A 238,403-nucleotide genomic window follows, 5' to 3' on the forward strand; every position below is an offset into this window, starting at 1 on the left:
TTCAGTGCTGGGGGTCTTAATGAATCCTGATTGTTTGTTATCTAGAAGTTGGTGAAGTACATGGTGGGTTGTGATTTGCTAGTTAATGGCCTTCTCAGTAGCTTTGGCTTGATAGCGTAGCAGGGAGATGGAACAGGAGTTGCTCAGTTGATTCTGATCTACTCTGAGTTGCTCAGTTGATTTGTATCTACTCGGCTTCTTGAAAAGGACGTTGATTTCTCCAAGTATTTGCTACTAGTAGCATCTTAAGTCTAATTTGAAGATATCTTTATCTGTAGTGTCTTGACTTGGTTTCCATATGCCCTCCAATTGCTTGCCGCAGCGTTTCATCAGCCTGAGTTTCTCTGTGTACCAAGTGGCCAGTGGTCATGCTCTTGCTTGTGCCTGAGGGGAGACAGGTTGTTGGCACATGCAGTGATTCCGCTGTTAAGATTCTTGATGGCTTTTAACAAGTTGCTGATTTGCTTGGGTTGGTGTATGGAGAGAATGGAAGACCGCTCTTCTTCTGTGATACTTTTCCTGTTGCAGCAGGTGGTTCTGGTAGTGGTAGGTCTGTGGTGGTGCAGGATGGGTATGCTGAAACCGAGGAGGGCGTCATCTGTTCAGGTCATGGTTGCTGGATTCTCGCTTGCTATATTGCTGATTGAGGGTTAAATCTAGTCCGATAGATGTCTGGTTGTATGGGTTGGTTTGGTAACGTGGTGAGTGAGGCCAAGATTTACAGTGTTTTCTAGAAGGGCTGAAGAGTTTGGAGTGGCGCAATCTTCCAGGTGAAAGTCAAGGTCTCTGAGAAGGATAAAGGTGCTGTCATTGATGATAAGGGGTGCGACAAAGTCGGTGAGGTCGCTGGTGAAATTGTTGCTTGGTGGTCTGAATATGATGGTTCCACCCTGGGAGATGTTGACTGCGATGCTTATCTTGAATGTGAGTTGTTCCATTTAGCTGATGGGGTTGTCTATGTAGGTGCTGCAGCGGATAGTATCTTTGAATTTGATGGAGACTCCACCTCTGGGCTTGTGCTTATGTTTTAGCTTGACGTTCTTATAGCCAGAGGGGATGGCTGTAGTTATATCCACTGTAGAATTTGGGTTTAGCCTTGTTTCCCTGAGGAAGAGTAAGTCTGGAGAGTGGTGATGTAGTAAGTCTCTTATCTCTGTGGAGTATTTGGGGAGGAGCATGCATGAAAGTGTGGTGGCGTCTTGTCTGGGTAGCGTTTCATCTATGTGAGCTTGAACAAGTGGCTGGTTTGTGAGCGTGAGCAAGTGGGGTGCTGGAAGCTGTTGGTGCAGGAGCGGTGGGTGTAAGGTGCGAGAGAGTGCATGAGAACTTGCAATAGGCGCATGTTAACAATTTGGCAGCAGGGGACAAGTGGCAACCGGGGTTGCAAGAACAGAAGAACGCAGCAGTTTAGCGGTGAGTAGGGTGTTTCTGGCACTGGACATAGACCAGGTGCAAGGGCGCAGACAGACTTGACTTTGGTGCACCTTCAGCGCATCCACTGTACATCCGTTTCTCCTCTTTTTAATAAAATATTTCCTAAGTGGATACCACAGCTTGCATTTAATGTGCAGTGTGCCGCATTCCACATGGCCACTTCCTCTAAACTAGGTTGGCATTATTAAATGCTGTAGTGTGTCATTGTTGTACCATTCCAAAATGGGCAACACGTTGGCTCTAAATACTTGAACGTTAAAGCAATGATAGTCTATTTACAATACTTTTGAAAGATGGACCCCGGCAGCCCTTCCAAGATTCCTAGGTCCATGAGTGATGTGCTGTTGCAGTACAGGTTTTTTGTTGGAATTCTGGGACTTATAGTCTTATTTGTTATGTGGGTGATGACTTATTGAGTGTTACAACCATCTGTGACAGAAAAGTCACTTTAATTCGTATGCCAGGCCTATTGACTTTGCCATTACTTGTTTCAAGGGTTTTATGATAGAAAACAGGGCGTTGCGATACCAGTCAAATTAGGATGAGTTGTCAGGTATGGCAACGTATTTGAGGATCATACTCAAACATAGCTGCCTAGTTTCCCAGGTCCAGTGTGCTGCTCCAGTCCATTTTTTTCCTTTGGATTCTGGGACTAGTAGTCCTATATGTATAATGTAATTAAAAAGTGTACAAGTCCCAGAATTCAAATGAAAAACAACTGGACTAGAGCAGGACATCAGGCATCGACCTGGGAAACTTAACAGTGGTGCACAGACTTTGAAACGGGGGCGACCAAGTGATACTTTAGAGAGAGCTTCTCCGAACCCAGGCAAGGGAAAGCAAATTTAAACTCCTTCCAGTAGAACTATAAGAGAGAGAGAGAGAGAGAGAGAGAGAGAGAGAGAGAGAGAGAGAAAGAGAGAAAGAGAGAAAGAGAGAGAGAGTGTGTGTGTGTGTGTGTGTGTGTGTGTGTGTGTGTGTGTGTGTGTGTGTGTGTGTGTGTGTGTGTGTGTGTGTGTGTGTGTGTGTGTGTGTGTGTGTGTGTGTGTGTGTGTGTGTGTGTGTGTGTGTGTGTGTGTGTGTGTGTGTGTGTGTGTGTGTGTGTGTGTGTGTGTGTGTGTGTGTGTGTGTGTGTGTGTGTGTGTGTGTGTGTGTGTGTGTGTGTGTGTGTGTGTGTGTGTGTGTGTGTGTGTGTGTGTGTGTGTGTGTGTGTGTGTGTGTGTGTGTGTGTGTGTGTGTGTGTGTGTGTGTGTGTGTGTGTGTGTGTGTGTGTGTGTGTGTGTGTGTGTGTGTGTGTGTGTGTGTGTGTGTGTGTGTGTGTGTGTGTGTGTGTGTGTGTGTGTGTGTGTGTGTGTGTGTGTGTGTGTGTGTGTGTGTGTGTGTGTGTGTGTGTGTGTGTGTGTGTGTGTGTGTGTGTGTGTGTTGTTTTAGTAAGGCTGAAAATAATCAGCTCTAGAAAGTCAAATGCCATATCACGTTTTTTTCTTTTAATGTGAGAGTCTGTGCTTAGTAGGCCATATTACCATCAGATTGAACAGGGTGGCGACATTCTTTATAGGATTCAACAATATGTTACTATTAATTTATGAGACACATAGGCCCTCAAATACAGAGGAAATTGAGGGCCTAAGTGCTCAAGTCCTTATATGGAGGGAGACTAACTAGAAGCTATTCCCTTCCAAGATGGCGCCTACATTATCTACAATGTCTGGCCCTTTTTCCACGACATGCGGCTGGTAACCTGTGCGTGCTAGACTTTCAGGACGTCTCCAGGCTGCCTGTGTCAAGCAGGGCGCGTGCGCGCGCAGCCACCGTTCTGTGCCACTCTTCGCGTCTCGCGCCAGGGCGTGTGCGGTCTGCGCCAGGGCAGGGGAGTCGGCGCGCGCTGCAGGTGGAGCGTTGCACCCCCAAGGTCCTCTCCGGCTGCAGCATGGCTGTACTCAACTCCCGGGCACTGCGGGCAGCGCTGGTGCTGGGAGCCCTGGCCGTGGCCATTCAGCTGCTGCGAATGTGGCTCAGCTCTAAGACCTACCTCTTCAGCCAGAAGGACATCGCAGAGCTGGCCAAGCAGCATGCAGGTGAGACCCCGTTTTAGCCTCTGGGACGGACCCTGCATAGATGGGAGACCCACAAGTAGCATGGGATTTAGTTGACAGATCGCCTGATTTACAGGGCATCACAGTTCCAGTCTTGGTTTTCATTAAACATTTGATTTGTTAAATCAGTGAATTCTGGAGGATGTAGTGTTATTTTACTTCCTTTAAAATTGCATGAATTAACTGCATAGATAACTGGCAACTTTCAGCACACAACTCTGATATAATGGCTAGCCTTAAAAACTGAAGAAAAGTCTGAATACATTTACCGAGTTTAAAATGCATGACCCAGGCTCAGCGACCGATGCACATATCTTAAACCTAGCTGTTGTATTTGTTTACTCTGCTGAGACCTGTACATGTCAAGCAGCATTTAAAACTAGAATGAATACGGCTTTTATTTTTTTTAATTTATTTCTGAATGTAGTCAATGCGAAGTGTGGCTAAAATTGTAGTTCAAAATATAGGGACGGTAAATGGCAAGTAGAGAGAGGTGATCCAGAGAGTTCCGAGGTTAGAGGGTGACAAAAATAAGTGAAACTGATGACATTTATTCAGATTGTCCTGCACCTGAACTACCTGTTTGCATCTCTCTAGGCCCACATTTAGGTGATCAGTTATAGACCAGTGGCTACATCAACTGTTTCTTTATTAGTTAGTACAGTTTAATTGAGTCAATGTGTTTGTAATTTGTATCCGTAAACATAATCTGTCCGATTACACCATGAAATACACAGTATGTCCTAGCTTGATGGGACAGCGCCTTTCTTTGGAAGGGTTAATTTGGCCTCAAGGCCATTGCTATTAGCAGATCATCTTGTTGTCTTTTTTAAAGTTCTTCGTCTACTCATGACTTACTTAAGGATCCGTTTATAGACATAGGTATTTCGTGGAGCCTAAATTGGCTGTATTAAAAAAAAAAGTTGCTATTTTAAGTGTTAGATGCTGCTGCTTGTCTGCAATGAGGTGTCCTGCTAGGTCTTGGGTTTCCATGGGATCCAGGCTTGTTAGGCTCTCCTTGAGTATTTTATTTTGTACTTCCTCACATTATAGCCAGGGCTGCAGTGCTTTTTGAGTGAGTGTAAAAGTCATTGAACCTGGTCGAAATTTCATGCCAACTTAGCTTAGTTGAAAAGGAATTTGAAGCAGATTCCATATTGTGATTAGACCATGTGTTGTCTGAACTTGAATATTTGTACAATGACATTATGTCTTTCTGAAGCTTAATGCTTTTAAGCAGTGATTCTGTTGCCCTTGTGCTAACGTGTTTGGTCTCGCAAGGGTCCGTGACAGCTTGGGAAATTGTGTTATCTATTCTCTATTGAATCATAACTCATTCTAAATTTGTATTGGATTTCATCTTGTGTATAAACTTAAAATAATGAAACCAAATTCAATATTACTTACTTTCTCGCCGTACCAGATGTAGGTTCTGAGCACTTTGTGTAGGGGTCTTGCTGCAATTTTACAGTGTATCTACGAGTGTCCTATTGTCCTTGGCCCCATCATTTGAATTGGGGCTTAATAGCACTTTCACTAATCCCTTTCCACGGCACACTGAACAGTGACTCCATGTGCCTTACCCTGTATTCCTATAAATTCTTTGTTCCTCTTATCATATGGCCATTAAGTGTGGGCTACATTCTTTCGGACCGGTATCCACAGCAAAGCCTCTGCCGTGATGTCTGTGGTTTCTTCCTCTCCAACTCCGCAGAGGTTTTTTGTTGCTGAGTTATCCTTTTTGCTGCATGCCTGAGCGTGGCATGCCTTTCTTGAATTTCTGTGTCTGTGTCTACGCTTCCATGGTTCTGTTGGGGAATGCTTGAGATAGTTGCAGCCATTTTGTTCAGGCCTGCCTTTCTCTAGCTTTGACCAAAGATTCCAGTATCCCCTACAGATGCCACTACTTGTTACATACAGGAGACTGCAATTAATTTTTACTTTTGCAATCAACCAAAGGCATGTGTGTGATCTTTGTATTGTGCAAATCTAACCAAAGGGCAGAGCAGCTCTATACAGGGTCAAAGGCAAAGTCAACAAATTATTGGAGAGGTAGATATGTTCTGGAAGCAGAAGTTAACTGCCACTGCATCGTGTTGTAGTGCTCTTTACAGAAGTCCGTCTTCGTCTCTACCCTAAACTGGAGCATGGTTGGAGCGACCTGATGATTACTGGGATATTGTACCAGATACGAGGGGCGTTAAGTTACCTGCTCATATTGACCATGCCAGGCCACCTGTAGCATTCTTTGTCCCTTGTGGAACGTGAACTTTACACAGTGACGTCTATGAGAACACGATGCACAAATACTTTTATGTAGTTACTTATTCCAGGGGCCTCTATTCCTAAAAAGTTTTCCCCCCATTGTTCTTTTAAAAAAAAAAAGTAAAAAAAAATTATTGTGGTTACATGACACGGTCACTGAATTTGCATGTTTTACTTGGATTTAATTTCTTCTGCAATATCCAGCAGTCTATTTCCTGTCCCATTTCATTATTCCTTAAGAGTCTGTTGTTTTGGTGTGCGGAGATTAGTGTGTTTGAGAAACTATTTGTATTGTCTTTACGTTCCAAGTTTTACCACTCTAGGTCCTAGCTTTCCTCTCTGTACAAATGTGTATGGTGCCTCCTAGGTCAATAACGACCTGTGAGCAGACCAGCACAGCCTGAGGTGCGTTATTTAAAAAATATATTGCCTAAATCACGGGTAGGGCTATAAGACAAGCTAACATTCAGATCCAGCAGCGTATGCGTTTTTAGGTTGAGCCTAGAGTCTGCACGCAAGCGATCCTCTGGCGAAGATCTGCTGTAGTTCAGGACATGAGGGAAGCCCCACCTACTCCCCCACCCATATTTTTCATTGGCTTGTGTCTTTGTCCTTCGTAAATGTTGCTTTTGATTCGTTTATAGGCTTGTTAGTCCCTCCTTTTACGGCCATGTTGTCATTTATGTCCTCCCATGGCTACTGGCCCCTTTACTTTAAGTGTTACACGATACATGTTATTTTAGACTGTGAGCACTATTTTCTTCAATGTTCTCCTACTGCCTTGTCTACTCCTCACCCCTCCTGTTGTCCGTGCCTTCTTCCCCAACCTGCACTCCAGTTTTCCGAGCCTTTTCCCCCCTGCCACACTCCCGTTGTCTGTGCCTTCTCCCAGCCCTCCCTCCTGTTGTCCGTGAGGACTACTGTTTGCAATGCAATAGGTCTCGCGTAAATGCGAGTCCTATTGCATTGCAAATGCTTGTTTTTATTGATTGAGAGTTCTATATAGCTCAGACCACAAGAATCACTTACAGTGCTTTTACTTAGGTTTGTCAAAAATTGACTAGCAATGCATGTTTTACTTGGGGTAATAAAATATACAAAGGAACAGCATTGCACATTTATAATCTTCTGCACATGCGATTTTATGGAGAGTTGGGGAAATGCAGGAAAAATTAAAAGAAAGCAAGAGCATTTTTTAAAATCTGCTAGGAGCTCTAGCAGGTAGTGACAATACGCTACAGTTATTAAAGAAAAAAAACGTATTTCCTCAAGATGATATGGGGTCCATGGATTGCATATTCTTGGCTAAAATAAAGGAAGAGGAAAGCAGCCCAGAAGGCGAGGTTGTGTACAGAACACGAGAGACTGTCCTAGGAAGAGACCCTCCCCTCTTGCTTTTGATGAATGGTGATAATGAATGATGTACAAATAGTATGTATGTACTGATGAAATACATTATGACTGGGATTTTGCCCCTTTCCGTATATTTGTTTTTAGCCACTTTTCTTAAGTGTTGGCTTTTCAATTTCCAGGAGCTGCATTTTCAGGCCGAGAGCTGAGCAATGCAAAGCAAAGTGCTACTGGGAGCCATTGCTTGTGATAATAAATGTGTACTATACTTGCTATCTATGTTGTGAACATTTACTGTTGTAAAGCGCTCTGACTCAAATCCTCTGTATAGACTTGTTATCTTTGATGTGAACATTTACTGTTGTAAAGCACTCTGGTGCCTTTGGGTTTAGCTAGCGCTAACATTTACTGTTGTAAAGCACTCTGATACTTTAGGGTCTAGCTAGAGCTATTAAAACTCTCAAATAAATAAATGTCCAGAGCAAATTGAAACAGTAGTACATGTCCTACTAGTTTGACCCGCATATACCATCCCTTGGCGTGCATTGTTAAGACCGATATGTAAATCACTGGGCCTTAGAAACTGTGCCCCGGCAATGAGAGTACTCTGCTCTGATTCCACACCATTCATCGCCATAGCAATGGCCAAATTCCTTAGTTGGTTATGGAGCATACGTATGCGCCATGTTGGTGGACTTTCAAGCTGAGTAATATCCAAATCCTTTTGCACATATTAATCAGCCCCAATGAATTAGTAATATCCAAATCCTTTTGCACATATTAAACAGCCCCAATTAATTACTCTGTATTATGACCAGATCTTTTTAAATATTTTTATATTTATTCTCTATTTTGTATATACACATTGTATTTTTTAACAATTTATAAATTGAAGGTTTTTTAATGTATATTGACCTTCTTTTTCTATTATATGTATGTGCTTTAAGACTTAATTGTCGTAATAAAGCTTTGATTTGATTGGAAATGTGAACTATACTTGCTATCTATGTTGTGAACCTTTACTGTTGTAAAGCGCTCTGACTCAAATCCTCTGTATAGACTTGTTATCTTTGATGTGAACATTTACTGTTGTAAAGCACTCTGATACTTTTGGGTCTAGCTAGCGCAATCAAAACTCTCTAATAAATAAATGTCCTCCTGAAACCAACCTGGACTGACACAGACCTGCCTTTCAAGCTGGGACTCGGCAAACAGCCTGGATCACCCCAAAAAGCGTAAATGGCTGATTGTTGGTGTAGTTGTTTACTAAGTACATAATACTTGGTGGAGAGCAGCAGCAGGGCATTGGGTTACTTTAAGCTTTTAGCATTTGCATAGTGCTCGGTCTGCCATTAGTTTAGCATTGTAGTGCTTCCGGGTTCAATCCTTGTACTTTCAACCTCTCCATCACAGTTCAGAGTCTGAGATTATGTCTTTACCGTGGCGCGGTCCTTGTAAGAGTGTGCAGTGCGACATCTTTGGTGTGAGGACACTTGTTGAATTGATATGTAACTGGAATATCTGCAGTCCTTTTGGTAGTCTCAAAGCATTTTGTAATCATTGTTCAGTATTTGTATTCCAGAAATGAGACCGTAGACCTTTATCAATCGCTTGAGAAATGAGACCGTAGACCTTTATCAATCGCTTGCATGGCTGTTGTCACTAATCTTCTCTTTGTCCACCAGTTATAGTCTGATAGTGGTATTGCTTTGTGCTTGATGTGACACACTGTAATTTGTGTTGACTTCATGGTGTATCTGATCTCTGCTGGATGGTGGAGTGTCCTGTCTAATGGATTCTGTTGTATATGGGGCTCTCACAACTTGTTGACAAGTACTGTTAACTACTCTTCATAACTGTGCCATGTTGGGTTTCTGTGGAGTGTTATGTTCTATTTTATATACTGCACATAAAATAGGGATGCATAGTCTGGCAACAGAGACATTTGTGTCACCAAGGGTTCAGGCAGACTCTATAAATAGGGGAATAATATGTGTTGGAACAGTTTTATCTGCTCCAGTTGTGCATGTTGCTTCAAAAGTAAGCTGAAGCGTTTATGGAGGCACAGTCTGTCCCCAGATTGCCAGAGTATATTCAAATTGTTATCAAACTGCAAACCATCTCTGAACAACAAATGAAATGGTGATCGCATCAGTGCATTATTCAAGTGCTAGTGTATGCATGCAAGAAGGTGAGCAATAACATATGCATTCAAGGCAGTAATATTAGGGGTGATACGAATTCCAGGAGCACGAAGAAATGAAAGTAAGTGGTGTATTGAGCATCACTTGCTTTAACAAATGAAACTGCTCCTGCTCATTTCATATCCATTTGTGTTTCGATCCTAACACACTTTATAGGGTCCTCATCAGAGCAGAAAGTATTTTGAGAGCCTCTGTATAATATATATTTTTAAATGAATATAAGTAATAGTTGAGCCTGCAGTCCAGTGTCGTGAATCATGTCCGATTCCAGACAGACACAAACCCACCCCCAGTGCAGAAGCACACGCGTATTTAGGGATACCATTGGTGCAAGGGCGCACACCAGCATGCAATGGCAGGCCGGACACATTTATTTTTTTAAAACAGATTTTATTGTGTGAACTCAAGGCCGGACACATTTTTAATGACACGAGGTCAGCACCACTTCCAAATGTGTGTAGGAAGGGTACGCGCACTTTCGCACTGCATTTACCTTGGGAAAGGCCACCACAAAAGAATCAGCTCAAGCAAAAAGTTTGGGGAAACGCTACATGAAGAGTTCAGGTCTAACAATCCTTGACTGGGAGCATCCTCCAAAGACTTTTGGCAGAAACTGAGAAGCCAGTTTATGGACCAGGCACACCAAGACATTTACAGCTTACTGTGCTAAGGATTTTAGCTGCCAGCTCGAGAGGAAATTGGTCACAGGAGAAGGTAGAGTCCATTGGAGCTGAAGAAGGCCTTGCCCACCAAGGAAGCTGCTGAACTGTGGTGCGATATCTCGTTAACTAGGAGAACTGGTTACACAAATACCAGGCATGTTGCACGACTAAGTCTTCTTTGAACTGTTGGGTCCTAAAACTCTGTAGAGACCTGGAACCAACCAGGCCTGTCTGGGAGCTCTGCCTGTGTCCCGTGGGTTTCAAAATATTACATCAATTTTATCCTGACTGTGGTCCAAACTTATACACCCAAAATAAACAATAAAATTCTTATTTTCAGTGTTGCTTACAGTTTACTTGTTCACTTAAAGCATTTAAAAAATTTCAGTACATTAGACAATTGAAAGTATAAAAAATCTAAACATAAATCGACTCTAATGCATCATTCTCTATTCACGTAACAACATTTTCAATTTAGAAGCAATATAGTAACATTTCCCAATGCATTTCGGGTCATGTGCGACCCTTCTTCAGGGGAGTGTGATTTTTGTGTCAAATCAAGTCCTTAGAATTCAGTATTTTTCGGTAATTCGCACTTCAGTTCCGTTTCCGGGCACTACAAAATAATGTAATTTGCCATTATCTACAACCCTATGTACATAATTGTCAATTAAAATTAACACTACTTTCCAAAAAATATAGCAAGTAAGTAAATAAAGTGTGTTATGATGAAATGATGTATATTAATCAACACTAAATACCCAGTCCTGTGTACACTCTGAAACAGTCAGAAAAACGCAACCTACCCAAAGTATACTACCAAAACCTATCAGTCATGTATGTGCACTGGAACAGTGAAAAAACGGTGAAAAAACGCCACCAAACCATCAGTGAACTGCCGTAACCTATCTATTAGGTGGATTGAAGAGAAACTCCTAATTTTACGTGTCGACCAAATCCATGCTGTGGTTAACATATGTAAACACACACTTACCCTATTCGTGCTACTCAAATTATCAACCGTTTCTGATTGTGATCTGCAACTGACGATTTAAATATTAAATAAGAGCCAAGTTCTTACGGAGTTGCAACACTATTATATCAATCACTGCTTCAAAAAATGAACCCAGACCACCGCTTACCCAGTTCCGATGTTGTGTGTGCCGTACTAATTCTCCCTGGCCGCTGTCACTCTTCAAAGTTCTTTCGAATGCTCTCACTGGAAATTTGAGTATAACAACGGGTCAAACCTGAAAATACTCTATGCCAGGTATGCGTCTAAAATGTGCCTTATTATAATACTGCGTGGAAGGCGCCTACCTCGCTCGCTACGGCGTACTCTGACCAACAGATTACTTCCGGCATCAACATCCGGTCCGTCATTGGTTTCCTTTTATGGCAATATGCTACCGAAAACCCGGAGACCATGATTGTCGAAAACACTACAACTGTTGCTAGTGTGTTAACCCACGTGTGAATTGATGAGTAAAAAATAGATGTGTTGAAAACGAAGTAATAACTAAAAACAAAAATAATGTGAAATAAAAAGGGACATAGTGTTAATCCTGTACATTGAATCACTAGCACCTATGCTTAGCGTTGATTGAGAAAAATCTATGCAACCCTTTGCTCAACTAGAGTCAAACTACCACATCTGTTATTTACATGCGCTGACAATATTAATACAGATAACCCGGTTCGGCAAGAGCATAAAGCTTATGTTTGATTCGTGTAACATAACGTTACATTCAAAACCTTTATGCACATTGTATTCTCTGACCTGGTCATAAAGTGATTGAATGAAAGAAAGTCTATTTAAACAGTGATTCTGCTTGGAAAATACAGTACAAGTTGTTAACATCTGTTCATGTTATGTAAATGTAAATGTGGGATACTTGTAAAGCGCACTGTTACTCTACCCGAGTGTCCTGGCGCTGTAGACCGCTGGGGAACCCGTCCTGGTTTTCCCTGTGAGATGGTCCCTTTCTGGGTATCTCCAGGGTGAAACCAGGCATCCCCAGCGTCTGTGGGGGGCCGTTGTAGAGATGAGGCAAGCTTAATGCCCAGAGTTACCGAGTGTGTTCCCTGGTTAGAGTAGGCACTGAGGCGAGAATTATCGAGTCCGTTGACCTTGGTCCAAGACCCTGCCGCGTCGGAAATTAAACCCTGGTCCCGGGCCGTTCTCTGCTTACAGGTCTGCCGCCTCTAACCAGTGAGCCACACCTCTCCACAATGAGTTCTGTAGACTCCCACTTCAACAACTTTACATAACGTGTGCGATAATTGAACAATTATCATAAAAAACATAATATTTCGTACTGGTCATTCAACCCCCCCGGTGTCAAGGTACCCAATCTCTTAATCCAGAAGGTCTCCCTGCGGGATAATGCAATGTTATGATCTGTACCTGTGTTTTTCTACTGATTCCAATACAGTGAATCTCAATTGTGGTATAGTATGAAATGAGTTGGTCCAATGAGTTGCTAAACTAGATGTGGATGATTTATTGCGTATAGTGCTCTTGTGCTCGATGATGCGAGTCTTTATTTTTCTGGAGGTTCTCCCCACATAAGTCAATCCACATGGACAAAGAATCGCATAAATTACACCTGTAGAGTTGCAATCAGCACTGTGTTTTAGAATTATGTCTTTGCCAGTGTGTGGGTGCGAATACACCTTGCTCACAATGACATTATTGCATTGACCACAGTTGTGGCACTTCCTCATCCCTTTTGAAGTTGGTTGTTTGGGTTCTACGTGAATGTTTAAGTATCTCCCTAATGTTTTTTGCTCGGGTATGTGCTACAATAGGAAAGTTTTTGAACACATTTATAAAGTCTGTTTCATTTGCTATCATTTCCCAACGTTTTTTGAGAATTTGTCTGATCCTGTGTGATTGCGTGGAATGCTTCATCACAAACACTATTCGTTCGTTGGGTGATTTCTCTGTTTTCTGCAACAGTCTTTTTCTGTCCATTAAATAGACTCTTTGCACTGAGTCTTCCAAAACCTTCATTGGGTAGCCTCTTTCAGTGTATCTCTCTACCTGTTCTTTGAATGACGTGTCACACTCTGTTTGATCAGAAGAAATCCTTTTAATTCTAATCAACTGTGAAGTCGGTAAATGATTCTTCAGACTCCTTGGGTGTGCACTCGTGTAATGTAGCGCATTGTTGACGTCCGTAGGTTTACGAAAGACAGTAGTCGAAATACCTTGTGGTGTTTTCCGAATCTCTATATCCAGAAACTGTATCTTATGATCTTGGATGTTATGGGTAAATTGAATTCTGGGGTTGCATTCATTCAGATCTTTGATTCTTTGTTCCAACTCCTGTTTACAGTTTTCCACCTTTATCAGCTGGTTACATCCATGGGCTTTTCGGGGGCCCCAGCCTACGCGAATACATTCATGGCGCACTTTGAACAACAACATATTCTCACAGATACAAGGTGGACAGAGAACTTGGTATTATTTTTACGATTCATAGATGACATTTTGGTGATCTGGCGTGGCAGTAAACAGGAGTTGGAACAAAGAATCAAAGAACTGAATGAATGCAACCCCAGAATTCAATTTACCCATAACATCCAAGATCATAAGATACAGTTTCTGGATATAGAGATTCGGAAAACACCACAAGGTATTTCGGCTACTGTCTTACGTAAACCTACGGACGTCAACAATGCGCTACATTACACGAGTGCACACCCAAGGAGTCTGAAGAATCATTTACCGACTTCACAGTAGATTAGAATTAAAAGGATTTCTTCTGATCAAACAGAGTGTGACACGTCATTCAAAGAACAGGTAGAGAGATACACTGAAAGAGGCTACCCAATGAAGGTTTTGGAAGACTCAGTGCAAAGAGTCTCTTTAATGGACAGAAAAAGACTGTTGCAGAAAACAGAGAAATCACCCAACGAACGAATAGTGTTTGTGATGAAGCATTCCACGCAATCACACAGGATCAGACAAATTCTCAAAAAACGTTGGGAAATGATAGCAAATGAACCAGACTTTATAAATGTGTTCAAAAACTTTCCTATTGTAGCACATACCTGAGCAAAAAACATTAGGGAGATACTTAAACATTCACGTAGAACCCAAACAACCAACTTCAAAGGGATGAGGAAGTGCCACAACTGTGGTCAATGCAATAATGTCATTGTGAGCAAGGTGTATTCGCACCCACACACTGGCAAAGACATAATTCTAAAACACAGTGCTGATTGCAACTCTACAGGTGTAATTTATGCGATTCTTTGTCCATGTGGATTGACTTATGTGGGGAGAACCTCCAGAAAAATAAAGACTCGCATCATCGAGCACAAGAGCACTATACGCAATAAATCATCCACATCTAGTTTAGCAACTCATTGGACCAACTCATTTCATACTACACCACAATTGAGATTCACTGTATTGGAATCAGTAGAAAAACACACAGGTACAGATCATAACATTGCATTATCCCGCAGGGAGACCTTCTGGATTAAGAGATTGGGTACCTTGACACCGGGGGGGGGGGGGTTGAATGACCAGTACAAAATGTTATGTTTTTTATGATAATTGTTCAATTATCGCACACGTTATGTAAAGTTGTTGAAGTGGGAGTCTACAGAACTCATTGTGGAGAGGTGTGGCTCACTGTTGGAGGCGGCAGACCTGTAAGCAGAGAACGGCCCGGGACCAGGGTTCAATTCCCGACGCGGCAGGGTCTTGGACCAAGGTCAACGGACTCGATAATTCTCGCCTCGGTGCCTACTCTAACCAGGGAACACACTCGGTAACTCTGGGCATTAAGCTTGCCTCATCTCTACAACGGCCCCCCACAGACGCTGGGGATGCCTGGTTTCACCCTGGAGATACCCAGAAAGGGAGCATCTCACAGGGAAAATCAGGACGGGTTCCCCAGCGGTCTACAGCGCCAGGACACTCGGGTAGAGTAACAGTGCGCTTTACAAGTATCCCACATTTACATTTACATAACATGAACAGATGTTAACAACTTTTACTGTATTTTCCAAGCAGAATCACTGTTTAAATAGACTTTCTTTCATTCAATCACTTTATGACCAGGTCAGAGAATACAATGTGCATAAAGGTTTTGAATGTAACGTTATGTTACACGAATCAAAGATAAGCTTTATGCTCTTGCCGAACCGGGTTATCTGTATTAATATTGTCAGCGCATGTAAATAACAGATGTGGTAGTTTGACTCTAGTTGAGCAAAGGGTTGCATAGATTTTTCTCAATCAACGCTAAGCATAGGTGCTAGTGATTCAATGTACAGGATTAACACTATGTCCCTTTTTTTATTTCACATTATTTTTGTTTTTAGTTATTACTTCGTTTTCAACACATCTATTTTTTACTCATCAATTCACACGTGGGTTAACACACTAGCAACAGTTGTAGTGTTTTCGACAATCATGGTCTCCGGGTTTTCGGTAGCATAGTGCCATAAAAGGAAACCAATGACGGACCGGATGTTGATGCCGGAAGTAATCTGTTGGTCAGAGTTCAGAGCACGCCGTAGCGAGCGAGGTAGGCGCCTTCCACGCAGTATTATAATAAGGCACATTTTAGACGCATACCTGGCATAGAGTGTTTTCAGGTTTGACCCGTTGTTGTACTCAAATTTCCAGTGAGAGCATTCGAAAGAACTTTGAAGAGTGACAGCGGCCAGGGAGAATTAGTACGGCACACACAACATCGGAACTGGGTAAGCGGTGGTCTGGGTTCATTTCTTGAAGCAGTGATTGATATAATAGTGTTGCAACTCCGTAAGAACTTGGCTCTTATTTAATATTTAAATAGTCCGTTGCAGATCACAATCAGAAACGGTTGATAATTTGAGTAGCACGAATAGGGTAAGTGTGTGTTTACATATGTTAACCACAGCATGGATTTGGTCGACACGTAAAATTAGGAGTTTCTCTTCAATCCACCTAATAGATAGGTTATGGCAGTTCACTGATGGTTTGGTGGCGTTTTTTCACAGTTTTTTCACTGTTCCAGTGCACATACATGACTGATAGGTTTTGGTAGTATACTTTGGGTAGGTTGCGTTTTTCTGACTGTTTCAGAGTGTACACAGGACTGGGTATTTAGTGTTGATTAATATACATCATTTCATCATAACACACTTTATTTACTTACTTGCTATATTTTTTGGAAAGTAGTGTTAATTTTAATTGACAATTATGTACATAGGGTTGTAGATAATGGCAAATTACATTATTTTGTAGTGCCCGGAAACGGAACTGAAGTGCGAATTACCGAAAAATACTGTATTCTAAGGACTTGATTTGACACAAAAATCACACTCCCCTGAAGAAGGGTCGCACATGACCCGAAATGCATTGGGAAATGTTACTATATTGCTTCTAAATTGAAAATGTTGTTACATGAATAGAGAATGATGCATTAGAGTCGATTTATGTTTAGATTTTTTATACTTTCAATTGTCTAATGTACTGAAATTTTTGAAATGCTTTAAGTGAACAAGTAAACTGTAAGCAACACTGTAAATAAGAATTTTATTGTTTATTTTGGGTGTATAAGTTTGGACCACAGTCAGGATAAAATTGATGTAATATTTTGAAACCCACGGGACACAGGCAGAGCTCCCAGACAGGCCTGGTTGGTTCCAGGTCTCTACAGAGCTGATTAACACGACATTGTGGGCACAATACGTTACTGGGATGCTCCCAATATTAGTTTGAACTATCTCAGATTCGAGTAAATTGGTTTACCAGGGTGTGCAGGCTAGACACTTACATTGCGGGTCCTAAAACTCGGCATAGTTCTGCAGCGTCGACGAGCCTGATCTAGAGCAATGCTGGTGTCTGGAGTGAGCCGGTTTGCTGGAGAAATATTTTGTTTTGGTTCCCGAAAATTAAACTACACCCCACATTTCTACAACTAGGCTGAATTTATGGGAAACAGTTATGAAGTGAAATAAATTAGTCATGCCAAAAGGAACATTGTGTGCACTTTGAATGCAGAGATACGGTTTGAAGCCCACCTTGCCAGACTTGGGCTGCGGCACAGACTGGGTGTACCCTCCAGTATTTATGTTGTCACATTCAATTGCTTAATAGCATTTAAATGACTGATCCGATTTTCTGCTTCCTGTGATCTTAAACTTGTAGCATTTGTCGTACTATTTAACGTGATTGAATGTTCTTTGGTACTATTGTTAAACACTTGTACGTGGAATTTCTTATGCTTATGCACGTTTTCTCTGGGGATTGAATTGCATATATTTCTATGCTAAAATTACACTTAACGCTACAAAAATGTATTACCCAAATTCCCAGCTTTGGTCTTTGCACTATTTTTTAAGAGTGAGATGCATACCCGTGTCCATTTTTGCTGCAAGGATGCATTTTACTTTAAAAAATTCTCAAAACCAACACATGATGCGGATAAAAGCCACTTTTAGTTCGTTTGAATTTTTTAAGATAGGATTTTTACTCACACGAACTTTCAATTATGTGACGTGACATAACCTCAAGCATTTTATTTAAAAACCGTAAGCACAATTCTAGGAATTAAGCAAGATTACCTCATTGCAAATGTAATTTCACCCTGACCCGCTGCTGATATGCAGTCATCTTCTAATGCTGTTCTTGCCTCATCTGGATTTGCTTTTTAAATATCGATTTAAAATTCTGTTCATGGCGGCACCTCATTTATTAAACATAGGAGACCAGCACCTTTCATATCAATAATCGAGCAGGTATCTTAATTACTCATTATTTCCTAGACTTTACCTAGCAGTGTTTTGCCTTGAACTTTCACAGTTCAAAGAAAAAAATAATATAGCTGTGCTTTATGCCATTATGTTCACAACCTAGAGCTCAAACTCCCTTCCTACAGTATTAATTAATGTAGCATTTCAAAGATCAAGCACTCGTGTGAAAAAGAGTTTTTGGACCCGTCTTATAACATTCTATGGTCCATGGCCAGCGTAGAGTACATGGACTGTTTCTCCATTATAGGCTTTTATTAGTATCTTTAACGAGGTTCCCTCATATCGTATTTGCTGTCTTCTTTTGCTTTTAACCATTATTTTCTCAATGTTGATTTTTCGTTTTGTATACGATGTAAAACTCGCATCTAGTGAATAATGTGCATCGACTTTGCTTTTTTCTTATTGATATATGCAATCATATTTTGGAATTTTTGGCCATGTGACTTACACAATTGTCTATACCAAACACCTAAAATGAAACAAATGTACTGCTGTAAAAATCTCTGAGAATTATTTGGTACCCTGTATTGTGCTCTGAATTATATTGTACCCTGTATTATGCTCTGAATTCAATTGTGACTATAAGTAAAGATCACGCACTCCAGTGCCCAGCTTTACACAGATGAGAACTTTTTGTGCTACCACCTAGAGCCTGCTGTGCAGGTGAGAACTTGTGTAATATCAAAGTGCTCATTCATGAGCATACATTTCAGAGCCTATGCCCTACTTAATCTGGCAAGCAGCAGTAAGTAATATGAGACACAGTAGAACTTTAATAATACCACCTGCCACATCTCCTTCCTTGTTCTCACTTCTTGTACATCCTACTTTCTTCTCCCTTCTTATTTTTCTCCCTGGTAGCAAGCAGGTGATTAGTGTCTAGAGAGGTCCCTTCTCTGCCTGTGGCCAAACTCTTCATTCACCTTACACAACCAAGCATAATTACACATTCAAAAATACCACACAGATCCAGGAGTAAGCGGAACAAAACACTAACGACAGAGTTAAGTACAAAAATCAGACATGTTCAAACTACATTGTTATTATTTTTCTTGAAGCTGTGAGTTTTTTTCTTCATTGTATTCACATTCCACAGAGATGTGGCGTGCATAAGCTGTATTCAGAGTAAGCATGTTTGGAAACTCGGTAGGATGAAGCATTCTTTTGGGTATACTCTCCTAACATAAGTACCAGATTACCATCTATATAAACACGCAGTTGAGAATGTTAAAATGCAGCTCTAACCTCCAGGGTAATCACGGAAGAGATCGTGACAGTGTTACCAGAGCTAGCATCGGCTATAAGCCGGGCTCGAGTCGGGGTACCATGGGGTGGACGGCGTCCACCCACTTATTGTACCGGGAGCTCAATAACTGGAGCAAATGGAGCCACACATTCACTCTTTGGCCTCTCTGGGGCGAGATCGGAGCCCATTCAGAACGCTGCTCACGCGCTGGCTTGTCTTATGCAATCGCATCTAAGGGGTGAGCGAGGGGCGGCAATGAGTCTGATGGTGCAAGCCACCTTTCATGATGTCACTTCCTGTTGTGACGTCAGCATCCCCCACTTCTTTTTTTAGGACTTGTGCCCTGGCTATAAGTAACTGCTCAATTTGGCAAGACTCAGCCATAAATGCACAATCGATTTCAAACAAGACCATCTCCTGAAACAGTGTGCTATCATATTGTTCTAGGCTCATGGTTTATGCCAGTGTCTCAAACATGCAGAGTTTTGTGATTGAACATACGCAAGGCATTGCATCCCTCAGGTGCAACCAGTGTGCGTTTTTAGGTCTCGCGCCTGCGATGCATATGGTGAAGCCATATGCATCACGCAGGCGCGATACTATAGTTGCCGGGTCTGCTTCCCAGGAGACAGGCACGCGCACGCTCTGGAAAGCGATCGGAGCCGGCCGCGTGCGCGCGTTCCCAATCTCCTGTCTCTCTGGTTATGTCTAGTTTTAATTGCCGTGGCGCACACTTCTCAGGCCGCCAGCTTATACGTTTAATATGCACGGCGCACGCTTTCCTTATTGATTTCTTTTTACGTCTAACTTATGTGCATAGGCGCCGTGATTTCTTTCAGCACAGCACCGCTTTCATAAATTTCCAGAAGCCGTCTGCTCAGCCTGCTTGTGTGGCTACGTTGTCACCGACTGTACAGTGTTAGATTTCTGTTTCACTTCATATCTTAGTTACACAGATGGGAACTGAGGTGTCAACGTGTGCTTAAAGTCTGGAATAATTCAAAGGAAATGTGAGTTCAGGTATTCAGTGTAAAGTAAGTCCACTATTTAATGTAACAATATTTCTTTGGACATTTTTTTTTTTGCAGCGGTGGGATTCAAACCCACGCCTCCAGAGAGACTGCAGCCTAACTCCAGCGCGTTAGACCATTCGGCCACGTTATTATGTGTGCATTTGGTCTTCCATCTGCTTATGGGTCTGTCCTCTAGTTTATTGATGGCAGTTTAGCTTTCCCCAGAGCCAAATGCTATTTCACTATTGAGGCTGCAAAATGACCCAGTAAATGCTGTGGGAACTGTCTGTCTCCCCTGGGACTGCGAGTACAAAGCCATGGCATGTGCCTGCCACTGTTGAACCACACACATGCTGTGTGTGCTCTGTCAGAGCGTGTACACTACTCACATAATACAGCAAAGCACACCTCCACAATCTGCAGCCTCGTGACCCTATGATTTTTGTGGTCCCTTGTGTGCATCTGGCATCACGTTTACCATTAAAACCAGCAACTCAAAATGATCGTCACTAGTCACGCATACAAAATGTAGAAACCTTAAATGAGGGGAAGAACTGATGTTTAGTAGCGAATTGATTTACTTGGGAGCAAGATGTAAGCAGTTCTAATCCTTGGTTTTCGGACATCAAATTGTGTGATCTTGGGCTAGCAACTTTTTCACGCGCTTAAAGTTTGTGATGCATTACAACGATACTTAAGCATCTCCTGGCCATAAAAAATTTAATTTGAGGCAAGGTATTTTGGCATTGGATACACCTAGAGCCTGGGTGGTAACGGAAAAAGCTTTGATAACTAGGGGAACAGCTAAATGCTCCTATAATATTGACAAACATATTAAGCCTAGTAGAAAGCAAATCGAGTAGTAGATTCTCCACCACATAGCGTTTTCCATGACCACATATCTCTCGACTAGGGGCTGTGTTACCCTGATCCTGTGGCAATAATTCATACAGTCCCGGTTTTTTATTTGCTTTTATATGTTTTATTTTGGGCAGTTTTATATAGCGCAAACTCGACCCAAAGGTATTGGAGTGCTTTAGATGAGCATCAGTTACATTACACAATGACACATACATTTTTTGGCAGGAACGGGATTAAGGGATTCGCCCTGAATCACAGGATGTTGAGCTGACGCCGAGACTCGAATCTGGTTCTCCAGCTCCAAAGTCATTAGCTCTGGCCGTTACGCAACCTCCTCTCCCTGTAGTCCTGATAATTGCATTATACAACCAAGAGTAGTACTACCAAAATGCAAAGAATTAACACAGACTGGACAAGCAGCTCATGCATGGAACTGATGTTCTTTAGCGCACTGTCTTAGACAGCTTCAACAATCACAGACACCTTTTATCTTTTTGGCGCTCCTTGTTTGTCGTTGCTAATCTGCCTTAAAACATGCAGGGGTTTCTGACAATCAGCTGAGTTTAGGGAGAGCAAATAGATGCAGTGAAAATGAGCGAAAATCAGAAATGATGTTGCTTACTGTGATCTCCTGCATGGAAAGTGCTCTTCCCAGATATCTGAGTGGCATGTAAAACAAGCATTTGCAATGCATAGGGCTCGTATTTGAGAATGCCTTTTATGTATGTGTTTTAAAATCCTGCAAGTGGTCCGTAAACAGGCACTTTGTACTTAGAGTCGTTGCTTAAGAGAAGCAAGGCTGGCAGTAACTGCGCTTCTTTTACTGCCAGCCATGCTTCTCTTAAGCAACGACTATAAGTACAAAGTGTGTGTTTACGCACTGCTTGAAGGCTTTCAAAACACATAAATAAAAGGCATTGTCATTTACAGTGCCAATAGCTAAAACTCTCGCAAATGCGAGACCTATTGCATTGCAAATGCTTGTTAGTTTTTGCCTCTAAACAGCATGTATGCGCTGTCCCGAAAAGAGCCGTGTATCTACTTTGTTGGCTTCATAGTCTTCCGATTTGCTGTCTCAATTGTCGCTCCATTATCCGTATTCCCCATTTGTCCATTGCATGCATACGTCATGGCTCTTCCAGGGTTTATCCCTCTCCGGGAGCAGCGACCAACTACTTCTAAACATATGCAATGGGCATTTTAGGGCATTGTTTCGGGACACTTTTTTTTATTTCTTTAAGAGCGCTTTTCACGAGTGTCTGTTTTATTAAAATGTTTATTTTTAATTTTTATTTGCACCGTACATACAACGAAGTGAGCTCAATCCCTGACTCCCACATCAGCAAAGCTTTTCCCCAGGGTACCCCTGACCCTGCCCACGCTCTGCGGTTCTCGTCTTCGCTTCAAGCAATGGTTGCTGACCACTTACGTCACTTCCGCAGCCATGGGTTCCGCGACATCTGTGCTTGCAGGACAAGCTTGCCTAAAGCACCACCTTTGTAAAGTACACAAACCGGAGTTTAAACCAGAATAGCAGCTGAAAGCACTTTCTAGTCCTGGATTACACCGATGCTACCTCTTACATTCTGGTTATTTTTGGCCATTCACTAGTGTCACTTTGAGTCCATTTAACAGATTGCTACCTCTTATATCCTGTACATTTTTGTAAGCTGCACCCACGCACTGTTTATTCCTGGACTGCACTGACTGCTACCTCTTATATTTTTGGACTATTTTTGGCCATTCGCTAGTGTCTCTTTGTGCCACGTAACTGACGGTTGACAGTTGTTTTTGCACATATGTATTTTTAGCGTTCTTCCTCCCATACCCACCTATACAGCCATCCCAACATGGATCTCATCGGCAAGCATACATATAGAATCAACTACCCATCCACTCTCACCAGAAAAGCCGCTAAACGCTTTAAACACAACTTCCTGAGATCCCACCCTGAAACCCCCTTTGCCGACACCTACTTCTCACCGGTCAATGGAGCCCTGAACATTGATATCATCTTCCACACCTCACGCAGAGCACAATGGAGAAAAGCGTTCCTCACCCTACTCACGTTTCCACCACCAGAAAAACCGCTCATGGCCTAACTCTCTCCATCTCACCATCCCAACTCTTCCCTGGCAGAACCACCATTACTATCTACAATAACGGGATTGTACTAATTCAATCCACAGACAAGAACCTGGAACTATTAGACAACCTGTTCCCCAAGTTCAAAGAGCACCTCTCCAAGCCTCGGACCTCCACCCATAACTCCTCCCTCAGTATCACTCATGACGTCACAGCCCCCTCCCACAACCCCTCTAACCTGGCACAGCATCAGAACGACACGCACCTCACCTCTACCCCCAGCACCCTAGTCAATCACCCACCTGCTGTTACCACCCCACATTCCTCAATCACAGCCACAAATCTCTCCCCCCTCATACTCTAGCCGCCCCTCTAACACCAACCCTTGGACCCCCAGACATACCACTCCCATTCCCCCCTCCCCGGACATCACAACTTCCACCTACAACCCCTCCAACCTAGATCAGCACCAGAACGACACGCATAACGACAAATCCCACCCTTTGTCACCCCCCTCTCCCAGTCCCCACTACCATCCGCTAACTAACCACGCAGAGCACACCACCAGGACCATCCCCAACCCCATTTCACCCCCCACTCTCAGCCCTCACTACCCTTCAGGCTCCCCCATCACCGCCATCTTACACTCCATTTCCACCCCGCTCTCTCCGCCTGCCACGAATTCCTTCCTCTACGCCTCCAACCTCCTCCGTACTTCATCCACTCCCATCGCCCCCATACCCTCTCTCCTCCCTAACACCAACCCGTACGCCTACTCCGCGGAGCCCTGCATGAACACCAACACCCCCCCAAGATAGCTTCCAGGTCAGCCACTCACCCATGACTTCCACCCCCAGCACTAACACTTATCCCACGCTGGACAAGATTATGTCCTCCCTCCTCCAACTCAAAGAAGACATTCACACCATCAAAGAAGACATTCACACCATCAAAGAGCTACACATCACACCACCTAGACTCACCTCACTCACCACCACGCCCCCTCTCAACTTGCTCTCCACCCGTCCTGATGACGCGCCCAACCTACATCCCTCACACAGGACAGCGATCCATACCCACAATCGCAACAACCGCACCCGCCGCCCACACTGGACCGCGATCCCTGTCCACAATCGCAACAACCGCCCCCGTCGCACATGCAACCCTCTTTCGGATCTCGACACTCTCACCCTCCTCCGCTCCTACGACCCCGCTCCCCTAAACAACACAACCGCCTCGCACCTCCCCATTCCCACGATACACTCAAATCCCCGTAGACCCTCCACACTAAACAGAATCTCCGTCCCGAGCAACCTTAGAAAAGTCCCCCTCTCTCTAGTACCCTCTACCTCCCCTGACACACCCCGTCTCAAATGCACTCTCCTAAACTGCAGATCGGCGTCTAGACACGCCGCCGCCATCGCTGATCTCATCCTAACATTGGACCTTGACATAATCATCTTGACTGAAACCTGGCTAACCGAATCTTCTACACCTACAATGGACATTCTGGTTCCCCCCCAACTACCACATCATTAGGCTTGACAGGTCTGGCAAGATAGGTGGTGGAATCGCATTCATATACAGGAACAGCCTTTCTGTTCTGAAAGCCTCCGTACCTTCCCTACCCCCCCAAATTCCTACGAATACATCTGCCTCGATATTATCAGTGATGGCAAACCGATATGCTCTCTCCACGGCATTTACCACCCACCCAGAGACAACCTCGCATTCGCCCAACAAATCATGGACATGATTTCAACCAACGCCGGACGACAGCTCACCCAAATATACCTTGGTGACGTCAACCTCCACTGGAACGATTACAATGATGCGGTGGTAAATAGCCTTAAAAGCTTCCTCAACGCCCTGGACCTCACACAACTATGCAACAGCCCGACCCACGAGAAAGGTTCTATCCTCGACCTTATCATCGCCAAAGAGGACGCTATTCAACTAGAGTCTATCCAACCCTGTGACTGGTCAGACCATCATATTGTCACATTTCACATCAATAAAAAAAGTCAAACTCAACACGGCTCAATCCTCCAGACCTAAAGTCTGGAAAAGAGACCTGAAAAAACTAAACCCATACTCCCTACCCCCGAACAGCCGCGACCTCCTGCTCCCTCCTACGGGTGCTACAGATGTCCAATCCTTAACTGATCACTATCTCAACGCCATGTCCTCAATAATTAATGAGGCTGCTCCCATGCAACTAAAAAGAGTCTCCGCTAAAATCTCCAAACCATGGTACGACGGGAGTCTCAATGAAGATAGACGAGCCATGCGAATGGCAGAGCGCACATGGAGAACAGCTCCCTCTGCACTGCACCTGAAAACCCTGAAGAAAAAGAGAAACGCCTACTTCAGGAAAATAAAGCGCTCAAAAGCAAATTTCTTCAGCCTCCAGCTCGACCAAGCAAAAAAAGTCCAAGAAAACTGTTTGAGCTAATCAGAACTCAAGCCAAGGAACAACCTCAACCTCTTAGTACCTCGTGCGAAGCACCCTCCTGTGAAGACTTCGCCGCTTTCTTTACCCAAAAAACTGACAACATAAAGAGTGATCTCCGCACTGACGCAAGCCTCTACACCACACCCAACTGCATAACACCCACCGAACCTAAAAACAATGCAACATGGTCATCCCTTGAAACCTACTCCGAAGAAGAAATAGGCAAACTCCTCAGCACCTTGAAACCTTCCAATCACCTCACGGATCCCCTCCCTGCTAACGCTGTCAAAGATTTCGCCCCATTGCTCCTTCCACTCTGGCCTAAAATTATCAACAGCTCGCTCCAAGAAGGAACAATCCCTGACTCCCTCAAAGTTGGGCAAGTCACACCTTTGCTAAAGAAACCTACTGCCGACCCATCCGACCTAAACAACTACCGTCCCATTACCAATATTCCCACTCTCGCCAAACTATTGGAAAAATGCGCACAACTACAACTGACTAAACACATTGATCAGTTTAATCTCCTCAACCCTCATCAATCAGGCTTCCGAGCTGGACACAGTACTGAAACTGCGATGACCCACATAATTGACGACGCCCTTCAAATCCTAGATCAAAACGATACCTGCCTCCTCATCCTTCTTGATCTCTCTTCAGCATTCGACACTGTCAAACATGAGAATCTACTCGATCTTTTGAACACAAGAATGGGTCTATCTGGGACTGTGATCAAGTGGTTCACCTCCTTTTTACATAACCGGTCGCAGAAATTCAAGAATAACAACCTGATGTCCTCGCCAATACCTGTTTCGTTAGGCGTCCCCCAAGGATCCTCCCTATCACCAACCTTGTTCAACCTAGTTATGGAACCTCTCACCACCTTGCTACAAGCATCCAATGTACTTTTTCACATGTACGCAGATGACACCCAACTATATCTCAAATTACAACTCAACGATCAGAAGCACCCAATCCCGGCTTGCTGATAATCACCTCAAACTCAATGCTCTGAAAACAGAATTCCTTCTGATCTCACCTCCCGCGAATATCTCTACCACTCAAACCTGGCTTAAACAACTAACTGCACTCAATGTCCAACCCACCATAGTGGATTCAGCAAAATCCCTAGGCATAACTCTCGACTCCAATCTCAACATGCAGCATCATATCAGCAAGGCTACTAAGGGAGCGAACTTCCAAATCAATACCCTGAGGAAACTTAAACCCTTCCTACCAGCCAAAGACTTTCAAACTGCAGTACAAGCACTAGTAATCCCACGAATTGAATACGGCAGCATCGCCCTCTGCGGTCTCCCGTTAACCACTACTGCACCCCTAAGAGCTTCTCTAAACGCTGCAGCGAGACTCATCACTGGGTCAAAAAAACACTCGCATATCTCCCCTGACTTGAAATCCTTGAACTGGCTGCCTTTTGAAGCCAGAATACACCTGAAAATCGCCTGCATGACACACAAGGCTGTACACCTGAGCTCTCCCGGATACCTCACTCAGAAGCTGGAAATCTCTGGCGGCTCTAGAAACACTAGAGGCACAAACAATCTTCTGCTAAAACCCCAAAGATTCCGGAAGGAAAAAACTTATAAACGCTCTTTCTCAGGAATGGCACCCAGGATCTGGAACTCACTTCCTCCTGAAACCAGGCCCATCTCCTCCATCACACTTTTTAAGAAAGAAGTAAAAGCTATTCTCATGGCCAAATACACTTAAACTATTAACGTGGATCTGTAAAGACTCTACACCGATCTGTATTATTTGGCTCGAACTCTACTACTGTGTCTCACTTGTATTATTGACTTACCTGATTATCTATGCACACATTTATCGGTAATACTTGCATTATTGATGTACCTGTTCTACTTTGCTGTAAAGACTTTACACCGATCTGTATTATTTTGCTCGAACTCTACGACTATGTGTCTCACCTGTATTATTGACTTCCCTGACTATCTATGCACATATTTATCTGTAATACTTGCATTATTGATGTACCTGTTCTACTTTGCTCCCTCATGTACCTACCCATCTCACTTATTACGTTTAATTTCGCTATACCTAATGACCTGCTACTCACTCTCTTGTTGTATTCCCGGCTTTGTAAAGCGCTCTGATATCTGCAAAGATCCTGTTCGCGCTATATAAAACTTTCAAAATAAAATAAAAAATAAAAATAAAAGGGAATACAAGTTGCAACTATTAGGTAGTTAATTCTGTGACATTTAATACGGTTTTTATGTTTTATTTTTATAATTGTTTACACCTTTTTATATAGCGATTCAAATGCTAGCGCCAAAGTTGTTTTTATTAATGAGCTTTCACATTTACTTAATGTGATCAAACTCCTGATAAGAAAAATAGCTGCCTCCAGTGCATACTAAATGATGCTCCTTCTCAGTGGTGTCCTTGGTCTATTACTAACAACTCTGCTTAATATTGGCACTTCTATCCTGAGCTATAACGTGATGTATACGTGTAGTTTTAACTTTTAACGCATTTTCTCATAAGAGTTGAAGTTTGCTAAGACCTTGTTTGAATGTTAGGCGACTTTTACCAGACTTCATGAGCTGGTGTTTCTCTCGCGCAGACCGCGTTATTGACTTAGATTGTCGCATGTCTGTGAGTGGAGACAGTAACATGAAGAGATGTGGGGAACAAGAAAAATAGAAGAAAGCCAAGGTGAGTACAACGTTTTTGTGGGGCTTTATTTCCCTGCTCGTGAGCTGCATTACTCACTTGCTGTTTGTGTCTGAGATGCTTTAGGACCAAACAAGGTAGGGAATTCCAATAACTTTGCTGGCCAGCTGGTCCGTTTTTAGGGTGTCTTCATCACCCAGCTGGTGCACAACACTGAACATCCCGCCTTTTCACTTCTTGCACATAAAGATGTCAACAAAGCTTATGAAGGAGCTAGTAGTGATGCAAGGAAATTGACTGGGAGGTCTTGGGATGCTACTCTTCTGACCCTGCACACTGAACATGAGGTGTAGGGATACCAGTGTGGTTGTTGGTATTTGTGGCTGTATAGGCATCGGGAGGGCCTTGTTGGACTACCACTCCTGCCACAGGTTAACTAGCTGGGTGTCAGATTTGTCATAGGACTATAACCCCAATTAAACTCAATCAAATCAATCAAAACGAGCTTTATTAGATTTTAAACATTACAATCATAAAAGCAGGGCATATAAAACATATTTCATCCCATTTTACATTTGAAATTCATCAAAACACATATAATAAATACAAGTTCCTAAAAATTCATAGAATTATTATGAGCAAGCAATGATTTCTATTACGTCCCATCTCACACCAATTCCTTCTGATATGTTTCGCATCTTACAATTTAGGTACTTAAACGTTACCTAGATCTGAGTACACTCTTAAGAAAACCCACCATAGAACCAATGCAGTAACAATTTCCCAACATCTGTAAATACAAAAAGGCAGGGCGACATTGTCTCCATCCTCCCTGTTTTAATAGGGGTATTATCCATATTCGCTTTTCATTACTATAGAATTTACAAAATAAAATTACATGTCTTGTTGTTTGTAAGGAAATGTTGACACAAGGACATCAGCAGAGTTCCCTAGACTAGTTGTTAGTAACTGGACGGCTAAGCAAGCGGTGGAAGGTCCCAAATCTAAATCTTGTTAGTAGATATCTATCATATCCACCCATGATACATATCAGATATGGTTGAATGTCGTATGTTATAGTGATTATTTGGTGCTTGACCACCATAGGTTTATTCATCTCAAGAGTTAACCTATTTTCTTCCAGGTAGGTCATACAGATTTTTTTAAAACCCTTCCAGTCAATTGAATTCATATTTTCGGGTGAAGAAAAAAAACTATGGGTGCCCAATGTCCTGCATAAAATCTTTTACATATTGAAGCCATAAGATTTTGCAGGCATTATCTAATCTCTATAACCCCAATTAGACTCATGGCTACAGAACCTTTCTCGTATCCTCCTTTCACCCCTTTCTCTTGGGTTCCTTTCTTTCTATCATCCTGTGCCAAATTTCCCAGCAAGTCAATGTAGAGGGGATTAGCTAAACGTATATCAAGTACCTGTAATCACTGCAATACATATCTACGTTTGGCTTACCCCGTGACAGAAATGCTAATGTATCTGTTTATAAAACACTAATAAAATACTTTGAAATAAAAAAAAAAGACTATGTGAAAATATGGCCATGATGCGCAAAATATAGTTACTGAGCATATAGTATAGCAGTGTGTACTCTGTAACCTGTCTATGGTGATCGTTTTCTGTGTTTTTCTCCTATAGTGTTCCCTTTTTTATTTATGTATAATTGTACTTTACTACCAACTCTTATTTTGTTCTCCTTTTATTAATCTTCTCTTCCATCATGCATTTTTTTCGATATGTTGCTTTCTTTTTCTACAAGTCTGGTGTTTAATGTAGTGCCCTCTTCCACACTAAGCAAGGTCTGGTCGATGTCCAATTGTTATCCCAGGGAAGTAAAACAATGTGTAGGGGACCACTAAGGAAGCCATCTTGTGGTCAGGCAGGGGACTGTACTGTACACTGGTGGCCATCCTAAGGTCAGGCATCAGGCAGTTAAAGTTAATGTCCGTCTGAGGGTCGGGGACTCCTCTGGCAAAGTGTGCATCCTCCCACTCCGTCTCTGGATGTCCCCGAATATGTTCTACGTCCGCACACTCCTCCGGGGGATCCCGCCGACTCGAGCCTCAATAGGACGTACGTGTCCCCGGGTGCACACTGTGAAGTCGGGTCCACCGGACCGGGTGCTGCTCTCCAGATCCTGGAAGCGATTGCAGCAGTCGTGGGAACTCCAGCTCCCGGTGATCGTCATTCGGCACACTCGATGCTGGGAGGGAGGAGGGGTTGGAGCCCCCCGCACCCACCCCTGGTGGCACAAAGTCTCTGCTACTCCCTGCGGCAAGGATCCCTCTCTCTGGGTCTCACAACCTGGGCATATTGCAGCCCCGGGCCCTTCAATTTGTGTCGGGGTGCAGTGGCAGCGCGTCTGAAAGCGTGTGCCGGGACCTGCTGTCAACCGTTGGTGGCCTCTGGTGTCGTGAACAGGCCTGGGAACACCCCCCCCCTCCCCCTCCCCCCCCCCCCCCCGAGTACACTCACTGTCGTGGCTATGGCGCGGACTACGCCATGTCAGGTCCACAGTGTCCTCTATAGGGCCCCTCTGCAGACTCGCCGTGGTAAAGTCTCCCCCCTCCCCCCCCCCCCCCCGTTCGCTGGCAGCGTGTGCAGCAGGTCAGAGGTGCAGGCGTAGATCAAATCTTGAGCAAGGAGCCGGTGCGGGGGTAACGAGAGCCTCGATTCAGGACAATTCATTTTAAGGGTGGGCGGCATTGGTGGAGATTCAATAAAATTCCACCAGATTCCGCGGAATTCCACAAAGGGGCAGAGTGGACACCGCAATATGCAGTTCATACCCCTTGGTGCCCTTACATACTTATGTTAGGGAAACGCGGGGTATGCGCTGTGCAGTGGTTGTAACCGGGCTGGAAGATGGAGCTCATTGTTTAAATCACTGCAGAATTAAGTGTAATCTGCAGCGGTTTTTAAACGTGGGGGTCTGCTCCCTCTACCAGCCTTGTTTAAAAACTAATTACAGTGCTGATTAATTCTGCTGGCAGAACGGTGTAATTAATTAGTAATTACGCGTTACATGTGTAACGAGGAATTATTACATTCCTCCAATTCCGCTGATGGGATCAAAAATTCCGCTTACCCCTAAAATGTAATGCTGATGGCGTAATTTACTGCTGTCATAAATGTCACCACTTTGGTAACCTTGCCCCTTAGAATTTAACTAAATGGAGCTGACGGCCTCTTCCTGACTGCCCTTGTATTTGTGGAAGAAATACAGCCCCCAATAAATACGGATACCGCCGGCGGGGAGCGAATCCATATTCTGAATTCCACACCACGGAATTGGGAATAACACTAACACCGCACAATTCCTCATTCCAAGCTGCTGAACGAGGGAGGATTGTGCAAATATTTTCCTGGCAGACCTTAGTGTGGAAAAATACCGTATTTTCGCAGCACATGTAAACCTAACTGCTGGGCATTAGCTCCTGATGTCGCCGGGTGGAGGTTTGCTTCACCAGGCCTTGGGTTTACCACAGCAGCTCGGTGCGCACGTGCGCTGTTATATTTATATCACAGGGAGCCCGGGTTGTTCTCTTCCCATAAATCTCCCCTCCGAGCCCTCTTGGTGCCCCTGTGCCGGGTCCATTCCTGCAGCCCACCTGCGCATTACAGCCCGGCAGCCATAGGGTGGGCAGGTTTTGTACTGGAACGGTAACATTGTGTCCCGGCCTTTAGCGAGACTTTAATAAATCCATTGACACAATTACGCGCACAGTGGGAGCGGGGGCTGCGAAATAAAGAACACGAATGTTATCACAAGGAAAGGCCTGGCGGCTTGAGGGCGACAGGAAAGCAAGTTTAGACAACTTCCTGGCCCCACTAACTATGAATGGCTGACGTGGTGGAGGGGGCACATGGTTGAGTTTTAGAAGTAAGTTAGGAGTTCCCTTACCCAATTGTTTTCTTTTCCCTGTAATCCTTGGCATGCTGCTGGCCTTGGCAGCGCGTCCGCGGTGGCCGCAGGGTGCCCGGTGGCACTGATCGAGTTCGAACCTAGGCAGATCTCACTGCCATCTACCCAAAGGGAGCAGAGGCGTCTTTACTTAGAAATAGTTCTATCCAGGGCACAAGCCCCTAAGGAAAATAGTAGGGCGATTAATGAAATGCAATTCACGTTGACCACATAGGAAGTGAGATCGCAGGTAGTAACGTCATGCCCTTAGGTTCATTTTAAATTAAAAGGGCCAATGGCCTGTTTTACAAAAATAACAAATTAACAAATGGTATTTTTAGTTTTACTTTTTATACATCGAAATGCATGTTTATCACTAGGCTCCAAATGGCTAAAAGTGACACATTTTAAAAGAGACACTTGGTAATTACATTTTAACCTGCTTTTATTAAGGAGGGCATGTGCTGGGTGTATTTTTTTAAACATTAAACTTGGGTGTTAATGCGTGGTTTATTTCCTCCTGGCTTTATTTATCCAGCTTGAAAACACAAACGTGCTTCACATTTGAAGTTTGTTAAGCAGTGGAAGAGTTAACAGTGTATGTTCCTCAGATAAGCCAGATAAGAGATTAAACACTAACTACCCCCCGCCCCCCCTTCCCCACTCGCCATTCTCACAGCGTAAAGGCCATGCTGACAGTGGGAGGGAGCTTTACACACACAGTGAGAACAAGTGACACGATTACATTGTTTACAAATGCAGCCAACTGCAATGCTTGGACCCTCCAGATATCTCTCTGCCTGTGCATAAGTGAACCAGAGTTCCCTTCCGAAAAATAGTGGAGGTACTCCGTACGCCCCCGACTTGTGCCCTGTTTCTATCCTAGTGAGCCTGCGCACTATTTCTACAAGTGTGTGCATGTGAGACTCTGAAGTATTTCGGTAAGTGTTAGCGTGAACCTGTACAGAATTTCTGTAAATTTGTGCGTGTGAGCCTGTGCAGTATTTGTGTGTGCACGTGAGCCTGTGCAGTATTTGTGTGTGCGCCTGAGCCTGTGCAGTATTTGTGTGTGCACGTGAGCCTGTGCAGTATTTGTGTGCACGTGAGCCTGTGCAGTATTTGTGTGCCCGTGAGCCTGTGCAGTATTTGTGTGCCCGTGAGCCTGTGCAGTATTTGTGTGCCCGTGAGCCTGTGCAGTATTTGTGTGCCCGTGAGCCTGTGCAGTATTTGTGTGCCCGTGAGCCTGTGCAGTATTTGTGTGCCCGTGAGCCTGTGCAGTATTTGTGTGCCCGTGAGCCTTTGCAGTAGTTGTGTGTGCTTGAGCCTTTGCAGTATTTGTGTGCGCGTGAGCCTTTGCAGTATTTGTGTGCGCGTGAGCCTGTGCAGTATTTGTGTGCGTGTGAGCCTGTGCAGTATTTGTGTGCGTGTGAGCCTGTGCAGTATTTGTGTGCGTGTGAGCCTGTGCTGTATTTATGTGTGCATGTGAGCCTGTAGAGTATTTGTGTGTGTGCGCGCGCCTGTAGAGTATTTGTGTGCGCGCGTGAGCCTATACAATATTTCTGCAAGTGTGTGAACGTGAGCTGCTGAAGTATTTCTGTAAGTGTGTGCGTAGCCTAAGCAGTATTTGTGTGCGCACGTTTGAGCCTATGCTGTATTTGTGTGTACGCGTGTGAGCCTCTGCAGTATTTGTGAGTGTGCCTGTGCAGTATTTGTGAGTGTGCCTGTGCAGTATTTGTGAGTGTGCCTGAGCCTGTGCAGTATTGGGGGGTGCGCGTGAGCCTGTACAATATTTCTGGGTTTTGTGCGTGGGCCTGTGTAGTATTTCTGCAAGTGTGTGCGTGAGCTTGTGCAGTATTTGTATGTGTGCGTGCGCCTGTGCAGTATTTGTGTGTGCGTGCGCCTGTGCAGTATTTGTGTGTGCGTGCGCCTGTGCAGTATTTGTGTGTGCAGGCGCCTGTGCAGTATTTGTGTGTGCGTGAGCCTGTGCAGTATTTGTGTGTGCGTGAGCCTGTTCAGTATTTGTGTGTGTGTGAGCCTGTGCAGTATTTGTCATGGTCTGTGACTGCCGGCCACCCCCGCCTTAACATGCAGACTACAATTACATATTTAACAGACCAACAACAAAATTTCTTTGGAAGGCAGGGGGTCTCGAGCCCGAGACCCCCCGGACGTATTTATTAAAATATGAAACAAAATAACATTTTAATAAAATTAACATTTACATAATTGTTAAATGCAAACTTCAGAACATTAGATTTACATCCATTTTAGACAGGTATGATGGGCTAACCTTAACAAATGTCTAATACAGCGTGGTTCCTAACCGAATCTAACATCCTGATATTAAATGTGCATTCTAATAATGTCTGGTCCTACGGCAAGGTCGCTAACCGGTGTCAAATCCTTTTACCAGCTACGCTCTCACGTCCGAGATGCGCATGCGCAACAAGGGCCCCATTACCCGAGTGCGCTCCGTGAACTCCATTTAACCATAACAGGAGGGCCCTTACACTCGCGCCCCTTGATGACGTCATAGTGTATGTGAGGGGTGGCTACCAGCCTGAGGAAAGCGTGACTCCCTCCCCCGCACCCTTCTAAGCGATGGATATCCTGCCCCTGAAGTTCTGGGAGAGACCAGTGGCCCCTCCCCCTGGGCGGCCCCTTTCGTGAATTGGACCCCCCCCCAAGGACCTTAAATTGCTGCTCACCGATTATGACCTTACCGCCGGACCCACATAATAAATATGACATTACTAATCTAAGAGGGAAAAAAGGCCTAAGGAAAAAGAGTTAATGCAACCGCAAGACACACTCCGAAAACATATATATATTAACATTGCCTGTAAACGTGGAAAAAAGGCCTAAGGAGGAAAACTTTATTCTTACGACATTGCATAGCATTACACCGTATACCTACCCGTGTCCTTACCAGAATTCTGCTACCAGGGGATGGAGGGTGGGGAAAATTAACGGCCCCACTGCGGGGCGAGGAGCGAGCCTGGGAAGCGCGGGCGCAAAGAGGCCGCTTCCCGAGCTCCCCAAGCTCTTAACCCCTCCTATGCCGCGGTCCCGCCCCCTTGACCCGGAAGCGCAAAACTGCTTCCAGGGCAAGATATTTAACAACAAGGGGTGGTGATGGACAGAGTTTCTGAATTAAGCAGAATACTCTCACCCAGTCAAGAGATCAGGGCTAGATCCAACACCGTTTTTTAGCTCACTGCACCATCCCAGTTCAGAACCTGGCTATATGCAAATTAGTCTGTTCCTGTCCCAGTGCATGATGAGAACAGGGCAAACCAAACTACCAAGCCAATTCTTACACTGGGAAGGAAACAAGCTTCCGGGGACTGGTTTCTGGCATTTCAGCCGTCGTCGGCCCGGCTTGCTTGAATCCTGATGGTGCAATGAGCAAGGGACTCACATCTGAGTATACCCTTCCACGCTTAGGGTGGACAAAATATTTAACAACAAGGGGTGGTGATGGACAGAGTTTCTCAGGGCAAGGGCGGGACGCGCAAACCAACCAGGACTGGCAAAAGGGGGGGCGCCGGGCCCAGCCATGTGTGCGTGGGGGCCGATCGGCCCCCCCCTTTCCTCATGGTCTGTGACTGCCGGCCACCCCCCGCCTTAACATGCAGACTACAATTACATATTTAACAGACCAACAACAAAATTTCTTTGGAAGGCAGGGGGCTCGAGCCCGAGACCCCCCGGCCGTATTTATTAAAATATGAAACAAAATAAGAATTTTAATAAAATTAACATTTACATAATTATTAAATGCAAACTTCAGAACATTAGATTTACATCCATTTTAGACGGGTATGATGGGCTAACCTTAACAAATGTCTAATACAGCGTGGTTCCTAACCGAATCTAACATCCTGATATTAAATTTGCATTCTAATAATTTCTGGTCCTACGGCAAGGTCGCTAACCGGTGTCCGATCCTTTTACCAGCTACGCTCTCACGTCCGAGATGCGCATGCGCAACAAGGGCCCGATTACCCGCGTGCGCTCCGTGAACTCCATTTAACCATAACAGGAGGGCCCTTACACTTGCGCCCCTTGATGACGTCATAGTGTATGTGAGGGGTGGCTACCAGCCTGAGGAAAGCGTGACTCCCTCCCCCGCACCCTTCTAAGCGATGGATATCCTGCCCCTGAAGTTCTGGGAGAGACCAGTGGCCCCTCCCCCTGGGCGGCCCCTTTCGTGAATGGGACCGCCCCCCCCCCTAAGGACCTTAAATTGCTGCTCACCGATTATGACCTTGCCGCCACAGGCCAGCATAGTTGACCGACTATCTGCCCCCCCCCCCCCCCCCCCAAACCTACACTGAAAGGTCATATCCTCCTCGCAAAACCTTCTACCCATGCTAAGATGTTCCTTATGAATAGGGCATTCCCTGACTCTGCTAAATGGACCCCATCCCGCACATAGAACTGTTCTCCCCAGATGCAACCATGAGGTATGGTCTGTAAGACAGGAGTTCGGAATAGCTTGTCTAGTTTATTGTTGACCCTCTTTACCGAGTGATTCAACGCACTGACTGATTCCCCCCCCCCCCCCTCCCTCCACTGGAATCTCGGTATCAATTGTGACCATACAATATGCAATCCGGTAACAGTTTCGCCAGCCACCCTGCTGCTGCTATGATTTCTTCCAACAAGACCCTTCTACCCAGATCCACTAAATCATTCCCCCCCAGATGCAAGATGACCGCTGAGGGAGGTGAGGTGTGTCTCTTGAGTAGATCTGACATGTAACCCCTAAGCTGACTGAGGCGAAGCCCCCCTCTGCCATGAAAGGAGACCTTGCAACCCCCGCACTCCGCCCTCCTTCTACCCGCTCTTGCAAGGAAATAGGGTTAGCACGTTTCACATAAGAATGGCCAACTACCCACACTACCAAAGTCTTCTTTGTGCCTTCCCGCCGTTGCCGTGATGTTCATGGATGGTTGTGATGATCTTCAAGTAGTTTCCGTCCTGCGTCACAGGCCCGAGAAACTAGAAATAAACCAGACAAAAAACAGCAGGCGTCAGAAAGGCGGCGACTGACCCTTACAACATGTGCAACCGCACATAACGCTTATAGGCATTGGAGGACCACCTCCCAATCCTCTTAACACTATTTGCATTCAACCCCCTTGCAGTGGCTTCCGTGGCTGCCCCTATCCGGAAAGAGTGCGTCAAATTCTTTGTGATTAAAACCTGCTTTGGCTATACTCATGGCTAAGACTCTCTGGAACTGAAACCTGGTCAAAGGGGTACCATCCTTATGCATTAGCAGTACTCCACTAGGCTCCCCTGCGCGCTGCTTAATTAATGCTTCCACATGTGACACCGGGCAGCACGGGTTATTCGGCGCCCGGTGTAACACCAAACTTTGACCCCTAGCCTCCTGATCAGTCTTGGATTTCCGAATGGTAACCCGCATCGTGTCGCCCCTCATACTGACATCACGCAGCTGAAGGCCACCGTCCCTATCTAGCTTGTTGACTGCCACCAGTTCGCTTATCCTGAAAGCCCCATAGAATGCCAGAGCAAAAGCAGCACTGAATAATCCCACCTCAGCCGCAGAGCTGCATGTGTCCGGCAGGGCGAGGAGCACCGCTGACAGACGTTCTAAACCTATCGGTTTCCTCCCATCAGCGGTGGGTGCCTGCAAGCGCCGCCATCCTTTCAACGCTTTTTGAACTAGGAAACTGTTTGTCAGATCCCTGACTCCCCTAGCGCGAGCAAAAAAGGAAACCGCTGTCTTGTGTCTGCTAGCTGTTGCCGCCGTGCGCCCTTCCTTGTGTAAAGTGTTCATGTACCCATTGAAACTAGCCTCCTGATCCCACTTGCTCTCCCAATCATGACCCAGAAAGTTACAGTAAGACCTGAACGCCCCTTCGTAAGCTGTCCTTGTCTTTTGCGCTAGGCTGGCTGCCACGAGGTCGTGTAGTTGGGGGCACCAATCTGCCAGAGAGTCGATGGGAATTGAGCTGGGTATAGCTCTGCAGCCGGTAGGTGTTCCCTGAATACCTGCATCTTAAAGCGAGAAAGGGCATCAGCCGCGTTGTTTAAAACCCCTGGGACATGTTTGGCCCTGAAATGTATATTCAATCTCATGCAAGTTAACACATTTTCCTTCAACAGGCGCAGTATGAATTGACACCTCGCTGCCTGCTGATTGATGCATTCCACCACGGTCATGTTATCCGACCAGAAAATCACGGAGCGATTGGCCAATTGCTCGGGCCACACCTTCAACGCCACCCATATTGGGAAGAGCTCTAGGAAACCAATGTTTGTAGTCAGCCCACTCTCCTCCCACCAGCCGGGCCATTTTTGCGCCACCCACTTCTTGCCAAGGATAGCGCCAAAACCCACACTGCCTGCAGCGTCAGTCCATAAGCATAACTCTGCCGAGGACAGTGTGGGGGCACCCCACAGCACTTTGCCATTGAAGTCCTCCAGAAATGCAATCCATATCCGCATGTCCTGGCGAACCTCAACAGACAATCGTGTACGATGATGCTTTTCCCGCAGACCCCTCATGGCTTGTGCAATTGAGCGGGGAAAACGGGCAGGCCATGGGAATAACTTTCAATGCAAAATTTAGCTAACCCACTGTCTGCTGCAACAGGTGTAAAGTGACTTTCTCTGTCTGCAAGCATAGTTCCAGAGTTAACCTGAACTTTTTGATTTTGTCTGTGGGTAACCTGAAACAGCCCTCCACTGAGTCCAACTCAATTACCAAAAATTCTAGACACGTTAATGGCCCAACCGTTTTCCCCTGCGCCAGCGGGACCCCAAAAGTACGCATGAGCACGCAAAACTCCTGCAATGCCCACGCGCACTCCTGTGAGCCCGCCGGACCTAGAAAAAGAAAATCATCTAGGTAATGCATGACAGATTGGTGGCCCGTGGATTGTCTTAGGACCCACTCAAGGAAAGAGCTGAATTGTTCAAAGTAGGCACATGAAATAGAGCAGCCCATGGGCATGCACATATCCATGTAGTATCTTCCTTCGAAGGAAAAACCCAACAGGTGCTGATCCGCCGGATGCACTGGGAGAAGTCTAAAGGCCGACTCAATGTCTGATTTGGCCATCAGTGCCCCAAGGCCCAAAATCCTCAACATATCAACAGCCTGGTCAAAAGACGCATATTTGACACTACAAATTGACTCGTCAATTGCATCATTCAAAGAAAAGCCCTTTGGTGCTGACAAATTGTGAATGAGCCTATACTCGCCCTTTTCTTTCTTTGGTACTACTCCTAAAGGCGAGCAAACAAAATTCTGTACAGGGATGTCAGGAAAAGGTCCCGCTACCCTACCTAGGCGCAGCTCCTTCTCTATTTTGTTCGCCACTACCCTGGGGTTGTTCTGAACTGACAACTGGTTCCTACACTGCGGTGTCCCTGTATAACCCCCAGCTGGAATCCAGAAGCCGTGCGTAAAACCTTCTTGCAACATCCTTGCGGAGGTGTGGCTAGGATATCTATTGAGCCAGGGGATCATAGCCGTCAACAAAATAGGGGAATGTGCCATAAGGGGATGTATCCTGCTATTCTGGTTTCCTCCTCCCTCTGTTACCAGACCCATTGCCCTTCGACCGGCATGTCGTCTCTGGGTGGGAAGGATGGCCGCATAAGTTACACGCGTGCCTGAATTTGCAAGTGCCCGTGCCCTGTTGCACGTCCGCCTATTGAAATCCCAGCACACCCCTTTCCCGCCTGCACTACCTCTGGTTTTGTTGCCCATCTCCCCGCCTTGCGCTGGTCGAAAGAGCTGCTGAAAGGGCTGCTGGGGTTTGGGGGAATAACCTTTATTCCCGGTAGCGCTAGTAATTGCGGCCTGACCCTTCTCAAACTGTGAATGCCAGGAAATAGAATCGACTTTGTCCCAGGCCAATGACCTGTTGAACTCCCTCGATTTCCTGAACGCTATGTCGTATTCCTTCCATGCGTCCCCCCATGGTTCTCATGGTACATTGTAATCCTGCTCTAATAGCAGGCCATCACAGCTTGCATACCTGGGAAGCGATCTCCAATCACTGCACTATATACAGAAAAGGCCCTGATCCAATTGATAAGTGTCTCTTCCACCCTAAATTTGTACAGTTGCGATCGCCATTCGCTAGGCAACATCATATGCTTCTGTGCTTTTGCATAGTCCCACTCCCTGTTGTCAATCAGCAATGAAAAAATATTAACATATTTGTCTTCCCAAATTAACTCCTTCACTCTCTTGAGATACATGCTGCGCTAAACACTCCCCCCTGGAGGGAATCGCGCCCTCGCCCAGCACCCGCAGGGCAACCTCCTTACCACTTTCGGTGGGTTGTGTTGTGTCCACGGTCTTGGCCGCGCCCCCATTGCTCGCTGGACCTGTTTGGGGAGAAATTGGTGTACCCGGCGTGCCACTCCCGCCCCTAGCCAACAATATTTGAGCCACCATTTTTTGTGGGCCTCTGCCGAGGGGTCTGGTGCGGCAGGTAACACTCCCCCAATCCCCAACCAAGGAAGTACTGCCGCTATCTGTGCCGCCAGTTCCGGCGGCACAGGTCCCGGCGGGACAATATTCGGGACAGGGCCAGTCGCTGGCGCGACTGGCGGCGGGATACCCAGGGGAGCCGGGTCAGTAGGTGGCATAACAGGCGCAACTGGCACACTCACTGGAGGTTGAGGGGCAGGAACCAGAACGCTCGCAGGGACCAGAGGGGTAGGAGTTGGCGAGGTAGGTGTAACAGGTTGTACATTAGGTGTTGGACTCGGGGACCCCCCGCCCTCAACGGACCTGGGGGGGCGACCACCCACTTTCTTAGTTCTGGCACGTTTAGGTGGTGTTTCAAACTCCCCCCTTGGTTTGGGTGGCACTATCGTCCGCTTCGGCCTTCCCGATGGGCCTGCCTGGGCATCTACTCTCGCTCCCAATTCAGCCACAGTCTTGCCCAACTTGTCCACCTTCCCCAATCGTTTGTCCATTGCTGACATCCTGTGCATCATTGTTTGAAACATAAATTCCACATTCGCACTCCCTGCACCAAGTCTGGCAGACATGCTGTTCTTAGCCTACACTACACAACAGGTTATTTATGAGCACACCGTGCTCCGTACCTGTCCCAGTTGGAGGCTCACGAGCTGGCTGTAGGCACCACGCAACTGTGACCGCACACCCCAGCTAGCCTGGAGTGTTTGAGCGAGCGAGCTCTAGCCCAGCGGCCCGCCAGAATCAGTGAAATGCAGGCCTGCCCGCGTCCTCAGGATCCGCCGTCCACCGCGAGCTCCACAGCTACCCGGTCCGCAGCGATCCTTGTCTGAGCGCCTACAATGAGAAAAACCCTTATAACCGAATTGCGGCAATTCACAATGTGAAGGTCCCGTTCCACCTGTGTACAATGGCCCTCACTCCAATGTCACCTCACCCCTGCCCCCTCTCACACCAAATCATTTCAACTGGGATGCAGGCAGCAGTATGTACTTTAAAATCGAGCTGTTGCAGTCATTAACCCCTTCCATGCTCATGACAAGGTCAGCTCGTCATGAGGCACACTGGAGCTGTGCTAATGACGAGCTGACCTTGTCATGAACAATGGGAAATCTGATATTTAGCACCCAGCGGGAATTGCCTTAGCACCAATGTGGTTAATAAAACAGTACACATGAAAAAGTGTTTTTTTTTTTTTTGGGCTGAATCAGAAGGGTACAGAGATATTCAGTGATTTGCCCAGAATCCTGCCCCAGATACCAAGAGTACAATGCCTTCTATTTGAATGAGCCTACAGGATGCGGCTATGGCGTACAATAATTAATATCATGCACAGGACTCAATTTGATTTTTTGTTGCCAGTAACACCCTCCAGAACAGTTAGGTGCAATGCCCACTCAATACGGAAGAAAACGATTGTTCATAACACTACTTTGCCCCCGCCCCAACTGCTGAGTGTAAAAGCGTGCTTCAGTGATTATTTCCCGTGAAATTCACCAGCAACGATCCAATGCTATCCAATCCCCGTGACCCGGTCTCCCACACTCTTGCTGCCCGGGCCGACCCTGCTTTACACCGTTGTGCTCAACGAGCACTCCCAGGACTGTTTCCCGCTCCTCTGCCGCTATCTCGTCCCAGACCACCATGCGCTGCCCAGACAAGACCGCCTCATACCTTTTTCGCCGCAAACCAAACCAAATGCACAGTGCCGCCTGATCTCCGAACGCTCGTGCAACAGCAGAGATCCCGATCCATCCGAAGGGGGGGGGGGGCGCGCCGAGCTCCAACTCGCCGTCCACACGATAGTCCTCGAACGCTGGAAATACAGCGACACAGCTGTGATCTTTGTTCCTGCAAGATAGAAAAGAGAGAAAATTAACGGCCCCACTGCGGGGCGAGGAGCAAGCCTGGGAAGCGCGGGCACAAAGAGGCCGCTTCCCGCGCTCTCCAGGCTCTTAACCCCTCGTATGCCGCGGTCCCGCCCCCTTGACCCGGAAGCGCAAAACTGCTTCCAGGGCAAGGGCGGGACGCGCGAACCAACTAGGACTGGCAAAAGGAGGGGGGGGGGGGCGGGCCCAGCCATGTGTGCGTGGGGGCCGATCGGCCGTCCTTTCCTGTTTTGTGCGTGAGCCTGTGCAGTATTTCTATGTTTTGTGCGTGAGCCCGTGCAGTATTTGTGTATGTACGTGAGCTTGTGCAGTATTTGTGTGTGTGTGCAGTATTTCTGTGTTTTGTACTGTCGCAGGGTTTCTGTTCTCACACAGAACTGTGCACAGAGGAGTGGAACCTCGGCAAATTAGGGTGTCCCAAAACTTACCTTAGCAACCAACTCACCCCTTACCGAGCTAGCTACAGTGTCTCATTGGACATATCAAACTCCCAATGTTTAGACAAACCAGAACATGAACTTACAGTACCTCAGGGTACGTGGAACTCATGAACACTCTTTTGTTATATTATCATTACAAACCAGAACATGGAGTAAAGAAGACACATGTGCATTTGAAATGTTTATTTACTAATGCCGTCTTCTCAGGCGCAGTATCTTAGATAATACAAGTATACTTATTATCAGTATCAAAATTATCAGCATAGTTACTAAGACATAAAAAGCGAATGGTGACAGCATGTTAACATGCTGTAATGAATAAGAGTTAACAACACTTATATCTCACCCTCCCTAACACATATATTATATTATTAGCTAAGAAGGTCTCTTTGGGTTGTTTTAGGGCGGGCCCATACCTTAGTGTCCTAGCATGAAGGAATCACATCAGCATACACCAGCTCTCTCTGCATGTGCACCGCATCAAGTGTGTTAACAATTCTCGTGCAAAGCAATATCAATCCCGCCTCAAGCCCAAGTTGGCAAAGGCTGCACTTGTGTTATGACTATGAAGGCGTGGAGATCAGACCTCATAACAATTCCATATCGTGTTGCTCCTGAAACTTCAGCACTCTCCGTGCAGACATGGTTTATTAAACAAAGTTGATATCAGAGCAATAACATATTATTCTCACATACACCACGGCAAACCACTAGGTTGAAAGCTAAGTCAACAATTAAGGGTCGTGTGCAGAAGTTGCAAGAAAGGAAAAATGGCGTTTAAATCTCAAATGTACCTATGCTAACTTAACACGATATAAGGATATATAGGAGCTATATAACACCCCCCCATGATCCGATAACGGACTAAATAAGATAACAGAAGTGCCATCACATGAGAGCAGAACTCAACAATAAACGAGCATGAATAAAAATCAATTATAAAAACTAATGCTAAAAAATAGCCCAATAGTATAACGTGGCTCAAGCCAATAGGCAAGCAAAAAGAAAATGTCTTGACCAAAAGTCAATAAAATCAAGGAAATGCTATTAATCAGCATGTCAATTCGAGGCAGTGTTTATGATAAGACTGTATATGAAAAGTAAGCTGCAACAGCCTCCAGGAGGAAGTCACTGTCCTCATCCGAAAACAGTTCAGCCATCCAATTTAAAAGATGAAAGGAACATACGTGATCTCCCAGCACCGGATCCTCTATAACCATCAGAGGACAGCTCGGTGGGTTTTCAAGAAAACTCCGTTCCAAGAAATTCAGCGCTGCCGACAATACATCCCAGGGACCCATTAGTCCATGCGCCACTGCTAAGGCCATAATCCTCTCGTCAGAACAAACCAACTCGTGAGCAATGATAGGACTCATCAGCTGATTAAAATCGACGTCAGAAGAAATCGGTCCGCAGAGACACAAATCAATGGCCCAAAGGAAATCACAGGTCAGGCAGCGAAATACAGGCTGGACACAGGTGAAATAGGAGAACCGAAAAGATAATCCAAACGCCGTGCTTAGAGTCGCCAACGGCAGTGTGCCATAATAATCAAGCATGCGGTTGCGAAACCGCGTCAGTAGCACTTGCGCGTGGTCTTGCACAGGAAGGGCATCCATATTTAAAAAGGCAGAAAACCACCAAAGCGCCAGCCGCTAATGCAAGGAAAAACGGGAATCCTCCAAACAAGGATGAAAAAATAGAATGGAAGAAGGCAGGGATGACTCCAAAAATCTTCTCAAAGGAAGTCACGAGACCACTGCTAACAACTTTAAAAAAATGTGCTAGGCCCGTTGTGGAGGATGCGTTAAAGATAGAACGAACCATGGCTCCGAAATGCAAAGGCAAATCAGTATTTAAAAGAGCCTGAACCTCCGTACGGGTGTTAGCAATGTGAAGCACGAAAGTTTCACGGGCCGAGCTCAAGGCCACCTCTTTCTGGGACAATAGAGCTCTTATTCTAGCCATGCCGCTGAATTCTGCTCCCAAGGTCGGTATCTGTGGCCAAATGGAAGACTCCCTATGTTCACGTGTGGGAGGATAAAGAACATTTCTGCAGCAAATAACTCGCTCACTTACTGTTACTATGAAAGCTATACCTTTAATTAACCCACAACAGTTTTCATTATTGAGCATTAAATAACTACCATTCTCTAACAATTTAAACGTGGGGATGATAGCAGGAACTGGCGTGCCTTGTAAAATGCAAGCCATATTCGGTCGGTCCTTGTTGCATGAACCGTGTAACTGTATGTGTCTGCACATTAAAGAATGATCTGGCGTCTGAGTACACTCCTCCCCTGTTAGATAAACTTCCTGTTCATCCTTGAAACATCTGTATGTGTATGGGAGTGACCAGACTTCATGAAGAAAACCGCTACCTAAAGGCTCATACCGACCTATGGGCACATATTTCATACAATTAGAAAACTTATATAAAGCAAAAGGCAGCGTTATTAAACCGTGGATAAGCCACGTTGCAGCAGTGGCTTCTGCCACAGAAAAAGGTAAAGATTCCAACCTTTCAATATGTAACATAGAAAAGGAAGCATCACGCATTGAAAGCAAGCGTTGTTTGTCAGTCAAATTAAACGGTGCAAATAAAGAGGAAACGTTCATGTATCCCCAGGGAACTTTACCCATTTTCAGAGTCTGAAGTGTCCATGCAAACTGCATGATTGACCGTAATTGATTTTGACCATGGTATAACACTGACACTTCATCATGCACAATATCAACAACAGACGACACAATATTATCCAATGTGTAAATTCTAGAGGAAAGCACGTTAATGCTATTGTCAACAACTGCAAGCACTTTCTCAAGATTCGCCTGATCAATAGCCCTAAGGCGTGTAGCAGCCTCAATCTGTGACAGTTTCCAAATTTCATTGTAAACCCCATATAACCATCTTTTCGACCTGCCACTAGCTGGGCCTTTAATGAAATCATTCAAATCCACGTCTGCATTTAGTTTGGAAAGGTGATACTTAACCGCAGGTAAAGTTGAATGTTTCAGCCAAGCTTGACATAACTTGCCTACAGAGTAAGAGGTGACAGTATGACTCAAGTCAAACCGGGGATCAGATCTAACAGTCCTAAAACCGTCAGTTATATTAAAAAATCTTTTTTGGCAAGAATCAGCACTACGGTGCCAAAGTAGCCAACCCTTAGGATTCATACTGGAAATGTTAAAGGAGGAATTAAGAAGCAGAGCCTGTAATTCTTTAATGGACAATTGAGTAAAATTACCCCAACCTTCATATTCCTCTAACTCCGGGAAAGATGGAGTGTTCAATCTTTTAGAAGTAGCCAATCCAAAGCATGTGGTCTGGGAAATCGTTTCATTTAAAAACAACATATGATTCGGGATGAGACATGCACGGTGCAAAGCCTCAATGCCTTGTACCTGCCAGGCCCTCGAACCCCAAACCGATTTAAGGTCGATTGTTTCCTTCCATAGCTCATAGCCTCCAGTAACTAATTGATCTAAAAAGGCCTTTGAATACAACAATTTAGTATCGGTAAGTCTAACCTTGGACAGTGGCTGTTTGTGAATTTTAAAATAAAAGGACTCGGGATTGGACTGATTAAAGTCAGTGAAATAAGTATACTTTTTCAGAAATGTTTCTGAACTCCCTTGTTCAGGTACTGGGCAATGTTCCCACTGAGTGAAATTAACAGTTCCCCTTCGGGATGACGTTTTGTGTAAGAAGTGATTGCCATAATGTTGGTAACAGAACAATTCACCATAATTAGCAGATTCTAAATATAAATCTTCAGCATCAAAGGCAGCATAGTATTTCAAATCAGAAAACAAACTTTCCACAGCATTAACATCCCAGTCATCAGAACGAATGTTTTGTTTCACCACATCCCCCATATTCACTCTAAGTACATTAGGCACATTAACGACTTCCGTTGGGCCATGAATCTGAAAACGAACTGCATCCCACACGATTCCATCCAGGACAGGCCATGCTGTGATGTTAACCAAAGTCAAGTCTCTTTTTAATCTGTGTGTAGAATGTGAAGAGGAAAGTGGGGCCAAAGTTCCATTTAAATGAGTAATGCATGTTCTTTCCTCGACATAATGTCCATTGATGATTCGAAAAAAATAAAACACAAAACCAATTGACATAAAAAGGTAAATTGAAACAAGGACCAGCCAAATGTAAGTCCAAGGTGGTATCAAAAAATGTTTTTTAAACAGGCTAGCATAAACTGCAACACGAGAGGGTTCCTTTGAGGTAAGAGAAACAGAGTCAAAAGAAAATCTGGATTCTGTGGCTAAGCGTTCTTGCAGGTCAGGTATGGACAAATCAGTGGGATAGGCATAGTCTGTCTCATCAATGTTAGTTCCCGGTAAATTATTTAATAAAGGACTGGAAACAGCAGGCAATTCGATGGCCACTTCAGGTTCAATATTAGAAGCAGTGGGCATAACTGAATTTCTCACAATGGAAGGACAGGAAACAGCTGGTGTCATGCTAAGAAGAATCGGCCACTCTGTGTATCTTGACATTGTCAATAGAAATAAACCTGTTTTCTTTACGACCTGGAAGTGGTGGTAATATGACTGTTCTTGTGCCCTTCACTCCAAGCACTGGGACTGGAGCTCGATAGGAGGGACCAAACTCTTTCTTGTTGTCGATCTTCTCTCGAACCAGTTCTCCAACCTGGGGTAGCCAGCCAACTACCGGGATCTGCAACGCATCATCCGATGTGGAGGGCAAATGTTCCTTTGCAAGACTGTCTCTGGTCTTTTGTAGATTCTGTAAAACATTGCAATGTTCATCTGCGTCAAAGGAAGTGGCGCGAACCACTGAGTCTAGACCGTCAAGGTCAGGGACGTACATTTTGATGCCAAAGAGCATTTCGTATGGGGTCCGCCCACCCAGAGACCTTCTAGGGAGATTATTAAGAGCACGCTGCACGCCATAGAGATGAGCCAGCCAGTTTCTGCCAGTGCCTATAACTCGGGCTGTCAAAGATTGCTTTAAATCACGGTTCATTCGTTCAACTACACTATTACCCTCAGGTCTGTAGGGTGACGAAAACTTGACTTGGACCCCCATCGAAGTCATGGCATCCTTATACGCCTTAGAGGCGAAAGCCGGACCCTGATCCGAATGGAAGGTACCACAGGCAAAAATCCCTATAAAGATACGCAAATCTCTAATGACAGTCCGTGAATCAGCGCTGCGATGTGGCCATACCCACACAAAGCGTGTGCATGAGTCAACTGCTACTAAGATGTACTTATATGCAGTATCAGATGAAAATGGACCGCAGTGATCTAAATAAACACAACCCAGCGGTTTATTAGAAATATACAACTGAGTCTGTGGCGGACGCGTAGCAGTTGAAGGTTTAATCTGCTGGCATATGTCACAAAGAAGGACATAATCACGCGTCTGTTTGTACAGTCCCCGCCACCAGAAACGTTGTTGTAATTGAGTTACAGTGGCCGAGACGCCCGCATGCGCAGACGCCACACCTTCATGAGCCGCTGTAATCAAGTCTGCTCTGCGATCCGAGTTGGGAATCAGCCGTTCCCCAACATCAGGAATTGTCACAAAAGGAACCTTTTCGGGACTTAAGTGGTATTTATTCTTCGAAGGGAATCCCGCAGGATGTTTACTTCCCTTCTCAGAGGCAACAATCGCTGCCAAGATGTCGCCATCAATCTTGGTTTTAGACCTAGTAACCGCTGCAACTAAGTATGTAGATACTGCTGATTTCGCTGCTTCATCAGCAAGCGAGTTGCCAACAGCGTGAACTCCTACGCGCTGATGACCGAGAGTATGAATTACATAAACGAGGGGCAACATAGCCTTAAGCTCTGCCACTCGAACCCAGATCATTTTATGTTTTATTGTGCTACCCTTTGAATCATGAAAATCATTTTGAATCCAAAAGAACAAGTTTTCATTGTAAGACTGGACACAGTAGTAAGAATCACTTACAATCAGAGTAGTAACACTTGGATCCGCGTACTCTAACGCTAGTAATAGAGCACGAAGCTCTGCCAATTGTGCGGTGCAATCGCCCAGGGGCATCGTGTGCACTTCCCTGGAAATGAACTCATCATTCAACATAGCACCGACCACAATGGCGCATGCGGAAACGTAGGCATGTTTAGAGCCATGCGCAACCTGCGCCGACCCATCAGTGTAAATGATGCAATGGAAGTCCTCCAAAGGTCGCATAGCCAGAGGAGCAGGATGCACGAATTCATACTGCAAGTACTCTTGCGACCGTAAGGAGGCGTCAAAAATAAACATGACATCCGTGGATGACAATGACGCAGCCCACTGAATCCACCGAGGGTGCAAAGCTTTTGAATTTGGTACACTGGCTTTCGTGACTGCCTCCAAATGAGGACAGGGTGTTACCACTAACATGCGTTTCCCCTGAGACAGTGCTCGTTCCTTAAGAATTGCCATCTGTACAGCAGTTAAAACCTTTTCCACTGTGGGAAACCGCAACTCAGCCGAAGTGTACAAGTGTGACTTGTAAGCAATAGGTACTGTGTCACCTTCATTAAAAGTGAGGTATGTGAAACCCACCGTCCCAGGAATTATTCTTATTACCAGGTTGGTGTGGTTATCACGAGTCAGTAAATATTTAGAAGCGAGCAGATCAGCCTGCAAGGATTGCAAAATGGCTGAATGCTCAGGCAGCCAGCATGATTTTGAGAAAGTTGGTTGTATCAAAGCATACAAAGGCTTGATACGCTGGGCATATTCCGGAATGTAAGTTCTGCCGAAATTCAAGAAGCCCAGCAAAGACTGTAATTTTTTCAGTGTTGTAGGAGCGCGCAATTGTGCGCATTTCTCCAAGAAGTGAGGAGCCAACCCTCTACCTTCATTGTTCAGCTCATAGCCGAGGAACAACACCGTGTGTTCTGCAATGTGCGATTTTGCAAAATTAAATTTGTAACCCATATCAGCAAAGGTACAAATTATGGAATTCACTCGACACAGATGCATCCAAATCTCGTCGTCTGTGAGATAAATGTCATCCACATAAGAACATGCATCGGGATCGATACCCTCCAATAGAGTGACTATTCTGGAGGTGAACACTCCAGGACTATTTTTGTAGCCCATAGGGAGTCGCCGGAAGCATTTTTGCACACCAGCGGACGTAAAACTTGTCCATTGGGAGCTAAAGCCATCCAGTCTGTGGGCATAAAAACCATTGGAAATGTCAAGCGTTGTCTTGAAACGCTTACGCACTAGACTATCCACTAAAGCAGAGCCGTGAGTATTCTGTACTGCACAGTTACGGCAATGCGAGTTCAAATGCCGGTAATCCAATACTAAACGATATGATCCGTCAGGTTTGGTCACAGTAAAAAGGGGATTATTCATTGGTGACACACACGTTTCAATAACTCCCTGATATTCCAATTGTTCAAGGATTTCTGCGACGGCTGCTTTAGCTTCACGCCGTATGGGATATTGAGGCTGAGGCTGCGGCTCAGACCGCAAAGGAATTTCGTGGCAAGGGGACAATTTGTCCCAACCACATTGGTTGCGGTAGAGAGCTGGTGCAAGAGCCCGAGCCCACTCTTCTGCAAAATGCTGCGCATGCTCAGTCGAGACAGTGTGCGCGAAACTGGGAAGGATTACCTCCTCCCCTCGCGGCGCTGCGAGCACAAAAGGTGGGGGCCAGTCAGCCTCCGAAAGCAAAATGTCATATGTAGACGAAAGGTTCTCCCAAAATACCCCTCTGACAGTACGTTGTATGTCACCTTCAATTAACAGGACAATTTCAAAAAGTCTTTCAGGGGGAGCTAATCTCGTATCGGCTGTTTCTATGACAACAAACACTTCAGTCGCTGTCACCTTCAGTAGTGGCCTCTCTGACTATGGTAATCTCCGCCGCGCTGTCCAGCAAGGTCAGAGCCCACGTCAGATTCCGAAGCCGCGTTCTCACTATCTGTGGCATATCTATGCGCTGTTAAGGCTGCGACTTTCTTTTTCGCAAACTGCGGACGCTTAGGCGTAGAATCTTCCTGCTTCACTGCGCCGTCCGTCTGGCGGGACTGACCACGTCCTTGTTGGCCACCACGTCCACGTCCACCCCCTCCTCCAGTGGTCTTCGGGACCGATGTTTCCTGAAAGGAACGAGGAGAGCGTTGATCAGAAACCTGAAATCGATCAGGTGATTTAATCATCGCGCGATCGCGCAAATCATAAACTTTTTCTGTCGGCGCAGGTGCTTGTACTGCAGGAAAAGAATCCTGAGTCTGTGGATTCTGCTTCCCCTGTGTCTGTTTCTTAGGCCAATTTTGTTTTTTGGACTTGGGCTGGACATCTGTCACTGCAGATTGTCCCTGAGGTTGTTTTTTCTCCTTTACTGGAAAATATTTCAGACCTCTACTTGTGCGGCCAATTGTCTTATAAGCGGCCACCACAATCTTTGCCAACCGGCGGGGTTTGTCGGCATCGGGCAGAGCAGCCAAAGCATTCGACACCTGAAAGTTAACTGCATCTCCTTTAACATTGGAGAGAATGAGATCACATACAATCTCAAAAGAACCACACAGGCGCATACCCAATTCAACCGCTGCCTCTGGACCGTGATCATTCTGAACACGTCTAATGATGTCAGGCAGGGCAGTCATAGACGGGGTGCCAAAGCACCTTGTATAAACTGCCGCAAATGTTTTTCCCCAGCTTTCACAGTCAACAAGTTCAGGAGTCAAATCCTTCGGTAGAGTAATCGTTAACATTCTATGTTTATCAGCAGGAGTCGAATTCGGAAAAACCGCCTCCAGTTGATCAAACTTCTCTGCTAGCCAGAACGGGAAGTCATCGTTGTCAACCGGACGAGCACCAAAAACCGAATTAACCATCACCGGATTGAGACACATCCCGCCTCGATCGATGGGAACGGCCGCACCCACCTGGGGACCACCAGGCAGGTGGCGACCGATGTATTGCACTAATGCACGAATCACGGAAATGGAAACAACATGCAACCTACGAATTTCCTGCAGGGTACAAGCGCCGTGATTCGGGTGCGGGGTAAAGCCACCCAACGCAGGCCAATTTGTACCTGGAATTGAGAGTGGACCTAACCTCGCTGCGGACAAAGAGTGTGGGAGGGCGCCATCAAACCAAACTCGATGCTGCCAATGATCAATAGGTATTTCCAATGCCCTGTACGGCGTATACTCAGCTGGGACATCCGAGGCGGTGTAGGAGTGGAACAAACCAGAATTAGCGTCCACAGCCGGAAACGTAACCCAAGAGTAAAACAACTCGTAAGGGAACGCCGGATCTGCACATACCACGAAAATCACAGCCATCCCATCTACCGGGACCTGGTACGTCTGAAGATGATTGCGTACCGCTACGCGACTATGTTGCGCAATGGCCACCGCCATGTCAACACTGGAAACAAGAAAACACAAAGAATACTTTGTAGCACAACTGGGTAGTAATTCAAAGAAACCGTTTAAGAAAGAATCAAGCTTGAAAAAAGACCTATTTCAAAAAATAGGTAGGTTTCACCGACACCCCGTTTTCCGGAAACGGATGTGAAGGGGTTAAGGATTGAACGTAATACTACTCGAGTGTCATGATATAAGACCACCGAAACCGTTGGGCGCCATGTCGCAGGGTTTCTGTTCTCACACAGAACTGTGCACAGAGGAGTGGAACCTCGGCAAATTAGGGTGTCCCAAAACTTACCTTAGCAACCAACTCACCCCTTACCGAGCTAGCTACAGTGTCTCATTGGACATATCAAACTCCCAATGTTTAGACAAACCAGAACATGAACTTACAGTACCTCAGGGTACGTGGAACTCATGAACACTCTTTTGTTATATTATCATTACAAACCAGAACATGGAGTAAAGAAGACACATGTGCATTTGAAATGTTTATTTACTAATGCCGTCTTCTCAGGCGCAGTATCTTAGATAATACAAGTATACTTATTATCAGTATCAAAATTATCAGCATAGTTACTAAGACATAAAAAGCGAATGGTGACAGCATGTTAACATGCTGTAATGAATAAGAGTTAACAACACTTATATCTCACCCTCCCTAACACATATATTATATTATTAGCTAAGAAGGTCTCTTTGGGTTGTTTTAGGGCGGGCCCATACCTTAGTGTCCTAGCATGAAGGAATCACATCAGCATACACCAGCTCTCTCTGCATGTGCACCGCATCAAGTGTGTTAACAATTCTCGTGCAAAGCAATATCAATCCCGCCTCAAGCCCAAGTTGGCAAAGGCTGCACTTGTGTTATGACTATGAAGGCGTGGAGATCAGACCTCATAACAATTCCATATCGTGTTGCTCCTGAAACTTCAGCACTCTCCGTGCAGACATGGTTTATTAAACAAAGTTGATATCAGAGCAATAACATATTATTCTCACATACACCACGGCAAACCACTAGGTTGAAAGCTAAGTCAACAATTAAGGGTCGTGTGCAGAAGCTGCAAGAAAGGAAAAATGGCGTTTAAATCTCAAATGTACCTATGCTAACTTAACACGATATAAGGATATATAGGAGCTATATAACAGTACGTGGGCCTGTGCAGTATTTGTGTATGTACGTGAGCTTGTGCAGTATTTGTGTGTGTGTGTGTGTGTGTGTGTTTGTGTGCAGTATTTCTGTGTTTTGTACGTGGGCCTGTGCAGCATTTCTGCAAGTGTGTGAATGTGAGCCTCTGAAGTATTTCTGTAAGTGCGCATTAGCCTGTGCAGTATTTCGTAAGTTAGCACAAAGGTTCTTACCGGTGTAAAGATGCTTTAGAAAAAGCTAAATAGTTCTATTAATCTAGGTTTCGTATTCAGGTAGGAGGCTCCAGGCTGGATGGGTCATTATTCCTACCAACTCTTTCACTTGCCAGAATCTGCCCCCATGAACAGAGTGCAGTTATAGTTGTGACGATGTTTGACTACTTTCTCTTTCCTACTTCTTCTCCCAGGTATCAGAATACATGGAAGATCTCCCCTGCCACTTTGGGCAGAGTAGCTGAATTCTGTTGTGGTGCAGTTTCAACTGGGGTGGTCTGGGGAAATATTATCGTCAAATTGTCTCCAAATGTCTGCTTTCCCATTTGTAGGAATATACACCACTTGTGTCGCAATACTAGCGATCAGTTTTATTAAATGCAGCTAATTTTCCACAGCCAGCACCTCTCTTATTTTCTGAGATGCACCAGTTGTTTCCCAGGATAACATCTTGCTGGTTTGTTTTTTCCTACCCAGCTTGGTAAGGTTCCTGGCATCACTGCCCTCATGAGCACAGGCGCTCTTTCATAGGGCAGTGCATGCCACCCTGCTGTATGCCAGTTAATCCCATAGGTACCGCTGGCAATAGCCCCCTGTGTCCGTCTATGCCCAAAGGTGTACAACGGGTAGCTCGTGGACTAGCCAAAGACCAACCTCCCAACCCCCTCAGGCAGCACTATGAACGACCCCACGCACAGGCACTGTAGCCACTCATTTTGTAGGTGCACCATCAAACCAACCACGATGAAGCCACAAGGCTTTGGTGATGAAAGGCCAGGCCTGTCTGAGGCACAGATCCCCGAAGCAGGCTCCCCAGAATCGAAGGTCGAAGCACAGCCTATGCAGAAGGCGCTACTTGACGGGTTTTGTTGGTCCCGCCTACATCCATTAATTCGCTCCTAATTGGATAAGCTTCCACCTAATAGGCTGGCTTAGCCAATGAGGGGAGAAGACCGAGACCTGTTCCAAGCCTCTTTTTCATTTGCTCACTCTTACAGGCAGGCTTCCTTAGTGAGCAGAGGAGGCACTGCCCTGGTTCTCACACACTCTCCTCTTTGGCATAACCTTATAGGAAGATTTAGCTAGGCTTTCTTAGTGAGCAGAGGATGCCGTGACCTGGTTCTCACCTTCTCACCTTATCTTTGACATAACCTTTTTGGAAGGCTTAATAGTGACCAAAGGAGGCAGTGGTCTGGTTCTGGATTACTCTTATAGGCTTAATTCTACAGGAAGGCTTATCTAGTGAGCAGAGACAGGAGTGACATGGCTCTAACTTTCTTTCCTCATTGACGTAACCCCACAGTAAGGCTTGCATAGTGACCAGAGGAGGCGGAGGCCTGTCTCTCGCCTGCACTCATTGGCTTAACCAAGGCTTACTCTGTGAGCAGAGGAGGCTGAGACCTAGCGCTCGCCTGCTCTTATTGGCTGAACCAAGGTTTACTCAGTGAGCAGAGGAGGCGGAGACCTGGCTCTCGCCTGCACTCATTGGCGTAACCAAGGTTTACTCCGTGAGCAGAGGAGGCGGAGACCTGGCTCTCTTCTGCTCTCGTTGGCGTAACCAAGGTTTACTCAGTGAGCAGAGGAGGCGGAGACTTGGCTCTCGCCTGCACTCATTGGCGTAACCAGTGCTTTAAATGGACCGTTACGGAGTACCGTCACTTTTTTATTTTGAGAGGGAGAGTACCTGCACTTTGAGATAAATGTAATACTTTTAATTTTTAGAGTACCAGCACTTCTCAGAAACAAGCAGGTACTCTGTTGCAGAGTACCTACAATTTTATATTTTTCCATTTAAAGCACTGGGTGTAACCAAGGCTTACTTGTTGAGCAGAGGAGGCGGAGACCTGGCTCTCGCCTGCTCTCATTGCCGTAACCTTGCAGCAGGCTCCGGCATTGAGGAAAGGAGACGACTACTCATTGACTGAATCATGCAATCCGGTCCGCTGCACGGAATTAGTTTTCTTTTATTCTAAGCCAATGGACTCATCATAGGTATGTTAAAAAAACAAGCATTGGCAGAGCCAATTTGTCTGGCCTTGGCAAGATGTTGCAATGTTTCTTTTTAATTTACTACTATTGTGTACCTACAAAATAAAAAGAAGTAAAAAAGAAAAAATACTGCGTTCTAAATGGGCATTTATATTCTCGCAATAACAATGATCTGTTTAAAAATAAATTTAATTTAGCTTAACATTTTGTTAGTAAGAAACCTGGTACCTCCTAATAGGCAGGCTCAGTTATAAACACTTTTAGTTTTAATGCACAATACAAGAAAATCTAATTTACTTTGCGCCTAGAGCACAATACTATTGGTTAAATGAGTTGACCTGACGCCCTATGCTGTATGGGTGGGTGCACTGGCAGTCGAACAAGCCAGTGGGTGAAAACAGGTGACCCAGATCCCCTCTTTGTATGCAACGTATAAGTATTTTTAAAATTAATTTAATTACTCAGGGCTGACAAGACAGCTATCGCCGCCTCTAATCCAGACCTAAAAAATCACATATGTACAAAGCAAATGTTTGCAAAAATATATATTTTTCCATTGGTGGAAAAAATTGGAAGATTCGCCTTTTTTGATTTGAAGGCAGGAGATGCCACCTGGCCTGTGTGCGGTGTATTCATTTGCTGTCGTGCTTGAGTATAAGTGTGAGTTGCTTTTTGCAAAGACTGGATGGGTGGCGCCTTTAGCCCTGGGCTTTGCTCTTCATACTCTGCCCAAGCATCGCATGCCGAGGAGAGGCCCACTCGACATCATGTGGGTAGTCGTGTTCACTGTATAGCGCTGTGATTTCTGTCGGAAGGAGCCCGAGCGCTTTCGAGCCTGGGTGACCTTCAGCTTCTGCGTGGCCTGTGGACATTACATGCATGATGCAGACGAGACATTGACAGTGGTCGAAGTTGGGGAAATAAAGTAGGGAAACTGTGGGCGGAGAATCAGAGGGCAGGAATAACCCAAGGATTGGATCAGTGAGCGGAGCCAGAGGTGTGGCCAGAATGCGCAAACATCCCAATTTTTAGTATTGGTTTGGCATTTCACTGCCCAGTTTATTCAAGCAATGGATACACATGATTATTTAAGGTTATGAGTTATTGACATTAAAACATTCACAAAGTGGGATTTGCTTCTATTCACAGAATTTCCAAAATACGATAAAATGTTGAAGCACAAGCCATTTGTCGCCGAGCCATGGAGTTTGTCATCAGCACTTCTCCCTTTTTCCACAACAGCAGTTCAAACATGAAAGGCGAAATATCCTAGTTTGCAAATGTTTTCTATATAATTATGGCTCCTACATATTTGCCTCATAATGCAAGATCTGCTGCATGATCTGACCATTTAAACTAATAAATTGTTTATAGCTCAAACCAATCAATCAATCAATGACATTTATAGAGCGCACTACATACCCGTAGGGTCTCAAGGCGCTGGGGGAGGGGGGGTGCCGCTACTGCTCGAATAGCCAGGTCTTCAGCTTCTTCCTGAAGGAGAGGTGGTCTTGGGTCAGGCGTAGGTCGGTCGGGAGGGAGTTCCAGGTCTTGGCGGCCAGGTAGGAGAAGGACCTTCCTCCTGTAGTCGCTCTTCGGATGCGGGGGACGGCGGCGAGGGCGTGGTTGGCTGATCGGAGGTGGCGTTTGGGAGCGTAGAAGTTGATTCGGCTGTTGAGGTAGCTCGGGCCTTGGTCGTGTAGGGCTTTGTGTGCGTGGGTGAGGAGGCGGAAGGTGATTCTTTTGTTGACGGGGAGCCAGTGAAGGTCTCTCAGGTGTCCGGAGATGTGGCTGGTTCGTGGGATGTCGAGGATGAGTCTGGCAGAGGCGTTCTGGATCCGCTGGAGTCTCTTCTGGAGCTTGGCGGTGGTACCGGCGTAGAGGGCGTTGCCGTAGTCCAGTCGGCTAGTGACGAGGGCCTGGGTGACGGTCTTCCTGGTCTCGGTGGGGATCCACCAGAAGATCTTCCGTAGCATGCGTAGGATGTTGAAGCACGCCGAGGAGACGTTGTTGACTTGCCTGGTCATGGAGAGGGAGGAGTCCAGGATGAAGCCCAGGTTGCGTGCATGGTCTGTTGGTTTGGGTGCGGTGCCCAGGGCGGGAGGCCACCAGGAGTCGTCCCAGGCGGAGGGTGAAGAGCCCAGGATGAGGACCTCCGTCTTGTCGGAGTTCAGTTTCAGTCGGCTGGTCGTCATCCATTCGGCTACCTCTTTCATCCCTTCGTGCAGGTCGGCTCTGGCGGCGGCTGGGTCGTTGGTCAGGGAGAGGATCAGCTGGGTGTCGTCGGCGTAGGAGATTATGCTGAGGTTGTGTTGGCGTGCGATGGCCGCGAGGGGGCTCATGTAGACGTTGAAGAGGGTGGGGCTCAGTGAGGATCCTTGAGGGACGCCGCAGATGACTTCGGATGCCTCTGACTTGTACGGTGGGAGGCGGACTTTCTGTGTTCTTCCGTCGAGGAAGGAGATGATCCATTCCAGCGCCTTGTCCTGGATTCCGACGTTGCTGAGGCGCAGTACTAGGGTGCGGTGGCAGACAGTGTCGAATGCCGCGGAGAGGTCCAGGAGGATGAGGGCCGCTGTTTCTCCGTTGTCCATCAGGGCTCGGATGTCATCGGTGGCGGCGATGAGGGCGGTCTCGGTGCTGTGATTGGCTCGGAAGCCGGTCTGTGAGGGGTCGAGGGATCCATTCGTATCAAACGTTAATAAAAAATGTGACTTGTTTTGCTGCCGAGAGGATGACTTATTGCAAAGGTTGACTGATCACCTTTGTGACTGTTGCAGTCGTATATTACACTGGTACTAATAAGGCCAAATCTTTTCAGAGACTGTTAGCATGTGTACACATGTCAAAATAATAAAATATCAAAGTATAAACGAATGAGTTTAATGATGGATCCTGTTTCGCAGCTGGTGGTTTTCACGCCACGTGCTAGCACCATATGTGTGAGAGATTAATCGAGGCTTAGGAAACATGAGGCCAGACCCCGTTAGATTCCTGCTCGGACGGTGAACAAAAAGCTGCTTATTAGAAGGAATCTCCAACCAATCACAAGCCCTGCAGCCAGCGGCGCAACAAGAGCCAAATTTAGTGGGGGGTGGGGGGCTGGGAAAACATTTCGGGGGGGGGGGGCTGACTCTCCCAGCAATAGTTAGATTGGAGATCAGAGGCTCAAGAAGTGGTGACAAAACAACAAAGCCTTGTTAACAAGTTAGAGGTCTTTTAAAGACCTGTGAAGTAGTCGGGTGCGGCTGTGCCCGGGAAGCTGACTCAGCTCAGGCAACCACACATGAGGGGGGGGGGGCTGTCTGCAGCTGAGGGACGTGGCAAGTCACCTAGGCTGGAGCACGGCAGAACGCACAATTTACTAGTATTTAACCGCATCTACATATAAATACAGACAAAGAAAAAAGTTTTCTGTCTGTATTTATGTGTAAATATCCATTTAAACGGAAAACCGGGAGCCCTAAATATAATATAATATAATATAATATAATGCGTCAAAGCGTTTCGGTGGGGCTAACTTGTTAATGCCACCTTCTTCAGGACTTGAATAAATAATACTCCTTCCTTTAGTTCCGATGAACCGAATCTGCTTGAATATATGACACGATAAAAGTTTAACCAAGATATACAGTTTGAACTAAAGGAAGGAGTATTATTATGAATTGCTTCTTATAGGATATTTTGTATTGTAAACTTTTATGTCTTTCACTATTAGAGTGAGCCCAGAGAAATGTTTTTATGATGTATTGAATCTAATGATCTGATATTTTGATTTTTTTATATTGATGCTTTATTAAATGTATATTTTTTTATTTTTGTTTCACTGTATTCCTTATGGAGGTGTTTCAAGTACATAACACATTTATTTGACATTGTTGTGATTTAATGGAGTGAATCTGTATTGGTGTGTCCAAAGGGAATCTTTTTTATTTGCTTGTCAAAATAGGTGCTCTGTCTCTTTGGACGTTTTGAGCCCTTCTCCTAGTTTTCAAGGTGTGTTAATGAAATCACAAGCTGTAAATGTGACCCCTGTTTTGAAACACCTTGCTCTGGTGTTGGCCAAAGCCAGTAGCGGTACAAAAGGGTGTGGTGATGGACGGAGCATCTGAACCAATCAAACACTCGATCCCAGTCAAAAGATCTGGGTTTGATCCATCACCGTTCTTTAGCCCACTCTGCCACCCCAGTTCGGACATGGCTATATGCAAATCAGTCTGACCCTGTGCCTCATGGGAACAGTCCAGCCTGAACTGCCAAGCCATGCCTTCCCTGGACCGGAAACAAGCTTCCTAGGACCGGTTTCTGGCATTCCAGCCGTCTTCAGCCCGGCTTGCTTGAATCCAGTGGCAAAGTGAGCAAGGGACTCGCGTCTGAGCATACCCTGCCACACTTATGGCGGCCAAAAGCGGTACAAAAGGGGGTGGTGATGGACGGAGCATCTGAACCAATCAAACACTCACACCCAGTCAAAAGATCTGGGTTTGATCCATCACCGTTCTTTAGCCCACTCTGCCACCCCAGTTCAGACATGGCTATATGCAAATCAGTCTGACCCTGTGCCTCATGGGAACAGTCCAGCCCGAACTGCCAAGCTAAGCAAGCCGGGCTAAAGACGGCTGTAATGCCAGAAACCTGTCCTCGGAAGCTTGTTTCCGGTCCAGGTAAGGCATGGCTTGGCAGTGCGGGCTGGACTGTTCCCATGAGGCACAGGGTCAGACTGATTTGCATATAGCCATGTCTGAACTGGGGTGGCAGAGTGGGCTAAAGAACGGTGATGGATTAAACCCAGATCTTTTGACTGGGTGTGAGTGTTTGATTGGTTCAGATGCTCCGTCCCTTTTGTACCGCTTTTGGCCAAAGCCAGTAGGCACGCCTTTTGCGTACTGGGAGTCCTTTTCTGTCGGTGCATGTAGGCGCCCGTCCAGGTCGAAGTGACGAGGAGGAAAGGGGGCAGGCGCAAAGTGTGATCGTGCACAACTGTGACATAATGTCACTGCAGCACTTTGCAGATGTGGTGAGGGCCCTCCAGGGAGGATGAGCGAAGGAGAGGGCAGTGCGTCCTTGGCTCGAGAGCTGTAAATGTGTCTGCAGTCGAGCACGTTTTATTTGAGCAGAGGGAGAAAATCGTGCGCCTTCACACTAGGGTTTTTGCTGTCGACACAGCTCTACATCCTACCAAGAGCGATAAAATAAATTACTACTTAAAGCGTCTTGTAACCCAGCCTCCATATGAAGTGGAACTTGGAAGACTTGACTTCAGGTGGCGGGTTCGGCACGTGACCAGACTCCTGATATTTTTAGCTGATCACTTAAGCTCCCTCTGCCTACAAGTATTAAAACATATGTATTGTACGTGTGCAGTGAAAAAGAGTCAAGCAAACGGGTAAAAAAAATACAACATAATGTCTACAATGTTGATTTCCTTCCTAAATGCTACTGATGCACAGCGATTCCATCTCTCGCACTTTATCGCCCACCACACTTAAGTGCTGTATTACACATACACTCGTAGTTGAGCGAGTTAGGCATTGACGCGTTCGTCATGTTTCACGAGATTGCCGTGAGTTGGAAGTTTGAATAACCAGCTCAGCCTTTCATCCTTCCGAAGCTGACTACTTGCGTACTGTTAAAGTGAGTAATACTAACACTTGGTGTTTACAGTACTGTGAAGGGGCAATATTATGTTAACAATAACTATAAAAATAAAAGTTAATAAGATGTCGCTTTTTAAAATTTTATTTTTATGGCCCAATCGGAAGCAGACTGAACTCTTTAGTATCACGTGTTTTTTATTGCACATCCAAGCAAATTGGCTTAAATTGTCAAAGATGACTGCCCGATTTTCCCTGCTAGGATTTGAACCCAGGTTTCACATTCAGCCTTGCAGCAGGCGCATTCACCTACTTGGCATTCTTACTGGTTCGAGTATTGGTATCGGTTTGTTGCGTGTTAACACCTTCCCACGTTTTGAGTGAGTTTTTTGTGTGTTGACAGAAGGTGAGAAGTGACGAAAAATGGAATGCTTAAAATGTAACCTATCGCCTAGTACACCTAGGTGTTCTAAAAACAAGTGCATGCCTTGTAACATGCAATGTAGAGAGAGAAAAAAATAAATGGTATATAATCAGTTTTAAAAACTAACCCAAGCTGCAAATTGAGAAACACTTTGAATGTAGATGAAAGAATATTCAACAGAGCTCTTGAAGAAACGGGTATATAGTTATTTTCTATGTGGTATTCTACACACTAGCATGCTTTGTAAATTTGCTTTTATGCTCACTAAAATACAACAGAACATCTCATATTGCACCGAGTGTGTCCCCTACTCCATGCCTGGTTTTCAAACTCCCTCTCTTTTGCCTTAAATGGAGTTTCTTATCCCTCCGTTTCACCTGTGAATAACTCGGGATGACGTGGTATTGTATTCTATTGCAACTTGTACTTAGGTTTACAATCCCTATGTAGGGCGCTGAATCGCTTGCGTACATGGCTCTCTAGACCTTGTAGAGTGTGTGGTTGGAAGTGTGTTATTTTTGTTTTGACCCTGTGTGGACAGTGTTTCCATGTGGTTCGTGACGGCAACGGAGAGGCAGTTATCTTGTTATGCAACAGTGTGATGGATGAAGACGTGAGGGATAGGTGTGCTGTTTATGGTTTTCTGTAAATTTCCAGCTTTGGGAAGCTCTGCAGGTCCCTTTATGGTAATTCTTATTTTCATAGTCCACTTACATGGGTACTGCACTGGGATGCCCATTCTCAGATATTTTGTTTAAAGTTCATGGGTCTGAGCAGGTGTAGGGTGGGGGGAAGGCAGAGATCTGCTGAGACGGACTTTGTTACTATCACCCCAAATCTGTTCGCCATTGCGAAATGTCAAAAGACATTGTTGGGACCCACAGTGTAAAACCACATTATAGTCCTCCATTGGCCAGTGGCACGTGACAGATCTCCTAAGTTATTCTATACCTGTTCAGTTGGTGATGGGTGGTTTATTGCTGTGGACTGGTAGATTACTGGCTCATGGACATGGCCCTTAGCAGTTTTGTCTTCTCTGACTGTAAGAGTGTCAAGCAGTATAAGGAATTAATGCGTCTGTATAGACTTCAATTGACTGGCTACTGTTGAGTGATATGTTATTAATGTGTGTTATATATTGTATTGTAGTTGCATTTATATAGAAGTTAGAACTCCTGATGACTCATTGTAGTGCTTTATGTCTGGCAGCCCACTGCTCCAGATCCCAAAGTTAGTAGGGTTTTTGTTTTTTGGCTCATTGTTGGTTATTGGGTTTAGTCTTGTGGTGTTTAGAAAAATATTTCTTGCTTTTACTCCAGTTATTATGTGGTAGATTAGATTAATAGGAGTTAAGCGTGATCTGTAGTCGAAGCGGGGGAGATGTGAATTCAAGCATTGGTTGGCAGTATTAATTGATGAATTACAGTTGATTAGGTATTGTTTGGCTGCAGAGGTATGACTTTTAAAGGAGAGGTTGTGATCTTTGAAATGAGGTGTGGGGAAATCTGTAGATATTCAATAATAAGGATCAAGGCAAACATGCACGTGACTTGAGTAGGCAGTGTTGGGAGAGAGGAGGCGGGCAGCGGATGGACAGGAAGGGGAGAAATGAGAGTCGATAATTGGAAGTTTGAAGTTTGTCAGTTTTCATGCTGGGAGTTTCAGAATATTAAAGCAGCTTATTGTGATTGCATGCAAAACTGTACAAAGAAACATTATTTGCATGTGTTGCAGTATCATTGTAAGCCATGAGAACACGGTGCACGCACAAACACAGCCATCACCTGAGGGTAAATACCTTTAAAATAAATATGGTTTAATTTTCTCATAAATCAGATGGAACGAAAATACAAAACGGAAATATTGCAGTTTAAAGGTAGGAGCTTTAGATGCTCTTCCCCTTTCCAAATGGTAATCCTGGTGGGATGAAGTACAACAGAGTTTGTTTTAATTTTTATTTTGGCTGTTGGGAGGGTCCCTCTGGTTCTCCACCCAAACCTCCCATACCCCCAGCATTGCCTGGGATCCAGCATATTTCTACTCTGCCCCCCTTATACTATTTAAAAAAGATATAATAATTACTGAGCCTGTACCCTAGTCTTGTAATGATCTTCCAAGTGTTTTGTGTTCTGATTTCAAGATCACAACAGCTCTTCTTTTAAATAATGTGTTTGACTTGCGGCACATACTTTAAAACCACAGAAAATTGGTCTTACCAGTGTGGGGGTTTTCTGTGGTGTTTTTTTCCATCTCACAACCTCATACTTCATTAAAAAAAGACCTCCTTTTACCAGTCTCAAAACATTGAAGGACAATTCGATCTTGATGGTGTTCAAACCAGTGACCTGCGTATCTCCACCGTGAGTGATTACCTCGCTGAGCCATCGTGCCTGTATTCTTATGCAAAGTTCTAGAGTGCCCCAGACTCAATGAGTGGCATATTCCAGTTCACCTCGTATGTGGGGCTTGCGCGTTCCCTTTCCCTGCTTGTGAGCCCGTGCTTGGGTAGGTGAGTGTGGCACAGAGTATGTGGTGATGGAATGGTGGGGTGAGTGTGCTGGATCCAGCCTGGCATTTACATGGAGCTTAAGGGAGGACTGTGACCTGCCGGGAATACAGACTACCCTCTAAGATGGGCTTAGGCCCATCTTCGCAAAGACCCTTCCTGCAGTCTCCGTTGCGCTTTCTTGCTCTCTATGCTGGTCCCTTGGACTGGCTCTTGCCATTGGTCCGCTCTGTCCTCCATGGATGCCTCTCCATGACATGTAACTCTGGCCCGTGCGGGTGGTGGAGGGAGCGTGGAGTTCCTTCAATGTGCGGGTAGATAGCTGCGTGCTTGGCGTCCTCGTGAAACCTCTGTGACATCAGCCATGGGCGGTGAAAACACACGCTCTGCGAGGCACTGTCTTACACTTTTAAAGTAGATTTTGTTGGCGTTTAAAAACGTTCCTTTTAAATCAGTCTTCGCATTTCACAAATAGCGCAGTCTATCTCTTGACCACGAAATCAAACTTCTACACCAGACGCTGGTGGAATGAGGTTGGTTTACAAAGGAAGCCTGTTTTTTAGGTCTCGCCTGAGCCAATGCGCTGGCGCATTGCTCCGGCGAGATTATAGTAAGGGGGAAAGAACAGTCTACCAAAACGGCGGATTAGACACAGTTCATGTGATCTATGCGTGTGCACAGCGCCAGCCACGTCACACACCACCATTTGTCTGTGCCTCGCATCAGACTTCAAAGGCTGCCGCTCCCCCCCTAATCAGACTTCAAAGGCTGCCTCTGCCCCGCCCCCGTATCAGACTTGAAAGGAATGCGCTCCCGCGCCACAGATATGCCGAGAGCTTGTTTTGCTTGCTACTCCTTGCCCTCTGGTCTCTGCCTGCTCTCCCGTGTGCTTGCAACTTCCTTCCTTGGCCCTGGGTGTTTTCCGTGTTCTCCCATTCAGTGCCTTCTCAACCCCGTACTTGTTTGCTGTCCAAGCCCCAGCCCTCGCTGCCTCAATCATTATACACCCTCCCTGTGTTTTCATTATACACCCTCCCTGTGTTTTCCTTTTTTCCTCTGCTTTTTCCCAGCTCCATCATTCTGTGCTTTGATAAACTGAACGTGCTTTATAGCACTCAACCCTGCGTGTTCTTAGCTTCAGTCTCTGTGTTGCTGCACCACATCACTCGGGGACACCACCACATCACTCAGGGGCCAGGGGCACCACCACATCACTCAGGGGCTAGGGGCACCACCACATCACTCAGGGCCACCACCACATCACTCAGGGCCACCACCACATCACTCAGGGCCACCACCACATCACTCAGGGCCACCACCACATCACTCAGGGCCACCACCACATCACTCAGGGCCACCACCACATCACTCAGGGCCACCACCACATCACTCAGGGCCACCACCACATCACTCCGGGCCACCACCACATCACTCAGGGCCACCACCACATCACTCAGGGCCACCACCACATCACTCAGGGCCACCACCACATCACTCAGGGGCACCACCACATCACTGAGGGGCACCACCACATCACTCAGGGGCACCACCACATCACTCAGGGGCACCACCACAACACCCAGGGGCACCACCACAACACCCAGGGGCACCACCACAACACCCAGGGGCACCACCACAACACCCAGGGGCACCACCACAACACCCAGGGGCACCACCACAACACCCAGGGGCACCACCACAACACCCAGGGGCACCACCACAACACCCAGGGGCACCACCACAACACCCAGGGGCACCACCACAACAACACCCAGGGGCACCACCACAACAACACCCAGGGGCACCACCACATCACTCTGGGGCACCACCACATCACTCTGGGGACACCACCACATCACTCTGGGGACACCACCACATCACTCTGGGGACACCACCACATCACTCTGGGGACACCACCACATCACTCTGGGGACACCACCACATCACTCTGGGGACACCACCACATCACTCTGGGGACACCACCACATCGCTCTGGGACACCACCACATCGCTCGGGGACACCACCACATCGCTCGGGGACACCACCACATCGCTCGGGGACACCACCACATCGCTCTAATACACCACCACATCACTCAGCCCAACCACATCATCACTCAGCACCACAACAGCACTGTCCTTGCTTGCTACCAATAAGCATTGCCATAGCCAATAGGAATCGCATTAGGAAAGTGTAAGCTATTGGCTTTGTGAATAACAATGCTACTAATTTATATATTTTCAAAGCCAACACATATTAAAACAAGCATTTACAATGCAACGGTTTCGCCTTTGGAAAAGTTTGAGCTATCGGCATTGTGAATTACAAACTTTTTATTTATGTGTTGGTTTTGAAAACAGATAAATAAATGGCATTGTCATTTACAATGGCAATAGCTTAATCTCTCGCAAATGCGATTTGTATTGCATTTTCAATGCAATAGGTCACGTATTTAAGCAAGTTTATGCTATTGACATTGCAAATAATTCGTTTTATTTATGTTTCAAAAACCAAAACATAAATAAAAGGTCTCGCACTGCTGTCTCTCTCACACTGCTGACTCTGCCTTGAACACACCCACTGCTGTCTCTCTCACACACACTGCTGTCTTTCTTACAGACACTGCTGTCTCTCATACACAATGTCTCTCACACTGAAGGTGTGGGTTGTTTCCAGCTCATCCCGGCTCCCCAGGTTTAAAAAAAAAAATCTGATACGATATAAAGGGCTTTAATGCTTTTGGGTCAAGTTCCCGATATAAAAAAAAATCAACAAAAAAAAAAGTTGCATTACCACCTAAACAGAAAACTCGCTACTACTAATATATGAGGAGGACACTACCAATTCTAGTAAACAAAAAAAACAGCAACGCTCCAATTTAAACAGAAAATACCCCCCCCCCTTGCATGCAAATAGAAAACATACACGCTAATACAGCACACTTCCACTTATACGTAAACAGAGCACACACTACAGCTTGTATGTAACCAGAACACACACCACTTGATTGTGAACAGAAAATGTAAATCTTTTTGATGCTCTGTCTTTTCTTTTATCAAGAGCTCACTAATTTCCCTTGCAATTAAGCTGTTCATTGAATATTCATGTGGAATGTTAACAACGATATGTACTCAAATGTATGTGCATTATAAATACTGAAGTTATAGAGGTGGAGCCACTGTCTCTATATGCATTACTTTTCCGTGTATGTATGTATGTATGTATGTATAGGCATTTATATAGCGCACTACTTACCCGGAGGGTCCCAAGGCGCTTCGACCGCTGCGAAACCCTTCCTGGCTTCCCTGAGAGATGGTCCCTTAATGGGTATCTCCAGGGTGAGACCAGGCATCCCCGGCGGTCTGGTGGGGCCGTTAGTGAAGATGAGGCAAGCTAATGCCCAGAGTTGCCGAGTGTGATCGCTGATCAGAGTGGGCACCGAGGCGAGAGAATTATCGAGTCCGCTGACCCTGGTCCAGAAACCTGCCGCGCCGGGATTCGAACCCTGGTCCCGGGCCGTCCTCTGCTCTCGGGCCTGCCGCCTCTAACCAGTGAGCCACACTACTTCACCGTGGAAGGCATCTAACCATGAGAAATGACTAAATCTCATCAGGGATGAAAACTTCCAGGTTTCCTTCTTGGCAATCTTCTTCTCATTATGTGATATAAAATCACAACCCACTCAAAAGAGAGAACATAATACTTCACTTCTAAAAATAGACAAGCAACACAAAACCAACAGAATTACAAAAAGAACATGTCTAAGTATAGATACACAAGACCTAGCCATGCCTTAACTCTCCTGGATCCGGTGGCTAGCTAGCCAGTCCTACGGGTCAAGCTCATAGCCATGTTGAGTTCCCTGACTCTACCAAAGCAGAAGCCAAAGCCTTGGGTTATCTTCCAGGTTGAGAAAACACTGTCACCATACATCAACATTGTCACAAAAGACACATACAATTACCTAAGGTGGTGAAGAGTCATTCTATCCTTTCTATGTCACAAGGCAGCCCAAACCCTCACCATAGCATTGTCCCGCCTCCAACATTATAATACAAGATGCACAAATTTCCATGCATAATCATTGCACAAACTTGAACAGGCCCAGACCAAGGCTACGCAGTCCTCATGATAAATTGCTCAGACCACATTGTACGCTTTTTGGTGGCTTCCTGAATGAGTACGAACACAGTTGAAGGCAAGCTGAACTGTCCGAAGGTGACACATGGCTGCAGGTCTAGCTGCCCCTCAAAGACACTGAATTCCATCGCAGGACCTCCCTTGAATGGTGGCCTACAATCTGGTCACCATTCTTCCCAGCGAAGTGCAAGGGTTTGGGAGTAGAACCTGAAACACACAAGGCTCTGCTTTCTGGAATCTCCGCTCCATCCATGTCTCATTAAAAGAACACTTGCCAGGCAACCAAATGGGCACCAAATACATCTACTGTCATCTGCCCAGAACCCTGACTCTGCATAAGAGAATATAGCTGGACCTGTAGACTAAGGGATGCCCAGCGTCTTGTACTTTAATTTTCTTCCACCCATGGAAGTTCCGTGAAGTGGTCTGAATGTCACACAACCACCTCAAAATTAAATAAATTAAAAAATATATCTATGACTACATATTCACTAAATCAGAATTTACGTCTTGTCTGGTTTAATCTAATTAGCAACATCAATACGTCCATTGTTAGCTCATTTGGCAGCCTGGCAGACATGTTCAAGAAGGAGAAACAGACATTTTATTGATAATAATACAGGCTTCCACGCAGCTTCAAGGGATGTGACTCCCGATATGGCAGTCAACATATCATCTGACATAAATACTGTGCCATAAATATGGTTTACAAAAATAGAGTTAATGATAGAAAATCAACACCCGAGCATGAAAATTCAAAGCATGCTCATTAAAACGAAGGAGTCGCAAAAGCCTGTCTGCCACTCACCGGGTTCTTTTGCATGCTCCCTCGGCTGCTCTAAGGGAGTAGCGCGTCTCCTCTGTTCGCCGGCGGCCGGGGCTCTCCCTCTTGAGAGTCTTGCTGGCCGATGCAGCCGGTTCCTTCCTTGTGTCCGCGGGCACTTCCGGGTCGCGCTTGGGGAAGCCCTCGAGGTTGGGCCAATCCCTGCGCGGCCTCAAGATGACGCGTCGGGAGTCCCTGCAGCCGGGGACCAATCACCAAGCGGCAATCACTTCTCCGGGGCCGCCAATGGCAGCGCGGCCCTGGGGGGATGGAGGCGGGACAGCGCCTCAGAGCAGATCCACGGGCCGGCGGCGGTGAACACTTGGGCATAACTGAGGGGTGGCACCCTCGAAGTGAAAACTAAACGTAGAGGTGAGGTGGGCACTCGCTAGGGCAGCCATAAGCAGGGTGGCACCTGCAAAGCAAAATAAAGGAAAGAAAGGACTTTCAAGCGCTTGGGAGTGGGGGCGTGTTTACAGGGCCGGGAACGGCGCACAGACAACGGGAGGGGGCGGGAAAGGGTAATCAAAAGGCAGAGCACTCACCTGGGAACGCCCAGGGAAAAAATCTCGGGAACGCCCCCGAATCTGGTCCGGCCTTGACGGACAGATCTCTGTTCCAATGGCTAGCCTCCATTTATGGAGCTAGCCAATGGGACAGGGGGGCGTATTCCAGAGTCCTTACTGAAATCAAGAGATTTCTCTGGAGGTGGAGCTAAGAGCTCCGCCCTCCAGCGAAACCTAAAAATGTGTAATTTACAATACCAATAGCTCACACTTTCCTAATGCGAGACCTATTGCATTGCAAATGCTTGTTTCCCCTATGGCCAAAGGATGTATCTAACATTTGTAGAATTCACAAACCAGTGCACCTCGGGTGCTTCGACTGGAGCACTCCCATGCGTAAAAATATGCAAAAGTGCAGAGTACCAGATGGATGTTGGGTGTTAGATACTTGTGCATTTAAACATGTGGGAAACTACCTCGCCAACAATTGTGGGATTGGCCCTACCACTTCCCACCTTGCATTTTCAGGGTTGGAAACTACCCAGAAAAGACTTTTAAATGCCCACAAATCGACAGTTTTTAGATGTCGCACCTCACAACGCCTGCAAATGCTGTGAGATGTACTCGTGAAAATACAGTAACCTGGTGTAATTTATGCATGAAGCGATATAAAAGCAGATGATGGACGGAGCGCTTGAGCAAATCAAACACTCACCCCCAGTCAACTGATCTGGGTTTAATCCATCACCATTCTTTAGCTCACTCAGCCACCCCAGTTCAGACATGGCCATATGCAAATCAGTCTGACCCTGTGCCTCATGGGAACAGTCCAGCCCGAACTGCCAAGCCATGTCTTCCCTGGACCGGAAACAAGCATCCTGGGACCGGTTTCGGATTCGTAATCCTCATCAGCCAGGCTATCTTGAATCCAGTGGCCAAGTGAGCTTCGTCCATCACCACCCCCTTTTGTAATTTATGCACGAGTCATTAATGTTGAGTTCATATTAAAGTTTTGTGAATAACAATGTTGAATTGGCATAGATAAATGTGCTAATTGGAATCTGGTCGAAAATGGGCATTCTGATGCCATTTCCAAGAAAAATAATGCCCCCCACAACTCCTTCTCTATGAAAGCCACAGCTTTTTTTTTGCACAATTATGTATTGGCCACATTTACCACACAATACACCATCTGCTACATAATCTGCAGATCTTAACAAATACGTTTGGTTCCTTTTTTCTGTATTTGGTTATTAAACTGGTACTAATGATGTGAAATCTTTGCGAAGACAGTATTACCTTGTGTAAAAATTTCAAAATAATGAAGTCATAGCTTCAAAAAATGTGCCACATTAACCTGCATAATTTGCCTTTTCTTTCTTCATAATTTGCAGCTCCCCTGCTGCATAATTTGCAGCTCCCGTGCAGCATAATTCTAATGGCCCCGTTTACAACACTTCCAGTGCACTTTTTCACAAAAAGGGACATTTTTAAAGCGCCTACAAGATCTACTTGAAAAGTGTAGCACGCTACATTGGTGAGGTGGAAAAGCGTGTGTTTTCACCGCCCAAAGCTGATGCAACAGAGGTGCACCGCATCCTCTGCACCGTGGGCCTTCATCCTTTGATGAGCTGCTCGAGGTCCTCTTGCGACTTCTGTGCCTTCAGCCCATGGGTGCTCTTGAGGGTCTTCGTTGGATCCAGTGGGCTCCCTTGTTCATTCGCGTGTATTCGGACTCGCCTGCTCGTGGTGAGTCACTTGGACCATGCTAGTCCCGACACCGCACCTTTTTCGCATACGTTTGTTGCCATTGCCAAGGCTTGTTGGTGCCCCTGCTGAACACGGAACCCCTAGCTCTTGACATCTGACGTGGGACAGCTCGTAAACGGCTCCTGGTCTTCCACAGCGTTGTCGTCCACACAGCTGCACTTCAAGGGCACCATCAACTCTTCTGCATCTCCGACATCGGTGGGCATTCGTCTTCCATGCCTCCTGGTCACTCCTGAGTGGCCGTCCCCTCTGCTTGCAGGTACCTCTCTTCTTGAATCCACTGTTGGGTTCCACCAGACTCTTTCACCTTCGTCGCCAGCGGCATCTTCACTGATCTCCTTTATTGTGGTCTACAGCGTTTTCCGGCGTCGCTTTGCACCTCTACACCCAGTTTCGCTGGTGTAGGCCTCCTGGTTCCTGGGATGTCCACGGTTGGGGTAACTCTCCAACCTTCCATCTTCCACGGGGTTTCTTCAGGGTCCTTCTTTAAAAATGCAACTGCAGGTTACCCATTGACTTGTGTAAAGCACCCTGTCGCGTTCCCACTCTGCACATGGCCGCCATGGGGTTCCTGGGTACTTAATTTGGGTGATTCCTTGGCTCCCCAGCTGTTCTACGTCTTCTGAGTCCAGTCTCGAATTAGGTTGTGGTTCGCATTCCACTATTTTAGTATATGGTTTGGTTTCCCCCTGGAGACCACTGTGTATTTGTGCTACTTACATAGTCTATTATCAAAGTATTGTGGTTATATCTCCGGGTAGGAATTATTGCAATGTGTTAGTGTTTATAATACCTATTTTTATAACTACACTGTGAGGTTCTTTTTCACTTAACCTACACTAAAAGATTAAGTACTGGTAAAACAAGCTGCTTTACACTCCTTCTGGACTAAGCCTAAAGGCTGCTCTCCATAGCTACCACTTAGAGCTGTCTAAGGTTGTCTAAGACCACTAAAATCAACATAAGGGTTATCTTGATTAGTGCAGGGTGCTATACTTAAATAAGTGTGCACCAAATACTAGGCCATCCTCCTACAACAGGGTAGCAAGCAGCCCTACCAATTTCCACTAAGAGGCCATTTGGTTGCTGATTGTTCAAAAAATGTAAGGGATTGGGCTAGGTGATTGTGATGTGTTTTGCTAGAATTTTCTGAACAGTAGCCCCACCATCAGAGGAGTTCTGTGTGGCCAGTTTGTTGCTTAATATTGGACCCATTCTTCCACGCAGGTTTGGGTTTGGCCTCTGGCGTTTTCACAGTTTTCAGAGTAGTTTGGCACCACAGCCAGTGGCAGAGGCTTGGGGGGCAGCATTCTCGTTGGCCTGTGTTTAGGGCCAGAGACAAGATGCCGGTGGCGCAAGAAAGGATTCCAAGCGCGCAAGGGCAAGGTTGATATGGAGGCATTGTTGCGCAGGATGGATTCCATGGACAAGATTTTCACCCTTTTGCGCCCGCAGGAACCCAGGGGCCAGGCTAGTAAACCAATGGCTCTGGGGGAGAGGGCTGGGTGAACAGGGGGTTACACCCAGGGTGGCATTTCCCCTGTTAAGAAGCGTGTTAGAAGTCGGGGGCCTGCTTTGGCAGGGGTTGGGGGGGTTGTTGGAGGGGGGGGGAGTAAGGGACCTCCTAGGGATAAAACTGTGACTCCTGGGTGCTCTCACAGCCTCCGCCAGTGGCCAGCACTGACAATATTGAGTGTGGCAGTGGTGGTGCCAGCAGTGAGTGGTAGCTTTGTCCAGAATGGAAATAGTTGCTGACTCAGCCTGATCTGGTGGCAAATTTAGCAAGTGAAGTGCCGAAGCTGTTAAGTGGGGATGTTGTTTTTTTGGGTTGGTGCTTTGGTTGGTGTGGTGAAGAAGGGTGATAGCATTGAGAGAACCAGGAAGTTGGTGGCACACCCTGATGGTTCGGGAGGGCTGGGCGCGCAGGCGGGCATTTCTCTTCATCGATCGGGGTCAGCGCAACCTCGGACGTTGGTCATGCAGCGCGGGCGCCACAAGGGCCGACAAATAGTGCTACCTTGGTGGTCATCTGTGTCCCCACCCGCCCCCATGGTGCCTGCGGTGGTGGGGGGGGAGCTCCACCCCTGGCTCAAGGGACCATGGTTACAGGAACGGGGGCATCATTGCCAAGCAATGGGTTGGGCATGTTCGTTCTGAGCATGACCAGTTGGGAAGACACGTGCCATTGGAGATAACAGAAAAAATATTCAGAAGGTCACCTAACTTCATTTTATAGTTGGTTTTTGGAGGCTTGTCTGGCTAATGCCTGTATACGGATATAAACCAGCTGGAGGTAATCTTTACAAATGTACAACCTGTCTAGGATGCCGGCTTTTTTTTTGTTGCAGATTTTTATAGCGCAAACTCAACCCGAAGGTATTGGAGCGCTTTACGTGAGCACCGGTTACGTTACACAAGGACACATTCATATTGTTGGTAGGCAGGGGAGATCAAGTGATTTGCCCAGAATCACAGGATGTGGACGCGACCCCGGGGCTCGAACTTTGTTTTTTTAGACCAAAGTCGGCAGTCTAGCCGACAGGCCACATCCTCTCCCTCCAGGATTCCCTACAGGATCCTTCACACAAAAACACTTTGCAAATAATTCACACATTTAACTGTGCCGCAAACTGTAATCTCAGGAGACGGATGGTGTTGTCTCACGGTACACCTCCTGTTTCACAATTAGCATCACTGCGATAGTAGCCTGGACTGGCGTTGTGTATAGCGGTGCTTTGGTGTTCAGATCCATTTTCTATTCCTGATTGTGTAAGATAGATGACGTAAGTGTATGACGCATGCTGAATATTAATGCAGATAGCTGTATCTTCATTTCGACGACTTATTTTCAAGTGAGTGACATTTTATACTGACCGCTCAGCACCTCTTTGTGCTGCACTGAATGGGCAGAGTGACAGGCTGTGTGATCTTTATTAGCTGTCCTTGTTGATTTTGTCAGTTGTAGGAAAATAAGCAGCGTCTTCCTTGCGTATCTTCCATCTACAGTACAAAAATGTGTGTACTTTTTGATAATTGTGAATGCGCTGTCATTTACTTGCTAGGCTGCTGGGCCATTAATAAGTAATGCTGTTTCGTTTATTTGTTCGCCAGTCAAACACGTCATGCTTAAATGGGAGGGAAAAGGCTTTTTAATCTAAATTCCAGAAGCATCATGCTTCACTGAGCATACAACAGCTGACACGTATTTCGCATATCAAGATGACATTTTCTCCGAGCTTGTAGATTTGAATCGTTTGTGTGCGCTTCACAAACTTTAGCTCAATGCCTAGTATTTATTCCGTTTTCGTTTATTGTATTGCAATATTTATATAGTGCTTACTATCCTCTATGTGGGGCGCTGAAGCGCGTGGCTACATGGGTAGCTCGTTTCACCCTGTAGAGTGTGCTTGAAAGGATGTTTTTGTTTTGCTCCTGTGGGGACCGTGTTTCCATGTCTTGCGTGATGATTACTGAGGTGCAGTTATCTGTTGGACGCAGGGCATAGCAGTGTGGTGTATTAAAAAGTGTGAGAGAGAGGCTCGTAGGTTATGGTTTTCAGTAAGCTGGCAGCCTGGAGCAGCTCCGCAGAGCCCAGTCCACTTCACTGGTTTCTGCACTGAGTTGTCCATTCTCGGATATTTTGTTTAAAGTTAATGGTCTTGAGTAGGCATAGATTAAAGGGAGAAATCCCCCAGGAATGGACTACGTTAATTTCAACCCATATCAGATTGTCATTGTGAGAGGTCAAGAAGCTGTCATAGGAAATAGCTAGTTGGGACCCACAATGGTGAACTACATAGAAGTCCTCCTTGTTCAGCGGCATGCGTCCCATCTCTTCGGTTATTCAATGCCTGCATAGTTGGTGAGGAGTGGTTTATTGTTGTGCACTAGTACAGTGCTGCGTGATAGAATTACCCCATAGCAGTTTTGTCTTATGTGAAAATAAGTGTCAAGCAGTAAAAGGGAATTATTATGCAGCCTGTGTGAACTACAATTAACTGCCCAACCACTGAGCATTATGATATTACTATCAGTGTGAGTTATATATTCTATTTCTATTGTAAGTGCATTTATATAACATCCTAAAGATGCTGGGTGCCTAGACACACTCCTTGAAAAGAAGTCAACCCTAAATTAGAAGTTGAGGAGCCAGAGGTGGAAGTCTGTTTCCGGTGCTTTAGACCCCACAGTAGGTTAACGTATAGTATATGAACCACAACATCTGAAGAGAGTGGAGAAGCAAGAAGGCATTTTCGCATGATTTGTTATTTGTATCATCTCTCCACCTGCTTATGTTTGGATCAGACATTGAGGTTGGGAGGAGTAGCAAGGCATGGATGTGTCCTTAGCAGTGGGTCTCTTTAACTTCTTGCATGCACCGTGAATTTTCGCGCTGTGCAGGCGATTTTAAAAGTGGGCGGGATTCGGACTGCCCCGGCCGTCGTCAGTGCACACCCACCGTGACGCTTGGGGGCTGTAATGATCATGCAAGCAGTTAAGGAAAATTAGATTGTGGCCAAAGACCGTCTGATTGTGGTCAAAAGATATAGTTTTAAAATTCACCGCATTGCCACCATGACTTCTCGGAATCAATCACAATTTAACATGGTAGGCTGTGTGCAGCAGCGCTAGCCTGGTGTGGGAGAGAAATTTGCTTAAGAATTTTCCAACTTTTGTACAGTAGCCCTAGTCTGCAATTAGGGTTTTGAGAATTTCCATGGCTCGCATGAATTGAGCTGTATTAGGGTATTTAATGACAAAACTGTTGGTCCTATACTTGGTGAGCCTCATGGCCACATGAAAGATATTTTTGTTCGGGGCAGATCTTGTCCCTGAGGCAGCGTTCTGATCCACTTGTTCGGAGTAGGCAACAGATGTAGCCTTCAACAGTGATACATGGGTTTCCCTTGGTTGATTTAATTAGACTTCTGATGCAACAAAGGTGTTGCACTGCTGCAGTTTGTTGATTGTGTAAGTAAAACTGTTTCCTCACAGCATTTGCTTCTGAAGGGGACGCAGAATGCGTAGTTAAGCCATAATCTTTACATTTAGAATTCTATGCCAGCAGTCATGGATGCTGCTACTCTTTCCATGAAGGTGTTAGATAAAAGTGATGACCCCTGCAGGGTCACGGGGGGGTGGTCCTTGCAAGTAAATTGCACCTTACTTCTGCTGGTCGTTAATGAAGTTGGAAACTGGAAATTGTGTATTAAAGGTTATTGCAGGAAGATGTGTGTAGTATTTAGGTTTAGTGCATGGTTGTCCTATGCAATCAGGACTTAATATTTTGTGGATTCAGATGTAATGTCTGAATCACAACATCTGCGAGTACCTTGTGCTGAGGAAACCGCTCTTCAGAACATCAGCCAGTGTATGGGATCCATTGGACCCACGGTTTCATTATGGCCTCTGCTCAATGACTTGGGTAAGGGAAATGAAGATTTAGATCTTATCAATCTACCTGTTTGTTCCTGGGACATTAATTCGTCGAGGCAAAAATGAGGAGAACTGTTGTAGGGCATTTCAACCAATATTAAGTCACGATAATCCATCATGTCTCAGACATGGTGTGCCTTTTTGGGATATATTCAAGAAAAAGCAGAGCCCTTCACTATGTACTGGTTTACTTAGAACTCCTTTTAGCATTAACAGCTGGTTGAGTATCCAAGTGGTGTTTAGTTCAAGTGTATATACTTTTGATGGTGAAGTTTGTATAATTGCTTTATAGACTGCTTGGTCTAGAAGAATTTATGCTTTCAGGAGTAATCTAGAATTGCGCCAGGACACCCATGGGAAACAGCGCGCTCTATAAATGCCATAAATAAATAGAATAAAGGCCACTTGGCCCATGTTTTTAGCGTTCTCGTGTGGCTACTCAGATTACAGTTTGCCCTATTCTGCCTACAGGGTTTTACGCTTTTCAGTTAATTTACCAAAATCTGATTATTAGTTTACTAGTAGTTGGTCAAGTTGTGATGCACCCAGTTCCTCTTTTATTTAATTCTCGAAATGCATGACACACCATAAATATGTCTGGTGCAAGTCACCCTGTTATTTCAGATCAGTTTCTTATTTTTACCATGACATCGACCCCATGACTTTAATTCAAACCAGTATTGCGCTTATATCATATAGACATAATTATTTCGACCATTGTAAATGTGCTTCAGCTTATAAAGTAAACAACAAAATAGTTTATATGTTAGTTAAAACACAGATTGTTAGGAATATGATTAATATTATATATGTTTTTAAATCTGCAATGATTTCACATTATATTGAAGAATAATGTAAACAAATGTAATATGTTTTGTACAAGATTGGGGCAATGTAGGAGTAGTCCTGCATTAGGGTTAATGTTATTGTTAAGGATCATGTTGGGATAATTGCTGGTCGCATCAGTTTTTGTTAACATTTTAGGGATTCTTTTAGATAAATCATCTACTAGCATGGTCTATGCTATAGTTGTGAATCCCATAAAGTGAAACATTGTCCTCATAAGTGTAACCTAAAGAAACATACAATACATATCCATCACATTATCCATAGCAAAACAAACAAGCATTGGAAATGCAATAGGTCTCGCAGCATTAGAGTTAGTGCTTTTAGAATTGTTTATGGGTTTTTTTTTAAATCTTTAGCATTTTTGTTTCCTGTAGGCAATGCTAAAGAATTACAAAGAAAAAAAGCCATAAACAAATCTAAAAGCTCTAACTCAAATGCTCCGAGACCTATTGCACTGTGTGAGGGTGAGGGGTTGAGGGTGAGTGAGTGAGGGTGAGGGGTTGAGGGTGAGTGAGGGTGAGGGTGGGTGAGGGTGGGTGAGGGTGAGTGAGGGTGAGTGAGTGAGGGTGAGTGAGGGGTTGAGGGTGAGTGAGAGTGAGGGTGAGTGAGGGTGAGGGTGAGTGAGGGTGAGTGTGAGTTAGGGCAATGCAATAGGTCTCGCATTAGGAAAGTTTGAGCTATTGGTCTTGTAAATGACAATTTTTTTATTTATGTGTTGTTTTTGAAAATAGCTAAATTATTAGCTTTGTCATTTACAATGCCAATAGTTATAACTTTCGCAAATGTGACACCTATAGAATTTGTAATGCAACATGTTTTGTATTTACGTGACTTAGATGTATTGATATTACAAATAACGATGGCTTTTAATTTTTTTAATAATTAATACTTAAATAAAAGTCATTGTAATTTATAATGGCAATAGCTTAAACTTTTGTAAATAACATTTGTGAAGATTATGTTCAGTGTATTTTATTGTGACGAAAATCCAAGAACATATGTCAAATATTAACTTTTTTTGTTACATTTGTAATAAAGCTTGAAACATTGAGATAACATATTTGAACCAGTTGTTGTTGAATGGTTGAACAGATTGATGCTGTGGTGGAGCTCAGTGATGTTGTGGTGCCACAGAGTGATGCTGTGTTGGTGCTGAGTGATGCTGTATGCTATGCTATGTTTTGTTTTGCTATCCTATGTTTTGTTTTGTTATGCTATGCTATGCTGTTTTGTTATTCTATGCTATGTTTTGTTATGCTATGCTATGTTTTGCTATGCTATGCTATGTTATGCTATGCTATGTTTTGTTATGCAATGCTATGCTTTGTTATGCTATGCTATGTTTTGCTCTGCTATGCTTTGTTATGCTATGCTATGCTTTGTTGTGTTTTATTATGCTATGCTTTGTTTTGCTATGCTATGTTTTGTTATGCTATGCTATGTTTTGTTGTGTTGGTATGCTATGCTGTGTTTTGCTATGCTATTATGTTTTGTTATGTTTTGTTCAGCCATGCTATGTTTTGTTTTGTTAAGCTATGCTGTTTTGTTGTGTTTTGTTATGCTATGTTTTGTTATGTTATGCTATGTTTTGTTATGCTATGCTATGCTTTGTTATGAGATGTTTTGTTATGCTATGCTTTGTTATGCTCTGCTTTGTTTTGGTATGCTATGCTTTGTTATGCTATGCTTTGTTATGCTATGTTTTGTTATGCTATGTTTTGTTATGCTATTCTAAGCTTTGTTTTGTTATGCTATGCTGTGTTTTGTTATGCTATGCTATGCTTTGTTGTGTTTTGTTATGCTATGCTATGTTTTGTTATGTATGCTATGGTTTGTTGTGTTTTTCTGTTTTGTTTTGCTATGTTTTGTTATGCTATGCTTTGTTATGGTATGCTTTGTTATGCTATGCTTTGTTGTGTTTTGCTATGTTTTGTTTTGCTATGCTATGCTTTGTTATACTATTCTATGTTTTGTTTTGCTATGCTTTGTTTTGTTATGCTATGTTTTGTTATGCTATGGTATGTTGTGTTGTGTTTTGTTATGCTATGCTTTGTTATGCTATGCTATGTTTTCCTATCATATGCTTTGTTTTGTTATGCTATGCTATGTTTTGTTATGCTATGCTGGTGAGGGTGAGTGAGGGTGGGTGAGTGAGGGTGGGTGAGTGAGGGTGGGTGAGGGTGGGTGGGTGAGTGAGTGAGGGTGAGTGTTAGAGCAAGGGTGAGGGTGAAAGGGTTGTGAGTTTGTGTATCCTATGCTTTTTTTGCTATACCATGCTATGTTTTGTTATGCTATGCTGATGAGGGTGTATGAGGGTGAGTGAGTGAGGGTGAGAGGGTGAGTGAGGGTGTGTGAGGGTGTATGAGGGTGAGTGAGTGAGGGTGAGAGGGGGTGTGAGGGTGAGGGCGCCATGGGGCCAAACGGGGAACGCTGTGATTTGCAAACCTAGACCTAATAGCAAATGTTCACATTAAGTATACATTGAGTGGCAGACAACATCCATCGTACTCTAAGCCTTGCTAGTTTGCTTGGCAGCCTCTAGCAGATACATCTAAACACTTGTAGTAGGGAGGCTCAGCTCTTCCCTCCCCACAGTCACCGTGTGTGGGCAGGCGAGCCATTCCAGGTGCTCTTCAAACAGCTATAACATTGCTATCGTCTTCAATGAGCACGATTACTCAATGTCCTCACAGAACAACAAAGCCCCTAACAGGAAAGGTCTACACCACGGAAGAAATAAGTAATATTGCCTTAAGTAAAACAAAAACTAGCCATTGACTAGCAGTAGGAAATGCGAAGGAATCCGGCGCGTGACTTCTATGTGCAGTGTTTGCTAACAGAGCACGGCAGAGGCAGGGGCAAGCGAAAACTCCATTCCCTATTCTAAAACAAGTTTTCGTGTCAGGAAAAATAAACCGAGAACACAATGCGTTCTTCCCCGTGGAGGAGTTAAAATATTTCACTGCACCACTTGGAGTTACATACGCATTATATAGATCCATGTATGCACTTACCGGTCTCAGAGGAGCCTCTCTCAAACGTGAATGCAAAGAACGCTGGGAGAAGCAGTGTGAGAACAGTGGGCCCTTACATGAAAAAAAATTTGCAAACATTTCTTTTTAAAAAATTTACACCTTTAATTAACAAAATATGGGTTTAGGAAAATAAAAAGTCAAGAAAAGGCGGGTTTAGTATAATAGGGCTGCCTTAAGACGAACGTCACGGATGCATTGTTTGTGTCCATTAGTACGTGGCTCAGAATGGGCCCAGAGAGCTGCTCTGTGTGTACTCTCCCATCTGATCTTCATTAACTGTGGTAAACACTGTAGTGAGGTCAACCCTTCCCCTACCCACACAAAACGAGGCACTACAAGCTGCAGAGCCTGCAGCCTGTCCTTGGCATGTTTCAGAGAGAGACATACATGACGCCAGGAGAACCAGCACGGAGTGGCATTGGGCCCCAAACCTGAAGAGCTCCAAATATTCCCACGCTATCTTACTCTCTTGAAGGGGAACAAATGGCAGAAAGAGGGCCCTGGGGCCCCGCACAACAGGAAGCACACAATCCAGGCATCGGGCACCTTCTGGGGATATGTAAATGGATTATGCAAAGGCACGGGATGACTTCCTCTCAAACGGGCAATTGATTAGCACGTCCACTCTAATCTGCAGCACCGAGGCCAGTCCCAAACACAGCGCAGCGGCGGCTGCATTTCAGACAAACATCATTATTTTTAATGCGCACACTGGTAAAAACTGCATGGGACAAAGTGAACAGCAGAAAGAGCATCAGATGAGAAAACCTGCCCGCAAACTAAAACTATGCCGTGCACTTTTAGCCAACGCACTTAAAATGCATGAAGGCAACTCTTCTGAAACAAGCTGGAGGAGCGGCGGCAGTTCAGCCGAACTACATAAAATGTGCTTCTGTCATACCAGAGAGTGCTCGGAGTCTAAACAGGCCGGGGCAGGAATTCCTGGAGTCAAATAATTTGAATGTTTACAGCGTGACAGAAAAGAGCTGCATGCGCCATTGTTGACTGGCCGCCGTGTTAAAAGTGAAAGCGGGTGCCGCGCTGAAACCTAAGCGGCGCCCGGGATAGGGAGGGGGCGGGCGCCCTTGTTGACTGCTATTAATGTAAAAGGGTGCATTTTCGTAGGTCTGCGCGTAATTTAAATTAAAAAAATAACCAACAGGCAAGCATAGGGTCAGATTGACAACATGCAATATTATCAAGTGTCAGAAAGACAGCTATTTCAAAGAAAACAAGCTCTCGGCATTGCGTGGCGGGAGGGGGCGGGGGGAACGTCGAGGGCAGGCAGGATGACTCAGGGGAGGGGGCGGAGCGGGGCAGAGCGGCATGTGGGTGTGAAGAAGCCGGGCCTTTGAAGTGAAGCTAAGCTTCACTTCAAAGGTGTCGGAGGAATGCGGGCGGCTGTGCACGCGCTTTTAAGCTCAATGCACATGCGCATTGAGCTTAAAAGTCACGGGCACTGCAAGGAATCGCCACGATTCCTTGCAAGTTAGATAAAGAGTCGATGAGCCCCTATAGTCTCGCTTGCTCGATGCGCATGCGCATCGACAGGCGAGACCTAATAAAGTAAAACTGCACAGACCATAAACTTCTCTCCATGAAACAAGCCTAAGGACTAATTTGAACGTTTGGCCCAATTTGCGTAAAAAATCAAACGGCTCATACTAGCAGAGGCAATTTACGGAGGCATGCTTGAAATGAAGTGAAGATCCCACGGTTCGTGGATGCTGGACATTGAACCATGAACAGTAAACATCAGTTCTAGGTCTGTTGCAATCCAGCCAGTCCTGGAGTTTGTTTCTGTAAATTAGCGTCGATCATGTAGCCTTTTAAACTAGTAGCTTCACGCTAATGCATCTGCACACACTGTTGCTTAAATGTGACCCATGGTCTGCAGTACTTTGTCCTGATGAGATGGACCATTTATAGAATGTATACAATGTAAAGGGAGCTGCCAGATTTTGATCAGACAGTGCGGAGAATTGGCAGAACAGCAATGAATCTGACTGTGTCCTTATGGCGCGTGGTGATAGGAGCTTAAATTAGTTGTAACATCTTGCATGTAGGCATGGTTGCCAGGCATACATCTGTTTGCGAGAAGAAAAATAGACACCCATCTCTAGAGAGATGATTAAGTGCTATGGTATGCCTATTCATCCAGACATATATTTAAGACTTTATAAAGCTTTAAGTGTGATGTGAACCTCATTGTACACAGAACTTGAGAAGTGTGTATATGTTCCCTCTTTCTCCTGACCACTCAAGCTTGATGCGGTCTTGAGGGAAAGAGTCAATATTCATAGGCCTGTAATTGGGATTTACTGATGAATTGGCTTATGTCAAGAAACATTTCAAGTTGAATCACAATGGTGTAGAGATTCATTATATTGCATTGTTTTTTTCTGAATAAACCGAGATATATTCAGGAGAAACTACTCTAAATAAAATGTAATACAATAAAAGCTAGATACACTGTCTACGCGTTCTTTAATTCTACAAATCGGTTCTTACTCTGCATGCACTCTAGGCAAGCATTGCATATCAGTTAGGCCTGGGCAGTGAATTCCGTTCCGCTTGCGGAATTTGTGAAATTTGAGTAATTTCGCGTTCCGCAGAGCATGTGGAATTGCCCAAAATTCCGCCATTCGCTGCTTTGCGGAATTTTTTGCTTGTTTGTGCTTTCAAAATGCGTGTTTGAGAGATATTTCCCCCAGCACGCAAACAGCGTTCGCGAACAGGAAATAAGCATCGCGAACGGGCGGAACAAGCAATTCCGCGCGTTCATGGAACTTTTGCGTGCTTGCAGAGATTGTTTACCGTTTCGCGGAGCTTTTCGTAGTGAGACTACACAATTTACGCCCATCCCTAATATCAGCTACCACTGTTTATTATATTTGGTTTCACATGCACACAAATTGTGTAGCCACCTAACTCATGCACCGCTGAGTTGGCCAAAAAGTTTTGTCTGTCATCTCTTTCTATGGGGATCTTGGAAGTTCTTGTTGAACATAGGCATGTCTCAATCTTTACCAACTTGTTTTTACACAATTTATGTTTTTTACTGAAGAAACAGGATTATCAGAAATACTGTACATGAATCATTCTACATGGTTGGCATCAGGAATGGGTCATTACTTCGACTGCCATTCCTTCAACACACTGTAATGTAACTCTGTAGACTTTAGCCCCACCTGAGGTAATGTAATCTCTACTCATCCTTTTTAGGTCTCGCCTGAGACGCGCTGTCTCTTCGAGACATTTAGTAAGTGGCTTTTAAAAGTGCCACCAGAGGCTTTTGCTGGCCTACAGCTTGCTTTCACGAGCACGTGCACAGCTGCCGTCTGTGTTTTTATTGCTGTAATCAGGCTCCTCTGCTTGCACCCCACCTCCCTTTTCCCCCTCACGGTCAGCTTCATTTGTGTCTTCTAGCTGTGAATCATGCTACTCTGCTCGCACTCCCTCCTCCCTTCTCCCCCTCCTCTTCGTCAGTTTAATTTGTGTCTTCTATCACTGTGAATGCTCCTGCTTCCACCAGGCACACACACCATCAGTCGTCGGTGCACGCTTCCACCAGGCACACACACCACCAGCCGTCCGTGCATGCTTCCACCAGCCATAGACACCACCAGCCGTCAGTGCATGCTTCCACCAGGCACACACACCACCAGGCACACACACACCACCAGCCGTCGATGCACGCTTCCACCAGGCATACACACCACCAGCCGTCAGTGCACGCTTCCACCAGGCATGCACACCAGAAGCCGTCGGTGCACGCTTCCACCAGGCACACACCAGAAGCCGTCAGTGCACGCTTCCACCAGGCACACACACCACCAGCCGTCAGTGCATGCTTCCACCAGGCACACACACCACCAGCCGTAAGTCCACGCTTCCACCAGGGGCACACACCACCAGCCGTCAGTGCACGCTTCCACCAGGCACACACACCACCAGCCGTCCGTGCACGCTTCCACCAGGCACACACACCACCAGCCGTCCGTGCACGCTTCCACCAGGCACACACACCACCAGCCGTCAGTGCACACTTCCACCAGGCACACACACCACCAGCCGTCAGTGCACGCTTCCACCAGGCACACACACCACCAGCCGTCAGTGCACGCTTCCACCAGGCACACACACCACCAGCCGTCAGTGCACGCTTCCACCAGGCACACACACCACCAGCCGTCAGTGCACGCTTTCACCAGGCACACTCACCACCAGCCGTCAGTGCACGATTCCACCAGGCACATACACACCACCAACCATCAGTGCACACTTTCACCTGGCACACATACTACCAGCCGTCACGCACTACCAGCCGTCGGTGCACGCTTTCACCAGGCACACACACTACCAGCTGTCAGTGCAGCAAGCAGGCTCTTCTCATGGTTTCTTGGTAAATATGTGTTCGATGCCTGGGAGGGAGTGGGTCGAGTTTTCTTAAACCATGCCGAGTATGCAGTTGCAGTGCATGACCTCCTGTGTGAGTGAGTCATGCTTCCTGGGGCTTACTCACTCCACACTTGTAAATTGCGCCTCCACCAGGCTTTTTCTCATTTGCAAAGTTCAGCGCATGCGCACAGCTAGGCAGCCCACAGACCGCTGGGAATGACTGCTTCCTACAACCAGAATGGAAACAACATTCAGAGCAATGAAAACAAGTTCATTTGATGCAAAGAACTGTTAACAAAAACCAGGTCCAGCTATTGTAGATCTGGCAACTTAAACAAAACAGCAACAAAACACAAACAAGCAAGCATAGGTCTCGTTTTTTGGACCCTATAAGTATTTATTTATGCAGCAGAATATCCTTGGTGCAACAGCACCAACTGTTGCATGGCTAAACACTTACAAGGTCCCAAATACGAGACCTATTGGCTATGCCAATGCTTGTTATGTAAAGTGCTCCGCTTCCCTTTGATTGGACATGTAATATATAAAGAATTCAATTCTTAAAGAATTATATTGAGTTAACAGTTATTTCTCTTATGTGCAGGCATGGACTTTGAGGTGGCGTTTTCGAAAATCATTGTGGAGCTGCGGAAGAAGCACCCGGGCCACATCCTGCCCGACGAGGACCTGCAGTGGATCTTTGTGAATGCGGGTGGCTGGATGGGGTCCATGTGCCTGCTCCACGCCTCCCTTACAGAGTACATACTGCTCTTCGGGACTGCATTAGACACAGGCGGACACTCTGGTAAGAAATGTGACTGCTCAACTCCATTTGACCTGTGTAGGCCCAGAGTCTGCAGCCAAAACCAACCTAAAAGTGTTGGAAATGGGCATGTAAAGCAGTGGAGGTAAACTCGAAACCTACATAAGTAGCTGTAGATTGTTCAATGCACACACCTTGATCTCTTAATCTGCCTGTTACTGTTGTTTTAGTGTATACAATTTAAGGCATGCTGCATTATGTTCAGGCCTTGTAGCTCAATTCTCCTGGGTTGATTCGTATTCCTTTGAGACCTATCCCTTCTAGAATGTTGATTCCATCTTTGATGAACTCTGTCATCGTTCGCAGATTTAAAAGGCAATGACTGGAAGCGCAGTCCTTTTCAGTGGCAGAAGCTAAACTGTGGAGCCCTCCTCCTGTATCCTCAAGGCTGCTTCCATCCTTGCTCGGTTTTCTGAAACATCTTAAGACCTGGCTTTTCCGCCTAGCATGTGAGGTTTAAGGGTATGGGAATAATGAGTTATAGTTGGTCCTTAGTTCTTTTTACCCAGTCATGCGCCCAGAGGCCTCTCCTGCGTAATAAATGCCTGTAAATAAGATCAATATTCTGGAAGCTCTTATTTTCTTCTGGAAGGATGTAGCTGCAGGGAACATCGGGAGTCGGATACCTCAAGACAATATGACATGAAGGATCCGTATGCAGTTTTGCGTGCTCCTGTCGGCATACATTCTTTTTGATCATTGTGTACTAGCAAGTGCACTGTTTTGGCTGGTTGCTAATGTTTTGGCCAGAACGTTTGATTCTTTGGTAATTAATGATATGGGCCGTCATCAGGAGGTTTATTAGGATTTGGAATAACTGATCTTGTTGCCCCTGTGTGTCATATAGCAGGATTAGGTTCTCGCAAGCTTCCTCAAACATTGCCTTAAAATGTGGGATTAGTCATGAAGAGTCTCGCTTAAAAAATTCCATTGGGACACAGTTGAGCCAGTTTTCTCTAAGTACATTGCCTCAATACCATGTTGAAACTCCTCCTCTGTGATTTGGAGGTTCTACTTCCCCGCCGATAAGTCAATGATAGAGTTTGTATTGAGGGGTCTTTTAAGATGTGGTTCTCAAGTTTGGGGGGCTCGGTTGTATGTGCGTATATAGTGTTTTTCAGTATGGTAGGAAGCAAGCACTTCTGTGACATCACAACATGTTTTATGTGTCTATACTTGCAGAGCCACAAAACGTTGCACTCAATGGCGATTTATTGCAATGTTTTGTGGTGTTCAGAAGAATGTATGTGGTCCGTTTTCCTACGTGCTACTGCAAGAATGGAAAGATACGTGCATTTCTACAAATGTATACTTTCTTTGGCTAGTTTCTGGTGGATTTCATAATCATGTCTTGCATACACTGAGGGAAATACATTTCCTTGTATCCTATCGGATTCTCACGTTTCCGTACGACTTTATTAACTAACCCACAGCCCATCACCTATGGTTTTCACTTTTTGTTTTTTAACTAGATAAAATACTAAATCGTTAAATATCCTCTGTAAGGAATGCCTTGCAGTTAACAATACCTGTTGCTTGACAGGTCAAAATCTAGAGTGAACTTCTAAAGTACTGTTGAGTAAACGGTGTCTAGTGACCCTAGTGGGAGATCCTTGTGCGCAATAGTGAGCACTTCTACGGGGTACTTCTTTCTTATAGGCAGTGTAGGGACATTTGTGATGAGCTGCACAACTTGAAGATCTCCACTTAAAAAATGTAACCCTAGGTTCAAATGATGTGTGCATAAATCACAGACCCCAAATCACCAAGGAAGGATGTGAAGATGTTTGTTAATCTAGAACTGCTTTCAGTGATTTACTGTAAAAGAACATCCGTGTAAGTGTGCAACTGAGGTGGAAATTTTGACCAAGCACCCTCCACTTTCAAAGAAGTTTCCCGATTGTGGAAAAAGGGAAACACAATACATGTGCCAATGCATGTAATTGTGTATCGCGCAGCTCAAATAGTACACACATAGTATATTTGAATAGCTTTTTTTTTTTTTTTTTTTTAAATGTGTTTATTGGCATTTTCATGGTTGTAATGCAGATACGATACTCATTAAGAATGTGAAGACGTTTCAATAAGAATACTTCAGCATCAAGTTCTTTGTACAGTGGTAAACAGTGAGGCGGTTGTAGCATGTCCCGTCAACTCCTCCCCCCCCCCCATGCCCGCTCCCCCTTTCCCTCTTCCAGCCCCATCTCAAGACCTCATTGGGAGTCAATAAGATTAAGTCCATAGTGTTTAAGCCATGGCTTTCATATTCTCCAAAACATTTTGGGACAGCCCCTCGCCTGATAAGTCGTTTTCTCCCCCAGCATGTACATGTCCATATTTTTCTTCCACTCATTCAGAGATGGGCCCGTCACTGCCCCACATGTCTTGGCCAGGTCACTCTGTGCCACAACTAGTCCTAGCTGGAGTAGCAGTATTTTTGTCCTAGGGAGATCAACCTCCGTGGAGACTCCCAGCAGAACTAATTGTGGGTTCAAAGGAATCATCCCCTCTAGAATGGCCCCTAGTTCCTCTAACAGATTCCCCCAATATCTCTGAATCTGGCAACACTCTCAAACCGTGTTGAAGAAATTGCCTCTGGCAATCGGGAGCGCAGGCAATTGGGCTCCTCCTCCCTCCCTCCCTATGCGATGTAAACATGCCCTATCATAGTATGCCCTGTGTAGATACTTGAGTTGGATCAGACGTAATCGTGATTTGATGGCCACTTCGCGAGGGTGCATCAACGCCATTTCCCAGTCCAGGTCCTCTATTGCCCCACGTCTAGCTCCCATTTGGCCTTCAACTTCTGCAAGGAGTCTGGCTTGTTATTTATGATGGTCCTGTATGTCCAGGATCTCCTCTCTCTCCCATCAGGAGGCGACCCTCTAGTGGTGCGTATTCCGGAATGTCTGTCGTGTCAATATGTTGTGTCTGCCACGTGTATGTCAGCTGCAGATATTTGTAATGTTGGGCTTTGGCCATGGCATATTCTGTCTGGAGGTAAGCAAATGTTACCAGTTTCCCTCAACACAGTATGTCCTTCAGCTGGGAGATGCCCAGCAGGTCTCATTTCCTGAAACCTCTCAGTTTCGCAAAGTCTGTTGCCTACCCACAGTGGGGTATCCTTTGTAACTTGACCCACCCATTTCATCTGCCTTTCCGTCTTTTTCCATGTTGCTATTACGATCTGTGCGGCTGTTAGGAGATGTGTGGAGCCCTTCCCACCATATATATATTGTGTGTTTCGGGATGTTTCGTAAATTGCGCGTGCTCAAGCGCATATGTAGGGTGGTCTCTGTCTATATGACCCCATTCATTCACCACAATGAGGTGGGTTGCCCAATAGTAGGCCCGCAGTTCGGGCAGAGAGATACGGCCATTATATTGGTTTTGTTGTAATGTCCCCAGCGCTATCCTCGGTGGTTTCCGATCCCAGAGGAATGTTCTCAGTGTGCCCTCTATTCTTGTGAACGCTTCGTGCGGGATCCATTGATACGTGTTTTGCAGGACATATAAGAACTTCGGGAGCACTATCATTTTATGAAGCGCCACCCGGCTCAGCAGGGTAAGCGGCAATGTCCACCACCTGTCAGCATCCGCTCGGAATTCCCTGTGTACCCTTTAGAGGTTTCGGTCTAGAGCTGCTGCCATATTTGTCGTAACATAGATACCCAGGTATTTGATGCCTTCAGGCGCAAGTTGGAGTTGACGCGGGCACACGGCATACCCACTATCTCCACCCACCGGATAAAAACAGGATTTCTCCCAATTAATTGTGTATCCCGCGTGAGCTATGTAAGTTTCGCAGCTATCCATTATCATAGGGATTGATGTCTCTGGCTTTGTGACATACATTAGTATGTCGTCAGCATACAACGAGATACGTTTGTCTGATCCCTCCTCTCCTGGGCCCCAAAATCCCATTATATCTGGATGTGCCCTAATATCGCACGCTAGAGGTTCCAGTACCAAAGCAAACAGCAGAGGGGATAGGGGACATCCCTGACTGGTACCCCTGCCGATCTGGAATTCCCTGGACACTACCCCGTTGACTCTGGTTCATGCCAATGATCGTTCATAGAGAACGGCAATCCACCTTCTGAATATCGGGCCAAACTCTTACAACACTAGCATAAGAAATGGCCAATGCACAGTATCAAAAGCCTTTTCTGCGTCCAGAGACAGGATGAGATGTAGTCGTTCCTTAGTGGTTGCCACCTCTAACCTCCGAAGGTTGAGCCGTGTCGACCGCTTAGGCATAAAGCCAGACAGGTCCTAATGTATGAGTCCCGATATAACCCCAGTGAGTCTGTTAGCTAATATCCTAGTCAGTATTTTGGTTTCCATGTTGATAAGAAAGATAGGTCTGTACGAGCTACACTTCTGCGGCGGTCTGCCCTCCTTGTGGATCACCGCGATTGTGACTGTCCTCCGATCTCTAGGTAGACCTCCTGTCTTATGCACCTCCAGGTATAGTTGGAGGAGATGTGGGCAAAAAAAGTGTCACGCTCTGTTTAAAAAATTGTGGGGGGAGCCCATTGGGGCCTGAGACCTTGCCAGTCTTCAGCTGGCCGATGGCTGTCACAATTTCCTCTTAGATAATTTTCTCATCTAATGTATGCGAGTCACTATCTGTCAGCTTTGGAAATTGCGTGCCCTGGAGGTAGGCCCGCATCTGTTCGGGTACTGTCAAGTCGCGTTGTGTGTAAAAGTGTTCATAACAGTCTGCAAATGTATTGGCTATTGGTATAGGGGTATCATGCGTCTGGCCAGTGTCGGTTCGTATCTGTGTCACCCACCTGCTTTCTAACTCTTTCTTACTGATCCATGCAAGCAGACGGGCCGTTTTGTCTCCCGCGTCATATAACCTTGGGTGCATGGCTTGTGTTGCATGTTGCCTGCGTCGTTTTGCCAGCACAAAATATTCCTGTCTGAGAAGTTGCATTCTACGCAGCAAGAGGGGTCATTACTTGTGCTGGCCTGTGTTTCCACTTGTAATAGTTGGATTTTAAGCCCCGCAATCTGCTTTCCCTCCTTTCGTTTCTTGTGGGCTATGATGTTTTGGGCTCTGTCTCTCAATACTGGTTTGTAGGCCTCCCACAGTGTAATAGCCGAATCTACTGATCCCACATTCTCACTGAAATAAAGGTCAGAGTCCACCCTAATTTCTTTGGCAACCTGCAGGTCTCTTAATTTCCATGGATTGATTTTCCATTCCCCTGTTGGGCGATGCCGCCGGGTTCCCACTGTAAGCCACAGTGGCGAGTGGTCTGAGAGGCCTCTCGCCAGGTATTCTACCTTGTGTATGTCTGCTAATGCTCCCGCCGGTGTTAGTATATAGTCCACACGTGAGAAGGCTTTGTGCTCACCAGAGTAAAAGGAATAGGCTCTGCGCCGAACTCCCCACTGTCTCGGTGCTCACCGGCTCTCTCCTTACACATCCGGTGCTGCAGCTTCTTCCCCGGTCCGGATCCGTCGTCCCCCTGGGGCTGCTGCAGCACCAAAGGTGCGCTCGGGTCCTCTCCGATGTGTAACACCCTCTCCGAGGCTCTCTAGATATCGCCGCACCGTGCTGCCGGGCCCGCCTCCACTACCCTCATTGCAGCTCTCTTGATCTCACCCTTCGCAGCCCAACTCAGTATCGCCACGCAGCATACCCGGCGGATGGAGGGAGCTACAGAAGGGTTATGGGGCCGTGGGAAGAGAGGTGAGGACACTCGCCGTACCTCTCAGCAGCTCGCTCTCTTCCGCTCCCCCAGCCTGGATTCAGCCTCTGGTCTGGAGTCGGACTATCGTCATCAGCGTCCACCATTTTCACCGCTCCATACAAGCCGCTGCCATCTTGTCTGCAGCTCTGGCTCTGCTTCACATCGCGCCCCACGCCGCAACCGAGGTATTCCTGAAACCGCGACCCTGCCAATACTCAGACCAGATGTTCCGGCACCTTTCCTGTAAGTTTCTGTACTTGATTGGCAAGTGTGCGTGCAAAATTGTCAGGATCTCTTGGCGGCCCTCGGAGCACCGGTCGGACACGTCTAGTCCGCCATGCTGTTGGCCACGCCCCATTTGAATAGCTTTTTCAAGTTTTTATAATATTGAGCAACTACCCCAACAGATTTTATTCTTGAGAACGATACATTTTTGGATTGTTTTAGCCATAATGCCATCATATACGGCATTTCACTGCAGACTTTTTATTTGAAGTTGTCTTTTTCTAAAGGTCAGTCATTCATATAGTATGCCATATTCAAAACCAAAACTCCTATTTTTTATTCAGATTTAGAACAATCTCTGCTGTTTACAGTGAATCTATCTGACAGTGTCCGTACTTTAAAATGTGGATATTGGGAAGGACACAGCCTAGCAAAGTTCAGTCTCATGTCTTCCATACTAGTGCCCTGGATTCATCGTGGAAATATCACATCCGATTTAAATGGAGTATTTGATTAATACTACTCCAGCGGTTCACATCCAGGATAGTGATATTGAGATCTGGACATTCCTAGTGCATTATTTGTTTTGATATTTATGCAAAATGTCTCTGATTTCCATTTTCCTGGCAGGCTTAACTTTCAGTCATGAAAAATAATGTTGCCCCCTATTACATAGCCAAGATTTTCCTTAGCTCAAAAGTGCTTTGTTTGTGGATAACGAAGGACACTACCCTCTAATGAGACACATGTCAGATCACTTCCATACATTCAAAATAACACTGATCTGTCCTATCACCGCGCCCACAGCAACAGTTCCGCCACGATAGTCCGATCTCGGAGATGTAACACAACCCCTTGATCACAACTCCTAATATGTAGTCAACTTGCTCCACATGTAGGTATGACCATACCAGACAGACAGACAGACACAGATATAGAGTCACCTAATTTGCATATTTTACCATTCGTGTATCCTCAAGAAAAGTCTTGATTTGTTTTGAGCCTATTAAAATCCTTGGTTCCATCACACTTAAAAATTATTAAAATGCTTCATTTTTGCTTTCCTAACTGCTGAATGTGTGCACGTCGATTAAAGATATTTGAATTTTGTTGTGCGTTACAAAAAATTACATCCTACGTCCTTTCCTTTCAATTTCCCTGTACCCCAGCAAGCAATATTGTCATATGATTGACTTTACTTTTCTTTCTCTGACTGCAAAGTGAGAGGAGTTTGTAAACCTCAATCCCCACATTAAAAAATAAGGAACAATTTGTCAGACATAGCCTGACATTTGACCTCTTTATTTGAAACCCAGCAGATGTGGGGAAACATCGTTTACAACGCATGCGTGTCATTACAACGCATTTTTTACATCGCAAAATCCATTACAGCGCATGTCATTACATCGCATAATCCATTACAACGCATTCCCCAAAGTAACGCCCCAGTGGAGTTAGAATACTAATGCGTTGTAATGGATTATGCGTTGCAACGACATGCGTTGTAATGGATTATGAGATGTAAAAAATATGTTGTAACGAGTGCATTGTAAAGTGTCATATTCGCAAATGTGACAAGATAAATACAGAATTTAAAGGCATCTTTATTGCTTGGATGTTTGTGACCCACCAAAAATAGGATCACAACACAGTTTGGTAAAACACGGACCTAGAAGATTAACAAGCAAGTCTAAATTCTCTTGATATTTCCTCTTAAACTCAAAACTCTTTGAACCGTTAGCTCATTGAGTAAGTCATAGCCACCTAGCTTGGAGTAAGACCAGGCTATATTATCCATAACTCGTTATCACAGTCTTGAGCACACTTAAATTCTCTTTGAAAGTAACAGTCGAACCATGTTGAAAGTCATTGGGGTGCCACAGACTGTACAAAACCATACTAAAGGCAGATTGTGTGGTGGGGGAATGGTAATAACATAATATTTTAAGAAGCAAAGAATATGATTAATTAAAGTGACAGCATTCAGTCTTACCCGATACAAGAATGCTTGTGTGGCGGTTCAGAGGGTAGATGTTCCTTACTCCATCCTACCTCTGCCAAAACTTATGGTTGCAACTCAGTCCCACAACACTAGAAGTGAGCACAGTTACTTGCTAGAAATGCACATGGAAATAAAACAAAAACATTGTAATGAGCAGCCATGTGCCAAGCCCCTGTGTAGTGGGACTTCCTTCCAGATCAGACAGATTTTTCACCTACCCTCCCAGTGTTCTGAAGGGTAGTAAAGACTTGCCTCTTTTCCCACTCAGGAGTAGTACTGTCCACCCCTACAATAGAAACAGTGATAACATAAAAATTGAAGTATAAAATCCTAAATGTCATTAAGGCGGAGTTGAGGAACCAATTATTGTAATCCTTTTTATTTTTTTTGTTTGCATTATTATATAGTGCGACCCTAGCCCAAGGGCATGTACAGCAGCACCACTATTGACAAGGTTTCGCCTCTGAGAGACGTATTGGCGTTGATAGTGTTGTAATTTTTTTTTAACCTCTTGGGCTCTCATGACCAGGTCAGCTCGTCATGAGCCACGGCGCTCCAGCTCGTCATGACCGCACCCGTTACATGGAATGCTCGCACGCTGGGCTGATTCCCCTGCTGTGCCGAACGTTCCATTGGAACGGGCGCGGTCATGACGAGCTCAGCTCAGCTCGTCATGAGCCCCGGAGCGCCGTGGCTCATGACGAGCTGACCTCGTCATGAGCATGGGGGCGCTGTACGCGCCCCCCAGCACAGCAGGGGAATCCCGCCAGCGGCGAAGGGGTTAAAGATGTTGCTCAACATCACAGCCTGCTGTGCAACAACACACAAAGTAAATAAAAACAAAGAGCCATAGCGCAGTCAATTGGCCGTGCCATAGCGCTATGTTTTTATATACTTTAAGCCATGTTTCATAGTGGCCCACGCTGCTGTGCAACATCTTTAAAAAACATTAACAAACTCGAATAGCTTGCACTGAGCTGTCTGGTTTTGTTAGTTTTTGAAAGATGTTGTACAGCAACTTTGGCTGCAGTATTTCATTTTGTAAAATAAACAAAAAAGCACTATGACGCGGTCAGCGCTTTGCTCTTTGTTTTTACTTTGTGCGTTGTTGTACAGCAGGCTGTGATGTTTAACGTATTTAAAAAAACATGAACAATGCCAGTATGTCTCTCATAGGTAAAACCTATCTGCTTTGTCAATGTTTATTTTTTTTAATTTTCTAAGGCATGGCGAGGGTAAGCGATGCGCCCAGAATCCCAGGATGTTGAACTCAGGCCAGGACTCAAACCAGGTTCCTCAGTTACAAGGTCTGAAGCTTCATTCTCTGAATGTTCCTGGATGGATGCCAATGTGGCATCTGAGACAAAATGTACCTGTTTCCGCAGCCATTATGTTAACTCCATCTCAACCCTCTCCAGTAATTGATGGAAGGTCCTCAAAGCATTGCCTGCCCTCCCTCGGCTGAATCAATCTAGCCTGAGTTCATCTGTTGCAGGGATATTGGCACCGGAGTCAAGGCGCCCTTTTAGGACCTTGCGGAGATGAGTTTAATCTCGAAGTGCTCCTGTGAGATGCAGTAATGGCCTCCTGGACTCCGGCCCATTGGGCTCCATCCACGCGGTGGCCTGAAAGCATTGATATGAGGCGCTGCGTATGGGAGGGGACAGTGATGCGGAAGATTAACATGGAAGGTCTGTCGCGTTCAGCAGCCTACTGTTGTTTTAGGCCAGGTTTCAATACAATGCAGGTGGTGCTCTTTCTACCAGTGCTTGAAATGGGAAAATAAAAGTGCAGGTACTCTGTAGCAGAGTACCTGCTTGTTTCTGAGAAGTGACGGTAGTCTCCAATTAAAGGTATTGCATTTCTCTTGAGAAGTGCCGGTACTCTGCTCCTCAAAATAAAAAAGTGCCGGTACTCCGTACCGGACAGTACCGGCCCATTTAAAGCACTGCTTTCTACAACAAAATACCTGTGGTGCTGTATGCAAGACTCTTTCCCCCTCACACAGTGGTGTGCTGTGGCAGATAGCCTCTTACTATGTTTTGTTGCATTATTTGAGTGGCCATCTTTGAAAATACAGGTGTTCTATAACAAACCCTTTTCAGTTTGAGGTTTAAGCTTAAACGGAACATACTAGCTTAGTTAGTATTTGTTTAGAGCTGTTACTCATTATGTGCTCTGTCAATTTCTATTGTGGCTTTTCAATTTGATAGAATGTCATTGCAAGCTTCATTTTTTATTTAACCTTGTTTTCCGAGCACCAGCCATTTGAGGAGGTGGGTGTGCTGTTTTGCTCTTGTGATGCACGTGATATCAAAACAATAGTTCGATATCTTATTTTACATGTTAGCAATTCAGTTGCAGATCAGCAATGAGAGGTCAATCGTGCAGATTTAGATTTCAGATGCAAATTATTCAAAGCAGAAGCTGTTTGTAAATATTGAAATAAAGTGCATTTAGATTCAGACTTGGTTGGTTCAGTGTAGATTCGTGCATGGAAAAGAATTCGCTCAAAAGTTCTTTGAGAGGAGCAGCAACAGATGAATCCAACCGAGCTACAAGTGTGATCCCTTAAAACTGTTGGAAAAAGAATAAAATGAGGGATAAAGGAGCTTCTTACTGTTGCAGGCGCCTGGAAAGATAGTCATTGATGGATGCGAATCTCCAATTTTCTCTCCAATGACTCTGTGGATTGTTACAGGATATTGCTGCAGGATTGATTGCATGGGGGTCAATTCACCAAAATACCAGGCGTAGCGGAAGTGACTTCACATGCCCCTTGACCTTCACTTTTACCCACACATAGACATGCTTATACATAGACACACATTCACACACTCACTCATACACTCTCTGCCTACACATGCACACACATACACGCACTCTCTTACATAAACACACTCAAAACTGCAAGCACACCCACAACATACATACATTTAAAAGCATTTTTTTTATTTACCTCAGCTGCCAGGGTAAGTCCTATTCCAGCTATTTGTACTCCATTCTTTATATTAAGCTAATCGTGAATAATTAACTATTATTCAATACTAGTATAAAAAAAACAATGGCAAGAAACAAGGTGAGTGAAGCCCCCACCGACGTCCCTCAGGACGAGCTGCTTCTGTTCCTGCCACTGCTGACGGTAGGGGTCTGAAAGGCAGTGTCGGGGGTCACAAGGGGCATGCCAGGGGTCACAAGGGGCGTGCCAGGGGTCACAAGGGGCCTGCCAGGAGTCGCAGCAGTGAGCCCTGAATGACCTCCATGCATGATTGGCTCGCTATTAACATGAAAGAGCGCTCTTCTCCACACTTTACAGAAGGCGCTCTCTAGGATTCATACTCTAGAGGGCCATAACCAGGGGTGGGTGAGTCCTGAGGATGCAGGAGCGTAGCTGACATTGGTGCAGCAGGTGCAGTGGTACCGGGACCTAGAACCCAGAGGAGCCTATTAAACCTTGATAATTGCTGTATTTTATTACCTCAACAGCAGTCAAAGGGGCGCATTGTCCTTGCTTGCCCCAGGTCCCACTGTATCCTTGCTACTCTGCTGCGCAGATGATTGGGCAAAAATAATTTCAGAAATTTCAGAAATAGTTTCATTTTAACGCCGTAACTAACTTGCAGCCAACAAGGTACATACTTTGGTACCCTGCTGTGCTTTTCTCACAACTTAATGCAGATGTACTGCACAGGAGTGACCTGTGCTGGTTAGGAGGGGGGGGGGGGGGGAGGGTTGTCGACAGATGATGAAGAGGTGAAATAAGAAAAGCACTTAACTTGTGCTCACTGCGTCACTGATGCGGCAAATACAAGGTAAGTGCTTAACTTTTTTTTAGTTTAATTTTACCTCGTATGTTTTTCAGTTAATTACATAAAAATAAGCATGTAAAATAAAACATGCATAACAGTTCCACATATAATATGATCCTGTATTGCCGTCTTAATGTTGTAGTGACATTTACGAACCACTCTGCCGTTTATGATGTCATCAGAACACCTCAAAGCAAATCTAAAAGCAAACTGTTCCTTTCAAGGAAAATGGGATGATTTTTTTTTTTTTTAAAGTGAAAATACATACAATTTCTGATGAGTAGGCAGTGGTCCATGGGATACTCTTAAAAATTTTTTTTATCAACATTCTCAAAGGGAAAGGGGTCCCTTTGGGACCCCTTCTCGTTTGAGAATGGATTACCACACCCTTTTCGGAGGTGGTAAAAGATTGATGTTTTGCGACCACAATTTGATTGCATTACAGCAATGCATACCAACAATTTGGAAAGGACTCCCTCAGCATGCTCTTTCCAAATACTGATTGTGACTGAGGTCACAAATCCAAATTGTGATTCGGTAACATATTACCAAATAGCAATTTGTGATTTGTACATACAGAAAAGTCTTTTTTGACAGTCTCGAACAGCCCAATACGGCAAATCTTACCTTTTGCGACTGAAAAGGGCTATGTAGATCTTGCCTTAAGCACCTTGTGGTGGAAGCCTGCAAGCTCTTCTTAACGTAAGCGAATCATTAGTGAATTATAGCAACTCCATCCCTTCGGACTTCAGACCTGTCCCCTTCAAGTAGGTTAAACATTAAAATACAAAATTAGGCACCGCTTACAGGGCTACTCACCCCTGCCAAACATTAGGAAAAAAACACTGGTGTTCCAGTATTGAAGATTGCAAAAAACACAGTTGATGGACAGAATGTAGAACAATGTCATACATTCACCCCAGTACAAGGATCTGGGCCTAAATCCATCGTTTCTTTGCACTCCACACCACCCTGGGTTAGACACTGGCTATATGCAAATCAGCTCTGACCCTGTGCCTCATGGGAACAGTCCAGTCCGAACTACCAAGCCATGTCTTTCCCAGACCGGAATCAAGCATCCAAGGACCGGTTTCTGGCTATCAGCCTTCATCAGTTCCAGTATTGAAGGCCTTGAGTGCACGAGTAGTTTCCTTGGGGCTAGCCCACCCTTTAAACCAGGCCTGCTCTAGAGTCATACAAATGCCCTGTACAAGAGCCTTTATTGGTACTGTTGATCCTGTATTTGTCCTCATAAACCAGCCATTCCAACATTGATAGACAAGCTCAGAGGTTATGCCAGCTTTTAAGAGCCTACCCTTGAGATAGACTTATCCATCTTTGTCGTCTTGGCCGTGTGTTCCTTTGAGAGTGTGGTTGGGTGTCCAGGTAAATACACGTGACTTGACATTTGGTGAAAGATTGGGTTTGAAGCCGTGAAGGTGCATTTTGTTAATCTAGGTTTGTACAGTGCCTTGTTTATTGTTTCTGACAAAAAACATGAACTCTGCCTTGGAGTGTGGAGCTTCAAGTAGGCGCTGGACTTCCAAGTCTGAATGATGTGCAAGCAATGTTTGAGGTATTAGATGTCTGAAGCAGAGGTGACTTTCAAATGTAGTTGTGTATGTTCAGCATATTGGAGAATCTTGTCGCTGCTGTCACGAGTACAACACCAAGCGCCTCCATGTGTAGGTTGAAGATGACAGGAGACAGCGTGGAGCCCTGGGGGCCTCATTATGTGATCGGGATCTTTTGTGACCTAGAATTACCCTTGTGAACAAACTAGTGTTGGTTGGAAAAATCTCATTTGCAACACCAGATTGCATATGAGAGTTGGATGGTCACCTGTGTTGAAGACAGCTGAGAGGTCCAGCAGTATCCGGAGGCGGTGGTCCTATTCACTTGTATTCAAGAGGGTATGATATTTAAGGTGGCGGTCCTTTAGCTGCGGTCTGACCTGAAGCCAGATTGGTAGTCATGTGGGAGTTGGTTAGCATTGATGTGATCTTGGAGTTAATTGCTTTTTCACTGATTCTGCTGATTAATGGTTGGTTGGGGATGAGTTGTTAGTTGGCAAAGTCAACAGGATCAAGTGTAGGTTTCTTTCAGAGATGGGGGTTATGGACTGTCTTGAGAGATTCAACGAAGTTGCCTTGGGTGAGGGTTGCATTGACAATCGTAGGTAGGGGAAAGAGAGCATCCCCAGAGAGCTTTGAAGGGTGATGGTAAGACATCATCTTTATAAGAAGTGGGTTGTTGATTTGCTTACAAATGCTTCAACAATGTAGCTACCAGTCTTTCAGAGTTTTACCGAGCTGTAAGGTCTGATTCAGAAAAGGGGGTGGTGATGAACAGAGTGCCTGAATTAAGCAGACCACTCTTACCCAGTCCAAAGATCAGGGCTTGATCCATCACCATTTTTTAGCTCACTGCACCATCCCAGCTCAGAACTTGGCTATATGCAAATTAGTCTGTTCCTGTCCCAGTGCATGATGGGAACAGGGCAAACCAAACTACCAAGCCAATTCTTGTACTGGGAAGGAAACAAGCTTCCGGGGACCGGTTTCTGCCATTTCAGGCGTCTTCGGCCCGGCTTGCTTGAATCCTGATGGTGCAATGAGCAAGGGACTCACATCTGAGTATACCCTTCCACGCTTATGGTGGACAAAATGATTCAGAAAAGGGAGTGGTGATGAACAGAGTGCCTGAATTAAGCAGACCACTCTTACCCAGTCCAAAGATCAGGGCTTGATCCATCACCGTTTTTTAGCTCACTGCACCATCCCAGCTCAGAACTTGGCTATATGCAAATTAGTCTGTTCCTGTCCCAGTGCATGATGGGAACAGGGCAAACCAAACTACCAAGCCAATTCTTGTACTGGGAAGGAAACAAGCTTCCGGGGACCGGTTTCTGCCATTTCAGGCGTCTTCGGCCCGGCTTGCTTGAATCCTGATGGTGCAATGAGCAAGGGACTCACATCTGAGTATACCCTTCCACGCTTATGGTGGACAAAATGATTCAGAAAAGGGGGTGGTGATGAACAGAGTGCCTGAATTAAGCAGACCACTCTTACCCAGTCCAAAGATCAGGGCTTGATCCATCACCGTTTTTTAGCTCACTGCACCATCCCAGCTCAGAACTTGGCTATATGCAAATTAGTCTGTTCCTGTCCCAGTGCATGATGGGAACAGGGCAAACCAAACTACCAAGCCAATTCTTGTACTGGGAAGGAAACAAGCTTCCGGGGACCGGTTTCTGCCATTTCAGGCGTCTTCGGCCCGGCTTGCTTGAATCCTGATGGTGCAATGAGCAAGGGACTCACATCTGAGTATACCCTTCCACGCTTATGGTGGACAAAATGATTCAGAAAAGGGGGTGGTGATGAACAGAGTGCCTGAATTAAGCAGACCACTCTTACCCAGTCCAAAGATCAGGGCTTGATCCATCACCGTTTTTTAGCTCATTGCACCATCCCAGCTCAGAACTTGGCTATATGCAAATTAGTCTGTTCCTGTCCCAGTGCATGATGGGAACAGGGCAAACCAAACTACCAAGCCAATTCTTGTACTGGGAAGGAAACAAGCTTCCAGGGACCGGTTTCTGCCATTTCAGGCGTCTTCGGCCCGGCTTGCTTGAATCCTGATGGTGCAATGAGCAAGGGACTCACATCTGAGTATACCCTTCCACGCTTATGGTGGACAAAATGATTCAGAAAAGGGGGTGGTGATGAACAGAGTGCCTGAATTAAGCAGACCACTCTTACCCAGTCCAAAGATCAGGGCTTGATCCATCACCGTTTTTTAGCTCACTGCACCATCCCAGCTCAGAACTTGGCTATATGCAAATTAGTCTGTTCCTGTCCCAGTGCATGATGGGAACAGGGCAAACCAAACTACCAAGCCAATTCTTGTACTGGGAAGGAAACAAGCTTCCGGGGACCGGTTTCTGCCATTTCAGGCGTCTTCGGCCCGGCTTGCTTGAATCCTGATGGTGCAATGAGCAAGGGACTCACATCTGAGTATACCCTTCCACGCTTATGGTGGACAAAATGATTCAGAAAAGGGGGTGGTGATGAACAGAGTGCCTGAATTAAGCAGACCACTCTTACCCAGTCCAAAGATCAGGGCTTGATCCATCACCGTTTTTTAGCTCACTGCACCATCCCAGCTCAGAACTTGGCTATATGCAAATTAGTCTGTTCCTGTCCCAGTGCATGATGGGAACAGGGCAAACCAAACTACCAAGCCAATTCTTGTACTGGGAAGGAAACAAGCTTCCGGGGACCGGTTTCTGCCATTTCAGGCGTCTTCGGCCCGGCTTGCTTGAATCCTGATGGTGCAATGAGCAAGGGACTCACATCTGAGTATACCCTTCCACGCTTATGGTGGACAAAATGATTCAGAAAAGGGGGTGGTGATGAACAGAGTGCCTGAATTAAGCAGACCACTCTTACCCAGTCCAAAGATCAGGGCTTGATCCATCACCGTTTTTTAGCTCACTGCACCATCCCAGCTCAGAACTTGGCTATATGCAAATTAGTCTGTTCCTGTCCCAGTGCATGATGGGAACAGGGCAAACCAAACTACCAAGCCAATTCTTGTACTGGGAAGGAAACAAGCTTCCGGGGACCGGTTTCTGCCATTTCAGGCGTCTTCGGCCCGGCTTGCTTGAATCCTGATGGTGCAATGAGCAAGGGACTCACATCTGAGTATACCCTTCCACGCTTATGGTGGACAAAATGATTCAGAAAAGGGGGTGGTGATGAACAGAGTGCCTGAATTAAGCAGACCACTCTTACCCAGTCCAAAGATCAGGGCTTGATCCATCACCGTTTTTTAGCTCACTGCACCATCCCAGCTCAGAACTTGGCTATATGCAAATTAGTCTGTTCCTGTCCCAGTGCATGATGGGAACAGGGCAAACCAAACTACCAAGCCAATTCTTGTACTGGGAAGGAAACAAGCTTCCGGGGACCGGTTTCTGCCATTTCAGGCGTCTTCGGCCCGGCTTGCTTGAATCCTGATGGTGCAATGAGCAAGGGACTCACATCTGAGTATACCCTTCCACGCTTATGGTGGACAAAATGATTCAGAAAAGGGGGTGGTGATGAACAGAGTGCCTGAATTAAGCAGACCACTCTTACCCAGTCCAAAGATCAGGGCTTGATCCATCACCGTTTTTTAGCTCACTGCACCATCCCAGCTCAGAACTTGGCTATATGCAAATTAGTCTGTTCCTGTCCCAGTGCATGATGGGAACAGGGCAAACCAAACTACCAAGCCAATTCTTGTACTGGGAAGGAAACAAGCTTCCGGGGACCGGTTTCTGCCATTTCAGGCGTCTTCGGCCCGGCTTGCTTGAATCCTGATGGTGCAATGAGCAAGGGACTCACATCTGAGTATACCCTTCCACGCTTATGGTGGACAAAATGATTCAGAAAAGGGGGTGGTGATGAACAGAGTGCCTGAATTAAGCAGACCACTCTTACCCAGTCCAAAGATCAGGGCTTGATCCATCACCGTTTTTTAGCTCACTGCACCATCCCAGCTCAGAACTTGGCTATATGCAAATTAGTCTGTTCCTGTCCCAGTGCATGATGGGAACAGGGCAAACCAAACTACCAAGCCAATTCTTGTACTGGGAAGGAAACAAGCTTCCGGGGACCGGTTTCTGCCATTTCAGGCGTCTTCGGCCCGGCTTGCTTGAATCCTGATGGTGCAATGAGCAAGGGACTCACATCTGAGTATACCCTTCCACGCTTATGGTGGACAAAATGATTCAGAAAAGGGGGTGGTGATGAACAGAGTGCCTGAATTAAGCAGACCACTCTTACCCAGTCCAAAGATCAGGGCTTGATCCATCACCGTTTTTTAGCTCACTGCACCATCCCAGCTCAGAACTTGGCTATATGCAAATTAGTCTGTTTCTGTCCCAGTGCATGATGGGAACAGGGCAAACCAAACTACCAAGCCAATTCTTGTACTGGGAAGGAAACAAGCTTCCGGGGACCGGTTTCTGCCATTTCAGGCGTCTTCGGCCCGGCTTGCTTGAATCCTGATGGTGCAATGAGCAAGGGACTCACATCTGAGTATACCCTTCCACGCTTATGGTGGACAAAATGATTCAGAAAAGGGGGTGGTGATGAACAGAGTGCCTGAATTAAGCAGACCACTCTTACCCAGTCCAAAGATCAGGGCTTGATCCATCACCGTTTTTTAGCTCACTGCACCATCCCAGCTCAGAACTTGGCCATATGCAAATTAGTCTGTTCCTGTCCCAGTGCGTGATGGGAACAGGGCAAACCAAACTACCAAGCCAATTCTTGTACTGGGAAGGAAACAAGCTTCCGGGGACCGGTTTCTGCCATTTCAGGCGTCTTCGGCCCGGCTTGCTTGAATCCTGATGGTGCAATGAGCAAGGGACTCACATCTGAGTATACCCTTCCACGCTTATGGTGGACAAAATGATTCAGAAAAGGGGGTGGTGATGGACAGAGTGCCTGAATTAAGCAGACCACTCTTACCCAGTCCAAAGATCAGGGCTTGATCCATCACCGTTTTTTAGCTCACTGCACCATCCCAGCTCAGAACTTGGCTATATGCAAATTAGTCTGTTCCTGTCCCAGTGCATGATGGGAACAGGGCAAACCAAACTACCAAGCCAATTCTTGTACTGGGAAGGAAACAAGCTTCGGGGACCGGTTTCTGCCATTTCAGGCGTCTTCGGCCCGGCTTGCTTGAATCCTGATGGTGCAATGAGCAAGGGACTCACATCTGAGTATACCCTTCCACGCTTATGGTGGACAAAATGATTCAGAAAAGGGGGTGGTGATGAACAGAGTGCCTGAATTAAGCAGACCACTCTTACCCAGTCCAAAGATCAGGGCTTGATCCATCACCGTTTTTTAGCTCACTGCACCATCCCAGCTCAGAACTTGGCTATATGCAAATTAGTCTGTTCCTGTCCCAGTGCATGATGGGAACAGGGCAAACCAAACTACCAAGCCAATTCTTGTACTGGGAAGGAAACAAGCATCCGGGGACCGGTTTCTGCCATTTCAGGCGTCTTCGGCCCGGCTTGCTTGAATCCTGATGGTGCAATGAGCAAGGGACTCACATCTGAGTATACCCTTCCACGCTTATGGTGGACAAAATGATTCAGAAAAGGGGGTGGTGATGAACAGAGTGCCTGAATTAAGCAGACCACTCTTACCCAGTCCAAAGATCAGGGCTTGATCCAGCACCGTTTTTTAGCTCACTGCACCATCCCAGCTCAGAACTTGGCTATATGCAAATTAGTCTGTTCCTGTCCCAGTGCATGATGGGAACAGGGCAAACCAAACTACCAAGCCAATTCTTGTACTGGGAAGGAAACAAGCTTCCGGGGACCGGTTTCTGCCATTTCAGGAGTCTTCGGCCCGGCTTGCTTGAATCCTGATGGTGCAATGAGCAAGGGACTCACATCTGAGTATACCCTTCCAAGCCCTGATCTTTGGACTGGGTAAGAGTGGTCTGCTTAATTCAGACACTCTGTTCATCACCACCCCCTTTTCTGTATCGTTTTTGGCCACTATAGGTGTGGCAGGGTATACTCAGACATGAGTCCCTTTCTCACTGCTCCATCAGGATTCAAGCAAGCCGGGCCGAAGAGGCTGAAATGCCAGAAACCGGTCCCCGGTAGCTTGTCTCCTTTCTGGTGAAGAATTGGCTTGGTAGTTTGGTCTGCCCTGTTCCCATGATGCACTGGGCCAGGGACAGACTAATTTGCATATAGCCAGGTTCTGAGCTGGGATGGGGCAGTGAGATAAATAACGGTGATGGATCAAGCCCTGATCTTTGGACTGGGTAAGAGTGGTCTGCTTAATTCAGACACTCTGTTCATCACCACCCCCTTTTCTGTATCGTTTTTGGCCACTATAGGTGTGGCAGGGTATACTCAGACATGAGTCCCTTTCTCACTGCTCCATCAGGATTCAAGCAAGCCGGGCCGAAGAGGCTGAAATGCCAGAAACCGGTCCCCGGTAGCTTGTCTCCTTTCTGGTGAAGAATTGGCTTGGTAGTTTGGTCTGCCCTGTTCCCATGATGCACTGGGCCAGGGACAGACTAATTTGCATATAGCCAGGTTCTGAGCTGGGATGGGGCAGTGAGATAAATAACGGTGATGGATCAAGCCCTGATCTTTGGACTGGGTAAGAGTGGTCTGCTTAATTCAGACACTCTGTTCATCACCACCCCCTTTTCTGTATCGTTTTTGGCCACTATAGGTGTGGCAGGGTATACTCAGACATGAGTCCCTTTCTCACTGCTCCATCAGGATTCAAGCAAGCCGGGCCGAAGAGGCTGAAATGCCAGAAACCGGTCCCCGGTAGCTTGTCTCCTTTCTGGTGAAGAATTGGCTTGGTAGTTTGGTCTGCCCTGTTCCCATGATGCACTGGGCCAGGGACAGACTAATTTGCATATAGCCAGGTTCTGAGCTGGGATGGGGCAGTGAGATAAATAACGGTGATGGATCAAGCCCTGATCTTTGGACTGGGTAAGAGTGGTCTGCTTAATTCAGACACTCTGTTCATCACCACCCCCTTTTCTGTATCGTTTTTGGCCACTATAGGTGTGGCAGGGTATACTCAGACATGAGTCCCTTTCTCACTGCTCCATCAGGATTCAAGCAAGCCGGGCCGAAGAGGCTGAAATGCCAGAAACCGGTCCCCGGTAGCTTGTCTCCTTTCTGGTGAAGAATTGGCTTGGTAGTTTGGTCTGCCCTGTTCCCATGATGCACTGGGCCAGGGACAGACTAATTTGCATATAGCCAGGTTCTGAGCTGGGATGGGGCAGTGAGATAAATAACGGTGATGGATCAAGCCCTGATCTTTGGACTGGGTAAGAGTGGTCTGCTTAATTCAGACACTCTGTTCATCACCACCCCCTTTTCTGTATCGTTTTTGGCCACTATAGGTGTGGCAGGGTATACTCAGACATGAGTCCCTTTCTCACTGCTCCATCAGGATTCAAGCAAGCCGGGCCGAAGAGGCTGAAATGCCAGAAACCGGTCCCCGGTAGCTTGTCTCCTTTCTGGTGAAGAATTGGCTTGGTAGTTTGGTCTGCCCTGTTCCCATGATGCACTGGGCCAGGGACAGACTAATTTGCATATAGCCAGGTTCTGAGCTGGGATGGGGCAGTGAGATAAATAACGGTGATGGATCAAGCCCTGATCTTTGGACTGGGTAAGAGTGGTCTGCTTAATTCAGACACTCTGTTCATCACCACCCCCTTTTCTGTATCGAGCTGTAAGGTCTGTCAGTAACCACCGTATTGTTGTTTATTACACAAATAATGGCCGTAGGTAGCTATGCTGTGTCCTGGTGCACTCAGGTAAAAAATAAATAAATACAAGTCCATGAAGGGTTCCTTCTCTTTTTTTAATAGATATAATTATTTATTGTTGCATTTGATAACAAAAACCTTTTTCAAACAACTCAACTTATTAGTGCTTTTCATGAATTTGGTTCCCTTCTTAAGGGTAAAATTTCCATAGAAATCTAAACGCAAAAAAAACCACAAAAATCACTGTCAACATTTCCTCAAACATATTTACATTTTAGCAAATTAATCAGACAAACCAGAGAGTTACCAATCATGCAACTGTTCATGACAAGAATGAACTTGAAAGTAAATGTAACAATACTCCTATTAAAAAATTTATCTCAAAAACATGTAAATCTTACTACTCATCAAGACACCTATTTTCCAAGTGCCCACTTACTTTTGATGTCCAATACCGCAGTGCGAGAAACTCAGTTATTCCTCATGCCCTCTAGCTAATATGTGGCAGTGCTTAGCCGCAGTAATGTCTGTCCTTCCTTTAATCTTTCAAACTTGAGCTAGACCAAGAGCTTGGAGATCGTTTGGACAAAAGCTTCAGAGAAAACTCGTTGGAAAAAAAATGATTCTAAATGCCTGCAAGTTAGGTTAGGTTTAGGAATGGTGTTGAAACTATCCACTTTAGATTTAACTTGAGTGTGTGGTATTCCAGGTGAGACTGTAATTGGATAATCCGTTGCCATGAATGACTTCCTAGGAAGCCATGTTTGTCTGGCAAACCTTCCATGGCCGATCTCTGCGCAGGCAAGAATCACCATTAAGAATAATACTATGTGTCTGTATTAGAGAGAACAATCCTTCTCACAGTGACTGGGGTGTTGTTGGAAGGGCTATGAGTCCGCAATGGAAAAGGCGGTCATTGTTTGAGAAGCGGTATTATGGAACGAGATTTGAGTGGCTGGTAACAGAATGCCTCCTGTTCCTTGACCTTCTTGAGATGCTGAAGTGGGAAAGATGCTGTAAGATGGATACGAATAAAAACCCTGTTGAATTAGATTTCCAAACAGGAGTTTCTCCTGTTTGAAGCGAGTCCGGGAAGAAGAGGAGAGCTCATCCGGTGTCTGGGCACAAAGGCGACTTCAAATGTGAAATGATATGTAGTCAGCCGAACCTGTGCATGGGTCCATGTTGTATTGAAGTAGGAAAGGAGCCAGGAATTAAGATCGTATTATTGATATCAAGCCAATAACAACTTGGGCCTGTGCACTGCTCAAACTTCTCATCTTCTTTAAAGCTGAAGTGGCAGTCTCTTCAGATTATTCACTGACCGTTGCACTCAACCAGTAACAAGCGGTTTATGGATTAAACTTTTCTCCAATCAGCATTCCTGATTTCTCTGAACTGTATCTAGAGTATTCAACTCTGCCCGGCCATGAACCTTGATTACAAATGCCAAAGTTCTTTATCTGCTACTGTCTCTGGTAGTGCTGTATTGTTACTTTGCACCCCGCGGGTATCCGCTGAGCACAGAGCTAACTTCTAACCCACTGACCCAAGCTGCAATATTTATCATTGGTGCAGAGTCCATCAGCTACATGCGAGTGAATGTGAACAGAGGCCGCTCTATCGGATGAGCTTGTTGTCTAAACCGACCCGATTAACAGCTACTAACTCGTATCCAACAAGCCGTAGAGAGTTATGAAATTTACAGAGCGGAGGAACAAGGCCACACTCCACATGTGGCTAGGGTTCTGATGGATAAAATCAAAAGTGTAGTTTCCATGCCATACATAACTACCGATCTACCCAACATAATGAAGTGGGTAGGAGAAAAAGGGACCACAGAGTTGTTTGTGCTCCTTTATGAGGTTGCCATTCAGTCCCCTTCAGGCTGATACAACTGAAATATTGCGCAGAGTATTTTATGAATAATGACGTTCACATTCTACGGGATTGGTGATTCCTCAACATGCTTGAGATGTAAGATATAGGAATGTGAAGTCTTTCTTAATTTTTGGTTGGCAGTTTAAGGTTAATTGCTTACACTTTTGAATGTTTAGATACAGTTAACCTGCCTGTATGTAAAAAGGTCTATCTAAATATACAATATTCCCCTACACTCTAGGATAGATGGTGTTACAGAAACTTGTAGCTAGGGACGGTGGTGTAAAATTTGCTTGACTTTACTCGCGCTAAGGAAAGACATGGACTGGTGTATAAGCATGAAACAGTGATTCCGGAATGAATGGGAAAAGTATGTAGCGTACGGTGACTCAATCAACAGGATGTTTACTTGATACTATGCCTAAACGACCCATTAGGTTTTACTTAAAATTTAGAACCATATGTCAAATCATTGAGAATCGCCCTTTGTCTTTTACTGAATCAACAGCTTACCAACCGAGAATGGGGAGTTCACTTCACTGATGTCTACACCCCATTGTCAAGAAAGTCAAGAAAGTCTGTATCTTTTACTTGAGTAAACAAAAAAAAAAAGATGGTGACTCTTAAATGATTATGTGGCCATGGAAGTTGTACCTTCTTCTTTTCATCGAGGGACCCATAGACAACAGGGTTGATACCTGGACAGGCTATGTCGGGGAGCTGGCACAGGTGCGACATTCTTGAAAAGATAACTGCCTCTTGCAGGGTGCTAACTATTGTAAAGGCGGGTTGCATAGATTGGTAAGTTGACTACTAAAAAGAGAACATCTTTCAATTGTACGAGTACTCAATTCAAGTCAAAACTACTTTTTTTTTTTTTTTTTTACTTGACTTGAGTACTCCTATGATTGAAAGATGGATAAGTACTCACTTGTTCTTTCTGTTTTACTGTATCTCAAAGGAGGGTTATTCAAGTTGGGATCATTGTAATGACCGTGTATTTTAATTCTGTTTTTTGTTTTTTTATTCTACAAGTATTAACTATTTTAAATTCCAAAGAAGAGCACCATCCCATTTAGTGTTCATTATGGAAACCCAGCTCTCAACGCTCCATAATAGAAATAGTTCTTAATACTGAATCTACCAGCTATTTTTCCAGTGGAACTCTAAATACATTTCCATGTTTACCCATTAGAGCCTTCCTTTTGGACGATATTAGAATGTAGTGAATATTATGTGAATGTGGGGGTTTCCAATTTGTTTGGATACAATATTAGTTTGGGTGAGCTCCAAAGCTTGTTATTATCTTCCCCCTCATTTCTGTGGCACTGCAAATTTGTTTCAGAATTTTGGGGTCTGGCTTTCGAAATTTCCATTCTCAAAGTGGTCGTAAATTGCACATTGACTTTTCGTGAATGGAAAAAAATGTTGCAGACCTACCTGTGTACCAATAGGTTACTTCATAAAATTCCAAATCGTAGTAGGTTGCAGTCCGACCAAACTCATCAACCTCCATGAGATAGATTCCAAATTGCTAGGCACTACAATTCACTAGTATCACAGGCATGGTTGCCTGCTGAGGTCAACGGACCATGTCTGTGACTACTTTTAAATAAAGCATTTTAAATTGCACCAGCAGTAATAATGCTCATAACCCATCCTAAATCGGATATCAATCTGCAATAAAATGCATTATGGAAGAACAATAGTTTTGTCCCAAAATATATTGCAATTTAAGAAATATTTCGCATTTTTCTTAATTTTTAGTGATATGTTATTGACTAAATAACTCCGTTCTCCAAAATGTGATAATTTCTAAAAGTAAAAAGCAAATAAATTAATAAATACATCCACCTCAAATGCCAGTCTTTAATTGAGTAAATCGATTATTTACACCTCAAAATACCAGCTGGACAAATTCATGAATTACTTGCATAGCTACTGACCCATATGGACAGAACCTCACTCACATGGCCATATAATCATGAGTCAAAGATGTTTTTTATCTGTAAGTCAAAGGAACTTATTGAGCTCACTAATCACCTAAGGTCTCATGGCGCTATTGCATTTCAGGGGTGCCCAGCTTGTACAGTAAGATTTATCGGAAGCTGGAGGTAACCTGATGAATCGCAATGTCTAGCAAAGGAATGACCACAATACGCAGAAGAGGACCTCTTTATGACATCCGAGGCTTTTGGTGGGGTAGAGCCTTAGGGGCGAGGCGGAGTGGTGCCAGATGTGAAGGGGTGGCCACTAAATCCATGGAGTGGCACCAACCAGATGTAAGAAGTGTCCACAAAACAAAAACCCACCACCCCTTTTTACCAATATAGTTTACTTAAGAGAAGGTTGGTTTATTTCTATAACTCATACGTTCCATCATATGCTTAAGATATGGATTTTACCATTGATTGCTTGGTATGGTGTCATCAAATCTCCCCATAGAGACCTTTTGTCTATTTAAAGGTCCTCCTATATCAAGGTTTCCTACCACATGCTTCTAAAGTGTCTTACTATATGATTGTCAGTATAGCACATGGAAAAGGCATCAAGTACTCTCTTGTTGTCTCTTTGACATTTGAAAAGTGATGCCACATCAGTGATGTCATCAGTTGCGTCAGATGTGATATAATCTATGATGTGCGCGAGTTCATGAAAAGTGCCTGGAAGGGGTGGGACTTAAGCATTCATTGCTACTGAAAAATGGTTAAACCTACGCCACACTGCAAGAAGCCGCGGGTAGAATGGAGGTACGATTGGTCCATGACAGTCCATCCTGCTCTGAAAGCAGGCCTCTAGCCTGCAACTCACTGTGACAATGCCGGAGTTGCACAATATCCAGTCTGACTTTGCCCTAGCCCAATACTTTGTATTGTAGTCTGCTCGCAGTATTTGTTGGATGCAGTTTTAGCACGCCCCCTGTGGAAGGTATGCGCAATATGTGACTTTCACCCATGTTTTTTGCCCAGTACAGCTGCCTGCGTCAGTGCTGATTGGGCACTGGGCATGACTTTAAGCCACGTTGTGTGCCAGCTCTGTTGCCTTCATTGTTCACTGCCTATGCGGCACAGGACAGGCGCCATGCCCATATACCGGTTTTCTCAGTGTTCTTAGCTAATTGCCTGTTTTTATTCATCTAGTGTATTATACGTTCTTATTTCCAAACCTGGGGTGTGGAAGTTGAGATGAGGGGGACCCTGGTTGGGCAATGCTTTGTGTGTGTGGGTGAGGAGTATGCCGAATGAGCCTTTGTGGATGGGAAACCAGTGGAGCGCTTTGAGGTGCGGGCTGGGCGTTTGAGGGTGATATTAGTTAAATCAAACCTAAATGTGTGTTGGGGGGGGGTTCTAGTTGGAACAAAAATAGCAGAAAAAGCAAAAAATCACAGAATAGAGGCTAGCATCATGTGCTGGACGAGCATTCAGGCAGTCATTTTTGGATTATTTTGAGAGAAATGTGCCAATGGTGTTTGATTGAAAAGCTCAACTGTATCCAACCGTCTCCCCCCACCAATAACCTTTGTCCGCAGCTACCAATCTTCTCAAATTAAGTTTAAAACAACTCTAGGTGCTTGCCATTTTAGTAAAGCTGTTGTGTGAAGGTTCATGCGACCAATTTTGTCAACATTCGAAAGAGAGCCTGTCAAAATGAACTCGCGTCTCACCATTGACAATATAGGCGCAATTGCCACCTCGGTAATGTGTTTTGATATCGATTAATGCTTGCCTTTGTATAGCCGCTAAATATCCCTTGCATTATTCTGATCTCTTTCTTGCAGGTCGCTACTGGGCAGACATCTCTGATACAGTCATATCTGGGACCTTCAGGCAGTGGAAGGAAGGGACAACCAAGAGTGAAGTGTTCTACCCAGGTGAGCATCGTCCATCTGTTCATATCCATTTACTTTTAAAATCCATCTCTGTTCATCCTATTCAATTTACGGTTCTATTCTCAGGGTCATTTTACTAACTATTTTCTTTGATTTTCTGTGTTTAGCCACCAATAAATAATTATTTTGGGTTTATGCTAATTATCTTTTTTTAAGGAAAAAAGCAAAATTATTCACTAATATGTTCAGACTTATCAGGTTTTACAGCAAAAATAACATATTAAACCCTGGAGGTTTTCCTATTCTGCAGAGACAAAATCCCATTTAATCAAAGAAAAAGATGTGGATGGTTTTTGTACTTTACATTTAATTGACATGTCCTCAACAGAACGACGTGTAAATGTATCTGGTGATATGTTCCACCTTCTTCAATGAGGTATTAAATAAATGGAATTAAAGAATGTTTCATTTTGATGTACGGATGGCAATGACTCTAGGATTGTGATGAAAAGTAAATTGATGGTGGTAATCTGTACAGTTTCCCCTCGCCCCTTTAATATGAAGCCAGAGGAGGAGTTGGCCTAACGGCTAGGGCGGTCGACCTCATATCCGGGGAACCGGGTTGGAGTCTCAACAAGGATGCCAACATCCTGTGATTCTGGGCAAATCACTTAATCTCCCCGTGCCTAACCAAACTGAATGTGTCCTCATGTAAAACGCAACTGGTGCTCGTGTAAAGCGCTCTGATACCCGATACCTTCGGGTCAAGTTTGCGCTATAGAAAGCTCTGTAAAAAAAAAAACCACTAGAGCCAGTGGATCAAGTGAGCGCAGCGGTCTTTGTGGAAGGCTTACGCCATTGGTTCTGTACCAAGGTAACAGTGAGAGTTCATCTCCCAAAATGCTTCCGAGGCTATTAATATCTTTATGGCCTTGCACCTATAAAGGTCTTCTCATAGTGACCCTCAAATATTTAGAATCAATAAGCAAAAATGATATAGTGCCAAATATTACTCGTTTTCTTGGAAATGGTGCAGTTCCCGAATGCTCTGTTCTTCGCAAGGTCTTGCCGTTCTTTCGTAATGAACCCACTCTGGACCAACCAGTGACTGTTCATCAGCCCCCCGCTGGTTACATTTAACAGCGGATATTATTTTATGAGTATAACGTGGCATCCTTTGTCTTTCCAGGAAAATTACATTGAAATTTCAATACTTTGACTGGGACTTTAAAGTAAGATGAGTTCTACCGTCAAAGTTCTGGAATTCTACCCAAAAAAATCAAGATAAAAGCTTCACCCTCTTGATTTTAGTGTGCTTCTTACAGAATGCCACCACTTAAAATTTGTCTTGGGAAATTGTCAGTGCCTTTTAACTGCGCTGGACACGTTCTCAGATTGTGTGTGTGAGACAAAGCTTTAAACTCTCAGTGGTAAAACTTTCAACAGCTTCACAAAAGCTCATGAAATATCAAAAAAACTCGAGCATACTGTACTAAATGCGGAGAAGTTTATTTTAGACCTCTTTAGTTTACCTCAGAATGCTGCCACATGGTTGTCTTTTAATCTGTAATAATAACTTTATTTGATACTTTTTACACATCCGAGCTGTAGGGTTTTTTGCAAAATCTGAATTTCATTAGACCGAGTAAAGCTGCCCTTGGATAGAACGAGGAATATTCTCCTCTCAGGTTTGCACATTGATGTCTCATTTCAAATAAGGTTGGATGAACAGGCATTTCTTGGATTGTTTTCCCTAGTTTCATATTGCCACAATAAAAGTTGCTTCTAAAGATCTCTGTTTCTTTTACTGAAGTTTGTGTGATACGGTTTCATTCGTTTAAAGGCTACAGAGGGGCCTTCGGCCAGATTATTTGCCTTAACCCCTTCGACGCTCATGACGAGCTCAGCTCGTCATGAGTTACGCCTCTCGTACGCTCATGAGGAGCTGAGCTCGTCATGAACCGCGGGTTTTCGCAAAAGTCAGCGCACAGCGGGAAAACGCGTAGCGCGGATGGTGTTAAGAAGTTCGTCTTGGTTTGCTGTCCTGGTCACAGAGCTGGCAGCAGAAGGAGCACACGCGGTTTCTTAAAATTTGTTTGGTTTATATTCAAACCGTTCAATGCAATAAGGATGTTGGTCGGCCGTGGGGTAGGACCATTTTACTTGAAAAATTGATACCAGAAAATCCCAGGGAGGCTTAAAAAGGGAAGAAAGGGTTAATCCCATAAAATGTAAGATTGGGTTTTGAATTAAGTTCGTTATGAACTTTAGAGTGAAGTTCTGGAGGAAGTCTTGCACCGAGGCATACTTATTTCCCCATCTCTGCAAGGTAAGAACATTTGTAAAGCTCCTGCATTACCAAAGACCTCTTGCCATTTGAGATAAACCTGTGACCAGCAAGATAAATAAGGTGCCAGGGCACTGTAAGGCGTCACAGCAATGGCCCCTTTCCAGGTGTGCAGCCAGCACGCAGTAGCTCGGATAGAGATGCAAAGAGGGCGCATACTGAGAACATTTTGTAGACTCTCTAAAGAAAAAACACATTTGATTAGCTTGACCAAGGGAAAGGTTTGACCCCCAGAAGAATTTCCAGAATAACTCTTCTGTTTGGTCGCTGGAAAAGCAGACACTTTGAATAAAATTAAAGTTCAACTTTTTAACAAACTACATATGTTAAAATGGTGCAAATGTAAAAAATGTGCGGTGTATTGCAGCAGAGGCACAGCTTTGGTTCAACCTCCCAGGCTTTTACCCTGAAGAAGTCTGAGGATAGTCCTTTGTTGTACCGGGCCCCCATTCTTGGTCTGTGTTTGCTGTACTGGGCCACCATTCTTGGTCTGTGTTTGCTGTACCGGGCCACCATTCTTGGTCTGTGTTTGCTGTACCGGGCCACCATTCTTGGTCTGTGTTTGCTGTGGGCACGGAGTGATGGAGCGGGGCATCAACCAAGTGCATTCACCTCAGATTGGCTCTTCTCAGCTGACTTTAAATAGTTGGTCTTGTCACTACCAGTTCTTCATGTGTTTATGAACTTTGATTGTTGGAAAACCATATCTACTCTGTCACCTGCACAGCTGATGCCAGAGTCCTGCTCCTTAGGTGTTTCAGACACAACTTATCTCTGAAATATTCTTCTCGTCCCCCTCTCTCCTTTCGGGTTGGGCGGGTACATTTTTCCTTCCCACTTGGCCAGAGTGTTGGGTCATACCAGCTACCAGATATTGATATCAATCGATTACAGGGACTTGGGGCCCGATGTAGGTAGCCCTTTACCGATCGGAATCGGCCGAAAATACCGATTTTCGGCCGTTTCCGATCGGTAAAGGGCTATCGAGATGTAGGGGCACATTTTCGGTAATTTTACCGAATCGTTATCATTTCCGAATCGGTAAAGTTACCGAATCGGTAATATTTACCGATTCTGTAATGATAACGATTCGGTAGAACTACCGAAAATGCAATGTAGGTAGCCAATGTTCCATCAGCACATGGCCTACAGAATCGGTATTTTACCATGGAATACAAATCCATGGTAAAAAACCGATTCCTGTGTACATGCACATCTGTGCATGTACACATGTGCCATGTGACAGACACATTGCACACATGCCCGTTTTGGGGGTGCCAGAGGGTGTCAAAGTGACACCCCCTGCACCCTTGTGAATTCTTAAATTACAGATTCGGTAAATACCGAATCGGTAATGCCTAATCATTCCTATGGGCTTCAAAGCCCATAGGAATGAATGGGCATTACCGATTCGGTATTTACCGAATCTGTAATTTAAGAATTGTTAAGGATTCGGTAACGGATCCAGATGTTGGGACCTACATCCCATTTACCGATTTTGGAATACCGAATCGGTAGGATTCGGTATTTCAAAATCGGTAAATGGGATTTACCTACATCGGGCCCTTAGTCCCAAGCTGCTGGTCACTCTCCAGGATTCTTAAGCCGGAGTAGAAAAAGACCAGAATGTATGATCTGTGAATCAGCGAATCTATAGAATCAATAATCAGATCAGCATGAGTGTTCGGAGGCCTCAGTGTGCTCAGTTGGATGTCAAGCTTGTAAAAGTTGCAATTGCAATTAATAAAGGGTTATGGCCCTTAATCAATAAGGCTAGGTCAATATGATCCAATACCACAAGAGTTCAAATACTGATATCGTTCAATATATTAATTCAAACAATGACACGTGACACTCATAGTGATTGAAAAAAATCTTTCATTCATTGATGAAGCATTACAAAAATATTTTCAACAATAAACGGACCATACAAAGACAACAATATTTACAATTTCACAACCGCACAATCATTTACTCTATACATTATACTTCAGACACCTAATTTGAGCTCGCTCAAATTCCCTATAATAATTCTTGCTAGAATCTCTTTGTACATGTTCTTTCTTGCCTCTCTTGCCCTGCGAATGATGGCATTTTCTGATCATGTGGGTACATCCACCTGAAAATGAGTGTTTGAGTATCACGGCTAGTCGTCCACTCCTTTAGTTTATAATTTTCTCTATTTATTGTTCCCCTTTCGTTTCTTTGTCTAATCTTTTTATTTTAATGTTTCTTAAGAGAGTACTAAAGCTTTCCATACAGTGCTAATAGGTTGTTTGATTGCCGCTCATTTAATCTGCAGCGCGCCGCATTCCGCGTGACAGCTCCTCTAAACTAATAGATCATTTTGGAATGCTGGTGTCCATAGTGTCATTGTTTTACCATTCCAAGATGGCAACCATGTTGGCTCTGTAAGTGGCAGCCATGCTTGAAATTTACAACAACAATACTCTATTTGCAAGACGGACACCCACTGCTCTGTTTAGTTTTGTTATTGCAAACCTATGGCCACAGCATTTAGAAGGCAGGATGTTTTCTACACGAATTATTTTCATTAATTTTGCACATGTTGTTGTGTTTGTGTGTGTTTAAATGCAATTGTGTCAGAGGGTGAAGGGAAGGGTGAGTCATAGGATTGAAGAATGGAATGTATGAGTGTAAACATGAGTGACAGTAAATGCCTTTTTTTTTTCTTTCTTTTATTGCATTTTTCATTTATATTGCATAACATAGCATTAAACTTATATTGTGACCGTATCGCAAAAGAAAACAGGAGAAAAAGACTCATGAATGTACAAGTTTACATGTGTTGGCACCAACAGTTCGCTACGATGTCATTACTTGCCGTTCAACATGAGTGACCGTAAATGTATGATGAATTATTAAGTGTCGTCACCCATCATTGACATAAAACACACTTTCACTCATAAAACAGACCTATTGGCATTGCTTTTAAGTATTTTTTTGCCTTTAGGCTCTTAATGTAGGACACATAATAACCCTTCTCTTTTGCCCTTCTGTCCATGCAGGCGATACCATTGTCCACGTAGCAGGGGAAGCCACCTCGGTGCATTGGAGCGGCGGCACATGGATGGTGGAATACGGCCGCGGGTTCATACCGTCCACGATGGGGTTTGCACTGGCTGACACCATCTTCAGCACTCAGGACTTCTACACATTGTTCTACACATTCCGCATCTATGCCCGCTGCCTGCTGCTCGAAGCCCACACCTATCTCTCAGAGCTCGGACTGTCCTAGTGCCCTGCTACATGTGATGCCTTGAAACAGGAGAACAGAAGCGCTGTACAGATCTCACCCATGCCAAGAGACGATTATGCGTGTACTCCCATCAACCGGTGTTCCCTCTCATTGTACTTGACATGCTGAACACTACTTGGAACCTGTGTGACTTCACAGAGCACTGATACTAAAAGGAAACCAAAAGCAATAGACAAATATAGACTGCTATTTTTCTATACAAATATTTTCTAGCATATTTATATACAGGTAGGTTTACTCCAGGTGACATTAAGAGTGTGCCTGAGTCCACATGTACAACATGTACATAAAATATTTGTATATTAATATATTGCCTTGTCTTGGTGGTCTGTGAAAACACCACATGTCTTATTAACCCTTTCTCCTTCAGCAGACCATATGCACTGTGTGTGGTTATGAGCACGGGTCTGTGACTTGAAAAGGTTGACTCGCTATTCTACCTGTTAAGTGATGGGAGCGCATGCTATATAAGCAGGTGTATTATTCACCATTATCTGTTGGACTTGTGGGGTATAACGTAGTGCTGTTTATTGTCAATCATGGTTACTGATCAGAAATGTGACTTTTTTTTTTTTTACCAACATTAATGTGCTGTATGAAGGGAGCCCTGCCTAGTGAAAATCCGTGCCCACCGAACATTATGAACTTGAGTGAGTTAAGGTGTCCTCAGTGCCTCGTTTCGCCTACTGTAAATTGAGACTGAAGTGGAGTGTTCAAGCTCAGCTTCAGGTACTATATACAAACAAATACAATAAAATAAGTGTGAACAATATAGTCAGTTTCCTAACTTTTATTTGTGAATGTTTCAGGGTAGCTTTGCAAAAAGCTGTCTCCCATACCGCTGTACGACGTGGTCCTCTTTTAGCTTATGTTTTGTTCTGTGGAGCTTTTTGAAAATGCAAGTCTTCAGGCGGTTTTGCAGGATTCTGGAATCGAGACTGCTCTGATGTGTATCGGCAGGTTGTGCCAGGCTTTAGGAGCGATGTATGAGAAGACCTGACCTCTGTTTGGGTTTGCGTATTTGTGGATCGTGTGCGAGAAGGAGTGGAGGAGTGGACTTGTCTGGCGAGTCTGTAGGTAAAAATGTAGTTGTTGAGGTAGGCTGGGCCAATGGTATTTAGACCTTGAAAGTGTGTACAAGGAGTTTTAACCGGACTTGGTGTATTGGGAACCAGTGGAGCGCTGCAAGATGTGGTGTGATGTGCATGCAGTATGGTAAGTTTAGTGGGATTCTGAATTCTGAGCACTGTGTGCTTTGGAGTTGTCTGGTGAGTTGATTGCTGATTCCACCATAGCGGGTGTTTCATTAGTCCAGTTTGCTTGCGATGAGGGTGTGTGACTGTTTTGCAGCTGCTAGCATGAAGAGTTTGAAGATCAGGATAGCAGGAGGCTGTGACAGTGTTGGCTTAGGTGCTCATGCTGATTTTGCTGTTGATGACAATCCTGAGGTTCTTGGCGTGGGGAGGGCATGTGTTTAGGTCTGAGTTCAGTTGGCCACTAATTGTGTTCTCACAGTGAGGAGTTCTGCCAAAAATGGCGCATTCTGTCTTGTCTGTGCTCTATTTGAGGCCGTTTGTCCCAATCCAGTCGACGACTTAGGTCATGCAGCTGTCAAACTTGGTCTGGGTGCTGAGTGTTTTGTCCAAGAGGTAGAGTATAACCTGAATGTCATCTGCGTAGGAGAGGACGTTGATTTCCTGGGCGTGGATGATGCTGGTGTGTGGGGTAATGTATACGTTGAAGAGGGTCAGACTAACTGACGATCTTTGTGGTACTGCACAAAAATGTCCACGGGTCTAGAGAAAAACAACAAATCTACCTCAAAGATACACTAATCCAAAAAACCTGAAAGATTCTGTGTATGTGTGAAAGAGAATCTCCTTGAGAATAAGGATACCCATCAGTCACCGCTCGATACCGCCCTAGTCATCATCTGGGCCTCCTCTTGGCACTTCCATCGTGAAACACAAATGATGAACGTAAGGATCTGATGGTTATGTCCCACATCAAATTATGAGTCACTGGATAGCCCCTAGATGTCAACTGATAGTGATTTGTGATGGGTGAAAAAATTATTATATAGTCAGAATTTGGGCGCTTTGTCCATGCTAGGTCTCTAAACATTCCCTAGGACCCTTCCCTAACGGTTTGTTATTTGATCTTTGTGGTACTTCAACTAGTTAGTTGCGGGCATCTGATTAGTAGGGTGCCAGTCAGTTGGCCTGGAATCTGTAAGGACGGACCAGTTCTAGTATATGCTGGTTATCTTGGTGCAGATGAACTAGGAAAGCTTGGTACAGAGGTCCGGGAGTGATGCCTGTGGAGGTGACTGAAAAGGAGATTCAATCTTTCCTAATGGCAAAGAAATCTTTACTGCTGTTGGTATCATTGATATCCGCTAGCACGAAGTGTTTGGTGATTTAGATCAGCTGATGGTAGCGTCTACAGGGCTTGTATCAAGGTGTTTCATGCTTTGTTTTCCTGGCTCTTTCTCCATCTGCGCTCCTGTTGTTTGAAGTGACTCTTGCTTTTATAAGATTAGCTATAGAAAAATCTGAATTACCTGTAGTACTGGTTGCAAAATAAAGTTAACTCTGTACCTCTTTCGCGCTGTATGAGAATTTGAAGTTGCAATAACACCCATGTTAAAGCTATGCCATATGATAGCCACAGATTGATTATTGGGGAGAGAAGGCAGCTCATTCTTTGGACTGATTCAAAGAAAGCAGCACACATGCACTGAATTTATCCTTCCTGGCAAGAAAAAGCTTTTCATCAAATGTGCAGGACGTTGGGAAGATCTGAAAGAGACACGTTCGTCATAGATTCCTTACCTTAGAATATCCCCAGGCGTCAGACTGGATCCGGAAAATGTTTGCGTAGCAATACCCCTGCGCTCCGGCAGGCGTCGTCGGCGGCTCCGCGTCCGTCGTCTGCGTCGTTAGCGCCGGAATGACGTCGTCGGAGTACTTAGACACCGCCCATGCGTGCTGACGTCAGTTCTTCCTCGCCAGCTAGCGCAGATCCGGAGAAGCTCTACCCCTTAGTCATTTTTTGACTAAACTTTTTTGATCTTTTGGTCATTTCCCTACTCGAGTCTTCGACTCCGACGGTGCCGGTAGGGATGCCCGGGTTTAAACCTTGCTCCAAGTGCGACCGATTGATGTCGGTTACCGACCCCCATCGCCGGTGCCTCAAGTGTTTAGGCCTCGACCACGACGACCGCACCTGCTCCGACTGCCGGGCCCTGACGTCTAAAGCTAGGCGGGAGCGGTCCTGCAAGCGACTCGAGCTCCGGCAGTCGGCCCGCGCCGCTCCAGGTCCCGGTCCCACAGGAGGTCGAAGGACCGGTCGCGGGGTAGGAGTCCTCGCAGCTCCGGGAGTGGACATCGATCGTCCAGATCCAAGTCCTCAGGTAAGAGGCATGAGAGGTCGGAGCGACGTCATCGTTCCTCCGACCCACCCCGACGCTCGCACGATGCGGCCGGGGGTTCGGGTGACACCACCCACGCGGCTCTGACGGAGTCAAAGGCGTCGCTGCCTGCCCCACACCTTCAGGTCCCTGGGCATGGTGCGACGCCGGAGGAGGTCGAGCGGTACCTCATGGCCATGAGGTCCCTCCCTTCTCAGCCGGGTCCCGTGGTGCCTCCGGACCCAACGGCCCCGGCCAGAGGGCCTAGCGGGTCGGGTGCTTCGGCTCGGACGCCGTCGGGTGCTTCGGCTCCAGCGCCGCCAGCGACTTCGGTCCTGGCGCCGCAGGCCCTCACTGGATCCGATTCCGGATCCGGGTTGTCGCCGGTCGACCTCACAACCTCACCGGGGCCGGCCCTCCGGGTGTCGCCCCCGGCGCCTACTATGGACGCCGTCCCCAATCTTCCCTTCGGTCCGGATCTGGCGCCGGAGCGGCGCCGCTGGGCGCTGCTTCCGACGGCCTTTGGAGATTTCTATTTCCACGAACCGGCCCAGTCTGTTGACCCTGCTTTGCAGGAGATGGGTGACGAAGGTGATTGGGAGGGGTCTGTGGACCCTCTGGCACAAGAGTGCCAGTCTCAACAGGACTGGACATATGAGCTTGGGGAGGCCAGTGGAATTGACACTTCGCCAGACACTGGATTTGTCTCCCCTCCCACCGTGGCTACGGAGGATGGGGCTACTTACAGTGTAGTGTTGACGAGGGCGGCCAAGGCCTTGCACCTTGAGCTCCCCGTCGCGGCCGTGAGGACTAACCTCCTCACTGAGGTCCTTAAACAGCAGGCAAGCTCCACTGAGCCTCTGCTGCCGTTTAATGAGGCCTTGTGTGACGTTCTAGTGGGCACTTGGTCCAAGCCCGCCACGGGTCCGCCTGTGTATAGGAACGTGGCCAGACGCTACCGCCCGGCCCCGGGCGACCCTTGCTTTTTGTCCACCCATCCCACCCCCGAGAGCCTGGTCATCCAGGCCTCCACTTCCCAGACCGCATTCCCGACGGCTCCGCCCGATCGGGAATCTAAGAGGTATGAACAATTCGGGAAGAAAGTGTTCTCGTCCCTGAGTTTGGGACTGCGGTCTATCAATACCGCATGCCTCTTGGGCCGCTACACCCACACCCTGTGTGACACGGTCGCGGACGTGCTGCCACAATGTCCGGAGGAGGTCTGGGCTAAACTCACCCAAGCCCTTGTGGAGGGCCGAGATGCAGCGCGATATTGCATCCGGTGTGGGCTGGATACCACGGACTCACTGGGCAGGGCTATGGCAACGACGGTGGCGGTTCGACGCCACGCCTGGTTGAGGTCCGCCAACTTTTCGGCCGATGTCCAGGCCACTCTTCTGGACATGCCGTTCGATGGCCGTCGCCTCTTTGGCGACAAGGCAGACCATGCGCTTGAGCGTTTTAAGGACTCCAGGGCTACGGCCAAGTCCATGGGCCTCTCGGCCACAAGCCAGCAATCGGGTGCCTTTCGCTCCTTTCGTGGCCACGGACGGGGCGCCCCCACACGTGCTGCCAGCCACGCACCGCTGAATGTTCAACAGCGCGGTGGCGGCAGTGGAAACCGCCGTGGCGGCGGTCGGGGACAACGGCGCGGCCAGTCCACACCTCCCCCCCGCAGCACCTGCCTCAAAACCTTCCTAGTCCGTGTTTTCAGGCCCATGTGACGCCAGTGGGGGCAGGGTTCGCCATCACCTCTTCCACTGGCGCACTGTCACGTCGGACAGGTGGGTGCTGCAAATCGTCCGAAGGGGCTACTCCCTCCCCTTCGAGGCGACCCCTCCAGCCATGCCACCGCAATTCCACCGCGTGACGGGGGATCACTTGCAACTTCTGCAAGAGGAAGTCACGGCCCTCTTGGCCAAGGGGGTCATCAAGCGCGTTCCTGGGCCAGCAGTAGGGTGTGGTTGTTACTCCCACTACTTTCTGGTACCCAAGAAGGGCAAAGGGGACCTACGCCCTATCTTGGACCTACGGAACGTCAACGGCTACCTCCGGAAGGAGAAGTTCAAGATGCTGACTTTGGCTCAGGACTTAGCTGCCCTGGACCCTGGAGACTGGATGGTAGCGTTGGACTTGAGGGACGCTTATTTTCACATCCACGTCCTGCCGGCCCACCGGCGTTACCTGCGGTTCACGGTAGGCCACGAGCACTTTCAGTTTACCGTGCTCCCCTTAGGCCTTACCAGCGCCCCACGGGTGTTCACGAAAGTGATGGCGGTGGTCGCAGCTCATCTGCGCAGGTTAGAGGTGTCAGTCTTCCCCTACCTCGACGACTGGTTGTTGAAGGCGGGCTCGCCCCAGACAGTCGTCAGCCACCTCCAGACTACGGCCGAACTCCTGCACTTGCTGGGGTTCTCCATCAACGTGCCGAAGTCGCACCTGTGCCCCTCTCGGAAGCTCCTCTTCATCGGAGCGGTTCTAGACTCGGCGCAGTTTTGGGTTTATCCTCCCGAACAGCGGGTTCGGGATATTCAGGCTCTGATTCCGATCTTTCAGCCTTTATCCCGAGTCTCGGTCAGGTTGACGCTGCGGCTTCTGGGGCTGATGGCCTCCTGCATCCTTCTGGTGCATCACGCCCGGTGGCGGATGCGAGCTCTGCAGTGGGACCTGAAGTTTCAGTGGGCTCAGCATCAGGGCAACTTGTCCGATCATGTCTTGATCTCGGAGGGCACTGCAAGGCAGTTGCAGTGGTGGCTCACGGACCGCGATTGGGTCAGTGGCAGATCTCTCTCCCTACCCCACCCGGAGCACGTGGTTGTGACGGACGCGTCCTTCCAGGGCTGGGGAGGCCACATGGGAGAGGCGGAGATCAGAGGCCTCTGGTCTCCGGTGGAGTCCCGGCTCCATATCAACTTTTTGGAGCTGCGGGCGATCTGACTAGCACTTTTATTTATTTATTCATTTATTTATTTTATGCAATTTTTAAAGCGCGCAAATACCCGATGGGTGTCTCGGCGCTAACGTAGACAGACCCCTCCTGTGGCAGAAAAAAATACTTTTATGGTGAGAACAACCATGTTTTGAGCTTTTTTCTGAAGTTCATGAGGGTGGGAGCGGTTTTAATATGGAGGGGTAGCGTGTTCCAGACTTTCGCTGTCGAGATGATAAAACATCTATCTCCCCAGTTGACCCTTCTTGTCCGTGGGACCTTCAGCAAATGGGCAGATGATGAACGTAAAGTCCTAGAGTGTTCAAGCGGGCAAAAGGCTTTTTTTAGAAATAGTGGGCCTAGGTTGTTGATCGCTTTATATGCAATGCATAAAGCTTTAAATTTAGTACGACTCCTCACTGGGAGCCAGTGAAGCTGTCGGACATACGGGGAGATGGATGTGAATTTGGGAATATTTAGTAGGATCCTAGCCGAGGCATTTTGGACCAGCTGCAATTTGTTGAGAACCTTTTCCTGGGCATTCAATAGAAGGGCATTACAGTAATCAGTTCTGGAAAAGACCAAGGTACTGATTAAAGTTTTGCCCGCGGAAGGAGGTAGGTACGGAATTAGTTTTTTGATCTTCTTTAAGATGTAAAACGCAGAGGAGACCACCGAATTGGCATGTTGGTGGAATGCCATTTTGTTGTCAAATATGACTCCCAGATTACGTACCTTGGCCACCGGTTGAGGGGGCATTCCCATCTCAGGTGGCCACCATTGAGGGGACCAGGTCGGTTTTAGTTTCCCGAATGTCATCACCTCTGTCTTGTCAGAGTTTAGTTTAAGACAGTTTGATGACATCCAGGAACCTATTGCCCTCATTCCCTCTTGGAAGTTGGCAGCGACCGAAATGCCATCGTTGTTTGCGGATAACACCAGTTGTGTGTTGTCAGCATAGGTTGTAAGGGCAATTCCATAGGACTTTATAACCCTCGCCAAGTCCGACACATAGATGTTGAAGAGTGTCGGACTTAGCGAGGAGCCCTGTGGTACTCCGCAGGGAAGAGAGAAGGTCTGGGAGGTGTAATTACCCATCTTCACTGTCTGCGGACGGTTGTCCAGAAACGAGGCAATAAGTTCTTTAGCTTTGTTTTTTATTCCTATGGCTGAGACACGGTCGATCAAGGTGACGTGATCGACCGTGTCAAAGGCCGCGGAGAGGTCCAAAAGTATTAGTACCGCGGCTCCTCCCTTATCCATTGTGATCCTTATCTCATCTGCTGCTTTTAGTAGTGCTGTCTCCGTTCCATGACCCTGCCTGAACCCAAATTGGGTGTCATCAAGTAAGTTGTTATCATTGATGAATTTCGATAGTTGTGTGTTCATAATTTTTTCAAAAACTTTAGCAGGTAAAGGAAGACAGGCAATAGGTCTGTAGCTGGCAGGGAGGAGAGGGTCTAACGTAGGTTTTTTTAAGAGTGGCTTGATGATGGCCTCCTTCCAGACCGATGGGTATATGCCAGTTAAAAACATTGCATTGCAGATGGTGGTCAGGGATGGGGAAATGGCTTCGGGGATGAGATTGAGGATGGCGGGAGGGCAACGGTCAAGTGGTGATCCCGATTTAATGCGAGCAAAAGGCTGTTGGACTTGTTCCTGCGTAGTAGCTTCGAAGGCTGAAAAGTTTGGTGCCATATTGGAAGGGGGTACTATGGGGATGGGAGGGGAGGGAGAGTGAGTAAAGGTTGAGAAAATGGCACTAACTTTGTCTTCGAAGAATTTAGCTAAAGAATCCGAAGGCATTCCTCCCCTCTGTCCAGGGGAGTGTAGTGCAGGTGTTCACGGATAACACCACCGCCATGTGGTACTGCAACAAACAGGGCGGGTGGGGTCGTGGACCCTATGCCAGGAGGCTCTGCGCCATCTGGCAGTGGCTGGAACATCAGGGCGTGACCCTGGTGGTTCAACACCTGGCGGGTTCTCTGAATGCCAGGGCGGACGAACTCAGCCGTCGGTGCATGATGGATCACGAATGGCGTCTGAACTCGGACGTGGCGCAAGGCCTCTTTCAGCAGTTGGGAGAGCCTTGGTTAGATCTATTCGCCACAGAAGAGAACGCGCAATGTCATCAGTTCTGCGCGTTGGAATTTCCAAGGCGGCACTCGCTCCGAGACGCTTTTCGTCGCGAGTGGAGTTGCGGTCTATTGTACGCCTTTCCGCCTATACCACTTCTGCCCAGAGTGCTGAAGAAGATCAGGCGCGACCGGGCCCAGGTTATCCTTGTGGCTCCGGACTGGGCACGAAGATACTGGTATCCTGAGCTACTCAGCATGTCAGTCGATCCCCCGATTCGTCTGCCTCTTCGGGAGGACCTTCTGTCGCAGCAGCAGGGGACGGTTCTCCACCCGAACCTGTCCAGTCTCCATCTACAAGCTTGGAGATTGAGCGGCAGCAGTTGAGGCCATTTGACTTGCCTCCTGAAGTCTGTAATGTCATTCTGGCAGCCAGGCGTTCCTCCACAAAGTCGGTATACGCCTGCAGGTGGAACAGATTTGTGGCATGGTGCACAGCAAAGGCTGTGGATCCACTCTCTGCACCCCTTTCTGAGGTTCTCCTCTTCCTTCTTTCTCTTGCCCAGCAGGGCTCTGCTCTGGGCACTGTCAAGGGGTACCTTTCTGCCCTTTCCGCCTTCTTAAGGCTGCCTGATCAGCCTTTATTGTTCAAGTCCCCAATTGTAAATAGGTTTTTGAAGGGCATCACACACATGTTCCCTCCTGTTCCTTTCGTGATGCCCCAGTGGGACTTGAACCTTGTTCTTACTTACCTAATGTGTGCTCCCTTTGAGCCGCTCCATAACTGTCCTCTCCGTCTTCTTACTCTGAAGACTGCTTTCCTGGTTGCCATCACCTCTGCCAGGAGAGTGAGTGAGCTCCAGGCTCTTTGTTCCACACCTCCTTTCCTCTCTGTCCATCCGGACACGGTTGTGTTGCGGGCAAGGCCCTCTTTCCTGCCCAAGGTTGTCACGGCCTTCCACATCGGGCAGTCCATTACCTTGCCCACCTTCTTTCCGCCTCCGCATCCCTCGAAAGAGGAAGAGAGGCTCCACCGTCTGGACCCAAAACGTGCACTCTCCTTCTACCTTGATCGCACACGCCAGTTCCGGGTGGATGACCAACTCTTTGTTGGTTACGTGGGCGCTAAGAAGGGAACGGCGGTGCACAAGCGGACCATCTCTCGGTGGATCATCTTGTGTATCCAGGTATGTTACTCCTTGGCTAAAAAGGAGCCTCCTGTTGGATTGAGGGCTCATTCCACTCGGGCCACGGCGACTACAACTGCCCTGGGCCGAGGAGTGCCGTGGGCCTCGCTGCACACGTTTGCTCGACACTACTGCCTGGACAGCCAAGTCCGGAGGGGTGGCTTCTTTGGCCGTTCCGTCCTCCAGCACTTTCTGGTGTGATTATTGGTTCGCAGACCCACCACCGGGGTTGGTATTGCTGGGGTATCTATTCTAAGGTAAGGAATCTATCACTAACGTGTCTCTTTCTGATGCACAAGTTACTACTTGTGTGACGATATATCTGTAAGAGACATTAGTTAGTGATAGATTCCTTACCGACCCACCCATCCTCCCCGTTCTGCGAACCGATATCTAGGGTTAAGGTCATCCCCTTTTAGGGCCCTAGTTTCATGGCACCAGTGTTGGTTCTATCATGGCTCTGCGTATCTGGCGCGGAAAAGCTGTGTATCAGAACTGACGTCATTGCGCATGGGTGGCGTCTAAGTACTCCGACGACGTCATTCCGGCGCTAACGACGCCGACGACTGACGCGGAGCCGCGGACGACGCCTGCCGGCGCGCAGGGGTATTGCTACGCAAAAGTTTCCGGATCCAGTCTGACGCCTGGGGATATTCTAAGGTAAGGAATCTATCACTAACTAATGTCTCTTACAGATATATCGTTACACAAGTAGTAACTTGTGCATACGGTCATTGGTTCAGAGAACCACGCGGCAATCTTCATCTTCCATCTCCACAACAGTTTTTCTTTTCTGTGTTTATCACCTAAAACCCACTTTAAGACCCCAACTGATATTTATCATGACTTTGCTTTTTCAAGTGACCACCTGTTTCCAAAAATTGTGAGATATTCTCTGTGCACTTTTTCGTCCTGTATATCGTGCTGTTTTCTCAATATTTTCCAAAACCTGACACTGGTGCCCCCATTCCATCCCCACATGAAAATTATGAAAGAGATTATGTTCCCGTATTCAGAAAATGACCCTAGAAAGAGGGTTGCTTTCTGAAAGTGGACAGGGTGGTTATCCCATTATTTTTTATTAATCCCAGTAAGGCAGAAGGGTTACATTTGATAGTAGACCTTTGATTCTTTCAACACATTTTTGAAGATTGAAGATGGTGGTGCTCCATCATATTCTGCAAGCTTTGCAGGAGAAATAAGACAAGTCGCTTTAGAGCAACACAACTGCTTCTTTTTCATTTGGCCTCTTTGGCCCCAGAGTGTCTTCACTAAAGTAATATTGGCACCCCCCCCCCCGGCACTCGGCATAACAAGGGTATGTATTCATGTTTAACCATACCTAGATGACTACCTATTGAAAATATTAATTTATCAACTGGTTATACACCATTCACACACTATCATCGCCTTTCCACACATTCAAGAATTCTCTGTCAAACTTGACACACTTTTCATCACAGAAACATGGCTCACATCCAAGGACATGTTAGATGCCATTGTTCTCTCAAGCTATGGAACCAGCACGTGGACTGCAAACATAAGAAGGGAGATTGCTTAGCCGTCACCTAGAAGTCCTTTTGGTCTGCACCATAGGCAATTGAGTGACACACTGTTCCGTACCATTGCATAGGCCTACACTGTGGCACATCTACTCTGCAACTCAATCCATCTCCTTCCACCTTATGTGTAGGTTTTCTGGACACACAAGGACTCCAGAGAGGGCCTCCCAGACCTCTTTAGCGCCTCATTCATCTCTCATTCCTTCACAACCCTCCTCTATGACTTCAAACTCCTAGATAATTGAAGCATGACAAAATAAGAGACCTCTCTCAACCTCATTGGTACACCATGTGTAGTCTGACCTGTTTTTGAGGATTATTTTTTTGTCGATTCCAGTGGTGTTTTTTCAGTTTTTTCCAAATCTTTTTAAATCTGTTATTCAGCTGCCTATCTCCCAAAATAGACAAACATTTTGTTTTTCCAGTATTAACAAAAAATGTTTTTTTTGTTGCACTGACTGTTATAAAACACATTTATTTTAAAGGAGAAGTAATGAAGGGTATTTAGTGTCTTTCCATTGGCAGTATGTCTAAAGGGGCTCATGTTAGACAGTTTAAAGCATTCAAAGGCTGTGTATTGTTCTCAAACCTAGTTATCTCTCGCTCTCATTCTATCTCACACTCGCTTGTCAGGATTCTGTCAAGTTTACAGGACTACTAATAGATTTAAAAAGTAAGTGTGTTACATTCAGATGTTTTATTAAACAAATTCCTGGGCACAGTTAGGGGTTATTCTCGGACTCCTTACTGAATATTATGACATTGTAAGAGCGGTCAATTCTTGCAACGGCATATTACCTTGTAAACCTTAGATTTCTTTTAATGATACCCAATTAATTTATAGCCTTGCATTCTTAATGCTTTAAACATGCTCACCATTGCTTTTTTCCATTCTTTGCCTGACTACATTATGACGGTGCTGCTGTTGTGTGAACATATATAGTTGCCCAGCATCCACAGCAAATGACTCACTTTCCATTAGTCTTTATCTTTTAGCAGACATCACATTGTATTCTTTGACTTTCAATTTCGATGTTCGCATTGTAACTATGGGCTCAAAATCCCCAGTTGGTAAGTTCAGTTGGATAAAAAGCCAGATGTAGGTGAAGGTATCACAGGTAACAATGAGACACCTTGCAGCAATGAAATTAATTATGTTGGTATGTGCGAAAGGCTTGTGTCAAGTTTCCACCACTGTCCCATGTGCATGGTGACAGCACTCTTTTCATAGGTACCTTGCATTGAATATTTAAAGCCTAGTGAGTTTGGCAGGTGACCTGCTATCAGTAGTGACTTGTGCGAAAAGGGGGCTGATGTATCAAATGGTTTTAACCATTCTGTGTTTGTGAATAAATGTGATAGTACACATTGGCCAAGCTTCTTATGAGTCAGCTATTTCACCAATCATTGAAAGAATTAAACCGTGCCAGAAGACCAAATTTCCCAGATTCTCTTCAGTGTATAAAATAAATACCTAAAATATGCTTCTCAACCATACCTCTTTAATCCAAGAACACAAAAATTGAGAAAACTAAAGGAAGAAGTAACAGTAATTTATTGACAACCATAATCACCAGAACTAAAGCAGAATAATCTTAGGACCGTTTTTCTTGCAGCTATCTTGTATGACAAAGTGACATTGTATTGGCCCCTTCAGAAATGAATACTAATGACTTATTCTCTCTCACTTTACATTTTTTTAAATAGCATTTTGGTTTGTGATTGTGCAGGTGTTTTATCAGTGTATATATGTTTTCAATGAGTTTTACCTTTTGGTGGGTTTTTGTCAATTATTATAGGTTTAATCCTAAAAACAGATAGTCTTTCCAGGTGGTACAGCATACCCACCCAGCCATAATCACCAACCCATAACCATAGATTAAACCAACAACCTGGCCAGCCCCATCACCCTTATTGGTGCTCATCATATCAAAGTCAATCTAATCTAGCACAGCAAACCTTCAGAGCTTTCATGGTTTTCCACATCTACAAACTAAAGCGTGTTCTCTCTCTTGCTCTCCCTCTGTGTGTCTCTCTCTGTGTCTCTCTCTTTCGCTGTAATTTTTGTTGTGAACAGCTTTCTATGAATTTGTGGACCGCCACATGATCACTTACATGCCAACTAAAACATGTAAGTGCACTCTTAGCCCTTCACCACTTTATAAAGACCTTCTGGACACCAAGCTCTCCTACCTTTAGCCAAGAAAGAAAATAGAAAGAAAACAAACCTACCAAAGCTACTGAAGTTCCCCGCTCTACAAGCAGAGAACTGATCACATCGCCTAAATTTAATTACTATATCAAAACAGAATTCCTGCTATTGCCAACAACTGCAAGCAGTAACTAGTTCAAATTTTGCTCAAGGACTTTAAACCCGGATGGATTGAGGAGGAGCCAAACGCGAGACCAGGATGGCCGCGTAAGAGCTCTGCTCCGCCGTCCTCTCTCTCCAGCCCTAACATCCTGATGATAATCCTGTCCTGAAAACGCGGCGGCCGGGTGACGGGGTTCCTGTGGGGCGCGGGGGGAGCCTTGAGACCCCGGCCTCTGTGTGGGAACCTGTGATCAGAGACCGATAGTGAAGAAGACACAGCGTCGAGATGGCGACAAAGCCGGAAACTGGCAAATCCCTTCCCAGATCTTCCAAGGGGTCCAGAAACATCCAAACAAATACGTTAGATAGTTATACCATGCCTAAAGGGTCCCCTGCGGAAATGAAGAGGGCTCTGTCGACGGTGGGAGACGGAACAGTCGCACCCACTGAACCAACCCTGACGGATCTTATGGCAGCCATAAACGGTGTACAGGCGTCCGTAGGCCAGAAAATGGAAGCTTTGGATAACAAGCTGGACACGGTCACGATTGAGGTGGGATTGATACGAGCGGACCTAACTAAAGCAAGCGAGAAAGTTAAATCACTTGAAATCAAGACGGCCAGTCTAATCGATGACGTGGCTTTGCTTCAGCAGGAGGTAAGAGACCTGAGGACCTCAAGAACCCTCACAGATCGCAAGCTGGATGATTACGAGGGGAGGGCCAGGTGGAACAACATTTGCATCCTTGGGGAACCCAAAAAATCAGAGGGCCAAACACCGGATCTTTTGTCGAAGATATCGTCCTCAATCTCCTCAAGCCCAAGGGACTGAGCAACTTCTTCACAGTCGAACGGGCGCACAGGGTGCCGGGGGGAAGGCCCAGGCCCGGAGCCCCCCCTCGCCCAATGATTGCAAGAGTCCTGAATTACCGAGACAGGGATGTGATTTTACAGGCGGCGCAAACAGGGACCCCCATTAAGGTTTGAAAACGTAACGCTCTCCTTTTTCCCGGACTTTACTCAGTTGGTGCAGAAACAACGACAGAGTTTCATGCTGATGAAGAAGAAGCTTAGAGACAAGGGTCTTAAATATGCTATGATGTTCCCAGCCCCTTTGCGGCTGAACTTAACTGGAAGGCCTAGTTCTTCGATAACCCTGAGGTGGCATCGGACTGGTTGGAGGGTGTAAACCCGAGTGAGCCGGAGGATCGAGACAGAGACGGGGCGGACGAATGACTAGAATAATCACAAAGATGACCGGGGGACTTAGTATGTCATATCGTACGGGGGGAATGGGGGGCATCCATGGCCATTGTCCTGCATAGTATTGCTTAATGGTAACCTAAGTTGGATTGACATGGAATCAAACTAATGTCTAGGGAGGGGTGGGCGAGGGGCTCCTGGTCCTCCTTCCCTTTTTCTACCTTTAGTTAGTTTGTAGATTAGTGTTTGGGTGACCGGCACACTGCTAGTTGGGGATGGGTGTTAGCCATATGCAGGGGTGCAGGGAGGTGAGAGTGAGGGGTTTTTTGGAATTGAGATTGTATTGTGTGCAATTATATTTGTTACTCGTCTTTATTTTTTCACTGCATCTGGTGACGTCGCTAGGTCTGAGTTGATTCCGCACTACTACAATGTCGGCTGTTAGACGGGGATCGGGGATAAGTGTGCTTAGTTGGAATGTGAATGGTCTAGGGGATAAAATTAAAAGGGGGATGGTAAGCCAATCAGAAGACACTCCCCAGATGTGGTACTGCTGCAAGAGACACACCTAGTTGGTAATCGTTGCATGGCCCTGCACAGGGGGGGATATAAATTGGTGGCTCATGCCGGTTTCACCACAGGGTCCAGAGGGACGGGTATCATGGTGAGAAACTCTCTTCCCCTAGACATCCGGGCCACCTGGGCTGATCAGCGAGGGAGGTATATCGGCATATCGGAGTTGTGCGAGGGGAGAACTGTTATTTTTATGTCTGTTTATGTTCCACCAGGCCTGTAGAATGACACTTTTCGCGACTTGGGCGCGATTTTCCTAACCTTGCCCGTGGGCTTGCTGGTGATGGGCGGGGATTTCAATGCGGTGATAGACGGTAAGGGAGATAGACACCCAGCCCGAAAGCTGAAGCCGTCCCAGAGGTGGCTTCCCGACTTCTTAGAACCGACAGGGCACACCGATAGTTGGAGGTTGAAAAACCCAAGTGGGGTACACCACACGCACGCTTCTGCTGCACACCACACCTTATCCAGAATAGACTATGTACTGGTACCTGCGGCTCAGGCAGCGTCGGTCCGAGAGGTGACGCACTTGGGTAGAGGGGTCTCTGATCACTCGCCGGTTTGGCTCCGGTTGGAGGTTTGCCAACCGGACGTAGGTAGAATAGCCCCTATAAATGCATGGCACTTTAGGGATCCTGCCACCAAGAAGGAGTCAGAATGAGACAGTTATCCGAGGGGAGGTAGTATTGCTAGTTGCGGGGAAAAAGAGGAAGAGTCGGGCTGAGGTTGACTGGGTGGAGGCGGAAGTGACCAAGATGGAGGCTGAGGTGTCCAGGGATGCGACCCCCGAGAATACACACCGTTCGAAACTCCTGCAGGATGAATACAGGGGACTAGCTAGGGGCAGGGCTAAAGCACAACACGCAGACACCCAGAGTAGGATATACGAGCAGGGCGACAAAGCCGGTAAACTGATCGCTTGGCTTGAGCGAGGGGAGTGGGCGTCGAGGCTAGTGCCAGAGTTGCAGACTAGCGACTCAGATAGGATCACAGATCCGCAAAGTATAGCAAATGAGTTCGCGGACTATTATCTGTCAGTATATACGTCTGCTGGTGCCTATACAGAGACAGACAGCGAGGCCATGATACACGATATTCATATGCCCACACTATCGGAGAACGATCAGAACTACTTAGACTCCCCCCTTACAAATGATAGTGGCAATGGCCATTAGAAGTGTACACTCCAGGAAGGCCACGGGCCAAAATGGGATCCCCATAGAGCTGTACAAATTAAGTGCTAACAGGCTTGCTCCGTTCCTGCGTGCCATGTTTGTAGAGAGTAAAGCTAGGGGGCGGCTTCCTTATGATCAGCGAGTAGCAAACATTGTTGTTATGCATAAAGCGGGAAAACCCAGGGCGGTCTGTTCCTCATACAGGCCTATTTCGTTATCAAAGTCTGAGCCTAAGGTACTGGCGAAGCTCCTGCGACGAGACTGGCTAAAGTCATCACCAATCAGGTACATCCAGCTTTATGCTCGCCGGAATACGGCCCTCAACCTGCGAAGTCTGCACGGGATACTAGGCGGCGCCTCCAAGATACATGAGCCGGCTGTGTTGGTGTCATTAGATGCCACTATGGCATTTGATAGGGTTGAGTGGCCCTACCTATCGCAGTTTTGGGGAAGATGGGAATTGGCCCGGAGTTTATCAATTGGGTCCGTCACTTATATGCAGATCCCCTTGCCAGGATTGTAGTGAACAATCATATATCCGCGGATTTTTCCCTGGATAGAGGCACGAGACAGGGATGCCCCCTGTCCCCACTTCTTTTCGCCCTGGCTCTCGAGCCATTGGTGGCGTTGGTCCGATGGGATCGATCGATTAGAGAGCTGCGGTGGACCCTGGATTGGGAAGACAAGATCTGGCTATACGCGGATGATATCCTGCTCTACCTCACTACTCCCAGGGAATCTCTGATCTGCTTTCTAGATGTTCTTGCTATATTCGGGAGGTATTCCGGATTCGCAATTAACTGGTCTAAGTCAGTCCTTTTTTTGTCCTTAGAGGTGACCCTCTGGTGGTCCCCAGTTCCTGCCCCCTACAAATTGAACCGGTAGGATTCCGATACCTCTGCATCTATGTGACGTTAGACCCGAGGTTGAGATACGCCAATAACTTGGGGCCCCCCGCTGACCCGATTTAGGAACGATGTGTCAAGATGGAAGGGACTACCGCTCTCCCTTCTGGGTAGGGCGGTGCTCTTCAAGATGATGGCACTTCCCCGATTCCTGTACGCCCTCCAGAATGCTATGGACCCGGTGCCCTCATCCTTTTTTAAAGAAATTGAGTCCCTTCAACAGCAGCTTCTATGGGAGGGCAAACCTTACTTTGCCTTCACTAAACTTACTCTCCCCTGGTATGATGGGGGGATCGGTTTGCCAGATCTGCGGAAATACTACTGGGCCTCCCAACTAGCGGCGGTAAACCGCGCAGTTTGCGGGTCTCCAGGAGACCCTGGATATGCGATGGATCGTGGACAGGTGCCTGGGGGCGACTTCACGAAGGGCGTTGTATGCCAGGGCCGGGCGATTTCCCCTCGTTGGACCGTCTGCTCATGCGGTGCAGGTGTGGCACGCTGCGACTAGACATCTATCTTAAGTAGGACGGAAGACTCACCCTCTCGACCCCATTATGGAACTCTGAGAGACTGGGCAGCTTGTGGAAAACTAAGGGATTCGACAAGTGGGATCTCATCGGGATCTCCCAGATCAAGGATGTATGGGGAAAGGACGCAGTTCTTTCCTTCTGTGCCCTCCAAGAAAGGTACCATCTACAGGAAAGTGAGCTTTACCGGTACCTTCAAGTTGGACACGCCCTGCTTGCGCATATTGCCAGAGGTACCGCACTCCCGGACGCCTCCCCCCTGGAAGACCGAGTGTTAGATGGATACCTCCCGTAAAAGACCATTTCGTTAATATACAAAAAGCTTATTAACCACATGGGAGACCCACTGGCAGCCATTAGGACACAGTGGGGCGCTGACGGCTTGGAATTAGATGATGAGGATTGGAGGGAGGCAGTCTCCTCCCCAAAGGTAGTGGCCATTCAAATGAGACTTACTGATTCACCCAGGACAAGGACTTCTCCCTCCAGGAACACATGGTGATGAAAACCAAGAGAACCAGGAAACACATCTCTCTACTGAAGGAAGTGTAACTCTCAGAAAGCAATTATGGAACACCGTTCAATCTAGCATACTGTTGCATCTCGATGTTGGTTATGTCATGCTTCATAGCATTCGTTACTAGTCACTGGCTCCCTTTTAGGGCGTTCTACACACTGCAGCACACCTCAAAGGCCTGTAGAAAAATTACCACAGCACCCCACCTCTGATAGGATTCCATTGGCTCCCTTCCCTTGTCAGCCTTCAACACCATCTATATTATCTACAAAACAATCAACCAGCACTCCCTCCTATCTGGCTGACAAACCCTCCAGCTCTGGAGGCTATTGGCACACTCGCAGCGAGGACACCAAAAGACAGAAAACAAAAATGCAAAAGAGAAAGTACAAAGTAATTGAACTTCTCCGGCTAGGCACTAGAAACACATCTCCATATCCTTCATGACTGCTCAAACCCTGCTCCCTTTTAGTAGAGCGCTAAAAACTCCGCTCTTGAAATAAATCTTTATCACAACATAATAAAAGTTAACTTTTTTTGCTCAGAATCCAGCTGTCACTTTTGGCATTAATTGACTGGATCTTGGTCATTGGCTGTCTCTCACTCTGCCTCCTTTTGGTTTTGTACACAATATACAAATTCCACAACAAACAGCAGGAGTAAATACACTTTTACAGCAATCCAGACGCTGTAGTTCATAGGGACAATTCTAATCTAGACACAATGAAAAAATTGGCATTTCCATCTCCAGAGAACACAGTACATAAACTCCCTCTCCTCAAAAACATTGCAGCTAGGTGCACGGTCAGTTCTCCACATCATAGGCCTGATAACTATTCTCTTCTCTCATAATCTCTAATGAGGGGGAGACTAATACAGCGCAGTCTTTGTCAGCTGAAAAGGCAATTTAAGGCAACTTGAAGGACATGGTTTGGGTTCCCACCACCTTGGCAATCAAGTCACAGTGGCGCAACTTTCTAATGAACATGCTGATTTGTAAACCATTTTGGCTATCTCAGCCCGAGGTAAATTTGCTGATACATTCTTGGGTTTTGGAGCACGAGTAGAGCACCATTGCACTCTGAAACCAGATTGTGGTATGAAGCTGAGAGCTTTGTGGTTTCCCTCAGAGCTATGTAATGGGCTATGGGCATAGCCAAATTGTTATCAGTTAATTTAGGTGAGGTCTCTGAACATGACGGTGGACCAGCTCAGTAAGCGGAGTGCAGTAAACAGCAAGTCGCATATGCCGAAGTAGACCACCTTCTGCATCCTCTGAAAATGGGTGTTTGCTCAGAGCAAAACTGTGAGGTCCTATACCCAATCCTGGGCACCCTCAATATTTGTACCTGAAACTGAGGAATACATCTATATCATGGCTAAGATGCACGCCAAGGGAGGATACTTAAAATTTAATAAATTGACATCAGTAGGGATCTGGATGGTCCTGATGACCGCTTTATGACCTCAGTGGCAAACGGAACTGAAAACACTCTGGTCGTACAGCTGTTTCCAAACCTCTACAAAATGTAGAAAAGTGTGGCCTAAGGAACACGCCTCAGATTGGGATCATGTCCACGGTGCGTCTGCTCACGATCTAGGAGATTCACTTTACCGTACTTTTTCTGAACTCTTCAACGATTGATTCGCTCCAGGAATCTGCCGCTCGCCCCTGCTCTGCATGGGTGAACAAGGTGGGTGGAAACCTCCCAGTCGTCGCCAAATGAAATATGCACCATAGTGGGTCTGGATTGATTTATGAAAGAAGTTTATTGCTGTGGTTCCACCCAGAACATGAAGCAACCTCCTGGCCCAGTGATTGGACGGCAACTGACATGATGACATTCGAACCCTGGTCGAAGTCCACTCCATGCACGGGACGCATTCAAGCAAATACAACATAGGCAACAATGAACAGGCCTCGCGCACTACGTTCACGATGCACACATCTAGTAATAACACTACAAGAACCAGCTGAAACATGTTGGCCACTGTAGGCTGGAGGCATTAGCACTCCATGATGAAGCATGCCACACAGAAATATGTGGGTGAGAGTCTGTTAAATAAAACAGGAGTGTTTCCCCCTCTTATATTGGGTTTTAGGTATTGTAGGAGCTCCCTCACCCCTTTTTGTTCGCGAATATACACTTGTGACGACCAGGCTCTTGAGGGCATTCAAATTCACCTCCACTCGTGCCCTTTTAGCCATCAGATGCTCTGTGAATCTATGACCAATTGTGCTTTATTATTGCAGTTTTCTACTTTTCTTTCTTTTGCAGTACTACCTTGTCCTGCACCCAGTCCACGTCCGTTCTGCTTTCTTGATTCTGGGTCTTTGTTCCTTTCCCTGCCCCCTGTTGCTCTGGTGCTACCTTTCACAGCTCTTAAGTGCTCTGATCTTTGTTTGGTTTAATAAAAGTCTCTGGAGAGATTGAGCCTTGCCACTGATTGGCGAGCTGTGCCATCTTGCCTGTAAGCTGCTCCCCTGCTGCTGCCTTTGTGTTCTTTCAGCAGCTCAATGGACTTAAGCATCTCCTGACAGAGTGTCCCTTTAAGCTATTGGCTCAGTGGGTGGGTCTTGAATTTATATATCTCAGCAGTTAACTGACCACTGCTTTTAACACTTTATTCGTGCACCTCAGCAGACGCCTGCTTGAGAGTGATTTTCCACGCATCTAACAACACCTCAATCGCCTCCAAGCTGAGCTGCACACCGTAGTTCTCATTTGACACCACATGTTTTGTCAGACCTCTCTGCATGTCATAGGGGGAGCTCTTTAACATCAATGCTTGCAGTGCCCTGGTCGATCTACTCCAGTGTGCTGAGCTGTGGGCTTTGTGAAGGTTGCTTGGCATTTGCCAGCTTTCCTTACTCAGCCTGGGGAAACGTCTCACTGTAACCTGTAAATGTTTTCCCCATTTCGATATTCAGCTCATCACTTCACCTTCACCACACCAGCTGATTAAAATAACACCCTTATACCCGCTTCCTCCCTTTTCATGTCTCCTCCTTTATCATCACAAAAAGAGGACGTAATGACTTTTTTCATTCAGCTTCTTCCACCATTTCTTTGAAAATAATCATCCTCCATATTCATACAATTGTGAACGATGGCAGCTGTCAGTATGGGTCAACCTCCACCTTTTAAAAAAAAAAATATATATTTTTATTTAATAAACAAAACAATATATAAGAGCATCAGGCGAGCAAATCAAAACAACATTGCAAGGTAGAACTGTCATTCGTACAAAATCGCAAATACAGTATATTAGAATTTTGGGATCACTGGGACTCCAGCGCGTCAACTTCTAGCTGTCTCATCGGGGGTGTACACAAATCGCCACGGTAAGTATTCCAAGCCACCCAAATCTTCCCCCACTTCTCCGGACAACCCCTAGCCACATATACCGCCCTCTCTCTAAACATACACCAGTCTAAATCCTAGGTGTACTTGGTTGGCTGGGGTGACTGGCTGGCTCCCCATAATTGAGCAATGTTACGCTTCGCCACCATACACGCCAGCGTCACCCACTGTTTCTGATATCCATTCAAATCCGTGGGTTCCCATATGTTCAATATACATCTGCGGGCCTCCGGTCGCATCACCTCCCCCAGCACATCTTTAATCACATCATGTATTTTCGTCCAATAGGTTGTATCTCCTCACAGTGCCATAGGATATGCATGAAAGTGCCCAATTCACCACATCCCCTCCTACAGTCTCTGCTTGTCGCTCTCCCCATGTGTACCAGACTAGGCCCTGTGACATATGATCTATTTAAGATTTTAAGTTGGACCAATCTAAGCCTCATCTGAATTGCAACTACCTTGGGGGAGGAGACAGCCTCCACCCAATCCTCATCATCCAACTTCAATCCATCCACTCCCCACGCTGTTCTAATGCTCCCAAGTGGATCTTCCATATTATTAATTAGTTTCTTATAGATCAAGATAATGTTTTTTTCTGGGAGATGACTGTCAAGCACTCGGTCAAGGGGGGAGGCCTCCGGTAGTGCCGTGCCCAGGGGTATTTGAGCTAGGAGGGCATGTCTAATCTGTCAATAGCGGAAGTGTTCATTATCATGTAGGCTGTATTATTTTTGAAGAGACTCGAAAGTCTGCACACAGCCCTTCCCCCATACATCCCTGTTCTGACTAATTCCAATAAGGTCCCATTTGTCAAACCCTTTAGTCCTCCACAGGCTCCCAAGCTTCTCCAAATTAAACAGGGGGGTTGCCATCGCCAGCTTCCCTTCCCATCTCAAACCTTTGGTAGCCGCATGCCAGACGTGTACCGCATGTGCCGTTGGACCCGACAGTGTGAATTTTCCCGGTCTAGCATACAATGCCCTAACAATATCTCCACCCGGAGCTTCCCAAGGTCCATGGCAAAGCCACGGTCTCCCGGGGGGGGGCATACATTATATGATTCACTGCTGCAAGATGAGCAGCCTAGTAATATTTCTTCAAATCTGGGAGACCAATTCCCCCATCATACCAAGGAAGAGTCAGCTTGACAAAGCCTATGCGGGCACTACCGTCCCAAAGAAGCTGCCTTTGGAGTGTTTCAATCTCCCTGAAATAGGTAACAGGCACTGGGTCCATAGTATTTTGGAGTACGTATAGGAACCGGGGCAAGGCCATCATCTTGAACAACACCGCTCTTCCAAGCAACGATAGGGGAAGGACCCTCCAACGTTCCACATCTCTTCTAAGCCGGTTCAAGGGGGGCTCTAAATTATTAGTATATCTCGCTTTGGTATCCAGTGTTATGTATATGCCAAGGTATTTAAATCCCACAACCTCCACCTTTTTATAATGAAATAGGAGAAATCACTTTACCATGGAAGCAGAGGGTAAAGAAATGTTGAGCCCCAGTTGGTTGCAATTGGGGGAAAAAGGTTTTCTCTCATGAGAAACAATATGTGCTGTTACACAATATTATATAAGCACACAAGGGAAACCCAAAGATCGTAAGGGACCACGGGTACTTGAGTAATTCTAGAGACAACGGCCCTTTATAAAATTGATTACAATTGTTCATGATACAAAAATCAGTACCATAAACGGATTCAAAGATCTAAGTTTTCAATTTTATTACCACAATTCAAAGAAAAATTTGAATTACCCCAGCCAGAATAATTTTTAAAAACCAAAGATCAAGAGAGCAAAATAATAATGAACTGAAACAATAGATAATAAAAAAACAATAATGCACAGAAAACCAGGTGTTAAAAACTGACAACAAAAACATATAGACGTATACAGGCAAGCAAACAGTAACCAACATTAATATAACACCTTTAGGTCCTTTCTTATTAAAATCAAGACAGTACTGCACCCAAAACAAAAATACTAAATAAGCACTTATCACTTCAAAACCTGTTGTAGTCTTACTAACACAGTGCCTGGACTGTCCCCTTCATATTACTGAAGATAAGACATCCTTGGTTTAAGTGATCCCCCAAATGGTTAAATTGAAGGGATCCGTGCTTTGAGAATAAGAATTTTTTTTTCACCAAAAGCCTATAAGAGGAAGTATGGCGTCCCTCACCATGGAGTTCCATCATGTTTCCAGTCCTTACAAATCCAGACATGGGAAAGATGCTCTCACCTGCCCAGCTGACACATAGATGGTCTCGACATAACTTTGCTTTCATTCTCTTTCTCTTTAGGAAGAGAGATGTGTTGTATCCTGAAATTGCTTTACTCCTATGATGATTTTGACCGGTTATGTTGTTTTTCTTTCTCTGCCAATTGTTTTATTGTTTCCTCTATTTCCTGTTCCATGATCTCTTCCTCTGCCATTCTCTCTGCCTTGTTCTGACCAGTCCAATTTAGAATATTGGATATTCTTTGTGGCTAAATAGACACTTGATTCAACAAGTCTTTCATTATTGCTATAGAGCTCATTATCCATTTTGTGGCTGATTCCATGTTGATTACAGAGGATGTAACAGACCTGGAGGGGAATTTAAAAAATCACAGACTGAGATAACGTGATACCAGACATGCATCTCCCAATCAAAGACTGTTTTTCTGAGAAGTGAACCCTGCCTTTTGGGGTTCATTGCTGAGACAGCAAAAAATAATTCTGCATCAGCCAGCTGGTACGCTTGGCATGCAGCTGTGTCAAAAGTGTAGCCACTGCACAGTAGGATGTACTTTTGGAGAAGAGATACCTATCAAGGAGGCGGCGATCTCTACATCAGGTGGTGGTACTCTACGTCTGGGGGAAGACTTAACTCAGAACTCAATGTAGATCTGGACAGATCATTCCCACCCCTCACTAGAACTACAGCTGCCTCTAATGCACAGGCCTTAGCGAGCTGGTTCACACATTGGGCACTACTAGACATGTTGACATGTGGCGCACCCTCAACCCCACCACTACCCCCCCGTCCCCACATACCGACTCCAACCAACCGCACTGGAGGACCCAGTGTTCCGCTCATCCCTAGGAACGGCGATCCTGGAATATTTCGAGATCAATGAGGGCATTGCAAGCGATACATTCATGGAATGGGAGGCCTTAAAGGTAGTAATGAGAGGACACTGCCTGGGAGCCACATGGAATATACGCAGGCAGTTGTCAGAATCCCTCATGAAATAGAAAATCAATTATTGTGGTATGAAACAGAAGGGAAGAGAGGAGTTAGAGACGTGTGTCATCTGGAGACACTGCACACAGAGCACGCTGAACAGCTAGAACGCCTCTGCTGCCATAACTATGCCACACACACGGCTCGAATACATGCCACAGTGGACCGGGTGGGTCGCTTGCTCGCTTGGCTAATACGGCAAGAACACATCCATAAGCCAATTGGTGCACTGCGTATGGACATGGGGCACATACTGTACACACAACGGGAAATTCACGCAGCCATGGCACAGCACTACAATCAGTTATATCAATCCCAGGGGCAGCGCAACATGCAAAATCTGGAACTGTTCTTAGGTCATATACAACTACCTGAGGTGGCACCAGTGCACAGTAACATACTGAACAAATCGATATCAGCAGACGAGATCAGGGACGCGATAATGTCCCTGGCTACAGTTAAGACACCGGGGCTAGATGGGCTACCGGCTGAGTAATATAAGGCATACCAGGCGTCGCTCGCGCAACGCCTGCAGGCTTTACATGAGAACGCGGTTGAGAAGCGGCATCACCCCCTCATCCATGCGTGCGGCACACTTAGTATCTCTACTAAAGCCTGACAAAGACCCCATGGATGTCGGCTCATAGGCCTCTCGCTCTGCTTAATACGGACTACAAGATACTAGCAAAGGTCTTGGCAGACAGGCACATGGGGTCCCCAAGATGATCCATACAGATCAGAATGGCTTTGTGCCATCCCGCAGCACTTCACTTAATTTACGCCGTTGCTTCCGTATAGCGTTCGACTCCAATTGCGCTTGGCCGCGGGCAGGCTGTCTTATACTAGACCTTGAGTAAGCCTTTGACTCCCTAGAATAGGACTATTTATTCGCAACGAACTGGAAATACAAGTTAAGTCCACATTCTTGCAGATGGCTCGCCTTCTCTACACTGAGCCGGTAGTTAGGGTCAAGATGGGCCCATATCTATCAGGTGCAATACCAGTGCAGAGAGGGACGAGGCAGGGGTGTCCACTGTTCCCCCCCCCCCCTCCTCTTCGTGCTGGTGATCGAGCCGCTCCCACAGACAATACACACACAACTGTCGATGGTGTCCCTTTGGGCGATGGCACACACAAAGTGTCGTTATATGGGGATGACCTCATAGTCTATCTTAGTGACATTGAAAACGTATCCTGCCAGCCAGCCTAGATCCAACATGACGTTGCAGCAGTTTCGGGCATGCGGTTAAATGCTGGTAAATCCAGCATATAAATTCATTCACTGAAGGGAATCGCGACCCGGGCCTCATTCATAATGGTGGGAGGATACAGTGGAGAACTGATACATTCCGCTATCTTGGTATAAATATCTATCGTCAGCCTGCGGATCTATGCGACGGAAACCTGGGCAGGGCCCTAACTGCCTCCAGATCCCAGATGCAGTTCTGGAGCACACTTCTGCTCACTGTAACAGCTAGAATAGCGCTCACTAAAATGGTAAACCTCCCGATACTCCTATACTTTTTTGTGACTCTGCCGTTTTACGTTCCCGTCCCCTTTTTGAAAACCCTGGAGAAGACGGTCAGGGATATCATATGGGGTAATGCCCGGCACAGGCTAGCAATAAAAAAGCTATACTTGCCCACAGACCAGGGAGGCCTAGCAGCTCCATGCTTTGAACATTACTATCTGGCTGCCCAGCTGCAATGGATAGCCAGGCGGATGGCAGACTGGCAACGCGATGACACAGTAACCATACACCCGCCCTATACACTACACGCAGCTGATCAGGCTCTTTCACCCTGGTACACGCACAAGGCCTCCAAAGCCTCTGCTGCTTATCGTGGCGTACAAGTGTTTCTGTAGAAGCCTATACATAACCCAGAGCATAACACCCTATGCACCACCACTGCCCCTGGAGGGCTCCCCCATAGGTCAGTCAACACAGCTGCGGAACAGGCACGAGGCGGGCATAAAATCCCTTGGGGACTACTTATTTCGAGATGGGATACTTATCCCATTTATGACTCTGGTGGAGGAGGAGGGGCACACCCCGGGCCAATTCCTTCTACATCGCTTGATAGTGACTACGCTTACCGCCAAGTGGGGCAACCTCTCAACCGAACCGCAGACGCACCTCACCATGCAATATATTCATGTCATGGGGCAGGGTAGGCATCTCACTTGGTGGTTTGCAGCCTCGCTTAGACAGCACACACCTATTAGCCTGGACCCACTCCATCACAGATGGGTACAAGATCTGGAATGCTAATTTGCAGATGCGGAATAGACACAGGTGTTGGAAAGTCCGGTTCGCATTCCCAGAAACATGCAATTCCGGCAAATACAATACTATATTATTCAAAGAGCGTACCTCACACCCACCAAAATGAACTGCTACTTTGGTCGCACTGACTCCGCATGCCCAAGATGTGCCACCCTCAACGGTGACCTCATCCACATGATCTGGGGCTGCACCCATCTTCACACATACTGGAGGGAGATGGCAAATGTGCTGTATGGCTGCACTGAACAGGAGATACCATTTGCTTGGCTGACACACCTTTTACACAAGTTCTGCAAAACCCGCAACACTAAAGCAACTTCCTGGATCTAGTCATAGTGGCAGCTAGGAGATTAATTACCAAAAAATGGAAAGCACTTGACGCCCCACATATACAGGCATGGCTCTACTCTGTTCTCGCATGGGCCAAAGCGGAAAGCATTGCAATCGGATGCGAAGGAACAATAGGCCTACGTAAAATTCCTATTGTCGCAAGTTGGGAATTAATGCTAGCGACACTGCAGCAAAACACTGGCGAAGCAGCATGAGGCATCACCCCGGGGATTAAGCAGGCTGATGAGGCACACGCAATTCACAGTTCACACTACATGAGGTAGAGCCAGCATTGTGGAAGGCAGGCACAGTCCTATTCAGGCCCAGGCGCTACTCCTCCCATCACTCTACATGCAGATGGATCTATTCAGCCTTGTGCTTACTCACCCTGTCTCCTGGAGTAAACCCAGACCCTGTCACTCACAAAACCAGACATACAATACACAACCTAGCCGAAGCAGTCTGGATGGTTAGGTAAGAAAATACCTACTTTCTAAAAGTGGTCTTTTTAAACACAGAATGTTAAAAACAGCTTTACTAAAAGATGTATTTTATCATTCTGAGTTCAGGCACAATAAATTCGAATTTCTACCATGTTCCCTGGGTCAGTTAGGGTTATAAAGATGTTATAATCATACTGCCCATTCTGGCCTATGAGGACAGGTAGCCTTGCAATAGTGAAAAACAAAAATGGCTGTAATTCACATTAGGACATGCGACACACATCAGGGCATGTCCTACCTTTTACGTACAATGCAACCTGCCCTTGGGCCTACCTTAGGGGTGTCTGATATGTAGAAAAGGGAAGGTTTAAGGACGGGCAAGTGGGTACACTTGCCAAGTCGACATGGCAGTCACAGACTGCTCACAGGCTCTGCAATGGCAGGCCTGAGTCACATTTTACAAGCTGCTTCTGTGGGTGGCACAACCAGTGCTGCAAGCCCACCAGCAGCATTTGATTTACAGACTCTGGACACACATGGTGCACTGTACTAGGGTCTGACAAGTAAATCAATTAAACCAATCATGGAGTCACTAATCCATTACAACAATTTACAATAGAGAGCATATGCACTTTAGCACTGATCAGTGCCCAGAGTCATAAAACCAACAAAAACAGGTATGACAAAATACAGGAGGAACGCAAAAAGTTGAGGGATGAACCTGCAAAAAGGGCCAAGTCCAACATATACTAAAACCAAGACACATAATGTCATACATAAATATACATATGTTTTACGTTTTACATCTTGTTTTTGATCTATATCAATTGCTTTTCTTTGTATACTCCCCCATATCTCAATTCACTCATCCTTTCAATCATCTAACAGACACATTCTCACCTCACCTCACATTTATGCCCCAGCCAAAAGCTGCATACACATTAAATTACATTTGGGAAAGCTCTCCAATTTCATTGTTGCAGACTGGGGTTTCCCAGACATACAGTCAACGCACGTTTTGGTGGAAATAGATCTAATCAAACCACCTTCTTTAGAACTACACAATTAACACCGTATCCTATGGTGAAAACAATATGGGGAAATCGCAAAGTAGCACATAAAAACATTAACTAGTGTGGTCAAGACATTGCAAAATTAATATATTCTAATCCTAGCTTTACTGGTTCGCCATTGTCGGAACTTACTTCATGCTCACTCCCAACTTTGGGGGTGTTTTCTCATGCTTGAAGTTCTGTGAAAAGTGGACTCTTATACGGGTGAATACCTTGTGTCCCTTGTTTCTATTTCACCGTGTACCAGTGCATCCACAACACCTCAGTGCGGCATGCAATATTGTGCCATATAGTGTAAAGATTAATACATAAGAAGATAGGTTAAAGCCATAACCCTATGCCAGCATTGTGCCACCATCTATCTGCTATTTTACATACCAGGGTTTCTATCCTATTCATATCTCATGCTGGATAGGTCTCCTCCTTATATTCAAGAAGTTTTTTTTCGTGTTAAATATCTTTGTCTCCCCCACCCCAGTACAAAGGACTAGAATACAATCCTATTTGGAAGAAGTGATAATACAGGCGATGGGGAAATCTATACCTAGATTTATTGTTTATATGTGTAGAAACATTACACCTTTAAAGAATATAATGTTAACTTGATTTTAATCACTTGCGATATAAAGGAATTTATAGTATCTGCCATCTGTATAAATCAGTGGTTTCCCAGCATGTTCACAACCACTTTTTTGGAAGCAGGGGGATGTCCCTCCAAAGAATTGAACCTGTATTAAAAGCCGTAGTAAAGAGTGTAGTCAGTCTCACTTCCTTATAGTGCCTGCCCTAATTGTACCTCTAGGGGACTGGAGGGGGATATACTGAATGTAATGTCGAGCTTCTCACTTGCCTATGTAAAACGTCTTATATGGGCCCTCTGTTAGTGTTATGTTATCTGGTATTTATATAAAGTGCGCGGCTACTCCCGGGAGTGTCTAGGCACTAGGTAAAAAGACCACATAACTGCAAAAAGAACATTCCCCCACAACAGAAATCAAAGCTGGAAGAGCCATGTTTTAAGATTCCTCCTGAAAGTAAGGAGGTCCGGTATCAGTCTAAGAGAGAGGGGTAGGCCATTCCATAGCCGAAATGCCACTACTTGAAAGGATCGTCCCCCTACCCGGGAGAGCAGGCCCTTCGGAGTTGAGATCAAAAGCTGAGCAGAGGACCTCAAGGTACGCTGCGGTATATAAGGTTGAAATATTTCTCTAAGGTAGGGGGCTCCATTCTTATGAAACGCTTTAAAAACCAAGACTAATGCTTTAAAATGGATTATTTTCCACACCGGAGGTAAGGAGAGAAAACAAATGACAGTATGTTGTGGCTTTCTCAAATACATGGTGTTAAAGGCACTGTGTAATGTGTCTCTAGTATGGGGATATACTTTATGATGCCCGGGAAGGAAGTAGGCCTTCATCATATTTTAGACTTCCTCCAGAAAGAGAAATTCAGAATGCTCACCCTAGCCCAGGCCTTGTCTGCCCTCAACCCTGGAGACTGGATGGTGAAATTGGACCTGCAGGATGCCTATTTCCTAATAACCGTCCATCGGTGTTACCTGCCATTCATGGTGGGACTCAGCATTTTCAGTTCACTGTGCTCTTGCCACTCCTCTGGTGTTCACAAAAGGGATGGCACTGGTGGCAGCACTACTCAACACGAAAAAGGAGGAGAGGGTCAAAATATTTAGACTCTACCACCCCAGACCCCCAAGGACCTCAAATGTACACACAAGGGGGGTGTATAGAGTAAGGAAAAAAGACCAAAACCAAATTCCTATAAAGCAAATTGTTCAATTTGGAAAAACTGCCCTCACTCACATACCGAAGTATGTGACATGTTTCATCATCGGGCCTGCTTACAATACGCCCTGGTGTAGCCACACTCAGGGCGGAGCATAAGGGAGGGGGAAAAAAACAATAAATTCCACTTGACAAGACGTACAACCAAATAAGTTCAACACATACAACACATAACATAAATGTGGTGTGAGCCGTGCAAACACCCAGTGACAGAAACTGATAGTGCGACTAATGGTGCAGTACAAAGGAAGTGATTAAAACTGATTAAGGGTGCCAACCAAAAGAGTCTCTTTATTACACGTCCCTTGGTACCCCTACCAGGATTAAAAATCAAAAAGAGGATGGGAAATGCCTTGATGAGATAGTAAGGTATCTCAAGACTTCCCTCCTACCACTGCTTGAGTCAACATGTTTCGACCGCTTGAAATGTGCCTCTATGGGTCACCTCAGACTTCTTCAGGACTGTCTCATTCAGTGCCACTCTCGGTTCTCCCGTAATTCGGTCGATGGACCCCAAGATTAGAGTAGGTCTGTTCAGATCCGTACCCTTCCAAAGTTATGTGTGGAGACTGATCCCAGTCATGCGGGAATACATTCACTGCGAGAGAATAAACAGAAAGGCACCAGTTGTCTTCATCGCTCTCTGTCTATCCCTCTCTTCAAATCAAGTCTCCTATAAATGATGCTTATGTGATGAACAAATATACCTAATTAAGCAGTGTCAATGCGCCTGCTAATGCTACATCCCCCGATGTTGGATGGTGCCCCATGGGTGTATGAAACAGAACACCCATATACTCGTATGTCCATAGCATCGAGATTTCCTAAAACATTGACACCATGTGCATTCACACCAGCTACACACCCCCCCACATGTCTGGTAATTAGCCTGAGCACTCCACCTGTATCTCTAAGGCATGTTGCCTATCAAAATCCTCGTATGTACATAGATTTCTCTTTCTTTTATTTATTTTATTTCCCTGTATTTTACCTCTGCACACTCACCGAGTTTATGAAATCCATAAACCCGAACTGGTGTCCGGCAGGAGGGTCCCCAAAGAACACAACCTGAAAGATAGTAAAGCAGAAGGCAAAGATTGTCAGCAAATCGCCCGCGTACACAGGATCAACAAGGGACTATCTCGCCACCAGATTTCCCCATTCTGATCACGCACGTCCAGCCTCTCAGGTAAGTTAATGCCCGTGCAGTACCTTCCTTAAACCCCTCCTTACTGTTCTGAAGGTGCACCCGTCCTGTATGTCTGCAATCCGTAACATCTGAGGTCAGAGGTATCACTCTTTCCCTACCTTGATGACTGGCTATTGGCGGCAGCCATCACCCAACCAAAAGGGGGCGGAATCATCATACAAAATAAAACAGATTATGATGGTGAAGCACTCAGACAACTTAATAATCCCACACACTACAAAAAACTAAGAGGTGATCCCACAATGAGAATCAGAAAAGAGATTCGATCCTTAACAACTAAAGGTTTGGAAGGTTTGTGGTTGAGTAAACCCGAGTTTGACTATTTGAATAAGGATGATTATTCGATCCCGGCGTTTTATACGCTTCCGAAAATTCATAAAGACCGTGATAAGCCACCTGGGAGACCCATTGTGGCAGGCTGCCAGTCGATTCTTCAACCATTGGCTGAATACGTCGACTATTTCATAAAACCTTTCGTCCCCAGAACCACTGCCTATACTCAAGATAGCAGGGATGTAATCGTGAAACTTGAAGGACAAATCTTTGATCCAGCTAATGATATACTAGTTACGATGGACATTAATAGCTTATATACGAGCATCCCACAAGAGGATGCCCTTATAATCATTAATGACATCCTTGAAACTCGTACACGTCCACATCAGGTTCCCACCATGTTCATTGTTGAGTGTGCAAGAATTGCCCTTTGTGAGAATTATTTTATTTTTGGGGCAGACTTCTACGGCCAACTCCAAGGAGTGGCCATGGGCGCAATTTTTACGCCAGATATAGCCAATTTGTATGTGGCAGCATTTGAGGAGAGAGCGATATGTAATAATAACCCTTATATCGACCATTTGCGCCATTATTTAAGGTACATTGACGATGTGTGCCTAGTCTGGAATGGTACACAAGATGATCTTCATAGTTTCCATGGATGGCTTAACCAACAAGACACGAACCTACAATTTACAATGGAAAGTAGTAGGTCCACTGTTAGTTTTCTTGATTTACTAATTCATGTAGATGACAATACCCTAGCGATGAGCCTGTACACAAAACCTACTTCTAGAAACACCCTTTTAAAGTATAACAGTCACCACCCGCGCAGCTTACGCGATAATCTTCCCTTTGGGCAGTTTTTGCGCCTTAGGCGCAACTCTACCAAGAGGGAAGATTATTTTCGTGAAGCAAAAATCTTGCAATCAAAATTAGTAATGCGATCATATCCATGCAGACTGGTAAAACAAGCGATGAAGCGCGCGTGGTATTATAACAGAGATGCGTTGCTAACTAAAAAAGACGACACAAATATCATGGGTGTCAGTATGAATCCATTGACATGTGTTACCACGTTTGGCTCCGAATCACACCAGATTAGAAAAATTATCAATAATAACTGGCATCTGATTAAGAAGGTAGAACCCCATCTCACGCAACCTAGGTTTGCCTTTAAGAGAGCTAGAAATCTGAGAGATTTCCTTGTGAAAGCATACAAGGAGCCATCACCCCACACGATACAAACACAATGGGGCATGCCTCCGATAACGGGACATTATCCATGCGGCAATTGTGCGGCATGTGCTACTACCAAAGCAACTAAAAATTGTAAGGTTAATGACAAGGACATTAAATTGTTTCAACATTCTAATTGCAACACCAAAAATTTAATTTACTGTATACAGTGTCCAGGTATGCTATCTTACATAGGGAAAACAAAACAAGCAGTAAAAAACCGTATATTACAACATCAGTCTCGTATAAGATGTAATGTTACTACTGCCCCGTTGGTTGAACATTACCACCAACAAGCACATATGCCTAATGATATGCAATGGTTTGTCATCGATGTAATAAGAACTAACAAACGTTACCACAATGTTGACCGTCTACTTACCCTAAGAGAAAACCGGTGGATTTGGATGTGTAACACTGTAGAAAAGGGACTTAATTGTTTTATTGAGTGGCACACTGTGGCAACTTTATGATATGACATATATAAGAGGCTTTTCTTCATTAGAGCATGAACAGACTGGAGCGGGACCTCACTGTAAGATGGCCGCCTTGTTTGGTTTAGTGTTACTTATGCTGACTCTGTATTACACACTAAGGTGTACCACTGAATTGGAGTACTTGCCCTGTTCTTGCATGCTCCCAGTTATTGGTGCAGCTTTATTGGTATGCACTCGGATCAATGAGGACAGTTTCTGTAAATTAGCGTTTTTTAAAAATTTTGGGTTTTTAAATCAGCGTTCTATTCCGAGATTTATTACATCTTGTAGACTCAGTACATTAGCAATCTATCTAGTTGAATTTATAAAGTTTGCGCTTTTAAGCATTATTGCTTTGGTAGCGCTCGATATTTTGTAAGTGTACTCTTTTGGAATTGTACTCCCTTTACCAATATGGCGCTACCATACTATGGAATGACGTCGTGACGCGTGCGCTAGGTTATCTGCACGCATTGGCAAGCACTGACCTCGCGCTAGAAGCAGCCGACTACGAGGTGGCGTTACAAACACGATCAAGTAAGCATTGTAGTGATGGTATGAATGAGTGTAGAATGGAGCTGGCTGGCAGAGTCCGGATAAGCAATATAGTCGTGTGTTTTACATCTGTAGATGACGTGACAAGTTCCTGCAATTTCGTGCAGTGCTGACAGACGATTACAGCGTCTTGACCAGCGGTAACTGATTGATCTTCGGTTCTAAAAAGCCCACCAACCTAGTAACTACCTTGGGGAAGTGGCTTAAGCACTGTATTAAGACACTCGATAGTCGTATAATCCTGGTATTGGAGATGAGGGTAAAAGTTGCTGTTCATTTTTGCCATTTTAGACCCTTTAAAGAGTTCTATGTAAGAGAGGCAACGTTTAGGAGTACTTCCGGCTGGAGGTCTTCTTGGTAAGGATTGAGTGAAGAGTGGATTCTATTTTGATTTTTTATAATTTTCAGACACATTAGTATGGTTTTAGGCTTCATATAGTTTTGTTTATTCATAAGTGGTGATGGTAGTATTGACACGTTACTTGGTTTGTGAAGGTCACACGCGCATTTATTTGGTGCTATTGGTTTTACTCTAACGTGTCTGCACTTTTGATACACCTGGAATTTTCTTGGGATAAGTAGACGGATAAGTATTTATAAGGAGTATTTAGTAAATGTTTGTGATTATGTATATATTGATGTTTTAGATTTATGTGCAACTTCTGGTCCTGAAGATGGTCCTATGGATTTTGATAACCAACGGGGACCGAAACGTCGACGCTTGACATCTCTCTGCCCACTGATGTATCATTTATTTGGTTGTTCAGCTTGTTAAATATGCAAAACAAGTGGTAGATCATGGTATTGTTTTTCCATGTTATCAGCAGAAGGTGTCTAATACTACTGGTTTAGTAACCATACAATTTGTGTAGTATTTTTGTTGCCATATCATTTACCAATAAGAAGAAATTTTATAAGCAAAAATAAAAGACAGTTTAATTCTGTTCTCTCCTTGTTTCCATGCTATTAAGGCCCGCTGCGGCGGCAAGTTATTGATTTATAACTTCAATGATGAATGAATCCTAACAGGACATTTTCTTTGCATTATCACCCAACTATAGCAAATCTCCTGTCATCTTTGGGGTTCACCATCGATGTGCCGGGGCCACCCCTGATGTCTTCCCACATGCTTCTCTTTATTGGAACTATCTGCACACAATTCGGTGTTTCGTGCCTTCCCCCTGGAAAGAGTCCAGGACATTCAGGCCATAAGCCCAGTCTTTAAGTCTCTGTCCTGTATTTCAGTGAGGTCGACTCTGGGGCTCCTACATCCTTCTAGTTAAACACACCAGGTGGCATATGCAGGCTCAGCACGTTTGATCTCAAGTCTCAGTGGGCTCAACATCAATGGGACCTCTCCAACCACTTTCAGATTTCAGAGGAGACTGCACAAGATCAGCAGTGGTGGTCACTGGACCGCGATTGGGTCGGTGGCAGACCCCTCTCCGTTTCCCACCCAGAGTTGACAGTGGTAGTGGTGATCAATACATTTCTTCTGGGTTGGGTTGGCCATTTGAGAGAGGTGGAGATCAGAGGTATATGGTCTCTGGCAGAGCCAGGGCTCCATCTTGTGAGTTGCAGCCTACCTGTGCCCCAGATTACAGTGAGCAGAGTCCAGGAAATGGTAAGGAGGCAGATTTGTGCTGTCTCTTCCCCAAAACAAAAGTTTTTTTTTTAAAACGATTTTCCCTTTCTTTGATTACTGTCTTTGCCTGTGGTTGTTACAGTTTAAAATTGTAGTTTTAACCAGCCTGTGATTGCATATTTTATCACCTGTTTTGTGTTTTAAACTTGTGGTTTTTCCTGCCCATGATTGCTTCCATTTAACGTGTTGAATTGTCGGATTTACAGTCCAAACTCTGTAGTTTTCCCCTCTCATTCCTGGTGACGAGTTGGTTTTCCCTCCAAATTTCTCCTTTGCTCTGTGCTAAGACCTATATCAGAGCTTTCCAAACTGTGTGTCCCGACACAGTACTGTGTCGCCTGCAAATGGTAGGTGTGTCGCAGGCACTTAGCACATAACTGCTGCTAATTAAGAGGCATTCCTAGACACTCTGCTCTATGGTCTTTTAAAGACCTGTGAAGTGCTCGAGGGCGGCTGTGTGTGTGCCTGGGAAGCTGGGATGAGGTAACAAAGGGTGACAGATAGGGAGACGTAGGGAGGAAGACAGAGCAAGGGAGACCGAGGGAGGAGGGCGACAGAGGGAGGGAGACAGACAGAGGGAGGAGGGAGACGGAGGGAGGGAGACAGAGGGAGGGAGACAGAAACCGTGTGAGACAGAGAGAGAGGGAGACAGAGAGTGAGGGAGACAGAGGGAGGGATAGAGAGAGAGGGAGGGAGTCCGGTATAGACAGGGGGAGGGAAAGGGAGACAGAGAGCGAGGGAGACAGAGGGAGGGAGACAGACAAGAGGGAGACAGACAAGAGGGAGACAGACAAGAGGGAGACAGACAAGAGGGAGACAGAGAGGGAGACAGACAGAGTAAGTAAGACAGAGGGAGACAGTGGGAGACCGAGAGAGAGGGCGAGAGAGGGAGAGAGAGATAGAGGGAGGGAGACAGACAGAGAGAGAGCGGGAGGGAGACAGAGAGAGAGAGGGAGGGACACCGAGAGAGACAGAGAGGGAGGGAGACCGTGACAGACCGAGATAGAGACAGGGAAAGACAGAGACAGGCAGAGACAGGGACAGGGGTAGACAGAGGCAGAGAAAGAGAGACAGAGAGGGAGACATAGGTAGGGAGACAGATAGAGGCAGAGACTGAGACAGAGAGGCAGAGCGGCAAAGAGGGGGAGGGAGGGAGGGAGAGGGAGGGAGACGGGGACAGACAGGGACAGACAGACAGAGGCAGGGACAGACAGATAGTGGCAGAGACTGAGACAGGCAGAGACAGAGAGGCAGTGAGACGGAGAGGGAGGTAGACCGAAAGAGAGAGAGGGAGACAGAGGGTGACAGAGGGAGGGAGCAGGAGGAGACAGAGAGAGAGGCAGACAGAGGGAGACGGAAAGAGGAACACAGAGGGAGGGAAACAGAGGGAGGGAGACAGAAGGAGGGAGACCGAGAGAGAGGGAGAGGGCGACAGACAGAGGAAGGAGGGCGACAGAGGGAGGGAGACAGACAGAGGGAGACAGAGGGAGGGAGGGAGACAGACAGACAGACAGACAGAGAGAGAAACCGTGGGAGACAGAGAGAGAGGGAGACAGAGAGGGAGACAGAGGTAGGGAGACAGATAGAGGCAGAGACTGAGACAGAGAGGCAGAGCGGCAAAGAGGGAGAGGGAGGGAGACGGGGACAGACAGGGACAGACAGAGGCAGGGACAGACAGATAGAGGCAGAGACTGAGACAGGCAGAGACAGAGAGGCAGTGAGACGGAGAGGGAGGTAGACAGAAAGAGAGAGAGGGAGACAGAGGGTGACAGAGGGAGAGAGCAGGAGGAGACAGAGAGAGAGGCAGACAGAGGGAGACAGAAAGAGGAAGACAGAGGGAGGGAAACAGAGGGAGGGAAACAGAGGGAGGGAAACAGAGGGAGGGAAACAGAGGGAGGGAGACCGAGAGGGAGGGAGACCGAGAGGGAGGGAGAGGGCGACAAACAGAGGAAGGAGGGTGACAGAGGGAGGGAGACAGACAGAGGGAGAGAGACAGACAGAGAGAGAAACCGTGGGAGACAGAGAGAGCGGGAGACAGAGAGTGGCAGAGACTGAGACAGAGAGGCAGAGCGGCAAAGAGGGGGAGGGAGGGAGAGGGAGGGAGACGGGGACAGACAGGGACAGACCGAGGCAGGGACAGACAGATAGAGGCAGAGACTGAGACAGGCAGAGACAGAGAGGCAGTGAGACGGAGAGGGAGGTAGACAGAAAGAGACAGAGGGTGACAGAGGGAGGGAGCAGGAGGAGACAGAGAGAGAGGCAGAAAGAGGGAGACAGAAAGAGGAAGACAGAGGGAGGGAAACAGAGGGAGGGAAACAGAGGGAGGGAAACAGAGGGAGGGAGACCGAGAGGGAGGGAGAGGGCGACAGACAGAGGAAGGAGGGTGACAGAGGGAGGGAGACAGACAGAGGGAGAGAGACAGACAGAGAGAGAAACCGTGGGAGACAGAGAGAGCGGGAGACAGAGAGTGAGGGAGACAGAGGGAGGGATAGAGAGAGAGGTAGGGAGTCCGGGATAGACAGGGGGAGGGAAAGGGAGACAGAGAGAGAGGGAGACAGAGGGAGGGAGGCAGACAAGAGGGAGGCAGACAAGAGGGAGGCAGACAAGAGGGAGGCAGACAAGAGGGAGGCAGACAAGAGGGAGGCAGACAAGAGGGAGGCAGACAAGAGGGAGGCAGACAAGAGGGAGGCAGACAAGAGGGAGGCAGACAAGAGGGAGGCAGACAAGAGGGAGGCAGACAAGAGGGAGACAGACAAGAGGGAGACAGACAAGAGGGAGACAGACAAGAGGGAGACAGACAAGAGGGAGACAGACAAGAGGGAGACAGACCGAGTAAGTGAGACAGAGGGAGACAGTGGGAGACCGAGAGAGAGGGCGAGAGAGGGAGAGAGAGAGAGCGGGAGGGAGACAGAGAGAGAGAGGGAGGGACACCGAGAGAGACAGCGAGGGAGGTAGACCGTGACAGACAGAGATAGAGACAGGGAAAGACAGAGACAGGCAGAGACAGGGACAGGGGTAGACAGAGGCAGAGAAAGAGAGACAGAGAGGGAGACAGAGGTAGGGAGACAGATAGAGGCAGTGACTGAGACAGAGAGGCAGAGCGGCAAAGAGGGGGAGGGAGGGAGGGAGAGGGAGGGAGACAGGGACAGACAGACAGAGGCAGGGACAGACAGATAGAGGCAGAGACTGAGACAGGCAGAGACAGAGAGGCAGTGAGACGGAGAGGGAGGTAGACAGAAAGAGAGAGGGTGACAGAGGGAGAGCAGGAGGAGACAGAGAGAGAGGCAGACAGAGGGAGACAGAAAGAGGGAGACAGAAAGAGGGAGACAGAGGGAGGGAAACAGAGGGACGGAGACAGAGGGGCGGAGACAGAGGGGCGGAGACAGAGGGACGGAGACAGAGGGACGGAGACAGAGGGACGGAGACAGAGGGTGACAGACAGAGGGCGACAGACAGCGGGCGACAGACAGGGAGGGCGACAGAGGGAGGGCGACAGACAGAGGGAGGGCGACAGACAGAGGGAGGAAGGGAGACAGAGGGAGGGAGACAGAGGGAGACCATTTGCCCACTTGTATTTCAAAATGTTCTTCCTGGGGAGAACCCCCCCAAGCCCTCCTTAGGTGGTTTGTGCTCGCTCGCTACACTGCCTTACTGTGTCACAAAATGGTGCATCTCCAAAAAGTGTGTCACCAACATGAAATGTTTGTAAAGCTGTGACCTATATGTTAAAACAGTGCACCCCCAGCCACCATTTTGTGTTCACAAGCCAGTGAAACCCCCCCTCCCCCCCCCCCCCCCCCCCAGCTACAGGGATATTATACATCAAAGGGTCCTTCTGTGAGCTGTTTAAACTGTGTTTACTAGGGACTGTGCACTTCGTTTTTTGGCCAGGAGAGGGAGTAAAGTTTATTCAAACAGTATTGTTAGATTTCAAGTTAGTGAGGCCTTTACCTGCAGAAGTCCAAAGTGTGGATTGAGCTTGTCTGTCTCCTAGGAGATTCTGAACATGAGAAGCAGCTTCCAACTCCCTGGCCAGCAAACTCGCTGGGACATTATATGGTCTGCTAGTGGTTGGTACATGTATACACTGATTGGTGGTTGTATCTGATGTTTATATTGGATATGGGTTAGTGTCCTCATTGGTTGGGTATTAAAGTGTTCTAATTGGTTTATGGGTCTGTGATTCAATCAATGTAGGGTTGAGACTAGGGCTAGGGTTAGGATTTCTATTGGAAGTAGGGACTACGGCTTCCTGTACCATTGATTGCTTGGACTTGGGTTGGGACTACTGGTAGGGCTAGGGCCTCTATTGGACGTAGAGTTCAGGGTTTTTTAACTGATTGGGTGCTTGGACTAGGGCTAAGATTGGCTGTAAGGTCCTGGTCTCCTATTGGTTCTAGATTTTTAGGGCTAGTGTTGTGATTGGATAGTGTTAGGGCTAGGGTTCCTATTGGCTGACGGGGTCACCTGATTACTAGGGCTATAAAAGGCCAGTGTTAGGTAGTCTCAGCCCAGGTGTTGAGTCTAAGGGCGGAGAGGACAAGGGCCGTTGCCTATTTGAGCCTGTTCGAGACTGGCCAGGACCAGGACCAGAAATGCTGCCCAATATACATACATCCTTTATGCATCTATACACTTTCAATGTACTTATGTATCCATATATTTATCACTTTCTTCTAATTTAGCATTTCCAATGCACTTCCCTATTCCTCAGCCTATACTTCGCTCAGTATATCCTCTAGCCCAACCTTCTGACTCATCTCAAACTTCTTTCTACTACTCTTTCCAATGCACTACCCTATCTCACGTCCTATACATCTACCAATATATCCTCTACATCCACTCTCTCATTCATCCCAAACCCCATAACACTACTATGATCCCCAAAATAACCCTTTCTAGACCCTCTCCTACTCTACCCCTCCTTGCATCATCTGACACCTCTTTTACTATACCGATCCCCCAAAACAAACCTTTCTAAACTCTTCCCTCTTTTCAAACCCTCCTCAACCCAAATAACTGACTAACGTATCCACCACTAAAATTACTTTCATGTTTCACCATACTAATTAAACACTAATCCTGATGGGTTCCGGAGTGGCGTGCTACTCGCCAGAAAAGCGCTTCAACATCCATCAGAGGTAACAAGTGCTATATGAATGCAAACCTTTCTTTCCCTTTTATCCCTCCGATATCCTTCTCACTCCAAATAACTGACTAATATCCACCACTGAAATTACTTTCATATTTCACCATATTAATTCACCACTCATCCTTTATGGGCTTCCTGAATACCATGCTTCAACACCCCATCAGGGGTAACAAGCGCTATATAAATACAGACCTTTTTTCCTCCTCTATCCTTCTGCTATCATTCCAAATAACTGACTAACCTATCCACCACTTAAAATGTACTTGCATGTTTCACTATACTAATTTAACACTAATCCTCTATGGGTCCCGGAGGAGCATGCTACTCGCCGAAAAAGCGCGTTGACGCCTCGTCAGGGGTAGTAAGCGCTGTATAAATGCAATTACAATACAATAGATACACTTCTTTTTAAGAGAGGGATGGCAGCAGGCGTAGGAACAACAAGCAGGACCTATGCAGGGAAAGGGGCGGGGTGCACCGATTCAACACATTTATTTTCCTTTTGTTTTATTTCTAAGTTGTCAGTTGTGTTAATCAGTTGCTTTTATTGGTATGCTGCTGTACACCACATGTTATGTACAATGTAATACTGCTAAGCGACAGCCAAGTAATAGTATACTGTCGCACACATAGGCATGGTGAAATATTAAGAAAAGATTCTGCAAATTACAAGTTGGCAGAACCTGCCACGTGAATAGCCGGGACTTCGAAATTATTGTACATGATGTAACAAAAGGGTTGCCAATGTATGATGATGTATGTATCGTCAGTTGTTGATAAAATTTGAAAATCAATAAAATATATATTTTTTTTAAATCAGGTGGTGGTACTCTGCCCTTGTGCCAGGATGATGGATCGTTCACTGACCTCTAAATGAGCCCTTTTGTCTTCTCAAGATGTATTGTGCTGAACTGTTTCTTCCTATTCCCATTGTTTATTATGCAACAGTTTGATTTTCATCTTTGAACACATCATCTAATTTTGTCCATTGGTATGGAATTTGCTCGCCATTTTGTTTATTACCTTTTTGTCTTCTAAATCTGATTTGGTTTTGACTGTTAGGTTTTCTATATCTCTAATCTTATTTTTCTTTGTTTTTGTTGCACCCACGCTTCACATAGACTTCCCTGGAGGTTTGTCTGGTTGCTGAGGCCAAGCTACCAAGAGTGAGCTGGAGACAGCCTAATGTAAAACTATTTTACAGGGCCAGATCCTTGATGCAGGCAGTGTTAGATCTTAGTCTGATCGGCTGGCTTTTGGATATATATATATATATATATATATATATATATATATATATATATATATATATATATATATATATATATATATATATAGCTATATATATATATATATATATATATATATAGCTATATATATATATATATAGCTATATATATATATATATATATATATAGCTACATACATACATACATATATACATAGTCAAAACTAAACTCTCAATGATGCAGCTTTTCTCTTCCGCAGCCTCCTAGTCGGATGCCCCACAGGTTTTCTTCCTTACGTCAAAATGCTGGTGAGATTTTTGGTTACAATATTTTCGATGACAGATTTAGCAACCTACATTCTTTTATATATACTCAGTCACCTTTTTTCCTGCTTAAAATGGAGTTGAAAAGGTCTTCTCCTCAATCCACCAGGGACTTCATTAGAGCCCGAGAATTATGTACCCCGTGAGATTCACAAGTCATAGTCTACTCTATTAAATTTAGATAGCCCCTGTTGTGTGGAAAATACAGAGGGAATAGATTAACCCCTTAGCTGCGACGGCTATTCCGCCGTAGCGCTAGGGGATAAGGGAGGCCGCGCGGCGCTCCCGTACTCGTGACGGAACCGCTCCGTCAAGAGCCTCGGGTGGGCTGTGCTTCCACCCGCTCATCAGAACGCTCAGCGCAGGCACAGAATTCACGCCGCGACGGAACCGTTCCATCACCAGCACAGCCCACATGAGGCTCGTGACTGAACGGTTCCGTCACGAGCACGCAATGGGTTAAAATGGACGTAACGTACCAGGCCTCCTCAGCCCATAGACTGATGGGGTTTGGATGCGTTATCAGTCAAACGTTCACTTATACACTTGAGTTTCCATAACTTGAATCTCACTACTGATTGTCTAGATTATATGATACTGCTAGCTACATCAGCCTTAATAAAGTTTGTGCCAGATGGAGCGAAACACTTGTCGGCTGAATAAGGGAGCCGAGGTTCAAGAGCACTATAAAAACAAGGTGCAAAACTGTGTATATATGAATGTAAAGTCAACAAAAATATTATAAACTTGAATATCATTTGCACAAAATGCACGTGAGCTAAGACTCATTTGTATACATCCTAACTATATATAAAGGATATTTGAATATGGTAGAACTGATAGTCAAGTTACTCCAGTTTGATCCTCTACTAACATTTAACAGACATTAGGCACGGATGTAAAACACAAGCGCTAAATTCGGCATTATAGGATTGTTTATTTTTGGGAGGCCACTTGATTGGCTTTTGGAGCCCTCTGTTGAGCATTAAGTGGCGAGTCTCACGTGCAACATTCTCTGTAACTGGGCTAGTAACGTTAGCGCCGCTGTAATGGTGAATTAAACATCAAATCCCAAAGGACTCTATTCACAAAGGTAAATTTGCATGTGTAGATTTACTCCTGTGTAAATTTATGCTGCACTTTGGAGTAAGTATGTACTTTTTCGTTATTCACCTTTTCCGAAGGTAGATTTAAACTTAAGTGCAAAATTTCTCCACCTCCTCAGATGGAGTGGAGACATCTAAGACTGAATTTACGATTGTAGCATTACTATTAGTAACTTTTCACTCATAGGAGAGATTCCTATCATAAAGTATAAGAGAGAATAATAACTTTTGAAATAATAATAAGGGCAGAAAGAAGCATGGACAGCTAGTGTAGACTGCCGTCGAGAGTGTTCTGCATCTGAAGCAACCTTCCTCCATAGGCTGGAAGAAGCACAGAGGGCTAGCTGTGGACTGCTGTCGAGAGTGCTCTCGAGTGGAAATAGACCTCCTCCATAGGCTTGGAAGAAGCTCAGAGGGCTAGCTGTAGACCGCTGTCGCCAGTGGTCTCGAATGGAAACAGACCTCCTCCATAGGCTGGAAGAAGCACAGAGGGCTAGCTGTGGACTGCTGTCGAGAGTGCTCTCGAGTGGAAATAGACCTCCTCCATAGGCTGGATGAAGCACAGAGGGCTAGCTGTAGACCGCTGTCGAGAGTGCTCTCAAGTGGAAACAGACCTCTTCCATAGGCTGGACGAAGCACAGAGGGCTGGCTGTAGACCGCTGTCGAGAGTGCTCTCGAGTGGAAACAGACCTTCTCCATAGGCTGGACGAAGCACAGAGGGCTAGCTGTAGACTGCTGTCGAGAGTGCTCTCTAGTGGAAATAGACCTCCTCCATAGGCTGGATGAAGCACAGAGGGCTCGCTGTAGACCGCTGTCGAGAGTGCTCTCGAGTGGAAACAGACCTTCTCCATAGGCTGGACGAAGCACAGAGGGCTAGCTGTAGACCGCTGTCGAGAGTGCTCTCGAGTGGAAACAGACCTCCTCCATAGGCTTGGAAGAAGCACAGAGGGCTAGCTGTAGACCGCTGTCAAGAGTGCTCTCAAGTGGAAACAGACCTCCTCCATAGGCTTGGAAGAAGCTCAGAGGGCTAGCTGTAGACCACTGTTGAGAGTGCTCTCTAGTGGAAATAGACCTCCTCCATAGGCTGGATGAAGCACAGAGGGCTAGCTGTAGACCGCTGTCGAGAGTGCTCTCAAGTGGAAACAGACCTCCTCCATAGGCTTGGAAGAAGCACAGAGGGCTCGCTGTAGACCGCTGTCGAGAGTGCTCTTGAGTGGAAACAGACCTCCTCCATAGGCTGGAAGCATTACGGTGGGCTAGCTGTAGACCGCAGTCGAGAGTGCTCTCAAGTGGAAACGGACCTCCTCCATAGGCTGGAAGAAGCACAGAGGGCTCGCTGTAGACCGCTGTCGAGAGTGCTCTTGAGTGGAAACAGACCTCCTCCATAGGCTGGAAGCATTACAGTGGGCTAGCTGTAGTCCACTGTCGAGAGTGCTCTTGAGTGGAAACAGACCGCCTCCATAGGCTTGGAAGAAGCTCAGAGACCGCTGTCGAGAGTGCTTTCGAGTGGAAACAGACCTCCTCCATAGGCTGGAAGAAGCACAGAGGGCTAGCTGTAGACCGCTGTCGAGAGTGCTCTTGAGTGGAAACAGACCTCCTCCATAGGCTGGAAGCATTACGGTGGGCTAGCTGTAGACCGCAGTCGAGAGTGCTCTCAAGTGGAAACAGGCCTCCTCCATAGGCTAGGAAGAAGCACAGAGGGCTCGCTGTAGACCACTGTCTAGAGTTCTCTCGAGTGGAAACAGACCTCCTCCGTAGGCTGGAAGCATTACGGTGGGCTAGCTGTAGACCGCTGTCGAGAGTGCTTTCGAGTGGAAACAGACCTCCTCCATAGGCTGGAAGAAGCACAGAGGGCTAGCTGTAGACCGCTGTCGAGAGTGCTCTTGAGTGGAAACAGACCTCCTCCATAGGCTGGAAGCATTACGGTGGGCTAGCTGTAGACCGCAGTCGAGAGTGCTCTCAAGTGGAAACAGGCCTCCTCCATAGGCTAGGAAGAAGCACAGAGGGCTCGCTGTAGACCACTGTCTAGAGTTCTCTCGAGTGGAAACAGACCTCCTCCGTAGGCTGGAAGCATTACGGTGGGCTAGCTGTAGACCGCTGTCGAGAGTGCTCTTGAGTTGAAACAGACCTTCTCCATAGGCTGGAAGCATTACGGTGGGCTAACTGTAGACCGCTGTCGAGAGTGCTCTTGAGTGGAAACAGACCGCCTCCATAGGCTGGAAGCATTACGGTGGGCTAGCTGTAGACCGCTGTCGAGAGTGCTCTCAAGTGGAAACAGACCTCCTCCATAGGCTGGAAGAAGCACAGAGGGCTCGCTGTAGACCGCTGTTGAGAGTGCTCTCGAGTGGAAACAGACCACCTCCATAGGCTGGAAGAAGCACAGAGGGCTCGCTGTAGACCGCTGTTGAGAGTGCTCTCGAGTGGAAACAGACCACCTCCATAGGCTTGGAAGAAGCTCAGAGAGCTAGCTGTAGACCGCCGTTGAGAGTGCTCTCGAGTGGAAACAGACCTCCTCCATAGGCTGGAAGAAGCACAGAGGGCTCGCTGTAGACCGCTGTTGAGAGTGCTCTCGAGTGGAAACAGACCACCTCCATAGGCTTGGAAGAAGCTCAGAGAGCTAGCTGTAGACCGCCGTCGAGAGTGCTCTCGAGTGGAAACAGACCTCCTCCATAGGCTTGGAAGAAGCTCATAGAGCTAGCCCTAAACAGCCATAGAGAATGCTCTGCAGTGAAAGCATACCCCCTCTATAGGCTGGAAGAAGTACACAGGGCTAGCTGGAGATAGCCATCGAAAGTGCTCTACAGTGGAAGCAGCCCTCCTCCTTTATTTATTTATAAAATTTTATATAGCGCTAGCTAGACCCATGGGTATCAGAGCGCTTTACATACACAAAGGAAAAGAAAAGAATGTATAACATCGCAGGACATGAGGATGCATAAAGATAAAAGCAAAGACACAATACTTGTCTATCCAGTGAGGGGAGAAGGAAACAAGACACTTTTGGCTGCATGGCTTGAGAAATATAGAATAAAGCAAGGCAGTGAAAATCGCTGCCTTGCGTTACTGTACAGCAGGGAGGCATTCCACCCATGGATTTTGGCGCAGCCCAGATTTACCATTAGTGGTAGACCTGAGAATGCGTCAAAATGCTACTTCTCCCCAAGTGAGGGGTAATGAGGCGGAATGTCTTTATTTCTCTTTGTTCTTTCCTCTTGCAGAAAGAGAAAAATGCCTCTCAGGATTGTATTTGTGCAGGAAGGTGACTCTTCCTGCATAAAAACAATCCTGCCTATAGCGCAGGCACCCTCGCTCCATGATGCAAGGGTACTTGCGTTGGCACTAGGCAATCAAAAGTGCTCCTACACTAGGAAAGGACAGGAATGTGCCATATAACGGTAAATATGGCGCATTTTTGCCCTTTCAGGCAGTGCAGTGCAGAAAGGTGGCACGCTGCGTTGCGCTGCATGAAAGATTGATACATCTGGCTCTGTATGTGTTGTCTCTGATTTCCTAGTGCATTTGAAGTGCTTCTACATTTCCCTGCACTTTCACCAAAACATTTTTTTATTTTTACTTCTGGCGTAAGTCATGTTCTTTTTGATTTCAATAAAATTATAAATTTAATATACCTACTTACAAAGGCTGTAGGCCAGCCTTCTTCTACCATTGGTCTATTGTCATTCACATTGTTCTTCTGCCCACTACAGCAAACCACATGGGGGGATAGGCTAACCCACTTAAGCCATTGCTAACTTCACTGATGAGTGACTGCATTCTGCTCTTTCAGTATAGCACATTTCCACAAAACGTAGTTCCTTTCAGTGCCAGGGACAACCATGGCAGTGTGCTTTTTGAGACTAAAGAATATTCTTTATGCTATTGGGCATTTCTTTTGTATAAGCGAGGCCTTGGCAGCTCCTCCAACAATGATGTATTACAAAAACCATGGCTAAACAAAACAATCATCGACAATCCCAAAGGCCAGAACTATTGGCTTTGTCAATGCATGTTTTCTTGTTACTGCTTTGTTTTAATTAGTATTGTTTCTGAAACGCGTCCTTTGTTTTCTGTAAATACCTTCTTCACTTGGTGTATTCTCCATCTGTTCTTGTCTCCAATTAGAATGTTTAAAACTAAATTTCTGTTAATTGCTGATAGTTTCCTTAGTCATTCTTAAGCTGGGGAGGTGCTCTGCCATAGTTTATGTTGGGGGTAGATCTCAATACCTTATTGATCAAAGCTAAAAGAAGTGTGTATTCGTGATCAATTTATTTGGACCTCACTGCTGTGTTGTGTGGGAGGTGTGTTTTCGTGATTAGGCTAATCGTTTGAAACTAAATGTGAGAGTCCTTTATTAGGATAAAAAGCATTACAAATAACCTAATAGCAATTGACAAAATAACCAGCATTGACAAAGACAACTGCTGTTGCAGTTCAAAAGCGGCACCTAAGCTTTTGACTAGGCCATTGCTGAAAAAGTGCTGTTGCGGAACAGCATCAACAAAATCAATAAGCGTCACCATGCATGCTGTTGTAAGAGATGTAAAATGTATTTGCACAATAGAAAATGTAAAGAACGGAATCATAGCACAACAGCAGACACCAGCAGAAAGCACCCAGCTGTACATGGCGAAGGAACAGTTTAGGCCCAAATTTTGAGCTGAAAAGAGAAAGTTGAAAAGTTAACTTGGGGAAACAATGGATTAAGTAACATGACAGGGTTTCAGTTAAAAGCCAATTTGTGTTTAACAAGCATGAACATATTTATGGTTTAGCACACAGCATCATCTACACGCACTTCATGCTTCCAAGTAGATTGTAACCTGATTAGACAATGAGTGCTGGAAATCCAATTAGCCTATTATACACAGAGGTCTTAGATGCACAATGATACAAGCACGCACTCCACCAAAATTACATTTACCACAAATGCATATAAATTTACGAGTAGAAAAATGCTTCTTTTGTCAAGCATGGTTGCAAACTCCAATAAAAAATGTGGAATAGATCGGAGTTGGGGATTATGGAGTCACAGGTCTTTGACAGTTTTTCTGTCTTTAATCTGTAACCTGCAAATCAATTATTATTGACTGTTAGTAATAAAGTATTGTGTAAGTTGTGTATAAAACTGCCCATGAGGCAGCAATTGGAGAGAGACCACAATCCTTCCAAGTACTACGCCTCAGGTGTTAGACTAACTCATTTCAGTGTGGTGCTCCGCACTGAAATGGATTAGTGATGCATTTATAGTACCATGACCACACCACGGGAGTCTCGCTCAAGGAGCCTAGAGCTCTGTTTAACCCCTTCCGCGCTTATGACGAGCTCAGCTCGTCATGAGTGACGATGCTTGTACGCTCATGACGAGCTGAGCTCATCATGTAATGCGTTTTTTTTAAAAACGCAGCGCACAGCGGGAAAACCGCTAGCGCGCATGCGGTTAAGCAGTGACCACACTGCCAGTAAGTGCGCGCCGTGCTACCTAAGAACCAGTCCTGCTGTATCAAATACACTGTTTCCCTGAACTTTATAGTAGGGGTTGCGCAAGCTGATCATGCTGGCCTCCCGCTCCAAGTTTAAGTTCCAAAATTTATATAGCGCACTACTCACCCAGAGGGTCTCAAGGCGCTTGGGGGAGGGAGGTGTTATTACATGTCGAATATCCAAGTTTTCAGTTGCTTTCTGAAGGAGAGGTGGTTCTGTGTAAGGCGGAGGTGGGTGGGGAGAGAGTTCCAGGTTTTGGCCGCTAAGTAGGAGAAGGATCTTCCCCCCATGGTGGATCTGTGGATGCGTGGAATTGCGTCGAGGGCTTGATTGGACGATCGTAGTTGTCGGGAGGGGGTGTAGAAGGATAGACGCGTGTTGAGGCATTCGGGTCCTAGGTCGTAGAGGGCTTTGTGTGCGTGGGTGAGGAGACGGAACGTTATTCTCTTGTTGACAGGGAGCCAATGGAGGTCTTTCAGGTGGCCGGAAATGTGAGCTTGTCGAGGGATATCCAGAATGAGTCTGGCTGAGGCGTTTTGGATGCGTTGGAGTTTTTTCTGTAGTTTGGCTGTGGTTCCGGCGTAGAGGGTGTTTCCGTAATCCAGTCGGCTTGTGACCAGTGCGTGGGTAACCGTCTTTCTTGTTTCGGAGGGGATCCAACGGAAGATTTTTTTGAGCATTCGTAGGATGTTGAAGCAGGATGATGAGACGGCGTTGACTTGTCTGGTCATTGAGAGGGAGGAGTCCAGGATGAAGCCCAGGTTACGTGCATGGTCTGTAGGTATGGGTGCGGTTCCGAGGGCTGGAGGCCACCATGAGTCGTCCCAGGCAGAGGGGGATGGCCCTAGGATGAGGACTTCTGTTTTGTCTGAGTTTAGCCTGCCAGCGCCACCCGAGGAGATATAAAATAAAATCAGGAGGACTGAGCAATGACCTCATGTGGATTCAGAGGGGTGGTACCTTGTTGTTTGTTATTTTTAGGTCAAGCCTAGAGCAGTGCATGCTCTGCTTGCTCGACTTTAGTAAGGGGCTTTTCAAAGTGCTACCAGCCGGCCACCAGCTTGCGGTTACGTGCACAAGCACGCGCGCCTTGGTCCACCTCTCTAATCATTGCTGTGCGCGCATCCCTTGTGTGCTTAGCATGTCATCGCGATCACTTTCGTTTTCACCGCGATGACGTGCTAAGCACGCGAGGGATGCGTGCGCAGCAATGTCCCCTGAAAAGTAACATTTTAACAAGTGAATGTGCACTTGTTTATTATTTCAAGAGTGCGCTGAAGCAACCGTTCAGAATCATATATTGCTTCATATGCAGACAGAAACTAAACTTACCAAAGGTATTTCTAAAATTTGTTATTTGGAGGGGCAATTGACCATTTCAATCCCCTCGGTGGTCCTTAAGCAAAGGTCGACTAATGGACTTCAGTTGAAATCAACACGACAAAATTGTGAAACAAAAATATGAAAAGCAGTAATTATGAAAAACATGTGGTGTCTAATTTGGAAAATTAAAAAAATAAAAAACATCTTATGTAGTGTACCTAGTGTCCTTGTTGCCCTAAATTCTTTCGTTTTCATATCAATTGTTTACGTTCTGTTTTCATATCAATAAATTGTGGGCCATTGTGTGCAAGCCTCTTTGCAGAAGCAGGAGGCGGACGATTTCAGTGGCAAAGGAAGACATTCAGGAGGAATTGAGATCGCGTCTGGGCAGAAGAAACGCATGTGGGGTGCACCTGCAGCTGGCATCTACATAACAGGCAACGGGGAAACAGGAGGTTACAACTGCTTCCCCAGCTATTGATGCATGATGTGTGTGTTAAATAAGTATAAGCTATCGGACTGCAGATACAGTATGGATTTATTGGACAGCAGATGAGTATTCTCTCTCTCTATATATATATATATATATATATATATATATATATATCGGGCATGTACAGACTTAGCTTCCCATGACATATGCAGGTTTTGCCCTCTGTCTGGAGAAGCGGTGCTGCACAGCTTTAGATACTGAGAGTGATGGGGGGAAAATAGGTGAGACACCGCTCAATCACATTCGTGGGTAATAGGCTGAATCACTCGGGGGGGGCACCTTTTAAAATGAGAGAAAGTATATAAAATTTCAAGTTTCAGCTTTTGGTTCACCCAGAAAGAGTTATCCCTAAAATGAGCACTGTCGAGCCATTGACAAGACCACTCTGGCTTTGTAAAGAGAAAAGCGTGTAAACATGAATATTCACTTCCGATGCACTGCATAATAAAGTGCCCTTAAAACATGAGAAGGCAAAACTAATGTAAAACAAGCATTGGCATAGCCAATAGGTCTCGCCTTAGTTTGGGACTTTATAAGTGTTTATCCATGCAACAGTTGATGTTGTTGCACCAATGACATTGTGCTGCATAACTAAATACTTATAAGGTCCCAAAGGCACGACCTATTGGCTATGCCAATGCTTGTTTAGAAAGCCGGCACACCAGTCACTCGGTGGCTGAGATGTTAAAGGAGCGGACTTCAGCTTTCGTTTTCCTTGCTGCGCCGAAGTCTGGGCAGTTCTGAGGGAGGAGCTGAAAGGTAAGATTGTTCACCTTAACCAATATTTTTGGGCTGTTTGAGGGTCTCTTGTGTCCGGTGGGCAGTGCTGGATTTTACTTTTAATTACCCTGACTTTAACAAATCTTGCTGAGCAAAATCGTCTTAGTTCTGTCTCATCGTACACAGTATCAGAAAAGCAGTCTAGAGCTAACTCCTAATGCAGAAGCTCGCGCTCTAGTGACCACACCGTCATCCGCTCCCACCCAACATAATGCACATTGTTGCCCATAAAATGATTACACTGGACACATTGTTTATGGGTAAAGAACTGCTGCAGGTTTATTTTCATACAACAAAAGTATGACGTTAGTGGGTTAACTTACGGACGATCCAGGGCAAGCAGCCCCTCGCTGCCCCGCCCGCCTAATGAGCCAGCGAGCATGGTGGGTCGACCCCCGGACAGTGCAGCACCTTTGTAGATCCCTATCTTATACTCCCGCTCCTTTCAGGGCGGAGCGGTATGGCACACCCCCAGTTGGTCAGGCCCCCCAACCACCCGAAGGTCGGACGGGGCACGGTCGCGGTTTTCCCGGAACCTCCTGCGGCTCCAGGTCTTTGGCTCAGGCACCCTTACTGTGCCAGGCAGAGGTACCCTTACTGTACCAGTTTGCCACAGAGGTACCCTTACTGTACCCGTCTACCTCCAGATCGCCCTGTAACTCCGCCTGCAACACAAGAAAAAACATTAAAACATTCCATATACGCGCCGCCTGCCCAGCCGCTGGGTACGAGGATAGGGTGGGAACATTGCAGCAGGCGGGCAACGACTGGGAACAGAGGCCGGTCAGGGGGCGGCCGGGGCGTAAGTACCCGACACGCCCCCACAGGAGGGCCGTCCTCTGGGAGAGCGTCATAGGTGTCCCCCGGTGGAGGGGCTGATGAGGCTCGCCAGGTCTCCCCTCTAGCCCCGGAAGGAGGGGGGGTGCTCTGACTAGTGGTCACTGCGTGGGACGCAGGCAGCGGCATAGTGACAACACCGTCATCCGCTCCCACCCAATATAATGCACATTTTTGCCCATAAAATGATTACACTGGACACATTGTTTATGGGTAAAGAACTGCTGCAGGTTTATTTTCATACAACAAAAGTATGACGTTTGTGGGTTATCTTACGGACGATCCAGGGCAGGCAGCCCCTCGCTGCCCCGCCCGCCTAATGAGCCAGCCAGCACGGTGGGTCGACGCCCGGACAGTGCAGCACCTTTGTAGATCCTTATCTTATACTCCCGCCCCTTTCAGGGCGGAGCGGTATGGCACACCCCCGGTTGGTCAGGCCCCCAAACCGCCCGAAGGACTATCGGGGAGCCGTCGCGGTTTTCCCGGAACCTCCTGCGGCTCCAGGTCTTTGGATCAGGCACCCTTACTGTGCCCGGCAGAGGTACCCTTACTGTACCCATCTGCCTCCAGATCGCCCTGTAACTCCGCCGCAGCTCTGGAGGAGGCTAACGTCGATGACAGAGCCCCCCATCTCTGAGTGTTTCACTGACATCCTGCAGCTGAGAGTGCCTCTTGCACATCCAACAGGAACATATCCATCCCAACCTTGGACAAGTGCACCCCATCTTTCTCATAATAACCTTCAACTTTCTCCTGTATCAATGCATGCCTGATGAATCCCAAGCCTCTCCGTTCCATGAACTTCTGCATAGACCTATTGACCCTCTTACGTGAATGCTCTACTGCCGCTTACAGACAGAGCATGGTTGTTTTCAGTGGGCTGTAGGGAAACGGGTGTGAATTTGTGCCCGTGTTATTATTAGGAGGAAGACGGTCCGGGACTTCAACAGCTGCAATAAACACCTTTGTTCTTTAACCAAGTCCCTCTCGTCCATCGTGCTTATGCTTTTCACAGTGCATTCTTTCCAATCTGTAATGCCTCCTAAGTGGTTCGTAGATGTGAACATTTGCCAAGGTCTCCATACAAGAACGGTGAATTTCAAGTTACAAAGCTTGATGTGGAGGAGGCAACACATTGACAGAGAGCCCCGGTGCTGAGGTGGGGTGGGCTGGCAGCCGCGCTCTGTAATAAATTTGTGACTTGTAATTATCATAATTGATTAGCAGGCTGAGGCAGCTGAGATCCGATGCTGGGGCCTCTCTCACATGCTGTTTGGTTAGTCGTGTCCCAAAGTGGAGAGCCTGTGTGTCGTGTCGTTCAGTGCCCTTCCATTTCTGGTGCTTTGCTGCAGTTTAAGATGATATTAGAGTTTTCCGTTGCTCAAATGGCTGTAATTTTTTTTCCGTTGCTCAAATGGCTGTAATTTTTTTTATATTTCTATGTTTCCCTCGTCTTCATTGCTTGATTTTTGCTCACGAGAAAGTGTCACTCAGAGTCATTGAATGTCACTCGTAATTATTCTGAGAGTATGAAAATATCACACATAAGCAATCTGAAACCTTGGCAGCTATGAGACCAGCAGCCTGCCTGTGTGTAAGGAGGGTCCTCCTCCCTGTTGTGACAGTAAGTAAAGAGCTGTCTTTGCATTGCTGAGAGGAGTCTGTGTCTTTTTTCATCCTGGAATTTTCAGTCAGCCTGCAAACGTTATCGAGCCAGCCGAAGAGATGCTTTTTGCCCCCACCTGACTTCTGGCACTGGAAGACCTCCTACCCTACCCCCGCTGCATAGATCATTGTGCACTTTTTTTGATGAGGTAAGCAGACGCAGTGTTCCACTGAAGCTCTGTCTGTACACAGGTTGGGTGGTGAGGACAGAGCTGAATGCGATCCTTGTTTGTATTATGATGTTTTTTCCTGGCAATGCTAAACACAGCCATATACATAATTAAGTATAAGGTTGTAAGAAACATAAGGGTACTGCATGCAAGTGTATATTGTGTACGTGTTGCACAATAATTAATGCACCTACATAACTTGTTAACCTGATATTCCCAATATAACGTTGATGGTGGAAAATTGGGAGGCACCAATATGTGTTTCAATGCCTGACACAGAGGGACCGCTGAAAAGCTGGTGTCAGTAAACTTTTCTTCCTCATACAATCTGAACACTCAAATTACTGTCCTGGACCTATTGCCCAGAAGTGATTCCATGGCCTCACAGATGCATGGTTTGAAATGAATGCCCTCTCAAGCATGGAGGGAAGTCACCAGTGGTTGCCAGTTGCATTTACCAAAGTAAAATAGAAGATATTGATTATCATTTAGAAGGAGTAGAAGCATTCATATTTTTTTTTTGTTATGCCAATGGTGAATGTGTGCCTGTATGTATGAAACATGGCCACCGTATGATGTTTGTTGTGAAATATCGTATAATCGCATACATTGTATGATGAAATTTTATGTTATGATGTGTATTGCATATTTAGTGAAGCCTAAAGTTGATATTTTAATGTGCATCACATAAATTGGGACGACAAAAATGACTTTTTAATGTGCATCGCATATATTGGCAGCCTTAAGTTGTTTCTTTAATGTGCATCGCTTAAATTGCAGGGGCAACAAATGATGGACAGAATGCTGACTAAATCAAACATTCACCCCCTGTCAAGAGATCTGGGTTAAATCCATTGTTTTTTTGCTCACTACGCCACCCCAGTTCAGACCCAGCTATCTACAAATCAGTCCTAACCCTGCTCCTCATGGGAACAGTCCAGCCCGAACTGCCAAGCCAGTTCCTCCCTGGACCTGAAACAAGCAACCTGGGACCAGTTTCGGGTAACACCCCGCATCAGCCAGGCTAGCTTGAATCCAGTGGCACAGGAAACAAGGTACCCACTTCTGGGCATACCCTGCCAACTTAGGGCGAAAAGTGCTGCGGCAACAAATGATGGGCAGAATGCTGAATGAATCAATCATTCACCACCCAGTCAAGAGATCTGGGTTAGATTCATCGCTCTTTTGCTCACCATGCCACCCCAGTTTGGACCCAGCCATATGCAAATCAGTCTTGACCCTGCTCCTCCTGGTTACAGTCCAGCCCGAAATGCAAAGACAGGTCTTCCCTGGACTGGAAATAATCATCCTGGGACCGGTTTTGGGGTAACACCCCTCATCTGCCAGGCTAACCTGAATCTAGTGTCACTGCAAGCAAAGGACCCACGTCTGGGCCTACCTTTCCCACTTAGGGCAAAAAGCGCTGCTGCAACAAATGACGGACATAATATTGGTAACACTAAAGTTGACATTTTAATGTGCATTGCATAAATTAGTAAGACTAATGTTGACATTTTGACATGTACCGCATATTTGGCAAAATCTACAAGTTGAACTTTTAATGTGCATTGCATAAATTAGTAAGACTAAAGTTGACGTTTTAATGTGCTTCCCATAACTTGGTAACACTAAAGTTGATGTTTTAATTTGCATTGCATAAATTGATAAGACTAACGTTGACATTTTGAGGTGCACAGCATAAGTGGTAAAGTCTGAAGTTGATGTTGTAATGTGCATTGGATAAATTAATAAACTAAAACTGATTTATGATAGTGCAGCCCATCAATCCTGGTACCCACAAGTAGGAGAGTAGGATCTGCTTTCATGATTCCCCCCACTTTTTGCTGATGTCAGTATGGGGTTTTGACTAATCTGACTGTGATCCTGCTTATCAGGACCCCAGTCACTGTGCTTCCTCCCTAAATTGACCATGGTATGTTCTGTTGTGCATCCACAATTGGCTACTGGTGTACCCTTGTAAGTCCCTAGTATATGTTACTAGTGTACCCAGGGCATAGGTACACCAGGGGTCTCCTACGGGCAGCAGCATGTATTGTGCCACCCATGAGAGACCACTCACACAGCCTTTACAGCCTGTGTGAGTTGGTGCTAGCACCCCTCACGACAGATATGTTTGCTTCTATCTGAGGTCACTGCACTTAAAACCTATAAGTCACCCCTATGGCAGGTCTTTCAGCCCTGAAGGCAGGGTGCTTGGTTATAAGTGTGTTGGTGCCCCTGCATAAGCAGGGCACCCCCACAAACCCCAGAGTTGGTTCTCCAAGCTTTGTAAGTGTGGTCAGCCATTTGAATACATATAGTAGACATCAGTCATTGCAAAATGTCTAACTATATAATGCCTGCACCGAACCCGGTCACGTTTATTATCAAAGATGTTGGAATCATACCCCAACACAGATTCCAGTGTTGGAAGCACAATCCAGGGCACCCCCTGTACTCCCGGTTACAGCCTTTCGGGGCCTGCAGGCAAGCTAGTGCTACTGCCAACCACAGACACGATTATGCCCTCCTGCTGCTGAGTCAAGCTCGAGCATGGGAAGATAGAACAATGGGTTTCTTATCGCAGGGAGGCGCTGAGTCAAGCTTGTGCAGGGCAAGGTAGAACAATGTTATGTTATGTTATGTTTCTTATCGCAGGGAGGTGTCATGAGCTCGAGTGGGGGTGCTTGCCAGTGCCACCAAACTGCTTTGAAGGGCACATTTGGTGCCCTCCTTGCATACTCCACTTGGATCGAGTTCTGGGAGCCCTTGGCTCCCGCTCTGTTGTGGGACCCCGGAGTCGTTCCAACCCTTTCCCTCGAGTATTAAAGGGCTTACCAGTGGGTGGCTCTTCAGATTCATCATGGGACAAGACTCAAGCCTGAAACCACGGTACTCTTCGACCGTCTGGACACTGGGAATTCACTGCACTTCGCCTGGAACCGAGATAGCAACAAGGAAGACTCATGCTGCTTCAGGTCTCGCTGTTCTGCAAGTCTTCTTCGTCTTCTGTGTCTGTGCTTCTTCAGAGATCTTCACTAGAACTGTGGGCATCAAGGACACCCAAAGTAATCTTCCTTGGAGTGAAGGAGTCACTGCCCTGCACCTGCAGACCCTGCAACAAAGCTGACCAGTCTGTAGGTCCTGACATCTCAAGGACTTCGTAAGGCTAGACAACACAGGTGGTGGATTTGCAGATCCCTCGAGGCCTGACCTGTCCGCTCTACAGCTTTGAGACCAGTATCCCTTGTCGGAACCGCTGGGACCAACCCCCCTTGCACAGCGTCATCTTGCTGTTGCCGAGACTTGTTGGCTTTGCACTCCAGGGATCTTCAGGCTACAAGAAGCTCCAGTCTCCAGCCTCTCTTCCTGTTAAGCACTGCGTCCATAGCCTCTGCACTGATGACCTTCCTTCTTGCTGAGCTGCTCGAGGTCTTCTTGAGACTCCTGTGCCTTCGCTCTATGGGTCTTCTTGAGGGTCTTCTGCTCCAGTGGGCTCCCCTGCTTGCCCGGGGCCTGCTCTGACTCCCATTCTTGTGGTGAGTCCCTTGGACCTTGCTGGTCCCAACTTTGCTCCTTCTCCGCATTCCTTGCCTGTTGTAGCTGCCAATGCTTGTTGGTGCTCCCGCCAGGCACCGGCCCCGTTTCTCGACTTTTGAAGTGGGGCAGCTTGTGCATAGGTCCTGGTCTTCCTCAGCATCGCATGATCCTCATAGCTGCAGTGAGAAGGTCACTGTCAACTCTCCTGAACCGTCTGTCATCGTTGTGCATTGCTCTTACGTGCCTCCTGGTCACCCTCCGAGTGGCATGGACACTGTAGCTTCGCTTACAGGTTCTTCACTTCAAGAATCCACACTTGGATTCTCTCTGGCTTTTGCACAGCCTTCTCCAGCGGCATCTTTCCTGAAGTCCTCCATTGTGGTCTACAATGGCTTCCCTGGAGTAGGTATCCTGGTTCCTGGGGTATCCAAGGCTGGGGTGACTCACCAATATTATGTCTTCCACGGGGTTTCTTCAGGGTCTACTGGGAAGGGGGTCCTTCTTCTAAACTGCAACCGCAACTTCCCAGTTGACTTTTATTGGACGCACTGCTGTGTTTACACTTTACAAACAGCCTCCATGGGGTTCCTGGGTACCTACCCTGGGTGGTTCCTTCTGTCCCTAGCTCCTCTGAGTCTTCTGGTCCAAGTCCCGACTTCGCTTGCAGTTTGCATTCCATTTTCTTTAATATATGGTTTGGTTTCCCACCATAGACCACTGTATTTTGTACTTACCTATATGCAATTGCAGTGTTATTGTGTATTTGTGTTTATATCTCAGGGTGAGAGATATACCAATGTGTTAGTGAATGTTGTGTAATAAATGGACATATTTGTATATAAGCATGTGGTTCTTTTTCATTTTACCTATACTACATGATTAAACTGGTAAACAAAGCTGCCTAACTCTTCCTCAATATAAGCCTGTAGGGTGCTCTCCACAACTAACACTCAGAGAGCTTTCAAAGGGTATCAAAGACCACCAAAATCAACCTAAGGGTTGTCTTGATTAGCGCAAGGTGCTTCACTTAAGTAAGTGTGCACCATATACTAATCCTGCCTCTTACACCCCATAACACACAGGACTTATATCAGGGGGTAAAAGAGAAATGTTCTCATCACCAAAATCCTTCTCCACGGTAAAGGGTGATCCTGAATCCGCTAATACCCCAATTTTCTTGCCCTCAAGCTGAATGTGACACTCAGGCAAGGTTATGGGACCAATATCCACCTCACTCGAATTGGGCTTGATGTTTAAAACCATCTTAGTCAGGCCTGCTCCTACTACATCAACAGTTTGACCTTTGTCACCCTTACAAATGCAAGCATAGTAACCCTTCCTTCCAAATTTTCTGTCAATAGAATTCCTGGTCAAACACTGAACACAACTTGCAGTGGCAAGGATCACCACATTGTTAACAATTCTATTTGATGTTCTTGGTTTCCTTATTACCACAAATGTGTTTCCCCTCATTTAATTCTATTAACAACATCTTCACCAATTTCATTTATTCCAGTAGTTATGGGATCACTCTGCAATGAAGGAGGCACAACACGCATCTCATGCACCCATGTGCTTGTGCTTTCTATACTCTCAACGGTATTAATGATAGCCTCTTTAATGTCAGGATTCTTCTCTAATAACTTCTCTGGAACCCTGATATTGTTAGTGCACCTTACCAGCTGATGTCTGATAAGTGAATCAAAATGGGAAGTGTGTGCAAGTGTTCTCACAGAAGCCGCAAAGTTTCCAACACTTTCATTTTCCCTTTGTGTCTTAGAGAAACATTTGTGATGTTCCAATACCATGTTGGTCCTTCTTCAAAATGTTTTTCAAGCATCATTACGGACATGTCAAAAACATCTCTTGGTTCTACTTCCACATCCTCTATAGGTATGGTTTCTAAACTGTAATAAATGTTATGTCCTGCGCGGCGGCTCAAGGTGGCCGCAACGTGAAGAGCTCCGTTCCTACGAGCAGCGCTCACGTCCGAAGGGTTGATTTTAAGGCAGTGTTCCTGCACCAAAACAATGGGTTTGGCCGTCGGAAGTGTCTGGGCAGCTATGGGCAAGTTTTCAGAATGAAAAACGAACTATTCTGCATTTTCTTTGTCCAAATGCTTTTTTCTTGAAAACGGACGCCATTTTGTTTTTTTGCCTCTCCTGCGTTTTTTTTAGGGAATTTCATTCTGCTGCATTGTTGTTTCACACTTTGCCCTTATGGTTGCTGTTCTGCACCAATATTGAGGAGACCTTTGGACTTTTGCCAACGCTTGTAATGTCGAGCTAATAATTCACTCATTTCATCATTGCTGCGTCATTTACCGGATACCTCAGAAGCTCACCTCCCAGCTCATTTTCAAGCTCATTCTGTGTCTCTTCTTCTTGAGAGTTGTTGGCAAGCTTTTCAAGAATTCGTTTGTTGCTGGTGCAGCTCTTATGATCTAATGATTTACTTACTTTTTATAGCCTTGTGGTCATATTGAACGCTACCCTGTACTAACTCTTTTTGGTCAACTAACTTTGTTACTGCCTACCACTTGCTCTCATTCCGTTGTTTATTTGGCTCATTGTCACATCCTTCCTGGGATACTATCTTCAACATGGAGTACGCTCATTCCACCAAATCACACGGCACTTCTTCTGGAACCCGCAAAGAACCGGCTGCATCCTCGGGCAAACGCATTAAGAAGGATCCTCCCTCTCCTTCGAAATCACCGCTTCCTATCACATTGGATGACATTATGGAGGAACTGCGCCTTATTCGCCCTTTCATGACTGATACAGCCGCTACTCTTCAGAGGTTGGATGATAAGTGGTCTTCTCTAGATAGGAGACTTACTGATGTCGAACAAAAAGTCAGCGATGCTCAGGACGTTGTAGCCCCAGTTGCCAGCCTTACTAAGAAGTTGATCAGCTTAAAAAGTCTGCAGAGCATTTGGAAAACCGCAAAAGGTGCAATAAACTGCGCATTTATGGTATTCCGGAAGTTTCTGAAGGGTCAGATGTCATCCATTTATTGAAGACCCAAGTCCTTCACATTGTCGGTCTTCCAAAACATGTAGGTGTCAACATTCAAAGAGCCCACCGTCTCGGACCAAAGAACTCATCTTCTACAGCTAAACCCAGGTGTCATCATTGCTTATTTCCTCTTGTATTCTGACCTCATGATGATTCTCAACTCTGGTAAACAACATAAACAGATGCTCTGGTCGGGACATAAGGTTTTCTTCACTCAAGATGTCTCTAAACCAACGGCTGCTCGACGAAATGAATTCCTGGATTTACGACCTACGCTTAGATCTATGAATGCTCGTTATGGCCTCATTCATCCTTGTTTTTTTAAAGTAACTTACAAAGAAAGAACTTTCAGTTTTGATGATCCTGCTGACCTGTGAAAGTTCATTAACACGCACAAAGGAGAAGTTATGGATTTGGGCAAACCTTAGTGGTTTTGTTAATTTGTTCACTGTTTTGTGTTGATAATCGTAGTTCTATGTTCTGTCCATAGATGTAATAATTTCATTGTTCTTTTTCTTCCTTACCCCTCAGGTCTCCCCACTGCAGTCTTGTTGTGCAAACTTTTCATTCGTGCTATCCTGATGTTCGTTATGTTTATCCCATCACGCTGCTGCTCGTTCCCAAATGTTTGGTAAGTTCCCTTCATTTGTTCCATATGGTTACCTTTAGTCTTTTGATTTACTTTTCAGGTAATGTTTTAGTTTTAATCATCGTATTTGTGACCTATTCGTTTTCTTGTCTCTCACTCATGTGCTGTCTTGTTTTTTGCTGCCCCCCCCTCACGTCAATGTTCCTCGGTCATTTGTCCTCTATGACTAAAGCCACTTGGCTTTTAGTCATCCTCTTTTTGATACTCTCTCTTGGGGGATTTTGACCCTTTCTTTCTTTTCATTCCTCTATTTTATCATTCCCTTATTCCCTTCCTCTCGTTTTCGTTCCTCTGTTATCCTCTCCTTTCTTCTCTACTCCTTTGATGTTTTTGCTCTCACTGCTTTTTCCCCTCTGGTTAAGGCAATCTCCTTACTATTCACTCTATCCCATAGCTCTCTTTCTTGCTGATTCAGCTTCAGTTTTCCTCTTGTTCTTCCAATTTGTTCTTGTTCTCTTTTTCTGTGGTGGTCACTTGGCTCAATTCTTTCTTCGTTTCTCCTTCTTTAATATCTTAATTCTCATACCTTTTCTTTTCTTATCCGCTACTATCCTACTTCTCAAGGATTTCTTTCTTTCCTTCCGCCTACTCTCCTGCAATTTTCAAAGATGAATGGTCTTCGCATCATTTCTTGGAATGTTAAATGTATTCGCAATCCTGTTAAAAAACAACGTGTTTTATCTCATTTAGCGAGACTGAAATGTCAAGTTGCTATGTTGCAAGAAACTGACCTTACTCTAAAAGATTTGTCTTCATTGCGCAAACAATGGGTGGGTGAATTTTTCTGCTCTCCTGCAGTGAATAACAAAAATAGTGTTATTATTCTGTTTCATAAATCGTTATCTATCCAGTTACAATCCGAGTTGCATGATACCAATGGTAGATGGTTATTTCTAAATGTTACTGTTAATAATATAAAATTCTCTCTCTGCAATGTTTATGGTCCCAATGGTGTAGACTTAGCTTTTTGGAATGATTTCTCCTCACTTCTTTCATCACATGCATCTGATGATTTAATTGTAGGGGGTGATTGCAATCAACTCATGGACCCCTTTTTAGATCGGAAATCGTAGGCTAGATATAACCCCAATAGGATGCAAAAATCCTTTTATAAAGCTGTTTCTTCTAGAGGCCTCATGGACTCCTGGAGAATCTCCCACCCTGATACGTTAGAATTCTCCTTCTTTTCTCCTGTACACGCATCACATTCCCATATAGATTATATTTTCCTTACTCACCAAACTTTTCAATTCATGACTCACTCAGAAATAGGTTCTATCCTTATCTCTGACCATGCCCCTGTTATATTGGACATTGATTACCCCTCGCCCATTCCCGCTACTCGGCGTTGGCGCTTCAATAACTCTCTCCTCCTGGATTCCCAGTTCACTGAACAATTTACGCTTTTCACAGCGGAGTTTTTCCATAATAACCTTCATTCCATGTCTCAATTTCACTTTGTCTGGGATGCTTTCAAGGTTGCGGCTAGGGGATTTATTATAGACTTTATCTCTCGGAAAAAGAAAAAAGCTCTCTCTAAGTCATCCAACATCCTTAAACAAATAAAAGAGCTTGAACATCTTTTTTTCACTACCAATTCCTCTGTTGCTCTTTCCTCTCTCATTAAGGCGAAAATGCAATATAATAAACACTCCTGGGATACTGCATGAAACAATCTCCTTAAATTTAATGCTAAAATGTGCGGTGGGCGTAATAAAGCTGGTAAATCCCTCGTGAATTATCTCAAAATCAAACAACAAAAATCCAAAATCACTGCTATTACGGATATTCATGGAGATCGTCAGTTCACTGATGAGAAGATTCTTGACTGCTTTGTCCAATATTACTCTTCTTTGTATACTCCGGAATCAACTCCCTCTCCTGATCAAATTGATTCCTTTTTTAAATCTATTCCCAAATCTCCCAACAATCATATAGATCTGTCCTCCTTGGACGTTCCTATTTCGGAAAAAGAGTTACTCCATGCCATTACTCTTCTACTCAAGGATAAATCACCAGGCCCGGATGGCTTTACTGTTCGCTTCTATTTTCATTTTAAGACCATTGTATTGCCTCATTTATTTTCTTTAATTAATAATTTTCTTGTTTTGGGTGAATCCAAGGGATCCTTTACACAGGAGATGTAATGCCTGCTCCCAAAAAAAGATAAGGACCCCTGCCTATGTAAAAATTATCGGCCCATCTCATTAATGAATACAGATTGTAAAATTTACGTTAAAATTTTGGCCATCCGAATAAACAATGTCATTCCTGATCTTATCAATATTTATCAATCCGGGTTTGTTAAGGGTAGATCCATCACGGATAATTCGAGAACGTTCCTTAATATCATTCACCTTGCTTCAAAGATTGATTCTCCAGTCGCGGCTATCACGTTAGATGCTGAAAAAGCGTTTGATAGGGTCAGCTGGGACTTCATGTTTGGAGCGCTTAAGTGGCATGGTTTTAGCCCTCATTTCATCCAATTCATTCGTCTTTTATACTCTGCCCCCTCCACTTCTATTTGGATTAATGGATTCCAATCTTCTTATTTTCCGCTACATATAGGGGCACCAGACAAGGTTGTCCACTTTCCCCCCTTCTTTTTATTCTAGCTTTAGAACCTTTTTTAGAAAAAATTCGGCGCTCATCATCCTATACTGGTTTTTAATTTAAAAAAACTGAAATTAAGTTAACTGCTTACGCAGATGATATCTTACTTTATATCTCTAATCCAATCACTTCTTTACCCGCTCTCTTCTCTTTATTTCAAGAATACTCCATAGTTTCAGGCTACAAACTTAACATTGATAAATCCGAAGTTCTACCCCTTAATAAATTTTGTCTTCCTCACATGTTCCAAGACTCTGGTTTTGAATGGAATCCCAAAACTATCAAATGTTTAGGCATCTTTTACACTAACAATATTAGAGAGACCATTAAAATGAATCACAAGGATATTCTTAAAAAGCTCTCTTCTCTCATAGACCGCTGGTCTCCTCTTTTTTTGTCTTGGTGGGGGAGATTAGCAACCATTAAAATGATGCTTCTTCCTATAGTCAAGTTTTACCTCTCAATGTTCCCTATCTCTCTTCCTCTCTATTTCTTTACAACTGTAAACCGCATTCTTACTAAATTCTTGTGGAATAATCGCAAAGCTAGGATTTCTCTCTCTCGTCTCCAACAACCTAAAGATTTAGGAGGGGTTAATTTTCCTAACCTCACTCGTTTTCACTCGGCCTTCACATTAAAACAAATATGGCCTTTCCTAACGGAGTCTAATTGTACTCCATTGACTGCTTGGAGCACATTAGAACTTGCACAACTCTCACCTTTCTCAATCCTCACCTCTACTCGCTTATCTCAGCCTCCAAAGCATTTTCTCACGCCCACATTCAAGCACTCAAAAGCACTTGCCCTGTCAATATTTCGTTCTTTTTTATCACCTTTGGATTTTCTTTCTCTTACTCCGATTTGGTTCAATAAATCCTTGAAGATTAACATAAGAGCACTATTCTGGAAAGAATGGATTGATAAAGGCATTATTTACTACGGTAGTCTTCTCAAAGATAATTCTTTGAGGGATTTTTCTGACATTCGTACATCTTTTCACCTTTCTAACACATACTCCTCCCAATATCCCTTGCTTAAACATGTCTTAACCTTCCATTTATCCCAACTCAGTTATATGTCTACTGCTGCTCCGGCTACCTCTCCACTACCAGATTTTTCTATTCCTATCAAAGCTGCTGCAATATATAAATTACTTTCCGTCCTACTACTGATAGGTCCAAGTCTAAACTGGAGCTCTCCTGGGAAAGGGACTTATTGCAGGAATTCCCTTTTCAGGTTTGGGACTCTATTTGGTCTAAAATACACTCTGTTTCTCGCTCTGCTAGCACTAGGCAGACTTTATATTTTTTTTACAATAGGCTTTTTTCTACTCCCTCTGATTTATACAAATTCAAAGCTTTAGGCTCCAAAAAATGTTGGTCCTGTGCATGTGCTGATAGCGATTTTTTTCATGTTTTTCCATTGTCCGTTGCTTAAGTCCCTATGGTCTCACATTTGGTCCAAATTAAATTATATTTTAGGTACCAATCATCCCTTTGATATTATTCACGTTTTTCTGGGTGGTTCTTCACCTATATGGAATGTCCCTTGTAATGTTCGTAAATTTATAGATTTGTATATAGCTATTTCCTTACAGATAATCACCACAAATTGGAAGGATAATTCGAAGATCTCATATAGTGCTTGGTGGAATCTGTTATGTCATCACCATTGACTGGATCGTGCTTTTGCTACTACTGCACCTCTTTTGATCAAAAAGGACTTGTTATGGTTACCATTGACAGATTTCCTTTCTAGGCATATTTCATGATTTTCACTTTTTATCTTTTCGCTTTTCCATTTGTATTTCATCATTTACTATGTTACATTTAGCTGACTTTGTTACTGTTTCATTTTAACTTTATGCTTTAGGTTGCCTCCATTTCCTTTCCCCCTCTTCCTCCCTTGTTTCCTCACCTTCCACCCTCCCTTAGTACAAAATACCTTTAAAAGCTAGTCTTCTTAGTATAGTTTCTACATCCCTTTTTGGGACCTTATCTCATATTGTTATATTGTGTTATCAATTTAGTTTACCTCTTTGTTCATTATCTTGTAATAGCTTATCTTTTTTCAATAAAGCTTTCTAAACTGAAAAAAAATAAATGTTATGTCCTTCCATCCCTAGAGTGTGTAAATGTACTCCTTGTTTCCTGGCTTCAGAAATGTTTTCACCCCCGATGGCAACAAGATATGAAACAGTGAGCCATTATGAAGCTCAAACCCTAAGTGAATACAAATCTTTAAGAGCTGTACCAAGATGCACACTGGTCTTGATGTTATTCAGCAGACTGTATGAAAGAAAAGAAATAACATTAATTAGTCACTCACAATGAACAAAAACCAATATCATTCCAAGAAGGAGTTTCTTGCATGCAGAATTGAAGTGTAGCGCTGCCCTCAACTGTAATGTAATTAACCATGACTTTCCTCTGCACAACAGAGCATCTTGATGTGATCGGTCAAACCAAAATGGCCACCGGGTTGTTCGTCAAAGTGGTATGCCTGCACCAATAAATTTGGGCACTTACATTGCTTGTCCCAAAGTACAATAGCTGCACCGTTGGGCATCCTAGATGACTCAACGTCATCGATGATGCAACATCATCGACTGCTGCAGCCTTCAAAGTGACTGTACTGAAGCACGCTCAAAAAATTAAGCACGAGCAAAACCCCAACATGCGGCTACCTAGCGTCACCCCCCCAAAATCCGCTATGAAGTACAGTGAAGCAAGGGCTACCTCAGGGGAATGGTGGTCTTCAAAAGCAGAGCAAGGCAAGGAAGGTAGTACGAATCATGCACAGCTCCATTCACAACATGGGTCCTAGGAGAGGTTGGTGTGGTTCTGAATGCCTGTCTTCTCCCAAACAGCTCTTCACCAGTGTTAAGATGTACACCAGAGTAAGGACACAGCACAGGTAAGTGTCTCAACATCCTATACTGGATGCTCCTCACACCAACCGTCAAGATTCGCTCACTATCTCCAACCTTCAACTGTCATTCTGGAATCACCACATTCCAGCATGATCAGCACTCTTCTGGAGAATAGATGACAAACATACATCATAATGGAGCATTAATATTTGCAAGTAAGTGTTATTCAAAGTTATACACCAACTCGAGGAGCGTTGGACTTTTTCTTTTAAAGGAATACGCTTTTCATTTTTTAGTTTATTATTACACTTTCCCTTTTTGAAATCCTGTATGCATAACAAGTCAAGCACGATAAGTATTGCCTATTGGGTGTTTTGTATAAATGTACATTTTTACATCCCTAACCAAAACATGCATTTTTTTTTAATTCATTCTTCAGATGGATACTCCTAACAGCAGAGTCCTCTCCTTAAGACTATACCCAGGCGCCAGACTGGATCGGGAAGATTTTACAGCATAGCTCCTGCATTCTGTGTAGGTGGCATTGTGATTGGCATCAACCTTGCCCTGCCCAGGAAGTGATGATTGGAGCCTTGTACAAGTGCTTACCCTATGGGCTGATGTCAGTTTCTTTCTTAACTCTGTCCCACCCTCAGATGCAGATATCCACATTGGGATATTTTTAGACGGAAAAAAGAGACCATTCTACAGAATGGGAAGGTGGTAAGATGGGAGGGTGTGATTCACAAGGTGTGGAATATGCGGTTGGATTGAGTATCCATTGGAAAGAGCATTACAGAAGGTAAGTAGCTTGTTCTTCTGATGGATCTAAAAGTCTGAACGTTTGAGGCCTTTTTTGCTGAACCTGGCAACTGAGACGGTAGTACTTCGCAAATGTGTTCACTGATGCCCATGTTGCAGCCAGACAGATATCCGTAAAGGGCACTCTGTGTGCCGACACAGTGGTAGCAGTCGTGGCTCTGGTGCAATGAACCTGCAGACGTTATTGCAGCTGCTTCATAACAAGACCTACCAGTGTGCAGGAGAAATGCTGTAAAATCTTTTGGGCCTTGCCTTGGGCTATTCGCAAAGTGAGAAAACTTTGGTTAGATATTCACCAAAAAGAGCTTTACCGAAGGTAAGTTAATTGTTAATTTCAACCTTTGTATTAAAATGTTATACCCTAGATGCTAGTTTTCTGGTAAAGTTTTTTTTTGTAAAATATTCATGAAAGACACGCTTCTAAAACATAAATGCCTTCTTAGATCTAAACAAAGAAATATTTAAAGAGGTTTTGCATTATGTTCTGATATACCACTAACAAAACAGAATTACCAACACTGAATGAAGTAGTTGGATACATTTATTTCAGAAGCTCCCAAGTGTAGCAATCCATGAAATCGCCAGGAGTCAACTGACTCTCTCATTCCAAACATAGCAAGACCATCTCATGTGACATCCGAGCATTCCAAGGCATGAGGTATGCAGCATTCTATACAGTATGTATCAATACTACATATCACCCTTTCTTACTAATATATATATATATTCATATGTATGTATGTATATATATATATATACATACACAAAGTTAGAATGCACACATATATAGAAACATATGGACTGGAACGCATGAACAAAGGTAATGTGAAAAGTGAAAGAACATGTATATAAAGGGTCATGTGGAATACATAGGGTATACCTGATTGCATGTGTAGTTTGCGTAGATAGCAATTCTTTGACACACACAATTGTTGCATCTGCAAGGAATCCTTACATCCCTTTTATCCCTCACCATTATATTACATAAATTTTTTATTCCTTCCAGAAATTGCTTTCTCTTTTATGTTCACCTCATCGTATGTAACAACCTGCTCTTATTTCATCTTGAACCACCCTCTAATTCTATGTATTTTTTCTACTCTTTTAACTACCTTGTGGTCAGAATACATATATTTACCTTTGCGAATATTCTGCAGCACTTTAATTTTGACCAACTTACTCTCTTACACCTCAAAATTATTCATTGTAAAAGTTTTACAAAAGTTTACTTCATACGATTCTTGTTTGGATAGTATCTTCAAATCTTCAGCATCCACCACTACAGAGTTATCCCTTTTGCCCCAAGAAACAAGCTACTTACCTTCTGTAATGCTCTTTCTGATGGATACTCAATCTAACCGCATATTCCTTGAGTTTGCGCCTCTGGCAGTGGAGGATTTTAGCAGACTGGCACGTGGTATTCCGTCTGGGTCTCCGCTTGATCCGATACCTCATAAAATCTGGAAAGAGTTTGAGGCAGAGTTGTTTCCCACACTCCGTATGGTCTCTTTCTACCGGAGTGGTTTCATCTCAATGGAAACAAGCGTTGGTGACTCCTTTGTTAAAGAAGCCCTCTCTCGACCCTGAGTGCCCGAAGAACTATAGGCTCATCTCTCTTTTGCCTTTTCCAGCTAAAATTGTGGAACGTGTGGTTGCTATCACTCTCTCCAAGCATTTGGAACAGCATAAACGCTTGGAGGAAGTTCAGTTTGTTTTCCGGCCGTCCCATGGCACCGAGACGGCCTTGGTGACCGTGATAGATGAGCAGCGGAGGTGGGCAGACATGGGTCAGGCAGCTGTGCTGATCCTGCTCGACCTGTCTGCCGCCTTCGACACGGTCAACCATGGGACCTTGCTGAGAAGGCTGAGAGAGGTGGGGGTTATGGGTGGCGCTTTTAGGTGGTTCCAGTCCTTTCTTCTGGATAGACAGCAAGCTGTGTCCCTCCAACCTTACCAATCCGCCTTCACTAACTTCTCGCATGGCGTGCCACAGGGTGCGGCAATTAGCCCTATTTTATTTAACATCTATATGAAACCCCTGATTGCGGTCATCAAAGAACATAATATTGACATCGTAAATTATGCTGATGACACGCAGTTGATTCTCTCCCTTGAGGGAGATCAATCGACTTCACTGGAAGTGTTTCATAACTGCCTGCAAGATACGGCGCTTTGGTTGAAGGTTAATTCGCTGCAATTTAATGCAGGTAAAACTGAGGTGTTTTACTGCTCAAGGGACAGAGTTCCTTCTGTGCTTCCCAGCAATTTTTGGCCTACTGATACTTCGACCTCGGTTCAGCCAGTGAATACGGTCCGTAACCTGGGCATAACGGTGGCCTGTTACTTTGCCATTATTGGATCACTTAGGAACATTTTCCCTCTGTTGCCTCCTCTAGCGTGGGCATTAGTGGTGCGTAGCACCATTCTTAGCAGATTAGACTATTGTAATGCTCTTCTGCTTGAGTCCCCGAAATATCTTCTAGACAGGCTACAGAGAATCCAGTCGGTGGCAGCCAAGTTAGCCCTTGGGTGGCCTAGAAGGTCCTCCTCCTCCACGGCTTTGGCACTGGCTCCCGTTGAGACAGAGAGTCCAGTTCAAGTCTCTCTGTCTGGTGTTTAAAGCCCTTCATGGGCTGGGGCCTGTTCCTATGCAGAGGAAGTTTGCGTGGTACGTTCCTGCGAGAAATCTCCGCTTTTCATCGGCGAGACTGGTGAGGATACCGAGGTTTAAGAAATTTAATTCAGGGGATAGATCCTTTGGTGTAGCAGCTGCCAAACTGTGGAACGAACTCCCTTTGGAGCTCAGACAAGTCAGTGAACTCCTCCCTTTTAGAAGGAGATTAAAAACCTGATTGTTTCCCAAGATTTTGTTGGCTGTCCGGTTGTTAGGTACGGTTATACATTGGTCTGAGTCTGCCAGCGCCAGGATGCCTGTTAGGTGACAGTGCTCTCTACAAGAAAAATAAATAAATAAGAAACTTCCAGTTTCGGTTTCCTCCTTTATAATTGTTTGTATGTTGACTGACCAGTTGTGCAATGTTTACTACTCCTATAACGCCACATTATCTGCTTTACATATTACTGGTTTGCCACAGCCAACTAAATACCTTTCATAAACTCTGTTTCAACAAGACTATTCGCTCTTGGGTTATACACAGCCATTATAGAGTGTGAAATATGACTATTTTTCAAGTTATCATTCACTTCTATGGAACAAAACTGTGGAACATTGTCCATCACTAGTTCTTAAGGGTTGTCTTCACAAAGGAGCAACCTCTTCATGAACCTTACGTCAGACTTACTTGTTACATCTCCAACAAATTCTACCTCAAACAATTTAGAATAATAATCAGCTGTCTCTGTGATAACCCTGTTTTCAGCACCTGTGATATCCATTATGTCCATCGATAATTGAACCCACGGGCTCCTATGAAATGTACTGGTTATAGTGGTTGAACACTAATATATACTAAGAATGGTTCATGTTCTGAATCTATCTGGTGAATAAGCATCTACCTCCAGCAGGACACAAAATGGCTCAGCTGGCCACACTTGGAGCATCTATTGTATTTTGCTCACCACTCCCTTGGGTGGAGTGCCCGACTGCTGTGGTACATCTAGATCTACAGCTGTGCTCACTGCTCTGGCCAGTAAGGTCACATATAGGATTTGCTCTCCTGTCCAGTGTTTGCTGGACTATTTCAGAGCCTCTTTCTCGACCTCCTTTTCCACAAACACTGCTTTGATTCGAGTGGCACGAGTCTGTGAATGCTCGGCTCATTGGCCTACGCTTGCAGCTTTTTCCTGGTTCTTTCAGAAAATGATGCTGAAGCTGCACCCCTCAGAATATGCTACCTCGCCTCCTCCTCGGCGTTGTGCAGTTGAACGTGATCAAGTGATCCTTACATGCGAGGTGTATGCTTGGGCATTCACTGCAGTGTGGAGGTTGCCTCGTATCTGCCACTTTAAGGAACATTGCCTGTTTAGCGTAGCAGGAGTGAGCGGGTCTCAGTATTGTCAGTTTCCTTGGTGGCCGTATGCATTATCTGAAATGCAGTGAGCCACAGACTCCTTTGCGGCACATTCGTGGGCCATGTTGTGTGGCCTGTATAGCAGGGAGTGCAGGCGACTGCATAACACACATCCAAGACTTTGCGGCCGCTCAGCGCCTTGTCATCCCTTTGCTGGTGCGTTCAGCACGTGAGACGCTGAGTGTTTAGCTGTTGTCTTGTCAGAAAAAGTGACAACCACATCTGACACTAAAGATGGTTATTCAGGACCGCTGCCCATGCACATAGAAACCCTCAGGGTTTTTTTTAGCCTTGATGTCACATTCAGCGTTCCAAGTGTGGGCGGGCAGGTGTGCTTTGCCTGTTGTCTGCATCGTGGAATGAGGGCCTTTCATAATATAACACATCAGCAAATGAGAAGGGGGGGGGACGCCAGCTTGGTGGCTGTAACCACAGGTGTTCTGGGCTGTGCTGCACAACATGCATCACATGCCAATAGCCAAGGTGCTAAGTTCCCACTGTCCTTTGCAAAAGTGCAGTTACAGGGAGGGCAGAGCTGCAGCCTTCACATTCTAACAGAATGTACCCGCCCAGAGAGATGTTTCTCAGTGTGCAAATACAAAGCATGTGCTAGGCTCTGCATGATTGTGTGAGTGCACAATGCATCAACCACTTCCGGTGCCTACACAAAGTATCCCCATTCATTGCATGCAGGCCTGCACTGGGGATCAGCTCGCGCTCGCTGCAGCTCTTGGTTTTGCATGAAGAGAGACGTCAGCTGATTAGCTAAGTGCTTCTGCAAAAGAGCTTAGGCTGCAGGAGTTTTTAATTAAATGTGTTTGCGTGCTGATGGAAGGCGTTCTGCAAATGCCTTCAAAACAGGGGCACATCACAGGCGTTTGTAGGGCATGTGCATAGGGCTAAGATTTACATGCCTATTACAGTTCCTGCTTTTACAAGCGTTTGACAAAATGGGTCACGTGAGCGGTGCCTACCCTACACCATGAATACACGTGCAAGGGACTGAGGCTGCTTTTGGAAAACGTTTAAGGTTAACGTTAAGCTATGTCCCCTTGTCCTTGCCTTGTGCGTTTGATTATTCACTTTGCAAAATAACGCAGTTTTAATTTCATGTGTAAAATGACAGTGGGGATTTGACTGCGTTTTTACATTTGCAGATTGCGAAGGATTGCATGCATTTTTTGCTCTGTAAAAGTGCTAAATTCACTTACCAGCAGTTACGTGCATAACTTGAGTCCACCTGCACCTTGCAGCGAATATTGTTGGAAATGGGTTTCAAATGCAGACTGTGTTTGCATGCAATGGGGTCAGGCGCGCAACACCCATTGGGCTCACGGGGCTTCAGTCCCCTCCCCGTCGTGTGTGTCAGCCCGGGCGGAGACAGCTTCGCGGGCTGGCGAGCATCTAATTGCAGCCGCACCCGAGTACTTAACAGGTCTTTAAAAGACCATTTACTTGTAAATGAGGCTTTTGTTGTGTGTGTAATGTTGGTAGTCTAGTTGTGCACCACACGCATCCCTACATCGGCAGGCCAGGCGTGGCCTGCGGAGAATTAATAAATTAAGTACGGCTGCTCGTGGCACGTCACTTCCTACAGAGAGTCTGGCGTGGGCTAGTTTATTGCCTGCTGCGCGCTCCTGCCCTCGCGTTAGCCCACGCATCATACTAAGGCTGGTAGTGGCCGCAAAGTCTGTCACACCACAGTGGCGACGAGCGGAGGGAGCCCAACCCTCGCTCGTGCACCGCACTGCCCCGGGGCGCACCCACATCCTGTGTTCGGGAGCACCGCGATGCTCATCAGGCCGCTCTCCCGCCAGACGCCGCCGCAGGCCCACGGTGTTTTCTGTGTGGCCCCTGCGGCGCTACATCCTCGGCAGCTGGAGGTGCTGGGGAGTGTTTCCTGTGGGTGATCAGAGCACCCTGTGGTGTCGCACCTCCTACGCAAGGCAATAGCAGGCCCAGGAGCTGACCACGTTTCTCCTCCCTCGTGTGCAGTGATGCAGGAAGCACCTCACCCCACGTACAGAGGCCCTACTGCAGGGAGGCTTGGACCCCTGATCCCTACAGCTACGAGGGACACCAACGCTGAGAGGATGCCCCTCCTCTTGGCTGCCTCTGAGTGCACGTGTGCGTGAACACTGGCCACCTTGTGCTGACAGAGAGAGGGAAAAAACAAGCACTGGTACAACCACAAGAAAAGAAAAGGAAGATAAGGAGGAGAGAGGTACGACGCAAAGGCAGGAAGGCCCTTCCAGAACATAAAGTAAGGAGAGTGGAAGGGAGGGGACCCACTCGTGCTGGGGTGACTCGGGAACAGGAACAAGCGTCCCCACAACACCATCTAGGACACACGATGCCATCTCCATTTCCAAGGGCTGTCCCGGTAGTCCTAAGACACCATTAGCCAAGGAACATGGGAGACGACGACGCTGCTGCCCATTTCAGCACGCGGCGTCAGGAGTCCTATCCCCTTTTAGCGAACTGGAAGACCCAGCGACAGCCTCCCCCAGGTGGAAGATATGGATAGAGCGCCTAGACAACGATTTCGTCGCCACCCGAGAAACGGACAAGGCAGTAAAGAGATCCCTGCTGCTCCACTATGCCAGGGACGAAATATTCAAATTATTTAAACATCTACCCAACACAGGAGCGGCGGACGACTACGACGCGGCCGTGATGGCGCTCAACGGCCATTTTGATCCGCAGCTGAACCCAGATTTCGAAGTCTTCAAGCTGGGACAAGCACACCAGAGGGAAGGAGAGTCCATGGACTTATTCTATGCCCGCCTCCGAGAACTAGCCAGCACATGCACAGATGAAGACCAGCCAAAAGCAATCAGGAGACAACTAATTCAAGGATGTCGTGACAAGACGCTACGTGGCCTCATACTGCAAAAACCGGGAATCACTTTAGAAGACATCCTGATACTAGCCAGGTCGCATGACCTGTCTGCAGTAAGAGCAACAGCAATGGACCAGGCGCTGACTAAATCCCAAGGGAAGGCAGCGGCCATCAAAACGGAGCAGTCAGATGCGGTAAGGACAAAACCGAGGAGAGACCAACTCAGAGGACCGCGAGGAGACGCACCCAGAGCGAAATGTGGGTACTGTGGACACGAGCCTCATGCCGCTAAGGACTGTCCTGCCCAAGGAAAGACCTGTACCAACTGCGGAATTCCCAACCATTTTGCATCTGTCTGTAGACGGCACACCAGTACTCGGAACTTCCGAGGGCAGAGACTCCCGACGTGAGCTGTCCGGCAGCTATTGGTGGCAGACGCCACCCCACCCGACCACACCCAGAGGAGGCCAACGAAACACCTAACAACCATGGAAGACTTGTCAGGCGATGACGACGAGGAGGCCTACATAGTATCTTTTGCGAAGGAGCTAAAACAACGCCGCAGACCCCAACCCACCTGCGTAGTCCAAGTTGCAGGGACTGACGTCAAGGCGGTTATCGACACGGAAGCGACGGTCAATGTCATGGGTCTACAACAGTACCGGAGCCTGCGCCCGCGCCCTCCTGTAGTACCATCCAAGACCCGGATATACGCCAATGGAGCCGACACACCTCTGCTGTTCAAGGGAAAAATTTTAGTACCCGTCAAAGCTGATGACCTTGAGGTATTGGCTACGATCCATGTCATCGACCGAGAGGCTGACATCCTCCTGAGCAGCCACACCGCCGAAGACCTGAAGTTGATTGCATTCGCCAGCAGAATCCGAACACACCAGGTAGAAGAACTCCTAGGGCAACTCCCCGAGCTGTTCAAAGGCCTCTGGTGCATCAAGTGTAAACCCATCAAGTTACACATCGACAAGTCAGTTGCCCCGGTCGTCTTGCGGCATCGGCGGATCCCATTCCACTTGCGACCACTCGTAGAGAAAGAGTTGGAAAACCTGGAAGAGCAAGGGGTCATCGAGAAAGTATCCGGGCTGACGCCGTGGGTATCCCCGATGGTCATCGCAGAAAAGCCCAAACAACCAGGAGCCATACGATAAAGCATTGACATGCGACTGCCTAACAAGACGATTAAGAGGGAACGCCACATAACACCAACAATGGATGACATAATCGCGGATGTCAACGGATCTAGGTGGTTCTCCAAGAACGATCTGAACGCAGGGTACCACCAGCTGCCCCCTGTCAGAAGAGAGCCGGTTCATCACGACCTTCAGCACCCACCTAGGGCTTAGGAGATACAAACGGCTAAACTTTGGAATATCCTCGGCGGCCGAGGTATTCCAGAACACCATACAGGAACTGCTGTCTGGGCTACCATGAGTGTTAAACATGAGTGACGATATCCTCATCCACTCAGCGACGGTCACCTAGCATCACAAACACCTCCGCGACACCCTCAAACGCCTAAGCGTCCATGGAGCAACTCTTCACAAAGAGAAGTGCCAGTTCTTCCAACCTTCCCTTGAGTTCTTTGGCTATGTTTTCAACCAGGAAGGCATTCAGGTGGACCCAAGAAAATCACAGACCATCAAAGACACCCCTGCTCCGACAACACCAACGGAAGTAAGGAGGTTCCTGGGCATGGCCACCAACTGCGGGCGATTCATTCCAGGCCTGGCCACCCGGAGTGAACCACTCCGAGCCCTCACAAAAGTAGACGCAACCTGGCACTGGGGCCTGAAAGTGGAAGAAGCGTTCCAGGGGATAAAGGATGCTCTCCTGAGTAAGGCCACACTGACATACTTCGACCCCACGAAGCGGACAGAGGTACAGGTGGACGCAAGCCCTGTCGGCCTCGGTGCAGTACTGGCTCAGGAACACAAACCAGGTCAGTGGGCCTCCCTAGCGTTCGCCAGCAGAGCCCTCACCCCGACAGAAGCCAGGTATGCCCAGATCGAGCGAGAGGCGCTCTCCATCAAGTGGGCCTGCAACCACTTCCATGTATACCTCCGGGGCCACCCGTTAACTATGGTCACCGACCATCAACCACTAGTCCCCCTCTTCAAAGTGACCGCGCCCAATCCACCCCCACGTATTGAACGATGGGCAGTCCAACTGCAACCCTATGAGATGGAGGTAATCTACCGTCCAGGATCCAAGAACCCGGCCGACTTCCTCTCAAGGCACCCCGCTCAGGCAGAAAGGCTCGAAGAAGACGAAGACAGCGAAGAGTTTGCCCACTGGATGGCCCTCACATCATGCCCCCAAAGCATGTCACTGCATGAGGTGAAGGAAGCAGACGCCACTGATGCGGTGTACACCAAGACGCTGGGAGCAGTGCAAGAGGGCTCCTGGACCGACTATCTTCGCCAGGCCAACTCGTGCACCCGGAACTCCTCAAGAAGATGTGGCGAGTCCGACACGAGCTGAGTGCCACCGGGGATGGCATCCTGCTGAGAGGACCCCGGCTAATCATCCCTCAGAGCCTCAAGCACCGGGCTGTCCAACTAGCCCATGGAGGTACCAGGGAATCACTAAGATGAAGTCGCGAATGAGGGAGAAAGTGTGGTTCCTGGACCTCGAAGACATGGTGGAGGAATATGTCAGGCCATACTCATCATGCAAGCTGACGAGTGACCCGGAGAAGCCCCTTCCGGTCATCACAGAGGAAGCCTGCACCGTCCCTTGGTCCAAAGTAAGCGTGGACTTCGGAAGTCCCCCGTAGTTGAACCAATTGTGTCGACGGCATTCAATGACGTAGGGCCCGTTCTGGGAAAATCACGGTACGATGGTAACTGCACGCAAAGGAATGAAAGAAGTAGGGAGAAATACATCATGGTTCAAAGAGGTCCTGCCAGAACACCGCGGGAAGACCTTGAGTGACCACCCAAGCTCCAGGGCCACGGTAGTGGCCGAAGATGACACGGGAGAGTCAGCAAGCAGCCAGTCCGGTGAGGCCCCAGACGTATCGTCCTCTCATCCACGCGAGGCGTACTCCAGAAGCCCCAGTCTAAACAGCACAAGAGGGCGCACAGGCTCCCAACGATACAGCCTGAGGCCTAACCCACGCCAGAGCCAGCGACTAAACGACTACGTCTGCTGACGAGGCCCAAGATCCACCAAACGAGGTTCACGCAAGTACCGAACATCTGCCTGTGAAATCTGATTTACATTTGGAGCTGTGTGTGTTTCGCTAAAGGACAATTAATATCAAAGGACAAAGTTAGATAGGGATGTAATGTTGGCAGTCTAGTTGCGCACCACACGCATCCCTACATCCACAGGCAAGGCGTGGCCTGCGGGGAATTAATAAATGAAGGACGGCTGCTCGTGGCACGTCACTTCCTACAGAGAGTCTGGCGTGGGCTAGTTTATTGCCTGCTGCGCGCTCCTGCCCCCGCGTTAGCCCACGCATCATACTAAGGCAGGTAGTGGCCGCAAAGTCTGTCACACCACAGTGTGGTCACCCCTTCTTACAGCCACTCTATCTATGGTTGGAAGAATTAGCCCCCCCGAAATATTTTTCAGCCCCCCCCCCACATTTGGCTCTAGTTGCCCACCTGAATGGGGTTATGATATATTGACATCTGGTTTACGTAACTGTAACATTTAGCTGCCTAGAAGGTTCAGCAGTATTGGAATGCAGCCATCATGTTTGGAGTTTTGGTTAAATACATACATGCCAATATACCTGATTCATACGGGAGACTCCCGGTTTTTTTCAAGCCGGAAATAGTTTTAGATTAGCTGTTTCCAGCGTGAAATTCCCTCTGCTTCAATAGAAATCAACGAGGAAAACCATTCCCTGATTTTATTTTCAAAATCTCCTTCTTTCCTGTGCTAAGTTTTGGCATGTATATAAAATGGATCAAGCAAAAGTTGCGTACTTTAAAAGAGATGCAGGCAAACTGCAAACATGGAGGGTGTTCTCAGGCATTTGATAAAATGCCTTTGCCTTGTGCTTTGACAGCTTTGCCCATGTTTCCATTTGCCTACCTCCCTACACACTATGTGCCTCTGATGGAGCAAGGATTCGCACGTAATGCGACTTGCTTGTATTCAGTCTTCTCGACATAAGGTTAATATACTAATCAACATGTTTTGCCTTATTAATATTGCATTACATAACATCTAAGTGATTCTTGCATATGAGCTTTTACTAACGATAATCCGCTTAAATTAATATGGCTGCTGCTACGCGGGATTTCTTACTGTGCATGCGTCTGTCACACTCACGTGACATGACGTACTTTATGTTTTGGAGGGAATCTTTTGCTTCTGCACACTAGAACTAAGATGGCTGCCTGTGTCCTAAAGCATGCATGAAGCTTGCTCTGCTGCTTTTGCTAAGCTGTTTTTTCTGCTTAACTCTAATGCAATAGTTAAATATAAAGTAATGGGAATAGAGTAGAGATAAGGGGTATACAGTGCATTAAATTATTCCGTTTTCTCAAACTGTTTCTTTCCTATTCTTACATGTAAATCAATTTGGGCCTGACGCCTATTGCTGAACTCCATCTTGGAGAAATTGCGACTGCGCACAAATCACAAAGTCCATGAAGCAGAATGACCTTTGAAATGCTGCCAAAGAGCTAACTTGCTAGAGATGCCTGTGGGAATCTTACCTCCTGACACTTACGGAGGAAGCAGAATTCTCAAATGGACTAAAATGCAACCAATATTGGAACATTCATTGCTGGGTGGAATAAAACATACATGGGAAAATAAATTGATGGCCGGGAACGCAAACATTAATATTAATTTAAAAGTTTCATTTTTGTATGGTGTGTTGACCTCTCCTCGTTCTTTTGTCCAATCAAATTTGGGGATCCTTACACTTGCAACATTGGGGGGTGGTGCACTGACCTGGAAAATAGTATAACTAGGGTAGGCTTAGCTAGTTAATTTGTCCGACTTGTCTAAATAGCTGACCTGTCACTGACCCAACGCACTCAATAGGCGATCGGGAGCAGAGGTGCTGGCGGAGCCCTCTGTCAGAAGGTTCGAAACCTAGATCGGGGTTTGAGAGCTGAAGTGCTGGCAAAGCACTTTGTCCGAGAGATCGATAACTCTTACCGGGTTCTGGCTGTTAGCTGCAGAGAGGGAGTGACGCAGGCATTGCAACTTTAAATGCGGGTGCCGGTCTTAGCCTGTGGTGGTCCTGTCCTGATCCAATTTGGCTTTACCTGTCCTGATTCTGATCTGCACCTGCTTGCCTTTATGGTGCCTGCACTTTCGGGGTTCTGTCCTTTAAACTGACCTGTGGCCAGGGTTAGTTCTTCACACCATTCTATGCAAATATTCAATGTGGGTATGTCATTGTATTGTTTCCTTCTCTCTTCCCCCCCTAATGTCAAATGCGTAAAGATTGCTTTATAAAAACTCTGCATATTTTCATTCTAATCGTTGTTTTCCTAATTGAGAATTTGCTATTGTTCAAAGCTTGAATTATGACATTGAAAAGATTTTAGATAAAGAGTTTAAACCTTTCCCGAGTTGTGGTTATTTTATGAGTGCAAATGTTCTTTTTCTACCTATTATTCTAACACTTTTGATCCCTTAGGACTTTAGGTACCGATGACGAAGATTGGTAAGACAACGGTATAGGTCCTAAATGAAATTTATAAATCACTGATTAGAGTAAGTGCACAGGTTACCTGATTAAATCTCATCATATGTTGTTTAGGGGCCCAGGTGAGTATGGGTGACCTGCGTGCTCTATCAGTATTTCTTTTGGTAGCAGCATGATGTTTAGGGTTTAGTTAAGATAGGTAGTTGGTGAATGAAAAATATTTTTGCATATTTAAAATTGTATTATTGATTGTATTGATTTTATGTATTAACCAAAATTGTTCGTACCTGTTATATGTTTTGTCTAGAATCCCCGGGGGCAGAATAGCGGGTGGTAAATGGAAGCCACACTGCAGTGAGGTCACTTACCTGTAGGAAATAAGTGCATCGTTAGGTCAAACCGGAACCACTATTTAGGGATTTTCTGTATAAATGTGTGAATAAATGCTAGCAAAGAGTTCACTAGCAAAACTTTTTGTGTGATATCACCTAGAAAGGGTCACACGGAAGGAGTAGCAGGTTCATCTGAGCTTGATTGATAGCAAAGGGGTTCGCTGGTGAAACTTTGGCCTTAGTTTATACCAGAAGGGATAAGTCTGAAGAAGTAACAGGTTCTCTAATGCATGCGTGAAGGGTGGACGGAAGGAATCTACTCGTAGTATATGAAGAGTAAGTGGAAGGGATTTACTCGTAGTGAGTGAAATATATCTTTCCTTTGACTTAGTCACTCCGGTACAGTGGCGAATGTTTCTACGTTGTTGAATAATAAGACTTGCATTAAAAGTGAAATAAATTAAGTTTTCGTATTACCTTGTAAAGGAGGGAGTCAGTTGCAGAGCTGCGCTGACGTCACTCAGAGCCGCGCTGGTATTGGTTGAGACAGTAGGCGTGTAGCTGAGGTAATAATTGTAAAGGAGGGGTGAATACAGGAGCGTGAGAACTAGTCTCACGAGAAAAGCCGTGCAACTATTGGTTGGATTTATTTGAATTCAAAATTTTGATTGGTCACTGAAAAATAAAAGACGCACTGGTGTTGGAAGTAATTTTGTAAACAAATTGAGAGTTATCCTAAAAATTTGCGTTTAAATTATATGTGGCAGATAGGTCCGATTGTAGGAGGTAGACCCGATAGGAAATATCTAGTATTTGCGCAAGAATAGTGTATAAGAGGAAGACCTTATATCATTTATGGAGAGAAAAGAAAAATGTCATTCATTAAAAGAATTAAGAATTATTTCAAGAAAGATAAAGCAATTAAAACAAGAGAAGGGATTATTATTCCACCACCAAATACGTCTGGGGGCTATCACATTTGTGTGTGGTTAGAAAATTGGATGGAGTACACAAACGATGAGGGTGTTTTAGCATTTCCAGAAAATGGTACGTTTAATGGCAGAGTTTTGTACAATTTGAGAACTCGCATGAATAAATTAGATCCCAGACCTAGATTAACACAATATGAGGCATTGGAGGAATGGGAAAATGAGGCTTTTGAGCGAGATAGACCCAGAAGTAACAGGAATTGGAGTACGTTTTATCCCAGATTTCCAAAAGAGACAAGAGACAAACAAATGAAACAATGGAGACAGTCCATGTTAGTGGAAGGATTATATCCTGTATTAACTTTAGAAGAACCCACTGGAATTAAAAGGACTGAGAAAACGAAACACTTAATGACTAGTGGTGAATCGGATGATGATTATTTGGAGGATTTATTAATGAAAAATCCACCACCCTATAATGAGGAGCCAAGCACAGTTAATCCAAATGCTCCGTTCCTGAAACCACCTTTGATTCCGCAAGTGGTACATGAGACTTTGTTAGAAAAAGTACTACAAGACAGGGAAAGAGAAGCATTAAATAAACAAAGAAATGAGTTAATTCAGAAAATTTCCCAATTAAATACAAGTCCTGAAGCCCTAACAATTCCGTAACTATTGGTCCAGTTGTTCCTTTGTACAGAGATAAGTAGGCTAGTCCTAAAACTCCCGTTCTGACTACACCTATAGTTCAGCCAAGAAAAGAACCTTCAATAATTGATGATCAAGTGAGTGAATGTGAGTCAGTGATTTCCCTGATGGATTTGCCAATAAGAGAACCAGTGAGTGACTCGGTCAGGAAAACCACTCCTATAAATTCTAGAAAAGTACAAATGGAGACATCCTCAGGTACAAGAAGTGCCACAGTAGTAACCCTAGAAGAAATAGAGAGATGGAGACGAGAAATAGAAAAACCAAAATCACAGCCAAAAGTATTGGATATATTCAAATTAAGAGTCGAATTAGAAGAAATGATGGCTGGAAATGTGGGTTTGGACAGATTAAATACATTCAGTGAAGATAAGTTGTTGTTCATATGCAAAAGCATTACTAGAAATACAAGAGTGTGTCATGAAAAATTAATGGATATGGCAGCTAATATGGGAATTGACAATGGCAAATCTAAAGTATTACAGAAAGCATATCGAGCTGAATTTTCTGACAAAGATTTGGAAAATATAAATTTCAGGTAGAAAGTACAAATTAGGGAACTTTTGGCATTATTGCAGAAATGGGGTGACATAGAAAAATGGAAAACTAGGTGGGCAAAGAAAAAAGGAGACCCGATCAAAACAAACTGCATCCGAATATGTGGTAAAAGAAGCAGACAAGGTGGAAAGGTTATGTCCCAAGAGAGAGGTACCAGGTGGAGGTTATGTACATGTCCCATGGTCCCGACAGGATATTTTGTCATTTCCAAAAGACTTCCCCAAACTTCGCGAGAAACCTGTAGAGTGGTACAGACAAGTTGAGACGTTTGTGAAGGTTTTGAAATGTCTTTTGAAAGATTTAGATGGATTATTGGACATTGTTGTTCCTGTGGATTTGTGGACAGAATGTAAAATTGCTATTGATTGGCCTAGTGATGAGTACCCTAGAGACCCAAAGACAGGAGCACCTTCTGATGGAGTTATGAAAAAATACAACCAGGTAATACTCTACCTCAAAGGGAAGGTGCCTGCAAAAGAAACTGATTGGACTAGAATAGATAGAACCACTCAGAATAAAGATGAATCTGTGCATGCATATTATGAACGTCTGTTACAAGTATTCAAACAGTATAGTGGTTTGGATAATATCAATATGAAAGGCATGACGCATTTCATCTATCGGTTTGTGTCAGGATTAAGACCAGAAATTTCACAATGGATTAAAGATCATAAAATTTGCTGGCAGGCCAAGCCGATTGATGAATTTCTTAAATATGCAAAGTATTGTGAAAACGAACTTGACAATAAAAGAAAAGAATTAAAACAAAAAGTAATGTGGGCACAAGTGAAATTAGCAGAGCAACTGTAGCTTCAATTGAGCCAAATGAACAATAACCTGACTCAAGGTGATGATAATAGGGGTAAGCCAAGGGGAAAATTCAATAGGGAGGAAGCCAAAAAGAAGTTTCCTTGTCACGGGTGTGGCAAGTTGGGGCACTGGTAGAACGAGTGTAAGGCTCTGCAAAACAGTAATGTGCAAACAAATGATTTGAATCCACAGACGCAGAATGAGGTGCCACAGAAGCAACAGCAGCAGGTAATAAAAAACCAGCTACCTATGCCAAATTTTAGGAGCAAAGCACACCAGAGTGTGGATACCACAAATTGGGAGGGAAGTGGAAGGAGAGACACAGCAACGTTACAATTTCTTTTGAGTGATACGTTTTTCAGTGAGAACACATACTGACGGTGCCTGAGAGGGGAGGACGAGGAGTGCGTACTTGGCGCCTCCTTGCCGGTAGATCACTCAGGTCCATACATTGAAGGAAAGATTGAAGGAAATTATGTCACCTTTCTATTGGACACTGGTGCTACCCGTTCTACTATGAGAACAGCAGACGTTCCAAACCTACCCCTCTCGGGAGAAGCGATCCAAGTAGTGGGCGTTTCCAATAAACACATTAGTACCCCAGTTACAGAACCAATGGAAGTTAGAATAGGCAATTTTAAAGAAATGCACAGATTTGTTGTGTGTGATTCAAGTCCAATAAACCTGTTAGGCAGAGACTTGTTGTGCAAAATGAATTGCACCATCTTTTGCACCCCAAGTGGTGTTGAAATTCAGACCCCAGATGAAGACGGAATCTATAAATTAATGTTAGCAAACCAAGAAACGGAGAATAAGAAGCTAACTGTAGAAGATCTACCAGAAGAATTACAGCATACTGTAAATCCCAATGTGTAGGATGTCACAGAAAAAGATGTAGAATTAATGGCAAATGTTGATCCAATACAAGTGACGATAAAAGAAGGCGCAGTTTACCCAAATATTCTACAGTACAAAATAAGCCCAGAAATAAAAGCAGGTATTGCAACAGAAATAAAACGTTTGGTTGAAACAGGCATTTTACAAGAAATAATGAGCATTCCATGTAATTCGCCCATAATTGGCATAAAGAAACCAAGTGGGAAGTATAGGGTCGTACAAGACCTCCGAAAAATCAATAAGATTGTTGTCCCATGCTGTCCAGTTGTGCCAAATCCTGCAGTGATTCTGTATCAGATACCGTGGGAGGCTGGATGGTTTACCGTGATAGATTTGTGTCACGCATTTTTTTCGATACCATTGCACCTAGATAGCACATTTCTTTTTTCTTTTGAATTCGACAGTCATGTGTACGTCTGGAACCGCGTTCCTCAGGGGTATACAGAGAGTCTATCAATTTTTAATCAGATATTGAAAAAGTGCATTGAATCACTGGTACTGCCCGGACAGTCAGTCCTGGTCCAGTATTTAGACGACCTATTGGTGGTGTCTAAAACTCGAAATGACTGTGTTGTTGATACCATTGCCTGGCTGAATCATTTGGGTGAAGGAGGGCATAAAGTGTCACCTGAGAAATTACAATTTTGTACCTTACCAGTGAAATATCTGGGGCACCAGATAGAAAGAGGTGTCAGAAGAGTTACCTCAGAAAGAATCAGAATAATCAAATACATGAATCTACCTCAAACTCAGAAAGAGATCAGAATGTTTCTTGGAGTTGTAGGTTACTGCAGGCAATGGATTGTGGGATTTGCAGTTTTAGCAACACCATTGATACAAATGACAAAGAAAAGAGCAAAAGACCCGGTGGAATGGGATGATGAAAGCATGACTGCTTTCTTGAAACTACGAGAATGTCTGTGTACAGCTCCAGCATTAGGGATGCCTGACTATTCAAAAGATTTTGCACTATTCTGTGATACGTGAGATAATTGTGCACTTTCAGTTCTGACCCAAATTCACTGTCTGATGAGACGTCCTGTGGCATATTTTTCTTCCACACTAGACCCAGTGGCATCTGCATTGCCAGGATGCCTGAAAGCAGTAGCTGAAACCTGCATCAGCCTTGAGCAAAGTGAGTCCATTATTATGGGACATCCAGTGACAGTGTATGTTCCACATGCAGTTGTGATTTTGTTAACAAGGACTAAGACTCAGTACCTCACTCCTAGTCGGCTGACTAAGAACGAGCGAATTATTGGAGGTGCAGGAAACTTCACCGTTGCCAGGTGTAATATTCTATACCCAGCAACACTGCTACCTGATTCACACTTTGCAGAAGTGAAGGGAGAAGTCGAACATGATTGTATCGACCTGACTGAATACAGAACAAAACCACGTCTTGACATAAGAGAAGAGCCATTAATTGATTCTGAATATGAGCTATTTGTAGATGGCTCATGTATGAGATATGAGGAAGGAGGTTTGAGTGCTGGCTTTGCAGTATGTACTTTGGGGGGTCCAGTTGAAGCATCCTATTTACCTGGAGTCAAGTCTGCACATGAAGCTGAATTGGTTGCATTAACAAAAGCCTGTAAATTTGGAAAAAAATTGAAAGTAACCATATACCCTGATAGCCAATATGGTTACGGGGTTGTGCACGACTTTGGTCAATTATGGATGCAAAGGGAGTTTCTGACTTCTTCAGGTACGCCTATTAAAAATGGTCATTATGTAAAAGATTTGCTTGAAGCAACCCAATTGCCAAAAGAAGTGGCAGTGGTCAAGTGCGCTGCTCACCAATCTGGAAATGACAGCTGGTAACCGATATGCTGACCAGTTAGCCCAACATTAGCGCAACATTTAAAATGCCTATAAACAAGAAAATTGAAGTGGGTGGAAACAGCTGCCACCTTAAGTTGCTTGAAGGTGTGAGAATGTGGGAAGAAGTGAGAGACTTGCAAAATGAAGCAGAACCAAAAGAAAAGGAAGAGTGGAGGAAGAGAGGTTGTCAGAGAAGGGTTGAAGATGGTGTCATTGTTTACCTTGATGGGTAGGCCTGTGTTACCAGACTGTTTGCTTGCTCCTATGGCTAGGATGTTCCACGGAGATTCTCATTTGGGGAGAGATGCCATGATACGTTTGTTTAGACAGTCAAGGTTCAATGCGAAATTCAGGAACATTGCAGAAGCACTTTGCCATATATGTTTAATTTGTCAACAAATGAATCCTGGAAAGAAAACTGTAGTGTTACCAGGAAAGATTGGGAAGGCAGAGGGTCCCTTCATATGATGACAGATTGATTTCATTCAGTTACCCCCTTGTCGAGGACTAAAATACATACTTGTCATTGTCTGGCTATTTTCAAAATGGGTGGAAGCTTACCCCACACGTAGGAATGATAGCATCACTGTAGCCAAACTCCTACTCAGAGAACTCATACCTAGGTTTGGTTTTCCAGTAACAATTGAATCAGACCGAGGCTGTCATTTTAATAATGAAATAATTGGCCTAATCTGTGAAGCATTCAACATTAAGCAAAAGCTGCACTGTGCATACCGCCCAGAGGCTTCTGGAGTGGTAGAACAACTGAATGGCACAATCAAGTCGAGATTGGGAAAGATGTGTGAATCTACCCGATTAGAGTGGCCAGATGCTTTACCTCTTGTTCTGATGGGACTCAGAAGTATTCTAGACCGGAACACAGGCTTGAGTCCTCATGAAATACTAATGGGAAGAGCAATGAGGCAAGCATGGGTGCCAGGACGCAAGCTGATAAATATATCTGATGATTTAGTACTGGAGTATTGCAAAGAACCGGCTGACCAAGTGCGTTCTATCTCTCACCAGGTTGAGGAAAATGCTGTCGCCAGACAAGCAACTCCAGCACATGACCTGAACCTAGGTGATTGGGTAGTACTAAAGAAACATACTTGAAAATCTTGCCTTGCACCGAGGTGGGGAAAACCACAACAAGTAATTTTGGTTACCACCACAGCTGTAAACTGCGAAGGAGTTCCACACTGGATCCATTCAAGTCACACAAAAAGAGTGACTGAACCTGATGAAACTGAAGCTGAAGGTTGTACAGCTGAGGGGTCTCAATATATCGACCCTGAAGTAGCTGAAGAGGAACAACCAAGCACCAGTCAAGATGATTGGATTCCAGTAGTTGAGATACCTGCAGAATACGTGAGAACCAGAAGTCAGACTTATCTAGACAGTCAGAGTGATAGTGAGGACGAGATAGGTCTATAAGAACGTACTCTGATTACAGAAATCCAAGCCAGTAGTGATTCTGAGGAGGAACAGATAAGGAAAGATCAGAATACTCAGACAAATGACACTCCACCAAGAACTCTTGAGTCTGAGGAGGGACAGATAGGTAATAGGGCAAGAGCTCAGGCAGAAGAAAATCAAGGGTTCGAAGAGCTTGAGCAGGGCCAGATAGGAGTAGAAAAATGTGTTCAGGAAGAAGAAGGTGAATCATATCATAGTCAAATTCAACAGACACCTGAACAAGGCCAGATTAGTAACCAGGCAGAAGAAACAGAAATAAGACCTGGACCTAGTCAGATAGAGAGGGATACAGAAGACAGCATTGAAAAAGATGTGCCACAACTGAATGAAAATAAGAGAACACTTGAAGAAGGGCAGAGCACAGTGCCAGCTAAAAGGCTCAGAAAAGGTGACAAGTGGCCTAGGTTTGTCAAAAGATTGAGATTTCGTCTAAAGACAATAAATGAAGAACCAGAACAAGTAAATGAAATAACAGGTCAAACTGAATAATCTTCAGTACAACCAAGAAGGAGAAGTCCAAGACTGAAAAGGCTGAATAACAAATTCAAAGGTCCTGAATGGACTTACATCGTCTTTGAAGATTTCAAAAACTTAGAAATAAGTGACGAAAGTGATGACGAATTGATTGTTGATCAGACTGACGGAGAAGTGAGACCGACTTGAAAAATTTCACAGGTTAAAAGACTGTGTAAAAGCTAAAAAAGGGGTTAAGTCTCATTGCTCAGAAATCGCTGATCATACTGTTAATGGAAGACCGAAAAGAAACTGTTTAAAAACATGGTGTAGAATATGCACATGTAGTATAGTGATAGTACTCATAGAATGGTTAGGACTGACAATAGCTATTCCTTACATAATGAGTAGAGACATGAAGAATAATACTAGTGAGCTACAAACGATAGATACACCTCGAAGATTAGATACACAAGAGAAAGCACTTAACATTAAACAGAAGGTAGATTTAGAAGCATCAGATGAGGAAGGACTACATTATACTGGAATTAAAAACAGAACTCACTTAAATGTATTTGCAAACCTATTAGTACACTATGTAGAAGCTATGGAAATAGAAGATTGCTATGTTTATATGAAGTTACCTACTTCGGTAGCCAAAGGTGTGACTTACCATCATTTACCACTAACCTATGGAATTTCACGTAGTACTTTAGCTAGTTTATTCTATAAGAACACCTTTGCAGTATTACTATTCTAATTCAGATGTGATATTTTCTGAACTTCCTATACGTAGTAACCTGAATCCTGTACATACTAAGAGTGATGTAACACGTTATATGGGTGAATACTTTCTAACTCTAGGTACAATAGATATAGCTGAAGCACACAAGAATAATTTACCATGCTTATTACGTGAAAAAGAGAAAATATTTTTGAATATGGTTGAGAAAAGGAGAGAGAATTTCCAAAGAAAGGCAAATGATAATATGATAACATTCCTAAATGGGCTGAAAATATAGGGTTTACCCCAAATGGCAAGACTCATGCTGCTATGTTGCTGGATTTTGAAAAGAAAGGGAAACTCTGTCTCCATAGAGAAAGAACAAGTTATTATAACAATATATTCATTGGCTCCAGTGAATGTGAACACAATTATAAGGCAATTGGTGGTTGGGGTTTCAAAGATGGAACTGAACCTGTGTTTCCGGTAATTTATTTTATATGCGGAAACAAGGCTTATTACAAACTGCCAAATCATTGGTATGGCAGCTGTTATTTTGGAATAGTATTCCCAAAGATATATCATGTAAACAAAATCACTGGAAACAATGAAGAAACTAATGGATTAATACGTAGCAAAAGAGCTAGTTTTGGAGAAATAGTAGGTGATATATTTAGTGCATTGATACCTACATTGGGAGTGGCTCTGAAAACGCAAAGAATTTGCAAATTGTCAACAGTAGTGGATCGGTTATCGACTGATACTGCTGGAGGGTTCTTAATGGTCAATACCGAAATGGTTGCGATCAGATCAATGGTTTTACAAAATCGACTTGCTCTTGATACATTATTAGCAAAAGAGAGCGGAGTCTGTAGAATGTTGAAAGCGCAACATTGTTGCACTTACATACCTGACAAAAGTGTTGAAATTAAAAGGTATGTAAGAAATATTACTAATTTGGAAAAGAGCTTAAACCACTGGAGGTTGATAGTGCATGGAAGAGACTTACCGATGGTCTCTCCTCTATAGGTAGTTGTCTTTCTAATGTAGAAAAAAGTTTTGTAGGTAAAATACTGATGTCAATGGTGGGAATACACTTACTGATTTTAGGGATAATAATTTGTTGCAAATGTCGGAACCACAAAAAGACATATACAGTAAATAAGAGAGAGAAAAAGAGAAATATTGATGAGTTTGAATTACAAGAGTTGAATTGAAATATATACAAGAAAGTGAAAAACTTTCACTCTAACAATGAAAAGAAACAAAATAGAAAGTTTGAAGAAATTGAGCTGGGTGAAATGTGAAAAGTTGGCATCTGTTTCATTAATTGGTGATGATATAAAATATCATCAAAGAGGGGATTGATGGAGCAAGGATTCGCACGTAATGCGACTTGCTTGTATTCAGTCTTCTCGACATAACGTTAATATACTAAGCAACATGTTTTGTTCTATTAATATTGCATTACATGACATCTAAATGTAAATGTTCACCTGTCAAATTACATCGAGGCAGCGGAGGGCCTGGACCACTCTCAATCTGGTTTCAGGCCCAATCACAGCACCGAATCGGCCCTCCTCTCAGTGACTGATAACATCAGGATGTCACTTGATAGAGGGGGCTCAATGATTCTGGTGCTGTTAGATTTATCCGCTGCCTTTGACACGGTGTCACATGAACTTCTTCTCGGCCGATTGAGAGATGTGGGCATAGGAGGTGTGGCTCTGTCATGGTTGGAAAGCTTTCTTTCGGGTCGCTCACAAGGTGTCAAGTTGGGCTCCCACTTTTCCACCCATAGAGAGCTCACCAAGGGAGTGCCACAGGGCTCATGCCTAAGCCCCACGCTTTTTAACGTGTATGTGGCCCCCTTGGCAAACATCATAAGATCTCATGGGTTCACCGCGGTGTCATACGCTGACGACACCCAGCTTTTATTTCCTTTCCATACTCTCACACCCGCAATCCAAAAATCATTTGCAGACGGAATGAGAGCAGTGGCACACTGGATGGCACAGAACTACCTCCAATGCAACGTGACCAAAACTGAGGTCATGTTGTTTGGGAGGGCAACTCTAATGTGGTCTCCAGACTGGTGGCCCTTAGAGCTGGGACCTGTCCCAACCCCGAAACAAACAGTCAAAAATCTTGGCATTCGGCTGGATCAAGCACTCCTACTTAAGGAACACACTACCCAAGTCACAGGTGCATGTTTCCGTGTGGTTGGGCTGTTCCGGTGTGTTTTTCCATTTCTGCCAGACAACCACAGGAAAACGCTTGTTCAGACTTTAATAACAAGTAGGATGGACTACTGTATTGGCCTATACATATCGGCCAATGAGGAACAACTGGATAAATTGCAAGTGGTCCAAAACACTGCAGCGAGGCTAGTTCTCAATGCCCCTCCCAGATCGCCCTCTCGTCCCCTTCTTCACCAACTCCATTGGTTACCGGTAAAGCAGCGTGTTAAATTTAAGATATGTTGTACCATACATAAATGCCTGTTTGGCATTGGACCCAGATACCTAAAGGAAAAATTTGTTCCATATACCCCTGGACGTACTTTACGCTCCAGTAGCCACCAATTGCTTCAGGTCCCAAGGTTCAGAAGAGCCAGACAGGGAGGTCGGGCCCTTTCTTACAAAGGACCTGTCCTTTGGAATTCCCTACCCCCTGTGCTGAAACAAATCACCAGTCTTGAATCCTTCAGGAAAAACCTAAAAACCTATCTTTTTACACTGTCTTAGGTAAAATTTATTTTACAAAAACAGCTAAAAAACCCTGATAGAGACTAACCAATGGAAGCAAAAGCGCAGAGATATCCCTTCGGGAATTGAATCAGGCGCTATATAAGATAATAAATAAATAAATAAATAAATAAATAAGTGAAGCTTGCATATGTGCTTTAACTAACAATAATCTGCTTACATTAATATGGCCGCTGCTACGAGGGATTTCTTACTGCGCATGCGTCTGCCACACTCACGTGACATGACGTACTTTCTGCTTTGGAGGGAAATTTTTGCTTCTGCGCACTAGAACTAAGATGGCTGCCTGTGTCCTAAAGCATGCATGAAGCTTGCACTGCTGCTTTTGCTAAGCTGTTTGTTCTGCTGAACTCTAATGCAATAGTTAAATATAAAGTAATGGGAATAGAGTAGAGATAAGGGGTACACAGTGCATTCAATTATTCTGTGTTCTCAAACTGTTTCTTTCCTATTCTTACATGTAAATCAATTTGGGCCTGACGCCTATTGCTGAACTCCATCTTGGAGAAATTGCGACTGCACACGAATCACAAAGTCCATGAAGCAGAATGACCTTTGAAATGCTGCCAAAGAGCCAACTTGCTAGAATATGCCTGTGGGAATCTTACCTCCTGATGCTTACGGAGGAAGCAGAATTCTCAAATGGACTAAAATGCAACCAATTTTGGAACATTCATTGCTGGGTGGAATAAAACATACATGGGAAAATAAATTGATGGGCTGGAACGCAAACATTAATATTCATTTAAAAGTTTCATTTTTGTATAGTGTGATGACCTCTCCTCATTCTTTTGTCCAATCAAATTTGGGGATCCTTACAATTGCAACATTGGGGAGTGGTACACTGACCTGGGAAATAGTATAACTAGGGTAGGCTTAGCTAGATAATTTGTCCAAATAGCTGCCCTGTCACTGACCCAATGCACTCAATAGGTGATCGGGAGCAGAGGTGCTGGTGGAGCCCTCTGTCAGAAGGTTCGAAATCTAGATCGGAGTTTGAGAGCTGAAGTGCTGGCGAAGCACTTTGTCGGAGAGATCGATAACTCTTGCCTGGTTCTGGCTGTTAGCTGCAGAGAGGTAGTAACGCAGGCGTTGCAACTTTAACTGCGGGTGCCGGTCTTAGCCTGTGGTGGTCCTGTCCTGATCCAATTTGGCTTTACCTGTCCTGATTCTGATCTGCACCTGCTTGCTTTTATGGTGCCTGCACTTTCGGGGTTCTGTCCTTTAAACTGACCCGTGGCCAGGGTTAGTTCTTCACACCATTCTAGGTAAATATTCAATGTGGTATGTCATTGTATTATTTCCTTCTCTCTTCTCCCCTAATCTCAAATGCGTAAAGATTGCTTTATAAAAACTCTGCATATTTTCATTCTAATCGTTATTTTCCTAATTGAGAATTTTCTATTGTTCAAAGCTTGGATTATGACATTGAAAAGATTTTAGATAAAGAGTTTAAACCTTTCCCGAGTTGTGGTTATTTTATGAGTGCAAATGTTCTTATTCTACCTATTATTCTAACACCTTTGATCCCTTAGGACTTTAGGTACCGATGACGAAGATTGGTAAGACAATGGTATAGGTCCTAAATTAAATTTATAACTCACTGATTAGAGTAAGTGCACAGGTTACCTGATTAAATCTCATCATATGTTGTTTATGGGCCCAGGTGAGAATGGTAATATGAGTCGGGTGACCTGCGCGCTCTATCACCTCCTTGACCTTGCTTCTTATGCCCCCGTGAATCCCTCTCAGGGCCTCCCTGGATGTGCACAGAAAAATACAGACAGAAAATATTGTTTTTTTCTGTATATATTTATTTTTAAAAACCTAAAAAAACATAAAATGTGTCTTCTTTTCCATGATTCCCCATGGTGTCATTCTAGACGTCCGGTCCGGTGTGCCCCCAAATACAGTGGTACATACACCTTAAAGGAACTTAGATGTGGAGTTAGGAATAGTAAATCAATACTTCTCTATATGCACCTACCTTTTGATAGTTTGTCCTTGATATTCTTGTCCCAAGATGTCGTTGGAGTCAATATTCAGTGGTACAATCTTCCAGTCCAATAGATGTGCAGATTGACAGCATACAGAGTTAACAATGATGAAATCTTCTTACATTACTTTGTGTGTACTTCTTTTTACTATAATGATAGTATTCTAATTTGATTGTATTATATTATATGTGGCTACTGATAGTGCTAAAACTCGACATGTACCTAAGTACAAGTGCACGGTTATTGGTTAAATGAGGAATACTTCATTCGTTTGTGAACCACAAAATAAATGTGGATTTAATACTTATGATGTGCAAAGGCGGCTCCTCCATAATGGCGGAGGAGCGTCGCTCCACTCATCAAAGTCAATGACAGAAAAATAAAATGATAATAAAACAACATCATTTAATTATTTGGGGACTGGTTAAGGCATGTAGGGCGGGCGAGGCTGGGAGCAGTGGTGGGCATTTAGAAGTGCGCATGTAAGTTTGGCCGCCTGTCTCAAGCCGGCCAAACAGACAGGCAAATTTCTATTTCTCCGGCACAGAGAAAGGCCGCCGGCACCCAAGGACTGTCCGAGTGGCAGACCAGGCCACTCAGACCAATCCTGGCACTGCTCTAATGGCATGAGACCAGCGTCTGGATTGGGTAGGCAGCCTGCTTTCCCAGAGACTGCTGTGAGAGCACAGAGGCAAGCATTGGAGGCATATGCAGAGAAAGGAAAGGTATGTTTTTTTCAGAATTATTATTTTCCCCTTCCCATCCCTGTCCCTCACCCTCATTCCATTCTCTGTCCCCCACTTTTGTTTTACAGCAGCCACCAATGATGAAGTGGGCAAAATATTAACATGGCTAAATACAGATGTAAATGTCCAAAACATAAATACCATAAAATGCGGGATCCTTAATATATAATTTCTCTTCTCCCTCTGAATCCCAAGCATTGCCCAGTGGTTGGGACCTGTACCTTCTGCCCCTGTACTACACTGGATGTACCTCCCTACCACTCCAGTACTGTTCACATCTCCTGCTGACTATAGCATCCTTGCACCTCTATGCCTGTCTGACCTGCCCACCCAGTCTCACACAACCTCTTGCACTGTGCCTCCCTGCTTTCTACCTGTGTCCCAGGTGCCTCCTTGCCTCTCGGCCCAATTGCCACTTGTGTATCCCTGTACCTGCCCATTCCCTCTTTCTCCGTTGCGTCTGTACCTTTGTCCCTTTCCCCATCACTTTGCGTGTCTGCGTGCTCCTTGCCCCCACGACTGCTTGTCTATGGCCCGCCACTGCCTACTTGAACATAGCAGTGCTCCAGCCGTGTTAGAACTGACATTACTTGTCATAAACTGCACAAAATGAAGCAATTGTCATTTTTTGTTCTCATGTGTGTGTGAAGCTCTCACTGCACCATCCAAAGTGTTAACCTATAGGTTCTGTGTCTGAAGCCTACTCTCGCTTTCTATACACATCTAGAGATAGAGATGCAGTGGCGTGTCCTGCCTGTGCCTGAGTCTATGTTGTGCCTGGTTTGTTTGAGGGAAGCTCGCACTAAATGCACCCCATAACCAACTTTGAAGAAACGTTTTCACTCTCCAAAAAACAAAAGAATTGTGTCTGCTAGTGCTTGTTTTTATGTGGATAGGGTGTTTGAGTACAGCGTCTTTTTATGTTTCTAAAAATTTCCGATAATAAACCTTACAAAATGCCATTACCGAACACTCCCACAGGATGCTAACGACCAAGGAGAATGGACTATCCCTTACTCGAATGGAGAAATCACCCAGGAAACAAGGGCAGAGCACCCTATAAATGGGCATGGTGTCCACCCAGACTGACGAGGAGGATGGCAATGGCGGGACTGTAAAGGAGATTGTCCAGACCCGACCAACGTTAACAGACATCATGCAGGCCATCATAGCGTCACGTGAAGTATTAGAAGCCCTCCACTGGCTCCCTATCCCCTCCACTGGCTCCCTATTAGAAAGTGCGTTGTTTTTAAAGCGCTCACTGTGGCCTTCAAGGCCTCTTCATGGCACAGGAGCTGTGTACATCCGAAAGCGGATGGCGTTCTATCAGCCATCTAGATCGCTCAGGTCTTCAACCTTGGCATTGGCAGCTGTACCAGCGATTCGGCGTGCCCGGTGCCGGGGACGCTCGTTCAGACGTCTGGCTCCACAGCTGTGGAACGCTTTGCCTCTATCTTTGAGATCTAATGGCAATCTGCTAGCTTTCCGGAAGGACCTTAAAACTCTGCTCTTTGTTCAGTAGGTGCTCTGTTTTGCCCCCACCTTTTGTACCGCCGAGGGTTTTTTGAAGCGCTGGGATACTCCTCGGAGTAGCTGAGCGCTATATAAAACGCCCCTTAACATAACATAACATAACAAAGATTGATTCCATTGGCTCTGACCTAAGCCTACTCAAAGATGATCATTATCGCCTGGTAGAAAGGGTGATGTACGCTGAAATAGAGTGACAATATCCGACATTCCCTTAGAGTTCATTGAGTTGTGACAGTGCCTATCTACTATGGAAAACAAGGTACGAACCTTGGAAATGAGAGCAAAGGACAGTGAAAGTAGATCACACAGGAATAATGTATGCATAATTGGGGTCCCGTAACACGCAGAGGGGAACAATATGGTGCAGTTCCAGGAGACTTGGCTGCAGATGGAAGTGGCCTCAAAGGGTCTCTCCCCATTTTACGCACTGGAAAGAGCGCATAGGCTTCCAGCGTGGCCTCCCCATGCCCGATTGTGGCTCAACTCCTCCACTTCAGAGATTGGGACCACATCCTGACACAAGCCCGCCAGAAAAACAATCTACAGAGTGGAAATAGCAAAATCATGGTGTTCCCTGACTTTACTATAGAGGTACAGAGACAGCGGACCACCTTCTTAGCGGTGAAGAGACGCCTACTACAGCTGCAGATACCATATGCAATTCTGATACCAACCGATTTAAGTTTAGAAAAATTGCCAGTAATAAACCATTAACTTCTGTTTGAATTTTACAGACTTTATTTTACTTGTTTGTTTACTGTGTTTATTTAGTTGGTTAGATTAGATACTGTGCACAAGAAAACAAAAGTGTCTTACAGGAGGCTCCTAAGTCAACTTGACGGGCAGTGTGAGTGCTACCAGACCGTGGTTATAAACAATTATAGCGAGTGTCACAGGAACAAAGAAAGAGCATCAAAACAGCACCATAACCAATAGGAGATCAATAATGGTGATGTCTATATTTGTAATGTATGTGATAGTTTGAATGGGTGAGTCCAGGCACCGGGAGATAGGTGAGACCAAGCATTGGCAGATGGGCCAGACCAAGCACAGGGAGAGACCAGGCAAGAGGGAAATGGGCGAGGCCAGGCATGAGTAGATGGGCGAGGCCAGGCATGACTAGATGGGCGAGGCCAGGCATGAGTAGATGGGCGAGGCCAGGCATGAGTAGATGGGCGAGACCAGGCATGGGTAGATGAGAGAGGCCAGGCATGGAGAGATTGGAGAAACCAGGCATGGAGAGATAGGAGAAACCAGGCACTGGGAGATGGGTGAGACACGGCACAGGGAGATGGGTGAGGCCAGGTATAGGGAAATCGGCAAGGCCAGGTATGGAGAGACAGGAGAAACCAGGCATCGAGTGATAGGAGAAAGCAGACATGGAGTGGTAGAATAAACCAGGCATGGGGTAATAGGAGAAACCAGGCATGGGGTGATAGGAGAAACCAGGCATGGGGTGATAGGAGAAACCAGGCACCGGACGATGGGCTTGACTAAGCAACATAGTCTCTTCTGCGATTGACATAATACAGCAAGACATGTCTATTTTACAACCTGGACATTCACAACTAAGGTCCATTTTAATACTGAGCTGGATGATGCAAACACTACATTCTGACAATGTACCATGGCGTTACATCAATAGTACGAGTCTGTTTTCTGCATATGATCTAACGGAATGACAGATAGCAATGGCATGCAAAGATGCAAAATATACCATGTTGCACATTGAAAAATTAGGCCAGTTACCTTTTACTGTGGCTGTTACACCATCCACAGACTGGATAATCCATGGCTACATTGCTCTTCCGGCTACAACTTTCCAAATCCAATATTGTCTCCAATACCAGCAGGTAGGCAGATACAAAGCGCTAGGGGAAGGCTATGTGCATGAGTACAGGTTTAGATGCAGGAATGGGGACACAGACGTTTTCCTTATTAGTTCCAACTGTGAGGATGCTTTAAGCAGGTCCTTAATTTGCAAAGACTTTTCTCTTCATGGAGCATGCAATGCTTCAGTTGCAAACTTGTCTTGTTATCTGATGGGTTCCCCTGCTGCCGTATTTTATCCGGTCTTCAAGCTGCTTTTGAATGGGAGCTGAATGATCAAGATTGCTGTGGAATGGAACCGAGCATTGCTAATCGGCTGACGGTTAACCGCGTCACAAATTCCGCCGCAGTGCGGCTCTTTAATGAAGTGGGCGGGGCTGTGTCGGCCAACGGGCGTGCGCAGCACTACGGAGGTAGTGCTTGCGACGGCCATTGGCCGACAGAAGCAGCGAAGGGGTTAATACCATAATCACTTGTTGCACATAAGTACTGTCTCCACCTGCCTGTTCAGTTAGGGAGGCAACACTATGGTGAATGGTTTCCAACATATGCTTTGATTCTCTGAGCAAGCTGAAAGCCATGCTTTTTTAAAAAGATGTGACCTTAACTTCAACCTGAGAGATGTTTGTTCTCCAGGTTGCAAGGTCCTCATCTGAGATACCAACACTACTCCACACTAACGTCCCACTGCATTTTGGAGAGCTAGTTCACCGTATCTTTAATATGTCTGATACAAAGGGAATAGTGCACTTTTTAAAATGTATTGGCTCTGGACTGGTTAGCACTTTTCAGACGATTTTCGGAGTTATACCATCTTTCATACACTCCATGTTGGGAAGTATTTTTTTTGGAGGGCTCCGGCTTGTCCTGCAACTTGTGGCAGGGAACCCTGATTTAAATGTTTCTGCTCCACAATGTAAGTCCCAGTTCAACCCAGTATGGAGACAGCAGTGCTTACGTTGTGGTGCCGGGAGCACATGGTACACTGCTTTGGCACACCTCGACTTCGAGAAGTAAATGAGGACTGGTTCTTGTCCTTCAGGCCTGTTTGACTTCACTAGGTACAGCCTGTATTCCACTGCCTGCTCTGCAGCCACAAATGCATATTGGATCTATGCCTAGGATAACAATAGGTTGTGCCACTGGACATTGAAGTACTGAGGGACCCCTTAAAGGCCCATGGGTATTGATGTCCCCAGCCCATTCCATTGCTGATAAATGCATTTTGAAGACCTATTATTCTGCCACCCAATTGTGTTTTTAATTGTAATTGTATTTACAATTGATTCTGTGTATACAACTAGTTATGAGATTTTTTTTTAAAGTTAATACATTTGTGTTTTTAACCCATAATTGTAATATTGTCAATAGAGCATTGAATAGTTGCTATTAAAACACATTTTGCATTTTTGTAATTTGGTCATTACACTGAGTCCGTTTCTTATACATATAAATTAGTAGGATATAATTATATTGCCTAGGAATTTATTTTTCAATGTGATCAATGCATTCTTCGAGCCACCCTGGGATGCTTTGGCTCCTAGTGAAACAGACACCGGCTCAACAATATGCTTACAGGATGCAGTCTCTCCCTCAGCTGCTGCTGTAGGAACCCGATGAAATCACCTTTGTTCCTTAAACCTGCTTCGACCGTCGTCGGCAGTTGTGGGCAACAGCAATGTTGCGTCTACTACACTGAACAGATAAACAATTGGCCTTTCCGTGTGGTTGGAATCATTTGGTCTATTTATTTAATCAAATTGAATCAAAACAGTTTTTGCGTTATTTTTTTAGGCACCGTGGCTTTCTGAGTGCTTGGGATTTGAAAAAGTATAATGACCTTTAAGGCTTTTTTTAATGAATATTTTAAAGGGAAGCTTGTCTTTAGATGATTTTAAAAGTGGTTTTAGAAATCTTTTGTTCAATTGTATTATGGCCTGTTGGCTTTTAGATAGCTTTTATATACAGACCCTTAGTATGATGAGTGGATGTTATGTGCCCAGACTAGGCCCATGTAGGGAAGCTGCTCATTTCTTATATTTTCCTATTTTTAACAATAACATTTCTGCTGTGAACTTTTGCATATGTTTACGTGCTCGACAATATTGGATTAATTTCTCGGAAACTACTTTGTTTACACATCTAGCTTCACACAACATTATCACGATGTCTCGAACATCATGTACAAGGCCCTTCTACACAGTATGTAAAAATGTTGTTTGTATCTTTATCCACGGGTGACAGGGCTATCTATATATCTAATACATCACTAATCTATATGCACATCGCAAGGCGGCTTTCTATTATATATGAAGAGCATTCCATAAGATTAGTAGAGGAGGCATTTCAGCTGACACCCAGGGTCCCTGCATGGTGAGACTTCACCATGCAGTGGTTTGACATATCTGTGAGGGGGTGTCTAGTTCGTGACCAAGACAGACTCCTACAATGGGGTAATGGGGTTGGATCGTACCGTGGGGGTATTCTTGGCTTCACACCTACATATACTCTAGGTACACTTAGAGTAGGATTTTACATAGTAGGAGTACGCCTGATTACTGCCTTGTCTATATGCCTACATATATACACTGTTTTAGCACCATGGTAGAACTGTTTTTACTATTTATGCTTTTGGTGCTTGTAATCACTTTCATCTGCTTCTGTCTTCTGATTATTGCAGCACGTGTATTCTATACAAGCATAACATTGGTTCAATAAAAATATTAAAAACATCCCACTGTGTATTCTGTATATTTCTCTGAGCACAAGAAAGCACATGTGGCTGAGCGAAAGGTCCTGATCTATTTCCACAATCCCCGAGGGGTCAGGGTTGTCATGTTCAGTGGTTGCCAGAAAGTACTTGCTGTCTGGTAAGGTTAGAGGGTCCTTATGGTGGCACTGTGAGCTAGCTGGTCTCTAGGCCAACATATCCTGCGAGGGTGCCCAGAATCAGTCTAGGCACCTCCCCCAAAGTTTATGTTGTCCAGCAAACATGCAGGCACTACGACATGCCTACTTGTCTCTTTTTGTTGAATGGTGACTGCCACTGAAAAACAATGTCCTAGCTTTGTTCTATCTGTTTAATGCTAGAAAATACTAGAACAAACACATTTCCTAGCTTTGTGCTGTCTGTTTAATACTAGAGATATTTGGAGTGATTTAGAACCTTTTAGTAGTAAAACCTCTACTTTCACAGAGTGGTCGTTAACCCCACTAACTCAAAATCAGAATGGCTACATTAACCTGTACCATTTTGAGACTAGTTTGCAAAATAGAGCATGCTATAAGTATTTTTATTCATTCATTACATAACAAATGTAAACTGCCTATTTGACATTATGGAGCAAATTTACAAGGCAATGACGGAGCGTGGGGTTAAGCACAAAAAATGCTAACGCCACGCTTCGCCATTCTGAAATCGCAGGGATGAGCCGTATTTACCAAGATACGGCACATCCCTGCGATTTCCCTAGCACTAAATTAAGCTGTCTAGCGCCGACGCAGGCACCCTTGCACTACTGTGCAAGGGTGCTTGTGTTGAGGGAATGATGGTTTATGCACAGGAAAGTGCCCCTTCCTGCACATAAAAAAATCACAAATGGTGATTTGAGACTTCTATGTGTGCTGCATTGGGCAGCACACATAGAAGTTGCAAATCGTCATCTTTTTAATTATTGTTTATGTGTAGGAAGGGACACCTTCCTGCACATAAATAATCATTCATGGTGTTTTGCTGTTTCTATGTGTGCTGCACAATGCAGCACACATAGAAACAGCAAAACAAAGGCGAAATAAAGCATTTCACCATGTTAAGACCAGGTTTTCCCTAGTCTTAATTTTGGAGCTGCCTCCTATTTGTGCCACCCTATGCCACCCAGTGTAAAAAAAAATCAAAGGTTGTTGCGGCAGAACACCCACCGCAACATCCATTGCCCACCGCTTTCACGTTAAGTATAGCTTGAAAGGGTGCCTTATTTACAAGGCAGCGTTAAGCCACTTTAAGTGACTTAACGCCGCCTTGTAAATAAGATGAAGCCCCTATCGCCACAGGAACGTTGGTAGTCTCGCTCTATACCAATAGGTCCTATGTAGGATTTTGTATTGTATAAGTCATAGACGTAGCTTAATGGCGGCTTCACGTGGGTGCATTAGGGCGGCCTCCCAGTCGATGTCTTCTAACGGGCCAGTAGTGAGTTCTCATTTAGTGTGAAGTGGGCCTAAGGTGTTGGGCATATTGTTAATTTGTGTCTTGTATGTTAGCGAGATGACTTGGCTCTGGATCTCTTCCAATCCTTCAGGTCACCAGGCATGTTACAGCCAAAGAGAAGCATAGTATTGAGTATGGTGGTGTTGATAAGTGGCTTGAGCGAAGTGAACGGGGCCAATCTACCCTTTTTCATAACATCACCCACTTTAGAAATCCCTATCAGATCCCATTTCTTGAAACCTCCTAGCTTACCAATTTCCTTCAGTCTAGTTCCCTTCCATAAAGGAGTTTCCCTTGTGGGTTTCTTATCCCATTTCATTTGCCGCTCTGCATGTCTCCATGCCTCTATTGTTCGTTGGGTGGCGGGGAGGAGATGACTGCAGCCTTTACCAACATAAAGATAATGTAGAAGTGTACGATCTCTAAATTGCAGTCGCTCCAACTAATAGGTGGGGGGGTCCCTAGGTGCATGATTTCATTCATTAATGATGATGAGGTGAGCCGCCCTATAGTAAGCCCTGATATCTGGTAAGGCCAACCCACCATTGTATGGGTTGCCCTGTAGTGTTTGTAGTGCTATACGGGGTTGGGCTCCGTCTCGTAGAAGCAAGCGGAGTTCGCTATGGAGGTTTATAAATACGGTCTCAGGAATTCTGCAATAGGAGTTTTGTAAAACATAAAGCAACTGTGGGAGTGTGACCATTTTGTACATAGCTGCCCGTCCCATGATCATTAGAGGGAGTTTCTTCCACCTCTTAACGTCGGCTTGGAAGCTAAAAAGGATACGCTTAACATCAAGTTCTAAGTTAGCCACCGAGTCAGTAGTAATATAAAGTCCCAGGTGCATAAACCCTTCTAGGGACAATCTCAGGCAACTCGGATAGGTTTGGGGTTCCACCATTCCCACAACTGGGTGTAGGGTAGATTTATTCCAATTAATCCTATATCCTGCATGGCGGCCATATTCCTCAAAGATTCGCAGAAGTTTGGGCAGTTGAATTTTTTGTCTTTTAACCATAACATAGGGACCTGGCTAATTAAGAATCTTCTGGGGTTCCTGTAGTTATTTTTTATTTTATACACACTCTCCCTTCACTTCTACTCATACTTCCTTCAAACACACGCCCCTCCACGCCACCCCATCCATCTCACATTGGCAAAAAGCAAAGACTCTGGCAAACAGTCCCTCTATGTGGGCCATTGGACATTGCAGCACCAGTCCAATAATGAGCTGCCCGATGATGAAGCATGATACCCGCTGGGGTGTGTGAGGGCCCTTGCTTCTAAGGGAGTGATCCCTGCTTCTCTTCTGTTGATACCTGGACCCTCTTCTTTCCTGTCCCCTCTCCCATTTAGGAACTGCATACTCTTGGGCCAGCAAATGGAACATCCATTGCGGAGAACCAGGAGCAGGATGGGAATACCACAAATGAGGACAAACGGCAATGGGAATTCTCCGAATACACTGAAAAAATTGAATGGATAAAAGCTGCTATTATTCCAAAGATGGTTTGGAATGAAATGCCGGAGCCGACAATCTTAAAAAAGTGCGTGAGACCAGCCATATTAGGGGCATTAAAAATTTGATGCACCAATTCTCCGAACTGCAGGGGAAGATTTGTATTTAAAATGATTGTATTTCACCAGACGTTTTAACCACCTGGAATTTGAAGCTCTCCAAGCAGATATGAGAGCTACTTCTTTTTGAAACAACAATGCTTTGAGTCTGCTTAGCTTGGTGAAGTCTGTCTTCAAAATTGGAATGGAAGGTACAATGAGCTATCTAGGATCCAGAGTGGAGATGGAAACAAGACATTATTGCAGCAAATGACTAACTGGGAAACGGATAAATTAAACGGAACTCCAGTTCGCATTCCGCAACAATCTTGATAACTAAGCATTAAATAACTCCCGTTAGAAAGCAGTGTAATGAAAAGGACAATTGCAGGAACCAGGATTCCTTTTAAATAACAGGCCAACTAGGGCGACGAAGTGTTATACATGCCGTGAATTTTAACGTGTTTACAAACTAGTGAATGTCCAACAGAATAGTCGCATTCCTCTCCAGTAAGACAAACTTCCTTTTTGGCATGTTCACAATAGGAAAAGGGGAGTTACTACAATTCATGAAGAAAGCTGCTTCATATCTACCAACAGGGAAACGTTTCATGCAAACTGTGAATTGAAATGTTCATATTCGCAATTAAATAACACTGTGTATTAACCACACACCAGAAGGTGTTTCTGCTATAATGAGTGGAAGTTGTTCAATTTTTTCTCAATGCAGCATTGTATAGACTGTGTCTTTCATGCCCATCAGTTGTTATTTGTATGTTAAATTAAAAGGCAGAAATAAATCGCTGCAATTCAAGATCCACACAAGTGAGGTACCATTTTTATCACTAGACCTGGGGAAATGTTGGGTGGAAGGAAGTTTGGGGCTCCCCTCAATTCCAGAAATCTCCATCACCGAAATGTGAGGAAAATGTGTTTCTTTAGAAAGATTTTGAGGTTTGCCAAGGATTCTGGGTAACAGAACCTGGTGAGAGTCTCAAAAGTCGCTCCATCCTGGATTTCCCTAGGTGTCTGGTTTTAAAAAATGTACAGGTTTGCTAGGTTTCCCTAGGAGCTGGCTGAGCTATAAGCCAAAATCCACAGCTAGGGACGTTACAAAAAAAGGGTCAGTTTTCAAATGGAAAAATGTGATGTGTCCACAATGCGTTTTGGGACATTTCCTGTTGTGGCCACTAAGCCCACCCACACAAGTGAATAACCATTTTTATTGGGAGACAGAGGAATGCAAAGTGGATAGAAGTTTGCGGATCCCTGCCGTTTCCAGAACTTTCTATCACAGAAATGTGAGGAATATGTTTTTTTAGACCAAGTTTGAGGTTTGCAACGGATTCTGGGTTACAGAGCCTGGTGAGAGTCACACAAGTCACCCCATCGAGGATTTCCCTAGTTGTCTATTTTAAAAAATTGTATGGGTTGGCTAGGTTTCCCTAGATGCTAGCTGAGCTAGGGCCCAAAATCCACAGCTAGGCACATTGCAAAAAAAATTCAGTTTTCAGTGGAAAGAAGTGACGGGTCTACGTTTCGTTTTGAGCCATTTCTTTTCGCAGCCACTGGGCCTACCCACACAAGTGAGGTACCATTTTTATCAGAAGGCTTTGGGAAAGGCTGGGTGGAAGGAGGCCTGAGGCTCTTCTCAGATTCCAGAACTTTCCATCACAGAAATGTGAGGAAAATGTGTTTTTAGACAAGTGTTTGGGTTTGCAAGGGATCTGGATGACAGAACCTGGTGAGAGCCACACAAATCACACCATCCTTGATTTCCCACAGTATCTAGTTAAACAAATGTACAGGTTTGCTAGGATTCACTGTCAGCTGGCTGAACTAGGGTTGTAAATCCACAGCTAGGCACATTGCAATAAGAGGGTCAGTTTTCAGTGAAAAAATGTGACGTGTCCACTTGTATTTTGGTTAATCAAAAAGGAGGAACCAGGAGCTTTTTAAGATAGGGTCCTGCACAATGCTCCTACTAGGTATGTTAGGGGAAAAGGGGAGTGACCAGGTCTCTTATGGATCACCCTCACACACCCCGAAGGATGTCATTCTTCATCATTGGGGTGTGCTCCTCTTGGGGCCGGCGCTAAAATGCCCCGACGGGCACCCACGAAGGGGCTCTTTGCCAGAGATCTTTAAAGAGACAGCCATTGGGTGCGTCAGGGTATGTGATCAGGGTAGTGAATTGAGAGTACAAAGTGAGTTAAAATAGGTTTAGTACTGCCCTGTGTGGAACAAGTTTTATTCTGTGGGTGTACTAACCGAACAAAAAATGTGTGAGTCTTGTCTGGAGCTAATGATCCGACAGGGTCTAGATAGTGTGAATGGTCGACATGTTTCTTGCCTTCTGCCCCTAACGGGTCAATCTGCAATTCTTCAGGACCTGTGTTTAAAAAGGAGTAAAGTTATCCTAACTCTAACACTACCGCAAAGCCGGTGCTGAGTACCGTCTTGTCACCAGCGTTGCTCTCGGTGTTCCAGGGTTGAAGGCCTGGATGGTTTAGACGCCTAGTAATGAGGTCCGGTGCTGAAGGGTCTGCAAAAAGAGCAACTCGTTGCTCGATTAAAAGGGTGGCTCGCAACTAGCGGACATTCTACCCCTGCTCTGGCTCCCGTATATTTGGACCGTTTTCTGTTGCAGGCATTAGGCCTACCCACAAAAGTGAGGTACCACTTTGATCTGGAGACTTGGGGAATGCCGGGTGGGCAGATGTTTGTGCCCCCATATAGTTCCAAGAACATCCCATCACAGATATGTGAGGAAAATGTGTTTTGCGCTAGACAACTTTTGAGGTTTGCCAGGGATTCTGGGTAACAGAACCTTGAGAGAGCCACACAAGTCACCCCATCCTAGATTTCCATAGGTGTCTATTTAAAAAACATATACAGGTTTGCTAAGTTTACTGTCCTGCTGTACAGGTTCCCAGTACCAGTATTCTTTCCCTAAAACCATATCCACAATTCATACATCTAGACCATAGTAAGTTGTATCCTGGGTACCTAGGGCCTGGAAGCTAAAGAGAGTCTCCTGGGACTCCCTCACTAGGACCATGCCGCTGCCCTTGCAGCTTGCATGACCCTGTGAGGTAAGAAATGACAAAGTCAACATGGCACCCTACCTGGGTTTCATGCCATCCACCACTGCCTGAAGGCATAGGCAGTCACCCCTCTAGCAGGACTTACCTCCCTAATACAGAGTGCGCTATACTACAGGTGAGGGCATATCTGCATGAGTAGATATGCCTCTACAATACTTAACTCTATGTAGTAAATCTCCACTGATGCCAGTGTGAGATGTATTAATCCATGTACTCAGAGGGCACCTCAGAGGTGCCCCCTGCAAACCTACCAACCCTGGTGTGGTCACCGACTGGCTTTAGGCATCCTGCCACACACAGACATGTCTTTGGATGCCTGGGTGGAGTGCCTCTGCTCTCTGGGACCAGAAGCAATGCACTTCCTGGGTGAATGTGTCACACGTCCTTCCCCAGGATGGGCCCAGTGCTCAAAGGGGAAGCTTCAAAGGCCTGCCACCTTTGTAATGTGACCCTCCAGCCTTTGCTGCTGGTAGGAGATGGCAGCCCATGCTTTCCGCCCCAATTCTGGGTGGAAAAAACGGCAGAAAAACTTAGAAAGGATACCAGGTGTGCCCACCTCTGCCAACTGCACCCCTCAGGTGAAGGAGGCAAAGTTAAGCACACTTTTCAGTGCCTTCCATCTTGAAGTTGAGGGGAATCCTCCAATCAGGACTAGGTCTATGTCCTCTCACACAGGAGGGTGGCATAATTCAGGTAAGGTGCCTATTGGTCCTAACTGCTACTCCCCTAAAACACCCCCTAAATCTAGTATTTAGGAGGCTCCCTCACACCTAGAAGTTAGATCTGCGATGACCTAAGAAGAAATCAGACATCCCTGGAGTCTACCCTGCAGGGAAGCCTGAAGACGACGACTGCCTTGGCCCCAGTGCTACTGTCCTGTCTCTCGCTTCAAAGAGCCTGCAAAAAACAGGATACCTGTCTAGCAGCCAGCAACCTCTGAAAACCCTGGGAGGGCTGCTGCCTTCTAAAAAGACCCCAATTTCCCCTGACCTCCATGATGATGCCTGCAGTGTGAATCAGAAGGGTCCCCTCAACCGCGACCATCCTGGTAAGAAGAAATCTGATGTCTAAAGGCACCCCTGGCCCAACAGCCCCAGGGCTTTGGAGAACTTGACCATTGTGTGACCTTCAAAATCTCAAATTACTTGTGCTGTCACTGGTTTTCTGCCTGAATCTTCCAGTTCGACTCCTGCAGCCTATTTCCAAAATGAAATATCTCCATTGGATTGCATTTGATGCCCGACGCAGTGTTTGCACCCGGCTGCCCCTGTGCCTCTGGTGGTGTATGTTTGCTGCTCCTTTGTGCCCCCCTCTGCTGGTCCTAACTCCCAAAGCTTGGCCCGCAACCATTTTCCCTACCTGTAAACAGTGTGGCTCCAAGTAACCCCAGTCTCCATTGGAACGCATTGGTCGAACTCCGATTTTAACCTCTGTACCCGGCCGCCCTTGTGCCGATGGTGATGCAGTGTTGGTACTCACCTGACCCTTCCCCTTGCTGTTCTTTAGTCACAAAAACTAGAACTGTTAGTGGCATACTTACCTGTATAACCTCTTTATTGCTTTCCTCCACAGGATAACATTGAACTGTTCAGAAATTGCACTGTCGACTTTTGAAAGTGAAAAGTATTTTTAATTAAAAACTTTCTTACCTTATTGCAAAGATCTTGGTCTTAAAATAAAGTACAAACAAAGCTTGTTTTTCTAAAATTGGTGTGGGTCTCCTTTTCGAGTCTTGTGTCCATTATTGGTCAATTTTGTGCAATAACTGTCTTACATGCCTTTGTGTTAGGCCTAAGGCTGCTTACCCACACTAATAGAGCACATAGAATTTTACATTGAGCCCTGTACACTTCTGGTGGGAATCTCTGGACTCTGTACGCAGGATAACCACCTAGTGGCATACCATATACAGAGCCAGCTTCCTTTATTGGTGGTGCAGCGGTGGGGTACAAGATTTTTACATTTGTTGTAGCATTTGATTGATAGTTGATTTCACAAATTGTCAGTTAAAATATTTTATCGATTTTTGATTTTTTGCAAAATTGTTAAACTAGTGTTAGGGCCTTGGTTAATTCCCCCACTGTTTAGAAATTAAAAGTCTGTAAAGTAGTTAGGTCCTTTGCAGTCCTTATCATTTTTTGTAAGTTCCTAATAAGATCCCAACTACTTTAAAAATCCTGTCTGAAAATCCAGGGAGCTCCTAGAAGCTCAACTTGGACCCCTGTGCACATCTGAGAGTGACCCAACTCGAAGAACTCTGCAAGGCATGTAAACATGTCATGGGTCACAAACCCACAAAAACCCATCTCCTGGAGGTGCTGGCAGAAAATGGCAAGTCCATGGCAAGTAAAACTTCCCCTAATGGGGAAGAAGATGGTGATTCTCAGGTAGTGGAGGAGGAAGACTCTATTCACTACCCCCTCCGATAGTAACATTGCTTAGAACAACCACAGCAGTATTTATTCTAGCTATAGAAAAAGAGAGAGCTGAGATGGGCCTAGGATCAATCTCTGGTGGCAGCAAAATAATAAATAAGGAACATGTAGAACACTTTGACTCTAAGATCCCCACAGGGATTGTCCCTAAATTCTGTGAGGGTGATGGTATCACTAAGTGGTTCATCGTATTTAAGAGAGCCCGCCTTGGCAGACAGGTCCACATAAAGCTGTGCAGTGCTATCCTGTGTGAAATGTTCCCTGGGACCTGCAGGGTTAGACTCCTGACTCCCAACTAAAAAATATGCTATATTGTATGACCACGTGAAGGGTACACTGATTGAGGGCTTTGGATTCAGCTCTGAGGAGCATAGAATCAGATTTAGGTAGGCTAAAAAACAAAGTCAGACCTGGATGGATTTGAAGACTACTCAATTAAAACACCAGGACGTTGGTTAAATGTTAACAATGTGCATGATTATGATGGGCTGTAGGAGGCTGGGTTAATATATGGTGCACACGTATTCAAGTGGTGCACCTTGCACTAACCCAAGCTGGGGTAGTTTCTCCAATAGGGCTCAGGGGCAGCGCCCCTCTGAAATTCCTACATATTTACATAAAGACATATTAAATACATTGATTTATTTAGAGATATGATCTTATCTCTAAATAGATTGGAAGTGCTGAACATGGTGGACGTGTAGTCTCGGAGCTCCGTCCACAGCCCTGAATACGAGCTGATAATCCTGTCATTCCTGGCTGCAACCCACCTGCAAACTGCCCTAGGAGTCTCCGAGTGCAAGCGGAGTGAGGCGGAGAGGCGCTGCCTCCCCCACACCGCGCCGTGACGACACCGGGGCCGAGGTGTTCCTGCGGCCTGCAGTGCGGAGTGAAGCCCCGGCCTCGATTGGGTGGCCTGCCTGACCTGCTCAGGACCATTGCCGCATCCTGATCAGATCTCCGGACCGGAAGAGTGCCGCGACTCCTACCGAGACACCGGAATGCGAGGGGAGGCCCCTGCTCTATCCGTGGTCCCGCTGCCTCCCCCCAGCCAGCTTTAACTTTCGCCGGCATATTCTGTCGCGGGCCCGCCCGAGACGCGAGGCCCCCCGGACCGGCTTGCAGCCCGCCTCCGCCACCAACGACGCCCACGCCACCAGCGCCGCCACCGCCACGTGTAAGGTCAGTGGACGGGTGGAGAGTGCAGCCCTCCGTCAGACCTGTGGGCTCAGCTTCTCCCTGGCTGTGCCCCGCGCTCAGAGACGAGACGCGACCCGCCATAGAAACTGCCCTACCGGCGCCATCTTGCCTGCACGCTGGGATTGAGGGGGTCCACCTTGGGTCTCCGCCGTGGCGCCTCCTACATCCCCCTGAACCACTTGAGGACAGGCGGACCCCGTGAATTTACCGCAAGGTGGAATACATCAAAGGCTTGCGGACCGACACTGCTTTACCGCCACTGGGATCTGCGCCACACCGCCGCCATTGCTTTACCCTGTCACAGCTCAGACCCCCCACATCCTCTGCCTGCTTCCCGGAGTGAATACTTAAAGGGGTTGCGGCTGTCGACTGCAGCTGCTTCGACGCCACCCTGCACACAAGGTCAATGGGCAAAAACCGGGGCAGGCCCCAAGATCAGGGCGCTCCGACGGGCATGCAGTCCACGGGCTCCGAGGACCCGCTTGCCTCTTCGAGCGCAGACATCATCCCGCCAACCGGACAGGGATCCCAGGAAGCCAAGTTGGACCTCATCCTGAACGAAATACGCGCATCGCGCGAAGCACTGGAATCGCGTATAGACAGTATGGCGACTGGCTTATCCCTACTGCGGGCTGACCATAACAAGTTGGCGGAGCGGGTCTCTGAACAAAAGATAGCGCTGGGCGACCTCATACCGCAACAGACTGAGCCTTCTACGCGGTTGGAGAACGTGGAGAAACAGCTCAGACACCTCCGGGACAGAGTGGACGACGCGGAAGGACGTGCCCGCCGCAATAATGTCTGCATTTTGGGCATTCCGGAGAGAAGCGAGGGGAGGAACCCCACCCAATTCGTGGAGGACTGGCTGCGACAACTGGTGGGCCAGGAGGACCTCACTGCCCTATACAGTGTGGAGCGGGCGCACAGGATGCCGTCGCGACCTCCTCTGGCGGGGGCACCCCCTCGCCCCTTGATCGCACGCCTTCTCAATTATAGAGACCGGGACACTGTTCTACGAGCGGCTAGGGAGAAGGCACCGATACGATTCGAGGATAAGAACATCTCAGTGTATCCTGATTTTACGCCCACAGGGCAACGAGCCAGGTCCACCTTTTTGAGTGTAAAGCGCAAACTGAGAGACAGAAATATGAAGTATGCGCTTCTGTTCCCCGCCAGACTCAAGATATTGCATGACAACAAATCCCACTTCTTCGATTCACCGGAGGAGGCGGAGGAATGGATGGAGGTCACGCTATCCCCACCGACCTCTCAAGACCCACTCGCAGATCGTCACGACGGCGGCCACGGGAGCCAACAGGGCGGACGGAACGCCGCTTCCGATCTGAGACGCCATCCTTCACGGGACGCACCGACGAAAACGCACCCTTCCGGAGGTCAGTCGACGGGCCATTCATCACCTCGACTGCGGCTGACGCGAGGGCGACTGGAGACAGACTCACCGTTACCACCGACACCCACACTGAGGTGTCCGGATCAGTAGACAGTATACAATTATTCCCTAAGGTTACAGCTCAGATGGCAGCGGAGTTCTGAGTGGCAACTCGATTGATCCCCTCCGGGTGGTAACGTATGACTGATCCTTTCCTTCAGGTATCATGGGTTGCTTTCAGGGCCATCCTTTCGAGGGCTACCATGCCCTTCCAGGCCGTAAAGTGACAATTACCAGAGGCCTACTTCCCCCAGTATGCACACAAACCTGACTGTTCTGTGCCTACGTTGGGCACCTTGGTTTGGCTCCCGAGCCCATTGGTTTGGGAACCTTATTGTTAAGGGGTTATATGTTCGTAGAACACTCTCGTCTTGCAGCAACACTGAACTGATGTGGTCACCCGGGTGCTTCAGTATAACGCAACACACGGACGGTAATGGGGCCTCTTAATGTTTACCAATTGTGCACTTGGAATGTGAGGGGCATGGGGTCGGTACATAAACGCCATAGAATTTTGGCTCAACTGAATCGCAGGGGGCCACAGATTGCTTGCCTCCAGGAGACACATTTGAACAAAGATGAAAACATGAAGCCACGCAAGAAATGGAGAGGGCAGCTTTTCGCCACCTCCTATTCTGCGTTCTCCAGGGGGGCGGCGATTTGGCTCCGCAACTCTGTCCCTTTCCAGATGCTGGAGCAGAGAATTGATCTGGAAGGACGTTATGTGTTTGTGCGGGGGCTATTGGATGGGGATGCCATTATACTTGGTTGTGTGTACTCACCAAATGCCGGTCAAACAGAGTTTTTGTCAACTATAAATGGAGTGCTTGCGGGTTGGGCTGATCACCGATGGATAATTGGGGGAGATTTTAATGCTGTGCTCGATATTACACTAGACAGATCACACCCCCCCTTGCAGGCCACTGAGAGCAGGAAACAGGCAGATGCTCTAACACGGTGGGCGGAGGGTTGGGACTTGGCAGACGCATGGCGCAGTGCGCACTCCCGGGAGAGAGAATACACCTTTTTCTCCCCACCCCACCAACTCCACACCAGGATTGATCATGTTTTCTGCTCCCGCTCCCTCACAGCCTCAATTGTCCGGACACAACACATGGGGAAAACTCTATCCGATCACAGCCCCGTTGAGCTCACTTGGCAGTGGGGCAGGTGTCTGGCCCCCATCCCGACCTGGAGACTGTCTCCGGATCTCCTTGAAGACTCGGTCTTCCGGTCCTCCCTGTCCGACACTATAGAAACCTACTTCTCCACAAATGAGAACACAGCCAGCTCCCGGCAGCTGGAGTGGGACGCTTTTAAGGTCTGTCTAAGGGGGGCGGCGATGACTACCCGAGTGGGCATGAGGCGGGTGGTGCTTGAGCAATTGAAAGACGTAGAGGGCTCACTAGCGTCCCTGGAGAGTGAGGCAGCGGGCACGAACGCACCTTTCACGCCATTACAGGAGGCCCACATTAGACATGCAGAGCTGCTGGAAGACCTACGGCTCCTAGATTACAGAGAATACACGAATAGACAGCATACACAGGCAGATAGGGCCGGTCCCCTACTAGCTCGCCTTCTACGTGACTCCCCAGTATGCCATCCGATCCTAGAAATACTAGACCAAACAGGTAGCCCGACCTCCACCCAAATAGGGATAAATACAGCGTTTAAGGACTACTATTCCACACTGTATAGCCCCCCCCCCGCCCCTATTAGAGACCGAGTTCGAGGCCTTCCTGAGCGACCTTGACCTCCCCCGGCTCACCGACAGGCAATGCAAGGATCTGAAGAGCACCATTTCGGTAGCAGAAATTAGACAAGCGATACAAGCGCTCCCGAAGAACAAGGCTCCCGGAACAGATGGCCTCCCGGCTGAGTTCTATGCCACATTTCTTGATCTCCTGGCCCCACGGTTACACTCTCTTTACTCGGAAGCTAAACGGACAGCCTCCCTGCCACAAACATCCATGCAAGCGTTGATCACATCCCTCTTAAAGCCTGGCAAGGACGGACTGCAGTTGGCTGATTACAGGCCCTTATCCCTCCTCAATACTGACTCCAAGATCTTGAGCAAAGTGCTGGCGTCGAGACTCGTGCAGTTCGTGCCGCAGTTGAAACATCCGGACCAATGTGGCTTTGTACCGGGCCGCAATACAGCCATGAATCTCAGGCGCCTGGCCCAGCTGATGCTCGGCAACCAAATGGGCACGAGCTCGGAGGGCTGCATTTCTCTGGACCTACGGCAGGCGTTCGATTCCCTTAGATGGGACTATATGTTTGCCACGCTTGTGAAATTCGGGATACCACCCGAATTCATTGCCTGGGTCAGATTGCTTTACACCCTTCCCACGGCTAGAGTGCGTACCTCCAGCCACATCTCCGGACCCATAGCTATAGCGAGGGGCACCCGGCAGGGTTGCCCGCTCTCCCCTCTCCTATTTATCCTCGCCCTTGAGCCATTGCTCTGCAAACTCAGGACACTGTCCCCCCGGTGTGGTGTTCGGAGAAACGGGACGGCACACATTGTATCCGCTTACGCAGATGACATCATATTGTATCTTCGGGATTTACGGGGCGACTTGAACCCTATACCCCGAATTTTTGAGGACTTCAGGGCAATCTCTGGTCTCACTATCAGCGAGTCTAAGTCCTATGTCTTCGCCTTTGCATCCACGGGCTTATCTACTCTTCTACAATTCGCCCCCCACGTATTCCAGGTGGCGGATATCACTTTCCGCTACCTGGGGATACAAATCTATAGAGAGGCGGACATGATGATAGACGGCAACCTTGGGAGGGCCATTAGGGCGCTGAAGGCACAGATTCAGTTCTGGCTAACACTACCCCTATCCATAGCCGGCAGAGTGGCGATTTCCAAGATGGTGATGCTTCCCCGCCTCATATACCACTTCACTAATCTGCCGTTCCTGATCCCGGCGGCGACATTTAATACTCTTGACACACTACTCACGGAACTTGTGTGGGGACATGGACGCAGACGCATAGGCCTCGCTAAACTACAACTCCCCCCCGACTCAGGTGGTATGGGCTTACCGGACTTTAGGCCTTATAACTATGCGTGCCAACTGCAATGGCTGGCCTACTGGGTAGCAGGACGCAATCTTCATGAAATCAATGTATCGGAAGATGAACATGCCAAAGGGAGGGTGCATACATTACTTTTACCTAGATCGGATTTACCGAGAGACGCCCCACCACTCCTCAGATTGGCAGTGATGTACTGGCGGAGGGCACTAAGGTACACATCCCCCAGGACGTATTATTCCCCCACGATCCCACTCCTGGGCATCCCACTGGGCTCGGGAACACTCTCGACGAATAAGCTGGTGTCCTGGCACGACGCGGGGGTGTCGCAAGTGGGCGACCTATTTGACGAGGGGCGCCTGCTATCATTCGAGGACTTTAGGGCCGCGCGCGGCGTCCCTAGGGGCTCATTTCTCTTACACGCAGGCCTTCGCCATTATATCTCGTCCAGGTGGTCACCCGAGGGACGGGAGCCTATCACAAACCCTCTCACTGCCATGCACTACCTCATGGGTGCAGGCAGCCATCTGACCAAATGGCTTACTTCTAGCATTAAAAAGGGGAGGGCCATCTCTCTGTCGCCGCTCAGAACAACCTGGGAGGGAGATATCGGTAGGCCCCTGAGAGACAAGGAGTGGGAGCGTATCCTTTGGTTTCCTAGGAAGGTTGCTAGAAACCCCAAGTTTAAGTTTATTCAACTGATGCTGCTACATAGAGCATACCTGACCCCGCACCGCATTCATGTGATGTTCCCCGATGCCGTTGACACCTGCCCCCGATGTGACGCTGATGCCGCATCACTACTACATATGCTATGGCAATGCCCTAAGTTGGGATATTATTGGACCACTGTCCATGACTTGCTCGAGAGGGCTGGCGCCATGTCCCATTCACCTTCACCGGAACATACCCTGTTAGGACTGGGACCACCGACACGCACTAGAACCGTGGCGGCACGTTTTACAGACATGGCCCTATTGTTAGCGAAGCGAGCAATCACGATGAGGTGGAAGTCACCCGCGCCACCCAACCCTGAATTATGGAAGGTTGAAGTGATACGATGGGGCAAAGCAGAAGGCGAGGCTTTACAGCGAGAGGAACGTAGGGGACTCCGGAAAATTCAGATCTCACTAGATTGGTTTACCATTATGGGAGCGTTTGAAGCGGGGGATGACGGGGATGATGACGATACCCAAGACTCTCCACAGATGGGGTGAACGTTCCGACTTAGGCCTTCATGAACCTCTACGGCCCGAGGTGCACAGTGCTGGGGTACGGGTACCCCGGACCATCGATTTATTCCCCTCAACCCAGCCGGGGTGTATAGAACACATTACATATCAAAATGCCACGGGTGACCCAGATGTGAATACTGTGATTATATGCAAACTTAGAGAGTGTGGGGAGGGGTTACTGAGGGTGGAGGGTGGGTAGGGGCCGACGTTGGATTGTTTAGTTAATGTGGCTCTGAACAACAAAATGACAAATCGTTGCTCCTCTGTGCTTGTATGCTTTAAGCGGTCACGTGCATGTATTATCCTGATTATATTTGAGCTCCAATATGTATGTGCCTGCTCTTATTACTATGCTAATAAACAGATTTTCAAAAAAAATAATCTCTAAATAGATTGGTGTATTTAAGTCTGGGCTGTCTGTTTCAGGCTGCCTGTCCCGCCTCACTCTGAAGCAAGAGACCGAAGCCAGGCAGTAAATCAACTTTCTTAACTGTGATGCACGATGCAGGGCTTTCTTTTTCAAAGCCCTTCATTGCCATTGTGGTCTAGGGTTGTATGCACTCTGTAGCCAGTGACACAATAAGCATCACAGTTTCGGTCATCGGAGACTTCATACCTGCTTGATTTCAGACATCCGTCATTCAAAGGAGTAGATCTCACCCTTTGTCATAAGTGGGAATGGTTATAAGCACGTCTGATTTGGTGGCTTATTCTCGGTAATGGTAAGTGTTTGCATGATAATTTTGCGTCATTACGCTAACCTCCTCCACTGTGACACCCCACCCGCTTGCTGCAAATCGTTCGCTCCTTTAGAAGTGGAGCTGCCATATTTATTTCCCCTGCAAAATGGATCTAAAAAAGGAGCAGGGTTCTTTTACCCATGCGAAGTTGATCCAAATATCTGAGTCAAGCCCAAAGTGAGAGATAAGTGCTTACTGTGGAGCATGTGCTTACAATTGACAGTACTCTGGCGTATGACAGTAAAACTGGGCCTGTCTTCATGCCCCTAAGTAAACCCTGATGCCAAAAAGTTGGATTGACTTGCAAACAATGAATGTTAAAATCATCAAGGGAATGCATTTCAGTGATTTAGTTCCCCTCATATTATGCATGCTTTACTTAATCTTGCATTCCCCAAGAGTTAGCTATTTTATAATGTTGTCTGTATTTTATTCTGTGCATACTTTGAGGCTTGAGCCATGTCAGGTGTTGATGAGAGGCTTTGATTGAACGTGCAGGCCATAAGGCAGAAGCCAAACAAAGTGCCTGTCAGTGGATTGGCCTCTCTGCGGAGCACACAGAACAATGTTTATGTATTCCATTTGCAACTAAAATTATGTGGATGTATGTGTGAAGGGAGTACGCAGACATCAAAATATTTGTATGCAAAAGTAAGAGAAATGTTTTTAAAGTGCTTAAATATGAGGGAGTGCAGTGCATGTTGGGGTCAGTGAAGTGACAGAGATGCAAGGAAGTGCATTTGGGGAAGAGTGGAAAGAGGATACTGAAGAGGAAAGAGATGGGTTGAAGATCGACAAGATATGAAGAAAAAAAGAGGATACATATCAAACATAAAGCACATATATCTGAAAGCCAAAACTCGATCCACAGGCCTCAATGCTATTTAATTCACAGACTCACTATTTCAGAATTTGAACATTTCCAGTGTTGATTATTTATAAGAAATCATTGTTGTTATTCATTTATTTTAAACAGCTAACACCCAGTGACAAAGCCAACCATACTGACAGGCATCAGGTGTATGTCAGTTGTATTGTCATTTATCTGGATAAAATAACAGATAGAAACCAAAATACTGGTCAGGATGCACACTACGGGAATCACATAAATGTTTTTGACGTGTTCCTTTTATAGAGAGACCATACTTTTTCATCTCACTTAAAGAACTGTCTGTACGTATTTCTATATGACTGGTTGCAGCCAGCATCTGTGGGTGCTTCTCGAAGTCTAGTTAGAGCATATTTTTCCAAATTTAATGCTGCATGCAGTGCAAGACAAGTTACACATGACAGTAACTGTTGTTCATATTAATGCAGGGAGATATGGGTCAGTTTTTAATGTGTTTAATACTTCAAGATTACACGTTCCCACTGCTTACTAAGCCTTGTTTTATCGCTACATTAATTTGTTTTAAAATGCAATTTTTTTTTCCTGGACAGGTACTCCCCCTGGACCCTAGGTTTGTCCATTGAACTTGTTCACATCGCTCACCATATAAAAGTCATGCCCAACATTTATGCCCATCACTTTCAAATGTCACCAGCCACCACTGAATCCAGGCAACACTTATAGTGGTTTTAGTGATCTTTGTAACCATAGAAAGCTCTCAGAGTGTAAGCTGTGGAGAACAGCCTTCAGGCTTATCTTAAAGGAGTGTTAAGCAGCTTATTTTTACCAGTTCAATCTGTAGTGTAAATTGGAAGAAAAGAAAAGAAACCACATAGTGTTTGACAAAACAAAGTCTATTTATTACAACACAATTTCACTATCACATGGTATAGCACAACACAATACACAAGAATACTTTAAAAGAAATCAGGTAAGTAGCACAAAATGCAGCAGGGGAAGACCAAACCATATACTAAGAAAGTGGAATGTGAACTGCAAAGGAGAATGGGACTTGGACCAGAATATCCAGAGGAGCTGGGGACATAAGGAACCACCTAAGGTAAGTGCCCCAGGTACCCCTTGGAGGCTGAGTGCAGAGTGGGAACACAGCTGCTTGCCCAATGGAAGTTGATGGACAAATAGCGGTTGCATTTCTGAAGAGAGGGGATCCTTCCCACAAGACCCTGTAGAAACCCTTTGGAAGACGGAAGGATTGATAGCCACCCCATGTGTAGATGCCCCAGGAACCAGGTTACCTACACCAAGGGAGCCGGTCGCATGGGGGTGAAGTGATGTTAGAACCTGCATTAGACAACAATGGACGACCTTGAAGAAGATGCCTCTGGAGAAGATTGTGAAGGAGTCCGGTGGAATCCAATGGTGGATTCTGGAAGTGAAGAACCTGTAAGCAGAGGGGACAGAGTCTATGCCACTCGGAGGTGACAAGGAGGCACGGAGATACAATGCCCACCGGTGTCGGGAGGTTCTGAAGAGTCGACGGGGACCTTGTCGCTGCAGCTGTGAGGACCAGGCAATGCTGAGGAAGACCAGGAACCGTACAAGAGCTGCCCCACATTGGGTGTCGGTAACTAGGTGGTCGGTGTGTGCATCGGGAGCACCAACAAGCCTTGGTAGGAGCAACTGGTGTGGAAGAAGAAAAAGGAGCAACGTCAGGACCAGCAAGGTCTAAGGGACTCACCAACAGCAGGAGAGTCAGAGCAGGCCAGTGTAAACAGGGAAGCCCACTGTT

The 238,403-nt window shown here is 45.7% G+C and overlaps 1 protein-coding gene across 1 annotated transcript; it reads left to right on the top strand.

Annotated features, from left to right (window-relative positions):
• The first annotated feature begins 3,198 nt into the window (after positions 1-3,198).
• Positions 3,199-119,065, top strand: SIGMAR1 (sigma non-opioid intracellular receptor 1). The gene is made up of 4 exons (XM_078674694.1): positions 3,199-3,512; positions 85,676-85,876; positions 112,616-112,708; positions 118,043-119,065. Exons 1-4 carry the CDS (start codon positions 3,365-3,367, stop codon positions 118,270-118,272), a joined length of 672 nt encoding a protein of 223 aa, XP_078530820.1. The 5' UTR covers positions 3,199-3,364; the 3' UTR covers positions 118,273-119,065.
• The last annotated feature ends 119,338 nt before the right edge of the window (positions 119,066-238,403 follow it).

Source organism: Lissotriton helveticus, chromosome 2_1 (assembly GCF_964261635.1).
Source record: "Lissotriton helveticus chromosome 2_1, aLisHel1.1, whole genome shotgun sequence".
NCBI lineage: Eukaryota > Metazoa > Chordata > Amphibia > Caudata > Salamandridae > Lissotriton > Lissotriton helveticus.

What these genes read in the sequence shown, in the direction of transcription:
- SIGMAR1 (XM_078674694.1), top strand. Translation starts at nt 3,365, where the DNA reads ATGGCTGTACTCAACTCCCGGGCACTGCGGGCAGCGCTGGTGCTGGGA. An exon ending in GCTGGCCAAGCAGCATGCAG is followed by an intron (nt 3,513 to 85,675) that starts GTGAGACCCCGT and finishes TCTTATGTGCAG; the next exon opens with GCATGGACTTTGAGGTGGCG. An exon ending in GAGTGAAGTGTTCTACCCAG is followed by an intron (nt 112,709 to 118,042) that starts GTGAGCATCGTC and finishes CTGTCCATGCAG; the next exon opens with GCGATACCATTGTCCACGTA.